The sequence below is a fragment of the Coturnix japonica genome, chromosome 2 (genome assembly GCF_054131305.1).
Source record: "Coturnix japonica strain WE chromosome 2, WE-NBRP24, whole genome shotgun sequence".
Lineage (NCBI taxonomy): Eukaryota > Metazoa > Chordata > Aves > Galliformes > Phasianidae > Coturnix > Coturnix japonica.
Genome location: NC_140664.1, coordinates 68,478,052 through 68,766,409, shown reverse-complemented (window position 1 = coordinate 68,766,409; position 288,358 = coordinate 68,478,052). Strand labels below are relative to the sequence as shown.

The following is a 288,358-nucleotide window of genomic DNA, read 5'->3' as shown; positions in this document are numbered from 1 at the left end:
TCTAATCTGTTTCTGTCATGTCTCCATTTCCTTGCCAGACATCTTCTGTAGCCCCAAGCTCTGCTGCCTCATGAGATTAATTTTCTCCATCTTTTGCTTCCCCACATTCTCGTAGTTCCCAATACATCTGCCCAGACATACCTGTATGTTTTCATGTGCCCCACTCCCTTGTTTTCACCACTGAGTTTTTCCCTCTATGCTTTCTGTACCAAAATGAGATGGTTTCCTACCATATGCTGCAAGTAGGAGCATTACTGAGAGATGGATAGAGACAGGTTCTTCATCACGGTCCCAGCAAAGTCCTGGCTCTTCCAGCCACAGAATCGGAGCTTGGAGAGTATCTGCTTAAGTTGCACATATGCAATCCAGGGAACCTGGGGAGCTTTGAGGGAATGAAACAGTGGCTTCTAGGAGCTGTGAGAGCCACAAGAACATTTAATGATGAAAAAATCTTTAAAGAATTTTAGCTGATGGATAGAATCTAAAGTTTCTAATGCCCTGTGTAAGCTGGGATTTTTCTTCTCCCTCCATCCCCATGCTTATATAATTGCAGAAGAATCAGTGAAGACATACAGGGTTTCCAGTGAGTGAGAACCTTTTCAAAAACTGTAGCATCATGATTTTTAATAATATTGCAAATTATTTTCTTCATTGTTGGAAGCAGCTATATCTTTTTAAGGTAAATTCCCATTATGCCCATACTGTAAGTTATATGGCTGGCTTCTTCTACATTCCATTTGAGAAAAGCTTTCCTTTCTGTCCTCATCAGACTATCTCATAAACTTTTAAAGGGGCTTAATTAAGAAACTTTTTTTCTTGTAATAAGATTACCTAACTTCCTTCATGTCTTCCTTTCTAACTTGAGCATGCTCTCAGATTTCATGTGTGTTGCCACTGTGGGCTATGTAGTAATGAGCAGAGGTGATGTATTGGTGTGATTAAGTGAAATGCACATAGTTCATTAGCTTTTCATTGGGCAGTCACTCAGAGCACTGAAACTGTAAAGTAGGAATGCAATACTGACGAAAAAATTGCCTAGATATTCCAAAATGGAGAAAACGTGCTGCCAAGTGTAAATGAAAACCATTTGGTCTGAATGCTGCGGATAACTGTCTCCTTCATTCACCAGATTTAGATATAGTCTGAATTGCATGGATGTTTATTTTGTATCATATTCTTGTTCCATTATTAGGCTATTATGTGCAAGTCTCATTAAGCATGCTTGTTCAGTACTTTCACTCATCTGTGCGGAACAAATCTTCAGATCAATAACTCTTCATATATTGCTACAGTCATACAAAGACCTGTTTCTCTCTTCAAATCATTTTAAACTGCTGTCATTTTGCTCAAGGCAGTGCTACATGGAGATGTAAATGCGACAAGTACCTTGCCTACTAAATAAAACAAGAGAAACAAAAAAAAACCATCTTCATATTCTCTTTCTCATCTCTCCAAATCTGCTGTACTTTGGGAAAGTGTGTGCTGGGGAATAATACCAGCACTAATGCATTCTTGAAGAGCAGTTACCCTACATGCACCAACCCTTAACCCTATTGATGCTCAGTGAAGGGAAAACATTTTTAATTGTTTTTTAGACTAAATTTCATACAGTCAAGGGCTCCACATTCACACAAGATTGTGTATGCACAGACCTGTACATGAATGAATGTTTGTACACGCTCACTGAAAGTCGTGTGTAAGTACACGTGCATGCAAAATCAGAATGCAGAGGAACTCCCTGTCTGCCTGCTTTTATCTTAGCTTATTCTAAGATTAGCAGAGGAGTTTTTCTACAACTCTTCAGACAAAAGATGCAGAAAGAGACTGTAAGATCCTACTTATTTATCTCAAACCCCAAGGAAAGATGTTAAGCTGTTCTCATGCTTATTTCTCTAACATTATTTAAAAAAAAAAAAAAAAAACAACAAAAAAAATCCAAACTAAACAGAATACCCTCTACAACCACCACCCTGGAAACACTTTCTTACTGTTTATCATGCATTTTCCCTGCTGCAATTGAAATGAATTGTTTTAGTCCTACTCCAGGTGAGTTAAGAGAATCAGTTGGTTCTTCTGTGTCAGCCTTTGCTTTAATTGAAGACAATCACAATACTCCTTCAGAAAGCCCTCTTCTCTAGGCTGAAGTGGCTAATTCCTTCTTTCCATTCTCGGTCATTCTCCCCTGGACATTCTTTCAGAAACTGTCACCTCACTGATGCCCAGCTTTGGCGACAGAAAAAGCAAGGGGCTTCCTAGGGCTGTCTTTCTTAAAATGCTCTTATTTTTATGTCTTTAACTATTGGATAGAAGTTTTTGAAACAGCCTGGCTTTGCTGAGACATACTCAGTTTGGAATCCCCACAGATTCTTTTCTACAAAGTTTGTGATTTGCTTGTTTTACTTCTCATTATGTTTATGGAGTTGTTAATTCTAACTTAAGTGCAGGAGCTTGCACTACTCCTTGCTGCTGTTGACCTTTTCCTTCCTTGCTTTTTTTCCTGTTGTCTTTTCCTTCCAGACTTACTCATAGAAGTGTCTGCTGCTCACCCTATTCAGTGTTGCTTTCAGAGGCCACAGGTATATTATTTACTCTACTGTCCAAGTCCTTAATGAACCAGTATAATATTGAGGACTTCAGGATGCTAGATTTAATGAATATTTGGTTTTAATGTGAGTGCTGATATTTAAATTTTAAATACATCTTAAGGGCAACTGTATACCCATCTCACAGTCATTTCTTCTAGGCTGTGTTACCTATTGTATAAGAAGAGGTTAAGGAAGAGACTGACAGTAACCTATTATGTAACCAGTACATAAGAGCCTACTGATTTATTTGTCTCTGACAGATGGATAAATTTCAGAAGACATTCCTTATTAACATGAGTACTTCCTTAGAATAAGGAAATAACTTCTTCCACTCATCTCCAAGACTGGAAAAACTGTTTTATGCAATATCTATTAATAGAACCAATGTAGAGATCCTGATGTATAGATTTACATGCTGTCTCAAAGCATTGGAAAAGCTTTTGTTACCATTCCTTCAGCAGAACTAAATTGACCAACACCTTGCTGGTTAGATAGATAGAGTCATTCACGTACTACCAGCTTGCTAGAGTGATCTGTTTCTTTCTGTCTCTTAAAGAATTCCTGTTATGGTTGAGGATCTAAATACAGCAGTGTCACACAGTGAACTCCCACCAGTATCAATATTTTTATCAAGGGCCTTTCAGTCAGTTAAGAAGTTCTCAGAGTGTGATAAAAGTAGGAGAAACTGCATGCCATTAGAGAGAATGAATGAACATTTTATGTATGCCTCATGTCTCCTTTGAATTAACAATTGAAAAGGTACCTTGGGAGTATTACGGAAGTAGGAAATTTATGCACTAGGTATTGCAAAAGTGTTACACTTTTATATCGTGAGACTTAGTGTTCAGTAGTTTTTGTTCACATCAACATTTGCCACTAGATTACATAGTTGTAATAAATGCTCTGTGCTTATGTTAATGATTACAGGTGGCAGTGAAACTCTTCTGTCTTTATACTGTGTGTGTATGGTGCTGAGCATATGAAATGCAGCCTTTCTGTACTTAAATATACAAGTACATCTGATGTACTACAGATAATAGTAATTCTTTGTTTCTACATCAGCCTCATTTGCAGCCAATTGGGAAGTCTGTTTCAGCAAACTGAAGCTTTGATTTGGTGAATTAATTTAATCTGTGAGTCATTTAAAGTCTATTAGTAGCGCAGTTTTCCTCCCTGAGGTTATTTGCATTTTTAAAGTACGTTGATTTTGTGCTACTTCATGTTCTTTGCTGGCATCAAGTATTGTTTTTCTCAAATGAAGAAACATGCAATTGAGATTAGACATTTTGTTCCTAAATCAGAAGTTTAATTGTAGAAATATTCTCACATTCTTGATGAATTTGAATTTTGTGTCTTCACTAACAGAACGGTTTCAATTGACAAAAATTTATTCTGGATTATAACAATGGGATAACTTTAATCTCTTTGTTTTCTCATCCTAAAATTGTTAGAGTTGGTATATAGCCCATTTTTGGTTGGTTTTGTAGAGATGCAGTCTCTAATGGTGTGGCTTAGTTTTCACTTTTCTTAATGCATGTCCTAACACTATACTATACTATACACTAAGACCATCAAGTCTGGTGGTATGGTTTGTTTACAGTTGTTTACTCCTGAGACTGAATGTCAAAGCACTCAAAAGTACTTTGTCTGGGGACTTGAAGTCACAGACATTTTTTCTTTGTGTCTGGCACAATGTTAGCTTGTTCTCCACTACTGGCTCAGTATTTGTGAAGAGTGAGAATTCAAGTACAAGAAAAATTTTAAATGAGCTAGAGATGTGTGATGCAGCACACTTCTTACTGATCACAAGACTAAGGGATGAATATAGACAATGCTGATATCCTAAAACCTCATAATTTTATTCCCCAGTTCCTTGGGAGCGCTAATTAGCCAGTGTGATCTTCAGATAGAATCATACAATTATTTTATTTGGAAGGGACTCTTAAAGGTCATCTAGTCCAACTACCAATTACTGAACTTTCCTTCTTTCTCAGAATATTGAATTAGTTCATTGCTTGTTATAACTCAGACAAATTTTCTCAGAAAACAAACAAAAAACCAAAACATATATATATATTTAGGAACAAACATTTTTTATCATTAAGAGGGATGTCTACAGGATTATTAGTAGTAGCAGAAAATTATCCATCTTCCTGGAAGCACTATATACAATGAACAGCTGAGACCTCTTCTAGGGAATTCAGTGTCAATCCTGGTTAATTTTCTTTTGAAGTTCAGTCAGCCATTAAACAATCCTTAATGTTCTTCTACGTTACTTCTAAACAGAAATTCTTGTCTTCTTGTATAGCCTTTCTTCTTATATATCAAGAATGCTTTAAAGGTGGAAAGCATTGATATCAATCAGTTACCCACTGGTGTGAAATCAGCCACTAATGTATATAGATATGGCCCATGTTTTCGTGCTCCAAACAACTTTGCTAATTAAAACATGTTGTTTTCCCAACACGTCTGAGAAACAATAATATTCTAATGGCCACCCTGCATTCCCAACTAATAGCCAAGTATAACACACTTTGGAAGTATGTGTTGAGACTGTTTGTCTGTGTGTATAATACTTTGAGCAAGGATCATGTGAGCTCTGAAGTGTGCTAGCTTTAGCCACTGTCAGTTAAAACTATTAAACTTTTAGGTGCTCAAATCAACTTTGTCAAGAGTATATGAGAGACATTTCTTTAATCTTTTATTCTTGTCATTCCCTTTGGTCTGACTTGATTGATCTCTTTGAGGATTCTTCTTGAAGTTCTTAAAGAGTTCATTATTCATGGAGGTCAGACAGGCTTCTTCAAACCAAAGGGATTCCAGAAGAGACAATACATACAAGTATTTTTAAGTTGTGCAGTAAGGTTTTTTTTGCATGTTGAAGATTAAATATCATTTTATAAGACACTACTATAAACGCTTTATCCTGTATTAATCATGAAGGATTATGATGACATACTTTCTACATTTGAGTTATAATTAAGATGACGGTTACATGTCTGGACTAGGTAGTGTACAGGACAGAACTGGAGCTTATAAATTTGTGATAGGGCTCACACTGTGCTGGGGCTTAGAAGGGAGGATGTGTATCTAAAGTAGAACAGTCATGCAGCTTTCAAAGAAGAGGGAACTGGCTGCCCTACTTATGACCCTTCCCTGTTGGCTGGGTGAGAAAGAAAATGAACTTTTAAAGCCCACCTTTCTAGGTTTGAAAGAGAAAAGAATTGAGAAAAAGGCAGAAGAAGGGAAAAGAAACAGAGGAACAAAAGGAAGCATCCAAATATATTCAAAGTGCTGATCCTTGCCTTTGGGAACTTGTTTTTCTGCCTTGGTTAGCTGAATCATGAGGTTGTTTTTATATATTCCCCCAAGATATTCAGTCTCTTAAAGATTTTTGGCAGAATTCCAGTCATTCTCCAGAAATCTTTTCCACTCTGCCTCTAGGGTTTCAGCACGGGATTTACTGTCAGATTTTTAGGGCCTGATTCATTGCACATTTTCACATCTCTTATGTAGGACACTTTAAAGAATTTACCCAGAGAAAAAGAGAAAGAGAGAGAGAGAGAGAGAGAATGAGAGAGAGAGAGAGAGAGAAAGAGAGAGAGATGGGACATATATAAGATAGGAGACAGGCATTTCTCAGCGTTGTTTAGAGAAGAGGGGAAAAAGTAGAATTTTTATAATCACTTCTCAGATGACTTAATATATTGACTTCTGTACTGCTTGATACTTATGCAAGTCTTCACTACACAGTGAACGTGCAGTGCTTTAATTAATTGCCTTGTTAAAGGATAGGAAAGCCTCTCCCCAGCTGAAAATCAAGAAGTCTTACAGACAACTCATACTGTATTAAAGGTATTGGATACCTTTATGCTGTAATTATTTGTCTTCCCTACATCAAGTCTCCCTAGGAATTTTTTGTTAGATAACTTAATCATTCTGTACTTTAAACCTCATGTCAAGTTCTGACATAGTTGGTCTGAACTTGCAGACAAACATCTGCCCTGGAAAGCCATCAGGACTACTTTCAAGTATTTTAGCTGTAGGTTCATCTGTCTTGTCAGAGTTCAAAAGAGCACCAGGTTGTTTTTCTTTTTTCTTACTCTTGACTCACTTAAAACCCGTTCCTTGAAGTTCTACTTGAATTCTTGACTTTCTGACAGAGCCTCCTGATGCTGTTACTACAGTCTCTCTCTCTCTGTGTACCATATTTCCCAGAGCTGACAAGAAAAAGATTACCAAAACTATTAATTTAATAAATAAATAAATAAATAAATAGAAATACAGGGCAATTAGCAACAGGATGAGAAGAAATGGCTTTAAACAGGAAAAGGGTAGATTTAGACTACATATTAGAAAGGAACTCTACTGTGAGGGTGGTGAGACACTGGAACAAGTTGCTCAGTGAGGCTGAGAATGCCCTCTTCCTGGAGACATTGAAGGCCAGGCTGGATGGGACTTCAAGCAACCTGGTTTAGAGGGTGGTGTCCCTGCCTATAGCAGGGGACTGGAACTAGATGATTTTCAAGTTTCCTTCCAACCCAAACCGTTCTATGATTCTATGAACTGGGACTAAAAAAGGTGTGATGGCTCTTGGAATCCATCTGCCCAAGGAAAGTTGCTTCTTCTTTTGTATGCAAATACAAGGAAGTCAATTCTGGGATGTTGTTTCATATTGTAAAGTCATTATTTTACGACAGGGATGTTATTTAGATCTCTGTCCACACACTGTTCCCATGTCCACATGTGCACTAATTTTTCTCTCTTGTTTTGGCAGAAAGATGTGAATGATGCAGGTTTGGGCCAGACTGCCAGTTCACCAGAAACAGCAGTAAATTGCAGACCACTAACCTGCTACCAGAGTAGTTCTTTGCCAATCCCCATCACAAACCACTTATCACACTAAGTATGCAGAAATATGGGACTGCAGGACAGGTAGTCATTAATGTCAAAGTTAACTAAACTGAACAATAGTTCTGCAGTTAAAAATAAACAATGCAAACAACAAACACAATAACTCCTAGCAAATTTCTCATTCAGGGATTTGTTCTGTGGTTTAATTCACTATAAAATATCATACCTGGCGCACTGCTGCCACTTCAGGTTGTCATAGATTTCTTTCATTTCCCGTGAAATATCTGGTAGTCCTACCTGGAAGTCTTAGATATTCTGTGGCATCTCAAATGTCATAGGCACAACACTCCATATATGTGCAAGATAAGCAGGATCTCCATGTTTAGATTTTTGAAAATATGAGAAGCAATTTAATTGATGTGTTACAGGATGCATAGTATGTTTATAAGAAACATTATTCTACCTGTTTTCAAACCTTCTAGGAGTTAGTATGCTTAATTGGCAGCTCCATATTGAAACATGTAACTGTGTATGAAGCCATGTTGAAACATGCTATCTGCTGAAAGTCTGCTGTGGGGTTTGGGGCTGACAGATGAGGTGCGGGACCTCCCAGAGACATTACCCTCCCCTGCCCTATAACACACACTCTTCTGGACTGGCAGACAGGAGTCCTTAGGCATCTAAACTTATACTGCATTTAGATAGCTGAATCCCAGTGTACAACCTAACCACAGAATTCAGACAATCTCAACTTTGTGAGGCGGGTAAGGAGAAGGTGAATTAAGGCTTCTCTCAGCAGCATACAGAGCTTACAGCACAGTTGTAGGCTGTGTATTTCAAAGGATGGTGTGCTGTGAGTATATGACACAAATGGGACTCCCTGCATCTCTCCATTCTCAAGGAAATGGTCTGTTTTCCTCAGTTTCTAATAAGCTGCCTACATTAAGGGCAGGGGAAGGAGCTTCTGGGTCACCATCTCTGCTTCCCTGCTTACCTCAGAATCCTGTGTCATGCAATCACTTTCCAAAGCAATGCAACCCTTTCCATGGACTCAGGGAAATATTCCTCATCTCTCTCTACTGTCCCATTTAACTGTCCCATTCAACTTTATCTTCCCACTCTATTCAGCTTCCTGGACTCCTACCCCAAAATATTTCCCCCTACTCCCTTTAGCAGCAGAAGTCATAAGGTCAGCTCACAGTGTAAATGTTTACACAATAAATGTTACTCCTTCTGTACTTAAAGATAACTCCTCGTGTTTTTAACCTCTCAGTGAACCTCACTGTAATACTAAGAAGTCTGTCTCCTCAGTGAGGCCTGGAAAAAAGAATAGGAATATGTAGGTCAGCCTGTCTTAGAGAGCTTAGATGTGAGCTGAAGCAAGCAACTACATCAGGGATCAGCATTAGACAGACTATTTTCTAATTCTCCTCTGCTAGCAAATGTGATTATTTGCGTCATGAGGTTTTTGGTACTTGATGCCTTTGTTAAAATTTCCCCTCCTGGAGTCCTGCAATGTTGCCTTTCATTGATATATTTATATATATATATATATATATATATATATATATATATAATTAAATTTGTAACTTTTATTATAGAATGGGAAATCTGGAAGACATGAAACCCATAGATTCAATATTTCAAAAGGAGATTGAAGATATAGCTGAATTGTTAGTATTTTGTGGCATTTTTCTGGAAACTGAAAGGTAGGGAAGACACAGAGAAGGTTGATCCAAGATTTTTGAAATTCACAGTGTTCCAACTTAGGAATTTTTTTTCTCTGCTTCTGACTGACTAATCTACCCCAGAAATGTCCTATACTTTTCAATTCTAATCTATATTATGTCTTTGCTTCTCTCTTTCCTGCTCCTTATTTTCCTCTTTCCAGTGTGTTTTCTCTCTTCTCCCATTTTCTCAGCCCATCCAATTTATTTATTTATTTATAATACAAATAACCATATTTAAAATGTTTCTGCATTCAATTTGCTGACATTTTACTTTCTTACCTCTGAAATTTACTTGCTTATTTTGTTTTTTTGTTTGTTTGTTTGTTTTGTTTTCTTGATCATAGGCACATCATAGCAAAGACTATTTTCAAGGTGAGATTCGAAAACTGATAATTGTGCATAATTGTGGTTGGTGTTGACAGGAAGTCTCTTACACATGAACGGCAACATAAGATAAAACTCTTGTTTTTTCAGTTTTCAAACATGTGACTGATAAAGGCTGATATTTCATACTGAAGGGATGTAGAATTTGATATGGTTTTAAAACAATGTCATGGTTTTGTAATTTTGCTATCAGTATCAGTATTCCACATCATAACATCATGTAAAGTATGGATACTTCTATTGAATGTGCAGTCCACAGAAGAAGACTACATATCCCAGAGAACAACAGGGTTAATGATAAGTCACGGGACCAGGACGCTGTATAATCTCGTTCCCAGGCTGGAGTGCCCTCCTTCTTCTCTCGAACTTCTCGGAGAGTGGGAAGCGTTCCAGCCGTGTCGCCTAGAGTTCACAGTAGGCCTCTCGGTTTTCGGGGACTCTCTCTCTCTGTTTCGTTCAATTTGTTAGCCTCAATTATATTATATTGTGTTATCTTGTATTTCGGTATCATATTTAGTAAAATAAGTTTTTCCTCCTTAGATTGTCGCTGTTTTATCCCACTCCCTTTTTCCCCCTCCTTTCCGGGCCCCGGGAGGGGGGCCCACGGGGTGGCTTCCCCTGTCACGGGCATAGGTAAATCTAAGTAACCCGTGACAGATTTTTTGGTGGAGAATGCGGGCAGCAAGAGCTTTTTAGCTTTTAGAACAACTCTCTCTTTACTCTTAAAGAGCTTCGTTAGGGGAGTGTTATCTTTTCGTAGCTGCTCACTGAGAACGTGACCTTGAAATACCAGACAAATTGTCAACATTAAGGGCTGCTGTACATTCTCAGCACTGCTATCTAACTTTTGTGTAGAAAACAAAGGGATTTCTTTCTCCCTTAGAGCAAAGCTAGCTAGCTCTGACTTTTACAGAGCCTGCCAGCTATGAATCCACTCTTCATCCCAGTTGCTCTGTTTAAGGGATTGAAAGCAATTATGATCTTCTTAAAGTATTGGTCAACTATTAACACCATAATTTGGTGTTGTGGAATTGTGCAGGTATATAGCCTAATAAGGTGGATACTGATGGAGACACCTGCCTGGTACTTTTATGAGATGTGGTATGGTCAGAATTTTGGCACCTACATCCCAGATGGAATTGTGAATCTTACAAACACTTGTATCCCAGATGGAATTGCGAATCTTACAAGTACTTGCATCCCAGATGGAACAGGCAATTTTACAAACACCACCATGTTTAATTCATTGTACAGGCTAAAAAAACCCTTTTTATTTAGGTTGTACTCTCAGATTTCCACACGCCTTTCAATAACTGAGATAGGGTTCATACTTGCATCCATGTTATCACTATTAATGAATGCATATATGTTCCTATGCATTCGTTCTATGCGGAAGTCTCCTCCAGAACCAGAGAATGATGACTGGCAGGGAATATGGAAAGGTTTAGGAAAAGTCTTAGAAGCATGGGGACCCGCAGTGTCATGGGATTTCACTCTTGAACACCTAAGGGACCCTAAGAAATTAAGTGAGTATTTGGGTCAGAGATCTAAGGAGGTAAACCTTATGTGGGGTTTGGCTTATGCATACCGTGCTTTGTATCATACTATTCTGGAGAGAGAGAGTTTCCGATCTGAGATTCAAGCCCAAGTTAATTCTGATCAGTCACAGGAGGCATCAGTAGCAATATCAGTTGCCCCTGTGGAAGGCAAGAAATGGAAACGGGTGTCCACGCGTCTAGAACGAAAAGAAGGAGAAGCACAGGGGGGGGCTGCAGAAGACCCAGGTGCCGGGCATGGAGCAGTACCGAAAAAAGCAAAGGCAAAAACCAAGAGGCATGAAGAAGAGACTGATGATGAGGAGGAAATCACCTATTGTCGACCTCTGAAGCTGACTGAAATCCAAGGCTCAAGAAAGGAGTTCACACGGCGTCAAGATGAAGGTATCCTTGCTTGGTTGCTTCGCTGCTGGGACAACGGGGCCAACAGCTTGTCTCTAGATGGTAATGAAGCTCGCCAACTAGGAAACATTGCCCAAGATGCAGGTATCGACAGAGGGATTAGCAGATGTTCGGATGGAGCTGCCACTCTCTGGTTGCGGCTGTTAGAAGCCGTGAGAGAAAGGTACCCCTATAAGGATGCTTTGAAGCCTAAATTTGATAGTTGGAATACCGTCCAAAAAGGTATTCAGCGCCTGAGGGAATTGGCCATGGCGAAAATGTTGTACAGCCCTGATCCAAGCGAACTTGACCCTGAGAGAGTGAGGGCCGATCCTGACATGTGGCAGAAAATCACAAGTACAGCACCAGAGAGAATGGCACAGTCATTGGTAACAGGTTCTAAAGGGTTCGTGGACAGATGGCCCCGAGTTGTTGAGCTGATTATAATGCTTCAAACCACCGATCAGCAGCTCCCTCAACTGCATGCTGCAGTTTCTGCCATCTCACGGCTAGAAAACCGAGTAGATGAAATGTGCAAGAAATTGTTTCCATCAACTAATCGTAATGATGATCCCGTAATAGTATCAGAAACAACTGATGAAGGTCAATCCTCGTACGGGCCACCAGGTCTAATGAAGGATCTGATCAAAGTATTCCAGTCCTACTCCTCACCTGCATCATCAAAAGTCTCAGCTGTTAAACGCACACGCTTCCCAGCTCGAGCAAAGAACAACAGTACGATTGCACCGCGTGTTTCCATGTGGCGCTACCTACGTGACCGTGGAGAAGACATGAGGAAGTGGCATGATCAGCCCACTTCTGCACTACGAGCACGGGTGAAAGAACTACTAGACATACCAACCACCAGTGGAGTTGCTCCAGTCATCACAGGTAACCAATAGAGGGGCCCTGCCCTCAGTCAGGGGAGGGAAAGGGATAATAGAGTTTATTGGACTGTGTGGATTCGATGGCCTGGCACATCAGAACCACAGGAATATAAGGCGCTGGTGGATACCGGTGCACAGTGCACCCTAATGCCCTCCAGTCATGAAGGGACAGAATCAATCCATATTTCTGGAGTGACTGGGGGCTCTCAAGAATTGACTGTGCTGGAGGCTGAAATAAGCCTCACTGGCAAAGACTGGCAAAAACATCCTATTGTGACTGGCCCAGGGGCTCCATGTATACTGGGTATTGATTACCTCAGAAGGGGGCATTTCAAGGATCCTAAGGGGTATCGATGGGCCTTTGGGATAGCTGCTGTAGATATGGACAACATTAAGCAGCTGTCTGTTTTGCCTGGCCTGTCAGAGGACCCGTCTGTTGTGGGGCTGCTACGAGTAAAAGAGCAGCAGGTACCGATTGCTACAAAGACAGTGCACAGACGGCAGTATCGCACCAACAGGGATTCCTTGCTCCCCATTCATGATTTGATTCGCCAGTTGGAGAATCAGGGAGTGATCAGTAAAACTCACTCACCTTTTAACAGTCCCATATGGCCAGTGCGTAAAGCCAGTGGAGAATGGAGGCTGACAGTAGACTACCGTGGCCTGAATGAGGTCACACCCCCATTGAGCGCTGCTGTGCCGGACATGTTGGAACTCCAGTACGAGCTGGAGTCAAAAGCAGCCAAATGGTATGCCACTATTGACATTGCCAATGCCTTCTTCTCTATTCCTTTGGCTGCAGAATGTAAGCCACAGTTTGCCTTCACCTGGAGGGGCATTCAGTATACTTGGAACCGTTTGCCCCAGGGGTGGAAACACAGCCCAACCATTTGCCATGGGTTGGTCCAAACTGTACTGGAACAAGGTGGTGCTCCTGAACACCTGCAGTACATTGATGACATTGTTGTGTGGGGTGATACAGCAGAAGAGGTTTTCACAAAAGGAGAGCAGATCATCCAAATTCTTCTACAAGCCGGCTTTGCTATTAAGCGAAGCAAAGTAAAAGGACCTGCCCAGGAAATTCAGTTCTTAGGTATAAAGTGGCAGGATGGACGTCGTCACATCCCAGCAGATGTGATCGACAAAATCACTGCCATGTCTCCACCAACTAGCAAGAAAGAGACACAATCTTTCCTGGGTGCAGTAGGCTTTTGGAGGATGCACATTCCAAACTACAGCCTCATTGTAAGCCCCCTTTATCAGGTGACGCGGAAGAAGAACGATTTTGCATGGGGCCCTGAGCAGCAGCAGGCTTTTGAACAGATTAAACAAGAGATAGCCCGAGCTGTAGCTCTGGGGCCAGTACGGACTGGACAGGATGTAAAGAACATCCTCTATACTGCTGCTGGAGAAAAAGGCCCCACTTGGAGTTTGTGGCAAAGAGCCTCAGGAGAGACCCGAGGCCGACCCCTGGGATTCTGGAGTCGATCATATAAGGGGTCTGAAGAGTGCTACACTCCAACTGAGAAGGAGATCTTAGCCGCGTATGAGGGGGTTCGGGCTGCTTCCGAAGTAGTCGGGACTGAAACACAGCTCCTTTTGGCACCTCGACTGCCAGTGCTGAACTGGATGTTCAAAGGACAGGTTCCCTCCACTCATCATGCTACCGATGTCACCTGGAGCAAGTGGATTACGCTGATTACACAGCGAGCGCGAATGGGAAACCTCAATCGTCCAGGAATCCTAGAGGTAATCATGGACTGGCCTGAAGATAAAAGGTTTGGAACATCACCAGCAGAAGAGGTAGCACGTGCTAAAGAGGCCCCACCATACAACGAATTACCAGAAAATGAAAAGAAATATGCCCTATTCACAGACGGATCATGTCGCATTGTAGGGAAGCATCGCAAATGGAAAGCTGCTGTGTGGAGCCCCACACGACAGGTTGCAGAGGCCACCGAAGGTAAGGGAGAATCAAGTCAGTTTGCAGAGGTAAAAGCTGTCCAGCTGGCCTTAGATGTTGCTGAACGGGAGAGGTGGCCAATGCTGTATCTTTATACTGACTCATGGATGGTGGCAAATGCCTTATGGGGGTGGTTACAGAGGTGGGAACAAAACAACTGGCAACGGAAAGGTAAATCTGTTTGGGCCGCTGAATTATGGAAGGACATTGCTGCCCGAACAAAGAATATGGTTGTAAAGGTGCGTCATGTGGATGCACATGTGCCCAAAAGTCGGGCTACTGAAGAACATCAAAACAACCATCAGGTAGATAAAGCTGCCAAAATTGAGGTGGCTCAAATTGACTTGGACTGGCAGAATAAGGGTGAATTATTTCTAGCTCGATGGGCTCATGAGACCTCAGGTCATCAAGGAAGAGACGCGACATATAAGTGGGCCAGAGACCGAGGGGTGGACTTAACCATGGACGCTATTGCGCAGATTATTCATGATTGTGAAACATGTGCCATAATTAAACAAGCCAAAAGGATGAAACCTCTCTGGGAGGAAGGGCGGTGGCAAAAGTATAAATATGGGGAGGCGTGGCAGGTTGATTATATCACCTTGCCACGATCTCGCAGTGGTAAGTGTTATGTACTCACCATGGTAGAGGCAACCACTGGGTGGCTTGAAACATACGCAGTACCCCATGCAACTGCTCGAAACACCATATTAGGTCTTGAGAAACAAGTCCTGTGGCGACATGGCACCCCAGAAAGAATTGAATCTGATAATGGGACACATTTTAAAAATTCCCTTATAAATACTTGGGCCAAAGATCATGGCATTGAGTGGATTTATCATATTCCCTACCATGCACCAGCTTCTGGTAAAATTGAACGATATAATGGGTTGTTGAAAACTATGTTGAAAGCAATGGGTGGCGGAACATTTAAGCACTGGGAGAAGAATCTGGCAGAAGCCACTTGGTTGGTGAATACTAGAGGATCTGTCAATCGTGATGGTCCTAGTCAATCTAGCCCCCTACACACTGTAGAAGGAGATAAGGTCCCTGTTGTACATGTAAAAAACATGTTGGGAAAAGCTGTTTGGGTCCTTCCAGCTTCTGGAAAGGGCAAACCTATCCGTGGAACTGTCTTTGCCCAGGGACCTGGGTGCACTTGGTGGGTAATGCAGAAGGATGGGGATGTTCAATGTGTACCACAAGGGAATTTGATGCTGGGGGAGTGCAGTCAATAATTTTATGTATTTATATGTATATATGTTTGCATGTGTAGTGTATTTTAGTTATTATAGTTGTACATTTAGTTATGTTACATGTAATTCTACTATTTAGCTATCATAATTTTACATACGTGTATATATATGTATATATATATTTACCATGATGTAATAATGTAGAATAAGGGGTGGAATGTCATGGTTTTGTAATTTTGCTATCAGTATCAGTATTCCACATCATAACATCATGTAAAGTATGGATACTTCTATTGAATGTGCAGTCCACAGAAGAAGACTACATATCCCAGAGAACAACAGGGTTAATGATAAGTCACGGGACCAGGACGCTGTATAATCTCGTTCCCAGGCTGGAGTGCCCTCCTTCTTCTCTCGAACTTCTCGGAGAGTGGGAAGCGTTCCAGCCGTGTCGCCTAGAGTTCACAGTAGGCCTCTCGGTTTTCGGGGACTCTCTCTCTCTGTTTCGTTCAATTTGTTAGCCTCAATTATATTATATTGTGTTATCTTGTATTTCGGTATCATATTTAGTAAAATAAGTTTTTCCTCCTTAGATTGTCGCTGTTTTATCCCACTCCCTTTTTCCCCCTCCTTTCCGGGCCCCGGGAGGGGGGCCCACGGGGTGGCTTCCCCTGTCACGGGCATAGGTAAATCTAAGTAACCCGTGACAAACAAAGAAGATGGTGAAGTTTGAGATCAAGATAAAAAGCTGTGCTTTAACTACTATGAGATTCGGTATGGCTATCTATTGACTGGGAAATGTCTGAGAAAATGCTTAAGAAGAGAAAAGGAGAAGATATAGGTTTACTCCTGGAAGAATAATCTACGTCAACTGCAATAAAAAATATTATCAGAGAAGAATTGTTGGCCTGTTTGATCTCAGGAATATGGCTTGAATTTTGAGAAGTCCTAGGTGGAGTCAGGATTTGGACTCAGTGATCCTTGTGGGTCCATTCCAACTTGGGATGTTCCAAAGTTTTTGTCTTTGGATGTGAACTTGTAAACAGCTGCCCTTACAAAAGACTGGCTGGTTGAGAGAGGGCTTGAGGAAAGCAGAGGGTACACAGGAGGGTCTGTCTGTTCATTCATCACTCTTATTCTGCTAAGGCAGTTATGGAATTCTCTGTTTTCTTGGCCATACCAACAAAACTGGGATTTTTTCTTCCAAATCTGCCCTCTGTCACTATCTGTGAACACTGTTTCCATGTGAAAAAAAGTGGGGAGAAAAGACAAAAAGCCTATGTACATGTGTATTTGCATATGGGTGAAGCTATTTTGAGTTAGTTGTTTTTCACAGATAAGCAGGATATCCAAGTTAGCTTTCTATGATTTATAGTGAGTTTTTTATATAAAAAGCTACATTATTTTTGTAAAGTATTATATACTTCCTTTAGGGAGGGCTAAATTGGATGTATTAATTCAGCTAAATTCAGACTTTTTTGATAAATGAGGGAAAATATATTTTAGATAGTCACAGGAAGTCTATCCAGCAGTGCTGTGATAGTGAAATGGGCAAATAAATAAAGACTTGGTTGAAGCTGAATAACAGAGGGTCCATCATAACAGTATAATAGAGTGGCATACAAGAAAAACAAATGCATTAGTTTTGAGAAGTTACTATAAATAACTGATAGACTCAAAAACACTTCTCTGAAGAGGTCATGGAAAGAAGTCAGGTTGTATGAAAACATATGAGTAATAGGATGAAGCAAATAAAAACATTTGAAACAATGAAAGAAGCTGTTGCAAAGCCTTGGGGATTGTTTCCCTACTCTGCTCCCAGTGGTTTCTTGGACCATATACGTTTTTTGCTATGGTATCACTTCTGTACTAATGCAAAATCTGAAAGAAAATGTGACACTCCTGTCTGAGAACAGGGCAGCTCAGTCATACAAATGTGAAAGCTTGGGGCAGTAACAGTAGTGTAAAAGAACTACAAGATTTTGCTTGTCTGCTATTGATATAAAAAAACATACGCTTAGTTTTTTCATCAAATTTCTGTTTGTTTCATTAAATGTAAAAGCATGTAATTGTCAGGAGCTGAATAAAGAATAGCATCTTTGACATGTGAGAAATTTTCCTAATTTTCCCTTTCTTCTCACCCCTTTTACCTACCTAAACACCTCAAAAATATGAAGCTAAAAATTATTAAACAGATCTTTAAGTGTTTGCACTAATCTCCAAAATACAATTTTACCACAGTTAGTTTTTCAGTATTCTCTGTCTTGAAACTATAGTTAACAATGACACACTCATGTTAAGAATCTACAGTGGTTTGTCATTTCTCCAGTGGCAGACTTTGGTAAAAACTTATTTGAGGTGTCTACAAGAATTACAACACAGCACTAGGGTTTTAGACATAAAACTAGAGACAGATAGAATTTCTTATGCCAGCTGGAATTTAATTTCAAATAGTGAAGAAAAACATTTGATGTTTTTAATGGCTTGAATTTAGCAGAGGTTTTGTTGTTGTTGTTGTTGTTGTTGTTTTTTGGTTTTGTTTTGTTTTTTTTTTTTTGAAGAAGCTTTCATGAGCTTAAAAGAAAAGCCTCTGCAGCTTCTCCTTGTGAAACAGGACTGGTATACCAACAATTTATCACTGTGTATCTGAGTTATGCATTAGGAGTGAAACTGGAACATCTCAAATAAAGATGGTGCCAAAATGCAAGATCTTGTTGCCTGTGGAAGGAAGAACCACTGGCAGTGCTGCCATCTCTCTGAACTTGATCCTAACTCTAATATCCCTTTGCTACCAGGTAGACCCATTTTGCAGTTCTGTAATGGCTACCATGAGTTCACTAGGAGGGTTACTTGAGAAATGTGTTTGCATGACACAGTAGTGGTATAGCAGACTAATCCTGGGCTGCTGAAGGATTTTGTTATTCTTTGTGGTTTTTATAACTAAAGTTGTGAAAATGTGCTTGTTCTTTCTTAATTGCAAATACACCAGCTAAATTTCAGTAAGTACTCATTCCTTACTGTATTCCACTCTCAAAAGCTGGATCCTTTCCTCCTGTTCCTATCTCTTTGCCTTTTATTCTCTGTCCACAATATATATATTGTATATATATTGTATATGTGTGTGTGTGTGTGTGTGTATGTATGTATACATATATATGTATGTATGTATTATATATATGTGTATATCTGTGTGTGTGTGTGTAAAAATGTGTGTATATATAAATGTATATGTAAAACAATGTCAACAGTTCTCCTTGGTTTCTTGCCTTTTCTGGAAGCACTCAGCTGCTGTACATTAGGGCACAACATATGACTTCCCCATCGCTAATTAATAATGACAAATGAAGTGTGTCTGGCCCTGTGGGATCAATGCTTATATACATGAAGTCATATGTAGAAGCTGCCTGAATTTACTGTGGTAAGAAAGGAGACTGGTGAGGTTAATGCCTCTTACCTGATGTGACATGCTCACATACCCTTGATACAATCTCATAAGGTACACACCCTTGATACAAAACTGCCAATGCCAGTGTCACTGTGATGACAGATGACATGGGGATCATGGGAGAGAGAGACAGTAAATCAAAGTCCAGTTTGATGTTTTGTCCAGTTACACAATTTTGGCACTCAGGATTTGACTTGTGTCACTGCATGCTAAGCACTTCTGGCATAAAATATGGTGTAGCAGTATTTAGACATTTAAATACAGTGTACAAGATATAGAAATGGGAGATGTCTAGATAAAGCTTGAAACTGCAAGGTAAAAGATCATTTGATAAAACTTAAGAGTTAGAAAAGCAGGAGAGGTGCAGTTTCTTCATGTTGCTTCTGGAAATAAAATTTATTGCAAATTAAATCACAGTCTCTTGGTATTTTGTTAAACAAGGGTAACTGATATCTGTGTAAATCCTAGAGGTGATAAATATCTTAGATTCATAATCTGCAAGCTAACTGGTTAAGGTAACTTGAAAGGCAAGTTTATCTTGCTAAGTTTTCTAAACATCAGAAAGTTGTTTTTTTTTTCAGTGCTTGGGAATTTTAAAACATTCTGTAGGCTAAGAGACAAATGGTGCCTAGGGTGTTGTACATGTTTTAATTCTCCACTCTGGATGAAGCAGAGTTTGCAGTAGGATAGCTTCCCTGAGCAGTGTGTGGATAGGTGCTCTCAGTGCTCTCCCCCACTGAGGGACATTGGGGATGTTATTTTCTTTAACTCTGAGCAGGCATTTTGTACACATCTGAAAAAAGTAAGATCCATTCCCAGTGAAAGATTTGGTTCCAATAAATAGAAATTACCCTCACAATAAAAGTAAAAGAAAAACAAACAAAGGAAAACCTGGGAGTATTTCTTGCAATTATTCCTAGCTGTCTCTATGGAGTAGATTAATTTCAACACTCTCCAAAACTACTTTTAACTTTTGCCACTCAAGAAGGACCACAGGAGGAAATAAATATAAAATGCTCTGTGATGTGTACTGGTAGCTAGAAGGGGCTGAGAAATGTGAGTATATATAAAAAAGTTTGTTGTCAGTGTTAGGAGTGTTAGGAGCCCACCTGGGTTGGGGAAGTGTTATGCTTTTGTTATGTTTGTTGAGAAAGTGAGAATTTTTCTTACTAACTGGGCTGGTAACAATAGAATCCATTTAAGCCTACATACTTAGAGTTTGTGCTGTTTCATTTCTAGGAGAAAAGTTTGTGTTTTCTTTCTGAATGCCCAAATATTTTGAAAAGAATGTAGATTAACTGAAGGAAAAGATTTTCAAAAAGAGATATTTTGGTTGGAATTTCATTCCCTTGGCAAAATGCAGCTCCCTTGCACATCTAGCATCCACCTAGTGGGGAGCTGATGTGTCACAAGTGAGTTCACATGTTGAAACTGTGATTGTGGGTACGTGTTTTGTGGCAGGATACCCTATCACTAAGTTATCACATAACCTTTGGTTCCCCACACCCGCTTGCCATTGAGGCTTTCTGTAATCCCAGGATATAATTTGCTTCAGTGAGGTCCCAGTAGCCACTGAGCTGACTTCATAATTTCTGTGGAGAGTCCTTGCAGCTGGCACAGCTACATGTGATGTTTGAGATGTGACTGTTACCAAGTCTTATGGTTTCTTTGCTGAAATCCACTTGGAAGAAAAAGCAAGCCTTGGTGTTTGTGAGGGAATACTTCAAAACCATGACCTGAACTCACCCTGCATAAAAAGGCGAATAAACCTCTCAGATGTATTTATTTACTTTTCAGTAACTGATGTTACGGCTAATCTCATGATGTTTTGTGGTTTGACTCATGGTTTTCAAAAGCTTGATGTTGGCAATAGTGAGTAATACATAGAATGTCACATACCAAGTAAAACTTCTTTTTTTTTTTTTTTTTTTTTTTTGAAGTTCAAGGGTTGTACAATGCCAAAATAACATGCCAAAATAATACCCTGTTTTGCACTTGCCTGCTACTGTAGGATCTTTGCTTGAAAGTCCAAGCTTCCAGCTCTGATAAGAATCTGAATCGTGACAATAATATCCCATCCTATGGCAAAAAGTTCTAGAAGACATAGAATCATAGAATCATAGAATCATAGAATCATAGAATGGCCCAGGTTGGAAGGGACCTCAAGCATCATCAAGTTCCAACGCCCTGCCACAGGCAGGGCTGCCAACTTCCATATCTAAGACTAGACTTAGCTGCCCAGGGTCCCATCTAACCTGGCCTTAAACAACTCCAGGGATATAACTAGTCTAGAAGACCCCAGCTTCCTATGAGTTTGTATTCATCATCTTCATGACCTCTAAGGCTTCTGTATTCTGCAGCTCTGACTGAATCTTGCCAATAATTTCAAGTTATTATAAAAGATGCTGGGTGTATATATATTTCACTTGTAAATTAGAATAAGAAGAAAAGCTTTTTCATAGAGTACATGTGAAGTTAACAAAAACAGGCAAAGGATAAAAAGTTGGAGTCATTAATTAATTAGTTAATTCTGTTTCTAGCCATGTATTTTCTCATGAGCAAGCAACTGTAGCTGGTTTCTGTTCTTCCTTTTATATTTGCTGCTTTTGGACTGGAATTTTATATGAAAAGATGGGCAAGCAAACAGATTCTGAAAGGAAATCTGAAGTATTTAAGACTACTCATTTTCCAGATCACCTATTAATAGTTCATCAAATTTTTAGTCCACTTTTTCTAGTGCAAAGAAAAGCTTTCAGCGTACAGCAACAATTCAGGTGCAAAATAATTTTCTTGGCAGTCATTATGATTCACTTAGTACTAATGTTGATTTCCTGCAAAAGGATGCATTGACACCATGCTATTATCATTGCTGGGGGATTCTTAATCTGAATGTACAAAGGTGTAGAACTCTAGTGTATCAGTATTTGTTACTGTGGTGTGTTGCCACTGAACGTTTCCAAATGCTTTACTCCATGGGTGTGCAGCACCTTTAGTAAATCCCCATCTGTTTGGCCAGGGAAGGACAGGTTATCTGGCACTGCATGCAGGAAATGTGATAGTGTCTTGGTCTGTTTGCAAGGATTAAACCCCAGCCTGTATCCATAACTGGTGAGATAAATAACTCTTCAATTATTGATTCACACATTGTGCCATGCACACATATAATAATAATTGCCTTCAAGTTTTCTTCTGTTCCATTGTCACAGATCAGAGCTAGTATTAGCTAACTTTCCAGACCTTGAAGAGAACAGATTCTGCATACTGAGATGTCTGTCCTATGTGAACTCTGCCAATGTGAAAATAAGTTCCTCTTTTGGTCCTATCAGCAAACACAGAACATTAAGTTAACTAAAATGTCTAATTATTCAAAAGGCCATTAAAGCTGGAAAATAAATAAATAAATAATGTAAAAAAAAAAAAAAGTTTATCATTGAGAAGATTCTGCTTTCAACAAAAGTGTGATTCTGAGAAAAATATGATCATGTTTTCATTAATAAATACTTAGAAGTATCTTTGTATTTCTTTCTGCCTTAGAATAAAATTCTAACAGTCTAACATTATTTTTAAAAATCAAACTAAGTGCTACTATTAATTAATGTTGTCAAAAGTCGTAACAGAATTATCCCGGTGTCCATTTATCTATGCAAAAAATGAGTACATTCAAGCATCGACCCTCCTCCCATTAACAGCTGGATGTCATTTGAAAGCTGAGTAATAATGGAGACTATTCTCAGCAGAAATGTTGAAGCCCTCCCTCTGGAGGATGGCATACAACAAAATATGCACTCCACGTTTCAGCCATAAAGGTATACATGGATATATATATATATATATATATATATATATATATATATATATATATTCCTGCACCATAATTGAAAATCTAGGGAATCGGGAACCGGTGGCATACATATCTGCAGGATGTCTTTTGAGGTTGCAGAGGCTGGTCAGGGGTCAAGATCTCATGAACTTTCCCATAACATTTTCTTAATGTATCAGTAAGAGAGATTTGTTTTAAATAATTTCTGTCCCATGCCCATGTTGTCAGATCTTAAATGAATCTTAACTTTCTTGTCATCTGTGATCACATCTTCCCTTCATTCCTCCCTCATCTTCATTTTTCTAATTCTTTCTTCCCTGATAGTGTTTGTGATATTCTCTGCATATTTCATTTTGCATTGCAAATATAAGGCAAGAAAATCTATGTGTACTTGCAGTGAGACATACCTACATTCTTTAGGTTGTTCTCTGCTGTTGTGTAGTTTGTCTGTGTGTCGGGGGACTACATCTTTTCTCACTCATACAAAATGCATCTTGCACATCATTATCCATTTAACTATGAGTCTTCACAAGTGTAAGGCAAGAATATAATAACAATTTCATTTGTTAATTTGACCTCTTGGGTAAAATTTTTAGTGGATAATCAGATGATACCTGTGGGAATTAAGTCTTTGCTCTTTTTGTTAGTATTTTTGGAGAGAGTATATTGTAAAGAGTCCATGCACTATAGTAATTTTTCTATAAGCCTGGGTTTGAAATTTCTAATTAACACAGACACCTACATTAAGTAACTGACTCCCCACCACTGAATTTGCTAGAGGAAGGAGGCTTTTATTAATCAAGCTTGACAGAACTCTTCCTTTATATACTTTGGTAAGTTTCAAGTATAGAATTAGTGGAAAAAAAGCATCTTCAGATAGTCATTTCCCCTGCTATTTGCTTTAAGCTAAGACTTTTGCTACTGCAGAAAGTACAGCCATTGTACTCATTAGCTAATTTACAGTAAACACATGTTCTCTTAATTGCATCATAGTAGCTTAAACAGATTTGTAGAGCCATTAAAAAATCAATACTTAGCTTTTAGGTGATGAATTCATTAATGGGGTGTGAATGTTGGAAGTTTTCTTTATCCAGCATGCACAATGACTTTTCATAGTTTCAGCATCACTAGAAGGAAATAGGAAGCCATGTGACGTGAGTAGACTGAAAAGGCTTTTGAAAAGATAACACTTTATTTCTGGCTTACAGATCATTCCTATAAAACTTGGTGTTAGCCCAGAAAAGTGGCACAAATTATTCCGAATAAAATGTACATATGTATATAATGAAGTATATTCTCCTCTGCTGTAAGGCTGGTACTTTTCATGTTCCAGTTTTGCTAAACCTCAGTTGAAGTCAAGGTGGTTTTGGTACAGACTTTGTAAGGGGAACATGATCAGCCTTGCAGCATGAAGACATTCAGAGCAAACTTAAAAGGCATGTCTAGTGCAAGCACTACTGTGTAAGAACATATTTCATCTTTTATTTATTTATTTATTTATTTTTCCAGTCTTTCCTGTATTGCAGCCAAATCTAGAAGTAGAAAAAACAAATGATGAGAAGAATATATTCTCATTTTAGAGCAATGGAAATTTAATTCAAACAATTCTCTAGATCATTTATGGCATTATTTATGTCTTCAATTTATCTTTTGTTTTAAACTGGAATGATCTATAAAATGTTGACACTAGTAATTATCATGTTTTATATATAAATATATAATATCTAAAACCATTTAACTTTGGTTAAATGAATATGCTACCAAGATCATGTTAAGTAAAAGTTATACAGCTAGCATTATCCTGGCTGGCTTGCAAATCTAGGAATTTAAGTTAGTCAATGTATTTGCAATCCTGTGCATGGGCAAGATCCTTGTCTTTTGAAATACATATTCCTAAGTTTTATTACTGTCTTCTATTCATGCAAGGAATCTCCTTTAGACTGAAAATTGTAAATTCATCTTTAATTTTGTAGTGAACGTTCTTCACCTGTGGCAATGCAGAAGCAAAATGGAAGTTCATTTTAAGTTCATTGTTCAATTAATACAAGTAATATGTTAAATAATTACACCAGAACAAAAAGCTGGATATTCAGAAGCATTACATATTTGCAAATTATGTCACTGAATTATTTCAAAACTTAGTTTTAAATGAAAATTGCACAGTGCCCAAGTGCACAGAACTGCTGGAGGTAAAGTAGAAGCTGATGGCAAAAGCTACTTCAACACAGTCACTAAGATTCACTTGGTGTTTATTCTTTGGATTTATAAACTGCCAGGTTCTTTAAATGCTTCATCCTGTTGCACAGAATATCTGCTCTTTAAAATGGCTTCAGTGTTTTGTAATTAACTGCGGTCCTTGTTCTGTGAGACAGGGGAAAACAGAAATAGGGAATCATATAAAGGACTTTCAAAAAGAGCATTCAGTTGTACCACTTGAGTGTGTTTTGATATTACATTTAGCATATTCATACCTGTGTCAAAATTTCAAGGAAGAGCATAAAAGGAACAAAGTAAGTGCATCTTTTATGATGGGCATCTTATCACTGAAAGTCCCTTGAGCAGAAGTGGGTCAACTGTATTTTAAAAGGGTATTTTTCACTCAGCTTTAAGGTGTGGGATCAAAACACACTGGCTTTGAAGTGTTCAGTCTTTCATCAAACCATACTTCCCTCATTCATCTGGAATTGTTACTTCTGTAATATATAAAGATAAAATCCATAATATCTGAACCAATATATATTTTTTTTTTATAAGAAGAGATGGCAAAACTGGAAATGTGGCAGTATTATTTGATTTTAAAGCTGTGCTGGTGATTGGCACATCACATTGTGTTTGAAGTGTATTCTGTGACTACATATGCTCTGGTGGAGCATATATACTTCTTATTGTTTTGCTCTTAGACTCACTCTTCTATTTTGTGTTCAGAGATATTCCTCAGGAATAAACAAGCTGGAACAGATAACTTCTGAACTGCAATATCCTGAGACTAGTACTTTCTTACGTTCAAAGTGATTATCAGATAAATATGTATTTCTTCGTACTGGGAATCAAATATGGGAAGGAAGCAGAAAGGGGCGTGTTGGGGGGGGGGGGAATGAAATATTTAATTCCACATAAAAATAAGCAACACTTTTATTTTTCTTTGTAGATGTTCCGAGCAATTTTCCTCACTTGAAGATTCAGCTAAGATACTGTTGAAAGTTTGCTTTGCAGTTCTTGTGGGAACATAATTGATCTGAATGGAATACCTGATATGTGAACAACATTTCACATACCAAAGGACTCATATACCAGTTTTGCACTCACTTTTGTATTTCTGTGTCTACTGGTTGTTGTAATATTAGCTATTTTCCCAAAGTGGGTTTCAAGATGCTTCATCAATTTTATTTAATGATAAATTTGGTAATATGTTCCAAATTTTCATCCCATATAACTCTAACATGTGAAGCTAAACAGAACTGTTATTGCACATTTTGCATTCACAAAGACAACTTCAGTGTGTGGTTGCTTGTTTGTTTGTTTGTTCTTCTTCTGGCATGTAATCACAATGCAAAGGGAAGAACTGCATTGCAAACTTATTTTAAAAATCTCAACCTTTTTCATTTTTACCTCTTTTTCATATACTCTAACAAATGTTTCCTCAAAGCCAATGTAAAATTGGAGCATGAAAAGAATTGGGTAGACTGGAATTTATGTTCTCAAACTCAGTGAAGCCAACATCAAAAAATGCCAGGTTATCAGCAGGCTATTACATGCTGAAGAGGAAGTTTTTTTCCATTGAATGTCTGGTAAATATATCTGTTCAAGAGGAACACATCTTGTGATTGAAACTGAAGCCTCACAGTGGATTGGGCAGGACTTCAGAGTAAACTGAACTGCTGAATACTATTTTTTTTTCCTTTATGTGACTAAATTTTTCCTACATAAAGCACACAGCCATTAATTTGACAGAAAGGTAACAATTTACAGTCCTTTTTTGTAATAGTCACACCTGTACACAGCTACCCACTACAAACTGTCCCCTTGGAAGGACAACGAAAAAGCAAAGTTTGACCCTGGCATCCTCTGCTTGAACTTTTTCTGACATGGCACAGCAGATTTCAGTGCAGATCCATTTGCCATCCATCTTGTTTGCTCTTAAGCTGTCAGTTCATTGCTGTTTCAGCTGCAGAGAGGTCAGAGCAAGCAGTTAATATTTCTGCTCTGCAATGGGGCAGGTGGGTGATGCAGGATGTGTCTTACATTAGTGAGGAGCTGCTGGCTCCTAAACTCTAAACTCTAAGCAGTAAGGGAGGTAAGAAAAGGCTGGAGAATTTATAGTCTGAAGAAAATAAATGAAGAGAGGAATAGAAGATGTTTCTGTTATTTTAGCCCCCAGGTGATCTAGTGAAGCTTATAGTTTACTGTCAGAAGGGATCTTCTTTCTTTGATGTTTTTACAATGGCATGTGACCACATGCATTACTTTCTATGTTTCAGATAGACATAGTATTTGGTTTAGAACATGAAAACTGTGACTGTTCCAGCTGAATTGAAGTCCAGACTGAGACTTCCTTATTATTCACAAAATAAGAGAATCCTTTAAAGAATCTGTATTAGAGAGACCTGTAGAAATGGCAGGTCCATGGTGTTTTTGTCTAAGCCTGTGTTCAGCGGTCCAGGGAAAGCCCTTTGTTTTACATGGCTTTCACACTGATGGAAGGATCAATTCTCAGGAATACACAAGAGAAGGCTTGTGTTATTGCCAGCTCTCTTGGGTTTCTCTAGGATGGGTTTGTCCATGAGTATGACTATGAAACAAAGAATGATTCACTTCAGTCCCTACGTGTTTGTCTACTAGGATGACAGCACCAGACTGGGAAAACAAAACTGATAAAGGATGCTTGTTTGTTGTATTTAACAATCCATGAAGTTTCATGCTGTAATTTATGGGAATTGAAAGGGTATTCCAGTTCCACTTCCAGTTCCTCATACATAAAAACACAATTGCTTTTTCCTCTTATGGAAACCCATTTGTACATGCTAAATAAAGTTCATGTAGATGGAAACCCAGGAAGTGTCTTACCTCACCTGCTGGGAGCTTGCAGCTTTAATTACTCACGAGGTTCCTGATGTTAAATCTTTATACTCTATTATGATTTTCTTTTTCATAGCATACCTTACTATTCAATTTCTTCTGTTTTGAAATAAAACAATGCCTCCAATACCCCTGTGGTCTTCACATCTTTGGTCAATACCAGCTTTATTTCTCCATGGTTATTTAACACATAGATTGTTTCCTGTTTCAGTAGCCATTATTTTCTGATCCCCTCTGTAATTTGCTTGGATGTAGGTTAGTTTCTGTGAGATCTAAGCATAATAGTTCTAAGAAGTATGGCAACCACAGTTTTTTACTTCCCTTTCATTACAGGTGGCACTTCTGTTGGTCTTTGTGTTTGGATTAAGATCAACAGAAAAAAAAAAAAGTGGCCTTAAAGCCTATTTTCCCCCGTGGTCTCCTCTGGCCATATAATGTCCAGCTGATTGCATAGCATGGTCATACAAAGCATGAAGATATATAATTTTCAGGTGCTACTAAATGCATGCACCTTAGAACAATGTTCATTATTTGAAATGAAAACAGAAAAAAAATCTGGTGTCGTTTCTTTTTTGCTTGTTTGTTTCATCTTCGAAGTTTATGTGTTCTTTCTCTCCCTCAGTATCTCTCCCTCTTCTTCCTTCCTTTCTCTTCTATTTTGAATGTGTTGATTATTTGTCCACTGCCTAAGCAAAAGTGAGGAAGGCTGGGCTGGAAAGATCTGTGTCAGCACACAGATTGGGAAGACTCTCATAGAAGTTTTTAGTACTTCTTAGCTTCAAAGCTGGGTATAGTAACAGAAATAACATCAAAAGTCAGCCTGCTTGGCCTGCTGTTTCACCAGTGCAGTGTGTAGTGAATGCTTTCTTCATGAGACATCTGCAAAGCTAGGTCTGAGCAGTGTCATCTTTCCCACCCTGCTCTACACATGCCCATCTGGCCTACTTTCCTCCTTTGGGATTGCCTTGCATTTTTAATCACTGCCAATTTATTCCAGATTAAATGTGGCCGTGATGCACAAGATAAACAAGAAGCAGTTAAGGGCAGAATGTCAATTTTTGAGCTTTCTGTATGGATTTCACTGCCTTGATTACCTGAAACAAAAACAACTGGATTCAGTTGAAGGAAGGACCATTCATTTCTTAACTAAAAAGTATGACTCAGGAAACAAACTTGGAAAGGACTTTGATCAGAAACAGATTGCATGATGAATCTAAAGCCTATCCATATGATAAATTAATAATACAGTCATACCAGATAATGAATGGAAGTGCCTATGTTGAGGGGCTGATGAGCAGAGTTTGGCCTATCCCCTGGACATCTATGAGGAGCTAAGTCATATCCAATTTATTGAATTTATGTGGTATCATTTTGGTATCAGGAGGCCTGCAGGAATAGCCTCTGTGAGCATAGCTCCTGAGCTGACCTATGTCAGATCAGAGCCAGTCCCAGCTGCTCCACAAAGGACACACCACTTCCCAGAGCCCAGCCATGAGTGACACTGGTTGTGCCCCTGTAAGAGCAGATTTAAGGAAAGGAAACAGTGCTGGGTAACAGCAGCTGGGACAGAGGAGTGACAAATGTGAGAGAAACAACCCTGCAGCCATCAAGGTCAGTGCAGAAGGACAGGAGGTGCTCCAGGCACAGAAGGAAGACCATGGGGGATCAGTTTGGGAAGGGCAAGAAATGTGCTTTCTGGTCCTCAGTTCTCAATTACCTCTACCTTTTTTCTTTCTTTCTTTCTGCCAGAGAGAAACTTTTCTAGGCCTATCTACTTGTGTATAGATTTCTTTAATTGTATGCAGCTGTATGCTTCCTAGTTATAATTTTAAGGTGTTTTTTTTTCCCTTTCATGTTTTTGTTGAGATCACCCTCAATATGTTCTTTCTAACATTTTCCCTATGTCACTGTTGCTGAAACAGCTGTCAGTTCCCAATTCACAACTTAGTATTATTTTACAAAATCATTAGGGTAATAGGGATTTTTTGTTGTTGCTTTAGGATTTGTTTGTTGTTGTTTTGTTTTGTTTTTTGTTTTAGCTGCGAACAATTCACCTTCAGTCTTCTACAGAGATGAAATGAAGATATTGAAGGATAGTTGTAGCTGATACTTCAACTATAAGATTCTGTTACTTTGTGCAAATAGAGAATCTGTAGGGATAAAATAAATTTGTGTAACATTGTGCCTTTTAAATGTTACTTGCCTTTTAATTTGTGATGTGCTTTGTATAAGAAAAACAGTTCTGAATTTTCTATGGAGAACTGTTTTGAGAAAAGCATTTAAAAGCAGAATGAAACAATGTTTTCAAGCTATTGTTACTCCTAAACTAAGAACCCAGAGCTTGATTCTTACAGAACACCATTAAATTGATGTTAGATTTAAGTGATGTAGAACCAACCATTGCTTCTACTTCCATTTGAGATACAAAATACACACTCAATCTGAGATTTACCATTAAATGAATGAACAGATGACTAAACAAACATGACAACAAAAAAGCTTTATTATTCCAACACTTTATTTCCAGAGCCATTAAATAAATAGATATAAACAACAACAACAGAAAAAAAGCACCTGAGAAAAGCAAAGGTTTATTACTGAAACATTTTCCAGAACTATGTACCCATGGCCTCTCAACTTATGAAGCTATAACTGGTGCTGCTCTCCTTGCTGTCTGCAGTGGGTCCCATGGTGGGGCGCTGACCCATCGCCCCTATGACCCTATGACCCTATGCCCTGTGAGAGGTGCAGTTGCAACTTGGGCAGTACAGGGCTGTCAGGATCTGCCTGTCAGGGGATATCAGCATGGCTGCTGTCAGTACAGCCACTGTGGGGATGAGGTAAGGAGAGCCCTAGGAGCCTGCTGCTCTGCTGCTTGTGGAAGGGAATAAATAGAAAATGCCTTGTGATGTGTGCTGATTGGGACAGTTGTAAAACTGGGTATCATGGAAGGTGGAGGATCAGAAGTAGCAGCCAAGGTGTGCCAACTTCTTCACTTCTATCCTAGGAAAAAAATTGACAAGCTCCGAATCCTATTATTTCTAATCATCCTTTCAGATGAGCAGACAGATTTGAGTACATTTGAGTACTCTTACACTGACTTAAATCACACAGTTATTTCGTAAAATATTGTTTCCTCAAAGGAACACTCTTGCAGCAGGGGCCTTCAGCCTGTGTTTTCTGTAATTCTGTACATTGGCTGAACATCTGGAGCTTCAGTTTGAAAGGGTAGCTTTTGTCTGTTTTTATACACCGTCCCAGCGAAAACATGGGGAAATGGCATGAAATCCCTCACTGTTATCTTCTGTGTGAATTGTGACCTATGTATTTTCCCACTTTTATACTGCACCCTGACCTTCTATAGATACCAATGATGAGGTGTCTTTGGTCTCTGCTGCACCTTGGAGTTTATATTTAGCATCTCTGCACATAAACACATCCTGTTCCTTGCCATCCTTGACACCCACCACAAACTTCCTCTGCCTTTGAGTGTCAAGCTCCTTCAAACAAACACTAGCTATTTTAGACACTTTTAACATTTATTTTTGCACAACCTGACAACGTGCCTTCTTGATCTATTTCCCATTAAAATGTTCCCACATCTGTGTTGGTTTTTTTGTTTTGTTTTGTTTTGTTTTGTTTTTTTCTAAAATAAATCTGATACTTGACAAAGCAAATCCTGTCTGTGCTTTTCATACTTTTCCATCTGATCCACTGACATGGCAATTCTGCCATGCAGGTGGTATGTCTGTCACCCTGGTTAACCAGAGGGACACCATAAATATGGACATAGGGAACAGCAGCGCACAGGAGGTGGCCAGTAATACTACTAGTACATGCAAGTGTTTGGAGATCCAACAGATGAATCACAGAAGCCCATCTTATCATTTTGTGCTGAGGAGCTGGTTTCCATGATATGAAGACTGGTTTAACTGAAAGTTCTCTTCTCTGCCATCAGAGGGGAAACTAATGGTAAAGGCCAGAAGGTAGAAAACTGATAATCTTACTTTCTGTTTATTGCTATGTTTTTGTAATCTACTTCTGTGGAGCATTTAGATCATGTGGCATTGTCTTCAAACTGTTTCAGATATTTCCTCCCAAGAATCAGCTCATGCACTTTTGCATTAACTTCAATATAGTTTACAGCAGATTAGCTACCAACATACAGCTTTGATGCTTAACTTCTTAAGCAAGACACTAATGATAGGAAGAGTAACAGAGCACTTAAATTTCCAGAAGCTTTCTCTATCAGTGAGGGAGGTAGTATAAGCTAGAATTTTGTCTCTTAAATTTACTTTTGTTTTTTTCATTTCTGATGTGTTACTTTAATGACTTGCCAGGTCCATGCAGTGCTCATGTCACTAAAATTTGTCTGAGTGGCCCAAATAGTTCACCTTTCTATTGAGAACATATTTCATCTCATGTTTCACTGTTCTCTCGAGTTTCCCAAATATCATATTATTCAGCTTTTTTTCACACCTCTGGACAACTCATCAGCACAGTCATTATCCAGCCTCTTGAGCTTATCTACTTAACACCTCATTAAAAAAAAATACGCTCATCTCCTCTTCTCTCACTGCTCTTCACTTGTCAACAACCCCTGGTTTTTCCTGTTTTTCATGCACTGTGTTTGGTGCTTAGAATTTGTCAGTCGATTTTTACTCCCTGGTGCAGTTTCCTCATACTGGCATTACTAACTGTATAAATTTTAATATATGTTGCTGCTTTTTTAGAGGAAGAACTGCAAAGACAGTCTGATTCTGAGGAACATGTTACTTATTTATTGTGTTGCCTTCTCCTAGGCATAGGCCCTGAGTGGGAAAGCATTTAGTAAAGAAGGAAACCCTGAAGAAGAGGATGTTTTAAGATAAAAAATAATAAAATTATTTAACTCACCGTAGCCAAACCTATGTGTGTGGAACCTGATATGAAATCTCCATAGTGCCTGAGCGTGCCTTTAAATAGTTCCTTGACAGTGCTAAACAGTGAATAATGAGAACAGTGAATGAGAACTTTGAAGGACAATACCCGAACTACACTCATCACCTCTTAATTTTATTTGTCTATTTACGCTTGTCAAAGGTATCGTAATGGCAACTGTCTTCAGAGAAGCTGTGTATAGTGAATCCTTTATGTTGGCAATCTATTGAAAACACTGATTTGTTCTTCTTTCTCACTTTCTACAGAGAAATGCCTTTAAAATGGCTCATGACCTGAATCTTTTGCTGAGAGGTCTTAGGTACACCAGTATAAATAGTTCTTTTTTTTAACTATGATGGAGATATACAAAAATATTAAATATATATTAATACAGCAAATGTCTTCAGGGCTGAATTATTTTTCCTTCCCTGCCTTGCTCAAAAGTGGCAGCTACAAAGTATTATTATTTTTTAATTATTATTACATTATTATTATGTATAATTACTATATCATTACAAAGTATAATGCTATCACCTCAGTGCTTTACCTTCCTGTTATACATAGGAGGGCAGAGGTCACTTCCATTTGCACTTTGTCTACTATTTGCAGAAGCCTACTATTCTCCCTTACAGTCCTGTAGACTGAAAGCTGCAGCAGGAAATAGTCTATTTCATCTCCATGAAATACAGATTTGAGCCATCCGTAAGTTGTCTAGTGTAGTCTTATGTGTGTCATAAGCCAGAGCTTTCAAACAAACCTAAAAGCATAAGATGAAGAGTGCTATTTTCTTCAAAACATCTACACAGTTGTGGCAAGCTTCAAACACTTTTATAGATGAGTGAGACCTAAGGGCTTTAACTGAAATTGCAGTATAGGGTTTATTTTAGCAATTAGATGGAAATTTGCCATGCTTCAAATATGACATAAGAATTAAATGTCTTCCATATCAGACTGACATCACAGTCTTGAAATACTTGGTCTGTTGTATGCAGTGTTTTCTTGTCTCCATCTTTTCAGCCTTGATAATCTGAATGATAAATAAATAGCAAGCCAGCCATGGTGAGAAAGAACAATAACTTTCCATTAGATAATTTATACTGAATAGAACACATAAAATATCAGCTAAATTCATGCATCTATCTTCTACTTACTGGAGTATTTTTTTTAGTTCAGTGTTTCCTTGAAGCAAAGGAATTGTCCCAGAATTACAACTATTTTGATTCATTACCAAAAATTAGGGAAGATATTGGGCTCCTTGATAGAAAAGCTATAATAAAGGCATTTTACATTGTATGGAATAGACAGCTTGTTTTGCTAATTTTGGAAGGATTTTGAGTACCTCATTAATAAAGTTTTTCATTATTACTCAGGACTGCAAAACATCACATTCAATCAACAAAATGAACTCATTGATAGAGAACATGTAAGCATATTTCAATAACATAAAGGAGAGAATTTTGTAGTACTTACTCACCCTTGCGGAACTGTTAGTTTTCCTGGAGCTATTTAAGATCTGTCAGGGCACTGTTTCTTCCACTTTGGCCACATCTACTTGGCTTTTCAGCAGTGATGTTCTATCTTGTATCTATTACACTAAAGGTCTACCTGTGTAATGCATTAAAAACCATATGAAATATGCATTAGAAGAGCATGAAAAACAGACACAGGCGCTTCTTAAAGCAAATGGAATTCTGATCATCTCATCTGGAATACATGGTGATATTAGTTCCTTAGTCCTTCAGATCAGTCTCTGCATCTCACTAGATCTGAAGGTATAGGAGGATTATCCTTCCATTTCAAAATGTATCAAATAATTCCTCTTTGAAACAATTGACTGTGAAATTTATTCTTAAAATGAAGTTTTACTGAAGGAAGGGAGGAGGGGGGGGGGAGGGGGGGAAGTGAAATGCTCAGACTGGAAATCCAGGGCATTTACAAAAGTACAAAAGGTGGATTAGCACTCCAGACCCATGGATTTTTCAGTATGATGAAAACATTACAGAGGAAACTATGTAATTTAATACATCGGTGTTGTGATTTAACACAGCCACTCACCCACTCTCCATACATGAGATGGGGGAGAAAATCAGAAATAAAGTAATAGTGTGAGAACTCATGGATTGAGATAAGACATGCAAGCACAGCAAAATGAGGAATTCACTCACTAATTCCCATTGGCAGGCAGATATTCTGCCACTTCCAGGAAAGCCTGGCTCATCACTTGTACTGATTTCTAGGGAAGACAAATGCCAGCACTCCAATCATCCTTCCCTTCCTCCTTCTTTTCTCCACTTTTGTTGCTAAGCATGACAAATATAATATGGGATATGTCTTTGGTCATTTGGGGTCAGCTGTCCTGGCAGTGTTCCCTCCCAGCTCCTTGTACACCCACAGCTCCTCATTGGCAGAGCAACACTGGAAGCAGAAAAGTCCTTGGCTTTGTGCAAATACTGCTCTGCAGCAACTAGATATCAGTGTGTTTTCACCACTGTTTTTATCACAAATCCAAAACACAGCATCATATCTACAAAGAAAACTAACTCTATCCCACGCAAAATCATATCATCAAGATATGATTGCTCCTGCATGTTGTCATTCATGTCTGGTGTGTTACCTTTAAAATTTAAGTCTTGCTTCCACTCTGCCTCAGTAGAGGGAAATATTTATTTTAAAATTAAATACCATTTACCTGTGAGCTAAGCATCTTGAGCTAAGCAAGTCTGAAATCTGGCAGAACTTCTTGACTGTGCAGGTGATGGAGCACTGGAATAGGCTGCCCAGTGAGGCTGTAGTATCTCTCTCCTCTGAGATAATCAAAATTCATCTGGATGGGGTCTTGGGCACTCTGCTCCAGCTGTTCTGCTTGAGTAAGGCTTGGACCAGATAAGCTCCAGAGACCCTTTCCTACCTCAGCCATCCTGTGGTTCTGCGGTTCTCTAAACCCATTCCACCTCTTTTTGCACCATGGCAGTAGTGTGAAGGGGACTTGCAGCATCTACATTATTTGACTGAACATGACATTAACATCTTTCCTTTAGCGCAGGTCCAATTGAGATCAATTGACACACTGTGATCTCTAGTTACCTTAAGGCGCATCATGAGATTTTTCTTCCCCCTCTTATTTGAAACAGATTTCATATATAGTTCTCTAAGTCTTCCATTTGATTGCTTTTTTTTTTTTTTTTTTTTTTTCAGAGCTTGGGAGTTTGTGTCATCTGTTTATGCTATGTTGTTTAAAAAACAAAAAAATAATGCTTCTTTCTTGGGGCTCTCAACAACAATGTACCATCACATTACCAATAAGCTTTTATATATTATGAGAAAATTAAAGCACACACACACACGTAAGTACAGATTGCATAGGCATCACTGGCACCTAGCAATGAATTATAAAAGCATCCCAGCAGTGATGTTATGGTACAACTTTGGATGCTGAAATAAAGTCCTGTGATTATCTGTTGGCTTGTATAGGTCCATAATGCATGCTGCTTATGACCTGATCCCCAGTAACAGCTTTTTAAAAACTGTAAAACTGCTAACTTATCTCATGAAGAATCATAGATGTTGTCTCTCTCTGTCATAGTTTCTCATCCCTACCACCAGTAATTAAAACCGATACAAAATTATTAACTTCAGCATATGATGCTAACTCACTCAGAGCCTGCTCTTCTGTCTCTGGATCTCAGTGCTGCTCCCTCTTTCCTTCTTAGACAATATTAGATTCAAATTTTTGTGATATCTGGGAATTTTACATGGGTGCCCTCACCAGGACTTAACTTTTGAAGAGCCAGTTGGCACAGAATCACAGAATGGTTGAAGTGTGAAGGTTCCTCTGGGTCCATAGCTGAACTCCTGCTCCAGCAGGGTCACCCAGAGCAGGGTGTCCAGGATGTGTCCAGGTGGTTTCCAAGGAAGGGACTAGATAGACTCTCTGAGAAATACCTAAATTTTCTACTAACAATTTTAGCGTGAAGCCAGTGAAGAATTAATTTTTTTCACATCTTACTAACTGAGATAAGTATTTTGCTCAGTCTTTAATTTTGCAGGTGACAGTAACAGTAGTACACTTATTCCTTGTTGACACGATCTGATTATTTTAGAGGATATTCTCTCTCTATGTAAACTTGACAAAACAACTTGAAAAGCAAGCTGGAAGAACAGTGACTGCCTTCCCACTGGTTGCTGGAAAAGTCTGACTCTTTCAGATTCTCTCAAGGGCTCTGGAAATAGCTTGTGTGACCTCTTGGTTTACTTGTTCGTAACCCACAGAGCATGATAAACTTCCCAGTGGAGCATGAAATGATCCGATATGGACATCTACAGCAATGTAATTGCATGACATATCAGAGCTTTTCCTGCCTGCTGAGATACAGGTATTTATTTATTTATTTATTTTTAAATAAAATAAATCTCATTTTTTAAGTGTTGGAATAACAAATACAAGTTTGATACTTATCTGTGCTACTGTTTTTAATACTTAGACTGGTGAGGCTGGTGAACAGGCCCAGGATTATCTCAAAAGGCTTTCTTTTTCAATATCCTGAATAGTTCTGTGGAGATCATATTCTGATCTGCACACAGAAAGTTAAGTGATACTAAGTTAAGTGGTCTGTACAGCTATATAACCTATTGAGTTTAATACTACAGTGAATAGCTTCTCCATCATCTTCCAAGAAATTCCCAAACTTCTCTAGAGAAAGCCTGTGGATTTCAGAATATTCCACATATGTTCTGAGAGTATTTGTATCACTTTGTTAGTCTGGAGACAATACATAAGGAGGCTTGGAAAAGCCAAGTACCTGAAAGAAAAAGCCATGTCCTGTTATAGCTATGACAAGCTGCTAGCTTCATATATTCTGGTTCAAACTAGGTCTGAAGCTTTGAGCAACAAAATGCTATAGCATGACTTTAAGCTCTGTGGTCTGCTCTTGGGTACCCTTTCTGATCGCTGCATCTGGTTCTTCTTCCTTCATGCCACTCCGATGTCCCCAGCAGCAGCTTTATCAATGGGATGATAACACAAATAATTCCCAAGCCTGATATCCACATTTCATATAGCTGGCAGTACTCACTGTTCTAAATATTATAGTTCAAAAAATAATGAACCAGATCAGATTGAGCAATACTCTAAATGTGGGTATATATGGGGCTTAGAGAATAATCAACACATTAGTGTCAGAAATGGAACTGGAGAACCCATTTATAGGAAGTATCTCTTCTCAAAGCCTCATTTATCCAAAGGCATTCCTGTTCAGGAATTACTATCCACCAGAAACTTTACTGTGTTTGTGGTTCAGTGTTATGTTCATAAGAGATGATGGTAATATGTTTCTGGAATCCTAACATCTGATATGCATAAAAGAACTTTTAGTTTACTTTAGAAGTAGATGTTTCTCAGAGCATACAGCACTACTGCAGTGTTTCACAGGTCATGAGATATCAGCTGATAAATTGATCCCAGTAAGAGCAGGTTTTCCACTTGCTGCCAAAAATCTAAATTCCGTAGGCACAAGTGCTGGATATTGTAGGTTAAGCTGAAGGAGAAGGAATAATTTTTGAGCTACTGTGCACTGTTTGTGTTACTTTGTAGGAAGGCATTAAAGATACATGCTTTTTTAACAAGGAGCTACAGCAATAACTGCATCAAACTCCAGAATCAGCAAGCAGTAGCTTACAGGTTAGCACTCTGAAATATTTATTATTTTCTCCAATTTTAAAATCTTTAGTCTGGAATATTTTAAATGATATCCTACTGTGCATATTTGGCTTGCAGAGCCTCTCTCTAACTCTGAACAAGCATGGACTGCAAGTTACTGTATTTTATTGTCTAGAAAACCAGTCTGTTGTTGAATCTCAATGTGAAAAGTCATGTACTTTTAAGAATGTCAGGACTGATGTTTAAAGCCAAAAACAAAACAAAACAAAAAAAGAAAATGACACGTTAGGAATCCTGTGAGATTTCCCTGGTGGGAATACAGTCTTCACATATGCAAACAGAGTTGAAATTTACAAAGGAGTGTCCAAATGCATGTGCCAATGGAAGAAAATCATATGTGAAGTATCATGATTGAATCCTGACCAATGGGAGCCTAAGAGTCAGTTTTTAATATTTTGGCTGAGTTTGCTGGTTCAAAAAATGTTCATAAGGAAACTGAGTCAATAGTCCATACATATTGATCTTAAAACCCCAATTTACAGATTGTTAACTATCACACTTCTGCTTTAATCTTTCTTAAACACTATCTTTTTACACAGATCCAAGCACACATTTGCCTCTGACAGCTTGTCACTGGAGAAGGAAGGATTGAGATGCAGTTGGGTAATTGTTGGAGGCATAGCAAGGAAACCAGGTTGCAAAAAATATATTCAGCACCAAATAAAAAAAACATAGAAAAAACAGTCTTCAGTCTGATACCAGTCAAATATATTTACTGTCACAAGAAAAATAAATTGGAAAGGGTGCAATTAAACCTGTTTGCTTTGATTAGGACTGGACAGGGCACTGCCTGAAGTATATATATATGCATGAGACATAGAGATACACATTGATGCATCTGTTTGATGAGTGAGTAGGAAGTCCTGTAGAATGGGGATGAAATGCTTCATTATATGGGGACTTTGTAATTCATTCACAACCAAGTCAGTAGGAATTGGAGAAACTTCCTGATTAAGCATCAGGAGAGAAAATTTTTCTGCAGTTTGTTTTTCCTATTTGTGCTTTCCTTAGCTGCTTGTTTTTCTCTGGACTCTTGCTTTCCTTTTATTTTGTTTTATTTTATTTATTTTATTTTATTTTCCTGTTAAGAACCAACTCTTTTTACACTTGTCCATGTAAGATACATCTGATGGAGTAAGAGCAGAGATTGGCTTTGTCTTCAGGGAATAAGTTACAGATAAGCCTCTTGTGACATTTTCATTTGCATCAACAACAAGGGAGATGGCCAGACTTACATGCAGATTGATTTAGGTGAGTTTAAGAACCTTCCTCAGTTTTGTTCCTGAAGATCCCAATGCAAACTCTCTAGAGGTGTGTCACAATAAAACCTACGCTGATGACAGACCTGCTGTAGTTCAAACTGTACAACTACAATCGGTTCTCATACTTATTTCCTTTGCAAAATTAAAATGTCCTTCACCAGGATTTCTGTACTCTTGAGACATGTTGGTGCTTAATAATGAAAATAGCTTCAGACACAACATGGGAAAGTGCTTTATTTTCTCTCACCATTTCCCTTCAATTATGGCATAAGTGAAACCATATAGGATGCAAAATAAAATCCACTTGACAGAAATATTTGCAGCCTTCATATATACACACACTCTCCAACATTCTGATGAAAGTGTATTTCTTCCAATTGTTTCCCAACTTGAACTAAGAACTATATGGGTAAGTTTCCTGGGTATCTGGTGTTTTATTAGTGAAAAAGCAAGCTGGCAGGAAGCATATTTCTGACAAGAGGCCTTTTTGTGTTCTTCCTTGCTAGTTATGTACTTAGTCTGATGTGCTACCTGTATGGCAGGGGTAGCAATACCAGAAATAGACCAGTCATATATCTTTTAGGTTTTAGCCTTTTGGCAAATAATGCTGGAGTGCAGGTAATTGTGGGTAGCTGTGCTTTATTTAGTTATTTTGACACTATATAGAAACCACTATTTGTTTCTATAAAGCATATGTTTAAGCAGGATTAAGAATTTAGAAGAAAGCTTCCTGGGCACCCAGCCAAATGGGAGATACCCATTTATAGCTCAGCAGAGATGAACCAATATCAGGAACTGCTAGGCCAAGCTCCTTCACATTGTGAACTAACATAAGAAGCCTGAGGCCCCAAAGCATGAAGGGAGGTTATATTTCCCCAAATGCAACAGATATAGAAAAAACTCCCTGTAGTGAACTTGCAGAGGTTCCATATTAGCATAACAAATAAGCGAATTCTGTCTGGATGTGAATTCACAAGTTCTAAACATCAAGATTCATAGTAGGAGGGAAAGATACCAATGAGACTAGGTTTTGGTACTCAGAAAATAAGATCTTGCTAAAAACACGAGGCTCTCCATTGTTAAAACAGGCAAGGAAGTATATCTAATTTCCCTCTTAGTTTAAAAGGGAATGAACCTGATTTTGGAGATGTTTTCTGTGTTCTCTGAATGATTCCTCAAGTTGGAGTTGACTGCATAAAGCTGTGAAGCTACCCAGAGACAATGTGTACCTTCCTTCTCTGGAGATATTCAAAATTCACATGCACACTTTCCTGTGCAGCCTATTGTAGGGAGCCTGCTTTGGAAGAGGGGATGGACTACACGAGTCCAGAAGTCCCTTCCAACCTCTGTGATTGTGTGAGCATGTGAAATATGAAAATGCCTACAACAAAGCAGCTTTAATTTTTAAAAATGTATATACTTTTTATCCCATATTACCCTCACAGAAAGTATTAAATTTTTAAATAGCTGAACTAGTTGTACACTAACTTATTTTATTTGAAAGTATTTAGTTACATGTTGACACATCCAAATTTAGCTTTAGCTTTTTTGCCTAAAAATTACCTAGCATACTTTGCTCAAGCAAATTAATGCAATAAAAAGCAACACAATATTGTTCTTCTTGCCATATAAATAAAATATGAATTCATAAACAACTCAATAAACACGATGACTACTTTTTTAGTTCTAATACAACTATGTTATCCTGAATTAATTAATTTTCTGAATGCTTGAAAGCTGTGTAGTGGATTGCCTAAGACTACATAACCGATCCCAGACACTGGCTGTCAACCGTCTGGTGTCCCTACCAGTGGGAAAATGTGCATATAGTTATGGATTACACTCAGCCTAAAGGAACTTCTAAGAACTCTATAGTCTCTAGGGATGGAGTTGCATCCTTGTCACTTGAAATGCCACCTGAAAAAACTGATATTGTATGGAAATGTATTATCAAGGGCTTGTCTTTTATTTACTTTTGATCAATGCTGAAAGTTGAAGTTCAGAAGTTGAGGTCAACATATCTTTTTCTCTAGGATTTGAGCATCGGGAAGACTATTGTAACATCTCAAGACAACTGTTATGTTTTAAAAAGATCCATTTCAGATGGAATTGTTTCTTTTAGATAAGTAGCCTTAGAAATGTGGCTGAAAAAAAAAATGGCATTTTAAAAAAATTTCCATTTGATTGTCATTCATATCAACAAGGATATTGGTGTAAAACTGCACAAGACTGAGTGCTTCTTAGGCTGATCTAGCCCTGAGTATTAAATCATAAACAAAGTCACACTTTTAATACTATAATAGCTTATACTCTTGTAATTGCTAATTTTTGCAAAATTGTGCCCTTGAGATAGAGTGAAGTTAATCATATTTGGTTTAAGGGACAACAGAATTTCATGGCTGATACTGGATTTATTAATGATGTCTAATTAATATATCCATTAAAAGTTTGCAAGATTAATCTAACAAGTAAATTTTAACTAAGTTTAAATTGGATTTTTTTCTAAAATTGTTTTTCCAGTCCTTTAGGAAGGATTCAAAATAGAAGAGCTGTGGTTGATAAAAAGTTCTTGGCACTGTTATTTAAATGAAGTAGCAGGCTGAGGGACTGGTAACAGGATACTAAATCTTTTTCTTTATCTTACCGCTGTGACTATAATCCTTGGTGATTTTAATGAATAATTCTTACAATCTATTCACTATTTGGTAAGGTACATTAAATTACTAGGTCTTGAATTGGTTCAGCTGGGCAGCTGGCCTCACTGCAGTGAGAAGTGGTGATATCTGAAACAGATCATTCATGGAATGAATGCCAACCTTTCCAGAAAGTCACCAACGAGAGAGTGCAGGCTGAAGTGAAGGAGAACAAAAAGGTTACTGAGATTCTGTGTACAGGCTGCTTGATAAAAGACCAAAGCCAAGCCATGTAGACTGCATTGTTTGAGATTAACTCCTTCTGAAGTTAAATAGCATTTGCTCTGTTTCTCTTTTGGACTTCATAGGGTTCCCTCATGAACTCACAATGCCATTAATATTTTTATGTGCAACTGTTTTTCTCTTCAAGGATTCTGAAAAACACTGGGAGGACTTTGTTGCTACCATTTACAAAAGCATTTCTGTAGCATGAAATTGAAGGCATGTGCTACATGTATGGATGTGGCTTTGAGGCATACAGGAGCACTGCAGGGAGGAAAGCTCAGAGCAAGAACTTGGGACACCCTATCACAAATACTTGTGGTGAAATCCAGATATCAAGTTTCCTTGTACAATGAGCAGTGTGTATGTTATATGTACAGGCCTGCCATGAGGGAAAAGTTGCTTAAGCCAGAAAGAAACACTTAAAAAATAAATACATAAATAAATAAATTGATGGCTTCAGTTTTTTCAGATTTATTAAGGTATTTTCTTATGGGAGCTAAACTAGCTATGTTGATGAAGCTAGCATTTTCCAATTGGAACTGCTTTTTGGACTGAATTATTTGCCTCTTTGAATATGAACCCCTGATGCACTTTTTAAATGATAAATGTTGGAGTAATTAGTTTCACCTGCCTCATTAAAGATGGGAAATAAAAGTTTATTTATTTATTTATTTATTTATTTGTATATAAAGGACATCGTGGCATAATACTAATTTCTGAAATCCTAGGTACAGGGAGAAGATAGGTTGCAAGATTTGCAGCTTGGACAGTGTTTCTAGTAAAGAAAGTCTTCTTTCTTTACTAGAAGAGTGGTTAGGTCCTGGAACAGGCTGCCCAGTGAGGTTGTGGATGCCCCGTCCTTGGAGGTGTTCAAGACCAGGTTGGACGGGGCCCTGGGCAACCTGATCTAGTAAATGTGTATGTTTGGTGGCCCTGCTAGGCAGGGGGGTTGGAACTACATGATCCTTGAGGTCCCTTCCAACCCGGGTAATTCTGTGATTCTGTGATTCTGTGATTCTGTGACAGGCACAAAAAGTTGTTCGCTTTATCTTAATGGCTACATTGTGAAAGCTGCAGTCTCTCAAGTGTTCAGCTGGACTGTTGAGGGACTGTTCATTTATATTTAAGTACCGAATCAGGTTTATGGTGTTTTCTTTGGCATAGATAAATTTTATGTACATAGCTCCATGTGATGTGATTAAGGTTGCACAAAGAGCCTGTCACAGAGATCTGAATCCCTTCCTAAAGTCATAACTGCTGGACCATATGTTATTCATCCCCCTAAACCACTGAAATTGCATTAATTTTATGTTATTAGGCTGTACATGTATTAGAAAACTACAAGCAACTAAGCCAGGGTGCTTTTAACAATTTTTGCACCTTCTGCTAAATGTTAGTGATTCTTAAGTGAAGAAGCTGTTAAAATAGGCGCATTTTGAGTTTACTGAAAGGAGCTGGCCGAGTGTCCTTGCAGAATTTTTACTTATTGTTGGCTTGGACTGGAAGTGCAAACAGATCTGAGCAGAAAGAATGGTAACAGGCAGTTGTCAGCAGAAACAGTTTCTTAGCATGCTGTAGCTCAGTTTGAAACATTCATTACAGTACTTTAGGGCTAGGTTAGAAGCATTTAATGTTATCTCGCCAAAATTACTACATTACAAAATATCAGAAAACTTACTTCCTTTCTTCCTTCCCTCCTTCCCTCCTTCCTTCCTGCCTTCCTGCCTTCCTGCCTCCCTGCCTCCCTCCCTCCTTACCTTTCTCCCTTCCTACCTTCTATTTTATATATTATACCTGAAGTTTGATTACATTATGTCAAATTGGGTTTATTTTATTAAAGAAGATGACAAGTGTAAGTAACAACATTCTTCTCATATAAGCTTGAATCAATTATTTCCTTGCAATTATGGTGTAGCTGACAGAGGTGTAATTAGAAGGAACGATAAGGACTTGCATATCTTAATCCGGAGGTTAGAGACCTGTCAGAGTAGCAGCCTGGTCCAGGTTGGCCAGGAGGAACAGAGCGGAGAAAAAGAATTGAAAAGGTAGCTTACAACAAAATGAAATTTGTCTCATTGTCACTTAAGGCTGTCTTTATGTCTGTCTGAAGAGAGATCAGCTTAAGAATGAAGAGGAGAAAGGAAAAAAACAGGTTTCAGTAAGGACCAAGAGGCAATTTCCTTGCTCTTAGTAAGTTGTATTAGAAGCAGTTGCAATATATATTTATGAGGAAGACTAGGGAAAGTCCTTTATGTCATATCTCCATTACAATACAATTGGTATCCACTGACTAGCAGAGCTGCAGTGAGCAGGTACATCTAAAGGCTATCCTCAAAGATTAAATGTGTACAGAGAGTAAGAAGTACTTAATAAAATAACTCACGGTGGCATATTGATTTTGAAGGCAAGAGGGCAGGAAAGGATTTTCAGCAAAATTAGAATGTCTCAGTTGAAACAGCTGCAGTGGTAGGTCTTTTGTGAGCATTTTGTCTTCCACATTAATTATGGTTGCTGTGCATAAGTGTGTGTTTGAACTCTTCTTGATATTGTATTTTCAGTTGGTTTTTGCTGTAACAGGACTGTGGCATCAGCCTCATCAGACGCTTAGGAGGACGAAGTTAGGAGAATGTTAAACTAGAATGGTTAGCTTTAATGAAGTTTGCCATCTTGGTCCATCATCTCTCTCAGGAGATGGAAGGAACTCATGCTTGCTGCATAAGCAGACCATGGAAGCAATTTCTGAGCATTGTAGCATCCTGCCTCTAAAAAAGTCACAGTGAAATGCCCCTCTTCAGAAAGGATTTGCCTTTACTGCTGAGAATATTCTTAATCACAGAAGCTGAATATGTTTGTGCGATATATCTTTGTGGAAGTGCTTGTGAAGCCTCTATCATTCAAACAACTGAGAATCTTTTTCCCCTCCTATCTTTTAGGATTTAACATCTGCAATGGAGCAGAGAAAAATCTTCAAATGTGTCAGTGTGTGATTTCTGTTAATCACAGAAGACTATTGCACAATTACAAAGTATGCTGGTTTGGTCCTCAGAGTCTCCACTCATTCTTGGGTTTTAGAAGGGCTTTCTGATCTTAACCACTGATTGGCTTGAAAAGATGGAGTAGGTACTTGAAAGGCAAATGTCCAAGCAGTGGTATTAGCAGGGAAAGCAGTTTCAGCATTCCTTTCCATATTGATTAATGAAATCACTTTACATCAGAAGTGAAAATATAAGCAGTAACACTTGACCAAATACCCTAACTTGGAAAAATCTTTTGAAAACTGTCAAGAAGTTGAATTCCAAATGAAAATATAGAAGTAATTTTATATACCCAGAAGGTACTTCTGGGAGGAAGAACTCTTATTTGCCTCAAAAAACCATGCTGGTATAGTAAAAGTAGCACTGATAAACAGTGTTGCAGGATGAGACAACTGAGATCAGTGTGCCATTGTGTGAACAGTGGAAGAACTACAGAGTACTGAGTGTTGCTGCAAAGGTCTTTGTTTTGAGTATGATTCATAAAACTCTAAGATGTCTATCTATCTCTGCAAGTTTTACTTATCTGCCTGCATGAGCAACTCTCAAATTCTACTCGTTCTTTCTTCTGCCTGGGAAAGGTTAGAAGTTTTGTTCACTGTGCATTTACAGACTAACTCATGACATTTGTGAAATTAAAAGTCAGTAGCGGAGCAGGAACTGTAGCCTTGCTTTTCAAGGGGGATAATGCCCTTACTGTTGGACCGTTCTTTTTCTGTGTATGTTAAAATATGCTTCTTTACAGTTTAGGACTGGAACAAAACAGATAGGGTTAATCCCTGGAAAATGTGAACTGACCAAATGAACTGAGGAACAGGGTCTTAATGAGGAGAGGAGCAGTATGAGTGTGCATATAGTGTACTCTGGTTTGCTCTTGCAGTAAAGCAGAATATTTTTTAAAAGAGGATTGTGTTAAAGAAAACAGCATCTTCCCTCACCCTCTCCCTCAAAGCCCCCGCTCATTTTTATTATGCCACAAAGTAGTAAAAGTTTTTATTCCCATGAATCACCAAACATATCCTATGGACATGTGGTATCTTTTTGTCTTTCAAAAATGCACTTGTGTCTAGTTTCATTTCAGAACAAATCTGAACTAGGTCCGAATAGTTATATCAGTACGTTATGCTGGCAAATGCCTCCCCACTTGGAGTGCTTCTACACAGGCAAATCCACAGCACTGTCAAGAGTTATTCAAGCTTCCCCACCACTCCTCTTAGTATATGCAGTTGTGCTAGCCAAAGCATACTTTTAACAGCACATCTTCATATAAACTGTTTCATATATACATTTTCTTGTATTTTGGCCGTGATATGGAGAAGAGAAACCTTCAATCATCCAGTCTTTGCCAGCAAAATAGATACTGCAGATCTGGCTTAATATAAAGAGATTATAAATAAAACTTTCTGGATATAGAGTAGATAATATATTGTGTAGATTTTTTTAACAGTGGCAAGACGCCGTATTCATGTAAGTGTTACAGTGCAGCACAAAGCACATCTCTGTTTTTAATTTTTTCCAGGTTTGAAATATTGTCTAACTTTTTTTTTTTTTTTTCCTTTTTTTTTCTCACACCCCAGAAAGCAAGTACTAACCCAGGGGAAAAAAGTCAACAAGCTACCTTTTCAGATTTTGTCTTACAAAGATTGCCAGCTTCCAGTGATGGCAACCTTCATTCTAGACCATGGGCAGTGCAAACAAATGAATTCTAGTTTAGCCATAATGCCATGAATTTGTTGGAAACTTAGAGAACTTAGCTTGCATTTAACCTAGACTACTATTGGTATGAGACAGCATTTTATGACACTTATGCTTTATTTATTTCTGAACCAAATGCTTATATTGCACAACTTCCCTCAACTCAACATACGGCTAGTGACGCTCAACTTCAGAATATTTATGTTTAATGAATAATGTGGCAATATGACATTCTTCTGGCATTTCACCACTTCAGATGACGCATTTATAAATGGGAGTAATACAGTTCAAAGGAAATGTGTTACAATAGCATAAGATCTAACATATGCTCTAAGATGGAAATTACGAAAAAAGGGAGTTGCGAGAGATTCACTCACTTGTTTATAGTTCAAATTTCAGCAGTACACATCATTGTGTTGGCTTTGCTTCTGGTAGGAATTCCTAGCTCAGCTGCAATTTTCTGCCTACCTCCCTAGCTCCCTCTGCTAGTAATAGTGTGGTTAACACCACCGGTCTAATATGGGTAAAAATATGTATCTGACCTGTTTGTTTTCATGCAATATTGCCATAATAAACCTATCCATAAGGCTGTCCCATAAGAGACTTTGTAGAAGGTATGCATACATCTAAGGGATTCAGAATCTAATGTGAGTTCTTGCCTCTGAAGACTTGAAGAGAGGTCTGCACTTGGCTAGGAGAACCTAACACTACCCTGTCTGCTGTGACTGTCCAGCAGGTGAGACCAGAAAACAATTTTTTCTGAGCTTAAGATCTAAAGGCTAGAGAGACTGGTTGTTTGCTAATTGATTAAGCTAATTTATTTTGTTATTTTGAATCTTATTTATTTCGATAAGCAGAGTACTTAAAGATGTTAGTAGCGTGTTAGATAAAGATATTAGAATGGATCAGCACATTCAGAGGATCCCTGCCTCAGCATCTGCAGTGGTTAAGGTTATAAAAGATAATCTACTGAATCTGGTTGGAAATCAGTGACAGAATGATTTTTGTTAGAAAAGATCAGCTAGTCATAAATAAAACTGTATCTTCCGTATCAACCAGTAACACTATTTTTAATATCAGCCTTCACTGCGGGACATAATTTTGGCCCAAATTAACAAGATCTCATGATTGATAGTTTTTCTGTTTACGTGCTTGAAGGACTGAAAATCATAACTGCTTGCTATCTGGTTGTTTTTTCCACTGCACAATAAATGAGCGGGAGCTGGCTTTTCCATAAGTGATGGAGTAAACAGACTCTTTCATTCAAAGACCATAAGTAGAATGCAACTGCCTGGCAGCATATGCTATTTAACTGCAAAAGAAAATTAACTCTGTGATCCAAGAAACCAATAACACTGCATGTGCAATGAACTTCATTGTGGCTTATCCACCAGAGAAGTTGTGACCCTGCTTACTACATTTATAGCAAAGACCGGGCTCTAAAATGATGAGATGAACAGAACTTACCTAGGGGCAGAGGTCTGTGTATACATCCAGATCTTGGGTTCTGCCCTTATTATAAGTAAAATGAATGAGGGGATGCTGTTTTTTCTCTCTCATCTCCAATTCAAAGACACTCTGCACTGCTAGCAGTATCATCTGACAGTGGTGCAGACAATAGTTTTAAGAAGAAATGGAGTTACATTCTGCTCTCCTTTAGTTTAGACAGATTTTCAAAATTAGGCTTTAAAATGCAAAAACACTGTTAGAATGAATTAAAATGCAGAAATTGCCACTCACAGGAAGCCTGCACAATTTTAATTCCAAACATCATTAGAAAAAAAAATAAAATAATAACGTTCTGTGTCTAATGATCTTTTTTTCAGAAAGGGAGGTGGAATGGCTAATTTGAATTACAAAAAAAGCCTTGATAACCCCCCACACATCAATTTACCTGTGAACAAAAAGATTCACACAGAGAAAATGGGACTTGGGACTATTTGATAAATTACCGCAGACTGCTTGAATATTCCATTAGCAAAATAATAGCTCGTTATGGAACCCAGAAGAATGTAGTATAATTATGAGAGTTCCATCCCCCACACACACTATGGGGTAAGAGGAATGCAAATGTTAGAAATGATAGCTACTTAACCACAGCTTGGAGATAGGCCTGAAAACAAATGAAGGGGTTATACGATCTCAGGCATTCATAAAAATTTCTCCAATGTCAATGCCTTAAAATGCATTCCAACTAGCTGAAGGTCATATTATTAATAGTAATCTTTATTATGGTAGAGTGCAAGAGCTCACAAAGGAGAAGACTCTGAGATGTAAACAAAGAGCAATTGAGAGCCTCTGCCCCAAAGTTCCTTCAAACTAGGCCTAAGCAAACAAGGCAAAACAAAAGGGTTGCTGCAGTGACACAAAATGGCATTTTAGTCCTACATCTGGTTTTGTTTGTTTGGGACTTGGATGGGGGAGGGGTGCATTTTACAAGTATACAAGAAGGGAAACCAATCAGAGAGTGATACCACAACAGAATGTAGTGTGAGGAATAATCAATGACAAAATGAACTTAAGCTACTTACCTGAATATTTATTGTTTCTGCAGTTGTGCCAATAATCAGGGCTCCTGGCATATATATGCAAACGTGGTGTATAGCTATTGCCCCTTGCCCAGTGTGCAGGATGCTTGGCATGTGGCACAAAGCATGATAGAGAGCCTTAGTCTAATTAACTCAGCTTGACCTTGCTGCTCCCAGCTTTGTATCTTGAGCTCCTCCAACTGGAAACTTCCATGCAATGCCCTCATTCCCACACTGCTATGATGTTGATATATCCCTTCCTATGTGGGCACTTGTATGTGTATTTGAATGTAAAATAGAAGTAATACAAGATGTGCTTTTTAAGATCAGATGACTTTGAGATCAAAGGTATGGCTGTAAAAATTTACCAGGTTGTATTCACATTAGCTCCATATGCACAAGAGCACCTTTTGCTGCTTGTGTGGGACCTCAATTTTGGCAGAAGAACAAATCCACACTGAAGCTTACTACCTAGTGCAGGTGGAGTCTGTGATCCCTCTTTCTTCAAGGCAAGTTGCTGTCTGATCATCTTGGTATTCTCTTGGGGGTAGAAAGCAACTTACAAGAAATAAAAAATAAATAAATAAATAAATAAATAAATATCCTAAAATTTTAAAGGAGTCCTTAAAACATTGGATTGTAGTAAATAAATAAATAATAGTAATAAAGAAAAATAATAATAATAATTTTTTTAAAAAAAAAAGAATAAAAAAAAGAAAACCATTAATTCCGTCTACCTGGTATATATATATATGCCTTATATATATATATATATAAGGGCTCTTATACATATATATATATATAAGGTGTGTGTGTGTATGTATATATATATATAAGGTGTATATATATATATACCTTATATATTTTTAAAGAAAAAATATATATATTTTCTTTTTTTGACAGCTTTTTTTATCTAACTAGGTAGCTGTCTATGTGAGAACATATGTGTAAGTCCCAGACACTAATGGTAGAAGAGAGGAGATTATTGTTTACAACCATATTAACTCACTCTGTGTAAGTTAAGATTCTGGCTTCTTTGTATTTCACACCTACTCTGTACCATCCTTTCCCTTTTAGAAACTGGTCCAGTGAAAATACTGGGATGGAAACCTAATTATATTGGCTCCAGATTCAATTGAGTTAGAAAGCTTTGTGATTTGAGTGTCAGCTGAGTTTTAAAATGGGATTCTTGGAGCTTCCTAATGGAGTGGCATCAAAAGTCTCTTCTGTGAATTATTGATTCTGTTCCATGAGCATAGATGCAGCTATATAAGCTGAACCAGGATGAGGAATAGAGTGTTCTTTCTCCACTGAAGAACTGTGTGCTTCATTGCATTCTTCTTCTATATATGCTTCCAAAAAGATAGAAGAGTTAGAAAAAACATGTGAAATATTTTGTTGGCTCCAAGGTTTCCACAAATCTTTGTAATACTTCTAGTTGCTGTTTTTGTGACAACAAAACAAGAGTCCAAGAGGCATTTACAAAAGGACTAACTACCAACAATTATAAATAATATGCAGACTGGGACAGTCTGTGTGTTTGTGAGAACGTGTTAAAGAATAAACAGAAAGGTCCAATGATGCAGTGTGTTCATACAAATATAACAAATGCAACATCTCTAACACTGTGGAGAAAAAGAATGGTCATATATACTCAAGGCTGTATGAGCTTAGCTTCATCCATGAGGTGCCAGAATGTTAAATGTGGCATCCAATTAACCATCTAGGAAAAGCTAAGCAGTGCTAATCAAGCCACGTTTTTAGAGTTATGAGCTGCAGTAGGAGAATAAAAGATATAATTAATAACTCCAGCTGAGAAAGTGAAAACAGGAGCTAAGGCAAACATCTGGTCTTTGTTTTGTGAAGAATTTACACATGAAATCAAAACTTTCTCTACTCTTGTGAAATGTGCAAAATTTCCTGAGTTGTAGGTCCTAACACAAATATAATTTTGCACCTGCAAATAAAAATTAGCTGCTCATGTAAGTGCACCTGAACATGCATGTGCAAACAAATGCATGGATATGTGAGTGCCTGTTTCTCTTTCTCTCTGAGTCCGTCCTGCTCTAACTCTGAAGTAATATAAATTTTTGAAATTCTGACAAGGGCATTACCTGTATGTTAACTCATAGTGCATCAGCTCTCAAGAACTATGTTTATATAAAGCGCAGAAAAAGCACATGGCAAACCTTTTTAGGTTAGCTACTTTACTTTCTTGGTCTTTCCAGCTGTTATTATGTTGGCCTTGCATTGTGTTGGGTATGAACTTTCACAGAACTTTCTTATAGAACAGGAATGTACTGGCCCTCTTTTTTTGGATGAGGATCTGTGATAACACTAAAATGAAATATCTTGTCAAAGGTCATAGAGGAAATCTTAGATGAGATAAGGATCAAACACAATTTAGAATTCTGGTACATGATTTGTGTATCATAAAGCCCTAATGAAAGATGTATAAAGTGAGTTATACAGTTTTACAAATAGAACAGGCTGATATGCTATCTGTACAGCATCAGTGTTGACTGGTCACAACCAGTTGTGTGGTCACAACTCAGCCAGTGGTCAGCTCTAACTTGAGCATTCACTGCACTGGATTATCATTCCTCCTCGTTGCTGTTGCCATGGGAAGTCTTGGGAAATCATGATTTAGGAATGTAAAGTCATGCTCTTCTAGACAGTACTTGTAGCTCTCATATTTGAAATTACTGCTGAGGATTGTCAGAATACAATCCTCTCTCTCGCGCACAACTGCGTGTATTCTAATGAAATCCTGTGGTCAGCAGAGCTTTGCAAGTTATAGAAATTACTGCTGAGCATGACTTTCTTACCATCTCAGTTTGTTTTGAAAGCTGTATATATGTTTGTCACAGTTGCACAGCAGGGAAGAATGTTTCGATGCTCCCTGTATGAGCAGCTCTGCATAATCTTATTGATTAAGATTGTAAAAGAAGAATTGTAGCACTTCCACTTTATCTATAGCTTTGCCTATCTGAGAAGCTGACAGGGAAAACAACATCTAAGACAGTGACTGTGGAAAGAGGGAAGTCCAGTAGTGCCTTTGTTCTTGCAACCACGTGTTGAAAGCCTTACAGAAAAGAAAAAAATCAGTCTTATAATTCCATCTCAGGACAGAAGACTCAAAAACAAATAATTCGTAAGTGAAAATGATCCATGAAGAGTTCAGTTTACAGTAAAATTGATTCAGGAGAGTAAGTCAGACAGAAAGGTATTCATGATAAAATCTTAAATTCTACATCACTCACTGCACTGTTCATTCTCCAGTGATAAAAAAGAATAAAAGCAGAATGTATATAGTCTATTAAGAGTTTTGATTTGGTTTATGCAAGTTTTAGATTTGACCCAAATAGCCTCAGCTGGATTTGCTCATGTGCTTATCTTACACTCTTATTCCTACTCTAGATGAAATAGGATGATTTAGTTTACTTGTCAGGGCTCCCAGCTAACATCCACAAAACAACATCAGTTGCCACACTTATTATTCATAATTATATTTCTCAATGAATAGGGAAAATCATATGATTATTTAAGAAAAAAAGCTTTAATATTAGCTTTGCAGAGCTATTTCTGATAACAGGTCAGTCTGACTTGAGTAAATCAGTGATTCTTGTCTTTCCCTTGACTTTAGAATTCATAGAGTTGCACACAACACAGAGCTGTGTGCCACTAATTGGGTAAGCTTGCATGGGCTGAAATACTTCAGGGAAGAACAACCTCTCCACATTCATAGCTCACCCAGGGTGCTGTAAAAAGTCCTTTCTCTGAAGACACAGGCTGCAGGCAGAGCTATGCAATACATCTGGCAAAAAAGGAGCTGGAGATGCTGGTCAATAGCCAGATGAACATGAGACAGCAGGGTGCGCAAATATCACAAGGACAGTGACTGTCCATCTGTATTTGGCACTGGTGAACTTACATCTCAGGTCCTGTGTTCAGATGTGGACCTCTTGCTAAACAAAGGATTTGGAGTTTCTCGAGCATGTGCAGAGAAAAGCAATAAAGCTAGTGGAAAGACTAGAAAACAAGATGCATGAGGAGTCTCATGTAACTGGGACTATTTATTCTGGAGGACGCTGAAGGGAGACTTCTTCACTCTCTACAACTACCTGAAAGGAGGCTGCAGTGAAGTGGATGTCAGTCTCACAGGTGATGAGTGATAGGTATCTCTGGAGGCATTTAAGAGGTACATGGTGCAGAAGTAAGGTACATTGATTGGTGATGGGAATTGGTAGTGTCAGGTAGACAATCAGACTTGATGATCTTAAGGGTCTTTACTTTAGATGATAAAGGGCCTGGAGCATCTCCCATATGAGGAAAGGCTGAGTAATCTGGGATCTGTTAAGTCCGGAGAAGATAAATATTGATAACCATCTAAAGGGAGGTAAGAGTCCAATGGATGAGGCCAAGCTCTTCTTGGTGATATGTAGCAATAAGACAAGTACTTTATGCCCTGATCTGAAGGTCTGGGATGGAATGCAAAATACACCCCCATTGATTCAGGTGGAGACAGTTAAAGAGCTCCTCCCCCACCTGGACTGCCACAAGTCCATGGAATCGGACAGGCTTCACACTTGGGTGCTGAGGGAGCTGGCAGGGGTACTTGCTGAGCCACTCTCTGCAATCTACCAGCACTCCTAGTTAACTGGAGATGTCCTGGAGGACTGGAAGCTTGCTGCTGTGACTCCCATCTACAAGAAGGAGGATCTGAGGAACTACAGACCTGTCAGCCTGACCTTGGTACCAGAGAAAGTTATGGAACAAATCATCTTGGGTGGGATCACATGGTATGCACATGGTGTCCAGGGGATCAGGCCCAGCTAGCATGGGTTCATGAAGGGCAGGTCATGCTTGAACAACCTCATTTCCTTCTACAACTGGGTTACCAGACTGATGCCCAGTTCCTGTGCTGTTCTTATTGTTGCAGAGAGTTCTCAGGCTTTATAACAGGATTATTTTCAAATTAAACTAAACAGAATGATGTATTCAGTGAGCATATGCAACCTCCCTCCATTATTACTTGGAATTCAATCCACAAGTAAGTATTCAAAATAAAACCCCTTGCAATATTTACACTTTGGGTTCTCAGTGCTGTTTAATCAATCTCCTTCCACTGGTTCACACACACTAAATTCTTATACAGACATACCTTGTAGATATGGCTGAAAAATAAGTACCCTACAAGTACTGCCAATATCAAAATTAGCATTTTCATTAACAGATTTAGGGAACTTATAATTTCCCCTGTGATTGCTGGGAGATTTCATAATTTTCCATTGTAAAACTCATGAGGCATCAGTTTCATTCAACACCTGCAAGTTCCAGGGAGTCTGTCATTTATGGAATATTACGTTATTATATTAATTTTGGTGCCTTTCAAATGAAACCTAAATCATGAAAAAATAGATATTTTTCTTCCACCTATATACTAGCCATACTGCTTTTCTTGGCAAGCAAAACTTTTCTTCAATTTTTGACCTGCAAATTGAAGTAGAGCTATTTTTTTCCTGTCCATTACAAGGCAAAGGCAGACTAGTTTGCTATAGGTCATTGAAGAGAGCCAGGAATCTTTAAAGAGAAGAAAAAATGAGTCTCATTTTGACTCTTGATACACTATGAAATGCTGGTGGAGATGAAGTTTTTTTGTCACCACCAGAAAAGTCCTTTTCATGCATTATGTTTGAAGAACAGATCAAAAACTCCTATGTGTTTTTCCATAATAATTCTTGAGTGTGATATACTAAGCAAGTCTTGCACTGGCAAAAACCTTTTTTTTTTTTTTTTTCTGTAAGCCAGTATAAATTCCCAAAAATAGTAGTATAGCCCTCTAGGTTTGTAGGTTTTCACTGCATACACTGAATCATCAGCTTCTTTGTTGTCAGCACAAATGCCACAAATATGCCACAAATGCAGATTAGTTTTAATCATTTTGATTGTAGACCCCTGATCTTTATATATACACTTTGGAGTTTGTGCCACAGACCTTTTTTTTTTTTGTCTGTTTTTGTTTTGTTTAATATTGCAAAAAATACCCAGAGGTCTGAAAGTTTTTATCCTTACTTGCCCAAGTTCATCAATAGAATCCCCTATATGAACCTATATGACTCTTACTGTTCTGACCTTACAGCTTTTCTCAGTAGCAGAGAAGTAGTTAAATACTGAGATGTAAAAAAGATAAGGTACCTGTCCGGTACATATGAAACCTTTATTCATATGTCATAGAAAGTAAAGCTCAGAATGCCCCAATCATCTTTTTCTAGTCTTGTGAGGATGTCTATATGCCAAATCTGTAGTGACCCTTGGCTTCCCTGAGTTGTGAGTGTCCTGTGTCATCTAAAGGGAAGATAAATACATTGTTAGTATTGTTTCTAAACAAAACATTCACAAATCTACCTAACAATTCTTAAAAATAGTGCTTACTGTGTGCTTTCTTCTGGAGCGTGTGCCAACGGTCCTGGCCCAGAATGAGCTTTACCAGCTATGACCTTGTGCTTTCACTCTTGGCTATAGCAGAGTCTTTTGCTGAGGGTGTTGTTTTTGGTCCTTTTATTTATTATTTATTTATTTTTATTTTATTTTTTAAATTTTTTAAAGGGAAGTGGGGATTATTTTTTTTAAGGGCTTAGATCCTGTCAGATCTTTGCAAGAAGCATTAATGTGGATTGAACCACTGCCAGACTGCAAGAGATCTCTCAAGAGCTGCCTCCCTTTTCATGTATCATGGACTCATGACGAGTGAGGTGAACCACCTGCTTCACACTCATGCCTCACTGTGTCACAGTCTGAAACATGCCAAAGTATTGCCCTGAAGTCCCTCTGTGGAGGCTGGAAGAAACCTGGGCTCCTTTTATCTATTTGTTGAACCAGAGGAGTTCTGACAAAACAAAAAGTGTCCCATCTAGTCCTGTAGCCTGCCTTTCAGGTATTCAACTGCAATGCTTCCGCACCAGACACAGATTTGGGAACATCCTGGGTACTTCAGAACGGCAGCATTTATATGACAAGACATGCATGACATCAAAGTTATCCAGAATATCTGGACAACTTATGGGTGTTTATGTCATCCAGAAAATAATAATTGCTGTTACATTTGGGGAGGAAAACCCACAGATGTTGGGATGGTTGCTGCTAGCATCATTTACTGCTGGCAGAGGTGAAAAAAGGATCTGGTATAGGAGAGAAAACAAATTCTGTGTGCCAAATCTTTTGTTAACAGAGATGCCAAAGTTCACAACAGCTATATAAATACACTTTGGTTGCCGTTAGTGTTGTGTCCTTCCATGCAGCTATCAATAGCAAAAAAAGAAAAAAAAAGGTCTTTTTTTATCAGTTCACCATGCAGCTACAAAGCTGTGCTGGCATGTGTGGCATAGGAGTAGAAGTGAAAGGAAAACAGCATTAGGAGCGTGTAGGAGAGAGAGAGAGACTGCTTCAGTTGGAACAGATCAGTTGGTAAAACAGGTCTGTTTTACCATGTCTTCATCAGCTTCATTGGTCTTTGGGTCTGCCTTTTAGTGGTGTCTCTCATGTGAAGTGTTACAGGTGGATAAAACATAAATTACATTATTTTTATTATTGGTAATTGATGTCTCTCCTAATGAGGATTCAGAGCAATATTCCTAATTCTTCAGTTATTAAGCTATTGATTAGGGAGCTCTAGGAGTATGGACAGTAATTAGCTATTGTTATTTGTTATTTCAGGGTGGTGTTTAAGGCTTTCGTGATCTGCTTGGACAGTTCATTTGCTTAGCTTTTTGTTTGAGTCTTTTCAGTACTGGAAGCTGAAACTTTCAGCATTTTATCCACTGGTATAAATCTCAGTATTGTTTCTAAGAGGAACATAAGTAGCTTCAGAAGATTTTTTGCTGTTTTTTCTCCTTTTTTTTCCCCTCTTATATACTCTCATATTGTATGTGATAAGATAATGAACAGCAACATCTGTCATATGTTTTCTAGGAGCAGATAATACATTTGAAACTTTGACCTGGTAAAGACTATTGAGCAGCAGATGGCTCAGAAGACTTTAATCCTTTTCTTTAAAAGTTCACAGGGTCCTTTGGTCCAAATTCTTGTAGGTTACTTGCATTATTGCTTGCTCAGTTTTATTGGATGACAGTTTTTTAGGAAGTGAACACAAAACGTTGATTGACTTATCCCTCCCACCCCCAAGTATTATTAAATATAAAACTATGCCCTATATATATATGTAAAATCAACAACAACAAATAGCAAAAAAAAAAAAGCTGACAATCATTAGATGCTAGATAACATGCTCCACTCTAAACTAAATAATTTAAGAAAACCAAACCCTAAACTCTGGTTTTGTTATGCATATTGTTGTATTGTCTGGCCAAGACTGAGGTGTGCAGTGAGACAGACTTTTGTGAATTTCTTTGGCAAATGATCTAAGGGCAATTAGTGAGTCACTTTTGATCTCAGCTCAGTTTTTCTTGAGTGCAGTTCCCTTGACTGATAAGTGATTGTATTATGTCACTGTGCAGAGGTGTTGCCTTCCCAAAACAACATTAAATGACTACAGTTGTAACTGAGAAGCACAGCTGGACACGAGACGAAATCCCAAAGGGTCCCTGAAAGTTTAGGAAGTATAATCTTGAACCTGGCCTATTTATTCTTAATGATTTCAGTCCAACACCCTGATCCAAATATTGTTGAACTTTGGGAGTGTTTGGGTACAGTTCCAAAGTCTGTAGCTTGAATCCAGCTATATCTAGGAGGACAGATCTATAAAACAGATGTTTTCCCACTGGAAGTGTATACATGAGCCCTATTAGCAAAACAAAAGAGGTTGTCCTGCAAAACATATCTGAAACATTCTCTAATGCGCTCCATGAATAGAAATGGAAAGTTTATTCTCCAGGCAGTAAACTAATGTCTCACTCTGAGTCTATTTGAAAGGATTCCAGGATGGCTGGCATCTGTCAACATGTTGAAACAAAAACAGTCACTTTGAGGAGTATCATAGAAATACATTATGTCCTATTTGACTTGAGGGAATGGTTAGGAGGCACATGAAGTATTGAGTGGCTATTCACTCATCCAGAGGTGAAATCCAAACCCCACAAAAATCCATGGAATAAATCCAATTTATTTCAGTACAGTTAGGATTTCAGGGCAGATCTTTCACACTGAAACAGGAGTTACCTATTTCCAAGTACAGAAGATCTGGAAAATCTGTATGCATGTGTACTAGACGTGTTTCATGAAGAAAATAATTTTATGCCCATGTTATAGCTAAAAACTGTATGATACAAAAGGTACTTACCTAAAACAAAATGGATGAGTCATTACTACAGTTGTGATCTTTACAGTAGAACTGTGCTGCTACTTTGAGTTTCCAACACTTAATAAAATAAAGAACAACTTAACACTACCAGCCTAGATCTTTGAATCTGTATTTCAGCCTCCTTTCTCTTTTATTTTTATTTATCTATTTGCTTGTTTATTTATAATATAAATATATTGATGTCTCAGAACCAACTAATTACATGTCTAAATGTAATCCTACATTTTCTTTGGTAATGGATCTTTATCTGTCATCATTTTAATCCCTTTACAGAGGAAAACAGTAGACTACCATGCCTGAGAAACAAAGAATGCTGTCTCAGATTGCTCTGTGCTTGAGATTTTTCAACAGATGCCATTTTATGTTATTCCTTAGAAGAGTCTCTTTATTTAAACTCTGAATATTGCTGTTTCTCTTGTAAATATTTTCTAGTATTTAACCACCATGTATTTGACTTTTTGAAATACAGACTGTAATTCCTCTTTAGCCATAGTAGCCTATCAACTTGACATCTATATCAGTTTTACATCATGTTTCTCTTATCATTTCTTCCATGATCCATGGGGTTGCAGTCTGATATATTTAGTGCATTAAAGAAAACAATTATTTTGTAGTTACATGAAATCACTCTAAAATTCTTCCAATTAGACAGATGTTCTGAACAGCGCTACCATTAAAGGACTCCCCTGAGGAAAGAAGGAGATGAAAGTATACAGTAATAGACACTAAACTCTGTAGTACCCAATTCCAAGATGGGTGGATAAAACCAAAGAGGTTAAAAAAGAAAAAGGAGTTTTCATTTTCTCTGGTGGGTTTACTGCAAAATCAGGGGTAAAACCCAGATCCATTTCTTCCAGTTGCCTTCTCTGTATCTACTGTACAAGACTTTCTTTGGGACAGGTGGGGCCATAGAGAGGTAAAGAGATGTGGATGAGAGTAATCATAAAGATCTGAATCATTTTAACAACATGAAGGCCTGTCCATATGCAAAATCCTGTTGGGTGTGTACCACTTAAACAATGATATATATCTTGATATTCAATTTGTGATTATAGAACACAATGTATGAAATAATAATAATAATAATAATAATAATAATAATAATAATAATAATAATAATAATAATAATAATAATAATAATAATAATATGATTTTTTGTGTTCCTATTTAAATGAAAAAGGAAGGGGGAAAAAAAAAGTGTTATTTGGCAATCTTAACTTTTATATTAACATGTAATATTGTGTATATCCACAGGCATCTGCCTAAACACTGTTTAGGCTGGGTACTGTACTAGGTGCAAGTAATGACAGGCAGTAGTTAAGCTGCTCTTATCTTTTTTCTTCATGTCACTGATAATGATACTCTAATTCTTTTCAAACTGTGGTCCTTTGGCTATGTTTTGACAGTATGGTTGCTATTCCAGTGGTCTACAGTTTTCTCTTATGTTGTCATTACTGCTGAAGATTTTTCCCTTAAATTTCATTTTTGAGCACCTTTAAAATAAAATTCTTTTTCTTAATATTTTCTACCAGTCACTATTGTTCTAAACAACAAAGCTGTTCTTAGCTATTGTGTTGTAAATCAGTAGCATTTTTGGATTTCATAAGAATGTTTATACCTTATATTAACTGAAAATCTGCTTTTATATTACTTGAAATGTGAGGCAAAAGGTTTTTGCTTCTGTTACAAAATAGGAATTTTATTAACAGAAATGAATAACCTTTTCAGAATGTTCTACACACCAATCTCTGATCTGAATTGGAAAGGACAAATTATTTTTGATCTACAGTCACATAGATCAAATCTGGAAAATCTCTATTCAAAAACTGTGTTCTTGTTGAACTTTTTAAGTAGGTAAACCTCTAGTAAACTACAGATTACTAAAGGTCACATGAGTATGTTGGTAAGAGAGACTGGACTCAAGTCTGTGAAGTTGAATGTGGATAGTTTATGTATTAGGGATACAGGAATACAGGGAGCTATAGGAGGGAATAGCAGGAACCTTTTTAATCCTTGTTCCTGTGGTTTTTGGGAAAGAACACTGTGGTTACTGAATTGCAATGTTACTCCAATTTGTGAAACAAGTAGTTATGAAACATCGTCAAAGTCTGTCCTCACCTCATTGCTATAGGCAGATTAGTGAAGAAGATAACATCTTCCTGCTTCCCATTTGCTGTTGGCTACTTTGTTTATCAGTAGATGACAGAGAGGTGGAGGCAAAGATTGTAGTCCATTATGGTTCCACCTGGTGCAGTTTTATGTATTTATTTTTAACTAGGAACATAATGTTCTCATATTTTTCCTTCATTTTAATTTAGATTGTGGTCAGAAGCTAGGGATGCCACCACTGACTTGTCAGTGCAATTTGTATTTGGATCCTTATGCAGGTTTGTGCTGCCTAAGCATGTATTTGTGTGTCTTCTTACATTACTTTCGTGTCATTCAATAAGGAACAGCAAACATGTTCAGGGAGCAAGTAAATGTTGACTAGTAAATATAGATTTTACCAGAACACTGCTGTCTTGCAAATAGAAGAATGAGCAGTAAGAAAAGCAAAAGATTGCATGAAGAGAGCAAGACTTTGGAGCAAAGGTAGCAAAATACTTGCTATCAAAATGCAACTCTAACCTCCCTGGTCTCATGTAACCTGCACAATTCAGAAAATCCATGGAAATGTGCAAGAATTTGTATTTCTCTTTATCTGTGTCCCATTTTCCACAGTCTCAATTTTAGGTATCCCGTAGCAGTGCTGCAAAGTTCTGAGATCTTGCAGATTACTTTTAATCATCTTTTTTAAGCTGTCAATTGTATAATAAGAGGAGGAAAATGAAAAATTAGAGTGTTAAAAATTGGGAATGAAAGTGCACTCTCTTGAACCTGTGTGTACCTTAGCTCCTTGTATATTGAACTGAAAAATACTCTACTCCCTTCTGATATAGAAATTTGGAAAATCAAATCATTAATACTTGGGAACAATAAAAACATTAAAATGCTGAATATCATGGTGAAATTGATATATCGTGCATGAAACAAGATTTATGCTTTGTCCTGTGCTCCAGTGTGAGTGCAAAGTGTGCTACAGAAAGAATATTGATTCCCATTGTGTGGGTGCTTTCTTTCTGTAACCTAGGTGAGGTAGAGCATAAAGGAAATAGGATATGACTGAGTGATTGAATACACACAACTAGACTCAGTTAAATATTCACAGGCTTGACTTTGTGGCCCAATTTTTCTAATGCAGCTGATATTTTGGAGCAATAACAGTCTAGACGTTTTCTTCTGAGATGCCTATAACTATATGTAACACGTATTACTCATATCTGTAATATGGTTATGGCCACTATTAGTCAAATATTAACATTTAATAAGCTCTCTGTAAGTGGGCCCTTAGGGTGACTTACTGTGTGAGAATGTCTCCCTAAGTTTTTTCAACCAAACCTTACATTCTCAGTGATTTCTGAGGCCCAAAGGCAGTATAATCAGCTTTCAGCCTCAAAACACAGTCAATGCTGTATATATCATAATAACTGCTATTTGCTAAAGGAGTCTTTGGCATTATTCATCCATGTGGTCAAAAGTTACTTCCAAGTCTCTTTGCTCATTTCCAGGTTCAGAAAAGTTCATCCCATGGGAATGAATTTCCTGACCTTTTTTTGCTGTGAATAGCTAGCACACCCACTCAAAAGCAAATCCAGCCAATCAGTAATGAAGCAATCCTCCTGAAATAATCAGAACAACCTTAAAATAGTAGTCTTTATTTACACAGAAAACAGAAATGACATAGTTTTCCCTTTCCTTTCTTTTCTCAAGATAAACTAAATATCTTCTGTGAGTTTCACACTTCAGCTACATTCAGAATCCCAGGCCGAATAATTTGACCTGCAGTATCAGAAACACTCTCTAACTCAGCTTTCCAAGCCAGCACTTCATTAATTACTGTTTCAAGGAGACTGGGTTTCTCAGGACTGCAAAAAATGACTGTCCCAGTAAAACCAGCAATCAGATTCAATTTTAAGTTGCGTGTGGTTGTTGTGTGGTTGTGGGTTTTTTGTTTTTTGTTTTTGGTATGGTATGCAATACTTACTACCAGTTCACTATGCCAAGATAGAAATCTTCCTTTAACTCTGTGCTTGGTAATTTACACCTCTGTCATTGTAATATTGGTGAGATATTAATATATGCATGAAGAAAAGCAGTTAGTGTAATTACAGCTGCAAAGTGATAAACACAGAGATATTTTGCCTGGTAATATTGTGTATTTAACGGGCTTATTTGTTCAAGAGTTCTTGCTTTAATTATATTTTGCCAGTTGGGATTTTTATATGTGTAACAGTTATAGCTCTTTCATAAATATTATTCTTAAAGTAAGTGTTCATGCATTATTGAAAAAATGCACGCTTTCTTATTTATGTATTTACATTGATTTAAATATATATATATATTTCTCATTCTAATAGTGCATTTTTTAAAACTTGGAGAGAATAATCCCAACTCATGCACTGGAAAAAAGGATATAGGATATAAAATAGGTTCCTTACTGTGGGTTCTAGTTAGGCCTTATGCTGTATTTTGAGACAGGAGCTAGATTTAGGCTCCACTCCCTGCAGACATGACCCCAGAACTTTCCATGTGTTCTGTGAATGTACAAAAGAAATGGAAGAAAATTAACAGGAAATTTGTATAGCTATGACTGTTTAGACACAAAAGGCCAATTTAAACATAGCAGTTGTCACATCTGATTGCCACGGGGCTCAGTTGTGATAAAATACTCTCTTGGAAATATTTGTGTACTCCAAAAGAGGAGAAGTTTTGGGTAAAACCAATCGAGGATACAATACACCAAATACAGAGAGTGCCTTTAATGCAGACTGCGTCATACACTGAATGCATATTTACCCCTTCTTACTGATTTCTATAGTACAGATCTAACCCTGATATCTCTGACTAATTCTTAAGGGATGATTCAAAGTATGTGTTTATATATAACACATAGCTGTCAAAGTATATGCACTACTTAAGTTAGAGACAAAACTCAGTTCTCAGTTGCTGGAAGATGATATAACTTCACTTTTTTACTTACAAGATGGTGAGGTGCTGGAACTGGTTGCCCAGTGAAGTCGTGGATATCAAATCCCAGGCAGTGTTCAATGCCGGGCTGATTGCAAGGTTGAGCAGTGGGCCCAAGTGAACCTCATGAGGTTCAACAAAGCCAAGTGCAAGGTTGTGCACCTGGGTCATGGCAACATCCACTATCAGTATAAGCTGGGGGGTGTAAGGATAGAATACAGCTGAAAAGAACCTTGGGGAACAAGTGAGTGGCAAGCTGGACGTAAGCCAACTATTTGCCCTTGCAGCCCAGGAAGCCCTGGGCTGTGTCAAAAGAAACATGGCCAGTAGGTTGAGGGAGTTGATCCTGCTCCTCTAATCTGTTGCTGGTGAGACTTCACCTGGAAGACTGCGTCCAGATGTGGAGTCTTGAGGGCAGGAGAGATGTGGATTTGCTGGAGCACATCCAGAAGAGGGCCATAAAGAAATGATCCAGGGGAGCTGGACTAGATGATCTTTGTGGGTTTCTTCCAATTCAAACAGTTATGTAATTCTATGATGGGGACCTGGGCAACCTGATTTAGTGGATGACAACCATGGCAAGTGGGTTGGAACTGGATGGTCTGTAAAGTCTCTTCCAATCCAAGCTGTTCTGTGATTCCATGATTCAACAGAGCAATTGAAATTTTGTTAGAAAGCCCTAATTTGCACTGTAACTTTTGTACAATGAGCTTTCTGTGATTTTGTCATGTGTGTCACAGCATGATTTTCAGGTTCCCAATTTTTTTAGTCACGTGATTTCAACATATCTGTAAAGGAGCCAAAAATCAAGATTCTACTATTGATAGCTGAAAAGCTTAAAAAGTATGTTAATGATTTAAAGCTTAGAGTACAAAAGTATTGATAATGTTGTACTGCCCCTGAAATATCATAATTTGTAAGTAAATTTTCCTATTTTTGGAGCTTGACGTTATTTTTGAGTGGTGGTGGTTGGAAATACAGTCATCCTTGGCTTTTACAGTGCTAACAGTGTCAGTGCTGGGAACTCTGATACTTCCTTTGAGCTCAACAAATTGAGTTTCAGAATGTTTCCTCCTTGAAATCTGATGGATGGGAAGCCAGTGATCTTCAGACTGAGGATGAGGGGCTTGCTTGCTGGAGCTCAAATCCTTTGTGAACAGTCCACTCCAGCTTGAATTATAAAAACATTACAGTTCTAACAGTAGCCTGGCCATGAATTATTCTGACAATGTTTAACCTGCTGATAAGAAACCACTATCAACCTGTCACATTTCCCTTACTAACGAGTTCAGCATCAGTTTAAAAGGAAGTGTAACTCATGAAGCAATGGCTCTGTGTCATAAATTACAGGAATCTGACATGCATTACAAGGACAGAAACAGTAAAATAACATAGGACTCTTTATTATACATTCTGACAGTGACAGAAAAACAGTATTTAATCTACCATAGCTTGTTTATTCCCTTTCTCGTCCATGCCAGTTTTGGAGCTGCATTTTGCTACTATCTGCAATTAGCACAAGTATTTATTTAAAGCTCAAAAGAAGAGAAAGAGGTTGTCTTTGATAAAAAGCACTGGACTCACTAATCATCCAGACAGTGGAAAATAGTGCTGTCACAGAAGACTTACTCTCGTTTATTGATTTGTGAGTGTGTGTGTGGATGTGTTGCTGTACGAAAGTCTGTTGTTTTCTCTTTAATTAAGTACACAATCCCTTAGTGAAACAAAATCTTGTAAAGATACCTACATTATTGAAAATGCTTATGGTGTACATGTTCAGGGTAAAATGCAAACAAGCAAACAAAAAGGTGTGATGATACATTGTTCTGATATTAAAATGAAGGAAAACATCACAAGAAAAAGAAGGAGGGATAATTTCACCATCTAGTTGCAAATGCATAAAGTGGATGAATCATGTTTGCTGGTGTTTACTGCAGCAGAAATATAGGAGAATGTTCTTAAATTCATTTCCCACTTCTGTCTTTATTCCTGGACATGTTCAAAAAAAAAAAAAAAAAAAAAAAAGGATTACTTTGTAGCAGATGGGACTGCTAAAAGCAGGATGAGAAGGTGAGAAGGTTGTTGGGTACTCAGAAGAATGACTGATGACACTGAGGGAAAAAAGAGTGAAGTATGAGAAGACAGTGTAATCAAGCATGCTTCAGATCATATATATATGCATGCTCAAAATGCAAAAGGCAGAGGAAGGAACTGCAATCTTGTCTCTCTTTCCTGTATCATGGTTTTTATCAATGAGGAGCTAGGTTGAAGAAAACAAAAAACAAAAGAAACCCCACAGTTTATTTAGTGTTGTTGTTGTTTGTTTGTTTTTAACTCTAGTCCCCCCCCCCCCCCCTTTTTTTTTCTCAATGAAATATTCTGTTTTGTATTCAAACTGGAAAAAAGGAAAATAGGAATCTTTCTTTTCTATCTTAATGAGCAAAACCACAGCAACACATCTTCATTTATGCTGAATTGGATTCTTCTTTCTTCAGGCTTTGCTTCAGTTTGGCATCTGAATGGAAACACCAGCTATTTACATCCATATTCTGGATAATCATGAGCAATTGTCCTTACTCTGGTTGTAGAACTGTTAGAGTTCAGTCCTTGCTCAAAGTGTCAAGGCTTTAGGATACTTATCTGATGGTCATGTGTTGACAGACTTTTGGAGGGTAACATATTTTCTCCAGCCTTCATAAGCAATGGTATGGGCCAAAATTCTTTTAAACCAATAAGTCAGAGGGATTGCTATTGAGATTTAGTCTTGGAAAGTCTTCCTTGAGGCTTGGATAAACAGGCAGTATATATGAGGTGAAGAGATTTGAACTTTGTTAGTAGAATCAAAAGTCTGGTCCCAATCCCAAATATTGCTGCAGTAAACTTACCTAAATTTGTTACAATTGCAGGAAAAGTTTAGATGGCTTCATAATGTTCAGAATGATTCTTCCTGACAGAGTTTGAAATCTTTTAGGAAAAAATCATATGCAGTATTGGTAGAATATTAAGCATACACAATGTTTTTTGTCTTTGTCTATTAAATGATTTGTATTAAAGAAGAAACAAGTTTATTTCTCAGTTGATTTTTTTTTGTTTGTTTTTATGTCTTTAACATAACTGCAGTGTGACTTTCTTAATTTTAAAGGCAACTTTCTTAATTATTTTCACCTTAAGTTTTCTTCTTTGGAGATATTCAGGATCTGTCTGGACACCTACCTGTGCAACTTACTGTAGAGAATCTGCATTAGCAGGGATGTTTGACTGGATGATTTCCAGAGGTCCCTTCTAATCCCTACAGTTCTGTGATTCTATGATTCTTAGTCATTCTCCCATTCATATCTTCTATAACTGTTTCTTAAAGACAGTTGTCCCTCATAAAGACTGGAATTAGTTATGGCATATGATCACATTTAAATAAGTACAGTAATATTCTGAATGCATAGTTTGGTGTTTATTGTTGTCACTGTAGTAAATAATATTATAAGTATTGTACTATCAGACTTTTAGGCATTGTCTGGTTTATCATGATTTAAAGTGCATTAAGGTTTCCTTTCTCCTTCTGTTCTATTTAAGGATTCAAAAAAAGCTGAATCAGATGTTATTTTGTCACAGAGGACTTAGATGGTTTAATTGGTTATCCCAGCAATTAATTTGTTTAGGAAGGAGAGAGTTGACACTGGGTGTTGTTGTGAATGTCAGGTTTTTATTTGTTTTTAATGTAATAAAGAATTTTGGTCAAATTTTACTGTGTACTAATCCATTTGGCCTGGAAGCTTTCAAAATTTTCCAACATAAATATATACAACAGTGTATTAGTAACTGAGAATATCTTGAAAAGAAGTCCTGTTCTGTAACTATTTAGGAGCAAGTATGATGTCCATTATCAAATGCCAGTGCTTTTAAGAAGAGACATATAACAACCTTTTTCTTTTCTTTCTAGTCACCACTTGTTCACTAGTCAAGCATGAGTCCTGATAATAAAAAATGAAATAGAAGAGGTATGCATTTTCTTCATGTCTAAATACAAAGATGGATTTCGATGTTTTTAACTTCTGATTGAAAAAATCTAGGCAACTTTCTGGTCAAATAACATCTGAGGAAGTTGTCTCTAATACTTTGAAGGACAGTTGTTATAAGGGCAGATTAGTCACAGGTTATTGGAGCTAATTGTACTTGTGCAGAAATGTAAAAAATAATCAGTCCATCAACATAAAATGACAATAAATTCTTGCTCTTCTTCTCAGAATTTTTTGACAGAAAGCATCATCAGAAAATACGGTTTTTGAACTTCAAAATGCTTTGCCTAAATATCTCCTTATAGATCAAAGGAAGTCTTGATTGAAGTATAATGCTTTCCTGAGATGGTCAGCTCTTGGACATGTGTCCATGCTCTCCTTTTTGTTCAGCAGGTGACCAGAAGCTGTTTTATCTGAAATCCAGGGATTCTAGAAGCTGTAGTTTTAGAATGGCTGCTTCTGCAACATTCACACCTAAACTAATAGCACCTAAACAAATACATCTAAACTAAAGCTGATCGGCACTGAGCTGTAACATGGGATTACCATCCATGATGCCATTGCCTTCTAAGGAAAAATGCAAGTTTTATAAATTAAATTTCAAGTTTGGTGAAAACTTTTTTGTGTTTTGAAAAATCAAAACTGCCTTGAAGCTTGTTTTCTCATACTGAATAGATTTCTAACTTGTTTAATTTTCCCAACATCAACTAAAATTATACCATAGAATCTAAACTAGGCATTTAGAGGATGTTGTTTCTTACTCTTATGATACTCGTGGTTCCTTGTTGCAAATCCTGTATCTATCTAATAATACTGTTGGCCCCATAATGCCCACGTGAATCCAAACAAAAAGAAACCTACCTCCAGCCAAGTCATTCAGTGTCGTGCCAAATGTATTTTACCTGAAATTAGTTTCTTCCAGATCCCATATGATGCAATTTCTTTTCTTCCAAAAGCTGTGAAATAGCTAGGTCAGCAGGTATGGTAGAAAAACAAATGGAAAAAGAAAAAAAAAATACATGTATGTTTGTAAATCCTTAACTCTGTTCCCAACAATTTATTGAAATAAGATGTCATGCATGCACATGTATCATTGCTTTCAGATCTATGGTAAAGTTGCCAAGGATATACTCAGCAGAAATGACTGTATTTTTTTCATGAAGTAAAAGTCATTCCATGCTCCTGGGCACCTGCTGTTGCTTCTGTCTCCCAGTTTGGAGGGAACAGGCTTGATGCAGACCTGATTTCTTTTGTAATCATTGCTTTAGCCCCTTTGCCTATCTGATATTCAGTTCTCATGACTGATGCAGAAGCAGAGACATGCGATAGTGAAAAAAAGTCTTTTTCAGGGCTTTTAGCAATGTGACCTTAAGTATTGATTTATAGCCTGCTGCAGTGCTCTAGTGCAAAAGGGAACTGTGGTAATTAAGTTAGTATCTGTGCTTTCTAAAATAGTGCTGAGCTGCAACAAAAAGAGATCCTTTGCTTTTCCTTTCTGCCTCTCAGTGAATGCAGATGCAGACACTGCCCTTTGACCTTGCTCAGCTTTCCCCAGCTGCAGATTATTTTTCTCTCTGTGCCTTTGGGTGCTGATAGATGGAGTGGGACCCATTAATTCTTGTGCCTTTCTTTTTCAGTGCAAGCAATGGAGCAAATTTTTGCACTTGCACCTGACTTTTAAAATGTTGTGTGTCTTTATGTGGCTAAGAATAGAACAATGGCCAAGGAAACACAGGCAGTGTTAGAAAATGCAGCAGGGTGGGTGGTCATGAAGTGGCTCAGACTTGAAAGCAATACCTTTTGCATGAAAATTCCCACTTCTCTGCATGACACATTATTCTGCAACTCATGTATAAGGTAACAAGGTAAATACAAGGAGAAATGTCTTTTGTATTCTATTACAGTCATTAGAGAAATAGGCCACAAAAAGTAATGGCAATAATACCGAATACCTTGAAGTAAGCATGTAAATTACATGCTAATGTATGCAAATCAGCACATCATGTGCAATGTCCATAAAACTATAAAATATAGCTAATTAATAGTAGGTAAGTTGCTTCATTTAAAATTCACAGAATTACAAAGGAGGCAGTATATTTTTATAATTGTATAACACTGGCCTTGGGCAGTGCATAAACACTCAGTTTCTCTCCTCTGGCAAATTAGTCCAGCACACTGGAAGTAATTGTCTGTCTAATTCCCCACCCAAAGACTTACTATGACAGTAAGCTTTGAAAATAAAGAAAAATAAATATATAACCCCCCTGGTCTTACTACTTTCTTGTGGAAGCAGTTCTTATTACTGTTAGCATAACCTCTGTTCAGCAAAGTGCCTAAAATTGCTTGGTATTCTTTACATGATTCCAACCTCACATGGATATAGGCTTTTTAAAGCCCAATTCTTTAGGTAATCTGTCCCCAGCAGAACTCACAATTCAGTCTGCCAAAACCCTTTGAGAGGAAAACAGGGCATCTGAGAGTAGATTCAACAAGAGCAACAAAGTGAACATGGAGTTACATAACTCATCCAGGTAGGAAGATGAAAGGAATGTGTAGGTTAAGGCCCACTTCTGAAGGGCACTGACAGCACTTGTGAATGTGACCTCCTCTACCCATATTCTTGAGTGGTTTGAAAGCTGAAATTAACGCTCATGTCCTTAAGTCTATTCAGCCAAAGTGAGGAGACTTCACTCAAGATGGAATGAAACCCTACTGAAGGCGTGTGTGTGTACAGCCTAAAAGAAAGCTGGAACCTGAGTTTAATGGAGAGATTAGTATTTTAAGGTATGTCCATATTTCACTACAAACCATTAGTAGCAGTGGCTGGAAATCCTTTGGAATTTGTAAGATATTTGTAAGATATTTAAGATATGCTGTAAAGATATTATGCTCGTTGTACAACCTGAAGGCATTCTCTGTTTGTGTACCCATGGGATACAGGCATGCCATCCATCTCTGCAGGTTCCCAGAAAGAAGCAGTTCTGTGGAGCTCAACCTCTTTCCAGAGCTTCAAAAGCCATCTGAGCTGTCAGCCATCATCTAAATAAAAGAGGATTTGAAAAGCACTCTTTGCTTATGTATATGATTTTTTTGTTTGTGTATATATACACACACATACATACATACACATACATACACATACATACAAATATATATAGCCTACATATATTTGGCAAAGCATCTGAACTCTGAAACTAGATGACCATTACGGTCCTTTTCAACCCAGGCCATTCTATGGTATGATTCTGTATCCCTGGAGGCATTCAAGCCAGGCTAGATGTGGCTCTGGGCAGCCTGGTCTAGTGGTTGATGACCCTGCACATAGAATGGGGGTTGAAACTAGATGGTGATCACTGTGGTCTTTTTCAGCCCAGGCCATTCTATGATTCTATGATTCTGTGATATGAAATGTGAGGTAAATGCTTACCTTGCAGTTCATACCAAGATGAGCCCCAGTGTTAAAAACTCGCTTAAGTGTTTTTCTGATTTAAGATGGGTTTCAGGATCTAGGCCCTAAATAGGAAAAGTGAGTGTAGTAGTTTCAGATAAAAGCAGAAGAAAACTGCCAGAAAAGAGGCTTTACAAAGAGGAAAAACTGTGTTAAATACCATAAGGAGTTTAGAGCAGAAGAAGGAAGATGTATGATAAAAGAAACGGGCTTATGAGGGAGGCAAAATGTGAAAACAAATGTCAGAATAATAGTATGAGCTGAAAAAAGGGTGAAATTAATGAAATGTTGAAAGAATTTGTGAAAGGTTATCAGAGGAAAGCAGGCAGTGAATAGGAAATTAAAAAAATGACAATAGAAAATGGAAATACAGGCTACTGGAATGATAATTTAAGACTGAATGGCCGAAGTTTATAATCTAAATCACAATATGTTTGACTGAAATGTACAAATTCAGCTTCTACTTTTATTTGTAGCCACACTGTCTCCTATTTTGGCATGCTTACGCATGCTGGGGAGTCTCAGGAAAATGTGCTGAGAAAGATCATATTGCAGGGGCTTGCAACTGCAGCAGGGATGCAAAAATATCTCTGTGTTCAGGGCTTTATTTTCAGTGGAATACAGAAACAACTGGAAAGGGGCTGAGGAATGGGATGGGTCTGAAGAAATAATTTTGCTCAAAAGCAAAAGTTTCAGTATTAGTAAGGCACTTTTTAGGCTATGGAAAACTAGAAGTGCCTAGCTGCCCCGGGCACTGGTGCCAGTCACAGGCTGTGCTGTGTGGAGGCTGCTGATTCAGCATGTGATGTGCAGAGGGCTTCTGCTGACGTAACTTACTGACAGCTCTAAAAGGTCTTCAATGATATATGTACTGTGGTTTGAAAGAAGGATGAGTGAGAGAGAGGAGTAGGATTTGACTGTAGCTGCCTCCAATAAAACATTCTAGTACAGAGGCTGTCCTAATGTCTTCAGACAGCTTCAGGTAGAACAAAGTTATTTATATCAGTTATTTATATTAGAGGCAACTTGGCATTAAAACTTATTTCTCTTCAACCTCGCCGCATTCACTCTGGAATAAAAGTATTAGAGAAGACAAGGTCCTTACCCAGGTTGTGACTGTTAAAATGATTTTCTTCCTCATTTCCCCACCACCACTCGTCCTTTCCCCTGCTTTCTCATCTTATGTATCTTGGAGAGAGCACAGCAAATCTAAAACTGATGGCCTCGCTTCTTTTGCTTTTTTGGCTGAGTGAAGGCTCAGTACCTGCACAAGAGGGGAGCTGGATCAGCTTGGAAAAAAAAACAAAAAGGCTCCTGCCAAAGTAATAATCATAATATTAGCACAGAGATGTATGGAGACATTTCTAGCAACCAGAGCAAATGCTGCCCACTCTCTCCCCTCCTTCTGTGACCGCATGACTTTTTAGCTTGCTGTTGGCTACCAAATTATCTGCTGCCCTTAGTCACCTCTCAGTGCTGCTAACTCCATTTGTTCCTTGGCATTGTGGTGGCAGAGACATTTAAAGAGATGTGGACAAATCAGCCTCCTACACCCTAAAACTCTGTGTGTTTGTACTTATCTGAGCACAGTATTCCTGCAAACTTGAAAAGTACTTCAAGAGCCTGACACAGCTTTCTTGATCTTGATCTCATTCATTCTGAGGGAGGAGAGGAAAACGAGTGAGAGAGGGGAATGCTGCTCTTGGCAGAAGATACAGGCAATTGGCTGCTTTATGGCTTTGCCTTGATGTATGTTTAAAAAACATCCTAAAATCTGGCACAGAGAGATTTTCCCACTTGTTTTATTTCTAAATATTCTTCAAACGCTTTCATGGGATATAGAATGTTGCTTTGATCAGGCAAACATACTTTGTGCTGAAGTTTCTACTTAATACTGACTTCAATTCATATTCTGCCAATTTTTTAATTTCAGATTTGATTTCAAATTTTCTCTAGCTTATAGACAACAGAAAAATACGACAATTTCCCCTGTGGATCATGTTACTTTGCTGATGTGAGCTGAAGTTTCAGAAGGTGGGGAAAAAAGTAATGAAGAAAATACTATCAAATCTGCCGCTTCTGCAAAATGTAAGTATGACCAAAAGGCCGAATGTATGCAGGGAGTGTACTGTAGGCTAAGATTATTTGGAAGAATTCACATCTTGATTTTCTTTTAGATAACCCACCCTAAAATTTGCATTATTTTCTAATCATTATATGAACTGTTCTAACTACTGACGTTTGTAAGTTGTGTGTAAAAAGTCAAGATACAGGTTGTCGTGTGATTCACAGTGCTTCCTGTTTCTGCTCAGCCATAAAACACACCCTGACAATAACCTTTGTCACGCTGCTTAGGACACTTATGATCTCATTTGGAGCATGGAATGTAAATACATTGTTTTTTTCCTCCATTAGTCCTGTTTTTTGAGTATTTCTGTGAGTCAAATTCTATTAAAGGTCAATAGCAGAAAAGCTTGGAGATCAAAACAAACTTTGATTGTGACCCAAAGCATCTGAATCGTGAACAGAGTTTGTAGGCTTGGTACAGCATTTAATTCACTTCTCTTTGCCCTCCAGGCTGTTTAACAGCAGTTTTTCCCTTAGCTGCACTGAGAGCCTGTGTAGAAAATTCACCCTCATGGAGTGGTGCTGCTCTCTTATTTGATAATATCAGTGTTGCAGTCAGTGTGTCACCTGCTGTTTTGATTCCATCACAGATTTAAAGTAGCAGTCAGACACTTGTCATAGGCTGCTGCTGTTGACAAGATGTTGTTCCTTCCTGCTACAGTTGTACAAAAACACACACAGAGAATGGTTTTAGTAAAGGATTTTGGATCCTGAATCTTGTGTTGTCATCACTGAGTTCATAAAGCTCAGGGAGAGAAGGAGTTTAAATTTTTATTGCATTTTTTCTAACACAGCTGTATATGGGATAGTTTACTTATCTGTAACATCAGCTGGTAGGTTGATAATGATGAATTCATGTAAGGCCATAGTGCTGCTGTAACTGGAGAACTGTAGGTCTGCTCCTCCTAGAACTGAGAAGAAAAACAAAATAGCAGAACACGGATAATAAGTGGACAATTAGAAATTTCCCAGGAAATTTTCTAGATTTCTCCTTAAGGAAGAAAACCAGAGTTTTAATTTGTGAGCCTGTCTTAAAACTCTTGGAGTATAAATCTCTGACTTCATCTGAGGAAGAATCAGACTCAGGTCAAAAATCTCCATTAGAGCAATTGTAGGTAGGTACATCCTCCTTGTAAGATTTTTGAGAGCTTCCAAGCAAGCATGTTCACATTACCATGGATCACCTAAAGAATAAGTCCCGCAAGACATATGCCATAGACCTCCTGGAAATAAGCCCTGGACCCAGGTCTTTGCCATTGAATACAATGTATGGGCACTCAGCTGCCTCACATTGTGTCCCACAGTGTCTTGCTTATCCCCCTCACCAGTGTGCAGACTGCAACCTGGGAGAGAAAAAAAAAGGAAAATTGCCAGGTACTCTGCCACCTGTTCCTAGGCTGCTAGCCTAATTTCCTCTAGGACTGTCCTATAGTAATTCAGCATTGACAAATCTCTCATTATTTTCATCCTGAACGTCTGCAGTGTCATGTGCTCATGATCTGCCCTCAGCTGCTAGACTGAGTTGGATTGTCCAGGCAGTGCTGCAGCAGTGAAGTCCAGATGCACCAGAGCCATGGGCAGCACAGTGTTTTCTGTTTGATGCATACCAGAAGGGAATCCATGTTAGTAACTTGCACTTCACCACATCAGGACTTTGCTGGTGTGTTCATGAATACCACCTTGCACTTTCCAGTTTTCATGTACAGCCCACACATGGAGGATATGCAGAGCATGTCTCCCAGCAAAGTTCATCTTATGGAGAAAGGCCAGTGCTTCCTAAGAACATGAGTGGCTGGGGAGTCCCATGCAGACTGGTGGGATATATGACGTCAAGTGAAGCATGCTCTAGCAGTGCCAGATAAATGGGCATGTGTGTGGGAGGGGCTTTGTTTGCTCTGTGAGAGTTCCTGATGTTTCCTGTGTGGTGCTGCAGCAAGGGGAACTCGGGAAAGCTGGAAATCATGGATCAAAGGAGCATGGATGTTCAAGCTCCAGAACTGCTGCTTGAGGTGCTTTACTAGGACAGTGTTGACACAGAAACCTGTTCTTTCACATCAAGAAGTATACAGTGTTTTTAACAATACTTGCGCTTGGGCTTTCTGCTGTGCTAGCATTATCCATATGTAAAAGCAAAAGAAGCATTACAAAAAAGTTCTAGTTCCTCCATCCTGTCCTATTCCCTTTCTCCCCCCAACAGTTTAAAGCCACAGTGACCTCAGAGAGCACGAGACTGTGTTTTTTAGTGTTTTTTTTTCAATCTTTGTGAAAGGAGTCTTGTTTGCTGGCTGGCCCTTACACACCAAGGCACTGTTGTGTTATTTAAAATTGTAAATTATGTCTATTTAAGAAAATGTCAGTGTTTTTTAAAACATAATAACAGAACTGGAAAAGATTTGGCTGTGTTGCTTGTTACACGAGTTGCAGGCAGCGAGAATGATGCATTCATCATTATGAGCAGATTCAAGGAGACTAATGACTGCTACACAATATAGCTTCAGTTCTTTCAAGTAACATGATAGTTGTTTCTTTGCTTGCCAGCAAGATTATCTGAGCACTGTTAATACTCAGGCACTGATGTATAGAGGAGCCATCAATATGGGGCTTTGCCTATCAACAGTAACTCCTTGCCCCTGCTTTCTAATTAAAATGACCTTTCTTAAAAAAAAAAAAAAAGGATTGTAACACAAATACGGCTTCGGAAAAGGTATATGGTTTCTCTGGCAACATCAACATTTTGCACATGGGTATTTCTTGTACAATGCCTATGGGTTCAAAACATGTTATTCAGCATTAGGACAGGAGTAAGCTATGATGAGTAGTCTTTGCTGCCAGCCCTTGGTAGCTTGTTAGGAGTCTGTCTCACATCAAATAATTCCAGTGAATGCTGAACAATGTTGTTACTTCCAGCCTAGGTACTCACTACAATACCCAGATCCCTTCAGCAAAGTGAATTAAGAGGAAAAAAGAGACAATTCTTCTGCTTCACCGCTGCCAACTCTCCTCTAAAAAAGCTATCAGTCTATTTTGTGTGGTAAAATATTCAAACACTGAGGAGCTTCGCACCATAAAATGCAACAGGAAAGTCGACTAAGCATCTGGACTATTTCTTTGCTGTTGCATGAGCTTCTTGCTTGGCTGTGATTCACCTTAAACATCCAGATGAAATCAGGAGAGGTGTACTGATTTAGTAGTGGCTGCTCTGCATGTTTTTATTTGTCCACTTGTTTCAGAATACTGTTCACTGCTTCTGCTCTGTTCCTCAAGGGAGGTACTCATGCCTTTCCTGTGTTTTTTCACTAAACATTGAGGTTAGGCTCTGCTCTTCAAAGGTGTCATTTTGGAAGCCCATAAGTGAGGTTTCAGCCACAAGAAAATGAAAAAGAAAAAGATTACATTTATATATATGTTTTCTTACTAAATAAGGAAAAAACTAACAGAGGACTGCAAACTGGATTTGTCTTTGTGGGTGGACATGAAATATGTTTACCAGACTTTTTTTCCCATGAGAATTAAATTTTTCTGCATCTGACATCCGGGTTTCTCATCATAGGATTTCTGAAAATCGGTTATTCTAGCCTCCATTTCGGTGACTCAGAGCTCTAGCCCTTAAAGGTAACAGACTTGAACTCTGATTGCCCTTTTGTCTTTCACAGTTGACTGTAGACACTTGCCTGGGGCACCAAGAAGTAAATCTCTGGGCTCTCTTTTCATAGCTTTCTGTAGCTTTCAGAAGAGACTGGAGGTCCTAGATGTCTCATGTAAGAAATGAGAAAGTGGAAAGGAGTATGATTTTTATAGTGTCTAGTAGTTATTTCTGAAACTCAGACCTTTGGAACCTCACGTTCAGATGAAATATCTTAGAATCATAGAATCACTGAATGGCTTGGATTGGAAAGGACCTCAAGGATCACCAAGATCCAACCACCCTGCCTCATGCAGGGCCACCAACCTCCACATCTAATACTAGACCAGGCTGCCAAGGGCCCCATCCAACCTGGCCTTGAACACCAGGGACAGGGCATCCACAGCCTCTCTGGGCAGCCTGTTCCAGCACCTCACCGCTCTCACAGTAAAGACTTTCCCCCTGATATCCAACCTAAATCTTCCCTCCCTCAACTTAAAACCATTTCCCTTTGTCCTGCCATTGTCTACCCTTGTAAAGAGTTGATTCCTCTCTTATTTTTAGGCTCCCTTTAGGTACTGGAAGGCTGCAATAAGGTCATTCCACAGCTTTCTCTTCTCCAGGCTGAATAAGCCCAGGTCCCTCAGCCTGCCTTTGTAGGGGAGGTGATTCAGCCCCCTAATCATCTTCGTGACCCTTCTCTGGACACTCTCCAACAGCTCCCTGTCTTTCTTTTACTGGGGGTCCCAGACCTGAATGAAGTACTCCAGATGGGGCTTCAGAATGGCAGAGTAGGGAGGGACAATCAGCTTCCCCTGTTCCTGCTGGCCACCCCTCTTATGATGGAGCCCAAGATACCATTTTCTTCCTGATATGCAAGAGCACACTGCTAGCTCATGTTAAGTTTTGCATCCATCATGACCCTTATGTCCTTCTCTGCAGGGCTACTCTCAAAGTTTATTTCTCTCAGTCTGTATATATGCCTGGCCCAAGTGCAAAACCTTGCATTTTGCTGCATTGAACCTCATTAGATTCGCCCAGGCCCACCTTTTGAGTCCTAAAATACACCTGAAAACTTTGGCCATACGTGTATATTAATGAGGACAGCAGTACAATGTTTATTTCCAAAATATTCTTCCAAGCCAGAACATATTCATCTCTGTGACCAAGCTGTCAACTTTTGTTTTACAGGTGAATTGAATGATGTATGTTTTTCTTGAATATCTGACAGATTAATAGCAATTACAGTCAACAGTACCAAATTCCCCAGAAAACATTTTTTTTTTGATACATTGCAAAAAGAGGAAAAATGTTTTTCTCTAGCTAGCAGCCACCATCAGCTGCACTCTTACGAGACTACAGAGTGAGATTCACCTCTTCCTCAAAATGAGTCTTCCCCAGCCCTGACCCAGACTGGACCAAGTTGTTCTTCAATGCTAAATTTGCTCGCGTGCAGCTAAGACTTGATAATCACAGATTTCAACTAAGCCAAAGCTCTTTAACTTGTTTTGCTCTGCTGGGCCACAATAATAAATAAATAAATCTGCTCACTGCACCATACTGTTTTAGTAGAACTGGGTTAGGTGGGTGCTTGATGAGACAGTCACAGATGCTGAAGAAAAGGCTGTTAATGTTTCAAGAGAAGATAGTGCTTCTCAACCAACATTTGAGCCTGGAGTTCATACTGAAAAGAAATAAGGTGCTACTTGCATTTATTTGCATTCCAAGGTCATTTTTAAATTTGGGGACCTAGTTTCAACTATGATTGCATCTCATTCTTGTTTACCTTCCTGCATCATTTGAATGTATGCTGAATGTCTGTCATGTCTAAGATGCTTGTACTGCTTGCACCAGCAAGAACACTGCTAAAAAGCTGATGCCTTCCCTCACAGAGGTGGTTATAAGGGGTAAGAAAGCCTTGATACTGCTCCAGTACTGTCTGAATATCTCCTCCACCTTCATGCATACATGCGTACATGTATACATATATAGAGGTGGGTATGCATATATATACATATATGTACAGCAGGATTCCAGGCAGATTAAAGGTTATTTTATATGTCTTTATACCACTTATGTACAAACACGTTTTCTTAAACTCACATTTGTTATTCTTTAAGTAAAACTAAAGACAATATCTGAGTCTGCAGATTTAATATGTATTTAGGACTAAATTTAGACAGAACTGCATTTTTCCCATCTTATTTTTTCACCTTGTAGATGCCCTCTACAAACCATGGTGAAGAAATCCAACTACAGTAGTGAAAACATATTTATCAAGACAGAAGTGGAGTGTCTTCTAAAATAATAAAAAAGTAAAGAAAATAAAACAAGAGAGTTTTGCACTCCTTTTTTCCCCCGCATCTTTATTTCTCATTGTTTTGGTTCTCCATCCGTTCCTGAGATACAGGAAGACATAAATGAATTTCATTTTAGATGTGAGCATGAAACAGAAATAGTTCGTATTCCAGCAGCTGGCTTTTAGCTTCCCATCTCTGCTCTAACCTTACTTTCTTGCTTTTGTAATTGGGCACAATCATTTCAGTTAATGGACTGAAAATGCTTCATGGTTAATTATTCTGCAGTTCAGTCCCCATGTTTGTTAAGCCTGTCTTCTAATAACAAAACATGGGATCAGACAGCCATGTGCATGCTAACTTCTTTCCCCCACCAAAATACAGTGCTTTGTCTGGCTAGTGGTGGGATTTCTAAGGGACCCTAAGAGGGTTAAATGGCTGAGTCTTGCCAAGATTCATCAGACAGTGCCCTGGAAAATATCACACCTTAAACCTCAAGTCAGGTGGAAATCTTCTGCTCTCAGAAAAAAAGGAGGATCCTGGAAGGTTAATTCTGATTAAAGTTCTTGACTGAAAGGGGCCCTATTCAAAGTGTTATTTAGAATATAGGCAGTCCAAAACCACAATAAACAAACAAACAAACAAATAAATAAGTGAAGAGGAGGGGACACAAGGACTGAATAAAAGGTTCATACTTGGTTTTCTAATTACTGTGTTAAAAACAATAAGAGCTTGTTTCTTTTGTCTCCCTCTCCAGTAACGAATCCTTTTCTAATAGCTGGTGGAGGATTTTAGAAAGCATCCATAGCTTGAAAAAAGAGAAGTGAGATGGTAATTATTGGAGTAGGAATACTTCCCACCTGCCCACTTTATCAGTCCATCTGTCTGTGTGTCAGATAGACATGCCCCTAAACAGATCAGATGGATCCCCTGTTACAGGGAACACTCTTGAAAAAGAGGGTCCAGATAAACAAATATCCATTGATTAAAGTAGTAATCTGATGCTCACGGTGCGCACATGTGTTTGTGGTTTGCTTTTATTTTTTAAGATGCCTTGGCCTCAGCTCCAAGGGTGGAAAGTACATAAAGAATTTTAATTGCCACTCCTCAAAATCACATTCCTGAGCAAACCTGGCTTACTGGAGAGATTAATTCACGGTATAGACATAAAAATAAAGCATGGTTTTCCAAAATTAATCTTTGGAATATATTTGGCAAACATATTCTCCCATTTTCATTCTTTCCAGGTCAGTGTCCCACTGCTATCACAGCAATCTCACCACAGCTGAGGAAATCTAAAGCTCTAAAAAAGAAACCAAGAGGCACTAGGCCAAAGAATGACTATTGCCACCAGTCTGAACAGGAGGTGATGCAAAGTCACCTTGTTTAGTGGGAGTCTCAGAGAAGACTTGCAATTTAGACAGGACAGGCACTTTTCTGGAGGCCTAGATCCTGCTTATTTCATTGGCACAGCTCTGGCCCCCAGGGGGCAGGTGGATGGGAACTGAGGTGGCTCCTGGGCATGAGATTGAGAAGGAGAGACTCTATGCTTGCTTGAGATTATGGAAAGCTGCCTTCTGCTGGTTGCTCTAATATCCATATCTCCTCTGCATGGATGTGGACTTACCTATTGTCACAGTGTTATCTAGATTAATCTATGTCTGTGATGGGGGCAGTAGGCCCATGGGCACCCCAGCCCCCAACAGAGGGGAAGGGAAAAGGGAAAGGGGTAGGGAGATGGGAGCTGGTGTCAGGGAAACAAACAGAGAAGCGGCAATGATCTAAGGAGGAAAACTTATTTTACTCATTACAATCTAATTGGAATTGAGGCTAATACATCAAGTAAAATAAAAGAGAAAGAGAGAGGATTCCGAAGACCGAGAAGCCTACTTTGAACAGCCCTCTCTGGGCTGTTTTCATAGTGCTCTGAGCTACCCTGCTCTTAAACCTTTCAGTTTTTCTCGTTAGTAACCCCTCGAAAAGCTGAAAATGATAAATGGTTTTAACAGGCCCAGCCCACAAGTGAGCAGCAACTGCCTGTGCCCCTGTGCAGTACTAAGACAGGAATGATGCATGAAGCCATCATTGTGCTTCGGAGAAGCATCACTGACTGTCTCGGGCTGAGAACATGGAGAACAATCATCAGCACCATCCCACTGTTTGGGCTTCAAAGGGAGGGAGACAAGCACGAGAACCATTCAGTGACAGACCAACCCTCACAGGGTCCTGTGTTTTTCCAGTGAGCAAATCTGCCCATGCAGCCTCACCTGGAGCCAAGCTCTTGGAATGCAGTGGCAGACACTGTGCTCTTGCACATAATGGTGAGGCTGTGTCTATGTGAGGCACAGGTGTTTGGGTTTATAGCTGCTCCCTGTCCACAGCTGCGATTATTTATTTATTTATTTATTTTGAAGGGATTATAAACAGTTGTTTCAAAGAAAGAGAGAAAACACCGTGCAGAGTCACAGAGCCTGCCCTTGATGTTCTCATTACCTGGCTGGCCCTCCACATCCTCTGATGTAAGTTGTGGGGCAGATGTGTGCAACACTGGGCCCTTTGTCCTGCTGCGGGCACCTGACACAGGGTCACTGGAGGAACTCCTCACTTTGCACTGCTTGTGTCTCAGCACTAGTGACCACATTGCCCGCACACTGAAACCCTCCCAGAGCTTCCTGCAGTCTGATGGAGGACACAGCTTCCTTCCACAGGCATCTTCTACCAGTCTTCATCACATGGGTGCATCATCTCTTTGTTGCATCTGCCTCCAACTGTGGCGCCAGAGCCTTTCCTCTCTGTAAGACTGGGAATGACTTCTAAGCTGCATGAAGCCCACTCTGTCAGCCCATATTTCCCTGTCTTGCAGTGTTTCTTGGTGGATGGCTGTTATCCCCACTCTATGTGTCTGTGCCAACAGCTGAGGAACAGCTCCAGAGGTGGGAATGCCATAGCCAGATGCTGCTGACTGAGAGAGAAGGAAGGGAGAAATTCTGAGCATCTGCCAACACAGAAGCAGTGCAGAGAAGCATTATCATAATGCCACAGCAAGAACTATGTGAAAAAAATGTCATTTGAATCATTCTGAAATTAGTCCAATTACTATGAATATGTGGCCTCTTTTATTTTTTTAAGCTCTTCCTTCTATGATTTCTTATTTCGTTTGAAATTACTTTTTCCATACTAACCATACAAGTAAATTTTGGGGCAATTTTACAGTTTCTGAAGAACTTGCTGGTCTTAAGCCATGACACAGACTTGGGATGCTGGCTCTAGCTCATTTTTCTTGAGGCAAGAGACTAGAAAGCTTGAGACCATACTTCCAGAATGAGTTTTTATTATCTTTGCAGTAAGCAAATTATCCATCAGTGTGCCTGATTACCCAGTTAACCACGCAAGTATGAAAACTATTCACACAAAGAGTCTTGTGCCTGTTTGTTGTGTTAACTCACACAACTTCATTTAGTTTGGGAAAGCACCCACACAGCATTTATTGCAATTCAGAAAGCAAGCACAAAGATTTGTCATTGTTCCTTAGAGGGTGTAATTAAGGCAGGAGTTCTTCAGTCCAGGTAGACAAATGAATTAGTACTAAACAACTGTAGGTCACAGGGGTGGGATCTGGCAAAATTTGCATTTTACACCCAGCTCTGCTACTCACTGGATCTACAAAACAAACTCAGTTTTCAGACTTCTTGGAAGTGCAGTGTCTTCAAAACGATTTTGTATTTTTGTTTGTTCGTTTGTTTATTTAAAGTATAGGTCATATGGTAAGATTACCAGAATATTCCAGGGATAAAATCAATAGGAATCAATGTTAATGTGAAAGCTGAGGAATGAGGAAAAGAAAGTCTGGTGGTCTTGACGATTTTTTGAATGGGTTCTCAGAGTTACTATTCATTCTGGAAAAGATAGCACAGGTCTTCATTCATGTGTAGTTGCTGCTGCCTCTGTTTCCACAGTTGATTTCATTTTATGCGATGTTAAGGCTTGCCTTTGTCAGACAGTATTTACAACAATGTCAGGCAGTGATGGTAGAGTTAGAGGCAAACATGGGAAGGTGTTTTTTCTCTCTTTCTTCAGAGGTCTTATGTCTGTAAAGTGGAGAAGAGAAAAAAGATGAGAAAAAGAATAAACTTGTTATTTTTGCATATTAAATTTTTCTCCCTCCACTGAGCTGTGTGTCTGGTGATGTAATATTTGAACTGAGCTTCAGAAGTACAAATCAGAAATGGCTTTCATGAGGTCCTCATTCTGAATGATATATATATATGTATATATATATAAAACAAAGATAAACCTCTCTACAGAACCTTAAGTACCTTTGCTGATACTTATACAACTAGTTTCTTAGCACTTGGATCTTGTCTTGGTAGTGATTTGGAATTGCTACTTTTTCATCTTTATGATTTATTCTATAATATGATCTCCTACATTTTATTGTCCATTAGTGAGTGAGTGTGTGCGCTCAAATGTATACATGCTTATACGTTTATTCATATCTGATGAGAGTCTGAGAGAATTGAGATTGTTCAGTTTCAAAGTCCATGGTGAGACCTTACAGTGGTCTTCCAGTTCTTAAAGGAAGGCCTACAGGAAAGCTGGAGAGGGATGTTTTATCAGGAAGTGCAGTGATAAGATGACCGGTAACGGCTTTAAACTGAACGGGTAGATTTCAATTGGATATTAGTAAAAAATTGTTTACTCTGAGGAAGGTGAGGAACAGGCTGCCCAGAGAATGTGTGGATGCCCCATTTCTGCAGGTGTTCAAGTCCAGGTTGGATGGAGATTTGACTAACCTGATCTAGTGAGAGGTGCCTCTGCCCACAACAGGAAGGTTCAAACTGGATGGTCTGTAAGGTCCTTTCCTACCAAACCATGCTGTGATTCTATGATTCTGTGATTCTATACACACAGGTATAAATAGTCATAGATATGTACATATATATAAGTATATACACACGTGCATGCATTTCATAAATGTGAATAGGGCATTAACTGACACCTGTAGTTATTTAGTCATGGATTCTCTAATTATGTATTAAAGACATTTTTACTGAACTTTTTTCCAGGCTGGTAAACTACTGACATTGGCTCCTGTGGGACACAGAGATGTGAGTGGCTGGACATTTACTGTTTTGTCTGAGATGTGCCAGTGGGTTCAGCAGGTCCTCATCTCATGCTGCCACCAGTCACATATTCTTCCTGCTTGCTTTACTCCTTCATGCTTGTGCATACTGTGCATTTATTCTCTAAATCTAGAAAATACATAGCTGTAATATTCAGCACATCTCATTTTGTATGGCTGGATATGAATGGAATGTCTTTTCAAAAAAAAATGAAGCTAAAACTCTTTTGATTCAGAGTAAGATTTCTATTCACTACAAAAAAGCTCCTTGTTGCTATTATTGTTTTTTGCATTTTAGGTGACACAAGACAGTAACTTCATTTATTTGACTAGATGTGTAAAAATACCTTCCGCTAGATATTATACAAATACATAAAAGATAACTCCTGCTCCAAACAGATTATATAAATTTGACAAAATAATTCAGCATACTTTTGGAAATCTTTCTAAAGAGGAATGATACCACTGTTGTAGGATCAATAATTTTCCAGTGTCACTCAATTGATGCTCAGTGCAGAAGATACATAGTTTTAAAAGGCAGAAGAGACGATGCAAACTTTCTCTTCATAATTTCTTCTTCTTGTGCCATTGTTTTCTGATATATTTTTTTCTGATCTTTTCAACCAGCATCCTTCTACAATGTGTGAAGACCTTCCATTTTGTGCTCAGGGCACTGAAAGGTAAATCTTGATTGCAGCTGAGACAGCATGTCACCTCCTGCTTGAAAGTGCACCAGTCCTACAACGTAGGATTTTCTGTGTCTGCCTGTTGCTTCTTTGGGTAAGCTGGGGAAGGATACTTGGTGAGAGGCAACCTACATGAACCTTTTCTGTTAGTACCCCTGTGAAAAGGACATCTGGTCCCACATTAAAAACTTGCCTTTGAAAAAAACAAGACTGACTAATACAGTGTTTACGTAGCCTCTACTCAAGAAAGGATAGCTAGCATCCTATACAAAGCATGAATGCCAAATTATATGCAGACTAGACCAAAGAGAACAAGCAATTTAATAGAACTACAATATTTTAAGTATTCAAATATATTGTCCATTCAAAACCTCATAGCGCATCCCTAGTAATTGAAGATGCATCCTACTAATTAAATCCAGTGAATTTTGTGGGGAAGGAGAGTCTTCCTTTCATTCTTGACTCCCTTTATACTGCCCTTCCATTAAAAAATTTCCACACTGAGGAAAACCACTTAGGAAAAAAAAGCACTTCCTAGTAGTGTCTATGTTTTTGTGTGGTTTGATATTATGTTGCAGCACTAATAATGCTTTTCACTATTATAATTGCATGTATCCTCATACTACATAACTACAGAAATACTTAAAAGTATTATGAAATTTAAGTATTAAATATATATTTAAACCTTTAAGTATTATATATTTAAATGTTATATAAATATTACATACATTATATGCATAATTTATACAGGTCACATGACTGTTTGCTACCTAAACTCAGAACCTGCAGATGACTTTGAAGATGACATAAATAAGACTCTGTCAGTAGAAAGCTTCTAAATTTTCAGATATACAAGTATAAAGCAAAGAGGAAACGAAGGGGAGGCATGCAACACAACCCTGAAATTAGTATGAAATAAAAATGAAACAGTTTTTAAGCAGTGTTAGGAATTTGGATGGGAAGAGCTCAGTGGGAGAGTTTTTCTCACAGATAGATAGTCCTGCAAAATGCCATTCAACATCCCCATTCCTCTTTCAAAATTACGTCAACTAATTGCTTAGCTCATCCCATGGCCTAAGGCAAATAATAATAATAATAATCAGGGTGAGTACATCAGTATTTTGGGGTTTACACCAAAGAACAGTGCATCTTGCATGCATTTTCGTGCTGGAAGGTAGTTCAGGCCCTGGAGCATTGGATGAGATCATTCAGGATTCAGGCTGCTGAGAGGTGGGACATTTTCAGGGGCAAGGTCATGGGCACACTACACTGTCTTTATATAACTGCTGGAAATCGTTGAAGGATTTCCAAACATGAATGGGAAGAGTATGTTGGGGAACTCAAGACAAGTGTAAATACTTTTTATGTCTTTAAATTGAAATAGCTTTTTTTTTTTTTTTTCTTTTTTTCCAACAGTGCTGGTGATCTACATGTCCTGTAGATTGATTTCTCTATTTGAGACATTCATCCACAACAATTTTTTTTTCTAAAGCCCTAAAAATTTTCATATCTGAAGGGTGAACATACATCTACAGCTAATCTATGTACTTAAGACTGTCACCATTAAGAAGATTGTAGTGCTTTTTCTCAAGTGTCAACCAACAATACTTCAGGCACCTGTAGTCAATGCTGACTTTGTAGTATTAGCCAACATAACTATCCATCATAATATAAAAGATCTGACTGTTAGTCAGTGTAGGTAAGGCCTTTACAGATGACATAAAAACCATAAATAGAAACAACAGTGTGATTTATGTTATTTTAGATAAAATCATTCACCACTCATGCTGATGTAATCAATTGTTTTAGATTTACCCTGGATCATGAAACAATGAAAAAAACAAATACTGCAGTAGGCCACTGATAATTTTATTCTTACAAATTCAATGTTAGGTGGTGCCCCAAAAGTAAATAGCAAATCATGTTCTTTAAAACCATTTGAAAGCAATTCTGTTCTAAGTATGCAGAAAATTTCTGAACAATTGCAATGTTATGAAGGAGAACATCTAGTGATTTCTGACTCCTAGAGCTCAGCCTTTCACATGAGGAGCCCCGCTGAAGCAGAGAAAATTTCAGATTGCTTTTAAATGCACAAGCAGGGAATTACAATACATAAGTATATCAGAGCTTTATGTGCCAGTAAGATTAGAAGTATGCTCAGCCCATCCTGAATGAGGTGCTCATTGGCTTTTTAAGACTGGGCTGTTTTGAAAGAGAATTTCATTTAATTGTTCATTTCTCTTTGGAAGTTTTGATAGCCTGTCACATCTCATATCTTCTTTTTTTTCCCTTCACATAATACAGTATATTCACAATGTTCTTTTCAGGCTGTCCTACAGTAAGAAATGAGATAAAGTATTCAAATAGAAACTAATGTGACATATATGCTTTCTACCCTGGGAGACTTCTCAGAAAAAAAAAAAAAAAAAAGTAGCAAGTTTCATATCAGTCTCCACATAGTTCACATATGTGTAGCAATGGCAGTCCTCTGGTCCAGTAGTGCAGACTCAAACCCCTGTTTTTCATTTTCATTACAGGCAATGAACAGGGAAAATGGTACAGTAAAGGGAAGAAAAAAAGAAGTGAAAAATTGCTTGGCTCAGAGTGATGAGATTAAATGCAAGAATGTTACAGTTGTTCAATACTACTTTATAGAGAAAATATTTCTCTTGCTTCTTCTGTCATACTACCAAAAGAATGTGTTTATCTTTAGAAGCCTTTTGCAAAAAAAAAATGCTTCACTACTGAATAAGTGGATTTAATGTCACTGGACTGGGATTTTAGGCTTAAAATCCAGACCACCTGGAAATCCAGAAGCTGATATATATATATGGGTATCTTGATGATGTCCAGCTTGATTTCATTTTAGCTGCATTTATTTCTAATCTAGCCATTTCAGTTCAAAATATGGTCAGATCAAGCTCTCTTCATCTTCTCTCTTTTTCTTACCATTTACTCTTTCTTTCTTTGCCCTGAATCAAAAGTCTCATTCAGCCTGCAGCCATATGTGAGCAATCACAGCTTGACACGGGGTACTAATAACACCTACTCCAGCCATCTCCACTTAAATTGGAGCACTGCCATTGATGTGTGCTGGCGATTGCTCTGGCTTATGTCACTTGCACATGAGTGGCAGTGGGCACCGCAGGAGAAGGAGTGGGAGCCCCTCTCAGGGCTGCCAGCGGAGAAGGTGAGGCCATTTGAAACAGCAGTGAGGTCAGAGATCGTGGCTCAGCCTGATTTTGTAAGTGGCCTTAATGTGCTCCATAAGGATGGATTGGCAGAAGTGTCTCACTCAGGCCCCAGACTAACATTTGTTTTCATTTTTCGGAGGCTTCATGACACACTGGGGTCATTGAACTGTTCCTGCTAGAGCTATTTAGCATTCATGGTCTGGAGGAAAATAAAGCCCTAACCTCTGACCTTTCATTAGAATGGAGGATACGGGTGGGGGTGGGGAAGGTTTGGAGAAGAGGGGGGAGAAAAGGGGGAAAAAATGTTACTCTCCCTTCGAAAATAAGTGGCTTCTGTTTATGGTGCGGCTCTGGCTTGCCATTATTACAGGGCTGTGTTTACTAATAGGGAAAGGAGTCTGACTGAGCTGTGAAGTAGCATGTGCTTTTCTTGACAGTTAATTTCCCCGCAGTATGGGCACAAAACCCCCTTCTTCTGGGATTACACTCACTGGGAATTGCCACAGCATGGCTTGTTGGGATGAGCACTGCACTGAGACGGGGATCAGCTCCCACTCATCTGGGCTGAGATTTTGACTGATGACTTCAACATTTCCCCACATCTCACTCTTGAATGCAATTTACTGTATTTACGTTGACCTTCTTCTCAGATCTCTTCTTTGCTAAGGAGAATAGACCATTTTTGTTTTTTCACTCATATGCATTCACTCCCTCTGAGAAAATGTGGAATGGTTTCGCCTAGTGTTACTAAAATAAATACTGTCCATAAATATTGGTCAGTGCTGCATGCAGCTCCCTCTTGGGTGCTGGGAGGAGGGAGCAGGCCTGCATCCCCTCCTTCCTCCAGCAGCCCTCAGCAGTTTCAGAACACTTCATGTGCATGATGCATAACACCTGACTACTGCAACAAAAGGCCTGATTTTCCACTGCTTTCCCCAGCCCAGGAATTGGATGGCAATGTGAACTGTCAATAGATGAAGGCAGTGTGAAGGTGGGGTGGACTGGCATACTAAAGGAAAACACTGTACAAAATTAAACCCACAGCCAAGAAATAACTTACTATACCTGGATGTGGTTAGGTATCTAGGCACAACTCCAGGCAGCCCAGGGCAGATATCCAGAGGAATTTAACCTGCAGCTCGCTGCTAGAAATCTTTTGCCAGACTGAATGTTGCCTAAACCCCATTAGAATGCCATTCCTGATGGCTTCTGTCCTATTCCATAACTGTTTCATGTGTCTTTGGTGGTTTAATGTAGTGGGAGCTCAAAAAGCCTGTAGATTAGGTAAAAATACATAAACTGTGTTTGAAAAAAAAAGAACATTTGGCTTGAACCAGAGCTGCAGCATGCTGCCAAGCTCTGAGGAGACAAAGGGATTGCAGCATCTTCCCCAGCCTCACTGGTGCTCCTCTGCTGCTGCTGATGCGGCTGTTCCGAGTAATCAATAAGCTTTGCCTGTGGTGTGCACTTGAAAACTTCCAGTTAGAACTGTTTAAAGAAACAGAGTACTTGTTGTTTAACAACTGTTTTTTTATTTAGGATAATCAAAATTTGGATTTTGTTTAATTTTTCTGCTAAATATGCTTTTGTTAATTATGTAGCACTGCTTCCATCCTTCTTCAGGTGACCAAGGTAATAAGCCAGAAGAGAAGAAACTTTGAAATTCATATCTGGATGTAAAGTAAAAAAGGTCAGTCTTGTATAATCACACTGCTATATCATGCAAGCAAAAATAAAAGCAAAATAGCTTCCTACTGAGAACTGTGAGTGATAGATGCAGAAACTAATAATCAAGAAAAGTTCACAGAAACATTCACCAAGAAATTAACCTTGAATTAATATAACTATATGAAACAAAATCTCTGTTCTGGGAGAGCAGAGGAGACCCAGCAGAGGCTGAACTCTGTTGGCATGGGAGTTGCAAGCAGAAAATCCTCTGTGAGGCTGCAGTGCCTGCACAAACAGAGATGAAGCCTGTAAGCACCAAAAGCTGTGCTATGGATGTGTGTGTGCTTGTGGAGTTTAACTTGTATTGTCAAATCCACCTCACTACTGCGGGGCCACAGGCCTCGAGAAAAGTCAATATTCATGAAAAATACATGGTACAAAGTGAAGGAGGCTTGTGCACCGCCATAAAAAGGTAGGCTGTGTAACCTCTGGAGGAGGAAATGTAAAAGAAACTACACATAAGTGCTTCTGCAAAGAGCACTGCTGATTATATCCTACCCTCAATGCACTTATTCTACATCATCCTCTCCTGCCTACTTTCAGCTGTGGTTATCATATGTGTGACTCTAATAAACAACATTATTACACTACATAAATAAAATAGTAGAAATAGTGTAAGAAAACATGAATTTAGAGGCAACATTTACCAGGGTCTTGCCACATTATTTAAATAGGTAAGGCATATTCTTAATTGGGTTCTCAGAACCACATTCTTGAAGTCAGCTGAGCTCTTAGAGTCACATCAGGAAAGGCTTTTCTGAATCACATCTAGCAGTGAATGGTGATTAGCTTTCTCACTGTTTAGGCTGGGGAAGTAAAGCCCTAACAAACTTGAATGCATGGCTGAAAGAAGCTGGATGTTGGAAGTAGGTTCTTGTCATAGCCAACATAGCTACTTCTGTCCCTGCACTGGGACTATGATGAGTACCAGCTGATTTTTTTTTAATTACTTTTTATTTCATTGGCAGCATAGCAAAGTGAGTTGCTTTACATTTGCTGTGAGCATACAGATAGCTATCACAGATTAATTTGGGCTGTGCAAATGTGGCTGTGAAATAAGACAGAATGCTTGTGGATCCTTTTTTCAAGGAAAAGAGGAAATGTCAGAAAGGGGAAATGAAAATCTAGAAATGTAGGGAAACTTTAAAATATCTTTATTGTATATTTAAATGTTGTCACGGGTTACTTAGATTTACCTATGCCCGTGACAGGGGAAGCCACCCCGTGGGCCCCCCTCCCGGGGCCCGGAAAGGAGGGGGAAAAAGGGAGTGGGATAAAACAGCGACAATCTAAGGAGGAAAAACTTATTTTACTAAATATGATACCGAAATACAAGATAACACAATATAATATAATTGAGGCTAACAAATTGAACGAAACAGAGAGAGAGAGAGTCCCCGAAAACCGAGAGGCCTACTGTGAACTCTAGGCGACACGGCTGGAACGCTTCCCACTCTCCGAGAGGTTCGAGAGAAGAAGGAGGGCACTCCAGCCTGGGAACGAGATTATACAGCGTCCTGGTCCCGTGACTTATCATTAACCCTGTTGTTCTCTGGGATATGTAGTCTTCTTCTGTGGACTGCACATTCAATAGAAGTATCCATACTTTACATGATGTTATGATGTGGAATACTGATACTGATAGCAAAATTACAAAACCATGACATTCCACCCCTTATTCTACATTATTACATCATGGTAAATATATATATACATATATATACACGTATGTAAAATTATGATAGCTAAACAGTAGAATTACATGTAACATAACTAAATGTACAACTATAATAACTAAAATACACTACACATGCAAACATATATACATATAAATACATAAAATTATTGACTGCACTCCCCCAGCATCAAATTCCCTTGTGGCACACATTGAACATCCCCATCCTTCTGCATTACCCACCAAGTGCACCCAGGTCCCTGGGCAAAGACAGTTCCACGGATAGGTTTGCCCTTTCCAGAAGCTGGAAGGACCCAAACAGCTTTTCCCAACATGTTCTTTACATGTACAACAGGGACCTTATCTCCTTCTACAGTGTGTAGGGGGCTAGATTGACTAGGACCATCACGATTGACAGATCCTCTAGTATTCACCAACCAAGTGGCTTCTGCCAGATTCTTCTCCCAGTGCTTAAATGTTCCGCCACCCATTGCTTTCAACATAGTTTTCAACAACCCATTATATCGTTCAATTTTACCAGAAGCTGGTGCATGGTAGGGAATATGATAAATCCACTCAATGCCATGATCTTTGGCCCAAGTATTTATAAGGGAATTTTTAAAATGTGTCCCATTATCAGATTCAATTCTTTCTGGGGTGCCATGTCGCCACAGGACTTGTTTCTCAAGACCTAATATGGTGTTTCGAGCAGTAGCATGGGGTACTGCGTATGTTTCAAGCCACCCAGTGGTTGCCTCTACCATGGTGAGTACATAACACTTACCACTGCGAGATCGTGGCAAGGTGATATAATCAACCTGCCACGCCTCCCCATATTTATACTTTTGCCACCGCCCTTCCTCCCAGAGAGGTTTCATCCTTTTGGCTTGTTTAATTATGGCACATGTTTCACAATCATGAATAATCTGCGCAATAGCGTCCATGGTTAAGTCCACCCCTCGGTCTCTGGCCCACTTATATGTCGCGTCTCTTCCTTGATGACCTGAGGTCTCATGAGCCCATCGAGCTAGAAATAATTCACCCTTATTCTGCCAGTCCAAGTCAATTTGAGCCACCTCAATTTTGGCAGCTTTATCTACCTGATGGTTGTTTTGTTGTTCTTCAGTAGCCCGACTTTTGGGCACATGTGCATCCACATGACGCACCTTTACAACCATATTCTTTGTTCGGGCAGCAATGTCCTTCCATAATTCAGCGGCCCAAACAGATTTACCCTTCCGTTGCCAGTTGTTTTGTTCCCACCTCTGTAACCACCCCCATAAGGCATTTGCCACCATCCATGAGTCAGTATAAAGATACAGCATTGGCCACCTCTCCCGTTCAGCAACATCTAAGGCCAGCTGGACAGCTTTTACCTCTGCAAACTGACTTGATTCTCCCTTACCTTCGGTGGCCTCTGCAACCTGTCGTGTGGGGCTCCACACAGCAGCTTTCCATTTGCGATGCTTCCCTACAATGCGACATGATCCGTCTGTGAATAGGGCATATTTCTTTTCATTTTCTGGTAATTCGTTGTATGGTGGGGCCTCTTTAGCACGTGATACCTCTTCTGCTGGTGATGTTCCAAACCTTTTATCTTCAGGCCAGTCCATGATTACCTCTAGGATTCCTGGACGATTGAGGTTTCCCATTCGCGCTCGCTGTGTAATCAGCGTAATCCACTTGCTCCAGGTGACATCGGTAGCATGATGAGTGGAGGGAACCTGTCCTTTGAACATCCAGTTCAGCACTGGCAGTCGAGGTGCCAAAAGGAGCTGTGTTTCAGTCCCGACTACTTCGGAAGCAGCCCGAACCCCCTCATACGCGGCTAAGATCTCCTTCTCAGTTGGAGTGTAGCACTCTTCAGACCCCTTATATGATCGACTCCAGAATCCCAGGGGTCGGCCTCGGGTCTCTCCTGAGGCTCTTTGCCACAAACTCCAAGTGGGGCCTTTCTCTCCAGCAGCAGTATAGAGGATGTTCTTTACATCCTGTCCAGTCCGTACTGGCCCCAGGGCTACAGCACGGGCTATCTCTTGTTTAATCTGTTCAAAAGCCTGCTGCTGCTCAGGGCCCCATGCAAAATCGTTCTTCTTCCGCGTCACCTGATAAAGGGGGCTTACAATGAGGCTGTAGTTTGGAATGTGCATCCTCCAAAAGCCTACTGCACCCAGGAAAGATTGTGTCTCTTTCTTGCTAGTTGGTGGAGACATGGCAGTGATTTTGTCGATCACATCTGTTGGGATGTGACGACGTCCATCCTGCCACTTTATACCTAAGAACTGAATTTCCTGGGCAGGTCCTTTTACTTTGCTTCGCTTAATAGCAAAGCCGGCTTGTAGAAGAATTTGGATGATCTGCTCTCCTTTTGTGAAAACCTCTTCTGCTGTATCACCCCACACAACAATGTCATCAATGTACTGCAGGTGTTCAGGAGCACCACCTTGTTCCAGTACAGTTTGGACCAACCCATGGCAAATGGTTGGGCTGTGTTTCCACCCCTGGGGCAAACGGTTCCAAGTATACTGAATGCCCCTCCAGGTGAAGGCAAACTGTGGCTTACATTCTGCAGCCAAAGGAATAGAGAAGAAGGCATTGGCGATGTCAATGGTGGCATACCATTTGGCTGCTTTTGACTCCAGCTCGTACTGGAGTTCCAACATGTCCGGCACAGCAGCGCTCAATGGGGGTGTGACCTCATTCAGGCCACGGTAGTCTACTGTCAGCCTCCATTCTCCACTGGCTTTACGCACTGGCCATATGGGACTGTTAAAAGGTGAGTGAGTTTTACTGATCACTCCCTGATTCTCCAACTGGCGAATCAAATCATGAATGGGGAGCAAGGAATCCCTGTTGGTGCGATACTGCCGTCTGTGCACTGTCTTTGTAGCAATCGGTACCTGCTGCTCTTTTACTCGTAGCAGCCCCACAACAGACGGGTCCTCTGACAGGCCAGGCAAAACAGACAGCTGCTTAATGTTGTCCATGTCTACAGCAGCTATCCCAAAGGCCCATCGATACCCCTTAGGATCCTTGAAATGCCCCCTTCTGAGGTAATCAATACCCAGTATACATGGAGCCCCTGGGCCAGTCACAATAGGATGTTTTTGCCAGTCTTTGCCAGTGAGGCTTATTTCAGCCTCCAGCACAGTCAATTCTTGAGAGCCCCCAGTCACTCCAGAAATATGGATTGATTCTGTCCCTTCATGACTGGAGGGCATTAGGGTGCACTGTGCACCGGTATCCACCAGCGCCTTATATTCCTGTGGTTCTGATGTGCCAGGCCATCGAATCCACACAGTCCAATAAACTCTATTATCCCTTTCCCTCCCCTGACTGAGGGCAGGGCCCCTCTATTGGTTACCTGTGATGACTGGAGCAACTCCACTGGTGGTTGGTATGTCTAGTAGTTCTTTCACCCGTGCTCGTAGTGCAGAAGTGGGCTGATCATGCCACTTCCTCATGTCTTCTCCACGGTCACGTAGGTAGCGCCACATGGAAACACGCGGTGCAATCGTACTGTTGTTCTTTGCTCGAGCTGGGAAGCGTGTGCGTTTAACAGCTGAGACTTTTGATGATGCAGGTGAGGAGTAGGACTGGAATACTTTGATCAGATCCTTCATTAGACCTGGTGGCCCGTACGAGGATTGACCTTCATCAGTTGTTTCTGATACTATTACGGGATCATCATTACGATTAGTTGATGGAAACAATTTCTTGCACAATTCATCTACTCGGTTTTCTAGCCGTGAGATGGCAGAAACTGCGGCATGCAGTTGAGGGAGCTGCTGATCGGTGGTTTGAAGCATTATAATCAGCTCAACAACTCGGGGCCATCTGTCCACGAACCCTTTAGAACCTGTTACCAATGACTGTGCCATTCTCTCTGGTGCTGTACTTGTGATTTTCTGCCACATGTCAGGATCGGCCCTCACTCTCTCAGGGTCAAGTTCGCTTGGATCAGGGCTGTACAACATTTTCGCCATGGCCAATTCCCTCAAGCGCTGAATACCTTTTTGGACGGTATTCCAACTATCAAATTTAGGCTTCAAAGCATCCTTATAGGGGTACCTTTCTCTCACGGCTTCTAACAGCCGCAACCAGAGAGTGGCAGCTCCATCCGAACATCTGCTAATCCCTCTGTCGATACCTGCATCTTGGGCAATGCTTCCTAGTTGGCGAGCTTCATTACCATCTAGAGACAAGCTGTTGGCCCCGTTGTCCCAGCAGCGAAGCAACCAAGCAAGGATACCTTCATCTTGACGCCGTGTGAACTCCTTTCTTGAGCCTTGGATTTCAGTCAGCTTCAGAGGTCGACAATAGGTGATTTCCTCCTCATCATCAGTCTCTTCTTCATGCCTCTTGGTTTTTGCCTTTGCTTTTTTCGGTACTGCTCCATGCCCGGCACCTGGGTCTTCTGCAGCCCCCCCCTGTGCTTCTCCTTCTTTTCGTTCTAGACGCGTGGACACCCGTTTCCATTTCTTGCCTTCCACAGGGGCAACTGATATTGCTACTGATGCCTCCTGTGACTGATCAGAATTAACTTGGGCTTGAATCTCAGATCGGAAACTCTCTCTCTCCAGAATAGTATGATACAAAGCACGGTATGCATAAGCCAAACCCCACATAAGGTTTACCTCCTTAGATCTCTGACCCAAATACTCACTTAATTTCTTAGGGTCCCTTAGGTGTTCAAGAGTGAAATCCCATGACACTGCGGGTCCCCATGCTTCTAAGACTTTTCCTAAACCTTTCCATATTCCCTGCCAGTCATCATTCTCTGGTTCTGGAGGAGACTTCCGCATAGAACGAATGCATAGGAACATATATGCATTCATTACTAGTGATAACATGGATGCAAGTATGAACCCTATCTCAGTTATTGAAAGGCGTGTGGAAATCTGAGAGTACAACCTAAATAAAAAGGGTTTTTTTAGCCTGTACAATGAATTAAACATGGTGGTGTTTGTAAAATTGCCTGTTCCATCTGGGATGCAAGTACTTGTAAGATTCGCAATTCCATCTGGGATACAAGTGTTTGTAAGATTCACAATTCCATCTGGGATGTAGGTGCCAAAATTCTGACCATACCACATCTCATAAAAGTACCAGGCAGGTGTCTCCATCAGTATCCACCTTATTAGGCTATATACCTGCACAATTCCACAACACCAAATTATGGTGTTAATAGTTGACCAATACTTTAAGAAGATCATAATTGCTTTCAATCCCTTAAACAGAGCAACTGGGATGAAGAGTGGATTCATAGCTGGCAGGCTCTGTAAAAGTCAGAGCTAGCTAGCTTTGCTCTAAGGGAGAAAGAAATCCCTTTGTTTTCTACACAAAAGTTAGATAGCAGTGCTGAGAATGTACAGCAGCCCTTAATGTTGACAATTTGTCTGGTATTTCAAGGTCACGTTCTCAGTGAGCAGCTACGAAAAGATAACACTCCCCTAACGAAGCTCTTTAAGAGTAAAGAGAGAGTTGTTCTAAAAGCTAAAAAGCTCTATGCCCGCATTCTCCACCAAGAATCTGTCACGGGTTACTTAGATTTACCTATGCCCGTGACAGGGGAAGCCACCCCGTGGGCCCCCCCTCCCGGGGCCCGGAAAGGAGGGGGAAAAAGGGAGTGGGATAAAACAGCGACAATCTAAGGAGGAAAAACTTATTTTACTAAATATGATACCGAAATACAAGATAACACAATATAATATAATTGAGGCTAACAAATTGAACGAAACAGAGAGAGAGAGAGTCCCCGAAAACCGAGAGGCCTACTGTGAACTCTAGGCGACACGGCTGGAACGCTTCCCACTCTCCGAGAGGTTCGAGAGAAGAAGGAGGGCACTCCAGCCTGGGAACGAGATTATACAGCGTCCTGGTCCCGTGACTTATCATTAACCCTGTTGTTCTCTGGGATATGTAGTCTTCTTCTGTGGACTGCACATTCAATAGAAGTATCCATACTTTACATGATGTTATGATGTGGAATACTGATACTGATAGCAAAATTACAAAACCATGACAAATGTCTGAATGCAAAATGTAAGAATACAAAAGTCTTCTGCTTTAGCTAGCTAAATAGACACTGCAACTTAGCAGGTATGGGTACACTTAGAAGACAAATACATGCCACTCAAAGCATCTTGAATGACTGTACCAAATGCTGAGGATGGTGCTTTCCAATAAAGCTGTGTTCCTGACTGTATTTTTCACCAGCCAACAAATTCCTAACACAAGAAGTAAAAATATAACATTGCAAATAGAAAGCCAAAATGTTACTGACAGACAAAATAGAATACAAGGGGGAATGGGAAGGGGAGGTTGTTTATTTGTTTTAAAATCCTTATTTTACAATATATCTGTCTTATTTTATCCTCCATTACTGGCACAGATCTTTGCCCCAGTCTTATCCCCAGTCCTAACCTTGCAAGAGATGTAAAAATTCTGGAAACGCTGCAAGTTTACAAAGCAAATGTTTTTCTTGGAAAGTACGAAGGGGGGAAGGGGTGTAAGGAGATGTTCAGAAAAACTGGCCATTTAGGGAAAAAATACAAGTATCTTTATAACTATTACTTTAAACATTTCTTCACTGCTTATTCTGGGGCAGATAGTTTCACATGAAAGCCTCCTTTTTTCCCCCCTAGTTTTTCCCTACCAGACCCATGGAAAGTAACCTTCCAACACTAACATTTTCTGTATATATTTCCAGGATTTTTCTCTCAGACCCTGAAGCTTCTAAACATGTCTTAGACACTGGGCTTGCATATGTGTAAGTGGCACGACATGTGAAACTCTGAGTCATCTGAGTGTAGTTGTAACCATGATGTAGGAAGCAAATCCTTTCTTCCTGTGTGAATGTGGTGTGAGTTATGCCAGGCTGCTTTGGAACTGGAAATAAACTGGTGCACCCAGAAGCTCTTTTTTTTTTTTTCTTCCAGTTGTTGTTTTAGTTTTGTTTTCCCCTAATTCTATCAGCTGTTCTGTTAATAGATGTTGCTCCATCCTAAGTACTTTTCTGTACTTATGTCCTTAGACCTTCCCAACTCTAAGATCTGTGCAAGGCTTTGTGGCTGATGCAGGCATGTTTGGCTAGGGCTGTTTACCTGATTCCTCTACAACAAGCCACTGCACTGTTGCCATGTGCTGTTCAGTTCACACTCCAACCACAGAAACAGATAGTGGGTACAGAGGCAGGCAAACTTAGTGAAAGCATTCACATGCATTCTGAATACAAGTGGAAGAGAGTAAGGTTATCAGGAATAGTCAACATGGATTCACCAAGGGGAAATCGTGTTTGACGAATCTGGTAGCCTTTTATGCAATTGTGACTGGCTGGGTAGATGAGGGGAGAGCAGTAGATGATGTGTGCCTTGATTTCAGCAAGGATTTTAACACTGTTTCCAGTAAGTGTAGGATAGATAAGCAGAAGGTGAGGTGGACTGAGAAATGGCTGACAGACAGAGCTCAGAGCTCAGAAGGTTGTGATCAGTGGCACAGAGTCTAGCTGGAGGCCTGTAGTAAGCAGCGTTCCCCAGGTAGTGGGTCCAGTCTTGTTCAACATCTTCATCAGTGACCTGAATGAAGGGACAGAGTGCACTCTCAGCAAGTTTGCTGATGATACAGAAGCTGGGAGGAGTGGCTGACACACCAGATGGCTGTGCGGCCATTCACCAAGAACTGGGCAAACTAGAGAGTTGGGCAGAAAGGTACCACATGATGTTCAATGAGGGCAAGTGTAGACCTGGAGAGGAATAATCACATTAATAAGTACAAGTTAGGGGCTGACCTAAAGTCCTCCTACTGAAAAGGAGCTCTGCTGTGAAGGACCTGGGTGTCTTGATGGACAACAGGTTGGCTGTGAGCTAGCAGTGTGCCCTTGTGACCAAGAGGACCAATGGTATCCTAGGGTGCACTAAAGAGTGTGGCCAGCAGATCAAAGGAGTTAATCCTCTCCATCTATTTTGCCCTTGGGTGGATGCATCTTGCAGTACTGTGTCCATTTCTGGACTCTGCAGTTCAAGTAAGAAAGCGAACTTTTAGAGAGAGTCCAGTGGAGGCCACAAAGACAAGAAAGGGCCGTGAGCATCTCCCAGATGAGGAAAGGCTGAGAGATCTTGAACTGTTCAGTTCAGTATTACAAGTGCATATAAATATCTAATGGGCAGCAGTAAAAGTAGATGGAGCCAAGCTTTATTTCGGTGTTGCCCAGTGACAGAACAAGGGGCAATGGGTGCAAACTGGAACATAGGAATTTTCATACAAACATGAGGAAAAACTGCATGGATGATAGATGATATCTGCATGAATGATTGAGCTGCCTGGAGAGGTTGTGGAGTCTCCTTCTCTGGAGATATTCAAAACCTGTCTGCACACATTCCTGTGGGACCTGCTGTAGGAAATCTGCTTTAGCAGGTGACTAGATGATCTCCAGAGGCCCCTTACAACTTCTATAATTCTGTGATTACATACGAGTAACTCATTCCCTCCCTCATTATGCCTGTGGTTTGAAAAGAAAACCTTCAGTGATTTGGTTGGGCTGCTAAGTATTTTGGTAATGCAAAAGCACATATTTGTAGGTGTCTATGAATGTGTTCATGCGGAGACAGCATCCAGCTGAATGAAGCTAAGCATAGACATGGAAAATAGCCGTCACACACAATAGAAAGTATTTTTAGGTTTTTTTTTCTTCCTCATGCTGTATAAAGCTTTAAATGTCTGTATACAGACATTTATTGTCTTTCAAAATTGCCTGTGTAATCTTTTACTTGCTTGCTGATAGCACTCGTTCACACAGCAGAGATGTGGACTTATGCAACTCTTCCTGATGCCTAAGTGTTTTTCTGTGCTGTTAGGGGTTTATGATAATGAAAAGATCCAGGACAGTAACCTGTCAACCCACAGGCACAGAACTGTGCTGCCAACACATCAGCATACACAGAGCATTCTGGAAACTAGGGAACTAGCATGGAGAATGCTATTTTCCCCCTCTCTACTACGCACATGCACAAGGATATACAGATATGTAGAGAAAGCGGTAGTTGGCTTTTGACACAAAGAACAGACACAGATAATAATACATATGTATGTAACACACTGTAGCTTAAAGTACCGTGTACTCAAATATTGTGGGCTGACTAATAGCTTCTCCTTAATTCTGCTCAAAAAAGCAAAGTATAGACACTGAAATGTGTATTTTTTTATATTATCTTGCACTTTTGCTAAGCCAGTGTTTGTATGCTTGTAAAGAAAAATTACTTTGTTGATTTAAGAATTTGAAAGCCCAGTCCGCCAAAAACTACTGTAGAGGAGTGGAAAAAAAAAACAACAAACCCTTCAAGACATCATCAAAAACATCAAAACATCATATGATGTTTTGAATGACTGCACATCTAACTTCCCTGCCTGCATTCCCTGGGATGCATGGGCCAATAAATTGGATCAATCAAGCCTTTGATGTGGGGAGTGGTTGGTGAAATGCAGCCAAGCAGCAGCTGTGTCCAGAGGTGATTGGTCAGATGGGAGCAGCTAGTGTGATACAGGCTGGATAATGGGCCTGGCAAATTCTGGATAGCAAGAGAATGGTATTACTGGTTTACAGCATTTTGTCAGGGTGCAAATCAAACCATCTGACCTGAAGCAAAGCTCTTTGTTGCCCTCTGCAGGGACAGAAATTGAGAACCTTATTCACCAGACTGTTAAGAAAGTAAGAGGAAATGGGGGAGGGGGAAGAGGTGTCTAGAGGAGTCCTGAAAGAAAATAAATACTTGGCAGTAAATCTTGGTGTATATCTCATTCTTAAGGAGCCCTTCCATTATTTGGTGACTTATACAGGAGACTGTATTTTAAAGAGCTGACATGTTTAGTACTTCAGAAAGGTAAGAGCCTTCTATTCAAGAAAAAAGTGGGTCCTTTTTTTCATGAGTGTTTTTCTGTTTTTCTAGAGGAGATAGTGTAGAGTTGGCCAGAAAGATGGTTAATTCTGTCCATGTGTAACGACAACTGTATATTGAGCATCATGAAGTTGCTAAGAATTAATTTCTGCATCACATGTAAAGATGCTGAACTTAGCAAACCCACATCAGGAAAAAGTTAACATTTTAAAGGCAATAGAGTCCAGAGGGGCACTAGAAGGAAGGATCAGATTTTATTTTCTCAAAGGATCTCTAGAAATGTGTTTTATTCCACTGTGTTATCGTTATTTTTAAAAAGCAAAGTAGCTGAAATAACAAAAAAGGGAGAAGAAAAATCATTAGGCACAAAGCAAAAATAGAACTAGAGCTCCATTAGCAAACTACCTTTCTCAGCTGTCTCAGCTTTTCAAGGCTGATGGGATGACAGTTTCTTGTTTAAATTTCCACAGATATCTTTACAGGCGCATAACCCATGAACTCATTACTGAGATACATGCATTATACATGCATTCATAAAGGAACATTGATCAGTCTTTGGAATGCTTGATAATGAACTCATGCTTCTTAGGTTCCTTGAATATTAACACCATGTTACAAAATCAAATATGTTCACATATTCCTCGTGTTTTAAGGAGTTATTTCTGGCTTCTGCTATCAAAAACTGCAGATCACATAGTATGTGCTGAATAAGAAATCAGCTGGCCAGCTACAGATGCTGGGCAGAGGTTTTGTTTTGATATATTAATTCTCCATGTTACATATTTGTCATGTAGTCCCACCCTGGAACATACAGAGGGGAAAAGATACAATAAACAGGAGAAAAAGGCCTGTACTGCCAGGCCTGCATTTTCGACTGATCCTATACCCTTCCAACTAACAACACAGCTCCCATTGCCTCCAATGGATGCATACTAGGAGAGAAGAAAAGGAATACTGAAAGCTTAGGTCTGGGGTTTTTTGTTTGTTTGCTGTTGTTGTTGTTTGTTGTCTTGTTGTGTTTATTAAATGACATGTTTCAATGGTGAGGTTGAAATGACTCCACTGTTCACCACCTGGACTGCAGGTGCCTACCTCCTTATACATGCTACATGGCAGGCAGGCCAACACACCCTCTTTCACAGGGTCATCGGGACACAGGCTCTCTCTCTTCCCACCCTTGATAAGATGTTTTGCTTGCCCTGTTTGTCCTGATTTGCTCCCTACATTCCCAGGGGAGCAGAAAATGGGGTGAGTGCCTAATGGCTGCTGCCACTCAGCATGGGGAGCTGTGGTGGGGCTTCCCAGCCCAGCTCTCTACAATGCTACCAGCAAGCATGGCTGAGACATTTGGTGGCACTTGCCTCTTGAGCAGCTGCTTCTGGGCTCCTCTGGGAAGGAGAGTCGGCGGGGAGGAAGTGCTTTATTGGCCAGATCTGGCACAGTGGCTGCCAGTTTGTATAAATGTGTAATAACTGCCTTCTCTCTCAGACCACAAAGCCCCAGAGAGCAGTATCCCGTCTCTGACGGTAGCTGAGAACAGATGTGTCAGGAAGGTTACAAGGACAGGCAGGCGAACAGTAGTGCTTTCCCGGTATGCCTTTACCACCTCCAGAGGTCTGTGGCTCAGGGACTTCCTGCAGCAGAAGTGATGATGTTTAGCTCAGTAGCCCTTGATAATTTTTCTCTCATTATCTTGTTTAATCAATTTTTGGAATCATGCAAGCTTTTGGCATCCGCAACATCCTGAGACAATGAATTTTCATAGTGCATTGGGTTAAAAAAAAAAAAAAAAGATGTTTCCTTTTGTTTGTTTTAAATCTGCCACCTGTTAACTTAATCTGTTGTCCTCTCTATCTCATATAGTGACTAGCAGTGAATGCACAATCCCTGTGCACCTTCTCTATGATGTTCTTGATTACACAGGCCTCTTTGTAGATCTTTTTGGTCTTAGAGAAGCTGTCCCTTACCAAGTGATGTCAATCTTGCAAATGGACTTAAAATCACAGTTGCAGAAAATAATGGATACTTCAAAGATCTGACATCCATTGCATTTCTCCTAAATATTGTCTTTTCTCTGTTTCTCCTTTAATTAAGCTCATCAGACTGCAGGAAGCATTGGTTAAGAGTCTTTTGCTGTACTGAATTTATTGCTGACTGTTTACAGATGCATAATGATAACATGGCATATTTTACAAAGATGAAAAAAATTACAAACATATAACATCTTTCATTCAGTCCACCTTCTGTAACAATAACTTAATTATCATTAAAAAAGCTTGTTTGAGTTTTTTTAATATGTAGAATATCTCTGAAGACAAATACAAAGCAAGAAGAAACTGCATGTAACATATGCTGTGAGGGAATACTAAGTTTGATGTGTCTTCTGTGTATAAATCAATACTACATGCAGGGTTGCAAGTGACAGAGAGAAGCGAACTTGATAAATTGCTGGTTTTACAAGGTGAACAGAAATATCAGGACCTACAGAGCTGAAGCAAAGATTGGCTGGGAGGGGGAAGGGAGCTGAATAGTTGGCTGGCTTCTCTTCTGCTTAAAACTGCTGCTCATTCCCTGAAGTTGCCAGCTTGTCTGCTTGATGGCTTGGCAGGATTCTGTCAGGAAATGTGCAAATTGCAGCTTGTGGAAATGGAAAAACGACAGAAACTAGACTAATGTGGAAGAAGAGCATCTAACCTTACAAAATCAGTTTTTAACCTAAAACTGCCAGGCCTGGTTAAGAAGAAAGATTGGTTGCTTGTAACTTTAATCACATTTGAAGTAGTTAGCCTATTAAGCCTCGTTTATTCCATGATTCTATTAGCAGCTTTGATCCATGTCTGCAGCTCTTCCCCACATTAGGAGAAGTGTAACATGTGCGGCTGCACAAAAAGAAGTGGGAGGAAACCCTTTGCTCAGTGTGGCAATAAAATAGCTGCCTCACGTATGGGTCAGGGTGGGTGATGAAACACTATCCTGCTCTTAGCATATGTGCCCCTGGAAAAATGTCAGCAATCTTTCAGAGGGAGGATCAGCAGAGGAAGTAAACAAATGCTGCTTGGCTGGATTTGGCAGTCACACCTCTTAAATAACCTCCCAGAAGGAGAGATTTCAGACAACCAGTGGTCAGGGGAAGCAGAAGTTTTGTTTGGGCCTGAAATACTGCAAGATCAGGAATATACAATACATTGTTATATTCTATTATTCCTTTCAGGCAAAGTCTGAAAGGGCAGAGGTGTGAGGAACCTGCAAAGGAAACTAGGCTGAACTTTTAATCTAAACTATTTGTCACTTCTTTGTTTTTATTTATATCAAACCAACGGATTGCAACTTTATGAAGACATTTGTCTTTCTTTTTTTTCAACATCTTGTGGTTAGGATACCACGGTAGAATTGAAGAGTTCTGCATGCAGTGTACAAGTCCCAGTTTAACACCAATTAAGTATTCTGTAGATGGTTGAAAAAGTGTTCTGGATTCCAATTTTCTTGTTTCATGGTGAATACATTTATTTTCATTCTTTATTCAACACCCAACAGCTCGAAAAGACGGTTGCTGCAATGCAAATGACTTCCAGTGTTCCCCTTGAAGTTCTGCAGGAATCAAGTAATGTTAGCCTGTGCAGTGCAAGTACAGATACGTAAGCACAGGTTTGTAGCTAATGAAGTTACTTTGCCACATTCTGCTCTAAACTGTAATTCATATTCTGTCTTGCAAACCTGAACACATACTGACACTGGAATTCAAGATCAGGTTTTGTGGGGAAAAAGCTGTAGCACAACCAGATTCCTCTTTCCTGTCCTGTCCTTGTCTCTTGATTCTTCTGGCCTGAAGCTAATATGCATTAATGAATAATAATTTTTCTGCTGGGTTTCAAAGTGGATGACATCTGGTCTTAACAATCAAGAGCCTACAGTTCTGTTTCTCAGTTACCTCATCTGTGATGTGAGTGAATGACACCTCCCAAAGGTGCAAATATTTCTCAGCCCAAGGTTTCTAGTTTTCCTCTTGGATCCAGTCCTATCCACAGCTCATCTGTGAGTCTGCTGTCAGTAAGTCTTAGGAAGTGTCATAACTTAGGAAGCATTTATGTTTTTCTCCATTACTACCTATCACTTCTGTCAGCAGAACAGAGTGACATAATTCTTGCTTTGAAGCTGAAGTAACTGGAGGTTTACACTTTACCTTCAAGAGGTACTGCTCTTAAAAGGTTCTACTGAAGGAGCTCCATGGGCTCTCCACATCATACACTTCTCGCTCTCCTTATAACTGTAGGCTTTTTTGCTAGTATCTTTCATGAAAGTAAAACCAATAGCTCTTTTCTATTTACTTGAACAGCTGACTGCCATCTACTTTATGAGATCTTTTACATACATGAAGACATCTGTTTATGCACCTTGTTCATGCTTTGTTTTGGAAGATGTTAGAATAACGATGAACTCTTCCTTATAATAGCATCAGGTTAGCATCCATAGCATGGAGCTATGTTTTAGTAAGGGAGGGTGTAGAAGGAGAAATGTTGGCCATGCAAACATCAAATGTTTGGAGAGTTTACCTTTTAAGATAAATTACCTCTTCAGGGAGACAGACAAGAAGTGCAACAGAAGTATGGAAAGACTGTGCAATCTGCATCTTCAGAAGCTTTCAAGACCCATCTGAGTAAAACTTTGAACAACACAGTCTGATCCTACAACTGACCCTGCTTTGGACAGGAGGTTGGATTGGAGGCCTCTGAGGTTCCTTCCAGACTGAGTAGGTCTATGATCTTGAAATCCTATGATTCAGACATGAAATTAGGACAGAGACAAAGATTTCTGACAAGTTTAATGAACTTCCCTTGTTGCTCAGTGTTCAGTTTTCTTAACAGTCCTACTTTATGTAGAAGATTATGCCAAAAGCTCAGTAACTTGTTATTGGATTTTATGATCCTACCTTCTGTGGAAGGTACAGAAGGGTGGTAACTCTTTGGTGTTAGTAAGTACAGAAAACAGAGTCCATATTGGATATAGACAGTTGAATGTGAGTACTATTGCAATCAAAATTACTTTAATCTTATCATAGTGGACTGAAACACAACTAAGGTTCTGTTTATGTAAAGGGAGGTATAACTGAGTACCTACCCTAACAGGGAAGCAACTGTACCAAAAAACCCATACAATACTATTATTATATATGTTTTTATGTCTTGGTGCAATAAGAGTCAAGGCAAGTCTTTCTCTGTAAATCCATACCAAGTCATTCTTATGTACTATACATTTTCTATTTGTGACTTAAAAGGAAAATTTCTTTACCTATAACCAAACACTCCATATTCTATCTGCAAATAAAGTAAAGCTACCTAAACAGAGTAGCTCTGTGCAGTTTAGGAAATGGTAATTTCAGAGTGAATACTAATAGCTCTCCATTCACATCACTCTTTCTTTTCTAGGGAATCAGTGAGAAAATTCACCACAATTTTTTTTCCTAAACCAAAATATTAATGATATTCACTTTTTTTTTTTATTATTATTATTTTTTTTTAAATACAAACTTTCAATTTGGCTCCAGTCCCTAAAATAAATCTCTGTGTCTACTTAGGTGTTCTTGGTCTTTGGCGGTAATCTGTCTTCCTGCCTAAATTTCTGATACCTTCAAATTTTTAATTTGCCATTGCTTTGTTGCTGAAATGTATAGGCAATGAAGTAAAGCCATTCCACATACTCTAGTAGATGCAACTGTGTGGAATTATAGACACGGAGCTACAGATCTGGAGGAATAGAAGGGTCACTCAGTGTGGTCTGCCTCTCATTTTTATGTTTGTTATATTTTGTTGTATGTGCCTCTGATTTCAGAGGGAGCATCAGGCAGCAAATGAAGCTGGACTATTTGCAGATCATGTACTACAAATAAGGAACTGCTTTCACTTTTTGCAGGCTCAGATTCACTTTCTCTATTAATTACTTGATCTCTCAAATGGCTGCTCACTGCCAAACATCTTTCACATCTGTTTCTCAGATTCCTCATCATTTACCAGGACAGCAGTTGCATGCTTCCTCAGTCTGAAGGAATTAAACAGCCACACTTACCGTGAGGAAGCGTAGTTTTGTAGGCAACTCAGAGGAGATCAGAGCCATGCTACTGAAGCCTTTGTTTCAGATTAATTGGTAAAGGCTCCTGGACTGTCTCTTTTTCAGGTAAGTTCTACTTCCAAATATCAAACTGTGTTTGTGTATGTGTGGCTGTGTACCTGTAACCACTCTGTACTGCATGTAAACGTCTCTAGTTCCATTTCGGGTATATGCAGGCTGATTGGCAAAGTTTTGTCATGGCAATTTAATGATCAAAACCTGCCATGCCTAAGCACTGTTCTATTTTTAAAAGTGTATTTAAAATTAATGTTGCTTCCAGGGCCAGGAGCTGACATCCCTAAGGAGTATTCAAGTAGTATTTCACCCCCTCTTGCAAGTCTGTTTCAGTCAATGATTGCTTAGTAGAAGTTGACCCACTGTCAATAAAGCTAGTAATAAAGAGAGGTTAAGAAAAAAAGTATCAGCCAGAACATTCCCTGTATATACAGAGTTGTCTACATTTTTCTGGAGAAGGAAATAAAATCACGCGTGGTTTAGTTCCAGCTTTTATTTTGAATCATTAGATGTTGTTTTTTCCTCAGTAATAAAAATAAACTTTGCCTACAGGACACAAGTGTCAGATTTACTGTATTTGAAATACTGTTTTTTCACTCTTGTGGTAAAAACTGGCTCCTGCAACACAGCATATGAGGTTCAGGGTTAGATTTTTCCTGAAGGCCTAACCAAAATCTTTCATTGCATGAGAGACATTACATACAGCTTTTACCGTCTCTTCCCTCCATCTCAGCCAACCCTTCCTCTCCAGTGTGCGAGTCATAAGGTGTGCATGAAGACAAGTGGAACTTAGAGGTAGATTTGCCAAATATTTGACTGAACGTTTTGCCTCAATTCATGGCATGAGCTTTATGGTGATGTGGACAAGTAAAACTTTGTAGACTGTTCTTGTGACTTAGAAAATTGTACCTAATTTATAACTACTGAGATTCTGATGATTTCTTTCTGCGTTGTTAGCAATGCTTCATATAATTTATTTTCTTATCCTTCCACAGTCTGAAATGTAACCCTTAAATGTGTGAAGCTCTTTTTTTTCTCTCTCTATGAATGTAGTTTTCCTTACAAGTCCCATCTATCATTATGGCTAAGAGGTATCTGTTTACAGCATATATACAAAAGAATTATTTTCATTTTAAAGTAGCATGGAAAATCTTCACTGAAAGCATCACTGGTTTTACTACAGAATGTAATGTGCAGGACCAAGCCTGTCAGCTCTCACCGATTTTAAATGAGACTTTCATTTTCAAACAGCTTCTTTAAAGCAAAGTACCACACTCTTGAAAGGAGAAAATCTTTCAGTGTGATTCAGGGGACTTCTCACTCATTTTGCTGTCATTGCATGAGAATTCTTGTCTTGTAAGTAGAGATAATGGGAAGATGGCCTTTGTAAGACCTCTCAGCTCTGTTAACAGTAAGATATCCAGTGACCAGGCAGGGAATGTTCTTCCTTCAGAAAGAGTCTCTGCTCTAAACCAGGAGGAGCTTCTCTTTTCCCACTGGTGGGTAAGCAGGTGTGTGTGCAGACACCACTTTTCCCATAGGTTTATCAGGATCACAAGCAGTCACAGCTGGGTGCAAAAGTCATGAGTGATTTGGGCAAGGACTTGGACTGTGGAATCAAGGTGATCTATTTCTCATCTTTTCAGTCTGAACTTGGAAAGGATCTTTATGTGCTGAAACTGAATTGGCAGAGTAGTTTGGGAAAATTACAAGAACACATTTTGCTTCAGAAATGACCAGTGTTACTGCTACCAGCTGCTTTAGGGTGGATAAAAGTTCATTCCTTCCTATGGCACAGATGTCAAATTGAATTTGCAGTAGATTTTGGTTCTGCTCTTTTTCTCCCTCTTATTGCTTCCTATATGCAATGAAACACAAGCGACCATGCTGGTCTGATCTACGCTCATCATTTACATGACTGTCTGGTTGGGATTTATCTACTAGCTGTCAGTAGCTGGATCCAGTGATCTTTCTCCTTTCACTATGTGTGGGGTTAGGGTAATAATACAAGTACAGTTTGGGGCTGGACAGACAAAAAAATTAACTCTGATCATACTGATAAAACATTTGACGGTGCTGGTCATCTGTTCTATCTGCCAAGTGGTTGAGGAGACCTGACATACATAGCTTCAAGAAAGAAAAAGAAGTGAAGAAAAACGACTGTTTCACTGTTAATAAAGCCAGATATCCATCTCTAGGAGGGATGGACTCTTCAGGTAGCTCACTAATTACTATGATTCTAAGAAGGTATCAAACAATAATTATGTGACAATATGGGGAGTTGGTGCTTGCTGAAGCCTACAAGAGTGGCACAACCAGTATTAGCTCAAAAGTGGTGAATTGGAAACGGTCACAGATTGTTAACTCTTCCTTAAAAGGAATATTCTTTTAGTTATGACAAATGTTATCAATTGAAAAATCTTAGATGTTATTTTAATATTCTATTTACAATATGCTATATATTATAAATATTTACTAATCATAATGTTTATCGTTATTTATAATTTTGCTATCATAAACACTTAACTGGTTGGCTGTGCTTGTGACTTCACTTGTGAATGCTCTGTTTCTTATTAAACAGATAACTGGGAACTTATTTTTCTTAGGAGAATACAACCTACAGAGAAAAGGGGAAGAACTGTATGTATGGTTAGAAATACAACAGACATACCTCCAGAAACATGCCTGTGCAGGAGCTATGCTATCTTTTCCCGGTGAAAAAGGCCTCTCGTTCTGATATGGCAGTTGAGAATTTATTCTATCGTGTTGAGAAATTGCCCAGACCAAAATTTCAGCCATCTGTGCTACCAGAAACATGATCAATCCTAGCCAGTAAATCATAGCTCCCCAATGCTTTGGACAACACAAACTCTAAAGCATTTTAAAATGCTATTGACTAGTGACAGAGGGATAGGATTTGCGAGGCCTTTTATGATCAATCTGCTTCTGTTAAATAGCTGATAAATTACAGTCTGAGGAGTTATGTCTGTTGGCTAAGAGCAGTGTAATGGAGTTATCTAGATCAATCCATGTCCATGACAGGGTGGCAGTAGGCCCATGTGCCCCCTGGCCCCTGGAAATCGGAAAGAAAAAGGGAAAAGGGGTAGGGAGCTGGGAGTTGGGCTCAAGGAAACAAACAGAGCAGCGGCAATGATCTAAGAAGGAAAATTTATTTTACTATTGGAATGCAAGATAACACACTATAATACAATCTAATAGAAACTGAGGCTAATAAATCAAATAAAATAAGAGAGAGAGAGAGTTTTCTGAAGACTGAGAAGCCTACTTTGAAGTAGAAGGTGCACAGCTTGGAAGCATACCCACACCCACTGCCAGGCAGTGAGAGAGCAAGTGAGCGTCACTTTCATGACATATTTTCCTCTCTGACCATGAGGTCCTCTGGGACGTGTAGTTCTTCTCTGTGCTCCACATGATGTCATGATGTGGAATACCAAAGCAAAAATTACAAAACCATGACAAGTAGTCTTGTTTTTAATATATTCCTACACCTCTTACAAGCAGAGCTTTGATCTCTGAACTAAAGCCCAAGGAGGGGCAGACACACGAGACTTTCTTTTGCAAATCAGATACAATGAGTACTTGTATTTCCATCCATATGTCCTCTCTCCTTGATTTCTGATCATATTTCAGAGCACTAATCTGCGTGCTTTCTTTTTCTCCTGATTTACATCTAAGTACTTTTTTCCTCATAGATTGTTCTCAGTTTTATCTAATTTATAGTTTTCACTTGTCAAATAAGAACCTCTTAGATAACTAAACACATTTTATTTCTAGCTTGCCTGCTATTCTTTGAGAGGTGACAATAGCAAAGAAAGGTTATGAAAACCAGACACCGATAACTCTACAGTATTTCAGACCAGAGGGTGTTCAGTCTTCTGACTAGCTGTGAGAAGAGAAGAAAAAAGCCATGGGTCCTTTCAATGGTTCTGACTTCTAGACCCTAGCTGAAGGGAAACCTATGACTCAGTCAGCCCCAGAGGTAGGTCTGTCTAGCATCAGTTTTCTTTGATACAAAGCAGAACACCTACTCTTCCTCTGTGCAAGACTGACAGACATCAAAAAGCATATCCCATGCATTCCTTACCTGAGGAATATACTCATATGGCATCTTCACTCTGCTGATCTGTCCGTATAAAAAATTGTTCTAGGAAAGATTCAAAGAGCCTTTTCAGCATACCATTTCATGAGAGGTGGTCTAAAACTTCTGTTAGGAGGATTGGATTGAACTCCATTCTGCAAAATTGTGCTCTTGAATTCATGCTTGGTTACTGGCAGTAATTAGCTACTTAGCATTTGCTGTGTGAAAGGCAGTACCATTTCAGGATTGCATTGCTTTGGAAAAAGCTCAGCTGGTTTACAGGCCTGGCAATGGAAGGTCTGGTTGTGTGCAAACCAAGCTGGTTCAATGCACTCTTACAAGCTCAGTGGCTGTTCAGAAGATTTTGTTCATTGTGCTGGTGAACGTAATAGTGACTGTTGTGTCAAATTGTAACAAGCTTTATCAACAGGTAAATAAATAACTGAACACACAGGAAATAAAACTGTTCATCTCTAGGCTCTTAGCAGTGACTGAAGTGTGCACAGATAAGCCTGCCTTAGCCAACATTTATATCTCACCTCTAGAGTGGAGTTTTAAATTGCATGTCTGTCCTCTCTCATCTTTTCAGCTGAATCCATCTTGTAACAGGTATTAGTTACTAGTTGTCAAAACATGATTTTATATGTATATTTCTGCCTCTTGCAAGGTCATCGAGGTCTTTCTTTCTTTTGGTCTTCCATACTGACTGTTTTCTGTCTGTGCTAATGATTAGTTTGCATTCATTCATTCACACTTCTGCTTTTTATCAGTAAGTAATAAAAATACAAGGACAGTTCTGAAAGTAATGCCTCCTGTTTTGTTACATTGACCCACAATGTCAGAGATGCATGGTTTGGCAGCAAATGTTGAACTTCCTTGCTAATATTCCATTACATTTGAATGCTGTGTGACAAATGGCAGCAAAAGGACAGTCTGACAAAATGGTATCTGGCATGAAAGTGTGTATAAAGCAGAGGTGTGTCACTGAATTCATCCACGAAGGAAAAAAATTACACCAATTAACGTGTATCAACTCTTTGTGAATGTTTATGGAGATCGAACAGTAGGCATTAGCATAGTGAGGCAGGGGGTGCTGCATTTGACAGGACGAGGGGAAATGTCCTCAAATTGAGCCAAGGTAAGTTTAGGTTGGGTGTTAGGAAACACTTCTTTACAGAAAGGGTAGTTAAACACTGGAATAGGCTCCCCAGGGAGGTGATCAAGTCACCTTCCTTGGATGCGTTTAAGAGCCATTTGGATGCAGTGCTTAGAGATATGATTTAGCAGAGGGTTGTTAGAGTACTGTGGTTAGCCTGAGGTTGGACTGGTGATCTTTGAGGTCTTTTCCAACCTGAGTGTTTCTATGATTCTATGATTCTATTTCAGCAAGTGGCAATGGTGATAGGAAAGACAAGCCATATTTTGTATGGTACTTGGCTGTCACACCATGGGAGGAAGAGCACCTTGATCAGCTCATCTGTGCATACTGGCAGATTACAACAACGAAAATGTGTATGGAATTGGATATTGGCTTCAATGTGTTGGAAATGATAATTGCAACTTTGGAATATTGCAATATTAGTGTCAGGTGGGTCACACAAATGCTCACACAGGAATGAAAAGAACACTGTTGGCAAGTTTGTCAGAACCTGTTGAACTAACATGGGGCTCAAGGTGACAGTTTCTTGGATCATGTCATTACCAGTGACATGAAGTGGTGTCACCTCTATAAGCTGGAGTCAAAACACAGTCTACAGAGTGGAAAGATGTGAATTCCTCATGCACTCTCTTTTTGGTCAGGAAAGGGGTGAACCTTCTGGATTTCCCGGAACCTGAACAAACCATCAACTCTGATCGCTCTACCATGACTAAGCTAGGACTCCAGAGTCCATCCAGAGAAGACAACCTTTCTTTTACAATAAGATAACAGCAGGCCTCAGTTTGAAGACCATGGAGCACATCATTGCCAGTCTTGGCTGAACGTATACCACACACACTGTATTGTCCAGATTTGGTGCCTTATGACTTCCATCTTTTTTGAATCAATGAAAAATGGACTGCAACATTTTCCTAGCAGCAATGTTGTCAAAGCAACTGTGAAACAACTGGTCACTTCCACTGGGGAAGGTTTTTATGAGTGTGATATGTACACTCTTGTTCACCACTGGCAAAAAATGCTTAGTTAATAATGGTGACTCTGTTGAAAAAAGAAAAAATAATAGTGTTTTGTAGCTGTGAATCTTTTCTATCAAATAGGGTTATGATGCTCTTTGCAGCTGTAGTTTCCGTGGAAATAAATAGATGGTATTACTTTGAGAGTGACCTGTGTAAAACAGTACCAGCCTCATTCCTAGAAGAACACTCCTTGATAAACTTGTAATCCCGAAGGGAAGTTGTGTGTATCACCTCCCAGCTGTGTTATCCAAAGTAACCAAATCCAGTACACAAGACAGCTGTGGAGCCAGGTGGTAGTGAAGAACAGCATGGGAGTGCAGGTGAGGAGGTCAATGTGAGGGGAATTGCCAAGAGATGTACTTAAAGTGAGCAATTCCTGTCAGATACAAGCACTTCCACCTCAACTCCATCGTGAGGGCACTTTCTGTATTGCAGAAGGGACTGTTCTACTTGAACGGGGAGCTTAGGAACATCAGTAGCACTGCTGGAGGAGGATGGACTTCTCACAGCAGAGGAATGTCTGACCATTTTCAAAGTTTCCATGGAGGCAGGTTTTCAGAACAGATGCTCCTTTCTACTGGTTGAGACCTAAACATTGCTGTATTGTGCTCTTGCATGTGAACCTGTTTGCGACATGGGGCAGGAGTATGTTTGTTTGCCTTATTCTCATTTTTCAGAGAAGAGAATTGTGCCAAAATAAACAAATGGTGAGCAGCTAGTAAGATTTAAAACATTTTTTATAATCTGTGTACTTTAAAGTGTCAGTGATAAAAGTTTAATGTGTATGTAGGCATACACTCCCTTCTTATTTGCTCTTTTACAGTTTTTATAACAGCTTTCCTTTATGGAAACCACTGCCATTAGAAGTGTGTGAGTAAAATTTTATTCTGCTTGAAGAATTTTAATTTGTGTTGAAAAACTAAAGAAGCTAAACATGCTGTATATAAAACGCTGTCTCTCTTAATACCATATTTAATTCTTCAAATCCTGTTGGAGTTCACTGTTAACCAAAACTGTCCATTTACACTCTAGGACAACTTCTTTTGAAATTCAAGCCTGAACTTCACCCCAGACTACAGGAAAATATCTATCCACATCTGAAGAGGATTAAATGCAAGCTCTCCAAAGCTCTGTCTATCTACCAGCAACCCTAAAAAGCCTGTCTCTGCAGTGTCTAGACACTGAGATAACCCTCCTGATGGAAGCAGATGGCAAAGACCCCTCCACATCATGGATTTGCATAAAAGATATAACAACACAAGGTCAAATTAACAGTCTCTTGGCAGAGCTTTTCACAAAAAAAGTACCCTACCATATCTGCTATGTTTAGATGTGTGCAACAGGAGCAAGTTAATCTTATTTTTCCCCTTAATTTGCTCATACTATAGACTGATGAACCTGAGACCAGGCACTAGCAATAAATAAAACCTAAAAAAAGAAAAGAACAAAAAAGTCATGGAAGGGGCTCCTGAACAGATTTACATTTCAAGAAAAATAAACAAAGGAAACCAAGGATCCAAAACCTAATGTGTTTCTTTCAAATAAACACACATAGGGATGTTTTTATTCCAGGGAAAGAACTCTTCCTGGATACTGGATGCAAGACGAGTCAGAGTTCCAGTTAGGACCTAGTAATAACAAAATTTAAGACCTTAGAGAGACAAGATGTGAATAGAGTATGGTGGTTTGTAGTCTTAGATCTTAAATACTCTGAAACTCATGTAAGGTCCCATTGACTCTAACAAAATCTGACTGAGAGCAGCTCTTGGGACTTTGCCATCCAACTCCCCAGCTGAGCACAGTCTTCCAGTCAGAATCCTCAATATAGAGAGAGGGAAATGACCATGAAGAATCTTTATTTCTCTTTTTCATATTTTCAAATTTCCATTCACCTCAGGGACTCTGACCCTGGGTAATAGTTTGGATTTGTTCTTGGCAGTGTTCAACAGGACAGTCCTGTGACATTGACTGGTGGTGATTTTAAATTTTTTCCTTGGAGTTAAAGACAGGTTTCTGAGGCTCTGCAACACAATAAAGCATTAAAAGATATACCTAAGATTCAAGAGAGTATCAGATATATTTACTGAATGCTTAGCTACTTCTATGTTTATAGTGAGTACATGTGGCTGGGAAGAGATACTTCCCACCCAGTAAAATGGACAGTTCTGGTAATAAGTAGCAATTCTTAGGCTTGGTCTTTACAAAAAATTGAATATGTGATAGTTAAATGAAATGGCATTCAGAGAACTTGTTTCCCTAGAGTATGTTCCTGTATAAAGAGTATCTATCTTGTTGAACTGATAGCAGGACAGATGCTGCTGTACCATGAGGGAGATGGCATCCAGTGCTCTGTAGCCTCTCATAAGACCTCATTTTAAGCAGGAGTGATCCAAAATGGAATGGGTGTAGTGAAAGGCTTTTAGAGAGTGGACTAGATTAATAGTAAATAAAAGGTGACCTAAAAGCACAATTTGCTTTTATTTTCCTGTCAAAATAAAAGACAGGACAGCTGACTTAAATATGTGAAGGCTGTTCTGAAATTAATGCCTCCTTTATTACAGCGTTGGCTCTCAATGTCAGATGCTCATGTTGGTGGTATGGCAGTAGAGTCTGAACCTTCCCACCAATATTGTGTCACATTTTGTTGTCATGCAACACATGGCAGCAGAGGGACAGTCTGACAAAATGGCAACTGACATGGAAGTGTGTATGAAACAAAGGGGTGTCACTGAATTCATCCATGCAGAAAAAATGACACCTACTGACATTCATTGACTCCTGTAAATGTTGATAGAGACCAAACAGTGGATGTGAGAGACAGTGGGTGGTGCTTTTCAGCAGTGACAACAGAAACAGTGGGTTACTTCTGCTAGCACAGATTTTAATAAGCGTGGCATGCAGCTCCTGTTTTGCATTGCTGGTAAAAATGCAAAACTAATAGTGGTGACTATGTTGAAAAATAGTGCTTTGTAGCTGAGAATGTGATCTTTCAGAGCCACAGGCGATACTGGCATGATAGCAAGAATAATGTATTTGTGGATGCATATAGCCTCTATACTAGAATAAAGCTACAAGATCTCAGAGCAGGAGAAGTTTGGAACAGTCTTCCAGAAGAAGTAAACAAACCCAGATCTCCAACCTATTGACTTTTGAGATTGAACTGTACCAGCTGATGAAAGAAATTATGTGAATGCCTTGTGTCTTCCTAAATCAAACCCTGTATGTCTTGCTTCTCTTAGAGTAAAAAAGTAGCTTACTGTTACTCCCCTTCTTAGGGCAGTGTTCATAAGGCAAGGATATAAAAGCATCTGAAGTAGACATTTACTTTGTCGGAAGGACATATTGTAACACACTTGAGAGAACAGTTAACTGAAATATCTGATAAAGACTTTTCTGAAGATACTATTTGAGGTAAGATAAGAGGGAAGTGAAGACTGGTTTTATATATATGATGAGACATGTAGCCCCAACACTGGAATAACTGATGTGTCACAATGAAGTAATTTTTGTAATTTATTGTAAGTGCATGTAAAAGTTGATTCTGGGACTCTTCTAAATAAATATCCCAAGGATTCTTTTCCAACAAGAAGATATAAAAAAAAACAAACCTGAGTATCACACATTTTTAATTTGGTGTAATATCTTTTCAGAATACTTTCTTAAGAAACTGAAAAGATATATTTTTTCCATGGATTGCATTGTGAAGGGTAAAAGATTATCCCCATTAGAGAGGGAAACATTAACCAATTAGCAGAGCAGTTTCAGAAGTACAGAGCTGAAGAGAAGTTTTCCTCACCAACTTTTCCTGTATAGACTGACCTCCCCTAACCTTACTCCCAGTCAATACAGTATATCTACATTTCATTCTTTTTCTTACAGTTGTAAAAACATGGTTGAGTCCTCCAAGATTAAAGATGGGGCAAGTTGATCCTACTCTATGTGGGATAAAACGTGATATTCTCATATATATGTATGTGTGTGTATACACACATACACACGCACATATATTCTCATATTCCACCTTTAGATTATGCTTTCTTAAAAATTAACTATAGGTTTTACCTGAGCTGCAGTTCACTAATCACCATGTGAATACACAGATCACTTAACAGAATGAAAAAGCTAAAGAAAAATCCAACCAAATTGGAAAAGGAGATGTAAGAAAACTAAAGGACAAAATGAAGCCATTCCCTGGATTAACCAAAAAATCCATTAAGAAAACTAAGAAAAAGAAATCACACACAAAATAACAAAAAAAACCCCAAAACATAATTTTACTTTGCATGTGTAATGTCCCAATTATTTATTAAACCGAATTATAGCTACATGCAACATATGTGCAACATTCCTTACCAGACAGATACCATAAATGTTTATTTCTCCTTCGATCTAAATAAATACTAATAATTTATCAATTTATTTAATTTTCATATTTGAATGATACAAGAATAGCATCTTTAACAAACCAAGTAGTTTAAAACCCACTCTCAAATGATACTTGGACTTCAATTAAAAAAAAAAAAAAAAAGGCAAATACATAATAGAAGACATCTCTTGTCTTATATGTAAGTAGAGCATGCTTATGTAAACTGAGATAGTATAAGAAATACAAAATTCACATTTAATCTAATGACATACTCTGAAAGGTACAATCTGGAATTACATTACTTTAGTCATTGCCATATGAAATAGGCATTGCTTTGTGGTGGAAATCTACTGTCACATAGATTTACTCCTTATGGTGCAAGAAAAATAACAAACTTTTGATTTTTATATTCTTGAAGAAAATCTAGAAATTTTTGGTAGTCAAGGCATCAAGACATAAGATAGAAAACCAACAATATGAGGAGTGTAGGTCTGTATGCATTAACATGCAACAGCTCCCTCAAAAGAAAAACAAACCCTCAGGGTTAAAAAATAAATGACAAGAACAAACAGTTCTAAAGTTCTGGGAACAGGGGAAAAAAAAAAAAAAGAAAAAAAAAAAAAAAAAAGGGCAAAATCATTAAGGGAACATACCTTCAAATCATGCAAGTTGAAATGCGCTATATCCAGAGAGACATGTGGAAGGGAGGAGTGGAAGCAGCGAGAGATGAGTAACAAATCAACAGAGGGCAGGCTTTTGAAATGTACTGCTTTTCTTAGTGGTAGCTACTTGTCAGCTGTGGGTTGGAAATGGCAGTAAGTCACATCAGGAAGCCATCCCTCCATCTGCACAGTCAATACCAGTATGTGTAGATGAAGGTATATGGCAGGACCATAATGGTTAGGAACATCAACATCGGGGGCTTGAAACAAAAATAGTGTTTCCAGAGGTAGTGAAAGCTTTCTGCAGGACAAAACATTTCTGCGGGACTTACGGAAATTATCAAGTTCTGCATGTTTTCCACAGATGCTCATCTGCTCATCATGCCAGACATCCAGGGAGAGAGGGTGTGCAAACACATTTCTCTGTGTTAGAGCAGAGCTGAGGCTACAATGGCAAAGAATATCATGTGAAAGATAGTATACTGTTGTGTTATGCTGAATCATTTCCCTTCTCCTGGAGACTGAAGAGACCCTTCAGAAACTGGACTACATTTTTTCTTAGTTTCTTCTCCTCTCATTAATTCATTGAGATACATCTGGTAATATGTACATGTGGTGCTTTATTTAGGCAAGCTGGCACTGGTAACTACCAAAGAACTTGCTTTCTTAATTTTTCCTTCACAGGATGTGGCCTTGAAAACGTTTGACAGTGGCATTTGTTTTCAGGATCTATACGGAAGGCTCAGCATTAGAGAGAGTATTGGGTGAGAGTGATGGAAAGATGAAGACAGCCGTACTGTCTTGCAGTGGTAGATCACCATTCAATGTGCCTACATCCTCAGCACAAGCAGTTTTAGTTGGAGTAGGACAAAGAAGAGAAGGAGGCTGGAATCTTGAAATAGCTATACCTACTGCCTTAGCACAACTTTAGCTCCACTATCATCTCGTGAAATATTTGTGAAATATAATGAGACTCACATTGCTGCTTTGCTGTTTTACTGCTTGTGGTGCATCATGAAGTCAGAAGCAGTGAGGGCTGAGAGAGCTGTGCTCTCCTAACACAAGCATGGAAAGAAAGATGGGAATGAAGGGTAGTGGCAAAATGGGAAAGAAATCTTGTAAATTCTCTCTCATAACTGTAAAAATTGTACATAATTTGATCTTTTCTGAAAAGTGTTTTTCTAGGATCTAAAAAGGGGGATAATCTTCAGCTCAGCTTTGAGGGGATTAGCTATCCTTCCCATTCAGATGGAGAGTGACAACTCACACTTCACAAGTCTCTCAGTACCTAGTCTCTAATAATTTCAGCAAGGTTAAAAATTATCCTATAAAATTGCCTGGGAGTTTAAATGGCAACCCATTTTACTGCTGGGAGGTGACTGTTAAACAGTCTGTGTCTATTGGCATGCAGCTCTGTGTGCAAAACCCTTCCCCCACAGTGGGTATGTAAAATTGCATGGCATGTTCACGCACACTGATTGATTACTTATTTTTGTATCTTGCCTGTGTTCATTACCTCAGATACCAGAGGATATGTGAAGTGTGTCCTTCAAGGCAACATCCAGTGCAGCTTGGCACTATGAACAGAAATAGGTCACTGGTACCTGCGACTTTGTCAAAGGAAGGTGAGGTCAAACAGTACAAATTCAGGCTTTAAATCAAAACCATAAGGAAGATATTTATCATTGCTGCTTTTGGCTTCTCTGTGATAGGTCCTGGTTCAAAACCTGCTTTTGAGATATCCCAGATGTGAGCATAAGCTGTGCATTGTTCAGTCTTGATCACTTTGCTTCAGAAAGCCATTAGCAAGAACATTTGGAAGGAATGTGTAATGCAGGCATGTGATCTGCAAGAGGCAGAGATGACGTTATCTAGATAATTGTTTACTTAAAGAGATTTGATTTATTTGGAGAGATTTTCTGTAAGAGATACTGATTATTTGTGATAGTGTGACTGACATTGTTTTGCTCTTATTAGTTGGAAGACCATGGCTTGATTTTGAACAAACACGCCAGTGCTTTACTGTGGCAAACCCACAAATGTAGGCGCCTCATGTGGTCAATGTCTTATCTGTAGACTGACATCAGTATGTTGATTTCTTATGTCCGTTCTGACACTTCTGAGATTTCTGCCCACCATGGGCTCATTCCATATTTGATCCCTGCACGATCAACTTCCTCAGCATCGGAGTATGTATGAGGCTGACCCTTACAAAATAGGAATCAAGCTGATAAACCATCTCAGTTTTGGTAACTGTGGCTTCCTCTCCTCTTTCAGATTTTTAATCATCTTTCCAATAGACATAGAAGAACAGAAAAGAACAGAGTACTGCTCCAGTGACCTCATCATTTCTGAGCATCCAGGGGTAGGGATACCTGTAGGGAATATTAGTAGATAGCACCACAGGCTATTGTAGATCATGACAAATGGGAACAATTCTCAGAATATTTACTGTCTTTTATTACTACCGCTGCATGTTTGCAGAGGGTCTGTTTACAAAAGTGGTTTTCAAACCTGCAAGCGAGTGTACATTAACATACAGTGATAATGTGTGATCACATACTTGCTCTCATGTAAGTCCAGGTCCAAGCCTAGAATTATAGACAATGGATTTCAAAACAAATGTGGAAGATTTTTTAATTCAATTTCTTTTTGTTTTGTTTTATACCCAGTTTTTAATTACAGACCATGAAGAAGGACCTATTTTTCTTGCCTATTTCCAGGATAAAAACAAGCCAGCACTATTTATCACTGAAATGTGGTTAGCAAAGGAGACTGTAAAAGCAAAAGAGGACAAATTAAACACAGTCACTTGCCCCAGGTGGATTCTTTGTCTTCTGTTAGAATGCAGTGGAGCTGGGTAACACATCTTTGTGGCAACAATAATTTTAGCAGTGATTAGAACTAAAATGTCAGTAGTAACTGCACAATATTAGTCTACAAAATTAGGCTAAAGTGATCTGAGTATTCAAGCTTTATACAAGCTCCTAAAGTTGTATAGGTATATTTCCATATTTCCAAAAGATTCCTTTTAACATTTCACCTGATTATTACATTTTTAAAAGAAACCTTCTCCCTGTGCAAAAGTTCTAATAGTTGAGTGAGATCTTCAGTGGTAAATCTGCAGTGTAAAATGTGTATGGATGCCAGCTGCCCTCAGGTGATCTCCTTCTAGTAATTAATAGGATGCTGTGTGTAGGGACACTGGCTGCTACTCCTAGTAATCTAAGTAGTCTGTTGTGAGTAAAGAAAAACCCACTCAAATTCTCTGTTTCTCAGTTTACTTGTAGAAGCCAAAGAACAATGTTTCCTTTTGTTGGGCTGCATAAGCACCTGGAAAATTCATAGTAAAACCTCCAGCTTGAAAAGAATCTTTGTTGGGCTTTGCTGTACTGTCATAAGAAATATTGGGGCTTCACACTTTTGACTTAAAGATTATTATGACCTAATAGACATGAGGATAGTGCAAACTAATCTCTAGCTAGAAGAGTTACAAGACTTTGTACATCACAGGATAGCTTAAGAAGGAACTTCTAAGGACTGGTATTTTTTCCTAAGGGAACAAACTAACTGAGGCTGAAAATACACTGAATGCAGTTGGCAGTATTCTAAAAAGGTGTTGCTTATTTCACCTCTCTTTTTAATTAAAAGGAATTTCAGACATTTCTGAAAAGCAAGTGGGGACTTCTGATCGCCGAAGTCGCCTGACTCGGAGCCGTCCCGGACCGATCAGCAGCGGCTGACCGCGTGGTCAAGGGGGATCTCGGGCGGTTCCTTCAAGCAGGGAATCCCCGGGTAGAGGAGAAGCCCGGCAGCTCTCAGGGAGCAGCTGACGCAGCCGCTGACGCAGCGTGTGGGCGTTCCCTGCCTACGGAGGGAGATTTAAACGGGCACATTGCTCGGCAGAATCCTTTCTGATCGCCGAAGTCGCCTGACTCGGAGCCGTCCCGGACCGATCAGCAGCGGCTGACCGCGTGGTCAAGGGGGATCTCGGGCGGTTCCTTCAAGCAGGGAACCCCCGGGTAGAGGAGAAGCCCGGCAGCTCTCAGGGAGCAGCTGACGCAGCCGCTGACGCAGCGTGTGGGCGTTCCCTGCCTACGGAGGGAGATTTAAACGGGCACATTGCTCGGCAGAATCCTTTCTGATCGCCGAAGTCGCCTGACTCGGAGCCGTCCCGGACCGATCAGCAGCGGCTGACCGCGTGGTCAAGGGGGATCTCGGGCGGTTCCTTCAAGCAGGGAACCCCCGGGTAGAGGAGAAGCCCGGCAGCTCTCAGGGAGCAGCTGACGCAGCCGCTGACGCAGCGTGTGGGCGTTCCCTGCCTACGGAGGGAGATTTAAACGGGCACATTGCTCGGCAGAATCCTTTCTGATCGCCGAAGTCGCCTGACTCGGAGCCGTCCCGGACCGATCAGCAGCGGCTGACCGCGTGGTCAAGGGGGATCTCGGGCGGTTCCTTCAAGCAGGGAACCCCCGGGTAGAGGAGAAGCCCGGCAGCTCTCAGGGAGCAGCTGACGCAGCCGCTGACGCAGCGTGTGGGCGTTCCCTGCCTACGGAGGGAGATTTAAACGGGCACATTGCTCGGCAGAATCCTTTCTGATCGCCGAAGTCGCCTGACTCGGAGCCGTCCCGGACCGATCAGCAGCGGCTGACCGCGTGGTCAAGGGGGATCTCGGGCGGTTCCTTCAAGCAGGGAACCCCCGGGTAGAGGAGAAGCCCGGCAGCTCTCAGGGAGCAGCTGACGCAGCCGCTGACGCAGCGTGTGGGCGTTCCCTGCCTACGGAGGGAGATTTAAACGGGCACATTGCTCGGCAGAATCCTTTCTGATCGCCGAAGTCGCCTGACTCGGAGCCGTCCCGGACCGATCAGCAGCGGCTGACCGCGTGGTCAAGGGGGATCTCGGGCGGTTCCTTCAAGCAGGGAACCCCCGGGTAGAGGAGAAGCCCGGCAGCTCTCAGGGAGCAGCTGACGCAGCCGCTGACGCAGCGTGTGGGCGTTCCCTGCCTACGGAGGGAGATTTAAACGGGCACATTGCTCGGCAGAATCCTTTCTGATCGCCGAAGTCGCCTGACTCGGAGCCGTCCCGGACCGATCAGCAGCGGCTGACCGCGTGGTCAAGGGGGATCTCGGGCGGTTCCTTCAAGCAGGGAACCCCCGGGTAGAGGAGAAGCCCGGCAGCTCTCAGGGAGCAGCTGACGCAGCCGCTGACGCAGCGTGTGGGCGTTCCCTGCCTACGGAGGGAGATTTAAACGGGCACATTGCTCGGCAGAATCCTTTCTGATCGCCGAAGTCGCCTGACTCGGAGCCGTCCCGGACCGATCAGCAGCGGCTGACCGCGTGGTCAAGGGGGATCTCGGGCGGTTCCTTCAAGCAGGGAACCCCCGGGTAGAGGAGAAGCCCGGCAGCTCTCAGGGAGCAGCTGACGCAGCCGCTGACGCAGCGTGTGGGCGTTCCCTGCCTACGGAGGGAGATTTAAACGGGCACATTGCTCGGCAGAATCCTTTCTGATCGCCGAAGTCGCCTGACTCGGAGCCGTCCCGGACCGATCAGCAGCGGCTGACCGCGTGGTCAAGGGGGATCTCGGGCGGTTCCTTCAAGCAGGGAACCCCCGGGTAGAGGAGAAGCCCGGCAGCTCTCAGGGAGCAGCTGACGCAGCCGCTGACGCAGCGTGTGGGCGTTCCCTGCCTACGGAGGGAGATTTAAACGGGCACATTGCTCGGCAGAATCCTTTCTGATCGCCGAAGTCGCCTGACTCGGAGCCGTCCCGGACCGATCAGCAGCGGCTGACCGCGTGGTCAAGGGGGATCTCGGGCGGTTCCTTCAAGCAGGGAACCCCCGGGTAGAGGAGAAGCCCGGCAGCTCTCAGGGAGCAGCTGACGCAGCCGCTGACGCAGCGTGTGGGCGTTCCCTGCCTACGGAGGGAGATTTAAACGGGCACATTGCTCGGCAGAATCCTTTCTGATCGCCGAAGTCGCCTGACTCGGAGCCGTCCCGGACCGATCAGCAGCGGCTGACCGCGTGGTCAAGGGGGATCTCGGGCGGTTCCTTCAAGCAGGGAACCCCCGGGTAGAGGAGAAGCCCGGCAGCTCTCAGGGAGCAGCTGACGCAGCCGCTGACGCAGCGTGTGGGCGTTCCCTGCCTACGGAGGGAGATTTAAACGGGCACATTGCTCGGCAGAATCCTTTCTGATCGCCGAAGTCGCCTGACTCGGAGCCGTCCCGGACCGATCAGCAGCGGCTGACCGCGTGGTCAAGGGGGATCTCGGGCGGTTCCTTCAAGCAGGGAACCCCCGGGTAGAGGAGAAGCCCGGCAGCTCTCAGGGAGCAGCTGACGCAGCCGCTGACGCAGCGTGTGGGCGTTCCCTGCCTACGGAGGGAGATTTAAACGGGCACATTGCTCGGCAGAATCCTTTCTGATCGCCGAAGTCGCCTGACTCGGAGCCGTCCCGGACCGATCAGCAGCGGCTGACCGCGTGGTCAAGGGGGATCTCGGGCGGTTCCTTCAAGCAGGGAACCCCCGGGTAGAGGAGAAGCCCGGCAGCTCTCAGGGAGCAGCTGACGCAGCCGCTGACGCAGCGTGTGGGCGTTCCCTGCCTACGGAGGGAGATTTAAACGGGCACAAGGAGGGCAGCGACTAGTCGCTGCCCACCAGAAACGGTCAGGAAGAGGCGGGGCTCGTGCACCTCTTGACTTCCTGTTTCAGCTCTGGTAAGTATTCTGCTCCGACATGGGTGCTCCCCGGCGAAAGGCTGCTGCCAGAAACACTGAGGAGGCCAAGACAAGGGTCCCGATCTCACAGAAACGGGAGGCACCAACCAAGAAGACTGCAGAGACCCAGACTGACGTCCTGCACTTGCCTTATGGGAAGGCTGCTGCCAAAATGTCTGAGGAAACTCAGACTGAGCCCCCAACCCAAGATGCTGGTGTGCAGGTCTCTGGCTGTACTGAGTGCCAGAGCCTGGCCCTTGCAGGGCTGGGTGAGGGAGGCAGTGATTGTGTTCACTGCGACCAGGTGAACTACTTGCTCAGCCTCGTAGTTGACCTGAAGGAGGAAGTGGAGAGGCTGAGGACTATAAAAGAGTGTGAGAGGGAGATTGACTGGTGGTGTCAGTCCCTCTCGGCCTCAAGTTCTCAGCACACAGTCGAGGCTCCTAATGGAGCATGTCAGCCCCTGCCACCTCACAAACAGGTGGTAAAGGGTAACCAGCCAGCTGGCAACACTGCAGCCGGCCCTCTGTCCTCTCTTCCCCCCAGCAGTAATTTGAGAAGGGAGGAGGAGTGGAAACGGGTACCTGCTCGACGGAAGGGGCATCCTCCATCACGACCATCCCCGGCTCCCCAGGTGCCTCTGCGAAACCGGTTTGAGGCCCTGGAACTTGAGGGGGGGACTAGTGAGAGTGTGGAAACAGGTGCACCCATGAGGTTGCCTCAGGTGAAGCGGTCACCTCGAAGCCTCAAGACTGCTTCTACACGTAAGGACAGAAGGGTGATTGTTGTAGGTGACTCCCTTCTGCAAGGAACAGAAGGCCCTATATGCCGGCCTGACCCTACCCGCAGAGAAGTGTGCTGCCTTCCTGGGGCACGGGTCAGGGACATTTCAAAGAAAATTTCTAGATTGATTCATCCTTCAGACTACTACCCACTTTTAATAATTCAGGCTGGCAGTGAGGAAGTTGGCAAGCAAAGCCTGAGGTCCATCAAGAAAGACTTCAGGGGAATGGGGCGAATACTTGAAGGAGCTGGGGTGCAGGTGATCTTTTCTTCTATGCCCGTGGTGTCAGGAAAAGATACAGGGAGGATCCAAAAAACCCATCTCTTAAACAGATGGCTTAAGAGCTGGTGCAGACACAAGAATTTCGGCTATTTTGACCATGGGGCAATCTACACTGCACCTGGAATGATGGCTGCTGATGCAAGCAGCCTGTCCCTGAGGGGTAAGAGGGTATTAGCTGAAGAATTAGCGGGACTCATTGATAGGTCTTTAAACTAGGAACGAAGGGGGAAGGGGACAAAATAAGGGCTACTGGGGTTGAACGGTGCATTCGAGGGATTGTACCAAACTCTGTGGGCAAAGATTGCAGAGTGCAAAAGGAGGGAGTAGGACAGGGGGATGCTGGGGATGCCGCTGTTCTAGTGGATCCTGGATTGCTTATGAAGGTGGTAAGACGGACAGCCCGGCTGAAGTGCCTTTATACTAATGCACGGAGCCTGAGTAACAAGCAGGAGGAACTGGAAACTGTGATGCACTCTGAAAATTATGACATTGTTGCTATCACAGAAACATGGTGGGATGACTCCCACAATTGGGATACTACCATCGATGGCTATAGGCTCTTTAGGAGAGATAGGCGAGGTAGGAAGGGTGGGGGAGTCGCCCTTTATGTCAGAGATTGGATAAACTGTGAGGAGCTCCCCATGAGAAACAGTCAAGAACAGGTTGAGAGCCTGTGGGTTAGGATTAGAGATGGGACTAATAAAGGTCAGCTGGTATTAGGGGTATACTACAGGCCACCTGATCAAGGGGAGGCTGCTGATGAGGCTTTCTTGCTCCAGATGCGTGAGGCGTCTGGCTCACGGGCTCTTGTCCTGGTGGGGGACTTCAACCATCCTGACATCTGTTGGGAAAACCACACGGCGAGCTGCAAGAGCTCCAGAAGGCTCTTGGAATCCATTGATGATAGCTTTCTGGTTCAGGTATTGGACAGACCGACCAGAGGTCAAGCATTGCTGGACCTGCTGCTCACCAACGCTGAGGAGATCATCAAAGGCGTCAAGGTTGGAGGCTGCCTGGGCTCCAGCGATCATGCCCTGGTTGAGTTTGTGATCTCAAGCGATGTGGGCCTGGCAAAGAGCAGGACCAGGATGCTCAACTTTAGAAGAGCAGACTTCAAGCTACTCAATGGAATGCTGGCCAAGATCCCCTGGCGCGCTGCCCTCAAAGATAAGGACGTTGAGGAGAGCTGGCTACTGTTCAAGGATGCCCTCCTGGCAGCACAAGAGGTCTCCATTCCCCTGATTAAGAAAGTGGGCAGGAGAGGTAGAAAACCGGCATGGCTCAGCAAGGACCTGCTAAGAGAACTGAGGGTGAAGAAAGGGGTGTACAAGCTCTGGAAACAAGGCTGTGTCACCCGGGAAGAATACAGGGATGCCGTCCGAACTTGCAGATGTGGGATCAGGAAAGCCAAGGCACAGGCAGAACTGAACTTGGCGAGGGATGTGAAAAACAATAAGAAAACCTTCTACAGGTACATTGGCCAGAAGAGACAGGCCAAAATGGGCGTACCTACTCTGGTAAATTCAAAAGGAGAAATGGCTTCAACAGATGAAGAGAAAGCTGAGGTGCTGAATGAGTTCTTCACCTCGGTCTTCACTGGTGGCCAGGATTCTAGTCTTTTTCACGTCCCTAAGTCTTGCACCCCCATCCCTCCATGTGGGGACCAAGGAGGTAAATCCCTCCCCACTGTAAGGGTAGAGCAAGTCCGAGAGTGCCTTCTTAGACTGAATGAGTATAAGTCTATGGGGCCAGATGGCGTGCATCCCAGGGTCCTGAAGGAGCTGGCTGAGGTGGTTGCTGAGCCGCTCTCCATCATATTTGAGAAGTCGTGGCTGTCAGGTGAGGTCCCGGATGATTGGAGGAAGGGTCACGTCACTCCCATTTACAAGAAGGGGAGCAGGGACGACCCGGGTAACTACAGGCCGGTGAGTCTCACCTCTGTGCCTGGGAAGATTATGGAACAGATCCTCCTGGACAACATGCTTGATCACATAAAGAACAAGCATGTGATCCGAGACAGCCAGCACGGCTTCACCAGGGGAAGGTCATGCTTAACTAATCTTGTGGCCTTCTATGATGGAGTGACGGTGTTGGTGGATGAAGGGAAGGCGACCGATGTCATTTACCTGGACCTGAGGGAGGTGGATTTGATGGGTGGACAACTAGATGGATAAGCAATTGGTTGAAAGGCCGCAGACAGAGGGTGGTGGTCAATGGCTCTATGTCCAGGTGGAGGCCGGTAACGAGCGGCGTCCCTCAAGGGTCTGTCTTGGGACCGGTGCTCTTTAACATCTTTATTAATGACATCGATGAGGGAATGGAGTGCACCCTCAGCAAGTTTGCTGATGACACCAAGCTGAGTGGTGCAGTTGATACGGTGGAGGGAACAGATGCCATTCAGAGGGACCTTGACAGGCTGGAAAGCTGGGCTCGGGTGAACCTAATGAGGTTCAACACGGCAAAGTGCAAGGTTTTGCACTTGGGCCGGAAGAACCCCAGGTACCTGTACAGGCTGGGAGGAGTTGTCCTTGAGAGCAGCTCAGCTGAAAAAGACCTAGGGGTCCTGATAGATGAGAAACTTAACATGAGCCAGCAGTGCGCTCTGGCGGCCCAGAAAGCAAATGGGATCCTGGGCTCCATCAGGAGAGGGGTGGTCAGCAGGGATAGGGAGGTGATCGTCCCTCTCTACTCTGCTCTTGTGAGGCCCCATCTGGAGTACTGTGTCCAGGTGTGGAGCCCTCAGTACAAAAAAGATATGGAAATTTTGGAAAGGGTCCAGAGGAGGGCCACAAAGATGATCAGGGGGCTGGAGCACCTCCCCTATGAGGACAGGCTGAGGGAGTTGGGTTTGTTCAGCCTGGAGAAGAGAAGGTTGCGGGGTGACCTCATTGCAGCCTTTCAGTACCTGAAGGGAACTTACATCCAGGAGGGGAGTAAACTCTTCGAAAGGGCTGATAATAGCAGGACTAGGGGAAATGGTTTTAAGTTGAAGGAGGGAAGATTTAGGTTGGATGTTAGGGGTAAGTTCTTTACTAGAAGGGTGGTTAGGTCCTGGAACAGGCTGCCCAGTGAGGTTGTGGATGCCCCGTCCTTGGAGGTGTTCAAGACCAGGTTGGACGGGGCCCTGGGCAACCTGATCTAGTAAATGTGTATGTTTGGTGGCCCTGCTAGGCAGGGGGGTTGGAACTACATGATCCTTGAGGTCCCTTCCAACCCGGGTAATTCTGTGATTCTGTGATTCTGTGATTCTGGGTGAGTTGTCAAAAGCAACAAAGACAGAAAATAATTTCAGAAAGAAGGAAAGTCTATGTAAATTATAACACCCATTCTTTTCTATGTTAAACCACTGCTGTGAACATTTCAGGTGACTTTTCTATGGCATTTTGAAATGAAATATGATTCTCTTGTTCATTCTCTGGCAGTATGCCCTGAAATATTCCATTAAGTGTTTTCAATTACTTGCCAGTCCCAATAGGATCTCACTAAGAGGTTTTAAAAAGGAATCTTATCTAGTACTTTATCTAATGCAGTCTGAATGCTATCCGTGTTTCAATAAATAAAGGTAAATTAAGTTTTATATATATACATATATATATATATAAGGAGTTGTAGTTTTGAATCAATAGACTGTGTAGCAGCTGAGGATTGTGCACATAGGCACACTTCTCCTTAAAAAAAAAGGTTTCAGAACTTGGCACTGGAGCAAGGTTTTATTTAATATCTTATTTTCACTGACTTATATCACACTCTATTTCAGGAACAAAAACAAAATGAAACCTAAACTACATTATTATTTCTGAAAGCTTAGATTAATGTATTTTTAAAACATATGGAGGCACATTATCTGTATTACGACAGCAATTACTGGAAGAGGCTGCTGAGAGAAGCAAGTTGGAGCACACTTGAATACTTGGCTTTTACTTTATCAGTGTAGATGTATAAAATAAATAGTTCTGTTCCTCTGCATGGGCACAAGGCAATGTGTGGGTTATTTGTATTTCCACTAGTACAGCTGATCATGTTATTCATCCTAGATAATTTACTGGACAAAGTTATCCCATTCACTTGAAAATTTGAGCACATAACTAATTTTACTGATATATGAAGTCTCATATTTTAGCAAAGGAAACATCTTTATTAATGTAAAGTGTTAGCAAGATCAGGGTTTTGGGCCTTATTTTATTTCTTACTCCAAGCAGTTCATGGTAAGAATCATAGAATCATAGAGCCATAGAATGGCTTGGGTTGGAAGGGACTTTAAAGATCACCTAGTTCCAATTACCCTGCCATAGGTAGAGTTGCCAGCTGCTAGATGAGGCTGCCCTGGATCCCATCCAACCTTGCCTTGAATGCTTCTAATAATGGGACATCTACAGCTTCTCTGGGCAGCCTCTCAGTGCCTCACCAGCCTCTGAGTAAAGAATTTCTGCCTAACATCTAAACTAAATCTCCCTTCTCTTAATTTAAAACAACCCCCCCTTGTCCTGTCAGTATCAGTCTGTTTAAAAAACTGGTCTTTCTCTGCAATGAGATCTCTCTGGAGCCCTCTCTTCTTCAGACTGAACAAGACCAGCTACCACAGCTTTTCTTCATAAAAGGTGCTCCAGCTGTTTGATAATCAGTGTGACCCTCCTTTGGTACTGTTCCAACAGCTCCATGTCTTTCTAATGCTGGTGACCCCAGACTTGGACGCAGTACTCCAGATGGAGCCTTGAGAGGACAAAACAGAGGGGGACTATCACACCCTTCTCCATTGGTCACCTCTCTTTCGATATAACCCAGGATACAACTGGCCTTTTTGGTTGCAAGTGCACACTGCTGGCTCGCATTCAGCTTTTCATTCCTCAGGACCCCAAAGTCTTTCTCTGTAGAGACACCAGCAAGGAGTTCTCCCATTCTGTTTATATTTCTGGGATTGCTCTGACCCAAGTGCAACACCTTGCATTTGACCTCACTGAATAAGTAAATACCCTGTTTAGCTTGACTAGGTGTTTGGTTCTATTGATGGCTATAACTGAGGTGTGGGGGGTTTGTGCAACACCATATGGCATTACTTCAGTTCTCTGACTGGAACATCAAACATGAGCAAGAATTCATAATAGAAAGATTCTTTTTAATTTCCTGGAGTGTGTTCAGAGAAGGGCAACAAAGCTGGTGAAGGGTCTGGAACACAAGCTTTCTAAGAAATCACTGAGGAAGCTGGGATTATTTAGTCTGGAGAAGAGGAGACTCAGGGGAGACTTTTTTGCTCCCTGCAACAACCTGGAGGGAGGTTGTGTTGAAGTGAGGGTCAGCCTCTTCTCCCATGTAATTAGCATTAAGACTGGAGGGAAAGAGGCTCCCTGGGCAGCCTGTTCCAGAGGCACAGGAACAGGCTGCCCAGGGAGGTGGTAAAGTCATCAGTCCTGCAAGTATTCAAGAAAAGTTTAGATGGGGGACACTGTTTAGTGGGAAATATTGGTGGACAATTGGACTTGATAGTCTTGGAGATCTTTTCCAACCTTGCTCAGTTGGAACTTCCTATGCTCCAGTTTGTACCCATTACCCCTTCTCCTATCACTGGGCACTACTAAAAAGTGACCTGCCTCATCCAATTCTCTCTCACCACGTATATTTGTAAGTACAATAAGATCCCCTCTCAGATTTCCCTTTTGCGGGTCAACCCCAGGTCTCTTCCAGGTTCATGATCTATGCCTCTGACAAGATGCTAGGATCAGATTGCTCTCTTCCACCTTTCTCATGGCCTGGCTGTGTTTTCTGATGCGCATAGGATTCTTTGTCCTGGGAGCACTTAGCCTTCACAGCAAGAAGTTGTGAAAAACCATCATTGTTTTCATATTTTATGACAGCCTGGCTGCTGGGAAATGAAAGTAAAGAAATAAGAGCTCAATCACTGACTAATTTTCTTGCTTGCAAGCTTCTCAGCCTCATGTCATATTTTAACAAAGATGTATAATGTACTGACTATCTAAGGCCCTAGGGTTGCTAAAAGTAAAGGCTGGGGGAGGGAAGAAAAGCTGTTAATAGAAATGTAACATTCCATTATGATAATTAACAGGAAATGTGAAGATTTTTATAAATTGCTTATCTGTTTTAATTATTCTTGAGACATCTGTAATATTAATACACGGATAAAGAACAGTTAATTGGAAAATAAATGAGAGATCTAAATGTATTTCCCCCCCTGTGTATTTCTAGGGTAGCCTTGATATTAAAAATCCTGAAATTCCAAATTCGTCTTGTTATACTGTAGAAATGTATAAATTAATCAAACATTCATTACACAAATCAAGATTTGCCAAATCCCCATTCTGTTGGATTAACTAGTGAAGGAATCTTAATTCTGTGAAAACAGTGGTATTTGCTTCAATTTTTAAAACATTTCCTTTGTCACCACCATCACAGAATCACAGAAGCACAGAATCACAGAATGACCCGGGTTGGAAGGGACCTCAAGGATCATGAAGCTCCAACCCCCCTGCCTGGCAGGGCTACCAAACTTACATGTGTACTAGATCAGGTTACCCAGGGCCCCATCCAACCTGGCCTTGAACACCTCCAAGGATGGGGCATCCACAATCTCCCTGGGCAGCCTGTTCCAGGACCTCACCACTCTCCTAGTAAAGAACTTCCCCCTAACATCCAACCTAAATCTTCCCTCTTTCAACTTAAAACCATCACTGGCCATGGTGTAGAAAATTCCATTTGTAAGTAACAGTTTTCTGTAAATGAAATTTCCAATCTTTTTTTCTACCTTTGCATGTTTCACAAATGTGACTTTTTTCATACAGATAACAACATGTTTTAAGCATGAACAAGATGACTCCAGTATAACAGTAAAATTTTCCATTAAGTCTTCCTGGAAGCCACTACAAAACAAAACTATATGTATATTCCCATTGTATAGACATAGTAATGTGCTATGTGTGTACATTCACGTTTCATATTTGAAGAATAAATGCAAAAAATCTAACAATTAACTGTATAGGCATCCAGAGAGATAAAATTGAAAAGGCAGGAGGAGAATAAAACTTGAAAAATGTAGCAGATACAGAGGTAAATGTCTTTAAATCAAAAGTAGGTCTTAGAGTTTATGCTCTACTGCAATTTCATGTTTATTAAAAGGATTTATCCTGGAGTCATCAAGATTGAGACCACTAGCTGTTCAGTTCTCCTCCATTTATCTTATTGATTTCCATGTTACAAGAATTACAAAATCCAGCCATGCAAATCCTTCTCCAAAGCTTTTTTCAGACTCCATGAAAAATACTTTCTGCAAACAACATGGAATTTAGTCTTCCTTTCTTTTACTTCAAACTCTCTCTTCCCTCTAATTTTTTCTTGCACTATGGTGAGCATAGAGCTAAGGTTAATTTTCAGATAATTTCTTTCTTACACAAACACTATCCTTCCTTCCTTCCTTCCTTCCTTCCTTCCTTCCTTCCTTCCTTCCTTCCTTCCTTCCTTCCTTCCTTCCTTCCTTCCTTCCTTCCTTCCTTCCTTCCTTCCTTCCTTCCTTCCTTCCTTCCTTCCTTCCTTCCTTCCTTCCTTCCTTCCTTCCTTCCTTCCTTCCTTCCTTCCTTCCTTCCTTCCTTCCTTCCTTCCTTCCTTCCTTCCTTCCTTCCTTCCTTCCTTCCTTCCTTCCTTCCTTCCTTCCTTCCTTCCTTCCTTCCTTCCTTCCTTCCTTCCTTCCTTCCTTCCTTCCTTCCTTCCTTCCTTCCTTCCTTCCTTCCTTCCTTCCTTCCTTCCTTCCTTCCTTCCTTCCTTCCTTCCTTCCTTCCTTCCTTCCTTCCTTCCTTCCTTCCTTCCTTCCTTCCTTCCTTCCTTCCTTCCTTCCTTCCTTCCTTCCTTCCTTCCTTCCTTCCTTCCTTCCTTCCTTCCTTCCTTCCTTCCTTCCTTCCTTCCTTCCTTCCTTCCTTCCTTCCTTCCTTCCTTCCTTCCTTCCTTCCTTCCTTCCTTCCTTCCTTCCTTCCTTCCTTCCTTCCTTCCTTCCTTCCTTCCTTCCTTCCTTCCTTCCTTCCTTCCTTCCTTCCTCCCTCCCTCCCTCCCTCCCTCCCTCCCTCCCTCCCTCCCTCCCTCCCTCCCTCCCTCCCTCCCTCCCTCCCTTCCTCCCTTCCTCCCTTCCTCCCTTCCTCCCTCCCTCCTCCCTCCTCCCTCCTCCCTCCTCCCTCCTCCCTCCCTCCCTCCCTCCCTCCCTCCCTCCCTCCCTCCCTCCCTCCCTCCCTCCCTCCCTTCCTCCCTTCCTCCCTTCCTCCCTTCCTCCCTTCCTCCCTTCCTCCCTTCCTCCCTTCCTCCCTTCCTTCCTTCCTTCCTTCCTTCCTTCCTTCCTTCCTTCCTTCCTTCCTTCCTTCCTTCACAGAAAAGTAGAGAAATTAACATAAAGATTAATGTATATGCATGCCTAGGTAGTGTATGTGGAGCCTACTAACCACAGAATGCAAAATTGCTGATCACTGCATGTTCTGCTTTCAGACTGATGTATTCTCGATCTTTGTTTTAGAAATTTTGCTCCACTGTGGACTATTTTAAAGAAATCCAGTCACTGGGAAACTAACTGCTCTTAAAGGAAAAAAGTGCAAACAATTATTTTTTCACAAGTAAGAGGGCATCAGTTAATTCTGAAATTTGACGTCTCCTATATTTCTCTATTTATGCCCCAGATTTAACCAAAGAGATAGTTTGTCTTCCATATGTCTCACCAATTTGAGGCCTGCAGATACTAATATGCCTTTCGACTTGCTTACAGCAGTGGAGAGGGCTCCATGAGGTTACCGCTGTTTGACCTCTACTGAAGGGATCAGTGAAATCAGGAGACCATTTCAGACCTTGCCAAATCCTGGCTTTTGCGGAGAGGGAGGGCCTCACTTGGCCTAGGGGTTGGGGAGCAGGGAGGGGGACCAAGCGGGGTCAGGTAAAGAAGTTTGCGTCTAAAGATTTCTTAGGCTGCTTCTGTTTGTTCTCTTCTTAAGGACAAATACCATTTCAGTGCATACATTAATAAAGTCATGGAAAAAGAAACAGCTTTCTTTAGTATGGTTTAACTGAAACCAATTCCTTTTGAGCACTTATCCTAGAAGTCCTAGGTCACATAACATAATTTTATGGTACTGTTGCTGCAGGTGTTTTGAATTTTATTGATCAAGCAGCAAATTCTGGTTATATTTATTATAACTAAAGTGTGAGATTTAAGTGGTCCAGGTTCTTTTGAGTCACATACAATGACAGGCACAAACTGGAACACAGAAAGTTACATTCAAACATGAGAAAAATCTTATTTACTTTGAGGGCAAGTGAGCAATGGAATAGACTATCCAGAGAGATGCTGGAGTTTTCCTCTCTGAAGATATTCAGGACCCACCTGGATGATTTCCTATGCAACCTACTGTGGGGGATCTGCTTTAGCAAAGGGGCTGGACTTGATCTCAAGAAATCCCTTCTGATCCCTATGGTTTTGTGATTCAGTGATTTCTGTTTTCTTTTGGCTTAATCCAGTTACTTATGTAAAACAGTAACAGGAGTGGCTTGAATAAAAGGTATAATTGGTTCCAGAATAATAAAAAGAACATGGGCAATGAAGTAAAAGAATGAAGTCATACTTATGGGAGCTATGTAGTAGGCATTGCTATCACTAGCACACCTATTAGACTCTAATAGATGTTTTTCCATGTATGTTTGTGTAGCAATAAAGAGATCATTTCTGTGAACTGAAATCAGGTAAAAAGATTTACTGGGCCCAGTTCTTTCATAGGACTGTGACTGGTCTTTATTTACCACTCTTTTACGAGATAAACTCCTTTAAATTCCAGGAAAGAATAACAAAGCTATACTTCTTTTATAAGACTAGAAATTTATATGAATAAGTGAATGTATTTATTTCCCAAAGTAAACTTCTTGGCAGAATCTCACAGATTTTTGTAATAGAAGCATAACGAGATTTAGAGTCTGTTCTCAGGGAAAAACTGCACTCCTACCTATCTCTTCAGTGTTTGAGTATAGAGTAAATCTTCATTAGAGTCCTTTCCCTGCATACCATTGGCTGATGGAGGCCAGATGTGAGTGACGGTCACCCTGATAGGACCATCCTTTCATAACAATTGGAAGCTTACGTAAATAAAACTATGGCAGATGCACAGGTTTCCCTCTCCTTCCTTTTCATTTGGGTGCATCCATGTGGTGAGATGCTCCCTAACTGCAGGCCCATAGCAGAAAAGAAGACTGACTCACAGAAGCCATTTGACATGACTCATGTCTGTAGGTGAAAAGACATGATGTAACATCTGACTGAACTACTCCACTGTGCTTAGTTTTGTGAGTGAAGGGGTTAGATCTATAAAAAAGGCACCCAAGAATCCCCTATGTACATTGCTTTAACCAGCGGATGGAGTTAACACCTGGGAGGAAGCCTGGCTTTTCCTAACCCATGTGGCCTTAGAGCTTGAAAAAATGAGCGTGGTCAAAGCAGTGTGATAGAAGAACCTTTTTTTCATGGTATTTCTGTATGCTTAATGCATTCATAGGTACTACTTCTTGACAACGAAGTGTGGTTTAATAGCACAAAACAGAAGATGTAAGAACAGATCAAATGTGGTAAGGGAGATGCATTAGAATATTGTTATTTAATTATGTCCAAAGCATCTGAGCAAGACAGCAAAATTAAGATTGTAATGGGGTAGTGATAGATGCACTACCTAGCTAGAAACTTGAATTAAAAAAATGCAAATAAGTGAGAGTTTTGAATAGTGGCTTATGAAACTATATTCATCCTTCTTTCCATGTGGCTACTTTCTGTTTGCCTATCTGCCTTTTTGCAGGGTTGGCCTAATTATTTTTATTCCCATGAGTAAGGTGCAGTGAATGCACACAGGATATAGAACAGCCCATGTGCATGTTTGCTTGTGCATAGAGATATACATGAATTCACTCATGTATACATATTTATGACCTCTTTATGTTGTGTTTATGTGCATACACATACGCATGCACTCAGAATATCCAACCCTTTAAGCCACTGGAGATTTGTTTTAAGCACATGTATTTCCAGAATGCTTCCTTCGGCTATCAGCAGCAGTACAAATAAGCCTTCCTATCCCTGCTCTGTTGTGATAAAGCTGCCCTGCCATCACTGACCTGAAATCTCAGCAAGCTGATGAGTAGATCTTGTTTCTGATGTGCATTTTGATGAGCCATCAATATAAATCCAATCTGGGTTGAAAGCTAGCTGATGCGTGGCTGGCCTCCTGTTTCTCATTTAACACAACCATGTTTTTCTCATTCCATATACCAAATTATTTTACAGGTCTCCATTTCACCTAAATTCAAAACGAAAATATACTTCAGCTGATAAGAGGAATCTGTACACAAGAGCAAGTGAAAAGAAAGAGCTGCTCATATTTTCAGCCATAATTTAATACACAGATGGTAACGATAGGTGTTGGTTGCAAGAAATGAGTTGTTCAGGAAGATCTGCTTGGCTGAATTTTGATTTTGTTTCCAGCAGACCTCACATGGTATTGTTTATGCAAATACACCCTCTTTTCAGAAAGCGTCTGGCTTCAGAAAACCCCTGGCAGTAAAGCACAAAAGCTAAGTTGTACAGCAGCTAGTGGACCTGAAAAGAGTGACTGAATGGAGCAATGGATGCAATATGCAGGCAGCCAGATAAACAGAAGAACCATTCTTTTTCTGGCTACTAGTGGTGTGTGGAGAAGGCAGACTACCCCAGAAGGAGAAAGAAAAGGGCCTGTGAGGGGGTAACTACCCTGCTCCTATTGAAAAACAGAAAAGGCTAAAGGGGAGCAGAGCTAAACACTACAGATACTAGTATGGTTAAGACATAATTCTGCCTTAACCCATATGTAGGACCTTTTATGGTGTTGCTAACTTTGCCAAGAGAAAATTAACCAAAACACAAATCTTGTAGGTAGGAAAGATGAAAATGAGGAAAGTGGAGCAACACTTACAGAAAATTTCTAATCTCCAGGAATTAGAAGATATATGTTCTTTTTACTATTAGCTTTGATAAATAAGGACCCCGGCAAACATTTTCTCAGCAGCAAATGTTTAGATATACATAAATAACTTACATGCAGTTACATACACGCAGAGAGAACAAGCGAGCACCACTAAAATAATTTTCACTACAGAATATGTTCATAATAGGGAATATTATTGTTTTCCTTTCTATATATGTATTGTTCACCCAGCAAGTGTAAAAATTAAAAAGCTAAGTAGAACCCAACTACCTCCTAGTGAAATATATATATAATATATATAAATATATAGTGAAATATATATATATATTAGCACACCGGTAATTTCACCTTTACCCCGTTATTTAATAAAGCCACTAATGTCAGTGCCAAATATCATTGTATATTTTCTTAAATATTTGAAATGATACTTCACAAAGAAGAGCAACATTAAAAAAATAAATAAATGTTAGTGTTAGTTTTCTAACACATTCACATTTTTACACATCTTTCCCCAAGTGTTATACATAAGTAAGTATAGCAGGTGTATTTAGTACACAAAACACAAACAACCTCAGAAACGTCCAGCTAAACAACATTAATCTGTTTTGCTTGCTTCATTTAAAGGGATTCATAGGTTATGAAGGTCTGTTAAGTGAAATTTTTGTCAGGTTGTTCCTATGTCGAATATATGAATAATGTATTTTTAATTTCATTAGTTCTGGATGCTCATCTTTTAAAAGAAAGAAAAAGCCTAGAATGGTTGTCTTAAAGGACAGTTTAAGAAAGCATCTTGAGTTTCAATTGTGCAAAATCTGGTCATTAATTCGACCTTATATCTGACCCTTTTTTTTGCCAGAAAATCTGAAAACTGAGCCTATGAGAAGGTGGCATCATCTGCATTTCAGTGGCCTGCCTTTAATACAAAAGCTATCTTCTTATCTCTCTTTCTTGTACCCTTACAGGAAAAGTAGCTATCACAGGGCATTTTTTTTGGAGGGCTGTGTGTTGGACTGGGGTGTTATTTGACATCTGCCATCAGTCTTTATTTTGCATATCAATAAAAATAATAATAATAAAATAATTTCAGGCATATATGATGCAGTTAATGTGTAAGGCCTATTGTTAGAGGGAAAACAGTATATTCTTATCAGTAGCTTTATATTGCTATTCATCATTTCTAAAGGGCAATTATTTGGAATCTATTAAACTGGAATTCATAATACCCCTGCATACTGAATTTTAAATAGAAATCTGTATTTAGATGAAGGAATACATTAGTATAAATAATTAGAGCTCTAAAAATCCATGACTTCATTTTTCATTCACACTGTCCTTTGCATGGGGTATGAAGTAACAAGGATCTGAGCATTTAAAGGATACTTCCCAAGTCTCCTTTTTGGGGGAGACATTTGGACAACAGCATATTTACTTTGTAATAACTATCTTTCAGTTACTGCAATTTTCTCCTAAGAAACCAAATTGTTAAGGAAAACTGTTTCAGTAAGCAAACATAATATACATAGCAAAGTAGATAGACAGGCCATAAATGGATGTGTCTGTATTTAGCTGTTTGGCAGTCTAGAGGTAAAGGACTTGATTCAAAAATGTGTGCTGAGGATAGCTAGAGGAAAGACATTTTGTGTCAAATGTCTTGTAATGGTTGTTGAATTTCAATGTGCTGGTTATTCAAAGATGTTTTTAGAAAGCTGGATATCAATAAGTAAAAGTAACAGATTAAAAAATGTGATAGAAAGTGACAAGAGCATTAGAGAATAGAAACTGTTTAACAACTCAGTAAATGTTCAGAATCTCTCATTAGGAGGTTCACAAGCAAGTGAAAATTGAAGACCCAAGAGACGCAGATAAATATCACTATAACAAATGCACGTATTTTCACAGTAAATGTGGTTTGAGATGTAGAAGAGCGCGCACACAGCATATGGATATCTTGCATCTGCCTTGAAACGGTGTGAACATCAATCATTCCAGCGACCTCACAGTTAAACATCACGTCTTACAGGAAGCTGTTCGGCATGTGAGTACATAAGCATGTGTGTATGCATACACATACACACACCTTCGTACCAAGAAAATTCCCAGCAAGAGAATTAGTCCACTGAATTTGATTTACAGTGAACGATTAAACAGCAGCATGAGAATATGAGCTCCATATCTGCTGCTCTATAAGATCCTGCTATTTGTTAATTTACAGCCACAATAACACAGTTGTTTGGAAGTAAAATCATGCTTCAGCCTGATGCATTCTTGACTGTTACTCTGTTTCTGCAGGAACAGAAATTATAGACTAATAGGGAGACATTAAATGAGTTCTCTGCGCTACCCCCCGCAGAACTGTGGAGACAATGTCCTAGGTGGGCACGATAGTCACCAGACCTCCCACACATAGGCCAGGAAGTCTGCTAGCCCCTTGGTGTGTTTTAGTGTAGAGGGTGGAATGGGCTGTAGCTGGGAAAAAACATACATTTTATCTGAGAAAACAAAGCAGTTAATTTTTTTTACAAGTAATTTTATTGTATTGTTAATATAGCTTGTAATTATGGTTTTAGAGATGGAGATACTTATTTCTCACTCTGTGGTTTTGGGTTGGATAGAAAATTCTACAACATATTGAGCAAGAATGCGTTTTTTTTGTTGTGAAGAACTTTCCTATACTGCTTTTCAGTGTTCTGGTCTCTGATCATCCTTGCTCTAGGAAGCAGAAGGCCATTGATTAATTCCTAGGTACAGAAACATGTTAGCAGTCTTACAAAAGCATTCATAAACTGGATCTCAAACAAGGTCAGGCTTTGTACAGTTAGGTTATATTTGGTCAGCTGATATGCTGTTCATGATACAGTTACTGATCTACAATAGATGAGTACATGACAAATTAATGTAAGTTGAAACTTGTGTTCACATGAAACTTAGATTGATTTTCCTCAGAAAGTATTTTCTGAGCTACATGATCTGGTAACTATAGTTGGACAGCACTGAATATTACATCTTTATAATAATAATGAGCGGATAAAATTAGTAGTCGTGGTAAATTCAAAATAATGTCACTGTTTAAATTATAATTAAATAAATTTAAATTCATAGTGTAGCATATACTACATACTTAAGAGGAAAAATACAGGCACTGTGGGCCTTTAACTCCTTTATTTCTTATCCTATTCCTAGTCAGGACAGACACAGTACAAGAGATGTCAGATAATTTGGAAAGTCAGAAATACTGTTTAGATATCCATGTCTAACATAAGCCTGATGAAAAATCTGTAGATGGAAAAACATGCAGTAGTTTCCAGCACAGGTTCTTCAGGTTTCTCAAAAGAAGGCTTAGTAGGAAGTTTTTAGTTTAAAAGATTTACATAGATACCAAGTAACAAAAGATGGCATAAGGTAATTAAATTTTTTGTGAGTGAAAATCTTTTAAGTGGGTGAGAGCTCTTGCCCTGCATTATGAAAATAATTGGGTACATGTTCAACCTGAGAGCAGAAGAACAATATTCTTTTTAAATGAAACTATTTATGTGGTTCAAAGTTAGGCATGTGCATAAGAAGCATGTGCTGAATTGGATCCAGAGTTTTCATTCCTTTACAAAATCAATCCTGGCAAGAGTGGCTTGAGATCAGGTCAATAGCATTAGTAGCTCTCAACTTCAATTAGGAAACGTAGATAGATAATGGACAGATTTCAAAAGAATTTATGTTCATATTTTAAGTGCATGTTTGAAACACATCTAGAGCACAGCATTCCCCGCTAATTGTCATCTTGTTAAGTTTAATATATTAATGACTTCTTCCCCGTCTTCTGCAGTATTCAGCACATCAGAAAGAATATCACTGCAGAACTGTCTATGCCATTGGCAGCACAAGCTGCAGAATGAATTACTACTGAATCTCAATTTAGGGATCAGGAGAGGATGTGCTGAGTAAGTGAAAACACAGAAGCAAAGCAACATGCCATGGCTTTGTGGATATGTGGATACAAGCAATTACACCTTAATAGATGCGGGTAAGCTGGTGAACAGATAGAGGTCCTGCACTTCTTTATGATTTGCCCAGACACCAACATTCTAAATATACCTGATCTAAGACAACAAATAATGAAATTGTCAAGTGAACTTCAACATCAGAATAAATTTGAGAAGTCTTTCAAAGAGAAGCTTCAGAAAACAAATAGCAAAACCACTTTTTGTGCTGAAGTGCTGAAGAATGATAGGAATGCTTTCCAGCATTTCATATTTTATTATATATATATATATATATACACACACACACACACACACACACACATATAAAATACATATCTATATTATTTTATATAATTTATAATGTATAATTACATACATATATACACACACATATATATGCATGCATTGTTTTTCCCTAGAGGAATAAGCCATCTTATTTATGTCATAGCTGATAGGTGAGAATTTCCTCTGCGCTTTATCTAGCTTCATAGATGAACCCTTGATGGCAGATCACACTGAGTAGAAGTCTGGTGAGTGACAGAGGCCACTGCTTACTAATGGCCACATCAGGAGCAACTGTACTGTGTGGGAAGATACCCACTTCTTCCTCACCCCTAATTTCGGGGTCTTGTTTCTAGAGAGTCCATTGGAAGGATTCACATGGGGGGCAAAGAATTAAAATACAATCCACATTCATAAAATGGTGTTTTCCTAAGCAGCTACACTTCCCTCCCCCTCTAAACTCAAGGCGTGAGAATAAAGCTGTCTGACAGGCTGTATTTTTATTGTGCCATGTTTCAAAGCCTTATAAGGAGAAGAAACTGTGGCATAATTAATACACTGGATAGCTGAAGACATTATTGAATCGTTAAACTGCAGTGTTTAACTGCAGTTAAAGTATTCTTAGCCCCTAGGTCATTACCATTGTACAGTCATCATCAGTTGTTTTGGATAAACTATGGAAAAAGTAACATAAATCTTCTCAAAATTTACAGTGAAGAATAAAATTCAGCATTTAGCTTTTCCCTACTCATGGAACTGAATCAATCAATACTGTATTATGCTATTGCTGGAGTGCATAGTAGCATCACTGTTCAACAGTAAGGGTATTTTGCAGAGCATTGAAGGTTATCTATATAATTTAATTTGTTTTAAACCTTTGGGTTTCCTATGTTAGTCTTTTGGGAGAACTGTAGGAAACACTGCTCTGTACATTTTCTATTTGCTGAAAATTGTAACATAGTCACCAGAAAAAGGAAAAAAAAAAAAAAAAAAATCAAAGAGAGAAAGGATAACAAAATAATAAGAATGATCCATACACCCAGACAGATACATTTTTCTGTGGGCAGTGGAAAGAATGCATATGTAAAGCCATTGGAATCCATTTTTGCCCAGGAAATCTCAGATGGAATTCTGGAAGTCCTGACTGAAAAAAATGAAGTGAAATTCAGAGCAATTCTTTGCCATGTTTTTCAAATTCCATTTTGCAGTATGAATACAGAGGGACTTCGTGCTTCAGGCCAGACTGGAAGATATGTGAAGCCACTGAAGTGAAAATAAAGCAAAGTTGTCCTTCAAGAAATTGAATCAACTGTTTTGGTTGTGCATGTTGTTTTCTAAACACACGCAGTAGGATGTATGACTCAAACGTGTATTTAGCAGAATGGATTTTGTTAATGTCAATAGCTAAACACCACCTTGGCCTGTTTTATCAACATGGACAATACTTAATTTTCACATGATTCCATCACTATATGTACTTTATGTAAAGCAGGTAAACTGAGATTTCAAGTAATTACAGTAATTGAAAAGAGAAGCAGATAGGGCAGACTATTTGTTACACCATGTATGATAAGAAGACAGAGGCACCATTCAAAGAGTTATAACTTGTTAGTAAGTAGGAGACACTTGAAATTGTCAAAAAAGTGCTGTTTGAAAAAAACAAATGAAGAAAAGCAGATAAAATCATCTATTATTAACTAATGTAAGCATATGAATTTCAGTGTGCAGCATGCTTGCTACCGATAGTCATGGTGCATTGTTACAGTGAATTAATAACATTGTCACAATGGATAATATCACATATTCTGGTTATACAAGTGATAGGAAAACTATCAGAGTTTTGCAACAACAAAGCAGCTTTGAAATTAAAGTAATAATAATAAAAACTTACAAATTCACCACCATTAAGTTAAATTCATGAGTGGTGAGCAGTATAACCTTGGCCTACAGTAAATGAAAGAGCACCAGCCTGTTTGTAGGAGATACATGTTTTGCATGCATATCTTAGTCATTTTTAGTCTTGCTGATTGAATTTACAGTGAATATTAAAAGCAAACTCATTATTTTCTTTCACACTTGATATTTCCAGTGGAATGAGCACTGGCTCATGCAATATCTTCTCCTCCTACAATAAAATAAAAATTCATGGTTGACTTTAGCTTCTCAACAGTGTCTATGGAATTTACTCCTATTTGTTTTGTCTTTCTTCATCACCTCCAGAATAGATCCTTTGTAACAGTAGTTAAATAATATACACCATCTCCCTCATAGGTACTAGATATCCTAGATTCCTCCAAATTAATCATAAATTAGTGAGAAAAATTTAGTTAATTTAAGTGAGTTTAAGCAATGTTTACTTAATAAAGGGATCTGTAAACCAAAGCAGAAATGTAGTGTTTGTGGATTTTTTACATGAGTGGAAGAAAAACAGGATTTTTCACTTTCATCTTGGAAAAAAACCCAAACATGAACTGAAAACGAGGACATGGGAAGCAGGCAATGAAGTCCTGACTTGGCCTCTCACAGTTATAGCACTCATTTAGATGCATCAAAACTTACATGTGTTACACATTACATGCGCTTCTGTCACTTGCTGAGTAAAATGTCGATATTAGTATTTCAACCTGCCTAATGGCATCTCAAAAGACAACAGAACCCCCCAAAAATCCCAAAATTGTGGGTGAAGAAAGGTGTTCAACAAAAAAATGGTCAGGTTAGTATTTCTTTTTGCCAAGACAAATAATATGGTGCTACACTTAATTTGCAAGGAAATCATGTCCGTTTTCAAAGATTACAATTTGAAAAGACATTACATGCAGAAACATACTGCCAAATTCAATGAATATCAAAGAATGCTTCATACAGACAAAACAGTAGAAGAGTAAAAGAAGTCTATCACCTCAACACAAGCTTTTTTAAAAAGGTAAATGGACTGTTGTAAAGGCTAGTGACATGGTAACAAATCTGATGGCAAAAAAATCAAAACCATTTACTGATGGTGAGTTTATTAAGCAGTGAAAGGAAAGCATGACAGATACAATGTGTCCTCATAAAAAAAAAGATTTTTCTAATATCAGTTTGTCTCACCAGACTGTAGCCAGGTGAATTTAAGAAACAGGAAAATCTACTGAAAGAAATTTGGAAAGTAAAGTTGATAGACGAAAGTACTGATGCTACAAATACTGCTCTATTTGCTATTCATTAGAAATTGGTAATGAACGTAATGTCGCTGAAGAAATGGCTTCTGTGTTGCCACTGAAAGACACAACTAAATCTCCTTATTTGTTTGAAGCAGTAGAAAAATAAGGACATTTTCTTTAACCTTTGTGAACATATCTGGTGTAGCTACTGGTGATTCTCCATGGATAATCAGTAAAAAAGAGGGACTTAATAAAATTAATAGAAAATGAAGCAATTGCTGCCTGCAGCTCACATTTGATGAAGTATCTATATATCATACATCAAGAAAATGTATTTATGAAAGCTTTAAAAATGGATGATATCTTGAAAATCATCATTAAAGCTGTGACTTTTATAAAGTCCAAGGGATTGAATGATCATCAATTCCAGCAGTTCCTTTAATGTATGGGTACAGATTATGGGGATATCTAATTTTCTGAAGGACAGTGGCTAAGCCAGGGTAAGATACTAAAAAGACTTCATGATTTCTGAGATGAAATCAAGTCCTTTATGGAATTAAAATGAAAACTTGTGCCAGAAGGTGAAGATAAAAAAATGGCTCACAGATTTAGCATTTTTTGTGGATTTGACTGCTCATTTAAATAAGCTCAACATGTATCTTCAAGGTGAAAATAAACTTATCTGTGCTATGTTTCAAATCTTAACAGTATTTGAAATAAGATGTAAATTATGGAAAGCTCAAGTTATGGCAAATAATTAATGCATTTTGATGCATTGGCTAAACACAGACCTGGGCTTAGCAAAAAAAAAGCAAAAAATATGCAGCCTTGCTTTCAGTTTGACAAAGGAATTTAAGAAGAGATTTCAAGATTTCCAAAAAAATCATCAATTTTTTGGTATATTTATAACCTCATTTTCAGTTGACATAGACATATTAGTTGTGAATTTTCAAGTGGAATGTATTGAATTGCAAGGAGACATTCAGCTCAAAGTAAAATTTGGTCATGCCTCTTCACAGGACTGTTATGAGGCCTATCTTAACAGAGAAAAATGTTCATTGCTTGACAATCATCCCTTGTTCGTGTCATCACTTTCTGGCAGTAGGTACATTTGTGAACAATTATTGTCAAGGATGAAGCATGGGAAGAGTAGGATTTCATCAAAAATCTCCAACAAACACCTTGAGAACTCACTAACAATTTCTACACTTTCACTGATGTTTCACAAAAACAGGATCAAATATCTTACTGGCTTTATTTTTATGTTTGTGTTGCTCTCTGTTTAAGTTTTAATTAAAACTATGTAATAAATAAATTTTATTACCTCTACCCATTAACTTTATTATACATTTTACATGCCATCCAAAGCTACTCTTGTTGGCTCAATGCAACCTAGACAAGCCAAAGGATTGGACACCCATGATATAGACACTAAACACATACTAAGGGGATTATACTTTTGTCTGCTGATACATCTTCCACACACACACATCATTAAAATGCTGAAAATAACTGAAATACAGAAAGCATGTTGACATGGAAGTGAGAAACTTGGAATGTGTACAGGTCTAAAATAGCATGCAAGAAGCATTTAAATGCTTCATTCAGACATAAAAAAAAAAAAAAATCACAGATTTTGCCTGAGAGACTGTGGAATCTCCATCTCTGGAGAATTTCAAAGCTTACCTGAAGAAAGGCCTGAGAAACCTACTCAAGTTTTGAAGACAGTCATGCTTGCAGCAGAAGGGTGAACTACATGATCACCAGAGTTCCATTTCAGAGTCATTTATCCTATTACTCATAGAACACTTACCACATTACATCACTGAGAAACAATAATAAATTCACTAAATTCAGTACATAAACCTGTAACATACATCAACTAAAATTCTGCTGATTTTGAAATACAGCACCTCTCTTTGAAACGTTATGTGATCATATGACCAATTTGATGAGTTGGAGAAGATGCAATATCACTACGTATTTCTAAAAAGAAACTCACTGTTACCACTGACAGAAATATTTAATATAAAACCTTCTCAATTGCATCTTCTAGTTTTCTTTTTCTTTTTTTTTTTTTTTTCTTATAGAAGATCTCAAGGGGGAAATCTTATACAGTTTCAGCAGTTTTCTTTCCCTTCTCAAATTCATGCTAGTTTTAAATTACACTGAATTTTACTCAGTATTACACAGGCTACTTTAAAATAGACTTATTTTTTTCACTTTTATAAGTAAATTTGTTGTATCCCTTTTCCAGCAAAACACATGAATTATTCATTTCCATTGTTTTGTTTCTTTGATGAAAACTTTATGGAAAAAAAAAAATAAAAAAAAAAATCATGTGAATATCTTGATTTCACTGCATTAAAAAGCAAAAAGCCACTGTTAGTTTAGGTAGTGGAATCTGCAGCACTGAATTAAGTGTATTCCCCATAGAAATCATTTGCTTTCACTGTACTGAAGAAAAAACTAGAATCATCAAGCTCTTTACTGCCAAGGGTGCTTGCAGTCTCCAAGGACACATTTTTATTAATAATTTTCAAACTCTTACAAAGAATGCAACTTCCCTTTTGTATTCCCTAATAAATTATACATTATTTTTTTTTTTGTTTCAGAAGATTCACAACCCTTCATGGATGTTTAAAGTATTTTATATCCACATGAAATTATGTGACAATTAAAGACATTCAAATAACGTAAACAGGCTGGGCAAATGAATCACATGTAATCCCTACTGATGTGTAGAAAAAATAGTTTTTTCACATTGTGGCATGCCAGTAAATATTTTAATGAATACCTGAATGAAATTTCCAATTAGACAACATTTCCATTAGTTTCTGTTGTCATCCCCCACAGAGGTCCAACCTATACAGCAGCTAGCAGAGGAAGTAGGGCCCTGTGGGACTGGAAAGCTACTAAAATAGCAGATCCTCAACATTTTGGAAAAAAAGTGCATATATTTTGGTAGGTAGTAGAGGCCAAACAGTTAGTAGCTGTGCTCAGCAGTGTCCATTATATTTTTGAGTCTCAAGATCACCTGACTTTTAGGGTCCTGTTGAGTGTTGTTCTAGCCACAGAGACTCAAGTTTGGAGCAATTTATTTGCATACACAGTTGAGGTTTCTTCCAACCCCTCTGATTCTCTGTGATCTATCGAATATCTGTATGGCATGCAATACTGGCTGGCCTTGGTATATTATCTACATCTTAAGTCTTTGTTGTTCATACCAACAAGGTCTTGCAGTTATAATATTTCTCCATTATCTGCAATGTGCTTACACAACCTATTGAATTTAACAGTTTGTGATCCTCTAAACCAAGATGTCACCAGCAAGGTAAGAAAAGAAAGTTAAAAGAACAGGAGGAGTCTTGATGGGCAGAGAACCAAGTCATCTATCAGTTCATTCCATTTTGACTGATACTAGAAGGTGAGCCATAGATCTTCTGAAAAGTTGCTGCCAAGCTGTGTTTCACTATGTCATGATAGTTATGGTTTTGCAGAATGAGCAAGAAGCCAAAGGATAGCAACCACAGAACTGTAAATTTTCAGGCATGCTTTTGTGGTGCTGTGTGAGAAGTTACCTATCTATGAGGTTATCACCTCAAAACAGAAAACATCAGACTATACCTCCTGGGTATGACAAATATTGTACTGAAAATTTCATTGCTGTGGAAGATGACACAAGTTATTCTGTCCCGGCTGCCTGCTGCTGCCTACTACCCACTGCATCTGCTCAGAGGAACAGAATGCCTAGCAGAGTTATGTTTGTCCTTGAGACTAATACATCTGGTGTCTGCCTGAGGGAGCCATGCTATCACACAGTACAGGGGGATATTGCTTCATCTTTGTCTATGACTAAGGAAGGAAGAAGAAAAGAGGGAAAGAAGAGAGAACAGAAGAGTTAAAGAGAGAAAAGGGGAAGAAAAATAAAAACATTTTCTATTGAAGTCTGGCTGTCAGATTCAACTGCAGAAAACACTATGCAACTTATATTGAATTCAAAATTGAATTATTTATTTGTTTGTTTTGTTTGTTTTTTAAGTAGTGACAAAGAGTTTGTTTGAGACAAGGAAGCAGAAGGCTCTGTTGTCCTCCTGACTGGCTGTCATAGTGGCTAGCTATGGGAACTGAGACCCTGGATGCCATTCTTGTGCCTGCTGCAAGTGAACAGTAAATGCTTAAAATAAAATAAAATAAAATAAAATAAAATAAAATAAAATAAAATAAAATAAAATAAAATAATAAAACAAGAGGGAATGAAGTCGAAAACATAAATTAGACTAGGAAAAAAAGAAAGTTAAGTAGATAAGAGAAGGAGATAGACAGAAACAAGTGGATAAGCAAATACTAATAGGATATCAAGTTGCTGTAATGCAAAACAAAAGACGAACTTGAAGTTTGAAGCCTATGCATTAAGATCCTGCACTAAGTTTTTCAGACCTATGTACTTTTTTTCTTTTTCTAAATATTGGTTACTTACCTTTGAAACTTAGTGCTTGGTTTCTAAGCTTGCTTTTTCTTTAATTAAATCTATGCAGGAATTTTAGCATATAAACTTAATGTTAGCTAGCAAGTCTTAGCCAGAACCTGAACTGAACACTTCTGCAATACTAAATGATTACCTGATTCAGGTAGACTCAAGATCTTGATCTCTATGATTGATGTTAAGGTAATTAGATAAAGAGCTGGAACAGGATAAATATGAAGATAGACAGCTGGGAAGCTACAATGCAGACTAAGTCTTTGCTGTCTTGTTCTACATTTTGGCTAAGAAGAACATAGGTTTTCAATCAGATAAAATGAAGAATAAAGGCAGATATCTTCTTTTGTCTTGCCATGAAAAGAAGAATTATTGTGCTGCATAAGTTGTAGCATCTCAGTATAATAGTAATACGAATAATTAAAGCAATTGCATTAAAAATGCATTTAAAAAGATAACTACAAATTTCAATCTTATCTATTGCCATGTCCCTTATTGCTAACATTGTTACCTGCATCTTCAGGAAGGCTTCTGAATTTGCCATTATAAATGCAAATAGTATGACACTTCCAGTTTTAGTTGTTGTTTGATTGTTTGTTTTATGTCTTCAAGATTATTTATAAAAGAAAATCTGGATGCACAGGTTTTACCTGTTTCCAAGGCAAATGAAGGAAGTGAGAAATTTCTGGAAATGAAGGAAACATCTCTGTTCCACCATTTCTAGAAACCTTTTTAACAGCTAAGCTAGAACTAAACACAACTTAGAAATCATAAATTAAAATTATTTCCTTTGGAGAGAGGTACAGCTGAGATCTGTAAACTCCTTGGAAATAAAAGCACAAGAAATGAAGTAACACATGCTTACCATATATTGTCGCTACTGAAGAAGTGGGACAGAAGACTGATTGTAACACTTTTCCCTTCTCCTGGGGTACTGAATTTCTGTTTAAACTCTTGAGCTAAATTTCCATATACTCAACACTTCTAATACCTGGTTATGAAGAGTAATTCAAATGCAGATATGCTGAAGCTTTCTTGGACATAAAGAACTAGTTTAGGACAAGATGGCCAGTGAAAAACTATACCTATAAAAAATGTTAGGTTTGGACTATATCAGGAAGCTGTTGTGAAGAGGCACTGCCTAATCTGTATGTGCAGTTGTTTTGCCAAAGAAGTCTGTACTGGCTAAGGACTCAATTCAGCTGGAGAAAAAAATATGCAGAAAAATGGCTGTGACATGTCTTACCCTCACTGCCAGCTTGCCAATGATTGTTGTTCCATTGCACTTTCACAACGGGATACATAAGTACTGGAGCCAAAGCTTTGATGATTTCTCAGCTCTCAGTGTCTAACCTTTGACAACTGAGTTTTGAAAGCCATTATTTTATATAAAGTTTCCAGTAATTCTGGACATTACCTTGAGGTTAATTGCCATTTTCAGAGGTAAAATGTCATGTTTCTGAATTCATATCATCTCAAGGAAAGAAGGCAGGCAAACAGGATGTGTATTGCCTCTTGTATGTTACAGTATACAGATCTTCACAAGTGAAAAAAAACACCATGAACAAGCTCCTTGGTACCTCTCAACCTCTATTGTAAATGCAACCTTCTCCTTTGCCTCAGGAAAATGGAAAGGAGGTGGAAGCTATGAAAGGGAAACTGAGGAGGAGGAAGCTGTGTGAAAGTTAAGTACAGATTTTTTCCCGGCTGTAAAAGAAGGCAGAAGCTGCATGCAGTTGTTCTTGTTCTCTGTGCTCAAGTTACAGCTCCCATTTTCTTACACCCCAGGGACTGCCATGCAGCTGTCTCTGATAAAGAGGCTTCAGAATAAGCCTCACCCCCTCCAGCCAAGCATTGTAAAGGAATACTCACCTTCAAAAGCAGAGAGGCTGCCCCTGGACCCTCTCATGAATGGATTTGCTGACATGTTTAAGCAGGTGAGATAGGTAAGGACAAACAGTAAGAAAATAGCTCGGCTTTCTTTGTTGTGCTGAGTCTGGGATTAGAGCTTCCTTTGAGGTAAGTGTCATGCTGAACATTTTCAGCCCCCCTCCCCCAACTAGATTATTTTTCAAAATGTATCATATTCAGTTTGGAATCAAACTGGAAAGTAGGGGAAAAAATGCAGTTACAGTCATTATTGCTTGTAACAATATATCTGCTTTATATTATCTTCAAGTCCAGTACAGCCTAAAGCTCCGCTGACCTTTAACCTTTATATCCACAGAGGAGAATGGAGAAACCTGAGGAGGCAGAACTACAACTTAACACAAAATTAGCAAAATGAACTCTCTCAACTGGCCAAATGTAAATTACAAACTCTGAAAAACAGCAGCTGAAACTGTGATGTTAAAGCAGTACCCCACAATTAAAGGAGCTTTGCTCTGATTTTGCTGGTCTGCACAAAATCTGGCTTAATGTTGACATGTTTTGAAGCTGAGCAAGATCTCATATATGAAGATGGAATTCCTCCTGCTCAAAGCTTGTTGTAAACTTGTGGCTTCTGTTGCATTTGTAGACATATTGGCTCCAGGTCTATTCACAAAGTTGGTAAATGCCCAAGGGTTTCAGCAGGAGCAGGATAACTGCAACTGTAAGAGCCAGACAGCCAAAAGCAAAACAACCAACCCTTCTCTCTCCTGCAAATAACGCTTGAATTACACAATGCAAAGTGTCAATTAAAAAGCAACAACAAAAACAACACAATGATTTGTTTTCTACATAAACATTTCATCGCATCCTTTCTGAGCAACAATCCTTATGACAGTCCATGATAATATAAATGATGACATGTCTGAGTTATTCTAATCCATCCAGCTTGCACTGCCATAATCATCAGTTAAAAAACAAAAAAACAAAAAAACCAAAAAAACCCGAAAAAAACAACAACAAAACAAAACTCTACTATCCCACATATACTAGCAGTGCATTCTAATAAAGTATTCAACAAGCTAGGCTCCACATCATGACTTCAAATTAAAACATGTATTCACTTATGAAATGAAAAACTTCTGGGATGAATGGGGATTGAAGATGAAAACCATGACTTTCTCTAGGGGAAACCTTGGGGTAATCAGTACACCTATCAGACAACTCACCGGACACCTATGATACTATACCATGAGTTCTGGCCTCCTCATAAAAGTCTTCTGTTTCTCAAAGAATGGCTCAGTATGTGGACTGATAGCTTGTTGTTTTTTTTTCCATTTTGACATTTGTTAAAAACAAGCTACGACATAATCAGTCACAGAAACTTTGTGGGCATTGTGTGGAAAATCTCTGGCATTCCCAGCCTGCAGCTCATACATTTCAGCAGGCTTCAGATTTACCCTGCCTGTGAGAGCAGATGGTGGCAAGCGGTACTTTGTGGTAAAGGAACCAAACAAAACTTTATTCAACTAAAAGACAACACTTTCATTATTCTGGGCTTTTTTAATAAATAGTAATAAGAAAACCAATACAGAATTAGGAGTAAAACAACAAATTTACCAGTCCAACTCACCCTTAAATCTTACTTCAAATCTTACTTAATCTTCTCTCACCTTGGTTTCAGTAGGATTTGAAACAGGGTCAGATTCGCAAAGGTACCAAAGTGGTCTTGTCCTATTCTATCAGTGAAATACACCAACAGATGTCTGGGCAAGTCCTGCCTCAGTGGGGTCTTGGGATCCATACAGCATTAGGCCAAGCTGCTGCGCTTCCTGGTGTTGTGAAGGCCAGCACAAGGTTGGGCTAATTTGAGGGAGGAAGTTCTGTCAGAAAATGTGAACCAGCAGGAGGCCCAGTCCACAAGACAGGGACAGTTCCTGTCTGTTGCACTGCTGCTTTTGTCTGAATTTATGCCTGCCTGGTGCTGGGACTGATGTTGCAGCAGGTAAAAGATAAGATGTCTACGAAAGACTGTCATTCTCTGGTGGGAGCATGGATGTCCTGAGTAAGTATTCTTTTTCCCTAGACCCTCTAAACCTCCATTATCCCCATCCTGAGATCTACTTCTGCCTTCCTGCTGCTGCAACTGTAATGCAAGTCCATCTCTGAAACTTAAAACAAGGTGTCAGAGATCAAAGGCAGAAAGACCTGGAGTCCAAAAAGTGCTAAGCAGACCTGGACTGACTGGGAGTGTGTCACTAAAGCAGTGTCATATTGAGATGGCACTGATATTTAAGTTTGGCTTTACTTGGCATTGCATACAGTGAGATTCATGGCACTGCAGTCATCTGAAGATAACACATAGCACATAACATCTGAAGATAACACATACGCTGAAGGATAGACCAAAAGCACTCCACAGCATGAGCAAAAAGACAAATATGCTCATTTTCAGATCTACTTTGCAGTTTACAAAGCTTATTCTAGGCAGTTTGGGACTAACTTCAGCAGTGATAATAAATTCCCTTTCCATGATAATCTCTCCCCACTCTACAGTACTCTGTGATATTCTTATATCTTATATAAATTGCAAATGTTTTCGCTATAAATTGTTATTTCTGTATGCTACAGAAGTGAAAAGGTGGTGCAAATTATTCTTACCTTAATACTTTTCACTTCTAAAAAGGCTCTCTGCACAGCAGATGCTGTATGGCATGAACCTGCTTGTGGTATACTGTATTTTGTATTTCCATGGCTGTCAGAGTGCTTGTCTATTGTCTTGCTTACCTGGTACCTTCTATAATGCCTGAATTTCCCTAGCCTCAGGGATACTCTGATTTTCAGCTGGCTGCTAGGGATTTCAAAGGCCCTTTTATATTAGTGATTTGGGATTTTTTGGAGACATTGCATCTGCGCCCAGTACATCAAGCCGAGAGCTTAGGGTGGCTAAGGAATTAAGTTGACAGCCTTGTAATGTACATGGATTCCTCAGCCTTCGTAAGAAATAGGACAATTATGTTTCTCTACTGCAAGAGGATAAAATCCTGAGCGTCTGAAAAACAGATGCTCTGCTGCTGCAGCCCTCAGGCCACAAAGTTGGGCAAAGAACAGCACAGGCGCGGCTCACTGCCTGCCTCTGCAAGTTGTTTACTTGCTGGCCGCTCTAAAGCACGGCGGTAGGAAGGCAGAACGTGCTGAGGCAGCAGGCTTGACCTCTCCACCGGGTGAAGCTTCTTCACCCACCTCACGTGGCCCCCACCGGTTCACCCGGGACCACGGCTGACTCACCGTCTGGGAATCTGGAGTAGGCACTGCCTTTGTAAAAAAGCCGTGCTAAAAACTTGCTGTGCAAGATAAACAGGGAAAACATGCTGTTTGGCACACGCGGGGTTCAGATGTTGACCATTGTGTTCCCTGGGAGTTAATCATCACAGGTCAGCCCTGCCTTTGCAGTGGGAGGGAGGTGTGCTCCGCTGCTTGCTCAATATTAAGGAAGCAGGTGCAGCAACAACTCATTGTTGTAAGTATTTTGTAAATGGGGAAACTTGATCTTTTTTTTCCCCCTTCGGGAAGCAGGAATGAAGCTGGGTGGTACTGGTGCAGGTGGCACGATCAGAGGTACGGGTGAGAAGCATGACACCTCACCCAAACAGCTGATGTTTGTCCTTGCACTACTGCTACTCCCTGTGTCTGCCAGATTCAAGACTGGTACAGCTATTAGCCCTTCCTCCAGTTACTGCTTCACCAGTTGAGGAATTGCCCTGAAAATTTCTTTAAGGAGGTATGTTGACAGAAGGTCTCACAGGACAGATCTATTGTTTCACTTCTTTTTTCTCTCCTCCATTCCTCGGTCCTTTTTTGTACTGCAGCATTTTAGGATCAAACCTCTTGATGGCTTTTGCCTCACAGCCCTGGTTCTGTGAGGAGCCTTGTCATCAGGAGACAGGCCTTCCATCCCATCTGATGTTAGTCTGCAGAGGCTGAAGGTGACTCTTTGGTGTCTCTGAAATGGGCATATTCTATGTTTTCCTCCCTCAAATTAGCCCATATCTACTGTGTTCGTTAGGTATGTTATGTTAATACTGTTGCCGGTTTAGCCAACTTAGCTGGCAGTAGGTTAGGGATCTTTCTAAGAGATTGAGCTCATCACATAAGGATAGAAAGGCAGTACTGATGTGCTGATAACCCACTCTGATCCTGTTCTGCAGTTGTAGGAAAGGCTTTTTTGTTTCCCCAAAGTTGACATTTTTTGTGGAATGAGAACATTTTAGAGGGGAGAAAAGGACACAACAGCAAGATAGTTTTGCAGTCTTTTACGAGGTTTCTTTTTATTCTAATCTAAATAATTTGCTACTAAGTCCATCTACAAGAAGGGTCATAAGGAGGATCTGTTGAGGTACAGGCCTGTCATCCTGGCCTCAGTGACAGGAAAGTTTATGGACCAGGTCATCTTGAGTGTGGTACAACCGGAGGCTTAAGACTAGTAGTAATGGGTTAACAAAAGGCAGGCCCTGTTTAAGCAACCTGATTTCATTTTATGATCAAGTGACCTACCTGGTTGATGAGGGAAAGGGTGTTGATGTAGTCTACCTAGAGTCCAGCAAAGCCTTTGACACCGTCTCCCACAGTATTCTCCTTGGGAAGCTAGCACCCCGTGGCTTGGACAGGCAGACTCTTTGCTGGGTAAAGAACTATCTGGCTGGGTGGGCTAAGAGAGTGCTGAAGGTGAATGGGATAAAACCCAGCTGGTGACCAGGCATGAGTGGTGTTCCCCAGGGAGTCAGTATTGAGGCTTGTCCTGTTCAATATCTTTATTGATGACCTGAATGAGGGCATTGAGTGAACCCTCAGTAAGTTTACAGGTGACACCAAGCTGGTAGGAAGTGTTGATCCACTTGGCAGTAGGATGGCCCTACAGAGGACGGGATGGATCACTGAGCTGAGGTCAGTGGAATTAAATTCAACAAGACCAATTGTCAGGTCCCACACTTTGGCTTCAACAACCCCAGGTAATGCTTCAGGCTTGGGGCAGAGTGGCTGGAAGATTGTATGGAAGAAATGGATCTGGGGGTGTTGGTTGACACTTGGCTGAATGTGAGCCAGCAGTGTGCTTTTGGAGTTGAGATTGTAAAAATACTCTGAGTGGAACTCCTTCAGTAGCACTACTCACCATAGGTCAAAAGGCCTTTACATAAGGCTTCATTGCCTGTGGCTCTACAAAAGTTGGGGACAGCATACTGCTTTTGTGAACAAGGAAACAGAGATGAAAAATGCTAGTAAGATTAATATACAATGATGAGCTAAAAACCATTGTTCACAAATGGCTGGTAATGTAACACTACATTCTAAAAAACAAACAAAAAAAATAAAAACCCTGTATTGACAGTCCTATAGTACTTTTCTGTTGTCTTTCACAGAAGAAGATGTGGAACATTTTTGCTTAATTACTTGCTGTATTGGACCAGATAGCTGTACTGCCATCTCTTTATCAAATATCTATGTAACTCAAGTTTCTTCAGAGACTTTGAGTTGATCACCAAAATGAATGGTAAGAGTAACAACTTACATACCTACCATTGCCTTGGGAATCACGGCAACTGGTTGGTAGGAGACACCAAACCTCATTAGGTGTAGCAGCTTTTGTAAGAGCTGCAGCACTGTAAGGAGTGATGTACTAGCTTTTGGTGTAGAGTGGTGGAGGAATTAAGAAGCTTAGCTCAATTAAAGAGGTTATTATTATTATGTATTTATTAAGAAATTTAAAAGATGTAATTTCTTTGGATAGAACAAATATGCAATGTGATGCAAAAAACAAATGTTTTCTATGTTTGTTTGTGCATTTTGAATACAAGAACTGCCTAGAAAACCTAGAGTAGAGCTAAGATCCTCACTGTAGGAGCACAGAATTGTAGAACTTGACAGTATTTTATATGGTTAAATGGAACATGAAAACTGATCATTTTTCTACTAGGTGTGACTTCTCAGAGCTGCCAACACATTTGGCCCATTTAGCAAAGCGGCGGATGCCGGATTTGGCCCTTTGGCAGTCAATACTACTCGTATCTTTTTGTGCAGCGATGGTCATGCTTTGTTAGCTTTGTTAGCTTTGCTTCATAGTAGCGTATTTTCCTTTTTATAGACCATGTAGATTGAGGTGTGTGTATTTAGACAAACTAAAAAGTGTCACATGGGGCTTGTTCAATGAAATAAGCTACCCTAGCCTTTTGTTTTCAATGCATAGCCATTTAAGCAGTTGGAATTTTATTAGAGAGTCCCAAATTCACTTAAAAAGATATTATCTGCTTAAGATCAGAAAACAGGCTTTTTAAAGTAAAATTTATTTAAAAGCAGAGAATGATGAAGAGTATAATCCTTGGGATTTGTCCGCAGGTGCAAATCAAATCTTGAGACTCATGAGGCAGAAGCTGTGTTTTAAAAATACTTATTAACTTTAAATGAGATTTCTCTTGCTCTCCTGCTGTTCCTTCATTTGAAGTTCAGCAGTTTGGACTGGAGGAAGCAGATTACCTGTTTTGTGTAACAGATTTCTTCATTTGTTCTTTTGTTTCTTGATAAAAATTGAACAACTTTCTGAAGGACATTTTAATCCAATATTTGGATTAAGAAACATCTGAAGAAGCCAAACTTAACACAGAGAACAGAGTAGGATGTGAATCTAAATCTCATTAAGGTGTAGCAGGTAGATCTACATCTGCCATAACTGGTAAAGAAAACTTCTCCAAGGATGAAAACAAATATTTCTTTCTCCATAAAATTAAGAGGTTCAGATGCAGGTTTATAATTTCAGTACTTCTCTATGAAAAATTTAGTAACAAAATGCTACATAAGCTTATCTGGTATGACTTATTCACTAATAGAGGAAAAATATCTTTGTATTTTCATCTCTGTATGCTGCAGTGTTCTAGTTCATATTTTCCATAAAAATAAGAAAACACAACTGTAATAAAATAATAATTAAAAAATGGACCAAGATATAATGCAATCTGAAATAATCTATTTACAGTTATGTTAGAGGAATGATCTTTAGTTGTCCTTAGTTTTCTTTAGATTGTTCAGCACCCTGAGTAAAAATACAGTTGTTTCCATTGTGATTAGAGAGGTTGGTCAGGTGATCAGGCAATTAAACAGAGGAGATGTTCTTACTGAGATGACTAATGGGCCACCTCCAGTAGATCCTGCAGCAGTGGCTACTGCAGCCTGTTCCTGGAGTGTTACTCACTGAGTGGGAGCAGACTGCCTGAGCTCTCCATCGTGTCTGTGGGAGAGAAAGTCTTTTGGAAGCTGTGTATGTGACAGCTCGTTTAACCTTGTGGGACACCCAGTGAAAGTATCTCATTTCACAGCAGGCCAAACTCATTTTATATTTGGTAAACACATCTGGATATCCTTGATATTTCTGACTGATACTCAAAAAGTAAAAATCTTCTGAAGTAAACTTGATATCTATCTTGATAACTATCTTAACAATTTCCTCAATTAATACACGTATATACATATGTACAAACACACAGTACAGTCATGTTGTAGCTTTATGAATGAATGCATGTAATTTTATTTTTTTTAAATCTGCCCATTGGGTTATATTGTTTCTGTTTACTGCAGTATCACAAAGGCTGTCATTTTCTAATTACTTTCAGCTTCTGAGTTAGTTATCTTGTAGGTTTTTTTTTCCTGTTTTATATGTTGGTTTAGAGCACATTAACAAAAGGCTCAAAAGAGCTAGTAGTAGGCATATTCAGAGGAGCCTTCCACAGCAAAGAACTGGCAATGGGAAAAAGTAATAAACAATACACACTAACAAACCATCTATGGGTTCATTTATAAACCTTAACAGGGAACAGAAATCTGTAAAGCCAACATCAAATCCTAAGACAAAAGCAGGATGTAACTTCCTGCTTGGTACCTGTTTCCGATGAGCTCAATCAGATTGCTGCTAATGGAATTTCCTTCAGAAAAGATATGGGGAAGTGTACAATTACTGAGAACACTTCAGTTTAAAGGGATACTCACCACAGGTGTTACTGTGTAGATTATGAAATGCTTGTCTGATTGGAACAGCATAAATCACAAGCTAAATCCTGTACTGGTTCTTTACCAGTTTGCTAACAGGCAGATGCTTAAGAAATATAGAATAATCCTTGAACTTTGAAAGCATATTCAGAGACATATATCTTATCACATCCTCCCTTAAGCCCTCAAAATTACTCGAACTGGACAGTTTCCAGGTAATTTTCCTCAAATACTAGTTGTGAACAAGGAAGTGTGTCCTGCTTTTTTTTTTTTTTTTTTAATTTGGCTACAGTCAATCACCAATGTCAGCCTAGAATATAAGCTACTTTAAGTCTACAATTTCACATACCCTTCTCCCCTAAAATACATACATATGTATATATGTATATATACGTATATACATGTATTAAAATCAACAAAACAAAAAAAAAATCTGCCAAAACAGAAAAGAGATGCTCACCTTTAGTAATGAATAATACACATCATACATTTGTAGCAGAGCATGTACTGTCTCTCTATTTTTCAGAATAGATGTATGAGTCTTGAAGTAGATGCTGAGGAACGACAAAGGAGAAAGTGTGCATCTGTGCTACAGAAAGATGTGCTACATCCATTCTGCTTGTAGTACTGTCTCCTAAATACACAAATTTTGCGCTGTGAACAATTCTGGAGCTGGCTACTGGTTAGCAAGTAACTATATTACACTCTCATATTTTAATTCTCTCTATTACCATTATCAAGGTGTTTCTTTTGCTATATGATGAAACATGATAGTGGCATTCAACTAAAAGCTTGTTTGTAGAACTCCAGATCTAGTTTTGTTTTGTTTATTTTTCATGATGCTTTTTAGTTTTCCATCTCCACAGTGCTTTGCACAGAGCACTCAGCCTTTTGAAAAGTATAATACAGCTACAGCTGTAGAGAAGGAAAGCGCTAAGAGCGAAGACATAAATTAAATGCTAATCACACAAAAATGATTACAATTAGATAATATACAAAATGAATCCATCTCCCTTGAAATTAAATCAAAATTATTTAAAATCTCAATATGCAATCACAATCAAAACAACTTATAAAATGATATTTTAATTTAAATTGCTTAAATGGAATGCTTTGGTGTATTCAACTGGCAGATAGGCATAGTCCCAGTACTTGTATAATAAGCTACTTCAGTTAGATAGTAATTAACTTTTTAAATTTAGTAAGTATTACAAATTGTCAGTTGCTTTCTAAGAAGTGTCTAGAGAGGTGATTAGGTACTTTTGGCTCAGGATAAGATAACTGTAATGGTATGAACTAATACTGGAAAGTTTTCTTTATTCAAAGTGTGATAAAGCTAATGCTTTTAAATATTAGTGACAGACAATTGCTCCCTGTCATCTTTGTAGTGTTATATAAACTTGCTGTTGATTTGTGGCTAAATTTTGAATATAGTTTAGGCTGAATCAATTTTCTACAAGGTGTTATATGAGTAGAAAATCAGCTCCTTTTGATTTATAGTCCAAAAGGGAGCCAAGAGCAAAGCTTATAGAGCTGCAACGTGGATTTGTAGAAATGGCTTGAAAGCATTATGAAACTGCCATAAACTTTCAGGTGCATATATATTTCCAAATCCTTCAGTATCCTTTGAAGATCTTGTCTTGGATACTGTTTTGCACCAGCACGTGTTAAAAATGGCTGAACAGGGAGATATTAATGCTGGAAAACTTTCTGACACACCTGATAATGAAGGGCTTTTAGAAATAATAAAGAGATTCCCACACACTTGAGTGGGCTTTTTTGCTGTCATGAACAAGGTCTCCTCCATTTGCACACTCAGTTCCTGAGTGCCTCATGGGTAGGAATGAAGAGCAGAGCTGGCACATCTTTAAGGAAGCTTTTCTCAGCATGCAAGAGCTCTCCATTCCCAGGTGTAGCAGGTCAGAAAGGGAAATGAAGAGACTAGCATGGCTGAAACAGGACCTGGTGGTCAAACTGAAGAGAAAGAAGAAAATGCACAGGGAGTGAAAACAGAGACAGATACCATTGTAAGAGTATAAGCAAACTGATAGACTGTGTGGGGTTTGTGGGGTTCAGGTCAGGAAAGCCAATGCCCAGCTTGAACTAAACTTGGCAAGAGGTGCAAAGAAGAACAAGAAAGTCTTCCACAGGAACCTCAACTGGAAAAGGAATGTCCAGGAGGGTGTAACCCCCCCTTGCAGTGAGTGACACAGGCAAGCTGGAAACTGTAAATAAAAGGAGAAGGCTGAGGTATTTAAACAACTTTCTTTCTTTGCCTTGGTCTTCTCTGATAACTGCTCACCACACAGTCCTCAAATGTTTGGTAGGAAGAGGTTGGGGATGCAGTGTCTGTTCTATTGTAAGCAAAGATCAGGTTCATGACTACCTGAGAAGCCTGAACATCCACAAGTCTATGGATCCCAATGAGATGCATCCTGGAGTCCAGAGGGAATTAATTGAGAGTGGCTAAGCCTCCAGCAATGGCTCTGGAGTATCTACCGCCATGCTAAATACAGGCTCACAGACCACAGTGTAGGCTAGGTTGCAAGAGAGCCAAGGTGCTTTTCCAGCCCAACCTCGAGCTCATAAAGCGCAGTCAGCTATGAACCTGTGTGTTTCCAAAAACCCTCCTACTCTTTGAGTTTACATCATTAAGGCCATTTGCAACTAGAAAGCTTTTACAAACAATTACTTGCTTTCCCCTCAGTTTAGATACAAGGGTATTGACCCAACAGGGGCACCACAATGTAGGAGGAATGTCATAGAAGCACTGACGAGCAGGCAGCATCCAAAGGGGAGTTCCAAAGATGCTGAAGGATCCAGAGGGCAAGGCGTATGAGGAGCAGCTGAGGTCCCTTGCCTTGTTCAGCCCAAAGCAGAGGAGGCTGAGGAGAGGACTCAATGGAAGCCTGCATCTCCTCAGGAGTGGAGAGGAGGGTCAGTGCTGAGCTCTGCTTTCTGTTGGCAGGGACAGGACCCCAGGGAACGGCATGGGGCTGCGTCAGGGGAGATTTGGCCTGGGCATCAGGGAAAGGTTCATCATGGACAGGGTGGTTGGGCACTGGCACAGGCTCTCCAGGGTAGTGGTCATGGGCCTAGGCTCTTTGCTATCTTCCTCAGTGATGCCTCACCTTGAGAACAGGATCAAAGAGCTGGAGATGTTCAGCCTGAAGAGGAGAAGGCTCTGAGGTGACCTGGTAGCAACCTTTCAGTAGAAAGTGGAATAAAGTCAAGATCAGTGTGTGTATATCATTCAAAGGGAGTATAAAAGAAGAAATTATTTCCATATAAAAAACTGTAAAGGTGGAATTTTCTGAAGTGTTGCTGCCTGAAAATTGGATGTGGATAGCAGTTAACTTCACTCTTATCTGAGCAAAGTGTGCGTTCAGTATTCTTTTGGGGCACAATTTTATGGTTCAGTTGGGCAACGTTCTTTGGAAAAGCCAATGGAAAAACAGATCATACACATCAATCTTTGGTCATTCCAAGATAAACTACATTTCTGTTTGGGTCCTGATGGTACTTGTTTTTAATGAAACAGTTGCAGATTTATACCTGCCTTCTAAATGTCACACTGGTCAAGTACAGTGTGTTTGAATTGTTGAGTACCATTCAAAGCACTGGTGCTTCAGAAATGAAAAGGTATTTTTTGTGCAATTCATGGGCTTAGAAATGTTGGCATACACACTTCCATAAGAAAGGATTTGGTTGCTATCTCTTATGGAGACACTGATTCTAAAATATACCATCACTTCCCTCCCAAAAAATGACAGCTATATGTAGGATGTTAGTTATTTTCTTTTTTTTTTTTTTTTCCTCTTTTCTTTTCTTTTCTTTTCTTTTCTTTTCTTTTCTTTTCTTTTCTTTTCTTTTCTTTTCTTTTCTTTTCTTTTCTTTTCTTTTCTTTTCTTTTCTTTTCTTTTCTTATCTTTTTTTTATTTAAGGAATTCTTCTAAGAAGTGATAGACAAGATCTACACAGGCAGGAAAAAGCTTTATTTGGTGGCAGGTATGTTCTGTGCTGCATTATATTGTACCATGATCTCACTGACAGTAGCATGGCTTTGCTCATCATGATGACTACAATTCAGTTTCTAGGCGAATGTTCCTTGAAAAAACTGAGCTTCATAGCAAAACAAGATGGGAAGCATTAAAAACCTCTTTTGATAGATATTTTTCTTCTCTTCACCTGCAGAAAAGCTTTTACTGCTCTTGAGCAGACAGACATTTTGTGTTGTTTTAGTGACCTCTCCTTCAAAGTGAGTCCTCTGTACTTTTTTATCTGATAATGGGAACACTGCAGTAATAAGTGGGGAACTGCAGTAATTTTATGAACACGCTGTGTAAACAAGTGAGATGATAGGAAATGTAGACCAGCTGAGGCCCTGCCTAGTGATAGGAAACGCACACTCGCTCTCTTGCCTTCTTTTTTTCATGGCATAGAGTTTCAATCAGGTGAGCTATTGAGCTAAAGGTCAAAATGGAACTATTTCCCATCCTTCCTCATTTTTTCAAGCCAGATATTTTATTGGCTGTAGTACTGTAAAAGGAGCTGGAAAAAAAGGGGCAATGTGTCCTGGCTAGACTAGGGGTTTATCCCTCTTATTTTTAAATAAATCCAAACCCTTCCAGCATTTTTTTGTTTTATTTTATTTTATTTTTTAAGTTATTATTATTATTTTTTCTTATAGGTCAATTCACACATTTACTTGTGTCTAAGTTTACTCCAGTTTCAGAGAGAGACAGCCAGAACTGACGTGACTTTGAGGTAGAGTAAGGCAAATTTTGTACTGATTTACACACTTGGAATTCCACTGAAACCAATGTGTGCATATCTGCAGACAACAGCCAAGTGCATTACTGCTTGCCTGCTTTGAACAAATACATGCATATATGCACACATTTTTATTCCTTTGAAGGCTTTTCTTTCTTGCTTGATTTCCAGTTATAGCAAGTCTGTTCTTCAATAAATTTATCATTATTCCACCCTAGCCTACAAAAAATATGCAGGGTGCCAGGAGATTGAGTCTTACTATGTGCCAGAGATTAAAGGTCATGAACAAAATATTACTCCTGATAAATGAAATCTTCAGCCTCCTTCCAATTTTTTTTCTGTGAAAAGGTGAGTCCTTTGGAGCTTTGCATGCAGACTAGTAAAGTTGGAGGCCACCTGCTCTGTAAATGATAAGGAGAAATTGATGAATTTAATACTAGCAGCTTGTTAATGCACTACCTGGTGACCTCTGCAATGAGATTTGATCATAATTTGCAAAAAACTCATGTGTGATCACTTGAAGTCTTATTTAGTAATACCTGTGCAGTCTGTGAATGAGTCCAAACTAGAGTCATACATAAGTACTTACAATGTGATTCTGATAGGTATCTCTCCCTCTGATGAACCCAGGAAAGACTTTTACACTGTTCTTTCCAGCATGGTAACCATTACTAAACATAATGTGTAACAGAAAAGTAATACTTTTTCTTGTTTTAAAAATTGAAAGAGTTGGAAAAAACAATCTCTTGGTATTTACAGATTATACTCAATTAGGAGCAGTAGAACTAATGGGAGGAGCTAAACAGACATTTTTGGTTGCTGTTCTTTTTTGTTGCTGTTTTTATTGTTAACTGCAAGAAATTGTGTAGATGTCTGCCTGTGACTCAGTCCCCTGGCTAATGCCAGTCTCATGGATCTGCACATAGTCTTCTGTCGACACTGTCCCCTTCCCAGTGGCAGATGTGTGGCTAATTTCTATCGGAGCTAAGCTGCACAGATGACTGCTATAGTTAAGAAGATGACCACTCCCACTCACTGTGTGCTTATTTTACAGATTCAGAAATCTCTAGCTCACTCCATCTTTTCTATAGGATCACCTTCCCTGCCTCTATTGCCAACTGTGACAATAGGAGTAGTACAGAACTCCAGCAAAGACTGCTAATGAAAATGGTCATATGCCTTATGTGGTTGGCAGGGGGTGTGTTTGGAGCATCATACCACATGGGCAGCAAGCAGGGAGATAAAACTGTAGTGTGTTGCCATTAACTGCTAATGGTACTATAGTCCTGCACCAGTAAAACTATCCCTAGAAGGTGACATCTACCCATGTCTGCTTTCCACTCAGTTTGAGCAAAACACAGAAAACAAGATCTAGGGGAAAAAGCAGCAGCATATGTTTTCCCTTCCATGTCATGGAATGAAATAGTGACTCTCTGTGTGTAAGAAAAGCCCAAGGGTAGTGGGGAGAAGCACATGTTGGATAGCCAAGGGATAAACTCCCCTAGATAACATTCCTTTCAGTCTTTCCAGGTAATAATAAACGCTTCTCTTCTAGCTGCAGTACTCTCTTTTTACCTAAGTTGATCTGTCTTTTCGCAGAAGCAGTCATATTAACAGATGCTGGACTAGGAGTGTGATATTCATAAATTTATTGGAATATATAATTTCACCTCCTGGTCATAGGCCAAGGTAAGACAACTTCCAGAGTCAGGGGACATGTTAAATGTCACTGATGGAGTTTTTGATAAAGAGAATGAATGAGAACAAACATTCTCAGGGTAGGACTTCCCTGTGTCCCCTTTGTGAACTTTGTACCATGCAAGGCTTCCTGGTGGGAGGTCTTTTAGACCACACAACAGACATTTTAAAACCTGCTATCTTAGTACTTAATGCCATCTAGAAAACATGAGCATATGATTTTTGTTTCAAATTATTCCTTGAGACAAGTGAGGAGGGAATAAAGTAAAACTAATTGTTAACTTGCAGAGAAGCCTCACTGAAGTTGTTTTTAGTAATGTAATATTCATGTCAATCAGTGTATTTTCAGCTTTGCTCAGTCTCATTAAGTAACATGATGTCAACAAAAAGAATATCATTTCCGTACCAATGGCTTTTCCTGTGATTATCCAAATCCTGTTACTAATGCCTAAGGTTGCATTTTACTGTTGTAATATGTGTGCATGCTTGGGTCATACATTTGAAATTCCCTGATCTGTGTTACCTCTTTCATTATTCAATGTACAGTTAGATGAAGTAGGTAAAGACTGATAGTTGCTAAAAATTCAAGGGTCTTCTACAGCATGTCTCCAGCTGCTTTGTCAATACAGTGTTGATTACATGAATATTAACAAACTTTCCTTTCAATACTACTCTTTTGAGTCTTAAGATTTCAAGGAGCTGAAGTATGGCTATAAACATACAGTCCACAGCTATAGCTGAAAAACATAGAAACCACCTAAACTGCATAATATTTTAATTACACTAATATTAATGGGGTTCAAAAACAACTAAAACAGTTTCTACCTTAACTGTTTTCTCCCACTTCTGTCCATTCCTATTTCTCACTCACTGATATCCTCTATTGTACAGCAAGAAGGTGAAACAACTTTATAAAGGGAAGTGAAAAATGTGTATACATATACCTTGCAGAGGTTTTTTAAATCTGAAAACATTCATTATGGATGACGGTTATGTTGTTTCATCTAAACTTTAACCTGAGTTTCTATGTCTGTTTATCTCATTCTTCCACTTTTAATTTAACCTAGATGCTTTAGACCTCTTCCCACATTTTCTAATGTAAAAGTCATTTCCAAGGAGCCCACAGTGTCAGGCATAATTAATGCACTTTGATTCCTGTATTACGGGTACCAGAACAGAATTTTGTGCTATCAACAAGATAACTAAATTGCTTGAAATGTTCTGATCATTTGCATTTTCATACTGTCCACTACAGAACAGAATAACATTAGTTCTTGTTTACTCCTCTTGTGATATTTCCCTGCAGTATTTCTGGTACATAATATAAGGTGGATATATATATGATATAGTGTACTTGATGTGAATGTTCAAGACACACTTTAAAGTGAAAGCTCTGACAGAACACAGGTAAAGAATGCCTGCCTTCTTAGGAGCAGGAAGTATGTCTGAATTTCAGGGTGCTTTCTCCCTGGAAACAATATTGCAATACCTTGTCAGAGTTCCTGTTGAAATCTGAAATCAGTTGGAATCATGCAGTGGCTTTAGAGGTTTCCTTGTTGTTCTGGGTAATTGTTAATTTAAATGGGGGCATAGAAAGTGTGCAGATGAAATACCAGAAGAGTTTTCAGTAATAACTTCTTTCTCCTTTCTCTTTTCCACATCCTTTGATTTTCTCTCTGTTTTCTCTACTAGATTGTTCTCTTGTCTATTCCCTGAAATATGACCAGTTATCTCGGGGTTTCAGTACAGTCCCAAGGTAAATAAATCTCTGATGCAATTCAACCAAGACTTGCTTTACAGCCATTCATTGTTTCTCTTCTTCTTTCCTTATTTGGCCAAGGAAAGGTTTGGAACCATATCCACTTCTCCATTTTTATCTCATCATATGAGCTGTCACCAGCAAATGCCTGACAGCCTTAAAGCACTGTGTCAAATTTTCTTGTAGTTCAAGGTCATGAAGAACAAATTGTATACCTCTGAACTTCTGAATACAGCTCAAGAACTCTCCCATTCCATTCTGGGGGCTTTGGAAACAACATAGACTTGTGCTTTTGTATAGACATAAAAAAGTACACACTACAAAAGATGTGACATGCTGAATTTCTTTAGCTAGATTAATAGAATATTTCTCACATTAGCCACAGTGCCTTCTAAGTCACCACTGCAATGAGTGATATTAAAGACACCCATTTGTAAACAAGGTTTCTGTCTTCCATACTTGAACATCTATTCTGACTTGAACAAGTGCTCTGGTGATATATTCCATAGAAGCCTTTATAAACATAAAAAACGAATCCTTCAGTAGAGTTTTAATGTGGCTATTATGTACTATGACTTGAAAGATTAGAAAGAAAGTAAGAATTATATGACATTGCTGCTAAGAGGAAAGGCCTGGGTTTGTGAGGTGGAAAGATTTTATTTAAAATGAAGTAACTTAAGTCAGATGACAGGACCTTACTGAAGAGAGAAAATAAATTCATTTAACTGCAGAAATACATTTCCGATGTATAGATATGTCCTTCTGTAAGATCTTCTCTAAAAGTCTAGTGTCTCTAGGGAAATTTTTACTGGGAATGAATTAAGTGCCTGGATATGTTAGTCAATCTGCAGACTATGAGTACTTTATACTAGAAAGAGAAATATATATTTGCTCCTTCATGTCATTCTTATGCTGTAGTTATACGGCATTTTCATATCAGAGACAGTGTGATACTCAAAAGACAATAGCTGGGGGGAAGAGTAACCAAGCTAATATTTAAAATGGGACTTCTGTCTGAAGAAGCTCATTTAAGAGCCGATGGTGAAAGAGTTTTTTACTGAGATAACTGAGGTAGTCTGACATTGAAATTTGTGACAAGCACACTCGTAGTGCAAAATTCACATATTATGCCTATTAGTGAAGAATGGGACAAAATGAAATAAATCACAGAATCAAACCTGGACTCATAGAATGGCTTGGGTTGGGAGAGACCTTAAAGATCATCTAGCTCCAAATCCCCTTCTGTGAATGGGTTTGCAACCAACTAGATCAAGATGGCCAGGGCCCTAGTTTAACCTGGCCTCAATCTCCTCCAGGAATGAAGCATCCACAGCTTCTCTGGGCAATCTGTTCTCGTGCTTCACCACCTTCTGTGTAAAAAAATTCTTCCTAATATCTAATCTAAATCTCTTCTATTTTAGATGAAAACTGTTCCCTCTTGATTGTCCTATCACAATCTGCCTATGTAAAAAGTTGGTCCCCTTCCTGTTTATATGCTTCCTTTAAGTACTGGAAGGCCTTAATAAGGTCTCCCCAGAACTTTCTCTTCTCTAAGCTAAACAAGCCCAGCTCCCTCAGACTTTCTCTGGAAATATTCAAGATCCACATGGATGTTTTCCTGTACAACCTGATGTAGAGAAGCTGGTTTAGCAGGGGGATTGGACTCGATGGTCTCCAGAGGCCCATTTAACACCTGCAGTTCCGTGATTTTGTGAAAACTGGTTCTATCAAAGAAATGAAGATACAGACCAGAATAGTATTATCAAAAACACAAGGAAAAAAAAATGTTTTGCAGTAAATTTGATCAGTTTATGCATGAGATCATATGATAAGATTGCTCTGCTTTTCACAGAGCGAATAAATCTTACTAACAGTGTCACAGTGAGAGGATTCATGTCCAAATGTGACCACGGTAGACAAAGATTCTATTTTCCGTAGTGGTCAGCTGAATTTAATGTAAAGACAAATTGAACTGTCACTTTACCAGCTCTAAAATTGACTGCATTGCATCACCTCCACTTTTGTTTTTTTCTTATATCCTCTTAATTGAAATGTAGACATTGGCATTCTGTAAGGAAGATATGAGTATTAAACAATGAGTTTTGTGGTGAAATAGGACTACTCAGTATCATTTCCCATATTTAAAATAGAATGGCTCTGTAACTTTTTCTCAATTCAGTAATTTTGCAAGAGAAAATTAAAACTATAAATTAAATGCTCCCTGTGATATTCTTGTCATACTTGCAAACATGAATACATGTACTGTAGACGTATTATATGACTGATTTGGATTGTGAGTATAGGCCTCCAAACTGACAAAACAGGAAACACAAAGTAAATGGTACTTATTTCTGCTCATTCTCTTTTCCAAACAAGAACCATCAGTCCAGCTATCAGTCTAAATAGAAGTCACGTGCATTTATACAGATATGCACAAATACGTATGAGTTGAAATGCATACAGAGAGATATTCAAATTAATAAGTATTCAAATACTGCACATGTGTGTATGAGTTGGGCAAGATTAATAGGGTGTAGGTGAGCAGAAAATAAAAGCTTAGCCAAATATAAAGGTTATATGGAGTAAATGGTACTTTGCAAACATTTCTCGCATTCCATGTAAGTGCCAGTTTGAGTGTCTTTTTTGCTAAAATAATTCTGTGCAATTGATTATAGTTTATGTTAAAAAACAACAAAACTAAACTAAACTAAACAAAAGCTAAACCTCCTTATTTCAGTAAATATATTTGAACTTTACATTCAATTTGTATAAGTGCTTGCACAAATGCAATTCCAGTTGCAAGCCAGGGCACAGGTATGGAGTTATTGCCTTTCTTACAGATAGAGAAAACAAAACCCAGAGGGGCTATATTTGTGTCAGCTCTCAAATAGTAAGGATTCATTAACTCAGACATCTTTACACTTCTGTCACAATCAGCGTAGGTGATCTGTTGAAACATATAATTCCCTTCATTTCCTTTATATTACTTCTCTTAGAAATAATCAAGAAAATAAAAAAATTCCACAACTCTCACTCTCTGTTCAGTTTTAAATGGACCAACCCCTGTGTCTTTTTTTTTCTTTCTTTAGTTTATGTGTTAAACACACACACACACACACACACATATATATATAATGAGTCTACTCAGTGCTCTTCTGATGTAACCTGGGTTTTGAAAGGCCATTACCAGTAGGTGCTCTGCCTATGCCACAATGCAGAGAAGAACAGAGTTTCCTTGTTTCCTTCAGATTCCAAGACTGCTTCAGCCAGCTCTTAGACACATTTCAACTATGTGAGTTATCAAGCTAAAGAGATGCCCATGTACAACATGTCTCCAGCACAGTCCTGACAGCTATAGACTGCTATTTTATTTTTGGAAAATCAGCCTAGGGCTATTGTGGCTGGCTTGCTGACAGACATCATGTATTGCTATTCAAACAGAGATATGTTAACTATAAAATCAAGTAACCCGAGGGTTTGGAATTATACTTGAATTTTTAATAAGTTGTCAAAAGCCCACTTTGCAGCATTCATTTAAAATTGGACTAAGACTCTCTGCTGTCACTTAGTATGCACTTATTCACTGCAAACACGAGCAAGGAGAAGGAGGCAGGGCTGCAAACTTCCTCTATGAAAAGAATTTCAGTTTTCTGTTTTATTCCATGCCATTTTACCTGACTGGGAGTATCTAATCCAAGTGATCAGACTGGACTGCAATAACAATTTCTCATCCATGCCTTTCTTGTCCAGTATTCATTTCATCTTAGCATGATACGCCCAGTGGTTTCCATACTAAAACATCAACAGTATCTCTTAATTTTCTACCCTCTCAACCCTTTTGTCTCTCCATGGATATTTTCTGGACCTCAAATGACCTTACTTTGAACAGCACTGTTTCATCCCACTACCCCCCTCTCCTCAGCAGAGTACCTCTTACAAGCCCAAATGCAGCATTGTAGCCCTGTAAGGCTTCTCAATCCATGGAGAAGGAGATTGTGGCTTAAGATTCTCCAGTGAAAGGGAAATCAGTGCAGTCTGCTTTTCATATGTCATTTTTCTGTAAATAGCTAAAGAATAGGTATGCCAAGAGTGACTCACTATGAACGCATTGTTTTTGTAGAACTACTGCAATTATTACCCTTGTATGTTGCAATTTGCTTCCTTCATACACTTCCATCATGATTTTGTAAAGGGCTTTGTCCCAGGCAGGTAATGTAGAGACCTAGACATCCAGTGAGGTACAGAAAAAGGGCTTTGTCATGCAAAGCCTGATGTGCCCATACTTGTGGTCTTTGCAAAGAAAACAAGCTATCCCTCTTCTATGTACTGATGCTGGGGAAAAGGGAGGGAAACAACTAGGAACAGCTGAGGAAATAAAAGAAGTTTTAGTAATAGTAATTTCACATTTCCATGAAAATGTTTATGGGAGCTGAGATATCTTCCAACCCATCTTTGTAAAAGCAAGTGAAGAGGTGGGTAGTGAGACAATCATTTGTTTTAACTCTCATCTGATGTCAGTACTGACAGCTGAAAAGTGGAGGCTGTGTAGTACAAAGGATTATTGGTCATATTGAGGTAATAGCCACAAGTGTCTTAGCTATGCCATTGTGCTCTGGTTTCCCACAAAGGATTCAAAGCCAAATTGACTCATGATACTGAATGTGTACAAGATCATTAGGCCAGATGACATGCATCCCAGCGTCTGAAGGAAGCTGGCTGATGTGGTTGTTCAGCTGCTTTCCATCATATTTGAAACGTCATGGCTATCATTTGTACTGAATGGTGAAGAGGGGTGGACAGCACTCATAAGGCCCTTATCTAGAGTACTGCATCCAAGACTGGGGCCTCAAACACAGGACAGATGTGGAGCTGTCAGAGTGGGTCCAGAGGAGGCTGTAAAGATGATCAAAGGTCTGGAGCACTTACCTATGAAGACAGGTTGAGGGAGCTGGGCTTGTTCAGCCTGGAGAAGAGGAGGCTGTGAGGAGGCATTTTAAGGGGATTATAAAAAGGAGGGGAATCAACTTCTTATTCAGGTAGGTATTGATAGGACAAGGGGGAATGCTTTTAAATTAAAGGAAGAGAGATTTAGATTGGATGTCAGGGAGAAATTTTTTTTCTGAGACAGCAGTGAGTTGCTGGTATAGTTTGCCCAGAGGGGTTGTGGATGTCCTGTCACTGGAGGTACTTAATGTCAGTTTGTATGGGGACCTGAGCAATCTGATCTAGTACTTGATCTAGCTGCCTATGGCAGGTCATGGCTTGTCCTGCCTATGGCAGGAAAGTTGGAACATGATGATGCTTAAGGTCATCATCCAACCCATTCCATGATTCTTTGATTCTGTGATTCTAAGATTAACATCACCTTCTTAGAAGCCCTATTAAAACAAACAGACAAACAAACAACAACAACAACAAAAACAGAATTCAACTATTCAAAGAGTGTATTGGTGATGATTTAGAGAATAAAAATCAAACATAGCTATTGATGCTTCTGTCTCCTGTGCAAACACACCTGCAAGAACCACATCATGTTATGTTTGCCACACCTTTTGACTGTTTTCTTTGCTTTTGGTCTGTTAGTGGAGGTGGTGACAGTGATTTGGGTTTTTTTTGTTGTTGTTGTTGTTTTTGTGTCTGTGTTTTTCCCAGGAATAATAGCTGCTATGAAAATTGACTTCTCCATTCAGGCTAACAAGCAGTTCTATTTCAGCATGCTCAGTCCAGAGATTACTATTCGATGTCACCACCCTCATGGTACAGAAATGTTTCCCAGTGCCCAGCCTGATCTCCCCTGGCACTCTGTGCTGTTCCCATCCTGTCCTCAGTAACCAGAAGCAGAGCCCAGCACCTCCCTCTGCTCCTCCACCTGAGGGAGCTGCAGAGAGCAATTGCTTTATTAACTAAAAAAGTCTTCAATAGGCCTAATATTGAGAAAAGGCTACATTTACCAGATGTCCTATAGCCAAAGTTGGGCAGTGCTGCCCTCCAGCTCTTTAGGTGTCACTAAGGGTGTCGTCAAGTTTGTGTGCTTTAAGTAAGAGATTTATAATGGACAAAGTTTGCCTTAACAGTAAACCTAGCCTGAAGCGTGAACCAACCAGGCCTGCCATAGACAGGAACCCAGCAGTGCTGTTCTTTGTTTTGAATAAGTTATGTTCTCCTAGCAGTTCTAAATCCTGCTGTTCATTATGCACGTCCATCTGTCTGTCTATCACTTGTCTGTTTATCAAAATGAGCTTTTTAAAAGAGTATGATACAGCATTATTTGTAAATATGAATATGACAAATACCAAAGTAGGATGTGTTTGTGCAAGGGAAGAACAGATGGCTGAATGTCCAAATAGGGTTTTCTAACTCTCGATTTTTAAGTCTTATAACTTTAGCAACAGTGGTGTTTTTTTGTTTGTTTGTCTTGGTTTTGTTGTTTGTTGTTGTTGTTTTTAATGTTGTTTCTTAATACGGTAAATAATCACAGTAGCTCCTCTTTATGGCAGTTTTCCCTTTTTGATGGGGCCTCTCTCAATATTCTTTGAGTTTTCTCCTTTGCACTCCAAGAGAAGGAAGTGATTTCATTTACAGAGGACTTTGAGGAGAAGAAATAGGCAGGACAGCCACTGAAGCCCAGTGAGCAAGGAGGCATCTAAAAGCACAGAAAGAAATTATGAGTTGCAAGAAAGGGTAATACCAGGCAGCATGGACCAGTGGGTGTACAAATGAATCACACTTGGGTCAACAAAGACTTAAAAGCACCTTTTCCTCTGGGTTATTTCCATGTTGAATATTTCTATTATCCCCCTAGAACTTTGTAATTAGTAAAATGTGACCTGATTTTTTTCTTTTCCCCTCAATAGGGAAAGTACATTTTTCTTAACCACACTTTTTAATGAGTTTGGGGTAATTTTTAAACAAACTAGAGAAAAAGAATTGGCTACATGCAGATATGAAGACTGAAAAACTGCCCCTTGAAAGGTGAATGCTGCAGAAAGTGATGAGCTAGTGAAGAAAGATATCAGAGAGGGAATGTCTGGATATCAGAAAGAGTCACTGCACTTACAGGAGAGAAGAGATGAAAGTTTGTGTTGAGGATCCTAAAAGAAATCTGTCCCCTAGAAGAAGTCATTAACAGATTTTTATGATGGTAACTTTTGTTCTCTCCCTTTTTTTCTTTTATTGCTCATTTCTCTGTTTAAATCTTGACTTGTTAAAGCATCAGAAAACTTAAGTAGACTTATGAGGTACACAAACTGCTCGAGTATTTGCTAATGTGCAGACAAGCTTTGTCTCCTGACAGCGACTTTTGACTTCTCTTTAAGGCACTCAGCTATCTTGGTTTATATCAGGTCTGAAATCTTAAAGCAAAAGACAGTGGAATAGGACAAGGTGGGTTGGAGAATGTTATGTCAAGTACTAACAGCTGACAGGAAAACATCCTGGTCTTAGCATGTGGCTGTGAAGAACAAAGAACAAAGGTACTGAAACAAATTGCCGTCCATCCTTTTAAAATTTGGAATGGGGAACTGAAATTCTCCCAGACAAATAATCAGAGTGGGGTTTTGACCTGACACTATTAATCTAGTGATGTGCTAACAGGGGATCCTCGGGGCTTCTAGTTATATTCAGCCAACAAGCATGAGTGAAAACTTGGAGTGAATTCTGCCTCTTGATGCTGATCAATTCTGCAATAGGTGTAATCTCAGAAGCTCAGTAAAATTATTTTAAAGGACCCCACCCATGTTTTCACAATATGAATTTTGATAAATCTTTGTTGTAAATGACATGATGTACTCAGACTCCTGGACAACAGAGAGGAAGGAGGTCTTTCTGTAATTGTACCACAACCCTTCACTCACTGAATAAAGCAATGGTCGTTCACACACACACACAAGTGACAGTCCCTTGAAGTACATTAAAAACGACTTGTCTTTATAGTGCTTTTGTTCAGAAGAGTCCGATAGTTGTGTTAGTGAGCAATATCTGATATGCTGGCTCTGTCTTGCAACCCAGGTCTCTCCAAGCACAGAGTGATGTTAAATACACAGAATGATGCTGACTGAGTCGGGTCTTTTGTGGATGGAAACCAAGTCTCTTCAATAAAAGAGAAAAACAGAGCACTTCCAGCCCATTCCCTCTTTCAGCCCAGGGAAACTACTTAAATGTATAGGCTCCTTACATTTTGCAGTGCATGCCCACAGACAGCATCATGGAAGAGCATCAGCCATCAGGCATCTGTACTACATGACCTACATGCACTCAGTCACACTGGAGATTTCTGGTAAGTCAGACACAGGAGATTCATAACTGTGAGGGCCTTCGTGCGTTGTTTGAGGTAAAAATAAATCATGCCTGCAAACATACTTTTCCATCTCACCAAATAGATTAGCTTATTGATCAGAAAGTTACTCCTCTTTATTTGGTTATTGCATTCTGTTACATCTGTTATGTTTTTTTCCACCATTCTTCACTGCATGATGAGTCAGTGTGATACAATATGCATGTAAGCCAAAATATTAATCAGTGAGACAACATAATAAATGAGGAAAAAAAAAAAAAAAAAAGAAGAAGAAGAAGAAGAAAAAAAGCCATTGCTCAAACAAACCACTTGTTTGACAGCGCAAGGGTGCTTTGAATTATAGCCTAATCCAAGGAATGAATTTATACCTGACCTAATTAGGAGAAATGTCTTCATAGAGGAGTGGACTGGGGATAATACAACTACTGAGCCATAATACCTACTGCTGACATCATATGCTTCTTCTTATAAAATATTGAAGCTCCTTTGCTACATTATTGTCCCTCTGGATTATTGCAGATACTGGGAAAATGGAACAAGTACTTACTTCCAAAGGATGGAAACATTATAGAACTTATCCTGGGGATGTGATGATCTAGCACTGAATCTCAAGCCAATCATGCAAACAGCAGATAGCTGTATCACCACTGTCTGGTTTTTTGTTTTTTGTTTTGTTTTTTTTTTTTTTTTTGGACTGGTAATGACCACCTTCTTTTAATGTACTCAGACTTACTTGAGCCAAAGTGGAATTGCAGGAAGTTGTTAGTGTAAATATTCAACTCAAGTGCTTATTATTATCATCCATTACTGTACTGTGTTGAGAATATTTTAGAGGTCTGAGTTGGGAGGGGTTAAGATCCACAATGTGAAGACTAGCTATAAGCTGAGATGCTTTTACGTGTTGTTAACTCCCAGCTGCTTGAATTAGAACTGGAAAAAATAAAGACCTCTTGCAATTTGCTAAGATATCCCCAGCCACACTGTGCTTTGTGGAATTATATGAATGCTGGTAGTTCATGAAACTAGATTATACTACATATCAACATCAATCAAAAAGATGCAAAATTATGAAGGTGAATGTAGATCCAGGAGAAGATGAGGTAGCAGAAAAACACACTAAGATTTTGGTATAATATGAAGAAAATAATTCAGTGATGCAGTACAGAAAGCTCAAAATTCAAAACGGAGGGATCATGTAATACACAACTTTGAACTGCATGTGAACTTTCTGTTATATTCTTTTACTTTTGCTCTCATCAGTCATCACCTTTGGACTATACTTTTCTTGTCAACCTATTTATCCGTCACCACTCCCCTCTTCCTACATATCATTGCTCAAAGCTGGAGGAGCAGAGCAAGGAAGTAAGAAACTCAGCAGGGACCTGCATAAAATGGTTTCTTAAAGTTCCTCTTACTTTTTAACCCTTCTTCTCAGTTTGTAACTCTAAAATACCAATTTCTTTTGGAGTAACAAGAACATAATTATGCTATTCCACAAGGAGATCCCAACTGCTGGGAAGTTCCAAAGAGCAGGCCTGCTTCACGTGTCAATGCCCATCTTGTTCTAGTCTCAAATGCCTACTTAAAATCATTCCTCTCAAATCTTTAGTGAAACCTCTGTGTTCTCAAGCATCACTTGCATAGTTGTTCCTTACAAATTCATCAGATCTCAAAAAATTTTCATTCCAGAAACCCACAGGGAGATTGCTTAGCAAACTGCGTGAGCTCACTGCTTTCTTGGTGAAGACTGCACTATAGTTAATTTTCAGGCAGCTTTCAGGATGCACGGTATGTTCATCTTTGCTATCAGTCACTTCAGAATTCACTATGGAGATCACAAGGCTGATGTTAATGGAAAAATTTAATTTCATCATGCAAGTGTTAGGAGGATGGCAGCAAGGGCTATGCCATACTGTGAAAGATGTATTTGTAGGCTTTGTACATGCATTTGGAGAGTGCATCCTAGAGTACGCTGTAAATCTTGGGTGCTCCTGAAATATCCACATTATTCCAAATTGCCCTTAGGCAATTGACATCACAGTATTCTAAATTGCCCTCGGGAAAGGGACCTCACCTAGAACACTACATAGTGGGACCTCACCTGGAGTACTGCATCCACATGTGGAGTACTCATTACAGGAGAGATGTGGACCTGTTAGGGCACATCAGAGAAGGGCTACAAAAATAATTCAAGGGATAGAACGCCTCCACTATCAGTACAGGCTGAGAGGGGAAAGGCTGCTCACATTGGAGAAAAGAAAGAAGGGGTCAGACTCATTGGCAGGATCTATTGTTATAGGCAAGAGAAAATGCTTTCAGACCAAAACCAGGGAGATTTAGAGTGGATATAACAAAAAAGTTTTTTACAGTAAGGGTAGCAAAGCACTGGAACAGGTTGCCTAGAGGTGTGGTGGATATCCTGTTCCTGGAGACATTCAAGGTCAGGCTGGAGGGGGCTCTGAGCAACCTGATCCAGCTCTAGGTGTTCAGTGCAGGGGAGTTGGACTAGAAGATCTTTAAGGGGCCCTTTCAACTTAAATGATTCTGATTTAATGATTCTGTACCAGAGGTGGTATACCATCTCTTCCTTTTTCTTGCCTTCAGTATGGAGGAAAAAATCAAATCCTTTTTGAGAGCTCCCATAATTTTGAACTGAGACCCATGTGTTTTTCTCACATTCCTTCTTTCTTCCCAGCGCTTTTCCCCCAGTTTTTATAGATCAAAATTAAATGAGTCTGAATGCTTCTGTTTAATTTTTTTTTTGTTCTTATAAAAAAAAAGAGAATTAAACTTTGAGAATTCTGCTGCAAAGTGCTAAATTTGTTTCCTAGATCCATAACTCATCAAATGGCTGAGTGATAGCTGTGTCGTAAATGGCTTTAGCATTCTGTGAATGAATTTGATATTAATTTTTAAGCAGAATTCAATACCTTGAAGATTTCTTGCCTAGGGATATTTGTGCCTTCAAGGTTCATGAGCCATGCCATTGCTTAATGGAATAAACCTATTCTGTGTACTATTTATGGATTTTATTTAAAAAAAAAAAAAAAGCTAAATAAAATATGCATAACAAACATATTGCTGAATGCATCACAGTTTTACTAACCTAAGGTCATATCTGAAAATAAATCTTTGATCAAATAAGACTTATTTTCTAATTAATACAAGAGGCAATTAAGCCCAATTAAGAAGTTGTCTATGGGAGGAATGGTTGTGATTTTGTTTTATTCAGGCTGAACTGAGAATGGGAGTCCAGTTAACAGAGAAGCGATACCCTCCAACACGGCAGTCATCACTACAGTTCATTGATCTCTCTGATGAAGGGCACTTGTATATATAGGATGAAAATACTCATAGGATCTAACTGTCCATTCTCATCCTCAATCTAGTCAGATTAAATCACTCAAGCACATAGTATATGATTTTTGACTCAGCTAAGGAAAAGTATAGCAATTTCAGGGCTCACAGCACCTTTCAGTTTAACCCTTACATCTCCTGATCTCTTATTATATGTCTTTTTTTTTTTATTATTTTTTATTTTTTTTTAACCCTGCCATTTCCTTATCAGTCCTATTTTATCTGGATACTCTTTTAAACAAAATTAATACAATCCAATGAAAATTAACTCTCCTATTAAAGGTATCATCCCTCTTTCCTGTCTTTTCCCTGACAGATACACTGGTGAAAATTAAAGAAATAAAAAATGAGAGGTATCGTTCTTGTATCACATGAAAAACAGGAAAAAAGAGCTTAAGCTTCTGCTTTATTTCTTAGCACATGCAAGTTATATAGTTAATTTTCTCAAACCATATGCTAGAGGCTTGGCTGAGGCTTGCAATCCATGTGGCATTTCTTACCACACTATAATATGATCAGGCTGCTTTTGGCACCTCTTTCCAAAAGAAGCAGCTGCACATGGTCCTGTGTTTTGCTGATGGCATCAGGAGAGGGTGTTGCTTCCCTTCAGTGAGTTCCTTGCACCCGCATTTGCACTGTGTTGTGATCACAGTTCTCAACCTAAGAGCACCTGAATGGCTTCAATGTTGCCAGTCCTGCCAAGATTGGCTGCAGATCACAGATCTTTCAAGGGGAAAAATGTCCTACTGTGGGAGGCTGAACAATTCATATTCTCTGAGAAAATGTACACAGTACTCACAGGTAGTGCCTCAACAATGCATAGAACAAACTCCTCATCTAATGAATTAACACTATGATTTTTCTAATAACAGTTACTTCCAAGTCCGGACTTTTTGCTGACAAGTATTTTTGAACATATATATATACATGCATGGCACGCCTCAGTGCAGTTTGACTATAAATGTAGGTCCAATGCTTATAAATATAAAGAGTGGGTGTCAAGAGAATAGGGCTAGGCTCTTTTCAGTGGTATCCAAAAACAGGACAAGGGGTAATGGGCACAAACTGAAACACAGGAAATTCCAGACAAACATGAGGAAAAACCTTAACTTAAGGGTGAGCACTAGAACAAGTTGCTCAGAGATGTTGTGGAGTCTCCTCTGGAGATATTCAGAACCTGCCTGGATGCTGAACATACTGTAGGGAACTGGCTTTAACAGGGGTTGGAGTCAATGATCTCCAGAGGTCCAAACCCTATAGTTCAATCTCACTATCTGGAAACTTTGCTTCTATTCTTTCAGGATAGAATCTTGGTATGAAGTCAATATGACAAAAAGTAATATCCACCCAAGTGTAGATACTCAAACAGTTGATCCATAACTGAGTGACATTTGGAATTATGCATTAAAATCTGAGGCAAAATTTTAACTTTATTAGGCGTTAGAGGGCCACTGATGTGAGACACTGATGATCACTGATGTGAGAGGGCACCGATGTGCCACAGAGACACTGATGTGAGAAAACACAGAAGCGATATCAAGAAAAACATTGCATCCTCAGGATCTGGCACTCAAACACACCAAAATAAGTTTTTTAAAAAATTAAATAAATAAAATCTGAAAGACAGTTTTAAACAAGCCAGTGTATAACTGGTTCAACAGACAGTGCAGGTGTAGACTTAAACATTCTCCAGACAAGTTAATTGATTTAGGAAAGTCATTACTTACATCTCTTGAGTTTAGTAATGGGAGACCTGAGGAGATTAAAAGCATATCAGATTTCTAAAAGACTGATTCTGGACTGCATTTCAAAGTACATCAAATACTGCTATACCTCCATAGGATATCTGATCCCTACCATGCAGCAAGCAGGCAGGGCTGTTACAGCAGCACAGGAGTTCTGACCAGGCTTTTCCTCATGCTGCTTTTACTTAGGATAATCACCCATACAAGAGCCATCGATGTTTAAGGTCACATTGTTCCTCTTCCTTTGGCTTAACCATAGCCTCCCCAGAGCCAAAGCCCCATCCTAAGTAGGCTGGATCTGCCCCAAAAGGGAGAGGGCACAGGCAGTATCTGCTGAGCTCAGGCTGGTACTGATGCCCCAGTACCCAGTACATCACCTGGGGAGAGCGATACTAACTTTGAAATCCTCTGACAAATTTAGGATGTTTTTTTATGTTGTTTGTTTGGTTGGTTGGTTGGTTTGTTTTGTTTTGTTTGGCAGGTGTGTTGCTGGTGGAAGAGCCTGTAGAAGAGAAGACTTTGCACAAGACTACATGCGGCAACATTTGGGATGTAAATGCATTAGAAAACCACCCACCTAGGCTGGCTTTTCAGTAAGTGCAAAGGATGACACAATAGATATTTGCCATCTCTAATCTTTATCACTTCTATCAACTCTGGATTAAGGACAAAGCTGTGTGTTTCTACTCAGACTACTTTGCCTGGAACAGTTAATGGTGATATTTAAATTGTCATCATGAGATGTCAGAGCCAATGTTCTTCTGAGACAAATGAAGTTGTTCACACTTCCCCAGAAAGTATTGCTCCCGACTGCCTGCTGACTGTCAAAAAACACTTTCTTTCCATTTTAAGGGCTGTTGAGCAATCATAAGGTTTAAAAACTCTCAACTTTAGAAAAAATGAAAGCACTCACTTTGCAGAAATTGAAGACAAGAATAAAAACCTGAACTGCTCTCTAGATTGACACACAGGAATTGGAATTGCTTTATGTCCTGGACATCACATGGTAGCCAAGCATAATTCAGTCAGTGCTAAAGTGAATTTAAAGTTCCAAGTGCAAATATTAAACACATTTTATAAACATTATGTATATTATGCTACTTTCTAACTAGCTTAGTTGTGTTCACACACAGCCACTTTGCTATGCATAAGTTATCTCTTAAGGAAACTGGTACAATTTGTCTTCATATTGTAAAAATATTATGCAACCTCTTAGAGAGCTTGCAGAAATATAGGACTATATTTTTTATCATATTACATGAGAGTTAAATGTATTAAGCTTTACATATCAAGGTGAGATTATATCTTGTATTATGTTTAAGGACAAACTAAATACCTGCTCTGATGTTATGTGTCAAAATGTAATATTTGTGTCCAGCAGGGTTTGTGAGGTAGGTATGTTTTGTTTGGCTGTTATAATAAGGAAGGAGGAATCAAGAATATTGATGATCAGATTAAAACAGAATAATTCCAAGCTGCTGGATTTTCAGGTTTTCCTGCTGGAAATGAAAAATATCTACTTGCCAAGGTGGGATCTTACCTCAAATCTGAGTGATATCATGAAAGATATCACACAGACTGGTAATGTTTTAATGGATAGAACAAATGACATACAGAATCCAAACTGCTGTGCAGTATCTTGTTTATGAAAATACCTGACTTTAGTTGTTACAAACAACTTGTTGCAGATGAACACCACTCCTTGTCTTTTGATATACTTTCTGCTGTATTTTTTTAAAATATTTTTAAGATTTAATCATTTAATTATGTATAGCCGTATTCCTTGTAGGAGTTAATTGCTCCTCATTTAAATGTGCTACAACACTGGTCCTTCTGGAACCTGCCCATGGGTGTGCAGACCATGTTGTTATTGCGCAGACCACCCTGGTAGCTCCAAATGCACTGTGATACAAAAGGCAAAGCAGTGCGTCCAGCCACTCGCACAGATCTCTGCACTGTCCCAAGAGGTGCTCATCCAGAGCTGATCTGTTACGCCACTGCAATGTGCCTTATAGGTAGGACCCCTCTAGTCTTAGGTTCCAGAATAACTACCAGGGATTTCAAGTTTCCATTGCTGAAGATACTTTTGAATTTGGTGTTATCACAGTTCATATGTGTCATTCAGTACTACATTTACTTTTAAACTTCTGTATTGCAGTAGTTGCTTTCTGAGGTCTCTTTAGTCAGGAGAGGTTTCTTCACAAACTTACTCTGCATGATCTCAGCCACCTGTTGTGTTTTTTGTTTTTTTTTAAGCCCTTCTAATATTTATATACTCAGTTATTATTCTTTTCTAGTTGTGTTAACAAGCAATGCACCAATTATCCACACAAGGTTGCATATTGATTTATGTTGCAGCACAATTTCTATTTCAGAAGATAATCTTGAAATTTTACAATAATACCACCAGCTTGATAGAACATTATAAACAAGTCTGATGCATGTCTAACTGTGTGTATATAGTTCATGAATAAGGAAACTATAAAGAGAATTAAAAAATATGAAGTACCCAGCTCTTGGCTTTCTGTAAGACCAGTGGAACTTAGTGCTTCTTGTGTATAATTCCTTACTCAACACTTGTACATAAGAATTACTAACAAACACTTTGTCCCACCCTCAAAACATGAAGAATCTGATTCATAAATTTATATATGATTTTCCTTTGGGCATGCAAAACTGGAACCTAAATTACATGAGGTTGCTTTGATAGAATTGTATGTCAGTAGAAAATAGATGGATACCAAAAGACTGCGTTAAACCTGTGGCAGAGGGAATAGTCAGTTAGCTAAAGTATTAAAATGAGATTAAGGAAGTTTAAAAAAACAACAGTCCAACTTGTGATTTTTGTAAACATGAAATTATATAGGATGGCTGTTTTTTTTCTGTTATGTGTGAATGTAGTAAGCCAATTAGATAAAATTAAATTTCAAGCCTGATTGACTTTTAAATATTCAATTTGATCACTGCATTTTGTGTTTATTGCATTGTTCAGGAATATTTAGAAATGGCTGTTGAATCAAGGAATTAAATGATACTTTCACTGTCTATGGTCTAGCTGGGGCTTCTGAGATAGCATTATGGCAATTCAGTTTTATTCGGTGCCATTAAGTGCTGAGTATCCACAGAACACAGAACTACACATCTGGAACAGGACACATTGGCTGCTGGAGTGCTTTGGCATTTATAGCTGGATAGCACTTGAAGATAATAAGAAGTCTGAGACTGTGGCAATCATAACTATGAAATATATAACAATAGTAACCCATGAAGTTGGAATATATATCATGAAATACTGGAGGATAATTCAAATCTGCAAAGCAATCTGTTTTTCATTTCAAGCGTTGAGCCTATGTAAGCCATAACTTATCCAGGTATTACTCATGTGGGAAATAACTTCAAATTTAGAACAACTCATGGAACGAAAAAGGTAGAACACAAATGATGTAATGTCCATTGTCTCCCTACCCCCACTGTGAAGAAAAGAACTTCTTGCAAAGAAAAACATGCTCACTACTTGGAGAGTGTGTGGCAAGTCTATTGCTGTTGTCAAGGGCTGAGTCTGCTAGACAGAGAAAACCTGCTAGCAAGAAGCCTATCCCTTTCCACAACTCCAAATTAAGAATAATGGCATGTGATTAGTCCCAGATCCCCTTACCCAAAACAGTCTGTACACACTTTGACCACCCTGAGATGAAGGTGAAGATAACATTACACCACATGCTTCCTTGTGGCTTGCATCAACTTTGACTTCTTTCCTCCAAGCTAGAGGAATCATTGCTTCCTTCCACACTGTATTTGATGCAATGGGAAATGCACTTTGGACCAGGGGGAAAAGAGAGGTTTGGAAACCTATCATCTCTGCTCTGGCAGTCTGAGACAGTATTTCATATGAATGTTATTTTTTCACGCTTCTGTGACAATCCCACTACATTCCCCAGGGGCCTTTGCAGTCAGAGAGGAGATAGATAGAACTGCTAGCAAGGTCAACTTATCGGGCTTTTCTCTTTGTCGCTCTTCTCCTCTGCTTGCTCTAGCCCATCCCGACTGCTCGCATCACTTCAGTATTACTGTAAGATCTACAGCTTTCAGATACATTCTCATTATATTTGATTTATTAGCTTCAATTCTAATTATATTGTATTATAGTGTGTTATCTTGCATTCCGATACCATATTTAGTAAATTAGTTTGCTTCTCCTCAGATTGTTGCCGCTGTTTTTAATTATTTTGGAGTCCCCTGTTTCCCTTTTCTGGAGGTGTGGATTTTGTGAAATCCCTCTGCCCCACTAGTCACAGAACCGGGCTGAACCAGCCCATAAGCTGTTGACATGAGGCAATCAGTTTTCTTATTAAAAGCAAAGCATACAAATGTTGTACAAAGATACTGTAATGGAACCTCCCCAAAATAATTTTTCTGTCTCCCTTTGGTCACCAAAACTCAAAGTAGTAACAAAAGGAGGATGCTATGGGAAGGGAGGTCATGTTCCTGTGCCTACTCAGAAGGAGCAGTGATCTGTCATTCAGCAGATATTTTTATTTTCCTGGCTCCCATTTCTAAAACCTACACTGTCTCTACATTACTTTATAGCAAACCTGCCCTATCAGAAATACCAAGCAGGGTAGATCCTGCTAGAACACAGATAAAAAAGATAAACTTTACACACAAGCCAAACTCAGCTAGGCCTCTGAATCATTCCCAGAATGCAAATTTATGTGTGTCTGTGAAACAACCCACTTTTTGATGAGTGTAGTGTGCATCCAGCTTTGCATTGGCAAGTGTACTGGGCCATGATTTCCGCTTTCGAGGATCCCACACTCAGGCAGGAATAGCTATACGAGTGCAGGGTGATGAGCAGCTGGCTGGGTAGCTGTTTTGCTGAAGGCATTTAGAGTTGCTGTGTCTCTAAACAGATTGTGTTGTAATGTTGTTGTGAAAGAGGAAAAAAATCATCATAAGGCAAGTAGTGGAGCCTTGTCTGCACTGAACACATGAAGGTGTCCTTATTCAGTTCTGCAACAGCCTCAACAGAGAGTGGCGCTCCTTCAAAAAAGGCATGGAACAATTGGACAGAACCCAAAATAAGCAATAGTCTAGAAAACATGATGTGTGAAGAAAATAAGAGCACACTGGAGTTACTTAACCTAAAGAGAGAAGAATACCATGAAAACAGCTTCCAAACAAGTAAAAGGCTGATGCAAAAAACAATAAGAAAGGCAGGAGTACAAGAAGTGAGGATCTGAAGTTACAGCAGGAAAAACTCAGCCAAAAGGTGAAAAATATTTTCTACCAGTTGGGAACTGGGCTAGATTTCCCTCAAAGTCAGTTACAATGTTGCTGACATTGGAGAACTGGGAGGACACATCAGATAAATACTGATACAAGAATAAAGATGCATTAATTCTTCCTTAGGGAAGTGATGATATAGATGACCTAGGATTCAACAAAATTCTCTGGCAAGTATTACTGACATAATCTCTGGTCAGCTGCAGTCCCTACATTTAATGCCCCACGCAAATTACTTCTGTAGGGAACTTCTGAGTGGCCCGTGTGACAAAGATAAGCTCCAGATGTCCATTCAAGAGGCAAGGAATGCATGAAGCAATGTTGCCTGCACCTCTGATGCCTGCTACTGACACTTTAAAGCTGTTTCTGGAGAGACTTGCACAGAGAGACAGCCAAATAGACTCTCCAGTGTTCCAGTCAGGGCCAGTGATGGAACAGATGACTTTTCACTTCCTCTGTAGTAAGGACTTGAGGCTCTACTGTGCCACCTGGCTGGATGGCAAGGCAGTCGTGCATTGATCATCAGCCTCTCTCTTAACTGGAGCATGTAACAGGGTGCAGTGGGAAAGTGAGCACTCTGAATAGGAAGTAGCTGATTTATTTGGGGAAAAACAAGTTGTGCCAGGTGATCTATGCCATACACAGTCCAGCATCAGGGCTTCTCCTTCTCATGGGATACCCAAACAGCAGGCAGTACTTGATATCAGAGAAATATATCACCTTCAGTGAAGGCATAGGAGGTTTTCATGTTGCACAGTAAAAGAAGAAAGATAGTACATGCTTGCCTGACAAGTGATTTTTAGGTAGGAGGATAGAGGGTTTTTCTCTTAAATTGATATATATAAACATTAATTAATCTTCATGTTCCTTGTAACATCCATAACTTTACAATCACAAAAGCTAAAGCTTACTGATTTGACTTCAATCCTGGCACAAACAAGGGAGAGCTTGGTTTTGGCTAGGCACTGACTGTCACTGGCTTCAGCACGACAGCCAAAGCAGGTCTGGATGCCTCCTCCATGACATAAGTCCTGCTGTCCAAGCACTGTCAGCACTCCCACTAGGCTGGCTGGTGTGCAGATGCTTGAGGCATGGCAAACAATGCTTTTAGTACTTCATCAGCTGCAGTCTTCCCCAGTGCTGCACTTGCTTACATTTATTAGGGAAACAGGCAGGATGGAAACCCTGGAAGAAGGTTCCATCTTCCAGAGTCCCATCTCCAGATAGCCATGAGCCATACATGTGCTCTCCTACTGCCATCCATAACTCTCACATGTTCTCACAAGCCTACTGAGCTGAAACAAAAATTTGTTTGTGTCAACCAAATTAACCCAGGTCTCCACATTAGTATAATTAAACACAGACAAATCATAAGCTAGGGCTAGCCTCAGGCTTGTGTGAATAACTGTTGTACAATGGCAACAAAGGACAGCTAATCCCAAATTAGCAGTTTTGCTGTGGTCCTAAAAGAGCCATTTGCCACCAAACATTATTTTGCCTTTTCTAAGTTGGCTTTTGTTTGTTTTCTTGAGACCCAGCTGTAATGATTACAGGACTATTTTCCTTTCAATTGTGGAGTGCTTTGGGGTTCTTCATCCTAGAATCATAGAATGGTTTGGGTTGGAAGGTAACCCAAGGATCAACAAGTTCCAACGCCCCTGCCACAGGCAAGGCCAACAACCTCTAGGTCTGACACTAGACCAAGGTTGCAGGAGCCCTTCATGGCCTTGAGCACCTCCAGGGGCAGAGCATCCACAGCCTCTCTGGGCAGTCTGTTCAAGCACCTCACCACTCTCTCCATAAAGAACTTCCCCCTGACATCCAATCTGAAGCTTCCCTCCTTGAGCTTAAAACCATTCTCTCTTGTCCTATCACTATCTACCCTTTTTACAATCTCCCCTTTTTTAAAGTATTTTTATAGGGCACTGTGCTGATGTCACTGTGGCTAAAATAGCAATGGTGATGTCTCAGTAGTGAGAAAACTCAACCTGTTATGTACTCCTCACATTATGTCCTTTTCTGATACCTTTTCGGGGCTACAACTTTTACTGATGCCATCATACCCAAACTCTCTAACCTGCTATCAGAAGGCAAAATGTGCCTGTGGTGTGTTGGGAGACAGCAAAGCCAGTGTACTTTTCTTTCTCCTTTTCTTTTCTTTTCTTTTCTTTTCTTTTCTTTTCTTTTCTTTTCTTTTCTTTTCTTTTCTTTTCTTTTCTTTTCTTTTCTTTTCTTTTCTTTTCTTTTCTTTTCTTTTCTTTTCTTTTCTTTTCTTTTCTTTTCTTTTCTTTTCTTTTCTTTTCTTTCTCTCCTCTCCTCTCCTCTCCTCTCCTCTCCTCTCCTCTCCTCTCCTCTCCTCTCCTCTCCTCTCCTCTCCTCTCCTCTCCTCTCCTCTCCTCTCCTCTCCTCTCCTCTCCTCTCCTCTCCTCTCCTCTCCTCTCCTCTCCTCTCCTCTCCTCTCCTCTCCTCTCCTCTCCTCTCCTCTCCTCTCCTCTCCTGTAGTTGTAAGATATGGTCCTCATTTTGTAGGTGCTGAGGTTTTTTTCCTCAGAGAAAAAGGAAATCTGTCCATTGCTCGTGGGTAGAATATGAGGACTTGAATGCTCTGCGTAAGAACAAAAGACTGGAGAACAGTGAGAGGGCAGACTATCTATCTTCCGTAGGGGGTGTGCAAACAGGATGGGGTCAGGCTCTGCTCAGTTGTCTGCAGTGACAGGACAAGGGGTAACAGGCACAAAATGGAACACAGAAAGTTCTGACTGATCATGAGGAAGATCATTACTGTGAGGGTAGCAGAGTACTGGAGCAATCTGCACAAAGAAGTTGTGGAGATTCAGAATCAGCCTGGATGTTTTCCTGCACAACTTATTGTAGGGAATCTGCTTTACCAGGAGGATTGGACTCAGTGATCTCATCTTCCCATCTTCCCATCTTCCAGAGATGGAATCCATCTCCTATAATTCTGTGATTCTGTGATTGTGTGGTTTGAAAATACAAGTTACCTGGCAGTTCTGCATGCCACCAATTATGGTTTCTTACATGAAACTTCAGTGTAAAAAAAAAAATCAAGAATCCCCTATTTCACTCCCAGTCTCTCATATCAGAGTGGCTGGTCACCTGGGCACAGTCTTCCACCTCTCTTGGCCACTGCCTTCTTTCTGTCATCTTCACACCCAGGCTGAAAATTGCAAAGTACATGGGTTTGCTCAGAGCCTGCAACTATGAAAGAAATTTTGGGTGACACTGAGAACAGTTACCATGTTCCTGCCATTATAAATCGCCAAATAAATAATACTATATTCCATTTTAATCACAGCTTATCTCTCTTAGGTCTAAAGAACTATTCTAAATGGGAAAGAACTTTTAAAATAAAGAATGTGCAGTGAGGAAGTCTGCTTTAATTTTGTAATATGAATAATAGTAAGAACAACCCTAAACTATCAGCCTTCATACTGTTATTATTGGAGGGAAGAGAAAAAGAGAAGGGAAAGGAAGCAGATGGAAAGGAAGGGAAGGAAAAGGGAAAGGAAGAATGAAGCATTTAAGAAAGGCTGTAATTTTATAAGGCACAAAAGTAGCATCTACACAGCAGCTTGTGTAGATGCTACTTGCAAAAGTAGCACGGTGCAAAACTCCTGTGCTTCCAGTTTGCAATATTCCACAGTCTTTTAATGTGCAGTATCGACTGTTGTAACTTGACAGTATAAACCTTCCTCTGTTTTCATTCTGCATGCTAACAGTGTCACATCAGTGTCACTGACATGTCATTCTTGATGGTCACTTCACAATAGCAGTAAACTCCCAGGACAGTGGCTCTTGCTGTGTAGAAATTCCCTGCAAATCAATGTTATACCCTGGGAACTGTACTTTTACTACTTTATTTGAAACAAACAAACAAAAAGAAACCAAAGCAAGACAAAAAAGAAAAACCCAAACCAACCAACAAACAAAAAAGCTACAGAGAAATCAAAGCTTTTTTTTTTTTTTTTTTTTTTTTGAACAGAAGTAAATCATAAGCAGTTTGAACTCCTGTCTTGAGCTCTGTTTCAAGAAAGCAATAAATGCTCTGCAACTTTTCTCTTACCCAGTGTGTCTGAAACATTAAATACATGTAAGACAGCCTCTTTCTTTAAACTGCACAAAGCCTTGCTCTCTCCTTAAACATCTCAGAGCAGATGTTTGCTTATGAGCTCCATTTGGTGTTGCCTGTAGGACTGGCTTTCCTCTTGCCTCATAATTATCCCTGGTTCCCTCCTCCTTCCTCTTACTGACTTCCAGCCTCTGCTTATTAGCAAGCAATGTGTAATCAGTCCAGTGCTGATTTCCATTTCACTCTCTCTTCTCTTTTTCCTTCCCCACCACTTTTTTTCTGCAAAGTGTTTGAAAAAATTTACTTTATTGGCAATTGGAGCATCTACAGAAGCCTTGGAATAACAGTAACACAGAGTCTGGCTCAGCGGGGAATATATAAGGTTACACAGCTGATGTAAGAATTAAAAATTGCTTTGGCTGCAAGCCAGTGACACACTGAGAGGAAGCGTAGGTGTCCAGAAACCTACCCCAGAAACAGGTGGGTTGTAGAAGTTTTAAGTCTACTAAATGCAGGAGTGTTGCTGTTGCTCATGAGGCTGGGAACCCACCGCTTTTACTTTGTGTCACAATGAATACAGCTCAGCATCTCCCCAATCCCAGGACAGCAGGCTCAGTGAAGCGTGATAGCGGGACAAGAGGGCCCACCGCAGCAAAAGGCTCTCTGGCTGGGAAATACACTGCTAGAGAAAAGGGAGAGGTTTGGAGAGGGCAGAGAGGGGAGAGCAAAGCAGAGAAGGGGAAAGGGAGAAAGCAGACTAGTGAGTACACTCAGCATCCTAAACCCCTCAATAGGGCATTGTCCATGGGCAGGGGTCCCGTGGGTGGTAGGGGGCAGTGGCAGCTTCTCTGGGAGGTGGCCAGCTGGTAGGTGGCTTGGGGGGCCCAAGAGGCACAGTGGCACAGCCCCCTGTGGCTAGGGATACATGGAATGTCTTCCCCCCAGATCCACGTGGCACTGGCTGCATTTATTCAGGCTCCAGCGACCAGCTGTCAGGAGCCTGTGAATGAGGAGAGATTTTTTAATGATTGCACTTTCAACCATAATGATCAGTTTGTGTCGCTTTCACTTTTCAAAGCTGCTTTTTAGCAAGGAAAAAGGCCAAAACCTTTAATGAAATACGAAGCCCAAGATTCTCCTTGGCATGTGTGCCTCCCTCCACCCAACTGGAGAAGCTCATTATCATGGGCTTTTCAGGTCCACAAAGACAGGCCCCGCTAACACTCCACAGCACCTTTCATATGCTCATTCATGCCTTGTTTATTAATTTACTTTTTTAAGTTTAGTTTCAGCAAATGATCTGGGGGTGTGAGGGGGGGTGGGTGGGTGTGCTGTTTTGATGTGATCTTCAGGAGAAAAGGAAGGAGGAAGAAAAATTGCTTCAGATCAAGGGAAGCGGTAAAACTTTTATGTGGCTCTAAGCACACGAATATGATAATTGGAGTAACTGGCAATACCATATGCTGGGGGCCTTGGTTCTCTTCCCAGATCAGTTATTCCATAGTGCAAATAGCGACATTCTCCCCAGTTGTACAATAGGGTGAGCAGTAATTGCCTCCTTAAAAAAAGCCCCATGAAAGCTAGGTCACATTACTATCTGTGCTGGTAAGCTCAGGAATAAGCTCATGGATTTTTCTACATCAGTGTTCTTCAGCATGAAATGGGTAGGGAAAAGAAAATAAATAAACCAAATATGAATAAACCATCTAAAATATTTGAAATAGATAAAGATAATTCTGAAGCAGATGTCCTGACAACAAGCTTCAATCCCAGCATTTCTAGCAGGTTTGCTAACGTGAGACACCACCAGGAGACATAGAAACTGAGGAAAGAATTGCTTTTGCCTTCAAACACCAATAGACAGGACCAGCAGAGACTGTTCCTCCAAGATAACCAATTGCTGGTGTGTAATAGATAAATGCCTGATATAAGGCCATTTACAACCCCAGAATTTCTTTACTAGGAGAGTGGTGAGGTCCTGGAACAGGCTGCCCAGGGAGGTTGTGGATGCCCCGTCCTTGGAGGTGTTCAAGGCCAGGTTGGATGGGGCCCTGGGCAACCTGATCTAGTAATTGTGGAAGTTTGGTAGCCCTGCCAGGCATGGGGGTTGGAACTTCATGATCCTTGAGGTCCTTCCAACCCAGGTCTTTCTGTGTGTGATTCTGTGTGTGAACCCAGGGTCTAGCTGGGGTGAAAAGGTCCATGCCCTTACTGTTTGTAGATACCCACACTGAGACTGAAGAGCTTAACAATTAGTCCTGCAGCATCTCAGCACCTTATTCCTGCTAAGTGTCAAGCACTTCAACATTACATTAAGTACAGGGAGGAAGTGGGATGGCTGAGAATAACACGTGAGACAGCTGAGCAGAAAGAAACCTAAAAGAGCGAAAAGGGCAGGCAGGAAGAACAGCGAGCAACATGAGGGTGTGATTTCCATTTGGGAAGCCTGGTTAGAGGAGTCCACTTCTGATGTATGAAACAAGGGAGCTAGGAAGACAGTATATATATCCATGGTCACTGTGCACTACTAGCTGGTTTCCTCTTATGCTCCTCAATCAGAAAAAAAGCAAATTCCTCTAAGCAGCAAGCCTCCTTCCTCATTTACAATAACCACTAATACATGTAATAATGGCCAGATGATGTCGATCTGCTGGTCTCAGACTAATTAATCACTTGCTGAGGAAGAATGATTTTGATAAAGATGTTCACATGCTTAAAATTTGCTGTTATTAGGTGGCTGAAGCACAGTTGAATACAAAATGAACAGACAAAGGTTGCATCTGGCTGTGATCCCACTTTCCCATTTATAGCTCTGGTACAAATTCAGTGCAGCTTAAGACTGCTTGATTTTATGCCTATGAATTTAAGATTAACTGAGTTTACAAATTCATTATATATGCGTATAGTATCAAGAGTATCTTGTGCTCCAGTCACATTTCCTTTTCTTCTGCATTAAATCTCTAATCACAAGCAGAACCTCCTGTACCATGCTGCTATGTAGTAGAAAACAGTCATGTTGTAGCAGAGAATTGAGTTTACTGGTTTTACACTACAAACACTGTCCCATGGTTACAGCTTTATTGGTCTAAGCGACTCTTTTTCTTATTTCCTTTTTTCTTTTTGCTGTTTCTGTTGAGGAGAGGGGAAAAAAAGAAAAAGAAAAGAAAAAAAAATGGAAAGAAGAAATGTGAAACACAACCTGAACCAAATGATCAAAGAATGAGAAAAGTCACACCAAGAAACAGCATAAAGAAAATCAGCTTCTGCGCTCAAACAAAGAGAAAATCTGATCAATTAGATAGAAAAGTAGGGCCCAAGAGTCACAGCCACTTCTGTTTATTAATTTTCCACGGCAAATGTTTATATACAGAAGAATCCTTTAAATTTAAGAGCGTGAAGTAGAAGTGGCTCTTTGAAAGACATTTTTCCAGTCTCCCCAGATGAGAGGCTGCAGCACACTGAAATAAATTAATCAGGTCCCCACTGATGCTGCTCAACAAGCTCTGAGAATGTGCCAGGGGAGTTAAGCAGGAGGGTGACTGGGGATGTGAGCTGGAGCGCTCAGCACTCTTCCCACCTCACTATCAACAGTGGGAAACTAAATACCCCAGCTGGAGGCTGCCTGAGCTTGCTGCTCTGTTATGCAGAAAGAGCACAGGGTATGGTCTGTCCTGCAGAAATTAAAGATTCAGAAGACCCATTAAGTCACTCAGTTTGGCTCCCTGAGGCCAATTCAAAGACTGTTCTCTCTTCCAGATAATCTATTGTGGGCTTTTTCTTTCAGTGCAGTTTTAAAAGTCCCAAGTGATAGTACTTTCATTATTTCCCTGGAGAGACTACTCCACATTCTAATATATTTCACTGTCAAGATGTTTTTCTTGAAATTTCTCTGAAAATTTCACTCGTAATTTCATTCCATTTACCCAGAGTTACACATATCATGGCATGCTGATGACTATTAGTTATAATAAAATTTAATCTCTATTTCCCAAATGCTAGTAGAATGTCACAATATCCTGTCTTTGTCATTATTTAGCCAGCCTGAATTTTACGGTGACTTTTCTTTAGTTCATGGCCCTTCCTGAATTACGTTGATCCCCTGTGGGCACCTTTCCCATACACAGTATATCTGCTGTAGTGATGCAATATTCCAGATGACAGTTCTTATACAACCTCAATGCATACAGTATTTCCCCAGCCTCCGCAACACATTGACTGATGGGGGTGGCTTTGTTTCTCATGTCAGCTCAGATGTGAAATGCACAACTAATTTCACTGTTGGTGCTCACCAGTGGCTCTCTGTATTAGCAACAGCCCTTCCACTGCTGTTTGGAATTATATTTCATACTGTCCATCAGATGACATATTTCATAATTCAGTCTCATTTTCTGACATGTTTTCACATTTCTAAAAGATCATAATTTATGCTATTTTTTCTGTAATTAGTTCTCCTTCATATTTGTAAATTGTAAAAGCACCACACAATTTTCATGGACAGGGGCTCTCTCTATATCCAGAGGCGTCATGCAGGCTATTAACATTTCACTGCTTTATTATTTAGAATTATACTTTCCTCATTGTCTTTTGTAATTTTTGATATACATGACACTTTTCTGTGTAAGAATATCTTGATAATATTTCCTTGTCTTGCCTTGCTTTCTTTCTTCTGGTATTTGGAAGGATACCTCTTGAGTTTCTAAAAGTTAATTGTTATGTTTGCCTTTCCACTCATTAATTTTTTACCTTCTTCCATCCCATACTTTTTTTTTTTTTTTTTTTTTTTTTCCTTCAGAAACGGTTGTTCTATGTGTAATAAGATCATTAGGTAATTCTCTTGATATGCCAACATATGCTGTCATTAGAACCTGTAGACTCATTGAGAATTATGCTTTCATAGATTTCTCCTTTCTTCCTCTCTGGAAAATATTACTTTGTTGTTGTTTTTTTTTATTGCAAATTTTACCAAGTTCACCTCTGCATTGATGCACAGTGTCAGTGCCGTTGCTGTGAACGCTACAAGAAAATGTATAGTCCATTTGTCACTCCAGTTTGTCAGCGTGCCTTATTCTAACAAAACCCTGCTTTGACAAAATGTCTTCCTGGACAGTGGGTTTGTAATCTCATTTGACAGTCACTGGAGATAGATTGTGTTAATATGAATTATTTTACCTTTCATAAATGCCACCTGTATTATCAACAGTGGTTTAAAGGTGATAACATTTTCTTGCAAATGCCATTTTTATGCTCTCGATGAGCAGCCTTGCTTTGATGACTGGGCATAGTAACTTTTTTTAAGCAAGGAACCTCAAATGCTTGTTTTGATTCTCGTGTGTGAGTTGAAAAATGAGGTATAAAATAGCTGATTTAACTTAAGGATGTGTTAATGATCCAACACTTCTTTCTGCATTTAGCTTTTTAGGCAAAGCACTTCAATTATGGCTATACAATGATCAATACCTTTAATGATATTTTCTCAAACAGGATAAGCATGCTCCTGCTATTTCAAAGCCTTGGCAACCGCACAGCCCCTGTTTTACAGAACTCTTCATCCAGTGAATTCCACTATACTCTATCACTTTGACAATCTCTTCTTATTAGACAATTAAACATACAATTCATCTGTATGTTTCCTCGAAGACATGTATTTCTGTCTACTATGCAATAACTGCAGTAGATCCACAAATGACAACCCCAGAAGAGATGAAGGCTGAACCTGCAAGGGAATTGAGATGCTTCAAATGTTCAGTATTAAGTGAGAAGGCAGAGGTGTATGGGATTTCCTGATCTATATACAGAATTCAGATGTCTCTTGCTCTTGGCAGCAGCTGAGAGAATGAGCCAAGGATCCATATTTTAATTCAGTCACTTGAATTCAGTTTGGGTAGCTAAGTTTTTTTACGGCTGTGGTTCACTAATAAGACAAGACAGAGGAAGGAAGTATTACCCTCATTTTACAAATGAGGAATTCAAGTACAGAGAGATTAAATGCTTTGCCTAAGGAAATGTACGAAACTTGAGGCAGAGTCAGGAAGGCTCACTGGAGCTGTACTTCAAATCTAGATCTCCTTAGTCTCTGATCCCTGTGTCTTAACAAAAAAGCCATTATTCTTCATTTCTCTCAGCTATGTTGGCTCACAAGTGCTGCTGAAGTGAACATTTTTGAGACTACAACTGTGATTACTTCCTACTTTCTCTGTGCATTTCACAGTGAAGTGATTAATCCTTCTCTTTAACATAGGATTTTGTAGTACAGCAATCTCCCTAGTTTACAAGTGCCATCCAGTAAAGCCTATAGTAACACAGCTCACATTTGTCACAGACTGTTTTTATTTTCCCCTTCTCCTCAAGGAAGTAACATAGTTTTAGTGTGATTTTTGCAAACATACATTTTGCTAGGTATTTGCTCTAGAGGGGACAGGAAAAGGTGAAACCTGCTTGCCATGGCATTAGGTTAGCAGCAGTCTGCAGGGGTTGTTCCGGACAAGAGCTGACTCAAATGTTTGTAGAGCACACGTAACATCTAATTTTGCTCTTTTAGGGAAACAGCGTCAGAGCCAGGATGCTCTTGCTACGGGAAGGCTAGAGAAGCAGAGCTGGGAAGCTGACCAAGGCAGGCCACAGAGGGCTGGCATGGCTGGCTCTGCTGATGCAGAGGGAGGGCAAGAGTGGAACAACTGCTGCTGGTATTGGCCTTGCCCCTCTGGCAATAACCCCAGCTTCTTGAGTGGCTGGCACAGGGGACATAGGCAGCATAGCTTTGGCCACTTTGCTACTGGTGGAAAACTGCAACCCTGGGCAATGATCAGGCTTGCTCTCTCCCCAGCCACCTTGGCTCCAGTATCTGATGGAATTCAATATCTCCTCAAGGCAAGCTTCTTCCACCTTGTAGACTGCTCCTTGGAGAAGTCACTGTCTATTGCCTTTGGTGCCAAGATGTAGGCAGACTACTGAGGAGCTGTGCTAGGGACCATCCGGATGAACCCTTGGGTTGGTTTTAGAATCCCCTATGCATCCAAGGCAGAGAGCGGAGGTGAAGGCCTAATGTGCCCATAGTCACCTGGATGCTGAGGAAAAATAATGTGGTGTTTGCTGCTGCTTGGTTTTCCCAGCAGGTATCATACTGCTGCAGCTGAGACAAGAAATGAGGAAGATGTAAGTGACTGAAGGTAGGTCATCACCTGCCAGATGGCAGGCTCTCCCAGTTCAGCCCAAATGAAAGAAAACATTACTCAGAAAAACTGGTGTCTGCAGAATAGAGGAAAAGCTGACAATCACATCAGTCACTTCCAGCGTGTCAGGAGCAGTGGACTGCCATTGATCTCATAGAACTTGGAGTACCTAGCACCAAGCCTGGTATGGGACGGACCTAATGGGGAGGTGTCTCTCAAGGCTCCTGCCAAACACTGCCATGTAAGACATGATGGAAAAAGTCTGCAGGTGCATGGACCTTGGCAGCAGCCACAGCCCTCTGAGATTTATAGGGTCTGTTGTAGAAAGAGGGAATCCAGGATCCATTGATCCCAGATGGCTCCTCTGGATTTTAATTGGCAGAGTCTAGAAAATATATTTAAGCAGGTCTGGGATTGTAGATTCTTCTGCATCCAGTACAATTTACCAGGTGTAGTTCCTTAAAAGGACACTGACTATTCATCCAGAGTTTGGTCAAACTTGCTCTGTTTTCAAGTTCAGTTAAAAAGTGCTTTCTAATTAGACATAACTTTATTTTTTAAATATGATAGCCATCTATTACTCTCTTAACTGGAAAACCTCTACAAAGCCTACTCAAGCAGCCCTGAAGTTGGCATTTGCTAGCTTCTTGATAAAGTCAGAGTTACAAAATTGGTTGCCAGCTGGCCAAAAACAAGGTCTACAAGGTAGATTTCCTCATCTCTGAACTAACAGATGGTCAGAGAGAGGAGGATCTTTGTTCAAATCTCCCATTGGCAGCTGTAGTTAGGAGTGGCCGCAGCTGTTGAGCATTTTCTGTAACAGGCTGAGGAAGGGCAGAGGCCACATCTCAGATGAGACTTTGAGGGTGTCTGTTGCTTCCTCATCTGATGGGATGAATGAAAGTACTGAATTTAGGGAATATAGGTGAGCTGTGTATTGATGAGTGGGAATGTGCAGATCTACACACTTTGGAAAGCCCTCTGAATATGCATGATCTCATAGGGCAAATTAGAATTGCTCCCTTGTTTTGTCCAGCATTCAGCTTGGTTACATGCCACAGTCATTCAAGTCTGATGAAGTATTTTGTCAGGGTACACAACAAACTCGGACAGGATTCAATAGTTTCTTTAGAGACCAACAAGTAGGTTTCTTAGATGTCCTGCCTTATTCTTTTGAATTCAAAGTAATGCTTTCCTTCCTTCTCTTCTGTTTGTCTTCTCAAAATGTGACTTCTGTCAGCTTTGCAAGGTAGGTATGTCAGATGCATGCAATGACAAGATACATGGGAGACAAAGATGACCCCAAATATTCTTTATTGTTTAACTAGTATATAGGAACTGATGTTTCCCAAATGCCTGTAAGCAAGTTGAAAAGGATAACCTGCAATAATTAAGGTCTAATTTATGCCGTAATTCAAATAGGTCAGAGAACTCTAGACAGACTGCTTTTGTGTGAACAGATGCAGAAGTCTACAGTATTAATGCTGTGATACCACACTAATTTTCTTTCTGCTTGTTAGGAAAATAGTAACACCCGCATTTCTGCCACAGATAAATCTGTGCAGGTGTTCTTTCTAACATAAATTCCATCAATATGCCAACTGCATGGCATGACTTTGAAAAGGAAAATAATGTTTTCAGAGGCAATACATCTTTTAATTTAAAAAAAAAGTTCATACAACAGCCATGTCCAGTGCTCTCCCAGTCAAATGCACAAGCTGGGGCTAGGAAGATACAGTAGGTGATAATGAGCCTGAACTCAATCCCGCTCTGATGAGTAGTAGGCCTGATGCTGACATAAGCTGTATGTCAGGAATACTTTTGCAGACCTTCATTGTGGAGAAATGGGTGCCTTAGGAAGGCTGTGCCTCTTGAGAGATGCTGTGGCAAGTGTACTTTTATGTAGAAAATTATTATTCTTAGAGAAAGGCAATAGTTATTTTTTTGTTCAAATAAGCCCAGAGACCGTTAATTTTTTATTTCTTCTTTCACCATCATAATTTGGAAAATGTAAGTAAATTCTAACCTGGAGAGTCCTGGAAGATTCTAATGGTTCAGAAACCAGCAGCTGTGTTAACATTGCAGAAATCTATACCATAGGCAGTTGCTTCTCCTCTCCTCTTTATTCCTGTCACCTCTGCCATTGGAATCAGATACTGTCCAAATTGAAAACAGGTATCTGATCCAGAAGAGTGAATTTCCCATTAAATGCAATGAATCTTTATGCAGCCTGATTGGATACAAATGAACTGCAGAAAATGAAAGAAAAAGGCCAGTTTGCAATGTAGGTGCAGTTTCATAAAATGTCTAAATGAAGATCCAAGTGGCTGGGGAAAATGTTATTCAGCTGCTATTACTGGAAGCGTGCAACAAACATTAATACCTTTCAGTTTCTCCATCATTAGATGTTAGGAATTTTACAGAATCAGTTCTTTACTCAAATTGTTGTTTTAATAAAGGCTGAGAACTCTTTAAAAAAGATTTACATATTTTTTTCTTTTTGATGAACATTTGTGCTCTCTATTGTGGACTTGTCAGTTACCTTTGACAGTGGTAAAAGTCATCTGTAGCTGTGCTGAAAGCAAGCCTTATGCCCAAGAGAGGTAGATGGGAGTTAAATCAGTCCCTCTGAGTGTGAAAACAGTCCACAGAAAATCTATTGCTTTAATTGCCTCCTAAAAGATTGACATGGTCTAATTTGCTTATGATTAAGCACCATCATTTATGAAGAACAGGATGATCACCTTGTGCATTCACCATCAATTACTAATATACATACACGTAATTCTGTTTGAAACAACAATCCTCATCCCTCAGAATATACCTACGCTTGGAAAAAAAACCAATAAAATTATTAGTTAAACCAATTCCTGGGTAAATGTTTATGTCTTCCCATGAAAACATTCCTTTCTGAAGTGCAGCACTAAACCTCTGGTCATCACAGCAATTTTCTGTTTCTTAATAGCTGAAATATTTCACCTCCCTGTTAAATATCCCCTTGCTCTTTGTTAAGTTTGTTGCCTATTAAATTGCATGTCTAGCTTTGAAGCTTATGTTGCTGCACCCCTGCTGCTTTAGCTCCTTATCTCCATAGGATTTGCTGTAGCACACACAGTCACTGGATGAATTTGCACATATCTGCTGTGTGGAACCTGACTTTTACTGCTTGCATGTAAATGAAAATGGGAAGGGAAAAAAAAAAAAAAAAAAAGCCATTTCCTTTCCACGGTCAGCAATTCATCACTAAAGCACTGAGAGGAAAATAGTTATCAACTTCCCATTTTTAGGTACTAACTTCAAAGCAAACCTTTGATTTGAATGCCAAACTCTGAATGCTGGGGAAAAAGGGAGGGAATGGGAAGAGATGTTAGTGGGGAAGGAAGCAGGTTGGACAGGATTGTCATCTTGTGGTGGTAACAGCACCCACCATCACAGAGAGAAAAACAGCATGTTATAGTATTAGACCCGGTCTTGTTTATACTTATTTCAGAATTAAGGGAAGCACCGCAGGAGCCAATATTCAAATCCATCCTTACAGTCAAACCTTATTCTGATTCTTGTGGAAATAATCTGCCTTTAGGATAGGAAATACTCATCTAATAAGCGAGCCTACATTTTCATAGGCTTTTGGAAGACTGACTCCAATGTTGTTTTTCTTTTTCTTTCTTTCTTTTTTTTTTCCTTCTTTCTTTTACTTTTTTTTCTTAATTTCAGCATCCATTAATGACATTACATTTCTGTCAGATTTCAATTATAAGCACAGATAGTTTATGTCATAAACAGCCCATTTTTCTGCTACATATTTTTACAGAAAGGTAGCGAATTTACTTCCCTGAAGAGTTTGTTTAAAGGATTTAAATGCCCACCTGACCTCAAAATCATCCTTTAGGAACCTGTTTTTCTGCTTGCAATAGTGTAGTTCTTCTTGAGTTCCTTCTCTTCCCCTTCCCTCTGTCATTCTTCTTTTTCTCTCTCTCTCTTCCTCTTTTTGAATCTGATTTTTCCATAGCTGACATAGAGCAGACTCTTTACAGAATCAGTAACTCAGTACTGCATTGATTAAGGCTGGAAATAATCACAGGAAGCAACTTGTAACTCCCATCCCTGGTCCTTTATGCAGTGTAAGCACATTCTTATGGCTGAATAAAAAGAGGATGTTCTGTATACAAGCTACTTCCAGGCCTTGAATATGTTCTATATAGGTACCTTTGAGGACTTTATTTGGCCTGCTTTTTTTTGTGTGTGTCAGTCTCCTACAATTATCATATATCAAAAGCTGTGTTATTCCTTCAGTCAGGTCCATTGTACTACAGAACATACTGCTTAATTCATTTCCTCCACTGGGGGGAAGTGGCCTGTTGATTTTTTCAGATGTTCGTGCTATTCTCACGCATCAGGGCATGCGGTGAAAATTTCTGTTAAAATACTATTAGTATGCATGCGCTGCAAACACCTCTGCAAAACTCTCTTAGACTTTAAAGATAGACTGACACCAGTGAGCGCTCTGTTACTTGTTTCCATCAGAGCACAGCTCAGCGCCGGGTTCTTACCTCACTGTTTATTGCCATGATAAGCAGATTTGCCTTGCAAGGCACTGGAGAAATTTAAACTTTGAAACAGAGGCTGCTATGAGCCTCAGGCTGTTTGTGAGGCCCCTCGTTCCTTCCTGCACTGCACCATTGCTGAAGGAGCAGCACATCACTCCTTCTCTCCACAGAATAATGTTTTGCTCTGCAAGATGGGCAAGGTGATTCAGGGTCCTTGCTCTGGTTCTGACCCAGCTGCATGGTCTCAGTGACTTGTTTGCAGCCTACCTCAGCTGTGTTCAGCGGAGGGTCTGCTGGCTCTGTGAGGTGGAGCTCCTGTCCACTTGCCGCCATGGCTGGGAGCCAGAGAAAGGCAAGAAGACCCTCAGCACTGCCCTTCCACCTGTCCCCACTTCTGCTGCTTGTGTTTTAATTTCTAACAGGTAGTTCTATGCATGGAAGGGTGATGACATACCACAGGCAGCATCAATAGGGTCTGGAAGTGTATATTTGCCATCTGCAAATGGAAGGAAAAGAAAGAAGAATTACTGTATTGCTAGTGTCATTTGGAATTAGTGGGCTCATTAAAAGCTTTTATTCAAATAAATAAATAAATGGAATTGCCTAGAACTCAATGGTGCAGGATGTCTAATCAATAGGAATTCATTTTCAGAATTGCTGTCTGTTACACGAGCAAGGAACTGCAAAGAGATAAATCATGACAAACACTGCACACACAGACAGGATCCATTATATCACAGCAGGGGTCACACTGGAATCACTTCATTCATTTTTAAGGTTTGAAAGCCCAGGATGTGGAGGATTTTCAAACAGGCCCATCTGTGTGATATTTCTGGCCACAGATCTCTAGTTTCCCCACTGATGGTGGTAACTAAATCTCTGTGATGTACTCCATGCCACGGGATGGATTAGTTGCATTAGGAGTAATCTGGTGACTCTGCAAGTGTCTGTAGCTGGCTGAATGAATTGCAGGGCTGTGTTTAAGCAACTTTGCTTCTGAACATAACTGAAGCTTGAAAATAATTTTGAATACACATCTGTGCTTTGGTGCTTTAGCCTCTTCCCTGGGCTGTATTTACTGCCTAACTTCATATGCAAAAGGTGTAAAGCCAGAGTGGGGCCACTGTTTATCCATTTTCTTACAGTTTTCTAATGAAAACAGAAATGAAAAATGAAAACTCATAGCCACCCCCATGCAGGTTTTCTACTGCCTAATGCTCACTTAAATGGAATTTTCTGACATTAAATTCTATCTCATTTAAAGTTCTGGTTTTAATTCTGTCTGTGGATGATTGTGAGAAATTCAGTTTTATAGTCTGTAGACATTCCACCTGGAAAAAATTAGCTGTGGAAAATGATATTTCCATCTGCTAAAGAAGTGGAGGGAATGGAGGGGGCAGGGCAGGGAATAAATGATGGTCTATGTAGATTAAAGCCAACATTTTCAAAAACAGGAACTAATGTTAACCTTGTGTATTCGTACTCAGACAAATAAATATACGGTGTTTTGGGAAATTGTGCTAAGCCTCTACTAGCTCTTATTTATTTTTTATTCTGACCTCATCATTTCAGGCCATAGACAGCTGCCCAGACATGGATGAGAGAAAAGCTCATGCTCACCCTGTGACAATTTTGACCCATGTCACAGGGAGCAGGGTCTCTGTTTCTGTCTTCCTGCAGAGGAGTGATGGGCCTGTGGATCTATTCACAGAGAAAGGTTAAATACTCTGGTTTGCCATTATGTTGAACTTCTGTCTGATTACATTTCCTTTAACCATAGCCTCCACAGGAAAATTACAAACCCACAAATTTCTGCTCAGTGATATAATTGTATACATGAAAACATATTATTGGGATTGACAGTGAGTTTTGTAATCAACGTATGTAACTGATATTTAAAGACCAATGTAACAGCAAGTCTAGTTCAACCCAGACCACTTATCACAAAGTTATGTTCTACTAATCCCAGTCAAGGGCCTTGGTTATGCTTAAAATGTAAGTATCCTGGAAATTAATGAAATAATAAATAATAAAGTACCATGGAATTAATGAAATTTCACAGGTATACCTGGATCTACCTAAGCCTATCTCCAAGTTTTCCCATACAAATAGCTTTATGGAGGATAGCAAGGCAGTACCAATGAGTTAAGTTCTTGCTGGTGCGTGCACAGAGCATGATATAAACTGTGGTGTAACTTTGGAGTACATGGATTCATAAACCGTGTCTCTTCTGCAGTAAAATTTCTACTGAATTATCTGACTTCTCTGAGAAAGGAACTTAATGTCTAAACATACAGCAAATAATTTTGCTTTGTGTTGGTGTGGAGGGAGCGCAATTGCATTCCAGAAACACTCATTACATCAGATTAACAATGTGTAGATAGGCTGACATTAATGTCCCTACCTGTACCTGCCTATTCAGGAAAGCTTTTCTCCTTCTGGAAGGATGCTGAAAAATGCTCTCACATTGAAACTCTTTCTTATCTCTGACCCTTACAGATGTGGAAGCTATTGCACAAGAGGAAACTGTAACCCACGGAAGCTCTTTTCACAAAAATTCTGGCTTGAGAGGCAATGAATGCAGCCTAATTTATGAACCTGGGTGCTTAATAACTTTGTGCTATTAAGCCAAGTTAATTAGTTTTACACGGGCATCCACTGTACTTGCACGAAGCATATATGTAGGAATTTAGTGGTTTTGCTGCTTTTTGCTCTGAGATATATCTGTGTGCTATGATTTAACAGTTCCTCATTTCTGTCAAACACGAGATTTCACAAAAAAAAAAGAAATTCAACTTTTCCCAATCAGCTGAGAACCAATACTCCAGTGTGGAAGTTTCTGAACTCACAGCAATACTTTCCACAGACATACTTTAGGAAGGCCTGTGTTGAAGAAGGAACTGGTCAGCAAAATTGGAGTTGCTCTTCTGAAGAGATGGGGCTTCTCTAATGCCTTCCAAATAAGGGTATTATGGCTGAGTTTATGTACTTCCTTGCTTCAGAATTCTAAAAGGGGACATAAAAGAAACAAGATGAACAGGTGATCACAGATGTACACAACCATCAGGGGAAGATGTGTGCAGTCAAGGAGGAGGGAAGGGATGAAGAAGCAGAAAAAAGGAAGAAGAGGAAGAGAAAGGGAAGGAGAGAGACAGGAATTAATACAAGCTCTGAAGCTTGATTGGCTTTCAAGTGGGACATAAGGACACAAAAAGAACAGTATCTCCCCAGACCAAGTAACTGAAAAAGACCGTAGGAGCATAGAAACACAGAATATCCCAAGCTGTAAGGGATCTAAAAGTATCATAGAGTCCAACTCCTGCCTGCACACAGGACTATCCAAAATTCAAACACTGTATCTTAGAGCACTGTTCAAATGCTTCTCTAACTGTACCTGGTTTAGTGGCATAACTTCTACCTCAGACAGTCAATTGAAGGGTTCATCCCCCCACTGCTCAATAACCTTTTCCTACTGCCCAGGTTGATGATGCAGCTCCGTAACTGTTCCCTTGGGTCATAGCCCTGTCACTGGAGAGATCAGTGGTAGCCTTTCCTCTTATCATGTGGGGAAGCTTTGGCTGCCGTAAGGCCACCCCCCAGTCTCCTCTTCTTTAGTGTGAACAGCCCAAGAGACCTCAGCCACTCCTAGTACATCTTGCCTTCCAGAGGTTCATCACCATCTTTGTAGCCCTCCTTTGGATGCTTTCTAATAATTCCTTAATTCTCATACATTGTGGAACCTGTGTTCAGTTATTTTTAAACAAATACATTTGTATTTAAAAAGAGGGAAGAACATGTAATCATTTTAAAATGCTTTGTAGTTTTAAGCAGTGTCAAAGTTATAAACTAAAAGTATTGAGAGGGTATTTGAAAACTCACAAGTTCACAAGTTCATAGATGATTGGGGTTGTGCTGGAAAAACTCCTTCAGGCCCTTCTAACTTATTCTAGCCTATGATCCTATGACCCTGTGTTTAGATGACAATGGATACTATAGATACCTGATTTGAGAAAACATCCCTAAAACCTAATTTAGGAGAAATTCATTGTCTGCTTATTTTTCTTGCATTGCTTTACTTTTACAAGTCTTTAGTATCAGACACTGTAGAGGTGCACAGCTTTGGCATTTGCTAAGCTAACTCAGCTGCCAGACTTTTGTTAACAGTCAAATAATTGATTTACACAGAAGAGAAAAGCTCAACATCATCTGTCTTCTCTGACCCTCCAAACCTAAGCAAATAATCTACACAAAACCACCACAATTTTCTTTACAGACTTTTTTTTTTTTTCTTTTCTGCTAATAGTGTTCTGTTCTCTGAACAACAGGAACAACTTGCATTCCTGTCATTCACTAAAAGCTGGTTACTTCAATGGTCATGCCTCTGCCCGATGCCATTCTTTGAATTATAGTCATATCTGTGCTGCCCATTGGTGGGTAAAGATTGGCAGCAATGTCTGTTCTTCTGATCATTCTATGACCAGCTGGCTGGCCTGGTATCCATTCCATTCTCTAGGCGTTAGGTGTTAGGCCTCTTGGCATTTGATGGAAAGCCCACATCTACGGGCTCTCCCTGTCATTCACGAGAGCGCAGGAATGATTTGGCCCAATGCCATTCCCTTGATGGTGGGCAAGTTTCTGTGCCATGTCAGTCTCAGGGCAATGAGCTCGCCCTGGCACCACATGTATTCCTTTGCAGCAGACATGCCTGGGCCCCTTGTCATTCCCTAGAGAGTCTACCGCAATGGGCTTCTTACTGTCCTGTAGCTAACAAGCATGACTTCGCCCTATGACCCTCTCACAACAGTGAACGTGCCTTGACCCCACAACATTCTTCACCTGGTACCCATGTCTAGGCATTATGCTGCTGTCTGGTCAGTCCTTGTGCATGGATTGCCTGCTGTTGGTCACATGAGAAATGGGCATTGCTGTCATGCAATTGTGGCTTTTGCTGTGCTACTTCCACATCTTCTCCTTGTGAGCTGGCACCCCTGATGTTCACAGAACTGCCTCTCTCTTGTCCCACACCCAAACAGGCTGTCACCTGCCTTCCTGTTTTGGCTCCTCTCCTGTCCACATTTGCATGGTTCCATAAGGCCTAAGCTTGGCTAGTGGCGGTCCAGCTGCCAGTGCTCCCTTATTTATAGAGTCCAGGGATAAAGGCAGGGCAGTGGTGTCCACTGGGATGGTCATTACAGCAGTAGCCAGTGTTTGTGGTTTTCTATTGCAGCACCCAAAACTGTACACAGAACTCATTGCTGCTCCAGCATAGAGCAGAGTGGGACAGTCCCTTTCTTCTACTGACCAGCACCGCTCTGCCTGATGCACTCCAGGATCCAGTTGGCCCTTTTGACTGCCTGGGCATACTACTTGCCATCAACCTGAACTCCCATATTCCTCTCTGTTGAGCTGCTATTCAGCCTTTCATTCCCCGGTCTGTATGTATATACAGAATTACCCCCATCTCTAGGCAAAATCTGTCACCTGCTATTAAACTTTGTGCGGTTAGACTCTAGTTTGTCCAAATGTCTCCGCAAAGTGTCTGTGCTCAAAAGAATTGGTAGCTCCTCCAGATCTTTTGTGTAAGTCCTCTCTTTAAAATGTATGCCAGGGTGAAGAGATAACAGCAGATAAGCTGTTATTTTACTAATATTTTTGTGTGTGTGTGTGTCCTTCCTCATTTTGGAGCTGTGTAATATCTTTATTATTATGATTGGCATTGGTTTTGGCATAGTTTTTCTTGTAAGGCATGCCATAGAATAGTGATGGCTTAAAGATTTTGCACTATCAGATCATCAGAACACTGCCCTGAGCCTTGTAGCAGATGCCAAACAAGCTGTCCCACAGATAAAATGTGTTACACAGTAATGTCATTGATCAAACCCTGTAGTGTAATCAAAGCAACAGGAGGCAATAGATTCAAATACTGCACTGATTAAATCACTGCAGATGGATAGAATAAGTAAACCAAACCAAAGCAAAACCACTGTCTATATTTTTGCTATAGCCCTGGACAAAAAGATCTCTGCAACTTAACAAAGTATAAATAGCCATGTGAACTTTGCAGCTCAATAATACTTATTATTATGAATTATTATTATCATTATTATGAATTTGCTGGAGTGCTGTAAATGCAAATTAACTATGTTTTGAGCAGGAATGAGCACTAACCTATGAACACAGAGAAGTCAAAAGATATTAAGAGACCACATTGTTGATTTTTAGAAGAAAACAGGATATTTTTGATGTAAAGAGAAGGAATTAATTTATTTGAGAGCTAGCAGTGCACAAAACAGCCAGTTAGGTAAAATGAAGTGGAAGAGGACCTTGACATGCTAAGCAAACCTCAACCTATAAAGCTTTCTGAGAACAACTCTTTGTTGTTTTAGAAGCAGCAGGGAAATTTTATTTATTTATTTTTACTATAATAATGGCTGGACACTCATTGTAGCGGAGTCATTATGACATTGCTACAGTATCCAGCAATAATATAGTCACTCATTTTACTGGATTCTGAAATTATTCTCAAATATTTCAGAGCACTTGTAATTAGGTCACAATGATGAAAACACTTCCTCATATGATGGTTTATTATGGCTGGCATAAAATCAAATATTTAGTTATCTGTCTTCCATTATATACTGAAACATATGATATTTATGATGTAATGAAATATTCAGACTCAATGCTGAGATGCTTCTATCTTAGCCTCAGAATTCAGGGAGCTCCTGAAAATGTACTCTGCATACACAAAATGTATATTTCATAAAAAAAGATGCATTCTGAAATATTAATATCATTTCCCTGAACTCTCTACATTGTATTCTGCAGGATATGACATGTTTAAATGCAGTCATTACATTGTGATCTTTACCAGCTCTCACCAAAATGCACTGTGTCACTCAGCTTACTCACACAATCCATGGTCTGTCATTATGATTTCAGACATCTGGATATTCTACATCTTTGCCAGTTGCTCAGACGCATGTGCTGATCTTCAACAAAAAGGTCTGAAATGCAAGGTTCACCATGTGCCTATTTCTGAAAGCTACTTGTCCCACCATACATGTATATATCTTGCCAGAAGTGGATTTTGTTCTAACAAAAATCTTTACTGTTTATTTGATGAGATTTTCCTTTTTCACAGAAAAAAAAAAAACAAAAAAAGCAAAAAAACACATTGTTTTAGTGTACAATGAAAACATATCAAACCAAGATAAAATGGCTTTTAGCCACCACAGTATGGCTACAGGACAATAATATTCCTTGTAATTTATGCATGAAAATACCTAGTTATCTTGCTTAATGAAAAGAGAAGTGGCTCTTTTATATTTAAAAACACCATTCTTTGAAGTTCTTGTTTAGCGAGTAAAGAGATAAAATCATTATAAAATTAAGACATTTATTATGGGAGAAATAAATATAAGGCACGAACTGTAGAATTCTATCATATAATATCTGAATATAAACATTTCATTTGAATGCTTCTTTGGCAATGAATTAAATCTCCATGAGTTGATGCCACAATAGGTTTTTAATGAGTGTGGGTTTTTTTCAAGAAAGTTTAATTTTGTGTTTTGTTTTCTGCAATTGTTGTCATAGAATCATCAAATCATTAAGAATCATGTAGTCCAATTGTCAACCAGGCAATGCCACCATGCCCACTAAACCATGTTGCTAAGTGCCACATGTACACATCTCTTGAGCACCTCCTGGGACAGTGACTCCATCTCTCCTGTGGGGAGCCTGTTCCAGTGCTTGACCTCTCTTTTAGAGGATAAATTTTTCCAAATATTCAACCCAGATCTCCCCTGGCACAACTTGAGGCTGTTACCTCTTGTTTTGTCACTAATCTATTACACAGCTAATACAGAAGGTGTTATTAAATCACTTTGATAAAAGGTTTTACCCCCTTTTCAAAACAATTTAAACACTTTTTGAACAATACTAAAATGTAGTCCCTTCAGTTTCTTCTCATTTCATTAGTTCAGTCATAGACAATCACAGTTTTTTCTTGTGTTTTCTGATTCTGTTTCAAACAGTGTTTGACAATATCTTTCACTGGAAGATACAAAGGAAGAAGTGGAATGACAACTGACCATTAGCTATTACCACTCAATTGCACATAAGCATCATTAAACAACAAAGAAAGCCAGCTATATTATGTATTTTCTTGCCCCTGTATTACTCATATATTGAACTATTTGACTGAGACATTTCATCACTGAGTACACAGTAGCTTGCAGAATACAGTGCACCAACTCTGTGGTGGCTATATAAATATTTCAACATGTTCTGTTGCTTTTTATGTGAAGCATACACTTTCATTAGGTAATGTACATTTTTGCAATGTACAGTGAATTGCTTTTGCCTTATGATTTTTCCACTATCAGTACATAGATTTTATGATATATATACATTTCAATATATAGTGTTAGAGCTTGCTAAATATTGAGATTCTCATGGAAACAACATGTTTTTTATAATGACTACATATGTCTGTAGGATCTTAAACTATGCACCTGCAATACTTGCTGAGACAAGGTACCAAGGTCAAGCATACTACTAATTACATGCCCTGAAGTTATGCCTTAGTAAAACAGAGTAAATCTTGATCAGGTGAATGTTTTTTTTTATAAATTCTCAAAGACTCCAAACATGTTTATGTAACTACTGTCTTTGAAAATACAAAGCATGCTGGTGACATCCATCAAAACTTAGACTTGGTCATCTGTTAAAGAAATCCTGCTCATGTGGAGTCTCACCAAGGCCACACTTTTCATCTTACTCTTTTTAATAGGCCAGTATAAAACTAAAAGATTCTTCCCTCTGGGAATTTGCAGACTCACTGTATATCTACTTAGCTGTGCTATTTAAAAGGCCTGCAAAATGGCATCATGCTTGCATGACACCATTTTAAAACAGGACTGTCCTTATATCCAGCACTCATACAGGTGGACATAGCACATGCACACAGCATTGCTGGACTGGAGCAGGGGTTTTCACAGCTCACCATGGGGACATTTTCCTTCCTAAAAAATATGTTTCTCAGTGCATGCAAGAAACTGATTGCACCTGCTGCAAGAAAAAATGCTTTTCATTGATACCCAGAGCCTGAAGTAAGAGAGAGTCAGGAGAAAGGAAGTTCTTTGCCTTGGTTGAGTAGGTTCTGGTTGGAGATCATATGAGGTGCCTAGACCAGGATTTATATGACCAGGATTCTGTTCTGATCCTAATACCATCCACAAGCTCTAGCAAAGAACGTCCAAAAGATAGCACAATATATGTTAATTCACAGCTCTATGCTACTTTCTTCTTTTCAAGATTTTATTAAACATGCACTCCTGGTTTAATTTAAGTACATGCGTTTATCGTCAGGGTCTCAGTTACCAAAGATGAACAGTCCATAGAACTGCTGAATGCCATAATTTTCTTCTCTGATTCAAACCCAAGAACAAACTTGCTCATTTAATGTGGCTTTATGACAGTGTATATGCACTCACTTAAAGCTCCCATTTGGACACTGTACCAGTAGGATAAAAGATATGACCCTGTGGAGTTTTGGGAAGGAGAACTAATTCAGGTTGCACTACCTTTCCTCCTAGCTCACTTTGAAACCTTTGCCCCCTTAGAGAGATTCATATCTTTCTCTTATTTCTCAGTCTCAAGCTAATGCCCTTCCCTCTGATGTGAAAAAGGTACCTTGCAGCTGTGACCCCTTGTCAGCTTTATGTGACTAGCCATATCTTTTCTGTGAGAAGCTATCTGCCTTTATTGCAGGACATTTTCCACTTGTATGTGGTCAGTGCTAAGGGCCAAAATCTAAAAAGCTATGTTCAAACCTGTGATGGATTTTCTGTTCTTAGTTCAGTGAGGTGGTACCAAAGATAAAGATCTAAACTCAAATCTTCTACTGGAATTCACTGAATTCACATCAACTCTGTTATGTTTCATTGGAGAATGAAGGAGTAAACAGCAGTGTTCTGCCTCTCACTGGAGTAAATCACTCTTTCAGGATTTATGCATGTGTCCTTACAAAACAGGAATCATTGTTGCTGGGATCCTTATGTGGCACATATTTCTGTATTATGCTCAGTGGTAAATGGCCTAGAAATTTAGTAGACATTTAATATTTTATTACTTTTTTTAAGATGAGCTATTTTTAAGTACTTCTGACTAATATTAATATCCTCAGTAGAGGACAAAGTAGTAAGCTTCGGACCTAAGTCATTCTCTGTGGATTTGACTATGCATTTTTGCTTTGTTAAAAATCCATGCACTTTTTCTTACTGGAGGTTATATTAACATTACACAGAGAAAGTCAATTAATTTAACAAATTATCAATTTGTGGAGTTTCTTGAACATGCAGTAAAATGCACACAAAGCAGCTCTTTGTGATCCCACAGCTGGCCTGTCCTCAGTACACAGATTCATTAATCATGTGCTCTGTGTGTTATTGTCTGAGTTGCACTGTCATTTGAGACAGGGAAAACACTGGGAAAGAAATGTCACTTGTGCTTTACACACCAGTAAAGATTACAAATAAGCAGAGGTTTTTAAAAGATCACATCAGTACTGCAAAGGTTTCGCTTTATTCTTAACATTTCTGTGGTTCAACCAATAGAAATTTCTTTCACATTGGTTCATATATTTCTAGTCCAAAATTGTGCACACCTGGTGCATCATATTCAGTTCATGCAAAACAAAAACAAAAACAAAAGAAAACCATCCTGAAATCTCATATAATAACAATCCCAAGAACAGATAGACAGAATTCTGCTCCTAGAGTTGGGTTATGTGCCTAGGAAATCTAAAAAATACCACTATAGTGCCTGTGATTCTGTTATAGTGAGGCTATACAACATGATCTATACCCTTGGTGCAATATTGGTGTGGGCATTGGACCTGTTGTAAGCTTATCCCTAAATGGGGACAGAAATGTAGCCAGGCCAGAAGTACTACTTTATACAGTTTTTTTTATGTATCTGTATTTGAATGGCCACTACTGTCTAGCTAGGCCCCCATTTTCTTATGTTACATAAATGTATAAACAGCTGGCTATGTGCAGAAATACAGTGTAAGCTATACTTTCAAAGAGCCTTAGTATTTTGATAGGAAGTGTGAGGAACCTGTTGGCCTAATCCAGGGATATCAGTTTCTTCAGGCAAGGTCCTTCTCTGCATCACCAAGCAAGATGTCAGCACTTACTTAAACAAGGGGGAGACAGTGCCTTAAAATGCTTCCCTTCAACTACATCCCTAGCACTCATCAGTCACTTGACCTGAGTTCTTTGAAATGGACTGCTGTCTAATATATCCTGTCATAAATTCTTCATAGAGTTTTTCTCAGTTGTCATTCACATATTTTTTCATATGTTCCTTGATATCTTTTGCTCAATTATCTATAACCACAAACATAGGAAGGGTCATTTTTTCATCTATAGGAAGGTGAGAAGCTGGTTGAAGCTTGAAGTTTGAAAATTCAGAGATCTGGAAAGCAAAATACAGTAAAGCGTGTATTTGCTCAACATAGTTATTTAAATTCAAAAATTACAAGTTGAGTCAGACAAAATTCAGTTTACAAGGTTTAACATTTGAGCACTGAACAAAAAGCATGTCTTTCATACAGTTAGAGATGTACTGTGTGTGTAGAGGTAAAATAGTTGTTTATACAAAATGTTTTGTTTGATCTTGTATAGAATTTTAAAAGACTCCAGAAACTGAAATTTTGGATTCAGAAGCATGGGGCAAACTGTTACAGAAATAGAACTTAAAAATGAAAAACAAAAACAAAGGCCCACATCAGTTCTTTTTCAGGTCAGACGTTAGCAAAAAACCCTATCTGAAAGAGTAGTCAGGCACTGGAATGGGCTGCCATGGGATGTGGTTGAGTCACTGACCCTGGAGTTGCTCAATAAATGTTTAGATGTTGTACTGAGGGACATGGTTTAGAGGAAAATATTGGTAGTAGGTGGATGATTGGACTGGATGATCTTGGAGGTTTTTTCCAACCTTGATGATTCGGTGATTCTATGATTCTAAGTAAATGGGTTTCCATTAAGTGTAATGTCTCTGAGCTAAATCCTACAGTGAAGAAACTGTTAGGCATTGCTTTGCAATTTTCTAGTTGCTCCCAGACTGTTTTTCACTTTCCTTCATAGTCAAGTTAACCGCTTTCAATAGGCCAACCCTGCAATGAAAAGTAATAGTAACTTCCTTGGACATTTTCTTTGAGTAATATGTTTGCTTTCAAAGAACATTTTGCAGGCAAGAGGAACTGGAGAGTAATGACAAGAAGAAAAACAAGAGAGAAAAAAGCACATTGAGCTTAGCTTAGACTACAGGAACAGACCTGGGTCAGTTTGCTCACTGGTTTCTTTTAGAGTTTTAAACAATTATATTCATTATCTTCCAACTGCTTGAAATAATATTCCATGGCCACAGATTACACATGAAGAGATTTGAGAGAAGTCAGCTGGCGAACACATTTCTTCTTGGGAAAACCCCAACATACATCAAAATAAAAAATGCAGTCATAATTCTAGTGTTGAAAGCCTCCTCAGTTTTCATTGCATAATTGTTGTTTTTTTTAAAAAAATCAGATTTTAAAAGAGTCCCTGCCAAAAATGAAGTTTTATGGTAAAATAATGGGTTTTAAATTAGGCACAGAAAGCCTTCAGCATAACTGAGAATTTTAATGCTCACTATCACCTGTATTTCTATTGTCTCAGACATCTGTAATATCTTTGGAAAGCTGTCATTACTATAAGGTTTTTACTACTTTGTCTACTGGATCTAGCTTTGTGATGTAATATTCTGACTTAAAAATACTGGAGAATGTTTGGTATATATACAGCATTTCCGCATAGATAAACACATTATCTCTAATGACACACTTGACATGCATAAATATACATACACGCATATATGTAATGGAGGGTATCATTAACTAGTGGACCTATTTGATTCAATTACACCCCTGAATTTAATTACAGTCTTCTGTAGACAGATCTGAATATGACTCAATCATCCCAACTCAAAAACAAGAAATATTTTTGTTAATACAGAAAATGCAGTACAAAATATATTGAGATATACCACAAAGCTATTAAGTACTGAATAAGTAAGATATGAAACACAGGGCATCTAGAGGCTTCAGACTGCTGCTGGATGGTAATTTTGTTTATTTCTACACTAAATGAATCATACTTGAGGCATAAATACATGCGTTGTTCTTGAAATCAAGATGTATATAGTTCCAAAGAGCTTTTTGAATTATAGCAAGGCTGGGAATGTGAGCCTCATGGCTCAAGCACAACTCTAATAAGAGAGATAATAGTGAGTGATTAGTAGCCATGTTTTCTTAGAGTTCGTTTGGCTGGGCTGGACTGTTTTCAGTATAGCTGTTGTGCTTCTCTGCTTAAGCTCTCGGTCTTCTCCCCATACCTATTGTGTTACTTCAGGCACTGTAAAATGGAGCAAGCTCAGGCCTACAGCCCCTTTTGTTCCTGTCTTCATAATTCCACACCAAGTCTTAAAATATGCAGTCAGGTTTTAGCCCTTGCAACTTGCTTGGGGTTTGTTCCATTTGAATTGGCTCTGTTTAGAGGCAATTAAAACTCTCGTAGTTTTTAATATAAATAAAATGTGACTTCTTTGTGTGTGTGTGTGTACAGGAGCCTTTTGGTCTTCCCTGGGGAACTGAAGACAGAGGAGATCTGGGCACGTCCTCTGAGTAAACCACAGCTGAAGAGGTTTTCAAACTGTTCATGCTTCAGAACACTGGAAGACTCCAGTAGGAATAACTATAAACCTACTCATTACAGTCTGCAGATCTCCTAGTGTGGGTGAGTGAATAAGCATCTGAAAACAACTGTGCTTTATTCTTTTTCTTACACATCTGCCATGATTTACTTATGCCTTGGCAGACTGAGTGTTGTGCCTCAGTAAATCAGCTGCAGTCACTTTAGTCTCCCCCCAGAGGGTTCAGATTGAGGTATGTGCAGGTTGGGATGATTCATGGAAATTCTTAAAACCCCCTTAAGCATCTTTTTGTGACTTGATAAATGCACTGATGTGCCAGGTAGAAAACCCTGTATTAGTCAGAACTGTGCTGATGGATTTTACACTAAACGAGCACTCCAGATCAGCATAAGGTTCCCCACCATTGTACTCCAGAGGCTTTGCGCACATGCATGCACACAGAAGGGTCCTTGCCTATCCCGCAAGTCAGGAGTTTCAAAAAAGAAACAGAAGAGAAACAGGACAAATATACAGGATGTGAAGGGGGAGGCTGTTCCACAGTCTGTGGTAAAAACCCTAATTTAGCATTTAAAATGTACATCTAGGAAAAACTGGAGAGCAGAACCCATATATGGTTCTGGATGACAGTAAACTGAGTATGCCCTGGCAAGCCAGAAGGGCTAAAAAGAGCAGGTGCCAGATTTTGCATAGAGATAGGGGAGATTCTGTATATACATACAGACTGGAGAATGAAAGGCTGAAGAGCAGCTCAACAGAAAGGAATATGGGAATTCAGGTTGATGGCAAGTCCGTGAACATCAGGGGTGCCAGCTCACAAGGAGAAAATGTGGAAGTAGCACAGCAAAAGCCACAGTAGCATGACAGCAATACCCATTTCTCATGTGACCAACAGCAGGCAATCCATGCACAAGGACTAACCAGACAGCAGCATAATGCCTAGGCATGGGTACCAGATGAAGAATGTTGTGGGATCAAGGCACATTCACTGTTGTGAGAGGGTCATAGGGCCAAGTCATGACTGTCAGCTACAGGACAGTAAGAAGTCCACGGAGTTAGATTCTCTAGAGAATGACAAGGGGCCCAGGCATGTCTGCTGCAAAGGAATACATGTGGTGCCAGGGCAAGCTCATTGCCCCGAGACTGACATGGCACAGAAACTTGCCCAGCATCAAGGGAATGGTATTGGGCCAAATCATTCCTGAGCTCTAGTGAATGACAGGGAGAGCCCGTAGATGTGAGCTTTCCACCAAATGCCAAGAGTCTTAGGCAGGCCAAACACTTACAGAATAGAGTGGATACCAGGCCAGCCAGCTGGTCATAGAACAATGAGAGACATAGACATAGCTATCATTCAGGAAATGCAAGAAGCATAGACATGGTCACCATTCTTCACCATCTGATATAGCACAGGTGTAGCAACAACTCAGAAAAACTCATAGAACATATGTATATTCACTGTAGAGACCAGTATTCAATGAATGGCAGGGAAACAAGCCTTTTCTGTCTTTTGAAGAGAAGCAGGAGGCCAAGTTGTACTTGGTATTAAAAGAAAATTTTCTGTAAAGAAAACTGTTGTGTTTTTATGCAGGCTATCCTCTCAAGTTTGGAGAGGGAGAGCGGTCAGAAGAGGTTGAGCTTTTCTCTTCTATGTAAATCAACAATTTGATGGTTAACCAGATGGTTAACAATTTGGCAGGTAAATTAGCAAATGACAAAACTGCGCCCTCCTATAGTATCTGATATCAGAGAATGACAAAGACTTGTGGGTCTTTTTGTGGAGATGCAGCTATGAAAGAAAAAGAAGTAAACAATGAATTTCTCCTAAATTGTTTCATTGGTGTTTCTTCAAGCAATGTATCAATACCTACCTCAGGCTAAAACACAATCATCTATGAACTTGTGGGTTTCCAAAGCAGCTTCCCAAGTCTTTCAGTTTATATCTTTACAAAAGGTATTAACTCCAAAGCATTTTAAATGATTGCATTACTTTTCCCTCCTTTTTAGATGCAAGTGCGTTTGTTTTAAACATACTGAACACAGGTTCCACTATGTATAAGGATTATTAAATCTAATATCAGAGGGTGTTCAAACTGGGGTTACAGAGCAGGTAAGGATCCCTAGAGTGCAATACATATGAGGAACAGCTGAGGTCTCTTGGTTTGTTCAGCCCAGATAAGAGGAGACTGAGGAGAGGTACCACAGTAGCCTACAGCTGCCTCACAGGAAGAGTACAGGGGCAGCACTGATCTCTTCTCCATGGTGAAAGCAATGTGATCTGAGGGAAAGGCATGGAGCTGTATTGGGGAAGGGTCAGACTGACTTTTAGGAAAGGGTTTTTCACAAAACGGATATCAGGCTCTGCAATGGTCTCCCTGGAGCAGTGGTCATGTAGCTTAGCTTGTTAGAGTTCACGAAGTATTTGGACAGTGCTCTCTGATAGAGCATTTTAATTTTATGTGGCCCTGTGTGGAGTCAGGAGTTGGACTCAGTGATATTTTTGGGTCCCTTCCAGCGAGGGATATTCTTATCATTTCATGATTCTGGGATACTAATGCAATGTATACCCAGGCACAGTTTCTTTTCAGGAAAAAAAATCAAGTTAGCAAAGAAAAAGAAGAAAAAAATGGGAACTAACGGTATTGATTTGCTAAAGATTGGCATTACTTAGAGTCTGAACAAGGATAACAGAACCACAGGACATGTCTGTATGTAAGGAGCAGCTATTCACAGTCCTTCTTGAGATGTATAGATTTAATGGCAGCTGTATCTTATTCTAAAGCTGGCTTATGCTATGAGATACAGTATGTACAGTAAAAATAGCACTCTCCACGCAGCAGGCTTCTATTATAGGATTAACCAATTGTGCTCACATTGTAAAAACCTGCTAGCAACTACTGAAAGCAAATCTCATCAAAGCAGCAAGGCAATGAAAGAAACTCACAAACGAAAGGCTAACGACCTAAAAATAAAATCCCAACCTGAATATATATCAGAAAATATTGCCTCAAAAAGCTATGGCAGAAAACTGCAAGTTGTTCGGTTAATCCTAGATAACAAAATTTGTGTTTCTTGTTCCCATATGTTCTTTGCTTCTGCATCTGGTAATGCCTATAAGATTGTAAAATGGTAAGAGGACAGGTTGCATATAAAATGTATTTATTTACAAATTCCCTTTATAAGTGATTCTTCAGGTAAAACAGAAGAGGAATGGATGATTCTGACTGAAGTGGAAAGGTTATCTTAACATTATACAGTCTTCTGCCAGTTCCTGCAGTGACTGAAGCTTTATTCGACCCATTTAGAATAAATAACTGAAAGAAATTGATGTTGTTCACTTCCAGAGTGAGCAGAATTTTGTTCACTTCATGTCTATGTCACTCACTTAATTACACTTCAATAAGAACAAAAAAATCTGAACACTGTTTTCAGATCAAATGGCCTCTTGCTATGTCCTGTTTTAGCACAGAGTACCAGGCAGATAGTCAGTTCAGTATGAAAGGAGAAATTCAACAATTTCTAGCTGACTTTTCCCTAAAATATTCTTTCATACCCTTTCTTATTTCTAAGATTGTGACATAAAATCATCAGCATACACTCTGTAAGATTGGATTTAATGTATTTCTAGAGCCTCTTATTAACCTTTCAGAAAATCTGACATTTCCTGATTTACCAGACAACTAAGTCTTATTTGATCATGGTAGACAGTGTCTTCTCAAATCACTTGCTTGTGTTAATAATCACTCCTTTCTTCTCCCATCAACCAGAGCAGACTGCAGCCTCTGCTTCCTTGACTGAGAGGAATTACCCTCTCAGCTGCTTGTGCACAGCACAGAAGCAGAACTTGAGAAATTACGTTAGTCTGCTTCATGGTCAAAACCTCCTGAAGGTAGACTCAAACTCAGGTATAGGTGGAGTGAGTAGTAGGTAATTTTTTATTAAGGTACTGACAGAAATTTAGCCTTCCAGGATGTGTATCAGCCTAAGTAAAAGCCAGTGTTATTCTTGAGTTTCCATTCCTGCTGAGCCAGCACCTGTTTGCACTTTTCCCTCATTCTGGGCAAGAAAAATATCTCATTTAGTGTATAATAAAATGTCACTTTATTTCCACTGTAAGCCAAATACGCTGACATCACTGGGTGTGTGCCTGGTTTATGGCTGAAGGATTTAGCCTGTTGTATTTACACAATTATTAGTTCCTCACCCCTCCCTCATTTCTCTTCCCAAGCAGGTCAAAACAACAAATCCCTCAAGTCACCTTTTAAGTTATTATTTGTGAGAGTGTCACATGCTCATAGGTCTATTTGATTTTTGAAAGATATCAGAAAGCAGGCCATTCTGCACTACTAAGACATTAATTTCTTTTGTAAAATTAGAAAGCACCTTTATATATATATATATATATATATATATATATATATATATATACACACACACACATATATATGTATATATATGTATATGTATATGTATATATATGTATTTGACCAACTTTTTCTGTAACTATGCAAATAAAACATTTGCAACAAACCAGATATCACAAAAAATCTTCAGAGAGTATCTTCATAAAGCAATGTACCACTTGACAAAAAGTCCTAGAAAAAAAAGGATGGTCTTTTGTGGTTGATTTTGTGTTTCCTTCCCACAATCTACGATGTCTTTCAGAAATATAAATGCTAATTATTTTTTTTCCCACAAGACATCCCATCAGGAATTCAAATACCACAAAAAACTGATATAAAATAATATCCCTTTATACTTGCTTGGAGGCCACACATGGCTTTTTATGCAACTCATATGTTGGTTATTGGAAGGATGAAACGTCTCATTCTATCCCTCATGACAGTTGTAACTAAAAGAGTGTGTTCTGCCTTATATGTATATACCCAGGCATATCTCTATATATCAATATAGATACATACTGCTGTATAGCTATATCTATTGGTATTGACATCTATTTATATCAACATGGTAATCACTATCACAACTAGCCATTTTGCATGGATGAGCTGATCAAGGCACTTTTTATTTTGTGATGTAACAGCTGTGCATGTCCCTCTGGAACATGGCTTGTCTTTTTGACACTGTCATCACTGCAGAAACACATCACTTACTTACCTCACTGTGAAAACACCCACTGTTTGGTCCCAGGAAGCATTCAGTGATGGCTCATAACATCAAAAGTGGATTTTGGTAGTATGGCAGTAGAGGCTGAATCTTCCCACCAGTATTTCAATACATTTTGTTTCCATGCAACAGATGGCAGCAGAGGGGCAGTCTGACTAAATGGCTTCTGACATGGTAGTACAGATGAAACAAAGCTGTGTCATTGAATTCTTTCATGCAGAAATAGTTGTATCCACTGACATTCACTAATGGTTGCTGGATGTTTATGAAGGCCACACAGTGAGTATGAGCACAGTGAGGTAGTGTGTGGTGTGTTTCAACAGCGGTATCTGTGACAGTGTTTCACCTCCACTGATACAGATTTTTATGAGCATGACGTGAAGGCGCTTGTTCATTGCTGAGGAAAAATCATAACTAGAGGTGGTGACTGTTGAAAAAGAGTGCTTTGCAGCTGTGAATTTGTTCTATCAAATAGCAGTATTGTGCTCTTTGTATCTGTTGTCATTTCCATGGAAATAAATGAAAAGCATTACTTTCAGAGCAACCTATGTGAATTGATACTAAGAGGTATCAATACCTACTAAGTTTATGCCAATTATTAACATTGGATATTAGTATCTATTGGTAGGTATTGATGCTATTGACAAGAGTTAACAGTAAGTGATGATGCCCTATGATACCTACTGATTTCAATACTTTTTTGATAATGGTTGGCACCAATATTTGTCAATACTGATACCAATTACAAGGAATTTATACCTATCAATAACTTAAAATCAATACTGCCATGACTGACACAGATATCTACAGGCATTAATACCAATAAATTTCAAAACGTAGTGTTAGGTATCAAAGCTTTTCAACATCAGTACATATCAATGTCAGCAGGCACGGATACCTACTATTATCAATACCCAACAGCACTGACTAATTCCAGTAGGCATTGATATCTACCAGTGTTGTAAACGATCAATAGGCATCAATATGGTGGGAAACAAGGTCAATCAAAGAACCGAGCTGAGTATTTACACAAAGAATTATTGAGCAACAACCCCTGAGATAGAGGAACATCTTGATACAAAGTAACTGTGGAATGAGGAGATGGTAAAGCAACTCCCCAAGTGCTCCTTGACTACCTGCCTCCTGCAAGATAGAACTTTGAGGGTGCAAGATAGCACTTTGGGGGTGGGTAGGGATGTGTGCATGTGGGGTTGCGTAATGGGTGTATGGGATGTGCTTGTGCGGAGATCAGGTTGATACATAAGGATTGTGATTTAGCAGTAAATCTGAGAGCCAACTCCATGGCATTCATGTCTGTGTCTCTCTCCCCAGACAGAGTCAGCCTGGACTGGGTCCGGCATGGAGTCATTTGTTGGCATTGACACAATACCCATCTATTTTGATATCTATGAATAGGCATCAATATCATAAACTATTTATACCTATCAGAACCCACCAAAATTAATATCTGTCAGTAGACATCTACACCTATCATGGACACCTATTTTAACCCATCAGGAGGCACCGATATTTGTCACAATCAAAATACCTAGTGATACTGACACCTATCTCTAATAGGCATCAGTAGGTGTCTAATACGTATCATTTTCAATATCAGTTTTGATATCAGTAAGGATTGATGCCTACTGAATAGACAGCATTTGATATCAATAGCAATCAATAGTCAAATCAGTACCTATTGATTTTCACTTCAGTTAGTAATGATATTGATAGATATCAATAGGTATCCCTATTCCCATCAATAAGTGTTTTTAGGGATCCATATTAAACAGTTTCAGTACTGATTTCAAAATCTACAGGCATCAGTATCTGTCATTATCAACACCTTAAAATGATGTTAACCTATGGAATTTTGGTGTTTGTTTAGTTTGAAGAGAAAACGGTTTCCAGGAGGCATCATTGTTGTCTTCTGGTACTTGAACAGAGCCTACAATAAGGAGGAGGACTGTATTTTTACAGTCTGATAGTGATAGGATGGAGGGAAATCTCTTTAAACTAAAAGAGGAGAGATTTAGGTTAGATGTTAGGAAGATATTTTTTTACTCAAAGGGTAGTGAGGCATTGGAGTATATTGCCCAGGGAGGTTGTGGATGCTTCATCTCTTAATGCATTCAAAGCCAGCTTGGATGGGATCCTGAGCAGCACATCTGGTGGCTGGCAACTCTGCTCATAGCAAGCAGGTTGGAAGTGGATGATCTTTAAGGACACCTCCAACCTAAGCCATTCTATGATTCTATGATTTTAATAATCAATACCACAAAGTATACATACCTGTAAAAATACTTTAATTAATGGCAGTGGAGTTGCTCCTCATAGCATTGTAAAAACACCATGTTTGCAGTTAAAGTAGGCACTGTGATTGTCATGACACTAAGAAACTGAATGAAGGATTTCCACCTAGGGACCACAGGAGAAACAGAAATAAGAATATTATTTCTGAGACACAGCTACCTAAGAGTGTAGGTATCAAGAATTATTTGAGAAGCAGACATAGTAACATTGCAAAACACGGATGCATTTCTATTCAGTAGACCACTCTGAGCATTAACTTGAGTCACAAGCACATGGTAATGCTAAAGGTTTATGTACAACATTTAAGAACACATGTGTTATGGCATGCTGTATGGTCCTCATTTTCACACCCCCTCACTATTTCAGATGAAGAACATTGAAATAACACTGAAACAAGCAATTTACATCAAGATGCTGTGGTGTTGTTTCTTAATATAACAGAATCACACACACAGACACACACACACAAATCCATGTACAATTTCCTAGCTGATGTTTTGAACAGAAAGGAATAACTTGCTGCAGTAATATCTACTGAAACAAACTAATATCATCTTGGGCCTGCATAAGCAGACTGGGAAATTTTCTTAAATTTATAAAATAGAAAATATGCTTGTATTTATCCTATACTGACTCTTACATTCAATCAGTTCATCTGAAATAGAGAAACACACCATGTTAAAAACTGTTTCTGAGTGTTTCTGATTGAAATGAAGGATTAATTTGCTCTAGAATCAAGTAATGCTTTTCTACAATACCATGAAGGAAACCAAGTCAAAAACAGCTTCAGAAGAATATGTTGATAACACAATAGAGTGTTGCAATAAAGTGATTTAATGGTTTGGTTCACGCAGTGAAGAATAAATTATTGATACAGGCTACATTTCGAAGACATCTTAATGCAAGGATTTACTTGGCAATTGCCTCCTTGGAGATAACTCATGCATGAGTAGCATGTATTTTCATTATTGATTCACTAAAAGGATAATATTTTTACTGCAAATGCAGGAAAAAATGCCTAAATAGATTGAATTCCATTTTATGCTCCTTAAAAGAAAGCAACAAATATACCTTGAAAATCTTTTTCAGCTCGCTTATCTACTTCATTATAAATACTCTAGTTGGTGGTTTAGCTTTTACAAAACCATACACTGCTATGTTGTCAGCTGCTCTTAGAAGACATTAATAAGCATAAATGTACAGTCCAAACAACTTAAGCCTCAACTAGAAATGCTTAGAACTGTGTAGAAGCGAATATATTCTCCTGTTGACTAATATTCATTGTAACAGATCTGCAAGCTTGATGAGGGTGCACTCTATCCCACTGTCTATGTCACTATGAAGATGTTGAAGAGCACTGGTCCCAAGACTAACCCACAAGTGACACCACTTGTGAGTGGCCTCCACCTGTACATAGAGCCACTGATCACAGCCCTCTCACTGTGACCATCCAACCAGTTATTTATCTACCAAATAGTGCACCCTTCAAATCCATCTCTCTCTAAGTGAACAGACTTGAAGGAAGTACTATCATGTTTAAACTATACTCAGGTTGCTAATTAGCAAATAATTTCTAAATAAGCAATTTAGAAGTCAAAGCTCCAATAATCACATTTGAAACGTTTATGTTCTCTATGAAGTAATTACCAACTGCTCATTGCCAAATAAAGCAAAATATTATTTTAAACAAGTACTTAGCTACCTAATTGAATCTACCTAGATTTCTATTCTATTCTCATCATTCTAATAATAAAGCAGCCAAGAAAAGTAGACTCATTTTCAGAAATTTTGTATTTGCTATATGCAGCACACATCTAAGATGTCCAAAAACAGCCAAGAGTGTTCCTGCTGCTTAAGTATTGTGCTTCTCTCTCAGAATTTCCATGTAGAAAAAAAACGTTTTTTTATCCTCTGCAAATTTCAGGAAAAATAGGCTGTTTAGTTTATGGGCCCATTCTTGGTGGAAAGGCTTGGCTGCTGCAGGATGTAGCACATGTAGACTGTGCTTGAGTTCCCCAGGCAGATACCATGTATGGGCAATCAAACAGTAGGAGCCCAGGCATCACAGTGCACTGATCTCTTGCTCTATATGAAAACTTCCTCTTCAGTGGTGAAATGCAGTGAGACAAGAGTGTATGTTCTACCTGAGCCGGGGTCACAGAGTTATTGTCTACATAGGGCTGGGATGCCTTAATAGAAATATTTCCTAAGCAGCTCTGACAGTATTACTAAGAATGCAGAGGCAGATTTGATTGGGTAACCCATAGTTTCCCTACATGGAAATGAATGCAGAGTAGTAAATACATTGGCTTTTTCTAGATAAAAGTTTTATGACCATGGCATGAAAATTAGCAAATTAATGCTTGCAGGAGCTCAAACTACTACAAAAAATACTGTTCTTTGATTTTGGATGATTTGTGGTAATTTTGTTATTAGAGAAATAAAAGAAAAATAAGAATTAATGGTTTTTATTAGCTTGGGTAGCTGGCAAATTCTTTAACCTTTACAAACAAAATGCAAGTGAATGAAGGTGAGAAGTTGCTATAGGGCGAAAAGATGTTATTGGAGGAAGCAGACAACATGCTGTTTTATCAAGGGGGGGATCTCAGTGGACCCTCTAGTCATTCTGCTGTGCTGCTCCAGGCTCAGGGGGAAATCTGCCCTTTCTATTTCTTTTCTGTTTCTACACAGACATCTCCTTTGCTTTTATTGTATATAAGCAAATATGCTTATTTTGTTCATTGTCTTTCTCAAAAAAAAGAAAAAAGAAAAAAGCCACAATGGAATATACTTTTTTGCTGACAACCAATACACCGTGGAATATAAATTTAGACCACAAACCTTCTTACATGTAGATTAATTCTACTTAATTTTAGGCACATAAATGAGACACGCAGTTCGGGCATAATGTCACCCTAGGTACTCTCTGTTGTCAAGACAAAGAGACAGGACATTTCCAGAGGGTACATACATATTAACTGGTTTGAAACCACGCTCAGAAAGTGCCCATCTGGGTAAGCTGATAGTAGAAGGCAAGTAGCCCAGCCATAATCTGAACTTCTGTACCTTAATTAAATGCCTGGAGTTATGTGAGTTTTACTGTAGCAGGAAGATGAATAGGGGAATAGTGAATGGAAAGGAAATGGAAAACAAATCAGTAGCACAGTCAGTTTTGCTTTCTAGACTCCACAGATCAGCTTAAAGTCACTAAGAGGAATAAATAAAATTCATATTCTAAAAATACTGGGGGAAAAAAAAAAAAAAATAACATCAATTTATGTTAAAACATCTAAAATAAGAGGGTCTGATAAATCCAGTTATATTTTTGCTTTCTTCCCTGCTTTGTAATATCCTTAAAAGAACACACGGTTTTTCAAAGCTAGTAATTTAGTCCATTGGCTGGATAATTGAAGCTACTAGTAGTGGAAACAGAATTTTCATTTCTCTCTTTCTAAAATAATTCAAACACTTGTGTTTTATGATAATCATTTTTGTCACGATGAAAAGCTCACAAAAAAAAATGATGGTTAACTGTTCAAGTTAAGACCTCGTAATCTTCATATTTCCATAGATTTTTATTTATGTTCCTTTTTAAGCTCTGTTATTAAAGAAAATAGCTATTACCTTTCAAACACAGCTGGAGTAGTGGCAAGGGACAGGGGCTCTCTGTGGAATTCATTTTTAATAAGTCTTTCCACTCTTAAGCTTTGACCTTATATTTATATGATAAAAGTACATTTGAGACAGAGAGCCTCCCTGAGTTATTATTAGCTTACTTAATTATTCTTCTTTCCTTAGTGCTAATATTTTAGAAGGCATTTGGAGGATTTATATGAACATAGTATGCAGTACTCAGAGCATGCATATCTCTATTGTATCTGTCTGTTTCCCTTGGTTCACTGACGTCTTCTAAATGCAATTTCCAAACGCTAACAAATGTAATTCATTTTGTGCTATAGAGATGTAAAGATCACACATTATCCTACGGAGCCGGCAGTGGTGAAAGCTAGTCAGGGTCACAATTCATAAGCAAAACTTTAACCTGGCAGATACCACTCTGTCTTTCTTTATCTCCCCTGGCCCACTGGTACACACTCCTTCTAAAGGCGTGCAACATTCACAGTGGTGGCTGCACATCACTGAAGCAGTAGCATATCTTCACAAAGCAGCTGCCAAAGCAGGAGATCTGTGCCAGTGAGTGCAGCCCAGACCTCAAACACCAGTTCTCCCTCTAGAAGACTTCTGGTTTGGGACGGAGCAAGTAGGCTGTGGTGCTTTGCCACAGGGCCCACAGCAGCCAGCATTTCTGGGATCCAGCCTAAGGGTCTCTCGTTGCAGCCTCCTTTCAACAGCATATTCATGTGCTGCCTGGGATTTTAAAAATCAACTCTACTGAACAAGACCAAACCACTACTACCACAAATGAAGGTTCAAGTTAGGTTGGTACAAATAGAGGGTGGCACTAAAATAACTGCTTTTCTAGCTACTGCTCTGGAAAGCAAATAAAGTTGCTGTACAGTACTTGCACTTAGCATGAGAAACTGGTGCGGGAGCAGAAAAACAGAACCAGCTTTTAATGGTCTGTCCTTTAAAAAAAGCACATGCACAGAAACTCATGTGGGAATCATCTGCAATAATGACAGCAGCAAAAGCTGTCTCTTTAAAAGACTGTCTAATACTTATTTCAGAAACTCAGCCTAAAACTACTTTGCTGCAGCCCAATACAATGCCATTACACTCAGGCTCATAAATCCATGGAAGTTTGTCAGACACACAGTTGAAAATTGAGCAGAACTCATCTGTTAGGTTCTTAAGAAAAACATCCTTAATATTGAAATTTATTTCTTAAGGTGCACAAAAGCTCTTCTTGGATCTAAAGAGGCAAGAAAAGGCTCTCAGTAGGAGTGACTATACGTCACTTTCAGATCAGCAAGAAAATTTTGCTAAGGTAAACTTGTATTTAACATGTCACTACATTCTTGGAATCAACTAATTCAGTCTAATAGAGAGAATAACTAAATTGGTTTACATTAAAGCTGGCCTGAAAATTCTTCCAGTTTGTACTGTAATGCCAGATTTTCCTGACTCATGTTCATAATAGATACCACACCAAGGTACCTAATGGAGCTCGGATGCAAATTGTCTGGAAAAGTATACAGCAATCATAGGAAAATAGGAAATTCAGATTAATTCTGTATTTTCTAAGAAGTTATTATTCAAGAAAAACAAACAAACAAACATAAAAATCCCACAACATAATCATTTCCACAAGTTACTTGGTGACATTACGCATGACATGACAGAGGTTTTTCACATATCACTTGTACTTGGGAGTGCCAGTCTTGATAGCAAGAAACAGCCTCCCTGTGCAAGCTGCTAGTTGGCAAAGAGTCACATTTACAAGATTTGTTTGATAAAAAAATCACTTCTGAAACATTTTTATAGGGAAGATTGTTTTCTCAAATGTTAAATACGCTAGTTTTATTAAAGTGTACTTAAACAAGCCTTTACTTTTACTGGTGCTTTCACCTCTGTGTAAAGGGCATGTTTTCAAAAGTCCCTAAAAGACATTACTGCCTTTTATGATTTTTTTCTCCTGATAAGGAGCAGAAATCTCAACTTTTCTTGTGTAAGTTTCCTGTCTCCTATATTATAATGGGTATGTGCATGCAGTTGGTAACTTCTCTCCTCCGAGATTGCTTTGCCTCTTTGTTAACTTGACTGTTGTTTTTTAAAATCAGCAATTAAAATATTTACGTACATTGCAGTGGTTTTCTGGAGACCTTGGTCTCAAGCACTGGGAAAGACAGGCTGGGAAGGCTGCCCAAATGAAGCTAACGCGACCTCTTTCTCCAAGAAGCTAACTAACACCTAGTTTCAGTGCCCTCGGTAAAGGGGTCTCCATATATTCCCAAGCTGCTGGACCCCTGAAAAGGTCAAGCTCATGTACAATATGTTGTCACTGCTGTCCAAATTCAAGGCTGGCAGTCTCTTACCTTGATGAAACTTGGACCCAAGAGATGCAATAAACTAACAGTGGAGAGACTTCTAATTTATATCCCACTCCCAGTTCACTGCAGAAAAATCAGGCCAACAATGCAAAGGAGTCTCAAGACTTGAAAATGAAACCTGGGCACAGATATTTATTTTTCTGTTGGTGGTTTTAAGAGACTGAAACTGCAATAGGTGTAAGCCAAGTACTGAGGCTGCTCAAGTTTTAATTGCAAAGAAAATGGGCTTGGATAAAAAGACACAGGAGGACTTCAGGACCCGGCCCCTTGTGGGGTGTTTAGGGGAGACTGGTTGTCAACAATTGGGTCAAGCCAGCAACTTCTGTCTACTTAAAATAAAGCCATTATTCTCAAACCCACAGCAGCGCCTGTTCCCAATGACTGCTGCAGTCACTGATTGAAACCAGAATTAGGCAAAACCTTTTTTGGCCCCTGCTTCTAATTTAACTTCCTAGCCTTGCTATTTCTGGCTGTAAACATTTTTATTTCTTTGCTCTGAGAGACAGTTCAAAGCTTTCAGCTGATTGTGCCTAAGCAAGTTTTCTAGCCAGGAGCCTGTCCTGCCTCTTGAACTTGCAAATAATTGGTTCAGCCAGGGATTTTTTTTCATTATTGAACAACACTGGAGGGAACGCTCTGTAGGCATTTCAGGGGTAATCATGGGCTAACCTGTCCCAGGATATTTAATCTGTTAGATTGTATTTAATATTTATATCATGATAACATCCAGAGGCCCCACCAAGACCCCCAGTGAGATAGAAACTGTAGAAATGCAGATGTTTACATGGTCTCTTTTCCAAAAGCTAGCAATCTAAAAGCAACCTAGAAAATACATATTTAAATAAAAAGCAATAAACTTGGTAAAGCCATAACTGCAGTGAATAATCTTATTAGCCTGTATCAAACTTACTTTATTTATCTTACTAGTACATCCAGTTAGTGTTCAATCAGCTAGCACAGAAAAAGGTATTTTTGTGCAAAGCTCATAGGAAATCATGCAAGATCACTTTTTGTTATACTTTTGGATAGCTGCAGTTAGTTCCTGTTAAAATGATTAGTGCTTTAGATGAATGAGATCACCTACTGAATAAAAGCACAGCCAAGCCACACTCATAACATGATCTCATGCAGGCTTGGCTTCAAGAATGCCCCCGAGAGTTTTCTACAATTGTTCATCCAATTGTTGTATGTAACCTCTGTTCAGAAAGGAAATGTGGCTGACAAAATCAACTGAAAAAGAGCTCACTAGTGCCAAGAAAAATATTAAGAAGTGTTTGTGCCTGAGTATTTTAATATATTTTCTTTTCTCATCACTAAAAATGAATCCACTCATTTTAAACAAATATACATAGCACTAATTTTCAGATACAGGGGCTATTCATTTATTTCAGAAGGGGTTCATGAGAAATGGCTTTAAATAAGCTGCTCACGAACATCTCCAGGACATAGCTCCAAATATAGCACATTCTCTCTCATTATGGCACCTACAGAGTGCAGTACTGCCTGAGCAGCTCCACCACCAACAGTTTTTGTCTCATCTACAAGGCAAGAAACCACAATCAGTCCAATTTTACCAACAGACATGGAGGTCCTGGGAGAAGAAAGCATTCAAGTTTCATAAAGTATTTTGGTGCTAAAGAAGGCAGATGATTCCTTGTCAGATTTTCAGAATTCTTAATATCCAGCAGGCTGGAAGGATCTTTCTGACACTCACAGGGGAAGCTTGCAGCAGAGATCTGAACCAGGTCACCAGATCCCCAACCTGAGCCTCATAATCACAAGCTCATCTTTCTTCCCATTTCACTTCCACGGAGGTCACTGTAATCTCAGATGTTACACAATATTGACTTTCTGTCTCTTTGAAGAACTTTGATCCTTGCAATTGGATGTTTTTTTACCCCAGACAGCTCATTGCAGCATTGGACTGTCCCATTGCCAGCTCTGTGCAGAGGCTGAAGAGAAACTTCTCTGCAGAAGACAGTGAAATATGAAGATGTGGTTAGGATGGAAATGCATAAGCGGTCAGAAAAATAAAAATAAAATAGAATACAGGGAAAAGGGAAAGAGAACAGTTGCAAGCTTTGTGGCATTCATTTTGAAGGCTTTTCTGTGAGGATTAAGAGAGATGGTATATATTGTAGGAGTTATGTTACTAGCAGTTAGCCCCACAAAGTGACATTACAGCTGGTGAACACCTTTAACCAGGACAGCAAGCAGACATGATACTACTGCCAGGATGCTTAATACTTCATTTAGTAATGGATTTACATTATCTTTTACTGCACAAGCCACACATTACATTGACAAACTAGTACATACATTCAGCAGTGGTGTGGGCTACCACCTTTTTTTGCACAAAATACCATCCAATGATACTGTATTTTTCAAGCATACAAATGAGTTTTTCATTCTGATGAGCAGTTTTCTAGATAAAAATTGCCTTCCACTCTCTCTCAAATGCAAACTTTCATAATAGTACAGTCTCTCCCAAGCTCCCATCGCTTGGTTTTCTGACTGATTTGCTGGCTTTCTGAAGACTCCTTTTCTCTTTACACTTGTTACTGTAAACCGAGTGCTCCCACACTTTTTCAACATACAGAAGCTACCTGATACCCACCAACAACATCTGACACCTCAAATCAAAGAAGTATGAAGACACAGGTACAAAACACCAACAGGAAAGACCCACCACAGCCTGTTTGTCAAGCACAGTGCTGGCACAGATTACAGAAAGTAAATGTACACATTTTACTCATCTGAGCAAGGATTTCTCGGAGCAGAGGCAAAGATCTTATTTGCTACCAGAGGGTATGAAAGAAACTTCTTATTTGCAGCTACAGAGCTTGAATTCATATTTAACTTCACTTGAGCAGGACTGCCATTTTCAATTCACTTTTCCTCCCTATAAAGCCTGGGCCTGATTCTCAACTGGTGCAATCTGGCACAGTTCCAACAAAAGCAATAAAGTGCACAGGGGAAGAATACAGTTTAGCCAGGGACGCTTGAGAAATTTCTGCTTTTAAGTGCTACCACAGACTGACATCCATGCAAAGCAAACAGGATGTCAAATTTTAAATGACTAAACAAGCCACATCCTGTAAACTGCATTCTACTCAGTTGACCCAGGATGTAAAACACGTTTGGACACTACCTCTGCCTTGGTAGCATTGCTTTGCTTAAAGTCACAGCCCTCCTAAGGGTATGCTATTCTATATCACCTGTCCTTCACTACCTCAACCGGAAGGAAAGCAATGGAAGAGGAAGGGCAGATATGGAGCTCTGTCCTCTTAGCACGGCTTATAGCAGCTCAGAGGTTTGTGAACGTTTTGTCTGGAGGCTATGCTGGAGCTATGGCAATGAGCATAAGCATTGAGTGGCTTCTACCCTTCAGCGAACCCAGTCTCAGACAGATAAAAGGGAGCTATCCTTCTAGGGAAAATAATAACAATAATCATCATCATTTAATTGAAATAGATTTAAGAAGTTTGCAAAGACCTGCCATTTCAAAGATCTTTAAAGAGGCTGTTTACTGGTCTTTTGCTAGTTATTTGCTCTTCATTCATGGACAATCTGCTGTCAGGAGGCTTTTAAAACCCATCCAACACATCTGAGCCAAACCCAGCTAATCAATAAGCAGAAATTTATTTGGGAACAGCTTTTGTACTCAGGCTTACAAATCTACTTTTGATTATGCCTATGCCACATTATTTTCAGGACTAGTTTTGTTCTTAATTTTCTTCTCACTGCATATCTGCAGGTACAGACTTGTGAAAAAACATTCCTGCTAATTAGTGTTCTCAAAGAGCAATACTAGAACCTTCTGTCTGCAAATACGTTGCTGAGTGTATGCCTGTGTGTGGCTGTGTGTTGTAAGTTAACACCATATACTTTTATGCTATAAAGTTTATACATTAATATATGCTTTGAATATTCATTTTATGAGGGTGGAGAAGTGACATTAATCAGAAGTTGTCTAAACCTGATCAAGATGCACCAAGCAAGATGGACTGTTCCCCAAGTCATAAATTTACCACAACACTGCAAACTCATGCTTAATTGTTTGCTTGCTTGTGGGACTGGCAGTACATTTTAACAGCTAGCTTTGGACACTAGCTCAGGCTGAAAGCCATCCATCTGGTAATGAGAATGCTGGCAGAAATACTTAGTTGATGATCACATTATACTATCCCCATCAATGAATAGCCATCAATGGAGGCACTGCTTTACTGGGAATTATGGAAGAACAACCTAACATCCATTATATCTCCTCCCTGATAGATACAGGCAAAACGGAATAGGAAGGATGCAGAAAAAGGTTAAGCTGAGTAAATGTTTGTATTTGGCCATGGGCAATCCAAGGGCTCAGACCAGATGTCAGTAACCAAGACCAAATGGAAAGAATTGCCCCTAAGGAGACTTTCTCTGTGGAGTCTTGTGGGCCAGGAATAGCATGCCTAGTGCAGTCCTGCTGCTGGGTTATTCTTACAATGGGATGAGTTTCAGAAGGTCATCTGCTGGTTCATCATGCTGGATTACCCTGTGAACTGTCCTATGAATTCATCCGTGGCAGACTGTGGGAGAATTTGCCTGTTCTCCCTTAGCCCTTGTGTGCAATTGCTCTCAGCTTGCCAGCACTATAAATTAAACTTCTGGTGGAAAGATACAGATCCTACTCTGGAAGATGAGCTCTTCCAGCTGTTAATGGGAGTCAGATTTGGGGATAAAGAGCAAAAGGGAAAAAAGAGGCAGATGCAGGGTATGAGACTTGGTGGAAGGAATTTTGGCAGTGGGGTTTGCCTTAACAAGCAGCAGGGTGCCTTGCTAAGGAGATCACGCAGGCTGCTTGCAGGCCTGGAGTCATGGAGACAGCTGATGAGAGCTTGGGTTTTGCCAGACAACAGCATTGTAGTACTCACACTGATGAAAACTCATTAGAAATGACTGGAAAAGTAATTCATCACCCATCTTATCCCATATATGCAGACACCTGGGGAGAGATCTCTCTTGCTATCAATGGTGCCACTAGATACCTGCTGCTCCTATTCACGTGCTATATCACATAGTACCTCGTGGAAACCTTAGCTCCACAGCTGCTCTGGCATTCCCCAAGACAAGACACTGCAGAGCTTATCCCAGTAAAAGCAAGCAGTCATGCCTATAAGCTTCTTCTCCAGGAACTGACACTTAATCCTTCATGATGCTAAGGCCTATAGTAGGAAAAGTACTCACAGAACTGATCTAGTTAAACAGAATGTGAACTGCCTGTGCAGGAGGAGTTCAGCAGTGCCCACAGATGGAGCCATAGATATTATCAGATAGCAATAACATGAGGGGTTTATACGTTATTCTCCACAGCTTTTAAATATGCACCACTGAAAGCCTCTTAGCCTGCATCAGGCACTGTATCATCAGGTTGAGGTAGGTGATCTCAGGGATTCCCAGTGATGGAACAAGAGGAAACATTAAATTAACTGATATTAAATATTCCATTTAAATATAAGAAGAAACTGCTTCTTTGCAGAAAGGATAGTCAAATGCTGGAAGGAGTCTCCTAGATAAGTTGTGGAATCTCTTGGAGACTGAAAGCCCAACTAGACACAGCCCTGAGAAGCTTGTGTGTGGTGGGGTTGGTTTACATGGTCTCCAGAAGTCTGTCATTTTCCTCATCCATCTGGGAGATGCTGTCCTTTGAATCAAGGACAACTATACTAAAAAAGCTTGTTTGATCGCAAGACAATTGAACTATAGGAAATGCTCTGTAAGTGCACCAGGTTTTTTCTTTGTCATCTTTCCACATGAGTACCTAAAGTGGGAGTTAAATCAAGTTGCTGATTTATACTTGGATGATAGTGAAATACATAGCATTTTTTCTATCATTTCAAACTGTCCTTGAACAGTAAAATCAGTGTGCTTTATGTCCACTGACACTGAACCTGTCCTCAGCAAATTCAAAAAGTGGGCCTGCATGAACCTCATGAGGTTCAACACAGCACAGCACAAGTTTTTGTACTTTGGTCAGAGTAATCCCAGATAACATATACAGACTGAAAAAAGAAATCATTGAGAGCAGCCTTGCAGAGAAGGACTTGGGGTTCTGGTGGATGAAAAACTGAACATGAACCAGCAGTGCACTCTTGCAGCTCAGAAGGCCAATGGTATTCTGGGCTGCATCAGGAAAAGGGTGAACAGCAGGGACAGGGAAGTGATTGTCCTTTTCTACTCTGCCCTTGTGAGGTCCCATCTGGAATGCTGCATCCAAGTCTGGAGCCCCCAGAACAGGAAAGATGTGGAGCTGGTGGAGAATGTCCAGAGGAGGGTCATAAAGATACAGAAGGCTGGAGCACTTCCCCTCCAAAGACAGGCTGAGGGAGCTGGGCTAGTTCAGCCTGGAGAAGGCAGCCTTCTTGTATTGAAAAGGAGATTATAAAAAGGAGGGGAATCAACTTTTTACAAGGGTAGATGGTGATAGGACAAGGGGGAATGGTCTTAAGCTCAAGGAGGGATTTCAGGGGAAAGTTATTTACTAAGAAAGTGGTAAGGTGCTGGAACAGACTGCCCAGAGAGACTGTGAAGTCTCTACCCTTGTAGGTTCTCAAGACTAAGCTGGATGGGGCTTTGGGCAACCTGGTCTAGTAGCAGATCTGGAGGTTGATGTCCCTGTCTGAGACAATGGGGTTAGAACTAGATGATCCTTCGGGTCCTTTCTAATCTAAGCCATTCTGTGATTCTATGATTCTATGATTCTAAGTCAAAAGACAGTTTCAGACTATTCAGTTGCAGGCCAAAAGCAGGATGTCCAAGACATGTCTGTAAAATAATTTCCTTCTGATGTAAAATACATTCTCTTTTTAATTCTTCCTCATGCAAATACCATTCCTTTCTTACTTATAAAATGAATCCAAATATAAGCCAGTGGAATGAGCGCCTAATGTGCCCCAAGGTAAATATCAGCTTCTATCCATTATGGAAAGCTTTATGCAAGTCTGTAGAAAAATAAGTGTCTCCTTAAGTGAATGTTTTCTAGAAACAAAATAAATATTACATCTCAGAAATGTTTCAATACATTCTATGGAGGGTAAAAAAGCAAATAAAAATCCATGTCTGTAATATCCCAGATGAAATTCTGCTTAATTCTGTAAGGTTTCAACTTGATGGGCCGCTAAATGTGGCTGAGATAAGAACAGGGAGACTTCTCACCCATTAGTGCTGTGGGCAGAACAGACTCAGTACAGAAAGATTAATATAATGTATTGCCTATTACTAACAGACTAGAGCAGTGTGGACTAAACTAAAAGCAGCTTCTCCCATTCATTCTCTCCTAGCTCATTCCCCAAGGAGAATGGGGTGTGGGGAACAAGCATTGCAGTCAGTCCATGATGCTTCATCTCTCCTTCTCCTCCATGGCCACTCTCTGTCTGTGCTCCACGTAGGGTCCCACCCATGGGATGCTGTCCTTCCCAAACTGATCCTGTGTGGGCTTCCCATAGGCTGCATCTCTCCAAGCTCTTCTCCAACAGAGCTCTGTCAAGATATAGGCTTGTTTAGCAATAGGGATCTCTACAGAGATTATCACTACAGTCAGTAGGGATTTAGGATGACAGTACCACAGGGCCCACCCTTCAGGGCACAGCTCCACAAAGATCCCCATGACTGGCAGCTTCTGCAGCCCCCCTGACCCACCATTTGTCTCCTCTCCTCAGGCTGCAGCCTCCAGCAGGAGTATTGATGGGCAACATTGTCTTCCAGGCCTCATCCACTGCTGCACGGTGGGCTCCTCCATGGCTGCATGTAGAGATCTTGCCGTGTAAATCCAATGCAGGCCTTGATACAGCAAAGGTTAAGCTGTCTATTTTTTTACTCTACCTTCTATTGTGCCCTCGGCACAGTGCTGCAAGTTGTTTATTTCTCCAAAGAAACTGCTGCTAAATGCACGCTGTGATTTGGCAAAGAGAGATGGGTGGAGAGGGACAGAGAAATGAACACTCTCTGTAAAATCCCTGTTACCCCCGAAGTGTTGTCTTAGCTGGTATTTACAGTTACGCATGCCAAGGGACAGTAACGCAGCCTAGAAAAGCCAGCGTGCTGAACAACCTAACCCTAACCAACGACTGTCTGCTCCTCAGGAGTACAGGAGACCCTGCTTGCTTCAGAAGCCATCCTTCACGCGAAGCTCTGAGAGATGTGTTCTCATTGTACACTGGAGCTTGCAGCGGCAAAAGCCTCTAAGCCTCCTTTAGGGGCTGCAGTATTCAAAGAGTCTGCACTTCCCTTTGTGCTGTCGGCAAAGGGAGAAGATACAAATGCAAATGAGGACGTCTTCTGTGACAAAGAAGACTAACTGCACCCAGTGTCTGGTTTTTACAAGTGATTATTAGCTTTTTTTTTATTTATTTATTTATTTAGTGGGCTTCCAAATGCAGAGTGGTTATTATGCACACAAATGAATGACAATGAGGTTTAGCGCTTATTATTATATCAGTCATTTCTGATACAAAGTGTGGAATATAAGATATAGGGAAATATTATGGGAAACGTTTCATGAATACCAGAAAAAAATATGAACATTTTTTCATATAGGTCTATAGAACAGTGGCGACCATAATGAATTTTAAAAGCCATAGGTAGTGCACAAAGAACAATAAAACGCTCTGAAAGTAATAAATTCAGATTATTAGTATGAGAACAATGATGTAAATTGTTTCAAGTCCCCTTTGGCTTGGAGCCTTTTCTGCTAGGTCAGCGGTTTGAATAAGAGATAGGCAAATACTGCGGAAGATTTTGTGTAAACGCTTGTTTAACGTTTTTAATGAATTCACTTAGCTCATGTTTATTTTCCACCAATACTGTAGTACAGTGATTCCCAGTCTGCTTTGCATTTCTGTGTTGTAGAGAGCCTGATGCCATGAAGGGGGAGGATGGATCAGTCCCAGGCCATACACCCCAGTTACACTGTGCATTGTGGCAAGGAAGTTCATGAAGATCATTCATTTTAAACAAATATTGGCAGATGGTCAAAGAAATCCAATTCTGTACTTGTTCACATGAGAATTTGTACCATATGCTTTGAATATAGGAATAGCACTAATTTTGTCCAGGAAAAATCTTGTATAATCACTAAGTGAGGGAATTAGAATTTCAGCCTCAGATACTCAGAAAATAAAATAAAATAAAATAAAATAAAATAAAATAAAATAAAATCATGCAATTCACAGATATTTTCACTATTTGTAATAAGAAAAAGATACAAAATAAATTTCACAGCCAAGACACTACAGCTACGTAATGTTACATTTAAACTTTTCTGTTTTGGTATGCTTTGTTCGAGGATGATTCCTAAGATGCAGCACTTGATGACTATTCATTGGTGTCTATGGAAAGAGTTCAAGCCAGCTTCTACAGGCACAGTCTCACAAAAAAAAAACCAAAAAACAACAACACTGCAAACACAATCTGCACTTCCTGGCAATATAGCAAGAAGCCACAGAGAGGCAACAAATCTTACTTAAATATTTACTCCTCCACTTCACATGGCTGTTAAATAATACACTGCTGAAATATCATCATAGTTAAGTATAGTTTGGGAAGGAAGGGAATACTGGTAATAGTGTTCTTGCAGAATGGCAATACACCTTCTTTAAATATGTATGTTGTTCATAAAGTCTACTGCCAGGCTGTGATGTCATAAATTCCTCCTTTTTCCTGAGGCAGGGCTGTCCAATTCAGTTTTAGATTTAGTAATGTTCAAATTCATTACCAAGCTTCATCCCACCACCTGTCCCATGGATTCTTGTCCAACTAATTTCCTTTTGGAACCTCAGCTTTTCACTGCTCAGTGTGGTTAAGTTGTTGCTGGGAGAGGGATATTTCCACAGCTGGAAAGAAAATGGTAGTGAAGTTCCTATTAAAAAAGATCTTGCTGAAGCCGAGGGCACTGGAAAAGGAACAACTAATGTCTAACCTACTATCTTGGCCAAGATCCTGGTATAAGAGCGACAGGAATATCCAGAAAGCAATAACTTAAATGATACAATTCCAACCAGGATTTTGGATGCAGAAACAGTAATAAAACTCATCCTTCCCATAACCATATACAATCTGTCTACTACAGTGGCTAAAGAATGCCTTTTGTTTGTGTTGCTATTATCAGAACTATTTGTAGTATAAGCATGTATTTTGAAAGGCCAACAGGTCCTGCTGAAACACTGATTTCTCAAACATGTATAGTATAGAAATCCATCTCCTACTTTACAAAATAGTAACTAAATGAACTTTGAAAGTCGAAAGAACATTTTCATAAACTAATAGCTGATCTCATGATTACAAAGACAGATCAGTCTATTTGGAGACTAGTGATTAACAAATGACAACATCATAAACAACTAAATTCTGTATCTAAAACATGACTAAAACATTTACTGCTATTTCCAGAAAAATCCCATGACTTGTAAATTATCATCAGCAGAAAAATTCCTGGACCTTACTTTATTTAAATGGAAATCCCTGTACAAATCAGATATAGATACAAATCTGTATGTTTCTGCTGATGCAGAGCACTGTGGAATTAGTCTGTGCTCTGAAATGCACATTGGCTTATGATTAAGAACATGCACACACACATTCATACATGGATAACAACAATATTTTAGAACACCAGGCTGCAAAATTTGATAAATGACAAACACGAGATCATTTTGAAAATGCCAGATTGAAGCTTTCCTGCTATGTGAACAGGTGAAGCACCAGATGACTAAAACTTTTTAGAAATTCCTTTTTCTGTGAGGTAAATATAAGTGTTTATAATATGTATGTATTATTTCTATTTGGGAAAACAAAACAACATTTAAATACCCACACAAGTTACATCTTAAATAAAAAAATGCTGTATTTGTTTCCCTCAAGGACCATGGAGGGAAGTGTGTTAGTCGCAGACTCTTCCAACCAGCCCTTCCCTCTTCTAGCCACTATGCATTCCAAACCAGCTGGTAGAATCCATCCCTCCCACACACTGTCTCTCCTGCTCTTTCTCTGTCTTAGTAATGGTTTTCCCAAGTCCTGCCTTCCCATCCCTGCTCCAGTCCATGGGATCTGGCGAGGACCACTGTCTGCATCTCAGTCCCATGGTCCTCACTCATCAAGTTATTTTTCCCTCCTATCCCCTCCCACTAATAGTACTATTTGCCCATCCTTTTCAGACCATATCATTTTCAGTTCTGGCTCTACTCTTCTCCTTAAGCCTTATGGCAACTTCTGCTTTCTCCCTTTCCCACTTTGTTTCTGTGTATTTTTCCTGCCTCATTGGCCATGATTCCCTCAGATCTTCTGCATCTCCTATAATTTACTTGTCCCTTAGCCTGAGGCTTCATTTCCTGTTTCTTGTTTAAGACCTATGTCCCACAGAACCAAATCATAGATGTTCTTCCTTTCCTTCACTCACTTTCCCAGCTTCTGCCCTCTGCAGTATCTCTAACATACTGCAGCATTATGGTCACAAGGAAAATTCCAGTTATCCCCAGATATCATTGGGCTGTAGTTAACACGGGTGGAAAATTGGGAAAATGCAATTTGCAGTAAATATTCAGAAAAGGCTGCTCCAATTTTATCCACTGAATTTCCAAAGACATTGGGAGATGTAGAAAGGCTTTACATGGAGGTGTGAAAAAGCAAATTAGCTCAAAATTCTGCTCCATACCACAATAATTATTAAAGGAACTGATGACAACAGTCTCATGGGCAAAGCAGACAACATGACTATCTGGGAAATGCATGACTATATTGTTTTTAGAGTAACAATTAAAACAAGTGCTAATAATAACCTTTTGGAGCCACTGAACATAGGATGTTTGAGTGCACAAAGTGAAACTTTGACAAAGTTATTTACCAAAAAAAAAAAAAGCCTTTTGCCATTGGGAGTGTTTGGCTCACCAGCTTGGACAATGATCATTATGTGTTTGTGAGTATGGTTTTTCTCCATTCTTTTTTCACACTTTTCTCTATTTGTTTTAGCCCATGTTTCTTATTATTACATATCACAATACTATTGGCACGACAGTAGCATGATTAAAAGCTCTGCAGAGTTCAGTCTTGCTGCCAAGCATGCCATAATTCAGCCTGTGGGATGCTGTCCTGGCTCCTTCAAAATCACTAGGAATTATGCCATGACCTCCTCATGGGGCCACACTTAGTGCACTGGGGCTTGGCTATAGCAGGAATCAGATAGTTTCACTGGCATTCAGGAACATGCTCTCAGCTACTGCAACCAAAGGGTCCTTTTTTTTCTGTGATAATTAGGTTTGTGCTGGTGTTCCTCATGAGTCCCTCTTGGTATCCAGAGCTTTCTTCAGAGAATATGTGTTATTGTTATACACAGTATGCTCGTAGCCAGTAAAGCTGCAGATTATGTTTCCTTTGCTTTGCCAAGAATAGCTAGTTACCCACTTCTCTGCAAAGATGATAAAGCTGTAATTAAAATGACTGATTCAGAAACTGTTCAGCTTTTAAAAGATCCTGCAGATTTTTTGACAGGAAGAGTCAACAAGAATTTTGTCTGGACATGCTGTTTGATTAAGGAACTGATCTGAGATCAATTATCAGTTACAACCGAGGCTCAGTTCTACCATTGCAAATATAATCATCAGCAGTCAGATCTGGCAGCTACAATGCATTCCTTTGCAACAATATAGCTGTATAAAATAATGATATTTTGGATTACCCAAGCAGCTGGACTACAATTCATAGCTGGAACTGAAGACAGTAATACACATTTAATTTAGAACAAATCTGGCATCTCATAGTGTACAAAGATCCTAGCTTTAAAGAGGTAACAAATATCTTGTTCCAGTACCACTTATTTTTCTCCTAAAAGAAACATTTCTGGGATGCTGAAGAATAGGTCATAACAACTTTATCAAATGTGCCCAAGAGGCATTGCAGCCAAAATCTTAGAGAAAAGGCAATGAGGATAATATTTATTCACCACAGGTGAGACCTTCCTGCAGGCAATTCCTTATGTTTCCCACATCTCTATTTCTTCACAAACCAAGGCCAAAGAATGTCCTGAAGCTAATAACCTTGTAGACAGAATTGATTAGTTCTATGCTTGGCAGTTCTGGCTACCTGGATCAGTCTGCCTTTGTATTTAATTTTATTTTTATACATATGGAAACTTTAGATGCTAGAAATATTTTGGGCTAGCCTCAACTGGAACTTTAATTATTCTGAGGGATTAATTAGATCATTTATAAAGGTTTTTTTAATCAATCAGCTGGGATAGCGAGCTTGATAAAGACCAGTTAAACACTGCTAATTTTAGAATGTCATCATCAAGAAGTCAACTTGTTTAAATGATAAAGCCAGCACCTCCTGAGAGATGTCTGCCTACATCAACAAGCACAGCAACAGGATCATTGTGGAAAAAGCAAAAGGTCTCAAATCCATTTGCAGCTGCTTGGATAAAGTATTCCTGGTATAAAGCCAATGGAGTCAGCTACTCCTACAGTCACTACAGTGCAGTGATTATGATAGGTGAGGAATGAAGCTATGCCACAGACACAGCTGCTTTCTCTTATGCTGAGACCAAAGCAGCTGTGGCTTCATTACTGGGGAAACCACTAGAAAGCAGGTTTGTCTCATCATTATATAAGTCCCAGGAAAGATGACAAAAGCAAAGTGCATAGTAAAATGAGAAATATGCTTCAAGATATTGGCCAAAGACTGGCAAGAAACCATGCTATTGTACCACATGGAGAACTTCCCTGGATGAGGTGGGATGATAGTTCTGTATTTACAGTCCATTTGCTCTAGCAGCACATGTGCATCTGTTATATGCACAAGAATTTTTAAACCATTGGTTGTGAAGAGGATAAAACTGGTGTCTAAAACTGATGTAAATACAAAGGAAATCAGCAAGGTGTAATGGTATAAAGTTAGCAGGGCAGCAATGTGAAAGGAGAGAGAAATAAATGGGGAAAATATTATGCAGCTCTGTAGGTCCTCTTTGCCCTTGCGTTTAAAAGAAATTATTTGGAGTTGGAGCCAGTGGCTTACAATGAAAATAAGATAAGAAATAAAAATTGCTTATTTTGAGCAATGTTCATGGGCATGCAGCTTAAGACTCAGCATTTCCACTTTCTTGTAGAGCTTCTGATGTTTTCACAGTGGTGCAGATACGACATGTATTTTCATCTGTGCTTTTCCTATTGTATTTCAACTTCATTAGAAACTGAGTTATGCTCAAATGGAATTTGAAGCAATGGGAATGTGTCTAGACAGGATTTCACTAAATGGATTAACTCAATGGGACTTTCAGATAGTGAGGCAGCATTTTCTGAGCTCCCACAAAGAAGCAGGAAGGGTATTTTTGTTGGAGTTCACCACTCTTCTACTTCAATAAATATACAATACTCAGAACGTCTTTGTAAGTGAATACTGAAGTTGGTCAGAAAACGTGTTTGTATTTTTTCCTCCCTGCTTATGAATGAAATTTTGTTATGGAATTTAAATTTTTGCTCTCATTTACATATCTGTATTCTTTGCAAAAAAAAAAAAAAATAAAAAAATCGATCTTTAGACAGTTGGGTGAACTTTTGAAAATAGCTCTGAATTATTTGATTGTCTGTTATATGGACTTCCAAAATGTCAGAACTAGGATTGTAATGAACCTGTGAGAATCTTGTTCTGGGCCACAGGAAGTGTTCTGAGCCTCAGCAAGTTTGCTGATGGCACGAAGTTGGGAGGATTGGCTGACATGCCTGAAGGTTGTGCTGCCATTCAGTGAGACCTGGACAGGCTGGAGAGGTGGGCAGTAAGAAGCCAGATGAGGTTTAACAAAAGCAAGCGCAGAGTCTTGCACCTAGGGAGGAATAATTGCATGCACCAGTACAGGTTGGGGGAAGACCTGCTGGAGAGGAGCTCTGCAGAGAGGGATCTGGGAGTCCTGGTGGACAACAGGTTGACCATGAGCCAGCAGTGTGCCCTCGTGGCCAAAAAGGCCAATGGCATTCTGGGGTGCACTGAAAAGAGTGTGGTCAGCAGGTCGAGGGAGGTGATCCTCCCCTCTCTCTGCCCTGGTAAGGCCTTATCTGGAATACTGTGTCCAGTTCTGGGCTCCCCAGTACAAAAAAGACAGGGATCTCTTGGAAAGAGTCCAGCGGAGGGCCACAAAGATGGTGAAGGGACTGGAGCATCTCCCCTATGAAGAAAGGCTAAGTAAGGCCTTACCCTTAAGAAAAGAAGACTGAAAGGGGACCTGATCTAGGTCTATAAATACCTGAGGTGTGTGTGTGGGGGGGGGGGGCAGACTCTTTTCAGCAGTATGTGGAGACAGGACAAGGGGAAATGGACATAAACTGGAGCATGGGAAGTTCCGCATGAATGTGTGCAACAACTTCTTTACAGTGAGGGTGACGGAGCACTGGAACAGGCTGCCCAGGGTGGCTGTGGAGTCTCCTTCTCTGGAGATATTCAAGTCCCACTTGGATGCCTACCTGTGCAACCTGGTGTAGGGAACCTGCTTTGGCAGGGTGGTTGGACTCGATGAACTCTGGAGGTCACTTCCAACCCCTAAAATTCTGTGATTCTGTGAAACGTCCCCTCTTTACCAGTCTTAAAAGTTTAAAATCCTTCTAAGGAGGGCTTTTCGAACTCTCTTTAACATTCATAATGATAGATGGATATCAATGAAATAGACTCGAAGTGACTGAAATAGTTCTATAAGCTTAGAGATTTTGACAGTGTTATCAGGAAAAATAGGATTTGTTTAAGTGAAAAAAGTCTGCAAAAATGTACTTAAAAACAGCCATATAGAGAAAATGAGACAAACTGAAGGGATCTGAAGGAGAATGAACAGTTACAGGAAGACTAGCGACCTATTTGAAGAAGCAGAGCCTATTTTTCCTCACTTCTCTAAATAAGAGATCACAAGAGAGGACTTCCATTGGATTTACCTGAAACTGGACTTTGAGGTGACCAGTGAGCAGGTATGCACTCTTTACAGAAAAGATGTCAAGCATGCTGTACACCACGCTATACTGGAATATGGCAGACTGTGTTTCTGTCATACCTCCATGCACACACTGCAGATAGGGAAAGACAAAGACAAAAAAGACACTGTTAAAATGCCCCTGGAAACAGTAGTACTTTGGAGCTGTCATCCCTGGAGGGATCTATGTGCATACGTCCTCTTTGAAAGAGGGTACTGATTGTCAGGCCGATCCTGATCTCCAGTTTGACTTCAGCAAGCAACACATGGCTGCAGGCCTTAGCATACTTCAAGTATTCACCTGGGTGATCGTTTTCTGTTCTTAAATTTCCATTCTTTCTTCAAACCAGGTCTGCACACCTCTGATGAGTAATTCCACATATTCATTTAACATCTGCCCTTGACTTTCTTTCCCCCTGCTACCTAAGTTGCCTGAGTTGTGCTAAATCTTGTTAAATCTCTTCTCTTTTTGTTATCCTTAATTATATAGTTGTCAATCTTGAAGCACACAAAAGAGAGAAATTTGAAAACATTCTAGGATTTGTATTATACTGTTGAATGAACGGTTATTTTTCCTATTGCATGGGAGAGACAGCTTTAAATGAACTTTTCACAGACAAAAAAGTGGGTGAGACTTTAACAAGAAAGAAAAAGAAATGGCAGGCATATAATTATGTGGTATTTCAAGTCATTAAATAGAGCTCAGATGTATGTACATGACTAGCACCTATTTAATTCTGAGCAGATCTTTGATTATTGCTTCTACTTTTGTTATATTCCTTCGTTACTGTCAGCCTTCACCCCCTCCCCAGCCTGGTTAAAAATAATAACAATAAAATAATTCAAGACACTTATTATGCTAACTTTATGGGAAGAACTGGAACATCATGGCTTCATTTTACCAGCCAAAATAGCACATATGCCTGGGCTGAAAGAAGTAGAACTGCTGCTTCAAGGTGTTCATCAGAGACTCTGCAGCCTTTGCCAAAATCACAGCATCACTAAACACATGAAAAGAGATCTTTTCTTTGAACAGTTATCCACTGCTAACCACACATCTCTGGACACTTGCACTGGAATTCAGGACTTGGCCACATGACTGAGTTATAACTCAATTATAGCAGCTTAACAAGCTTCAGCCTGTCAAAGAGACCTGACAAAATTGTCCAGCCCTTGCTGTTCTGTTGCTACACATTCGTTCAAGTCATTGTGAGGTACTTACATAGCTGATTACCAGAACTCAGCTGACAAGTGGTAAAAGTTCCACAGTAACTTCAGATTTTCACTCCACTTAACCAAGGGGAAAGAAGCTGTCAGGTATGCAACAGCAAAACAGAGAGAGTAGGTAGTAAGGACCCTAGTTCATCAGTTCTGAAGAAAGCAATTAAGTAAACAGAAACACTATTTCTAATATTTGCATTGATATTTCCAGCATCTAGACTTAGCCCATCCAGAGACAAAGCACTGATAAGAACATATTTCCTAAGCCCAGACAGAAAACCCTCAACACTAATATTTTTCATCCTTGTAAACATAGGTTTTCATTGTATGAATGCTGTAGATAAAAGGCATCTAATCCTTTAATATGTATATTAGGCTCCCTAAAGACACAACACTTACTGTTAACAAAATGTGCAGGAGGGAAGGTGCCAGTAAAAACTGTAACATGTAACTTTAAAGTTGCTCTCTTTTTCTCTCCTTCCCTCTCTCTCTCTCTTTAGCTCTATTTATTTGTAAAAACATTTATATTTTAATGTTTAATGCTAGAGGATACATAGAGAGATTTTGACCAGTTTCCTTGCAACCCTTTCATTCCCTTGGGCCCATATCTAGAGAGCTTTATTCTCAAGGTCCATAAAAAGCAGACCTTTGTTCACCAGGAGATTTCATGTGATGATTTAGTGTTACCATCAGCAAATCCCTACTTGTGTCTGGGATAGCCTTTTAAATGGCATCATAGCTTTCATAATTATAAACTTCTTTCTGGTAGCTGCTAATTTCTTCCACTCTTTGAGTACCCATTCTCAAGACCTTGATTTCCTGCTACAAGCGTGTGTTTGTTGTGGGACAGTTAATCTATTTAAAACCATTTCCATTATCAAAGAAAGAGTGGCTGTAAATAAAACATAATTCTTGTGAGGGAGCTGTCATCTGGAAGTCTTGCATGGAGTCTTATCAGATTATATAAGCAACATTTTGAGAAATGAAGGACAAAGAGCCCTAGAATAAGTACATACAGCCCTGCAAGTGACTCAGGTGAGGCAGAACCAGAGCCCACAAGCAAACAGCACAGGTGTCAGGTTCTACTTCGCATCTATGTCTTAGAAACCACAACTTCCCAACTTCCTCTTTCAAGCTGGCAAGAACTGACATGTCATCCCTCTGGGCCCCAGTGTCTAACCCAAATATTAGCCTTGAATGATTAAGAACTGATAACAGCCACAGCATCATTCTGGTTACCTACCACTTTCAGTTTACATGACTATCTTAAGTCATTGCTTTCTAGAACTATAGGTTCCCATTATCTCTGCAAGACTGTCAAGCTTAGCACAAAGTCCAGGTGTCCCCAGGTACACCCAAACCACTGCAACTTAAACAATATTATAGCTATTATAGCTTCTTTTTCTCTCTTTCTAGGATGTTGTACACTCCACACCTGCTATTGCTATGTCCCTTTCCAAATAACACCGAAACAAATTTGGAACATGGTCCTGAGGCACTCTGCAAGTGCCTTTGCTATGAAAGTATTACAAGCCTCACTGTTTCATGTAGCTCACTCAAATGTTGTGAGAAGACAAGCAGACTAGTTAACCAAATGTGTCACCAGCAGTACATTAATACCACTGCATCGATGTTCACAGAATCATTCACAAAGTGTATATAAACAAGTTTAGTTGAGGTTTACCTAATGCCACCTGGGACTTTTTGTGAGGCAACGTGCTTTGCATTTAGATTTCATTTCAGCTGGCAGCTTTCAAACCAGAAAGCACTCTAGGCTCCCTGCTTTGCTCTGTTGCCCTAATTAATAAAGACATACGTATATATGTATAGGTAGATAATATAGAACAGTACAGTGTATGTATGTATCTATAGTATATATGCATTGCATGTGTATATACCACGTTTCCTTAAAATGTACTGGAACAAACACATGGTTTATTCTGTATCTCTGAAACAAATCAAGCTTTTAGGCTTTTTATGGTAAGGAAGAGGAATATTGGTATGTTTAACCAAGTCTGCTGCCTAATTCACCTTGTTATTGCTAATAGACTTTCAGCACATAATGCTGCACTCCCCAGAAAAACAAGCAAACAAACAAAAAAAAACAAACAAAAAACAACATAGCAAACAGACTTTGGAAAAGAACAGTGAGTAGTCCAATCATCTATCTATATGGGGTATAAAAGCTCTGCCTAAGAAATCATCATGAATGTACAAATCCATTGTCAAAAGACAGAAAATAAAAACAACAGATTTTTATAGTTTTATATTCTTCTAGTGGAAATACTGAGTTGATTGAGCATGATCTTCTAAAAATAAAACTGAGCAAATCCCATTGGTGTTATTACAGACAGACTCCAACTTCTGTATAGAAACTGCTGGCTCCTTAGTTCCCTGTATTTCATCTTTCTCCCAGTGGGTGAGAAATCCCATGCTCACACTGACGCCTCCCCTGATACAGAAAAGTTGCCAACTGTCTCAGCATATGCAAATGAAACGATGTACTCAAGCTTGCAGTGCTCTTCATGGGGAGCTGCAGTTTGGCTGAAACACCAAGGCCCATGTCCTTTGATTTCTTCTGACACAGTGGGCAGAAGGCCTTGTGAATTTGCCAACAGCTCTATCCAATCTTTTTCATTTAGAGAACAACTTGAGCTACCAAAACTGTTCATGTACATAAAATCTGCCTGATGTCTCGTTTCACATTTGCAATGCAGATGGGGCTACAATTTTGGACGCTCATCTTGCTTAAGGTAAGTTTATCCTTCAGCAGCATTTTGCTGTGGAAATAATCTTACTCTTATCAAAATTACAGAAGTAGAACTGAGACATTAAACTCTGACATGACCAGGCAAAGACAAACCTAATCGTGACAAAGCTGAATGCAGGATGAAGCTATTCATACTTTATATACTAAGACCTACTACTGCCTGAGGAAGTTAAACTTCTGTCTCCCTAAACCTTCTTCCACTGCTTGTTGATTCCACAAGGGAACATGACATTAGTATGTCTGGACTATTTTTCACTTGTCCTCACTAATTACTATCATAGGTCTACCAAAATGGCCTAATTTGAGTGAAAAGCAGGCAAAGTAGCAAAGAAGCTTTTGGGAAGATTTAAAAAATCTTAGTGCCTGCATTAAAAAGTCATCTTCAATTTGCAGACTTAACACTTACAACCTTCTAAAAAATTGATTTGTTTGCTTATACAGAATGTATTAGGCAGAATATTAATATTCTTACAAGATTAGGTATGCAGAAAATAGCTTTAAAATTAGATTTGTCGATAAATACTTTGAGAACAAGATGAGTGTTTAGGTGTCCTGGTGGATATCAGTCACATTTCTACCCACAAATGAAGGGTAATTAAAGTCAATATCAAATTCAAAATTAAGGGCTCTGTTGTAGTGGTGAACAATAAGTGATATTTAAAAGGTGCCTTTAAGCAATCTCTCCTGAATTTCTGTGTCACAACTGAAGGAACTGCTTGAAGACCCTTTGGTTCCTCTAGAGTTCTTATATCTAACCTAAATCTATCCTCTTTAATCTGAAACCGTCTCCCCATGTCCTATCACCATAGAACCCCTGGGGGTCTACTAGCCACTCCTGGTCTTTCAAGCTGTGTCACATAAGGGTGTGGCTTTGAAATTAAAAAAAAAAAAAAAAAAAAAAAAAAAAAAAAGAATTTATGTACTTTGGGTAAATGTTGCAGGGACTGGGAGCATAGACAATGCCTTCCTCAGTCCTCCCAGCTGGAGACTGGGATATGAGCAGGAGGACAGACTGGCTGGTTGCATGGATAATGTCATGCTCAGGGCTTCAGATTCCAGCGCTTTTATTCCCAAAGCTTTGATGGACCAGGAATGCTGATGTTGGATGAGACACAACTGACCAGGAGGGACAAGAATATACTAGGCAGCAAGGTAGCTGGACTCATCACCAGGGCTTTTAACTCATTTGGTGGAGGAAGGGGATGTATTGCTGAGTGACAGAGTCAAGGAACACTCTCACTTCAGGAAGAAGCAGAAGAAATCCTCAGAGTTGTCCCAGAGTATTTTGGGAGGGCTCCTCAAGGAAGATGATCTGACCAGTAACCCACCTGAAGTACCATTATACCAATGCACACAGCAAGGGAAATAAACAAGAGGAGATGGAAACTGTGGTGCAATTAGAAAACTATGACTTAATTGCCATAAGAGAAATGTGGTGGGACAAATCATATAACCAGGGTACTTTGACTGAGGCAGGCTACAAGCTTTGTAGAAGAGATAGGCAAGGTAGGAGGGGTGGGGGAGTTGCGCTTTGTGTTGAGAAGTGTATAGACTGTGAAGAAGTGCATCTGAGAAACATCTAAGACCAGGTTGAGAGCTTTTGATAAATTAGGGACTGGACCAATATCTGGTATTTGGGGTGTATTACAAGCTGATCATTCAAGTGGAGCCTGTGGATGAGGTCTTCTTGCTTCAGGTACAAGAGGACTTAATTATGCTTGAAGACCTTCATCCTAGTTGAGGATTTCAACCACCCAGGTACATGATAGGAAAAAAACCAGGGCAAGCTGCAAGCAATCCAGGAGACTCCTGATGTCTACTGATAATAACTTTCTGACCCTAGTATTGAACAGACAAATCAGAGGTGAAGCATTACTGGACCTTGTACTCACCAGTGAAAAAGAAATCATTAAAGAGCTTTAGATTGGAGGTAGCCTGTGATGTAGTGACAATGCCCTAGTCAAGTTTGTAATCTTATAGAACATTGGCCTGGCAAAGAGAAGTGTCAGGACCCTGAGCTTCAGGAGAGTGAACTTTGGGTTGTTTAGAGAGTTACTGGATGAGATCACCTAGGAAATCGTCCTTGAGGACAAAGGAACAAGAGATCTGTCAGCACTTCAAGGATGCCACAAGAGCTCTCTGTCCTCCAGCAGAAGAAAGAAAGCAGAGGAGGCAGGAAGGAGGCTGAGCAAGGACCTGCTGGTCAAACTGAGGGAAAAAAAGGGAAAGTGTAAGTGATGAAAGCAGGGGTGGGTGGACTAGGAAGAATATAAGAATGCTATCTTGATGTTCAGAGAGAGGATCAAGAAAGCCAAGGTGAAGGTGGAATTAAACCTGTTGAGGGATGTGAAAAGTGACACAAAGGGATTGTTTAGATACATCAGTCAGATCAGACAGGCAAAGGAGACTGTATCCTCTCTGATAAATGAGAAGGGAAAACTGGCTTCCTCAGACATGGTGAAGGGGCTGAGGTACTCAATGAGTTCTTTACTTGGGTCTTCATCGACTTCCTATGCCTCTTGTGTCTCTGCACCTCTCCTCAGGGATCAGGGGAGCAAAATCTCTCTCACTGTAAGAGCAGAGCAAGTCCAAGGTCGCCTCAGAACACATGCAAGTCTATGGGGCCAGATGGCGTCCATCCTAGAGTTCTGAAGGAACTGACTGATGTGCTTGCCAAGCTGCTCTCCATCATCTTTGAAAATCTGTGGCTACGAGGTGACGTTCCCAGTTGAAGGAAAAGGAAAACATTACTCCCAGTTTTAGGAAAGAGAGAAAGGAAGGCCTGGGGAACTACAGGTCAGTGAGCTTCACTTCTGTGCCTGGGAGTATCACAGAGCAGATCCTCCTGGAGGAGGTGTTAAGATACATGCAAGATTAGGAGGTGATCCAAGATAGCCAAAATGATTTCACAAACACCAGCAGATCAGGTCATGCCTGACCAATTTGGTGACTTTCTGACTGGTTACCGGTGCAGTTAATATAATAGAAGGAAGAGACACCATCCAGAGGGACCTGGACAAGCTTGACAAGTGAGGCCATGTGAAGTTATGGATACCCATCCCTGAAGGTGATCAAGCGCATGTTGGATGAGGCCCTGGCAACTTGATCTAGTGGTTGGTAACCCTACCTATGGCAGAGAGGTTGAAGCTCAATGATCTTTAAGGTCTTCTTCAACCTAAGTCTTTCTCTGATTCCTTCAGCGACAGAGAAATGGCTCTGTGTATTCTGCCAGGAAGCTCTTACCAAGACACAACTTGTTTAAATTACTGGAACATGAAATTCAGGTAGTCTGCCCAAGAGAACTGCTGAAGTTAGGAAAGCAAGTGAAGTCATCAGGGCTCTCAAAGCAAGCTCAAAGTGCCTGAAAAATAAAAGATCATGACACAATAAAGACTCTTAAGTAAGCATTTTCCAAGGTGTTCCCTGGCATCAAACATATATACCTGGTAATAACTGTGCAAGCCCATCAGAAAGCAAAAAGAACAATGCTACCCATAGAATCAACTTATTCCTGCTCAAAAGTAGGGTTGTCACACCCCAGGCAAATTGCAGCTTGTCCTTCAGCCCACATACTAGTACACAAGTATCTACACCAAATTCTGCTCACAACTTTCTAAAGTGTGAACTGATCTCCACGCGGACCAGGCTTGATATTTGGAGATACGTCAGTTTCATATTGAGGTAATGACTTTTCATGTTGGACAAAATTCCAAGGGGTTCACAAAGTCTTTTCTCAGGAAAATCTCTATCCTGAGATCACTAGAAATTTTAACTAAGAGGTGATTTGTGTTGCTTTATGATTTTTGGTTATTGTTATTCCATACCATAACATCATGTTAAAGCAATCTAATGAGTTAATGTTCATGTTCCAGGTACCTGTCCCAGAAGAGAAGAACTACATCCCCCAAAGGACTGCTCACTGTTCTGTTACCATTTCTGCTCAGAGGGGAGGATAAAGTCATTCAGATCTCTTGAACTCCCCCTTCCTTCTTGATCTCAGTAGCATAGGTGCTCCCTACATCGTCTTACCTCAGCATTAGAGTAAGGCCTTTGACTTTTGGACGCTCACTTTCATTTTGTATGATTTATAAGCTCCAATTCTAATTATATTGTATCATATTGTATTACAGTGTGTTATCTTGCATTCTGATATCTTATTTAGTAAATTTGTTTGTTTCTCCTCAAATCGTTGCCACTGTTTTACTTTTAGGCTCATCTCTCTACCCTTTTCCTTTTTTTCCCTTTTACCTTTCAGGGCATGGATCCAGGGGTCCCTCTGCCCCAGTAGTCACAGAACCAGGCCGAACCAGCCTGTAAGTCATTGACAGGGTAGCATAAAATCCACCATCTCTTGAAAAACAAATTAAAATATATTAGCTCCCATTGAGTTCCATTTTTTGTTTCCTTAATTTTCCTTTCCTTTGTTGCAGACCTTAACAGCAGTTTCACTATGTTACATTTTAGAGGACTGACAAAACTTATCATTGGTAAGAAGACATTCAGTTTAAAGCAGGATAAACAGTTTTGCAGAGCTGAGCTAAAAGAAGTGGCAATTAAAATGCATCTACTATGATGGAATGAACTTTATTTAAGATGTTAATAATGATATTGGAAGTCATGCATGAAGCTTTATTTCTTATGCATGGACAAACAGCAAAAATAATAAAAACTCCTTGACAAAAATATGAAATGTGACATTTGTAAGCCTGACAGAACTATGATATTGCAGACATTTTAATCCAATGACGAGAAGAAAGAAAGATATCCCTCCTCTATTGCCTATATGTCATTTGAATCATTTTAGACTAAATTTGCTTTTTCTTCTCTTAAAGGTCATTCTTTTGTAAAGCGATTTTTGTAATTGTTGTCATTTTAGATCAGTTATGTCAAATCTAGGGTGGACTAATTTTGAGAATCACTGTATTAGATGATTAGTTGATAAATTCATTTAATAACTCAGCCACTCATTCAGAGGACTGCTCTCCTGTATGGAGAACACACAAATTAAGCAGAACTTTCTATCTTTATTTGTGCAGATATCTGCATTGATATTCACTCTTAAGTCTTTAATTTGAGCAACAGATATCACTCTACCAAATCATTGTGTACTCAGATTGTTCACAGATTTTTACTACTGTTGTGTACCAGAAACAAGGCTTTCTTTGAATTGTTCTGGGAAGCTGGCAAGGACAAATGTTTCCACAAGGTTGAAATGGTCAGCTGGTCCTCTGAGCTGATTTCCTGTTTAAGCATTTAACCCACAATGCAGAAAATAGGAACTCCAGGAAGACACATCAAGAAGCCAAACAAAATTAAATCAGCTCTATTCCTGCCCAGCATGTGCTTGGCCGAGTATACTAAGTACAGCAACTCGATGTTCAGCATGAAATTTAAAATTGTTTTCTGACAGTATTCTTGCTAGATCTGAGAACAAATGGTGTTATAATCCTATCCTCGGCTCTTCTGTCAGCTCACCAGGACGTCCAGATAGGCATTTAATCTTTCTGGGGCTCAATCTACTCAGTACCATTTTTGACTGTGTGACTGTCTGCCTGTGCCCGGAGTTATCTGTGCTAAACCCTGAAAATCTCAGTTCCGGTGAGGTTTTGTATCTCTTCTAGATTAACTCCGCCCATGGTTGGTTGCCATTTGATAATCTGCCCACTGCTTTAATTGCACTGCAGTCAAGCTTCCAATATGAATACAGTGGGAAGTCTTTGCAAAATAAACATTTTTTTTTTTTCCCATATGCAAAATGTGGAATAGATATCTACTCCATTTTGAAATTTTCCAGTGAGATTTGTCAGTTTTGACCTGATTTCAAAGACAAATCTGATGGAATAGAAAGACAGAAAATAATACAGTATGTTTTTGTCAGCATGTAGAGCCTCTGTGGTGGCTGTTAGTAAGGTATTCCTTAGTGCTGTCTATATCTACCTTGAAAGGTGAATCAAATGATAACTAAAGCAGTTTGATGTTAAAAAGCAAGCCAAAACCAAAAGGCCATTTAGGAATGCAGATGTCTTGATTTTGAGAGTTTTACCATCCAAATGCACTGGACACTGGATTAGTTCTTAAATGAGTTAGGAGCTCAGTTCAGTGAACAACTTGAGCTGTAAATCAGCAAGTAATCTCACCAAAGTGAACAACACCTTTCTGCACCCACAATTATACACTAAGCCAGGCTCTTAATTCCGCCCCATCAGACTTCATTGCAACTTACCTTGGCTCCCAATTCTGTGTCCAGGCTTCCTATCAACAATCACTGTCAATCACACCACTCCAATGAATGACTTCAAGCTAATTTTATGAGCTTGGAGGTTTATTTAGCATAAATTCTGTTATTCTTCCCACTCTGCCTTTTGTTTTGGTTTCTGAGTAATGTGAGAGCATGTCAGTAATGGGTTGTGGTTTTCTTTTTTGTTTGTTTGTCTTTTGGTGTTGTTGTTTTCTTGGGGAGAGGGGAGGTTGCTTTTTTCCAGTAACCACAAGGGTTCAAATCTTACTATTTTTATTGGTGGTATTCCTTAAGAGAAAACTAGGGCTCCCATGCCATTGCTGAGTTCTAAAGGCTGGAGATTTTAAGAAAAAAAGTAAATGCCAAAAAGCTTGTGATGGGATTATGTGAGCTGACAATACAGGATGTGATTGCCCAGGAAGCAAGAGAGCTATCTCTTGGTATGAGATCAAATCCCAGTCATTAATTAGGGACTCCATATTTTCTTACTATTTATAATGGAGCTACCACAAAACTGCTCTCTGGTCTCACGAGGGCTGTTCCTGACATTTTGGACAGCTGTATTTTTAAATATATTTCTCTTTCCTTCCCTCTGCAACCTACTTTGTCCATTTCCTACACTTACTTCATGAAAACTGAAAAGTTATCAAAACTTCACCTTATGCCTTTCCATAACAACGTATTTTCATCAGACCCATAAATTCAAGGCACATCCCTCCGGACCATGAGAAGCTCTCTTGACATGCAGATTGAGTTAATTCCCTCTTTTTAGGTAGCCTTAACAATGTTAAAATGCTGCCACCTTCTGTTAGACGCTTGTGTTGCTAATAGTTTGCAAAAAAACATTCTTTCATTTCCTTCAGGCTTGTAAGTTGATTTATACTGATCCTCAGCTGCATTGGTACAATATATAACATGACAGGTTAAATGCAGTGCCTGCCAAAAAGTCTTGATAGGCTCAGCTTTCGTGCAGCGGCACTTGAAAAGACCATTACTGCTGCCATCCAACTAAAGTATGCTCAATATTTTTGACAGTGAATTATCTGAACAGCAGTTTATCTCAATGTTCACTTGGTGCTATAGCAATTTAAGGATTCAAAAAACATGAGAAGGGAAAAAAAGCAAAATCTCCTATTGTTCAAAGAGAAGAAAGTTGGAATGAGTTTTTCTGTGAATTTTAAAACAGCTCAGTATTTACTCCCAGATGCATTTCAGAGCACACTGACAGGCAGATAATTAGCATAGGTGTAGATTGCATTCCATTTTTGTCATTTGTCCTCAAGATCTTAGGATTTCAGAAGCATACCTATGGGCTGCATTCTTGTCAGAGATGGTTTGTACATCTTCTCTGGCACTTTAAAATCATATAGGTGAGTAAAAGTTGCACTGAGATTCCCATTTCCTTCCTGGAAGGCCTATGTCCTGCCCACTAAGTCACTTCAGAAGATAAAAAATCAATAGCTTTGTGGCTGCTGTTATGATAGGGCTAACAGAGAGCAACGGCCCTTGTCAAGAGAGTGTTGCTCTCACTCACTGTTTGCAGCCTCTTGCTCAGTGGAGCACTATGCATTTTTCCCTCTTCTGTTCCTGTAAACCAGAAGATGTCTCTGGGTGCAATGCCAAGATCCTCCTGCCATCATTCTCAAATATGAGTCTTGAGCTTTGATGACAGGAAGATCCTTCTGCTTACTGACGTGATCACGTACTTGCAGCTAAGTAAACTTTCCTGGCTGAAATGCATTTAATAAGGAGATAAGGATTTGAGTTGATTTCCAAACTCCTGTAAATTCCGGCAAATCATTTTGGCTGCATAGAAAAGGAATTAAGTTAACCAATAAAATCATCAGCCTGTTTTGGAATTATTCTAAGCCTATGGTGTTGATTTGTAGCTCCACAACTATCTGCTGCAATCTTGGTTATAAAATATTGTTAAAGCCTTAGAAAGAAAATGTTGCCTTTCAGGTTAAACTAAACTTATAATTTAGCTCCACATTATTTCGCTTTCCTGAAACTCCAGCTGAACCAAAAACACTCTGTTGTTTCCTACTGAGTACTGAAAAGTTCTTTAGCCAGGGGTTACCACTGATTAGCAATAAAAATACAGAAACAAAAATGTCCCGAGCAAATAACATGATACTCTCAATATCATGCTGTGCTCTCTCTGTTTGATATGCCATGGCCAAGAATAATGTTAGGAGGTACCACAAACAGCATACGGCTTGAAAGCCCATATATTGGGGACAGTGGTCTAAACCAGAAATGGGTCTGTGGACCTGTAGTGCTCCCTAAGCAGCTTCTAAGAGGTTTGGAAAATAAAAATAAGAAAGCAAACCTCATGTCAGTTGGGCTTAAATTATTCAGGCAGGATCTGCACCTCTATATTTAGGAATCTGTAAATCAAAGGAAGTTGGAGATTTGCTGGCCTGAGCTATCTGTTATGTTTAGATAGATGCCAATCACTTTGATATTTAAGCCAAGAAAGTCCAGCCTCATTTTGTGTTGGAAAGTGCTTCTTGTGGAAGGAAAGTATTTTATGAGAACTCTAACAGAGTATCTTTACACATTTATACGAGTACACTTAGGTCTGCTAACAACTGAATACTTTCTTTCCTCCACCATAAATATTACTCCAATACTATGATTGCTTTCAATTTTATTTTTAATGAAAATTTTCCTTTCTTCAGTTCACTTTGGTTTTATTTTCCTATATAGCAAGGTATAAACATCAAAAGTGAAACACAGCAAGATTTTCTGTATTGGTGGCATTGCTGTGAGGCACAGTGGAAGCACACTACAATGACCAAAATGAGAGTGTATGGTGTGAAATCCTGCAGTACAGAATGATATTGCTACATGTGAAGCACCTGAATTATTGAGGCCTATGTTAGTATTAAAGTATTCAGTGTGAACCAGGAAGGAGAACTGACAGCAGTGAACACAAGAGAAAGCAAAATTCTCTGATGACTGTTTAGAACGTTGGGTCAACAGAGACAAAAGGGCATATTTGATTCCAGGATAAGAAAAGAAAAAGAAAAAGAAAAAAAAGAAAAGAAAAGAAAAAAAGAAAAAGGAAAAGGAAAAGAGAGAGAGAGAGGAAGAAAGGAAGAAAGAAACGAAGGAAGATAGAAAGGAAGAAAGGAAGAAAGGAAGAAAGAAGAAGTGAGTCACGTTTACTTAAGCTTCAGAAATATTGTCCTGCTATGAGGATTGGAAAATGTAAAGACTTCTATCAGTCTGACCCAATTCACTAGACTTTTAGTATATTGATTTACAAAAAAGTCAGTGACCACTGTTACTTGGATGTAAAACCATCTTGACAGCCACGAGTAGCCAGGATAAAGTAGGTCACACTTTCTCCTGCTGTCTGAAGGCAGTGGCAATGCCTTGAGGGTCACTGGAGCAGAGGAGACTCTTTCTGTTGTCAGTATGTGCAAGCACAGGCTGGAGACCTGACTCAGTCGTTTCTGCCTTACACTGTGTTTACACATTCAGTGTGTCTTAGAGAAAACAGCGAATACTTCACCTCAAACCAGATTAAATTTCAAAAATGTTATTTGACACAAATCTTTCTGCAAGCTCCTATTTCTGTAAATGAGTGGAAGAAGTTCACACCCATGTCATCAAGAACAAAATTTTCTAGTCAGCGCTATCATATCAGCTTCACCTTTCAAACTCCTAGCTGTCTTATTACTTCTAAGAAAGGAGTGTAATCAAGTTACTGCAAACTACAGAACTGCTCCACAACTCAGTGTAAAAATAATGTGAGACATACCCCTGTTTTTTAGAGAAATATTGTTATTAGCTGCTGTCAGAAGGATCTCAATCTTCCTCATTCCCAAACCTATTGTGATACAGTTCCCTCTCCACATTATGAGCAATGAGACAGTTGAAGCAAGAAGTGCAACCAGGGCTTTGTGTTCACGCCAAGTCCAGAACCCAGCTTCTGGCTACCTTAGGGACACCCCATCCCCATCACCCTATTTTGGTCACCCTGCAAGTGTGCATCCAGGGCCTCGTGTTTCGATGACAGCATTGAACTCTTCCACAGGCAGATCCTCTCCCTGTGGCGTAAAGGTGTGACCAGGTAGTTGAGATCAATACCTTGACACTTCATTCTGCTGCTGCTGCTTTATCCTGCAGTGAATTGAGTTTTCCATGTTATTTGTTGTGCTCTTTCTCTTTTCTTAAAGTAGGATTTGTAGCTCATTCTGTCACCTTTCATGCATGAGGTTTTTCTTGCTGACACAGCAGCCATTAGGTACAGTTTAGCTCTTCTAACTCTGTATATCACTTCATTACAAGAGACTTCTTAGAAATTGACCTTAGCACTCTGAATAAAAACTGAACCTGGCCTTTGATTTCTGGAAGGTGTTGGGCTATGGGATGTCAAAGAATCACAGCAATGAGCTGCTATGTGATCTGCAGCTGGCTTTGCTGGGTGCCTTAAGCAGTATTGGCTCTGTTTTCTCATTTCCCGCTTGGACCCACTTTCAGTAGTGCATTTCTCAGATGCTGGAGCATGTTGCTAGAGTGTAAACATTGTAATATCAAAATCAGCTGCTCCTCCATCTGTAACTAGCATTTAAACTTCCCATGCTCTATTCACAGGAAGGAGAAACATTAACAGATTAGAGGGGCATCATTAGCAGTGCACTGCATATAAGATTATCTTACCCATTTCAGCTTGAGGAGAGCAGTGCCCCAATGGAAGTTCACTTCCTACACCCATGGCTTTTGAAGGTGGCAGCCCCCCAAGTTATCATTTCAAGTTTGGTTGCTTTAAAAGGGCACACACTGTGCTGAGTATTGATGATTGGGAAAAATATAAATCCCTGTGGCTTCAAAAGAAAATGACACAGCTTGACACCAAGTTTAACTGTGAGTACCCATGTGAGCCTCTTCTGCGGCTACCACTGCACAATCTATGTGCAGAGGGACAGAGAAGTCATGAGTATGGCCCAGGCAGCTCCTAGTCCTAAGAGGTTGCTTACAGACATCAGCCTAGTTATCAGCCCTGTGCTCTCCCAAGCATTATCTGCAAACATGGTGTGCCAGTCCTTTCCTTTACTTTTTTAAAAAGTAAAAATTAAAAAGTTAAAATTACTCATATTGATGAAGCATCAGGTTTTCTGCTAAGGAAAGTCATAGAAGTAGGTAGAGAGTTGATATCTGGAGTTTCTCTCTATACAAAATGGCATGATGAGAAACAGCAAATTCTACCCGGCACAAAATACTGCCCATTTTGACAGAAAAAAATTTGAAAAATTAAGTTATTCAGAACAATTTAAATTTCATTTTTGTTTTACATATCTGTGGTAGGAAGAGAGAGAGGGGAAAAGAAAGTTTATTTTTTCTGCTTACAAAATTAAGCATATTAAAACGTTATGAGAAGCTCTTTCATTGTTTCCCATATAAACTATTCTAATAATTTAATTTGCACAAATTTTAAAAATAGAATAATATCCTGTGGGAATACAAGAAAAGCTGTTCAGAGCAGCAGCTGTGGAGCAAGATAAACAGCATGGGAACCAAGGACACCTCTGCAAGCAGAAGAAGAGTCTCACAGCTCTGATTGGTTATGTGCCTGCATGGACAGTTGAAAAGTGTTTTGTAGAATGCTTTGTTGACATGTAAAGGTGGTTGGGAAAGTTGTAAGGGCGGATGGGAAAGTTAGAAAATAACAACTTGTGAAGGTATATAAGGGATGTGAGAACTTGTAATAAACGATTTGGATCGTTCACATCTGAGTCCGTGCCGAGTCGCTGCAATATCCTACCGAAACACTCACTTAAAAAATATTGTCTTTGTCAGTATTTCTCAATTTAATAAAATAGAGGAGGTCCTTCCAAAGAATTATCTAAAACTTTTTGCTCAAAAACTTGGATAAAAAATCTCCTTGAGGGGTCCATCCATCTATGCTTACACTTCCCTTCATCTACTATAAAAAGCAAAAGGATGCAAATACAGAAGCATATGTACTTGGCTGTAAGCTGTAATTCAGAGACCCCTATCTACCAGGTTGAGCTGCAAGTACCTGAGCTGCTTATTTGGACAGCAGTAAGGTAAATACAAAAGCAATAAGATAAAATACTGTTAGCTTTCTCCCGCTTTCACCCTATCTTTTATTGAACTGTGCTTTTCATTTTCTATTAAGGTCAACTGGGCAGGCTTTTTGGAATCCCCTATATGTTGAAATGTAAATAAAATAAAGCAAATGGGAGGGAGGTGGGAAGAGACTACTGTTCCTAATGAATACAAGTTTACACTCCAAGGCAGACCTGACAGGAACATCCCATAGGCAGGCTGGGGCACCAAGGGGGTGTTTGTAGCTCCCCAGACATCACTTGGCTTCCAGCACAGCACCAAGCATCAGCACTCTGCTTTTGCCAGGCAGCAACCCATTCCCCCATGGTTCGGCACAGAGTTCCCAGGATGCTGGCAGCAGGGATGCTCTCTTCCTCCAAGGAGCAAGGAGCAAGGAGGGGCAGACCCCCACTCTTACACACTTCCCCATCTTCCCAAGCAGCTGATGAGGGACTGCTGCCAGCATTCCCATTAGAAGTTAGAGAAAAGGTGAGTTAGTCTCATTTGACTATTGCCGTCAGGCAGCATTTGCAATTAGTCCACTTCTACTTTATTCAGGCTTTGGATGCCTTTCAGTGGCGAAAAAGGGAACACTTGAGCTCCATTGAATTGGAGCGTGGCATCTGCTGCATGCTGGGGGAGAGGCTGGGGGTCAGCGCTTGATTTTGATAAAGCGTGCCAGATTAATTGTCTTCAGTAATCCTGTTTGTCATGGTAGATGTGCAGAGGAGTCTTTGTGGCACAGGCTGACATATGGGCTGGCCGGCTGCTCGCCTATTCAGTCCCTCCCCACACATGCTCTTCACAGTTGGCCTAGTTCCCAGAGCCTTGTTCTCCGGGGAAGCTGGCCTCCTGCGCCTATTCAGCAGGCCCCCCGTGCCACAAACAGGCTCCCTAATCTGCAGGCCTGTCTGGGCCATTCAAAGCAATTGCATTATTCAGAGAGATCAAGTAAGAGGCTGAGGAGGGCGGGGGAAGCGCAAGAGGGAGAGGGAGCAGTACAATTTTGGAAAGAAATAAGAAGCCCAGTACTTCAGGCACAGCTCTTCAGGAGGCTGATTATAGTCCCTCTCCAAATCTGAATCTATCGTGAAATTATACCCTGCCTCATTTGTAAAATAGATGCTAATAAGAGGTAATTTAGACCCTGCTGATTATTAACTTCAATGGAGACGCTCTTTTTTCCCTGTGTTTTTGTTAGGAATTCTTGGATTCTCCCTCACACGCTGCACAGCAGCAGAAGATGGAACAAGAGGACAAAGAAAACTCTTCAAATAACACAGGAGCAGGTTGAGAGTGACCCCGCAGAGAATCAGTGGTCATCCAGCCAGGCAATGGAGTCTGGAACTGCTGGGGAACAAGCAGCAGCCCTGATGGCCTGAGGGCCCTTAAACACACTGCCTGCCTTCACTGCTGAGGCTGTGACACGGAGCACAGCCATCTTACAGCCTGCTACCCCAGGGAGGGAGAGAATGGGAGTTAGATGGATCTAAGCTGATGGGAAAAGGAAGCAGAAAGAAGTGGCAAGAATGAGCTGTTCCTGGGTTTCTTAAGAGCCATTTGATTATGCATTTAACTATGTGTCCATAAACATTATTTTACAAGAGCTCTTAGGATGAAAAGTCTTCATGCATGAAATGGGAACAGCTACAAGGAAATGTTGATAGTTCAGTATGTCAGCCAATACACTAATTTCTATGGGCCATAACCTGATCTATTTCAAAGCCTTTCACTGTCTTGACTAGTGCTACAGAGGAATTTTCTATGTGTGTGTGTATCAAGTAATGAGGGGGGTGGGGGAGAGAAGGAGACACTACCTCATATTCTACGTATGTTTTGTCCATGTACCCTGTACTTGGTTACTGTTCAGACAAGAAGCAGAAACAGGCAAGTTAATTCTGCTGAAAGACATGTCCTGTAAGCTAAAATACTGTGTCTTGCTCATGAATTCCCCTGAGGTGGAGTACACATAGACCAGTCACTTTCTGTACCAAAAACTGTGGTGGCATGAAATTTAATGCACATGTGCTTTATGGTCTTCTGACCCATCTTACAGTCTCCTGGTTGTGTTTTGTGTTTAAACCTGTATTTGAAGGACTACACAAACTCTTCCTACTGCAGACAGCAACGTGATGATTAACATTTGGAATCATGCCTTGCAAGAAAACCATGACATACAGGAACCTAACAGTATGTCAGATAAGAAGCATAGCTCACAAGATTAAATCATGCTTATAAGTTCAACTGTGAAGAACAATCTGATGAATTTCAGTGAGGTTCAAAGATCTTCCTTTCATATATTACACTAACTTCAGTTTTTTATGCCACTCCTGTAATGTCTTCAGGGTAATCTTGGGTTTTTCTCCAGTCCCTGTCTCCTCATGATCCCCAGCAGTTCCTCTGAATGCTGTCATCCACTATCAGCTGCTCCCAGTTGAATGTCACCTTAACATCAAGGAGGTCAGGATTTATTTCCCCCAGCTCGATACTTAACACTCAGAAGTCACCTATGTTTATGGCAATTGCCAACAAAGTACTGCTTTGCTGTTGTTTTCATATCTGCCCTGGAGATCAAATATAAGACTGCATGTAAATATAGCATCTACACCCATTTTAAGAGGTAAAATGATCTGGTTAGGAAATTAACGAGGGGAAAAATTATTCTCACGTCAAAACCCGACAAATTGCCTCTCTAACAAAAACATTGTGTGTATTTGTTCGGATACTGTCTTAGCTATTTTTGCTGCTGCTCTCACTAAGTTTCATTTCCCTTACTCTCTCACCTAATGAAGCAAATGTTGCGCAATGAAAGAAACGTAAAACAACTAACATTTATTGGGTGACTGATTCTAGGTCGGTGTGAGGTGAGAAAGTGAATTGTAAAGGGGAATAGCCTCTGCTCAGGCAAGATTTTTCCTACTGTTCTTGATAGGTGTTTGGTAATCAAAAAGGTGATTCCTGAAGCTGCTCTTCTTTCAAAATAGGCAAGTTTTTTTAATAAAGCAAACTGGAATTTCCATTGGACTGGCAACCCAAGAGTAGGTATCAGTTATGATTGCAAAATCATACTAAAATCTTTTGAGGGCTTTGGACTGTTGTTAGGCATGAGTGAAAGAGAACTGTGACATGCTCAAGTAAATAAACTCATCCTTAAATAGAGCATAATCCTCATAGGGGAAGGATAGCTGAGTTGGCATGTCTCTTCCAGATGTACAAATCTTCATCTTTTTATGGTTAGGTGAAAAAATGTATTCTTACAACCTATGTATTTGATTGATGAAAGTATCTACACAGATTTATTTTTTTCTTACTTCTGACTTCTTACGTCAGTAAGTTGGTCATGTGCAGGTTCTAGCAATGAATAGGAGCTTCCAGTATCAGCTGTGCTTGGTTCACTTGACTTTTCCCTTTTCCCTTGTTTTATCTTACCATTGACTAACATTTCTGAGGAAGGAAACACTTTGCTTTAGCAATAGTTGAAAGGAATTCAGTACTTGTTAAGAACTTAATACACAGGCATATACTCTCCAAAGATTAAAATAAAGTAAAATCAGTGATATATTTTGAATGCATTTAGTAAAATCCTTTGTTATACCTTCAAAAATGCCTGCCATGCATTTTGATGGAAGCCAAGGGCAAAATCCTGACTTAGTGCATGGCTTAGTACACTGAAAACAGTGGAAAATAGGATGAATGCATCAGTGCCTCCTAATGTGCAAATTAGAGTTGAATCTGCTTCATTAACAGGCATGAAGATGCTTTGCTGAATTGCCTTTCACTGGCATTAAGAAATTCTTGGAAGAATGTAAGTATAGAGGAGATCACCTCTCAAAACAAACTTGTTCACAGTGGGCTGTAAGAGATGTGTTTAAGTTCCAAGCATCTTAACAACACTGTGCTCCTTCAGTTATCTCTTGCGAAGTTAACTTCCTGTTCCTACAGGGAATAAAGTAAGTTCCCCATTCCTTGTGGGTACTCAGCGAAGCCAGCTATCACAACCATTCTAAAAAGGAAAAAGGTAGTTCAACAGAACCACATAACACATGTACACATTCATGGTTTATGGCACAGCCATACAGGTAGTGAATTTAAAACTGTATGATAAAAGCAGTGACAGGTCACTGAAAATACCTGGAAAATCAAAACAATATTGCAGCTTCATGACAACTGCAGCTGTAGCACATCACCAGTGAAGGCAAGGATTAGTCATTTGCATTTGAAAGTCCCCAGTGAAGACACATGTAGCCCACTCTATTAAAAATAGATTATACCTTTTATATCTTCATGAAAGAATTATAAGTGTGTACATTAATTATATATATTGTACATGTTTTCACAAGAAATAAGTGTGTAGTGGCCCAATTCTTAATTAGTATCAATCCGTATCCTTATGAGTAGTCAAGAGATTTGCTACTATTTTGTTATAGGAGCACTCACCACCACGCTTTCGGTCTATAGACTGAGTACATTTCTGTAACTTTTGGTACCACACTCTTAAGGTCTTGTATTGAGTTGGAAAACGAAACAAGGAAAGCTGAAAGCTGACAATGAGAAGAGAAAAAAGAACTCTGTGCTAAGTAGGGAATGCCCTTTTATTTGTATTACTATTGGGATCACTGAGTATCAGAGAAGCAACTTTGTATTGTTTCTGACTTTTATTAATGCTTCCTTTTTAAAGACAAAGGCATTTATCAGTAGTGAGAGCAAGCCAAACAGTGTAAGAACACACGCTTTTGACAAGTAACAGAGTTGTTCTTGCTGAGCCTTCTACCTGGTCTCTGATACTGGCAGTGGCTCCGGAGTAGCAAGTTTTACATGATGCAGAGACCAAATAAAATAATGTCTCAAAGTAAATGTCAGTCTAATGTTCTGACATGTCTTTCTGTTAATATCACTATGATGGACAAAAGAACTTCTTTAGGGTTGGTATAATATGAAAGTCTAACAAATACCCATCTAGATATCACGTTTAGAGTGCCCTGCACAACTGAAAGGAACAGCCATCATCTCCTGTGGGCAATTTGTTCTATTCCAAGACACCTGATTTCAGCTTTAATCTCTGCAATAACATTTTCCATTAGATATAGGGGGAGACAAAATGAGTGATGCTCAAAAGGCTGAATTTTGAGTATGTAATGCCTTCCTTTAGTAAGATAAGTGGAATTCATTCTTTCTTTCTTTCTTTCTTTCTTTCTTTCTTTCTTTCTTTCTTTCTTTCTTTCTTTCTTTCTTTCTTTCTTTCTTTCTTTTCGGAGGAAAATCTTTGAGAAATGGTAATTACACACTTCTGTTGTGCTGTGTTGTTATTCCCAACAAGAACTTGATATTTTCATAGATTATACAATTTCTATCATATATGTATATATACATTATATATATTATTATTATTATTTTCATAGAATTGCTTGAGCTGGAAAAGTCCTTGGAAATTACCACTTAGTTTCAATACCACTGCCACAGGAAAGGACAACTCTTACCCCACCAGGCTGCTCAAAGCCTCATCCAGACTAACCTTGAATACCTCCTGGGACAAGGCATCCACAGCTTCTCTGTGAAACCTGTTCCAGTGCCTCACCACCCTCACAGTAAAGTCCTCTGTATGAGGAGGCATCTGAATACACATCACCACAAAGTTCAAAGTACAACTGATGTATGTGTGTACAACTGATGTATGTTGCATGATAGAACCTTATTTTTTTTTTCTTTCTCTAATACTCATCCTAGTACTGGAGTAGGCAACGATCTTCACTAAGTCATAATTGTTAATTATTTACTTATTGCCTAATTATACTAATCCAAGGAACAAGGAACACTCCAGTGCATGTAGATTCTGTCTGAGCTAAAGGGAAATCACGTATAGAAAAAAAAAACAAACAACCTAGCAGTGGTAAAAGAATCTGAAAATAAGTATGTTCAGGCATTTCTGCAAAGATTTTCTTTTAGCACCTAATCCTATTCATTCTGGTTTCTCTATTTCCCTTCCCCCATCTCTCTAAAGCTTCCAACCCATGTTATCATTTCTGTGTTTGGGAAAGGGTAAGAAATAAGTCCTGCTTCTCAAAAATCCCCCTGCAATGAACTGGCTCCCTCCATCTCCTCATACTGCCCCCCCACAGACACCCCTCTCTCCCTGCACTGTGCACAATGTCCTAGTGACAGGTGGTTGCTGGTTTCTGTAATTCTGGGTACTGCTTCAGTCAGACCCAGTGGCCTGTAAAAAAAAAAAACAACAAAAACCTTAAGCTTATGAAGAGAAAAAGCGCTGGCTCTGAAAGTGCTGAGACAGACTGGTATGGGATCTCAGCACAAAAAGCATTTAGCACAAAAAGCCAAACCCAAATGAAAAGAGCTTCTGCCATGATCATCACGAGGTCCTCTGCTGCACAGATGTCTGAACTGAGCTGAAACTGATGAGCCTTTTATGGGGACCCCCGTCCCCTGTAGATATCCATGGCAAGACTCAGCTGCCTGGCTGAATTAATATTATTCCAAGGGACAAAGTATATATGACAGACATCTGACACTCAGAGAGTTAAGCTCACATGAGACTGACTGACAGAATTCCTTTTTTGTTTGTTTGTTTTTGGTTTTGATTTTGGTTCTTACTGCTAGTTACAACAGAAAGCTGATTACAGGAATGGAAAGGATTTGGGTGCTCTGTGGTAGCCGTAGGAGCAGCATCTTAGCAAGCTAATTGCTTTTAGTATACTTAAACAGGAGTCAGCTAACAAAGGTGGCCCCTGCAACTCAGTACCTACATGGATACTCTGCTATACTTCCTCACTTGTACTGATTTAGCATTCCAATTAAATAGAAATGGGAGATTGTTAACTGCTTGCTGATGTGTTTGGACTGTGATCTGTGCACAACATTTCACCTATTTACATTGTCATATGCCTATGAATTAGGCATATGATTCATATGCCTATGAATTATTACAGTCTCTTCCCACATACTACAAAATGCCTATGAATTATAAACTGGATGTGAGCTTGCAACACAATGTATCTTAGAAAGAGCTCAGCATCCTTTGGTCTTCTGCTCTCCAAGGCACAACTGATGTTTATTTTTCAGTAAGACTGAAGCACACATTTGTTTTCATTGTCTTGCTTTTAAGCACAGGACAAACATTTTGTTACATGAGTGCACCTGTACAACACCAGTTAATTTTTCTGAAGGCAGTACATATAGAAACCAAATGAGGGTAATGGAAGCTGGGATCTCAGCACCACACAAACCTTGTCTATAAATGAGAGAAGTACAAGAAAGAGTGATGTCTCTGGTTACAGCAGGTGCTGCACTTGATGAAGACAACTTTTAAGAAACACTGGACAGGAAAAATATAAAGATCCCACTGTATGTGTATTAAAATGGAAAGCCTACAGGGTTTTTATTTTAAACATCTGCTTTCCAACTCTGATATAAAAATTCTGCTTCTTAATAAATGTTCAGCACTTTAGGACACATACCTCACTGGAAGGAAGCCAAACCAAATTCCTTATTCTTCAAAAGAATGAATTAGCAAATGAAAAGCAAGCTTTTCCAACCCCTCTTTTATATGACTACAATCACTTAACATAGAACTTGGAAGCTGAAGGTCAATTCACTAATCTACTGACTCCATCACTGAAGGGTGAAATTAATTCAGGAACTGCCAGTTCCAGCACTGCATTCAGTTATAGCATCTTGAAAAAATGTATGTGATAGTCCTCTTTGTCAGCATATCTATTCTCCTTTCTAAGCCAAACAGCACATCAACAAAACAAAAGATGCACTTTACTAGCTGATAGGTTAGCTGACTATCTTTTTTGTCTGAACTATTCCCTGCTTGATCTTCAGCAGATGATGAGGTATATAAATCAGTGTCTACATGTAGAGGTGGCATGCTGTTTACACAGCAAGCTTATATTATCGTAGTAATCATATATGCGTAATAAATAAAACTGTAGCAAGTAACTAAAGATACGCTCCATTCAATGAAGTTTTTTTTGTTAAATAGTTATCAAGAGCCAGACACAATATGCAACACTCTTGTAAGCTGCACCAAAGCACTCAGTCTTGACAAAGTTAAACCTGCAAATATAAAGCATTTATCTGCTATACCAGAACTGGCCAGGCTTAGAACTTGAAAGCATGTTATATAATCCCTGAAAAAGCTACTTGCCATCTACATGGCTTCCAGTAAAGCTGCATAACCTTGCAAACACATGCTGCTTTTGCAGACAGAAACAAGGAAAATCTTAACGACGCTCGGTCCACCCAAGCAAAGCCATAGACTTTACTGTAAAGGTAGTGTGAAAACATGGAAGCAGTTGGAAAACCAGATCAATTCACCTGACCCAGCTCAAAAGGATAGGGTCAGTTTTTCACCACTGGCTTACTCCAAAGAGTGCTGCCAAATTGGTGAGACTGGTGATGCTGGTTCAGTATGGTTTGAGCTCATGCTTAATACATTGTGCAAGTGAAGCCACTGCATCCTGTAATGGTCACTTTTTGAAACTCCCTAGGTAGTCTTCTCGGGCAGTATATTTCTCAAAGAGCTTAATGAAGAGTGGAGAGTAGAAGCCCAGGAAGAAACCTAGGAGAAATACAGTAGAGTCAGTTCAGAAAATAGAAGAATGTGTTAACTCCGTACTTTCATCCTCAAATACAAAACCTGTGATGTTTTAGCCCACTACCTCCTCTAATTTGGCCATTACAACAGAAAGAACTGTAACATACAGTAGCTCTTGATTCACTGCAGAGGTTTTGTCACTGTTTAGAATTCTTCTCTGCAAATAATGCTTGAAAACGTTGGGCCAAATTTACCCCTGGATTAACTTCACTGACGTCGATGTAATTACACTAGGAATTAATTTGCCTCACTGACATCATTTTCTGGATCCTATATCTGCTTCCAACATGCAATTAGAATCCAATTTCCTCAATCTACTATACTGGAGATAGGCAGCTTGAGTTCCTTCTCAGAAATACCAGGCTAAAAAGTTGCTATTTCCTGTCATTGGGAATTGCACCCACAAGACAGCGAATATATTTAGGTTCTGGGGTTTTCCACTGCTTAGGCAGCAGGCACCTGCTTAGTAGCACTGCAGGTTTGAACCTGGACCAGGTGACCTACAGTCTTAGGTTATCATACTTTATTCCCATTTGTAGGTTTTGTTCTATTCCACCAGACAAAATACAACAAATCAAATGATTTTCTGTGAATTTACTGCAGAGATCTACATACAGTTAACATGTAGTATGTATGTATGGTAGTGCCATTACTCAGAGAACATTGACTTCCTGTATGCCACTAGAAAGAACTATGGAATCAGACAACACTGAGCAATTATTTATTATACTTTGATTTAAGGGCGAATCACTTGTCTTAACACTCACATTCAGTCACACTTGATCTGAGTACAGGTGAGCTAAATACAAGCTCTTTCAAAAGGGTATAATGTTTCTATCTGAAACTGCTGTATCAACTCAATAACTTAATTACTGAGTATTAACTCAATAATTTTTTTATACACACACACAAAAAGTACATTTCACATTAAGATAACTGTAAAATAGTACAAAAAAAAAGGATGAAAAGAATACTTTAGTAGTAGTAGTAGTAGTAGTAGTAGTAGTAGTAGTAGTAGTAGTAGTAGTAATTATTGAGAAAGCCCATAAAGACAGACAGCATTTTCCATCTGTTTCAGCAGTTCCTAGATCTGACTTCTTTCTTGGTGGTATCTTTGCTGAACCACAGCAAAATACTCCTGGTGTTAACTGTAGGAGGAGCTAGAATTGAGCTTTTGCTTATTACATCATAGCAGTTCTTGTATTTGTTTGCCAAAAGTGAAAAAATTAAGTAAACTAAAACTATTTTTCATGAAAAAAGTATTATGAGTTCGTTGCCTCTGGGTCCCATGCATAAAACTGTAGCAACCAAAAGTGAGTATACTACAAATAATAATGGTATGCACATCTGTCTGAAAGTAAAGCGTTCTATTTATTTCCATAGAAACTAGAACGGATGCAAAGAGTACAGTAAAACTATTTGATAGAGCAAATATTCAGGTACAAAACACTATTTTTCAACTCAGTCACCACCAGTTTGCCAGTTTGTGCTGATCAGCTGATTGTGATACTCTTCATTTCGTGGTGTGACAGCTGTACATGGCCACCAGGAACAGGGTTTGTCTTTCATGTCACCATCGCCACTGCTGAATGCACTACCCACTGGCTCACTGCACTCACATCCATGGTTTGGACTCCATAAATGTTTATCAAGTGCTGATTTGTGTCTGAGTGTCAATGGGTGCAATTTTTTTTTTTTTTTTCTTTTTTCATAAAGAAATTCACTGACACACTTTTCCTTCACATGCATTTCCATGTCAGATGCCACTTTGTCAGACTGTCCTTCTGCTGCCATCTGTCACACAGCAACAACATGCAATTGAATATTTGTGAGAAGGTTCAGCTTCTACTGCCATACCATTGACATCTGCCACTGGGCCAACATTATAAGGTAGGAGATACTACTTTCAGAACAACCCTTGTAATGGAATTACAGAATCATAGAATGGCCTGGGTTCGACAGGACCACAATGACCATCCAGTTTCAATCCCCCTGCTATGTGCTGCATTGCCAACCACCAGACCAGGCTGCCCAGAGCCACATCCAGCCTGGCCTTGAATGCCTCCAGGGATGAAGCATCCACAACCTCCTTGGGCAACCTGTTCCAGTGATTCACCAACCTCTGTGTGAAAAACTTCCTCCTGATACCTATCCTAAACTTCCCCTGTCTCAGTTCAAAACCACTTCCCCCTTCTCTTCCCACTATCCACCCTCATAAACGGTCATACCCTCTCTTGTTTATATGCTCCCTTCAAGTACAAGGCCACAATGAGGTCTCCCTGGAGCCTTCTCTTCTCTGAGCTAAACAAGCCCAATTCCCTCAACCTTTCCTCATAGGAGAGGTGCTCCAGTCCTCTGATCATCTTAGTGGTACTCTTCTCGATTCATTCCATGAGGTCTACATCTTTCCTGTACTGGGGGCCCCAGGCCTGGATGCAGAACTCCAGATGGGGTCTCACAAGAGCTGAGCAGAGGGGACAATCACCTTCCTCTCCCTGCTGGCCACTCCTCTTTTAATGCAGCCCAGAACATGTAATAATATATAATAATAATAATAAATTGAAATAGTATTTAATTGTAATAATATAACAATAACATAGGTGTATGATTCGTATATTTGAAGGGAAGAACTGTATGTAAGTTGGGGCAAAACTTAGAAGAAAAAGGAAATTGTAGCAATAACTGCAGAGTCAGAATAATCTATTAGACATAGTTTACACCAGACTGAGCTCTCTTTGAGAAAACACAGGGAAAGATTATTGTCACTTCTGCGAAACTACGCATGTTAAATTCAAGTCAGTGGCATGCTATTTATTGCAGCAAATTTCCCATGAGTGCAGAATGGGAAGGCCTGGATCCACAGGGAAGGGGTAGACTCCAAGAGAGCAGCTACATTCAAGGAACCACAAGAGTTCCCACCTCATGCACCAAAAAACCCAGTGACTTTGCGAAGGCACAGCTTTGCTAGCTAACTGAAATCCCCCTGTGGTATAAATTATATGAATGCTCGTGGGTGTGTTAGGCAGAAATGCTTACTCTTGCTCAAAAATTCTTAGCATATATAGGCTTATTCAGCTTCAGCTATCCTGTGGCCTTACTTTTCAGTTTTATTTCCACTTTCTTTATACGTAGGATAAGGCAGAGAGGTTCTCTGATCTACAAATCTGAAGAGAAAGCATATTCCCGAAAAACTCCCTTGCCTGGATCTCTGCCGAGGTTCAATGTAGCTACAGATAAGGGAAAATGAAGGTAAAGCACATGAGAGCAATCTGAATGGATATAATTTTCTTCATACATGATGTGCCTATTTTCCAGGCATCAAACAAAAGTTCAGATATGTCCTTCTCTTTCTTTTCCAGGTCTTTATTCCAGCTGTAAACACGTTTCACATGGGGAAGCATGGTTGGCACCAGGCCTAACCAGATCATGAAAAAATTTATACAAACTTTGGACCTGAGCAGCCTCATAATCTACTTAATCATCACAGGGGCCAGAACTAAAGCAAAATCCTTTGGCTTGCATTTTCTGGAGGTTACTCCAGGTCTCTGGCTAAAATGTATTCATTAATTTGTGTGCTGGAGTGAGCTCTCAATAACAGAAAGTATCAGCACAGAGATTTTTTAGTGCTTGGTTTCTAGCACAAAGCTACAAATGACACTAGAAAGTTATACAGGATCAGATCCATTTTCTCTGTCAAAAAGGCTCTTAACTCAGGAAAACTCCCTGGGAGTTGAGATTGCCACTCCGCAACGCTGAGAAAAAAATCAACCTCTGTAAGCAGAAAGCCATGAAGTTCTCCCCTGCCTTCTCGTCCTCTCCACTATGCCTTTTTGAGCAGCTTGTAAAATAAAGGAGACTTCTTTAGTCCTCCAGCTCGTGAAGAGTTTTCACATATGCTGTCTGCCTGAAACCACTTTTGTGTCTTAAGGGAAGAACACACAAATATATCTCCTGTTCTAATTCTGGTGCTCATTTCTTTGAATGAAAGCCCTGTAGAGTCCTGCGGAAAACATTGCTGGAACATATTGGGAAGGTAATGAATTGGGGAACTAGTTTACTAACCCCAAGCAGCAGGAGTAAATTGCTTGACTGAAAGACAGAAAGCTCCAGGAAGTGACCAGGGCAATCTCAAAGGCATTAGAAGATGAATTGATTTTTACACCATATAGAAGGCACATCTATATTTTTTAACAGCACCAGATCTTAGGGCAGATTTTGAGCCATTTTACTATTACTATACATATTACAAAGAGCAAAAGGTTGTAAGAATGATTACTAAGTTAAGAGCTGAATAGATAACACATCAAGAAAGCCTTCCTGAACTGAGATACCTTGCAGTCACCTTCTTCATGTTTCTGTACTAAAATTGGTCACTGATGTCTCACCGCCTAATATTTAGCAATTGTTGTTTAATGTTAATCATTTGTAAAACTCTCTAATATATTGCTGAAATGTGTGTAAATTAAGCTAGTTTTTGTACAAGCACATTAGAATTTGGCAGATCGTGCTAGTAATTACTCTGCCTCCCAATGAGATGCATGGATATGTTCCACTTTAACTATAGTTGACATTTGTTGAGTGCTTTGGAGATTCTGGTGATGGGGGCAAGAAGCATAAGGTTGGGGTCATTGCTTAAGGGCAGCTCCAGCGCATGCTATTTCTTTGATCACATATTTATGCTTTGAGAGAACATAAAGGAGTCTGTTCTCCTCTTGATACACATATCTAAGTGTCACTGATGCTGGAAGACTCAGATTACTCATTACAGGTTTGCACTGTAGTCCTTTTCATATTTCATATTAATTGGCTGAAGCATCACATTAGGCTGCTTTGATGCGAACACTTAAAACAAGTAGTCTGTATTCCAGCCCAGCTCCTGACTCCTTCCATGGAAGCCCTGCCTTCTGTCAACATTTTGCCTAAGAACAGGCTGAAGGATTTTCCCGTTTTCTATATTGAGAAAGCATCTATCACTGGTACTTCATGTTCAAAAGCTACCCAGGCTCTTGACATCATGAAATGTAAAGAGAGTAAGGCAGTCAAAGACAGAGTTTGTATTAATATTTTAACCAATATTCTAGGTTTTTACAAAGATAAATGCTCTGAGACAGGTTTCTGCGGTTCTATACCAGGAGAAAATACTGCTGAGGGTACGAACAGAAAAGCTGCACGCAAACCTTAGAACTCATTTTATAGACTTTTTATCTGTTAATTAAGCCAGAAATAATGGAAATAGAAAGGCAAGATTTTTTTTCCTAAAATGATGGGCTGTCAAAGGCTACTAATACAATGTCTGTGGAAATCTCAGACTGGTGCAGACTTTAACCCTCTGCTAGACTCAGGCAGAGTTGTTCACAATGACTTCTCTGCTTTGTATAATTCTGGCATAGAACAGTTTATATTTGAAGGCTTTTAAGTTTGGTTATATACTCCCACATATCATAAATACAAATATAACATAGACACTAGTATAAGATGTGATATTCACCTAATTGGCCTCGGGGCTCATTTCAACCCTTTTCACTCCCTCTTGCCCTCTCAGAGCCATTTCCTGGCTCTGCTCAATTAAGGGACAAACACACCCCTGCGCGTGTCCTAGGGGTTGTAATGAAGTCAGCTGCCCAGGCCCCATCACGCAGCTGCCCGCTGTGGCATCTGACAGCCCCTTGTCAGCTGCCTCACACAGCCACAGTCGGACAAAGGCCTCTTTGACAGACTGCCTTTCTCCGATCAATCTACACCTTCTCCTCTTGGACTTCAACATCTGCTTCAGTGTAATTCGATTTTGTATTCAGGGCAGCCTACCCCTACTGATAAATTTAATCTATCTATCTATCTGAACCTGATATCCTCATGCCACCATGGGGTAAAAAGCTGGCTGTTTAATTTCAGCTTTTGCCAGAAGTTACATGGTATCAATTGTTACTATACTGACTCTTTTTTTGGGGTGGGGGTTGTTGCTTGGGTCATTGCTTGAATAATTTAGGCTCCAGATCACAATTAGGCTGGGGAGTGGAGAGAGGAAAGAAGAAAGCCTTTTCAGATATATGTATATAACAGTAAATCAGAACATTTCCTTTGTGAATCTTAGTATTATTTTCTATAATCATTGCATTTCCCAGTAATCATGATTTATTGCTCTTCCTTCTAAGTATAGTTTCCATACAGAAGAAATCCAGCCCTGAACAAACAAACAAACAAAAACTACCATCATTAATTGTTGTAATTTTATTTTAAAGAATTTGTTCGTGTAATGCAGTTGAGAACAGGGCACATTCACACAGATTATTCAGATAATTTAGGTTAAAACAGTTTTGGGTGGAAAATAGCAAGTAGAGTCTGCTGATTCATCAGTCTCAGTCATCACCTTACCTGGCCTGGAAGGAATGATGGGTGTGAAACTAAGCTTGTAATAAATATATGTACTGAGTGCACTCTGACATGCTTTTGCTGAAGAAAAATAAAAGTATTTTCTTCCTTTTCACTATTTTCAACTTGGTGTGGTGTTCAGAAAAGGACGTTAGCATACTGAGGAACTTTCCACTCGCTTTTAAGATGTCTTGAGGAAGCTAGGAGTGGGCAGAGCAGAGAAGAGGATGGTGGTAAGGGTTAATGCTGTTGAGAGGAAGGCTTCCAGAGCTGCAGTGCAAGGTTATACTGGTGTTTTGGGTATAACTTGGGCCACAGCATAACTATTTGTCAACACAGCAAGCATCCTCTAATTTTCCTGAAATCCTAGCATCTCTTCCTGAAGATGAGTGTAGAGATATAAAAAGACAAAGGTGCCTTGCCAGCGGTTTCTCAGCCCTCTGCTCTCCTCACTGTCCTTCCAAATGCTTACAGACAGCCCTCAGGACATCTCCAGCACCATTTGTTTTCTGATTCACCACCTGACTCAGGCCCCAGAGCATCTGCAGACTCCTTTCTAAAGTGAAGGGCCGTGGTTTGAAACTTCAGACTAATTTTAACAGTTCAGTGTGAATTGATTTTCATTTTTCACTTGGATTGTTGAAATGCAAACTTTTTTTCCACTTTAATGGAAGAGAATGCTAAAGTAATAGTGTATCTATCATCTCTGAAGAAAAACACCCTTCATTTGTGTTTGAGATCTATTTACTCAGAGACTCAACTGTTATGTGCTATCTCTACAGTGCCACAACAGCAGATTGAAACTGTAGGCACTTTTAAAGGAAAAGAGGCTAGACTGCAATCTAGCTGTCCCAATTATTGACCCTGCTCAGAAACCTGAGTCCTTCACAAAAACAGAGAGAAGTGAACACTATCTGGATTTCTCTGTTTCAAAGAAACACCAGTAGAAGAGTATAAAATAGCGAAGCTAAGTGCCCTGACTTATTTATTATTATTCCACTTACTTACATTTAGTTTTTTCTTACAGTGGCGTAAAGTGGAATTAAGTCATCAGTCTTAAAGAAAATACCTTGATCCATTTTCTACAGTGTTGAATTTTGTCTCCATTCTCCCTGTCTTGTGAAATCCTATCAGTTTCTGGTAGAAAAGTGCAGAGGTCAGTGACAGGTCTCTATTCACCAAGCAGAATGGTTAGATCACTAGAACTGTGGGGAATCAGCTATGTTTAGTGAGAGTGCAGAACTACGTCCTGCATCCATGAGCACATATCTGCACACGCATTGTGAACTTCCTTACATTGATCAACTACTCAGCTTTGACTGAATCCCAGAAGAATGTCTGCTGACCAATACTCTTGAAACACTGCAGTTTTGATCCAGTACTCAAGCAATTTCCTATGACTGAGCTCATCAAATACCCTTCTTATGATGCAGCCAGTCTTGGGACCTGGTGCTTAGCATGGCAGAAGTTTCACTGTTTTCAAAAGATATTTAAGTAAGTCATCATGTTTGTTTGTTTGTGAGTGGGAAGAAAACTCATGATGCCAACATTAGTTACGCTGGGTTTGGAAACTACTAGTTTTGTCTTTCCATTCAGAGCCTGTATTTGCTGTGACCCAGACCAACATCTTAGCAAGTCTGGAGAGAAACAGGCTGCTCTCTGGCAACTCTGCACCTCTCAGAAATGTCCAGAATGAGAACAACAGGAAATAGTCACCAGCTGTTAGCACGTATGTGTACTAAGAGTAAGGCAAAGGCACACTGAAGGTTAAGGTTTTTGGAAGGACAGATGCTCTCCTATAGAACATGTAGTTTAAATATCTATATATTCATACGGATAGGTAAATAAACATAACTGTGAGAAAAATGCTTTTATGAAAGCCTTTGATACTATTCATTCCAGGAGTTTTCCTGTGGGTGAAAACACTGATATAGGTAAAAGGTTTGCTTGATTTTGGATACGAATATAATTTCTGATAAGCTGTTACTATTAGATAAGTGTTGACAGCTGTCAAAATTGACATAAAACTATAGGAGCTTTAAAAAACTGAAGAAGTGTTATCTTCCAACTGTCATAGTGGGATGAAGTTGATGTAACAAGTTGTTAGTGGTAGGACAAGGGGGAATGGTTTTAAACTGAGACAAGGGAGGTTTAGGTTAGACATTAGGAGAAGGTTTCTCATTCAGAGAGTGGTGATGCACTGGAACATGTTGCCCAAGGAGGTTGTGGATGCCCCATCCCTGGAGGCATTCAAGGCCAGGCTAGATGTGGCTCTGGGCAGCCTGGTCTTGTGGCTGGCAACCCTGCACATAGCAGGGGGGTTGAAACTAGATGATCTTTAAAGTTTTTTTCAACTCAGGCTATTCTATGATTTTGCGATTCTATGAAGTTGCAGCTTGTACAATTCTCCAGCTCTTACTTTGGTTGCATAATCAACGTATTTCTGGGAGAGGCTGTAAAGAGATAAACATAATTAGAAAACAAATGATGTATAAATTTATGTCCAGAAGTAGTTATTTGAAAGTCCACAAACTTCACAGAAGTTATCATTTAAAAGGAAAAACAAGAAAACCAATACCATTCTTTAAAAAGCATATATTTCTGTATACAATCCCATTGTTGTTGTGTACATATATCCTGAGGTTATTTCTGGATAGAACAAGACACTTTTGCTCAACATTCAATTGTAAGATGGTTTTGTTTTCTTCAGAGTGGTGTCTTGGAAGAACTGCAAAGAAGCACAGATGTGACTGTAGGAAATATTTTGCTACCTTTCTAAGAGAGGGAAAAATATTTAAAAGCCATCCAAACAGAATTACTTTAGCCAGAGGCTGAAGGTATACAATTTAAAAGAAAACCAGTGGTAATATGCCTTCTGAAAATCTGTACTTACTTAGTGAGGTATACTAAAATTGCATCAATCTCACCTAATTTAGTCAACATTCTGAATATGACCATATAATTGGAATTAAATAGCTCCAGACAAGGATACATTTATGAATCTTTTAAATAAAGATGAATATCTACTATTAACAAAAAGAACAGCCTATTTTATACATGCTGGTAATTGTCTGTGCATTCAAATACTGTGCTGAGAAAAAGCCTTGTTTGACTAAAATTTGGTGCTTGACCTACTACTGTTTTCATATTAAAAATAAGAAAATCATCTATAGAGGGAAATCAGCCCCTGTGTTGTACTTTTACAGTGGGACAAATCTTCTATTCCCTGTTTGTTTCAGTGCATTTTTCTAGCATCATCTGTCTAAAGATTTCTCTGTTTTAAGACAACTGCTATTTTCAAGTATTTCATTTGTCAGTACAAATGTGAGCAAGAAGATGGGAGATGAGTGGTAAGAAGTTATCTCTGAAGCCAAGCTACTTATCTATTGACATAGACATGCATTTCATGACTGCTTCAGCTTTGTCATTACGACCCTCACCACTACACCCAAACGTACTCAACTTATATCTTCTCTTTCTCTAATATGATATAACCTAGGTAATCAGTTTTCATTAAAGATAGAGCAGATGAACTGTGCTGAGATCAAAATTGAGATTACAAAGAAACACTGAGTCTCAGACTAGATGATCTTGGACATCCAATTACCTAGAAGTATGATATAACATTATTAAAGAATAATTAACTCATTTTCCGTTTTCATTGCTTTCACATTTGTTATTGTTTTTCCTTAAAGACATTAATTACATTTTTCTAACCCAAAAAGTACTGCTTGTATCATGTGGGATAATGTGACCATCAGGAGTTTTCATATCTGATAAAGGCCACTAAAGCAGTGTGAAACAAGTCTTCAACCAGACAAGAATGCAGCCAGTACTCTTGCAGCGCTGTGATGTGCCCATAGCTAACCTTGCTTTGGAAAAAAGGCATTTGAATCACTGAGCTCCTTCTTACTAGCTCTAAATATTGCCCTGAGGTATCAGTTAAGAAACACATAGTGACGGTAGAGATTTTCCTTTATAGTTACCTGAATAGAATTTAAACAAAAGTCAGCACAATTTAGGACTCCGCAAAGCCAATGAGAGGAAAAAAACAAAAGGTTTACTGGATGGTAATTATTTGCGTATTATAGTTTCAGCTGGAATGAAATTGTTTTCTTCAGAGTGTCTGGTATGTTGCTATCTTCTAGATATAGGAGAAAAACAATGCTGATATCTCACCAGTGTTTATAGATGCCGACAACAGTGCCGTACAGAGCCAAGGCCATTTGCAGAGAAGGGCCCAAGGAGCTGCAGGGGAACATAATTAGCACAGCTTACTTAAACTGGCCAAACATACCACTTGGGAAGGAGTTCTGAAGATAGTAGAAGTTCAACTCTATTCCACTGATTGGGGACCTAGGTGAGCATCAGTCACAGGGTAGTGAGCAATTGCATGTGCATGACTTGTTATATACATTTATATATATATATATATATACACACACATATGTTTATAGTGTGTGTGTATATATATATATATAAAATATCATAGCTATTATCCTTTCATTTTCTCTATTTTAGTAAATAGTTTTATCTCAATCCATGAGTTCTAATTTGTGGCTTTTTATTTTTTTATTCTCTCCCCCATTCCACTGGTAAAGTGGGGAGTGAGCAAATGAGTGTGCAGTGCTCAGCCACCTGCTGGGTTAAACCACAAGTAGGGAACATACTTCCTTAAAGAGTTAGTTTGATGATACAGTCAAATTATTTTCTCATGTACTCTCATGAAAAAAATCAAGGAGATAGGAAATTTTCCTTCTCTGTAGCTACTTGAGTTTCCCTGTCTAATAAAACTTGAAACCAGGAACATGCATTCCCTTCTAACTGCAAGGGAAAATACAATGATAATACAAGGCAATGTGGTTTTGTTTTGTTTTGTCTTTTAAAGTCATACTGTATATTCCCAGAAGACCAGCTTATTTTGCACCTCCATTACTGCAGTTTCTCTCTATTCTGAAGTTTCCTACTTAAACTTCTTAAGGTCTGTAATAATGTAAGTGATGGTTTTTAGTGTGAGAGACAAAAATACAAAATAAAGCCACAAATTAAAGAAAGAGGGGAAAAGAACTTCTGTGAAAAGAAGGAGGAATAAAGGTAGTCAGTGTAAATTGATATAATTTTTATATCTAAATTTATAACTATTCTTTTGGGAACAATTAATTTCTTATTCAAAGTTTTGCACTGGTCTGTAAATAGTTGCTATAATTTGGGCTCTTGTGACAGGTCATAGAGGTCATGAGACACAAATGATCCATTGTAAGGTTTCGTAGTGTAGTTTTCATCCTAAAGTGTTCTGAAACACTGTTTCACAGCTAGTGATTTTATCCAACATATCTGCTATAAAATATCATTTTTTTCCCCTATAAATTCCAGGGGTAAAGACCTATAAAGGCTTACAGACATCACCAAATCCATTTTTCTTTTTCAACACTGCATATCTAGTTTAAAAAAAATGAAGCTTGCAATATTAATCCAGATCTGCATGGGATAAAAACTTCCCCAGCCTAAAAAAAGATAACATTGCCATCCTTTTCTCTTTCTAGAACCTGCAAATCTTAAAAACAAACAAATTCCAAAGATTTATAGCCTATTGTGACTGGACCTACAACAGTCATAGAGTGTTACGATGAAACTGTTTTAGCTAATGCTTCTTTAACAACAGAATGTCACATAAGATCAATGTAGTGGTCTGTTATGCAAATCAGTGGAATGTGACACATAAAAGTAGCCAGTGTTGGCAAGGGAATCATTGCTAGAAATAAAGAAAATCAATGCTTGATAAGTGTTTCACGCTCACATGAAATATCCATTTTATATTCCTTCATTGCCCTTCGAAAGGCTGTTAAGAGCTATGTGAAGTTATTGGCTTCATTTTTCTTTCCCTTTTATTTAGGCAAATTTTTCACTCATAAACTTGCATTCTAGAAGCATTTTACCAGACCAACTGGACAGTGATGCTCAACTGCTATGTTACATACAAGGTGAGAAAAGGAAAGCAGGAAATATGGTGAAAGTAGGTTGCCAGGGAGATGACTTACTTCAAACAGACTGGGAAGCAGCACATTTCAAAGCCTGGGACCAGCAGTGGGGTCAAGTCACTCCTCATCACCCAGGCTTTATTTATGAGTATTCACAAAAGATTTAGCAGTTGTTTCTGCACAAGTTCACAGTGAGTACAGTATGCCAAGTTCATACTTTACTCTAAGGCCTCAGTTCTCTCAGTTCTCTGACTTTCAATAGCATTTTAAACAAATCCCAGTCTTGCCGCTGGATGAAAGGAAGCCATTTGGAAACACATTACATTTGACCAGCCCTGAGAAAACTAGCACAAGATGAGATACTGGTAGTACTTGCTGCCATAGGACGCTGCTCTAATTTGTATTTACTTGTAGGATTAAAGAAGTTCAAATTTCCCTCTGCCTTCAGATAAATCCTTTTATAGTTTGATTGTTTTGCAGTGGAATGTTAATCATTGGAATTGATTTTGGATATCATTTTGTACACCTATTTTTTGTGTAAAGATTTCAGCTCCATGACTTTCATCAGGTTCTTAGGTTCATTTTTCTTCTTTTCCTCCTCCTCATTCTGAAAATTATGCCATAAATATTTTAGGATGAAAAATTCTAGGAGAACAGAACCACGGACTTAAGTAGCTTGTTAATGATATTTCCTACAAGAATTTTCACAACAGCTTCCAAAAGTCAGAAAATATGAGCAGGGTATCATCAGATCAACAAAAAGAGCAGTAAGTGCATCAACAAGAGTATGATAAAAACTCAATATCCACAAAGTGAGAAAACAAAAGGCAAACCATTATCCCCACTTTTTATGCATACTTTAAAAGTCTGGAGCCCTACACAGTTTCAAATCTCTAATAAAAATGGCTTTGATGGGAAGAGGTTGAGTGCTGACTTTTTTAAATGGAGTTTTGATGAAAAGAGCAAATCTTTTTTACAAATGCATTAAGTTTGGAGCAACAAGAAAGATAAGGGTAACATCATGATTGCTGGAAATCAGAAGGCAAAGTTGTCTACTGTGTGCCAGAGGGAAAGCTAAATTATGTGAGAGAATGTGTAGAAAGCCTATATAGTGTCCTAAATGTCTTTTGCCTGGTCCTGCTCATTCTAATGGAGCCTCATATTTACAAGCATTTAAATACATTCAGATTCCATCTTGATCCCCAAAGAAAAATATTGGCCAATAAATTCTGGTAATTTGGAGCTGTTGCAGCAGGTCCAGAAGAGGCCACAGAGATGACCAGAAGACTGGAGCACCTCTCCTATAAAGAAAGTATGAGGAAGCTGGGCTTTTTTAGGTTAGAGAAGAGAAGGCTCTAGGGCAACCTCATTAAGGCCTTCCAGTACCCAAAGGGAGCTTATAAACAGGAGAGAGATCAACTTTTCACAAAGTCAGGTATTGACAGAACAAGGAGAAATGGCTTTAAAGTGAAAGAAAGGAGATTTAGGTTTGATGTTAGGAAGAAATTTTATATTCAAAATATGGTGAGGCACTGGCACAGGCTGCTCAGGGGAGTTGTAGATGCCCCGTTCCTGGAAGAGCTCTTGGCCAGGTGGAACGGGACCCCGAGCAGCCTGAACTGGTGGGTGGCTAGACTGCCCATGGTAGGGCATTTTGGAAATATATGATCTTTAAGATTCCTTCAAGTCCAAGACATTCAGTGATGTATAAGGGGAGATGAAAAATTTCTCTTTGACATTTTAAGTTTCAAGACAAAAAAATGACATACTTGTAGAAGCCTTGATTTTTCATTTTAAGACAATAATTCATTTTAAGAGGACCTATAGAAATGTAATTAAGCAAAAGGTTACCATAAGCTGAAAGGAATATTTTTTTTATAGCCCAGGAAGCATTTGAACTGATCCAAAGTTTTATTTTTCATTTCACTCACAATTCTCCAAAAATTACATTTTCATTTGACCACAAAATTTTCTGGAATCTTTTCTATGCAACTACTATTTATTGTGTTCTGCATTCAAAGAGTTTGATTTATGCTTGTTAACTCCATACTATATGCCAATTAGACTGATTGAGAAGCTGATCTATCCCCAGGATTTTTCTTAACCATAGACTGGGTCAGAAAATTAATCTGCTTTTTCCCCTATGTTGACTGATATAATAAAGTATATTTTATTACACAATAAAACTCCTTGCTTTTTATATCTTTTAATCCAACTTTAACAAGATCACTACCACAAACCATAATACAGAGTAGGGCTTCAGAGAAATAGTTCCTCTGGGAGTTGAGGACTAGAAGAATACTGAGGTATTTATTAATTTGACTTTAGGATCTCAGAGATTTATCATTTCCGGCCCACAGCCCTTTGTCAAGTCTGCTGTTGGTTATTTCATAACATTTTTAGATCATAATTTTGACTTGTTGAGGAAGAAATACTAATTCCATTTTACAGAACAGAAATGGAGGCCCGAAGAGATCTCATGATCTGGCTTAAAGGACACATGTGACACCGTAAAAAAACAAGTAGGGCAGAGAGAGTTTTCTGCTTTCATCACATAGTCTTAAGTATACCAAAACTAGTTGTAGACTGACACTGATTGAGCTGCCCCTTGCATTTCTCTTTCTGTTTCTACACAACGTTTGTAGAAGCCACATATTTAGCTACTTTCAACAGAAGCTTTGTGAAACTGTGTACCATTTCCATCTTCTAAAAGGATGGTTTATTACTCTTTTTAAAAATCATTACACTTATTCACATCTTTCATTAAGAGGACAAATCCTATTAACACATGTAGATTTTGGAGGCAGCAGATATGAAGATCAGATGTACATACTCTTCAGTGCATTTTTTTATTGCACTGTTAAGTGGTGGGCCACAGAGTCTGTTTTAGATTATTCCAAGCTTCTTTTAAAGCTTACATTCTTTTAAACCCTTCTTGCTCTTCTCTTACCTTTCTCTCCACAGCTACCAAGAACATTTGTTTCTGTCCTCTCTGCCACCATCTCTGTTTCTGTTCACATCTGTGTCAATACACAAATAACTTCAAAAACAAGAGAAAGTCTCTTAGCTTTTATTTGCTTGCATTCAATCTTTTATAAAAGTCTGCTATCCACATTACTCAGCATCTGACTGTGCTTTTGTTTCAGATGGTGCCTCCCATTGTTTCAGATATCTTATTCCAAAAAGGGACTTAATTGCTTCTTCTATTTATTTGAGCAAAAAGTAATATCCCATCTGCATAGCAGATGCAACAGGATTGAACCCAACTTTTCAGCAGTCTTTTAAATGATCTGTTCATTAGCTGGTAGCTGACAAGGAGTAACAGCTAATTCAAACTCTGGGGAAATAAATGAAACAATTGAATTGCTTTCCCCCCCTGACCCACAGCTCCCCCACTCTGCAAAAACACAAAAGGGAGAGAAGTTAGCTGGATTCATCCTTAAACCAAATATGTCTAATTAAATGCATCAGTTTCCTGGAGTATTTCCTTTAAGTTCTTTACTTGATTCTAAGCAAGACAAGATTATAAAGAGTAATCACAACTCTGGAAGTTTGCTTTCCCAGTATATCAGTTCCAAATAATTATTCTTACAAAAGTTGTCTTTCTTTCCTTCTGTATTTGTATGTATAGATAGTATCATCTTACAGACTGGCCAGTAAATATCATCTTTTGAGAGTAAATCTGGGCAGGAAAAAGTGTCTCCCTCCTGCAGCTCAATCAGAAAAAGTATGCCTTTTTTGTGTAAATGTATAATCAGAATCTTTCAGCGTTTCTATCTAGGGAGATATCACTAGTCACATTGGTGAACAAAGCATTTCCCTATGAAGAACTCAAGCCTGACAGCTGCAGCCTGGAAAAGCAGATCTGTTTTAGTCTTACCTGCCTGAACTGAAAGCTACGACAGGACACTATTATTGTGATTTACTCTCAAGTGGCAGCTTAAAAAGCAACAAAACAACTCCATGCAACACACAACTTTCCAGATTAATAATAATAATAATAATACTTTAATCAAAACAAATGGATTGCAGAAGCATTTCAAATTTCTTATGGAGAAGCATTTTGAAGGGAAAGCATGATCTTAACTTACGTTTGGAGGGTTGTTT

General features: G+C 39.5%; 2 long non-coding RNA genes across 3 annotated transcripts; both read left to right on the top strand.

Moving 5' to 3' along the window:
* The first annotated feature begins 73,751 nt into the window (after window positions 1–73,751).
* On the top strand, window positions 73,752–108,307 carry LOC107309726 (uncharacterized). The gene is made up of 4 exons (XR_001553301.3): window positions 73,752–73,883; window positions 84,908–84,949; window positions 85,591–85,643; window positions 108,129–108,307. It is a non-coding gene; the product is annotated as an uncharacterized LOC107309726 (long non-coding RNA).
* Window positions 108,308–156,443: 48,136 nt separating this feature from the next.
* LOC107309736 (uncharacterized) lies at window positions 156,444–255,651 on the top strand. 2 transcript variants are annotated; one of them, XR_014943527.1, is made up of 4 exons: window positions 156,444–156,567; window positions 183,185–183,296; window positions 217,466–217,636; window positions 254,841–255,651. It is a non-coding gene; the product is annotated as an uncharacterized LOC107309736 (long non-coding RNA). The 2 variants fall into 2 exon arrangements; XR_014943528.1 differs by lacking the exons at window positions 156,444–156,567; window positions 183,185–183,296 and adding an exon at window positions 190,021–190,092.
* Window positions 255,652–288,358: the final 32,707 nt, after the last annotated feature.